Source organism: Balaenoptera acutorostrata, chromosome 7 (assembly GCF_949987535.1).
Source record: "Balaenoptera acutorostrata chromosome 7, mBalAcu1.1, whole genome shotgun sequence".
In the NCBI taxonomy this organism is placed as follows: Eukaryota; Metazoa; Chordata; class Mammalia; order Artiodactyla; family Balaenopteridae; genus Balaenoptera; species Balaenoptera acutorostrata.
In genome coordinates, this window is record NC_080070.1 from 18,196,755 (window position 1) to 18,418,055 (window position 221,301).

General features: G+C 41.6%; 4 protein-coding genes, 1 long non-coding RNA gene and 1 pseudogene across 8 annotated transcripts; 3 read left to right on the forward strand and 3 right to left on the reverse strand.

Moving 5' to 3' along the window:
- The first annotated feature begins 20,768 nt into the window (after window positions 1-20,768).
- On the forward strand, window positions 20,769-36,623 carry FAM180A (family with sequence similarity 180 member A). 3 transcript variants are annotated; one of them, XM_057549761.1, is made up of 4 exons: window positions 20,769-21,059; window positions 27,292-27,348; window positions 31,246-31,346; window positions 32,895-36,623. In XM_057549761.1, the coding sequence occupies exons 1-4, from the start codon at window positions 20,984-20,986 to the stop codon at window positions 33,237-33,239; spliced, it is 579 nt and encodes a 192-aa protein (XP_057405744.1). In that variant the 5' UTR covers window positions 20,769-20,983; the 3' UTR covers window positions 33,240-36,623. The 3 variants fall into 3 exon arrangements, with proteins under 3 accessions (XP_057405744.1, XP_007177165.1, XP_057405745.1); XM_057549762.1 differs by lacking the exon at window positions 20,769-21,059 and adding an exon at window positions 26,302-26,755; XM_007177103.2 differs by lacking the exon at window positions 27,292-27,348.
- Window positions 35,014-75,083, reverse strand: LOC103001734 (uncharacterized). The gene is made up of 10 exons (XR_009008799.1): window positions 72,555-75,083; window positions 70,178-70,257; window positions 67,462-68,464; window positions 66,218-66,558; window positions 53,804-53,878; window positions 51,210-51,295; window positions 44,050-44,191; window positions 42,225-42,331; window positions 35,421-35,516; window positions 35,014-35,151 (listed from the first exon to the last, which is right to left on the reverse strand). It is a non-coding gene; the product is annotated as an uncharacterized LOC103001734 (long non-coding RNA).
- SLC13A4 (solute carrier family 13 member 4) lies at window positions 38,768-77,764 on the forward strand. The gene is made up of 16 exons (XM_007177104.2): window positions 38,768-38,866; window positions 44,032-44,160; window positions 56,028-56,164; window positions 58,066-58,238; window positions 58,681-58,735; window positions 61,342-61,381; window positions 62,123-62,200; window positions 64,237-64,421; window positions 66,237-66,356; window positions 67,662-67,763; window positions 68,105-68,206; window positions 68,926-69,023; window positions 69,231-69,355; window positions 72,569-72,730; window positions 74,001-74,138; window positions 77,627-77,764. Exons 1-16 carry the CDS (start codon window positions 38,768-38,770, stop codon window positions 77,762-77,764), a joined length of 1,881 nt encoding a protein of 626 aa, XP_007177166.1.
- A 6,059-nt stretch (window positions 77,765-83,823) lies between these two features.
- Window positions 83,824-93,342, reverse strand: STMP1 (short transmembrane mitochondrial protein 1). Its single transcript, XM_007177105.3, has 3 exons — window positions 93,215-93,342; window positions 85,681-85,734; window positions 83,824-84,742 (listed from the first exon to the last, which is right to left on the reverse strand). The coding sequence occupies exons 1-3, from the start codon at window positions 93,227-93,229 to the stop codon at window positions 84,668-84,670; spliced, it is 144 nt and encodes a 47-aa protein (XP_007177167.1). The 5' UTR covers window positions 93,230-93,342; the 3' UTR covers window positions 83,824-84,667.
- A 9,558-nt stretch (window positions 93,343-102,900) lies between these two features.
- NUP205 (nucleoporin 205) lies at window positions 102,901-185,398 on the reverse strand. Of its 2 annotated transcripts, XM_007177106.3 has the most exons (43): window positions 185,256-185,397; window positions 178,766-178,908; window positions 177,359-177,530; window positions 175,384-175,528; window positions 174,837-174,996; window positions 173,809-174,037; window positions 172,423-172,587; window positions 167,503-167,678; window positions 164,742-164,858; window positions 164,422-164,559; window positions 162,394-162,544; window positions 161,139-161,344; window positions 158,927-159,109; window positions 157,757-157,807; window positions 157,025-157,234; window positions 153,810-153,909; window positions 153,232-153,369; window positions 151,901-152,090; window positions 150,791-150,911; window positions 148,942-149,023; window positions 148,461-148,625; window positions 148,003-148,127; window positions 144,936-145,050; window positions 140,813-140,962; window positions 140,170-140,241; window positions 139,651-139,808; window positions 139,053-139,133; window positions 137,972-138,163; window positions 136,886-137,153; window positions 136,695-136,793; window positions 128,104-128,252; window positions 126,976-127,167; window positions 125,962-126,083; window positions 124,295-124,433; window positions 122,142-122,268; window positions 117,482-117,558; window positions 115,316-115,444; window positions 114,968-115,094; window positions 107,449-107,615; window positions 105,383-105,506; window positions 104,477-104,605; window positions 103,831-103,904; window positions 102,901-103,256 (listed from the first exon to the last, which is right to left on the reverse strand). In XM_007177106.3, the coding sequence occupies exons 1-43, from the start codon at window positions 185,281-185,283 to the stop codon at window positions 103,104-103,106; spliced, it is 6,039 nt and encodes a 2,012-aa protein (XP_007177168.2). In that variant the 5' UTR covers window positions 185,284-185,397; the 3' UTR covers window positions 102,901-103,103. The 2 variants fall into 2 exon arrangements, 1 of the variants encoding a protein (XP_007177168.2); XR_009008865.1 differs by lacking the exons at window positions 102,901-103,256; window positions 103,831-103,904; window positions 104,477-104,605; window positions 114,968-115,094 and having other exon boundaries at window positions 185,256-185,398.
- LOC103002552 (ras-related C3 botulinum toxin substrate 1-like) lies at window positions 141,270-141,846 on the forward strand (annotated as a pseudogene).
- Window positions 185,399-221,301: the final 35,903 nt, after the last annotated feature.

The following is a 221,301-nucleotide window of genomic DNA, read 5'->3' on the forward strand; positions in this document are numbered from 1 at the left end:
AAAAATACTTTCTAGTAGCAAAGAAGAGTTCCTGGGGAAGACCAGAGCTAGAACAAACAAGGGTGTCCACCAGGAAGCAGTTCTCATGTCCTTTCAGGCAGAAGGGATTCATTCAATGGGACTTTGCCTTACTGGTGGTGAGCCCTGGCTCACGGGCACATTTAGTGATGTGTGGTGTCTCAGAATGGACAATCCCTTTGAATCCTCAGCGACCCTAGTCCTGGGGTGAGATGAAACAGAGAAGAAAGGGCCTTTGACATTTGTTCATCTGAACTAATTCATGTCACTTTTACTTTGATTAGCAGCTACTTCATTCAAGGCACTGCTTTAGAAATCACTGTCTTGGTCAGAGACAATCAGGGGCCAAACAGACTGTCCCTTGATTATGAAATTAACACTCTCCATCCACAATTGTGATCACAATCACCAAACTGTACTTACTTAAAGCTGTGTACTAGCTCAGCACTTGAAATTCACATTCATATCCATGACCTTCCCATGAGAGCAGCAATCCAGGATTTTTATCCCTATTTTACAGAGGAGGAAACAATCTCTCTGAGAGCTTAAGTACTTGTACGGCTCCATTCAACTAGAGAGGGGAAGAAACCAGGGCTTACCTCCTGGCCTCCTGATTCCAAAGCTCTTATTGTCACTAAATCAGGCAGCTTTTGCCACATGGAGAGGACATGCTGCACATTCTTTATCCTTTGGAACCTAGAGGACACATTTCTAGGACGGCTGGCTCCAGTCAGAGAGCAGGCTATGCTCCTGGAACCACTAATCCCCATTTACGTCGTGATCTATCCATCCATGGAGAGAAGTTTGCAACCAGCTTCATCACACTCCAAATTCTGCCGTTATCAGAATTAGAAATAGTATTCAGTCAGCTGGCCAAGACTGGGCAGAGGGCAATCTTGGGGACTTACAGACATTTTAGGGGGAGGAGGAAAGTTCATTCTCAATGGAAAGTTGCAGGCATTGCTCTAGCTAGCCCACCTCTCTGACCTTCAAGTCATCCACTGTATCTTTTCTCAGGCTTTAGTCTTCAGGAATAAGATGGTACTGAATTGACTGTGGCGAAAGAATTCTTTGGGTAGGGGAAGCAAGAGTTGTGACCACTGCTCTCCTGGAAAGTAGGTTTTGGATGGAAGGCTCAGGAAAAAGTAATCCTGTGTCCAGAGAGTCTACTGAGATCCAGGCACCAAACTGGACCCTGCAGTGTTTTTGGTACCCTCCCAAATAGAGGGGAAGACAGAAGTGGCACCTAGACGGGCTCAGATATCTGTGGAGGAAATGAAACATTCAACCACTTCAAGAGGAATGGTGCTGGAAAGCACAACATCAGAATGGTGGACTTTTCTCCAGGTGGCAAAGAGAAAGGCCCAGAATGCCAGAGCTATCTTGAATATGTTCCAGTGATTTTCTTCTGGGCCACTGCAGCTTACTGAACACCAAGCCCCTTGACCTCCTCTACCGCAGGCTGACAGACGTTGCCCATATCCCAGATGACATGCTCAAGCACTAAGTCAGCCCATACTGACTACTCTGGACTTGCTGTCACATGAGGAAAAGAAACCCCATAAGGTTCAAGCCACTGGATGTGAGTTTTCCCTTCCCTGCAGCCTAATACACTCCTCCCAGCTATAGCCAGGCAGAGCCTTCCTTCTCTGTTGTCTCATTTGTCTCCTGGCACTTGGGAGGAGAGTCAAGAAAAGTAAGTGGAGCTGACTGGCTCCCCGACTCACACAGAGGAGCAGGCCAGGAACTCAGTGCCCTGACCTCAGCAATGCCCAGCCCAAATTTGTCTGGAAAGTAGAGGATGCTTCTGTCCACAGAGCCCCGGCAGAGATGGTAGCAAATAAGGTAGGTAGTTTCACCCCGTCCCCTCCCCTCTGTCTCTCCTCTCCTCTTGTTCCTCCCCTCTCCCCCTTCCCTTGTCCTCCTGAACTGCCCAGACACTTAATTTCTAGGCTTTTGTCATATTCTGCCTCTGTGGGTCAACCTCTCTATCTCTCCGTCCCCCAAAGAATTGTCTGGCCTAGGATCCAACAACCCTAAGACCCTGCTCTCAGCCAAATGTGTGGTTAGGAAGACTCTAAGGAACTAATTCAATGAGAAATAAGTTTCCATTGCTTATAAGTTTATTTTAAAAAAAGAAAAAGGAACCAATTCATTCCAAAAGGATAATCACTTAATATGTTTTGGTTCTCAGGGAAATATGCATTTTTTAAGGTGACGGTCATTAACCTTAAGACTTATGGCAGACGTTTGGGCATTAAGACAGGCATTGGGGAAATATTTTGCAGCAGGGGCTGTATCACCATGTGGGGCTCCCTGGTGTGATAAATCTCTCCTCCCCCTCTGTCCAAAATGGTCAGCCCTAGGTCACCCAATTTCCTCTGAAATCAGAATCCCCTCATCCAGCTGCCGGGAAGAGAGAACAAAGCTGCCAAATGATTATTATTCAAGAACAAAGCCGACCATTTATTTTAGTAGGTTCAGAGCCATTATCTCCCCAGGACACATGCTCCAGTCAGTGTGTGCTAGCTTTATCCAGCCACGTTTCCTTCTGTCCCCAAATCCTTAAAGACCGAATTGTTCCCCTTGCTAGAGCAAGGCAAAAGGGAACTGGAGAAGGAAATTTGTGGTAGCAATGACCTACAAACGCTGTTCTGTCCTTCCTTTACTGCCTGGACATCTACAAGGCAATAGGATTTCCTGTCTCTTCTAGAAACCCCAGGTGAATGAGAGAAGTTTCGAGAGAAGAGGACCGGGGCAGCCATCTTCCATCTGATACAGGAGAAGCAGGATGCCCTCAACATCACCACCAGTATCAAGGATCCAGACTTCTTTGCTGCTGAGGGTCCCAAGAAAGGGTGCCAGATAAAACACCGGAAGCCTAGTTAGATTTGAATTTCAAATAAACAGAGAATAATTTTTTTAGTATGTAAGTATATCCCATGCAATAAGGGGGACATACCAAAAAAAAAACCCATCATTCATTCTTAATCTAAAATTCAAATTTAACTGGGCGTCCTGGATTTTTGTGTGCTAAATCTGGCAAACTGATCACATCATCCCTCCCCACCCCCATCTCCTGTACCCTCCCCCACAGCTGGCTCTGGTCACCACACAGTCCTGGACCGGTCACCTGCAGATGAGGATTTATGTGCGTACACACCAGAAGCATATAAAATGATATGCATCCAGGTTCAGCATTGAGGAGCATTGGAGATAAATCTCACTGGGAGACATTTCATGTCTGGCTGCTTCAGACTTGCTTGCCTAAGGTCATCTAAAAAACCAATAAATATGTTCTATTCTCTCAGAGAAAACAGGGGCCATTTCTCTAGAGGAAATGGTGAAATTTTTGAGGGAGGCCTCCTGCTTGCATATGTCAATCTCTCTGGGCCCAATCTAAAAATTGTGAGGTTTCAACTAGATTCCTAAGACCTTTCCAGTTCGAAATTCTGTGAGTCTGTGCACCCCTGGTGGGCTGGAAAGTCCTGTCTCCCCCTATGATGTGCTGCCCAGACCTGCTCAAGTCCCAGGACACCCAGGGACCAGCTCCTGCCCCAACTCCTCTCTCAGTGGCAGTCCCAGAACAAATTGCTCCCCAGCTCTTCCTGAAACCTCTGACACTTCTCCACCTTCCCAGCCTCTCCCTCCCATCTCAGATGTGGGTCCTGTTCAGAGGTCCTCTTTTGAGTTGGGACCTCAAGCCTTCTGGCTCTCTCACTGGTCTATCTCACGGGTTTATCTCCTGCATCCCCAAGAGCAACTGGTCAAAAATAAGCAACGATCATTATCCCTTAAAGAAGATGTGGAACATATATACAATGGAATATTACTCAGCCATTAAAAAGAATGAAATAATGCCATTTGCAGCAACATGGATGGACCTAGAGATTATCATACTAAGCAAAGCAAGTCAGAAAGAGAAAGACAAGTACCATATGGTATCACTTATATGTGGAATCTAAAATATGACACAAATGATCATACCTACAAAACAAAAACAGACTCATAGACATAGATAACAGACTTGTAATTGCCAAGGGGGAGGCGGATGGGGGAGGGAAGGATTGGGAGTTTGGGATTAGCAGATGCAAACTATTGCATATAGGATGGATAAACAATAAGGTCTTACTGTATAGCACAGGGAACTATATTCAATATCCTATGATAAACCATAATGGAAAAGAAATACATATATATAATATATATATATATTAAAAAACTGAATCATTTTGCTGTACAGCAGAAATTAAACACAACATTGTAAATCAACTATACTTCAATAAAATTTTTTTTAAAAAGTCATTATCCCTGATAGTGACCTACTAAAATTTAGGCTGAAAAGCAATCATATAAACTCCAACACTGTGAGGCCAGACATGAGGGGTCTATGGTAGGGTCCTGGATGCACTTCAGCAGCTTGGCAAAACTCACTTATAAAATCACGTTAGGTTGGGCTTCCCTGGTGGCGCAGTGGTTGAGAATCTGCCTGCCAATGCAGGGGACACGGGTTCGAGCCCTGGTCTGGGAAGATCCCACATGCCGTGGAGCGACTGGGCCCGTGAGCCACAACTACTGAGCCTGCGCGTCTGGAGCCTGTGCTCCGCAACAAGAGAGGCCACAATAGTGAGAGGCCCGTGCACCGCGATGAAGAGTGGGCCCTGCTTGCCACAGCTGGAGAAAGCCCTCTCACAGAAACGAAGACCCAACACAGCCAAAAATAAATAAATAAATAAATAATTTTTTAAAAAAGTTTAAAAATAAATAAATAAATAAAATAAAATCACATTAGGCCAATAGTACCCAATCATTCTTCTAACAAAATCATTCTTCCCTCTCACTGCCATTTCTTTATTCCCCTTTCTGTCCTTATTTCTGTTTGTGTCCTCTTTCACCATTTACATTCAAGTCAATTTGTCCATTTGAATTAATTGGCCAGTAAAGTCTTTGAAAAGGTCTGTCCATCTTTTTTTTAAAATTAATTCCCCTATAAGATCCATGTAACCAACAGCTTATGTTTTCTCTCCGTTCCTTCCATTTTTATTCTGCCCAAAGTAAACCATAAAGTTCCAGTGAATTTCAAGAATCCAGAATCTTAAAATTCACTGGAACTTATATTTTATAACTTTACATATAAGGTCCTCTGAAATCTTTTTTTTTTCTTTTTTTGGGGCGTCTTACCAAAAAGAACTCTACCTTCTGATGCACTTAATTGTTTGGAAAACAGACACACAAGAGTCTAGTCACCTGCCCAAAGACAACATTTGTGAAATTTTCTGGGATTAAGAAAAACAGTAAGATAGGATTTTGTGGTAGAAATGTTTCCTTTTATACTTTACGTACGACTTTTCCCAACGCCAAAATTTTATGACTCCATCACAAAAATCCTCCCGTGGCTTTCATGGCTGCTAATGGCAGTATTTAGGGGCTTCTGGCTTCTAACTATGAGAATCTCAGGCTTAACATTCCAGAATGCTGGCTTTACCCCTGGTGAGAAAAATCTCTTTGGTGTAGTGTCTATTTCTATTGTTTTGCAAGAAGGAAAAGAAGCCACATAATTAAGCCTGGAGCACGAGGAAAGGAGCTCAAGGAGAAGATGCCGATGCGGAGCCAGGACAGTGGATGACAAAGCAGATGAAGAGGAGACCCCGCTTCCCTCCGACAGAAGGTCATGATGGTCAGTCTCCTGCCCCTCCGCCAGCCACTGCCCAGCTGATGTTTAATATAATACAGGTTTCCAGGGAATGGAAGTTTACATTTCAGTGTCTCCCAGGGAGTTGGTTCATTTGTTCACTCACAACCCTTTACTGCATATCTGTCACCTGCCAGATACTGTGCAAGACACAGGAAACATAAAGGGGAATCGGACCCTGTCTGTGCCCTCAAAAAACTCACAGACTAATACCTGAGCAGCTCTACAAAGAGTAAGTGCATCACGGTGCATCTTTGCGTGTTGAACTGAAAGCACAGGCTCTGCATTGCAGTGGTTCTCAACCACGGACTATTCCATCCCCCAGGAGATATTTGGCAATGTCTGAGGGCATTTTTGGTTGTCACAACTGGGTTGTACTGGCATCTAGTGGGTAGAAGCCAGGAATGCTGCTAAACATCCTACAATGCATAGAAGAGTGCCCCCCAACAAGGAAGTATCCAGCCCAAAATGTGAGTAGCGCTGAGCTTGAGAAGCCTGGTCTAGTGGGACAAATATGCTGTGGTCAGTTCTTTCCAGTTGGCTCAGGAATTTGAGTGCACACAGCCACTTGTGTTCTTTTCCTGGTTCAACCATTGATTGGCTTTTACCCCTAAGCAAGTTAATCCACCGCTTAAGTTTCCTCATCTATAAAATGGCACTGGAGTCTCTGATCTCCACATCCCTTCCTGCATAAGAATCTATGGTCTCCCAGGGTCAGTATTTGTACTTTCACTGAACTCTGCTCCTATGAGAAGAATGCCTTGACCAAGGTCTCTTGACTCTGCTCCAAGTCAAGGAGCTAAGCTGGCTTCCTGTGTGGATCCTGAGTATAAATCGGGGAGGGCAAGTGTGACCTCTGCCCGAGGACTGCCATTAGGAGGTCTTTATCTCAGAGCCTAAGTTTTCCCATCAGCAAACAAGAGACACAACTTGTCTGCCTCTCTGTGTCAAGAAGAAAGGATGGAGTAAATGAAGCAAGATGGAAAACTACCCAGGTGCTGGTCTGGTGACCAGGTCCAAACCATACACCCCACTCTTCCCCCTTTTGGGGGGCTCTGAGGAAGTGAAGTGTTAGGAGGGACCATGCTTAGAGCCAGCTCAGCGGCCTGGGCTGCTGAGGGGAGGAGAGGCATCAGGACCTCTTTACAGGGCTTTGGAACTGCCTGAAGGAGGACCTTTGTCATTCGTCTCCCTACAGGGTAGTTAGTTGGATTCTTAGCCACATATTTTAGGCACTGGGGCTGGGTGTGGGTCAAGTGCCCTCAGATTCATTCTCTCTCTCTCTCCCTCCCTCCCTGGCTTCAAACTCATTCACCAAACAGAAAGAGCCTTTCAGGGCTGTCGGGCTGGAGGAGCCCGAGAGCAGCTCTGGAGCAAAGGGGGAACCAGCCCCTTGGAGGAAGGAGAGAGGCTCGCATCTAGCCCTAAACACGGGCCTTTTCACAGCTCCCGCAGTGCTGGCTGTAACCAGAAAGGCAGGAAAGGGAGAGAGGGCAGGGCTGTCTTTGGCAGCTACTCTGATTTCTGTGTTACTGGGCTCCCTGTACTGGCAGAATACAATCAGGTCTGCAGTTGGAGTCTTTGTGTCCTCCCCTTGCTAGACCAGTGCCATCTGACGTGGCAGGTTCTGTGTGCAAGGAACAAATGAAACCTTTTTTTTTTTTTTTTTATTAAAAGAAAAACTAAAAATCAGAGATATTAAGTAACAGGCCCAAGTTACTTAAACTGCTAGGTCAGGGGACTTCTATTAGTGTTGCTTACTATTCAGTTTGCTTCCTTGAGCTTATTAACAGTAAATGTTCCTTAGTCAGTGAACCACATATTTCCCATTCTGTATTGTTCATTGTTTGGGTTTTTTTTTTTTTCTGGTATAATTTACATTCAGTAAAATGTACGAACCTTAAGTATACAGCTCAATCACACACACACACACACACACACACACACATATGCAGCATGCATCTGGATAAAAATATAAAACACTTCCATCATTCCAGAAAGTTCTTTCATGCCTGATTCCAGTCAATAGCCACCCTGACCCCAAGAAGTAAATGCCTTTTTTTTTTTTTCTTCTGTCACCATAGTATAGTTTGCCTATTCTTGAACCTCTTATCAACCTCGTATTCTTTTGCTCAATATGGTAATGTTTTTTAGGTTCATCCATGACGTATCAGTAATTTGTTCTTTTTATTTCTGGATAGTATTCCATTGTATGGACATACTACATTTTGTTTATCCATTCTCCTATTGATGGATATTTGCACTGTTTTCAGTTTGGGGCTACTATGTTCATGTGATTTTTTTTAATTAATTAGTCTCATGTGCCTGTTTTAATTCTCTATTCAAATGAACTTTAACGAGAGTCACCCTCCATGGGTCACAGCATGATGAGAGAGGAAGAGGTACCAGCTGACCTTGACAGTCCTTTCAGCCCTGAGGTCCTCTAACTCAGCCTCTTCTCTAAGAGCTGCTATGGACCACCTACTTTCACATGGGTTGTGACAGTGTTTTCTCTGAATTGCAGAGCAGAGAGTGGTTGTTTCCTCATAAACAGAGATATGACTCCTGCACCTACGAGTTCACCAACAAAGACAACAGGTCTTATTCAAGTACAAGAAATACACCCATTTCTCTTCACCAGATGACATCTATTCACGAAGGAAAGATGCTCTCCTGCTCTACCCACTGGAGAGGGGCCAGCTGCCATGGTGAGATGTAAGTAGGTGTCTACTTCAGCCAGCTCTCCTGTGCTCCACGGAAAACTACAGCAGCTTCTCCCTTGAGGTATGTGGGAAAGAGCAAGGCTCACAGCGGGAATGTGAACTGGGTCTCCAAAGCATTTCTGGCAGATGGAGCTGCTGGACCCTTCAGTGAATTCCCACCACTCATTCTTCTTCCTTCTGCTGTTTATTTTGTCCAACACTAGCTTTAAACATGTCCATACTACACTTTGTAAGTCTAACTGCAGTGCACACTGAAATCCAGCACAAAGTCAGGCGTCCATTTAACCACAGAAAGGGTCTTTCTTGCCCATACAAAGAAAAGATTGGGTGGGGGGTGGATTTCTCTGGCAGTCCAGTGGTTAGGACTTGGTGCTCTCACTACCGTGGCCCTGGGGTTTAATCCCTGGTCGGGAACTAAGATCCAGCAAGCCACGTAGGGTGGGCAAAAAAAAAAAAAGAGAGAGAGAAAAAAAAGAAGATTGGGAACAATCATTTGGATGATACACATAAGAAATAATCACTTTGCCTTAAGGTTTATTCAACAAATATTGATTGAACCACAAAGACGCAAACTCCTAATGGTCTGAATCATTATTACTGTGCTAACATCCAGCCTGGGTACCAACCAGCGAAGTCCTCCCCTCCTCACACATTCCTGGGACAAAACACACCACAGAAAGGGTGGTGGGAGGTGACAGGGCAGTGTGGGGGTGGGGGGTGGGGTGGCAGGGGGAGGAGACACAAATTCCATCTCATTCCCTCTTGGGCTTCTCTCATCCCTCCTAGCTCAGCCCTTGATCTCTCCTTTCTTCCACACCTCTCCTCTTCTCTTCCTAATTAGTTCCATTTCTCTACTGATCGCCACTCTTTAGGGGTTCACAAGAAAAGGGAAGAGGACAACCAGGTGTAGATGTCACAACTAAATAGCCTTTACGCAGCTTTCAGATCCCCCATCTCCCCTTTAAGCACTGCTTGTCCCTCAAATTACCCCGCGTGTACCCCAGGAATACTTCATCTGCACCAGCTGACCTAATACATCACTGTTTTCCCAGCTCCTTCAAATCAAGACACATACCTCTCACCTCCCACCCACTTTGCTTTTCTAAGATAGGAAGCAAAACAGTTCCCTGGGATCCTAATGATCGGGTCCAGGCCCCTGAGCTCACAAGTCTCTCATCCTCAAAACAGGCAGGGGTGGTGCTTGTCTGTTACTTGACTCCTCCTTCCTTTCCCTAGACTGGCCTCCCCCTTTTCTTAAAGTGACAATACCGTGTATAATCGGCTGCCGACAGCCTCATCCCACCCCAATCAGCCTTATCCTAGCCCCTGGCCGGCCCTAGCTCTGACAGCGCCATCCAGAAACCAAGGTATTTTTCTAACCTCTCCCCGCCCTCCACCCACCTCTTATTCTTTCAAGAACAAATTCTCCCCCCACCCCAGAATTTCCAAATAAAGAAGAAAAGATAAAAGAGTTTCTTCCATTTTGATAGCTGGTGAAATAAACTAATTGTCAGGTTTTGGGTTTTTTTTTTTTTACCAAAATCTGATTCAGAAATGAACCAGTCCTGAACTGGGTTTGGATTTTAAGGACAAACCTAAAAGAGCTTCTGAGGTATTTTTTGAAAATTCCCAAAAGTAGCCAGGAGGTGAATTTGCTAAGCTGTGGTTATTGGCATAAAGGACTTCGAAGGCAGGAAATTCCGTGCATAACTAGCCTCTCTTCCTGAAGCCTGCCGGGATCAGGAAACTAGACTCCTCCCCGGCTATTTCTCCTGGCTTCCCGGCCACCCACTGGCTCTGACGGGCTGGTCCGATGGGCCACCTACTGTAAGTTACAGCTTCATAGTGTATTTTCACATCCACTTCATCAAATCCCTTCCAGGCGAGAGTTTAGGGGAGAAGATGGGCTTTAACTTGCAGAGACACTGACCACTTCTTCCATAAAGTCTCAGCACTATCTTCTCTTTCTATGGAATCTAGCAGCCAAGATGACCACCCCAGAGAACTTTCCATTCTGAGAAATTCCTTCTGGATCTCTGACGTCTATTCCCACCTCCCCACAACACACACACACACACACACACACACACACACACACACACACACACACACACTACATTAGTCATGTTACAGTCTAGCTATAACAAACATTCCCAACATCTCAGTGGATTAGCATACTAAGGCTTATTTGTCTCTCACATTTAATAACTGTTGTTCTTAGCAAATATTGCCTTGATTGTGAGTTTTTTTCTAAATTATATGTCTTGCCTTCTAGGTCATAATTCTTGGAGGAATCGTGACTTATACATTATGTAACTGAGATGTCCCTCTTTACAGTTTGTAGTACAAATAGCCTCAACCAGTTCGCAGAATTGGTAGTAGCTAGAAATCCAGTCTGTATTTTTCAAAACCCCAACTCCTTTGCCTCTTTATATCCAAAGATATCTGACTTCTGATTAGTATGTAGGTAGGGGATAGAGGGAGAAAATGCAAAGGAAATGAGAAGCCTTGGGAAGGGGTCAAATCTTATTTAGTCTTCTCTAGCTGTGCCAACAGCAGTGGCAGGCTGGTGGATGGAGAAAAGTTTTACCTCCCTGGGTGTAGAGTCAGCATAAGCAAAGTGTCCCTTGGAAGCCACCCTCTGGCCTAGGCTCAGTCAAGAAACTACACCAGGGAGAGGGAGAGTTGGAGGAAGGTGGTCAGAAGATACAAAGTATCAGTTATAAAATAAGTACTAGGGATGGAACGTACAACATGACGACTATGGTTAACACTGCTGTATGATATATAGAAAAGTTGGTAAGAGAGTAGATCCTAAGAGTTCTCACCACAAGGAGAATTCTTTTTCTTTTTCTTTTTTTTATTGTATCTATATGAGATGATGGATGTTAACTAAACCTATTGTGGTCATCATGTCACAATATATATAAGTCAAACAATCATGCTGTACACCTTAAACTTATTCAGTGATATATGACAATTATTTCTCAATAAAACTGTGGGAAAAAAGAAAACTACACCAAAAATCTGAGCTCCTCTCGCAAGGATTCCTTCAGCTGTTTCTCAGGGTGAGCCAAACCCTGGAGAACTGGGTCAGGATGGGTTCTAGCAAGCACCTCGTGGACCCAGAACCATTACCCCCTTCTCTCCAGCCTCACTCAGGTAGACCCATCAGATTTTTTTTTTTCTCTCTCTCTCTAACTTCTTGGTAACTTCATTTTGGGAATCCACTTGCCCATCTCTGCAACTGGCCATGATGAGAGCTGCCTGATGCCAACAATAATCGATCTCCCTAATTCTGCAGTCAAATGCTCTGCCACTGAGCTATACCCCCATCTCCCTAATTATGAACCTCAGGAGGAAGGTGCAAATATATATGGCAGATTGTATTAATGTTCACCACATATTCCATTTTTCCATCCTATGGGAGAATTATACATCCCTGCCCTGCTGAACTCAGGAGTTGCCCCCTGACTTGTTTTAGCCATTTATTGATAAATGTGGGAGGAATTGAAATATGGGACGTGTGTCACTTTGGAGCAGAAACTGTAAGAACCAGAGTGTGGTTTACATGAATCTTTTTCCCTCTGCTATGAAGACCAAACAGTGCTTCATATAGAAGCTGCTCCACTATCCAGGATCCCAGGACAAAGACAACATGGAGTAAAGCCATGGCCAGCTCAGGATGCATGTGTCGCATGAGTGAGAAACAAACCTGTATTATTGTTGTTGTGAGCCACTGAAAGTTTGGGGCTATTTGTTAAAGCAGCGTAACCTTGCAAATCCTGACTAATAAAGTTAATATCCAGTCCTTCCCTGTCTGATTACCCTGGGACTCCTTGTGCAAATTACACCACCTTCTCCTCAGAGCATTTCACACCACAAGAGGCTTCTCAAAGAACTCATTTTGCCTCTCCTCTCAAGGTCTCCTGCCTGCCTTATATCTGTTTAGTAAATGAGGAGTCTCGACATCTGCCCTGAGGTGCCCTTCTGGTTCAGCTTCTACAGAAACTGTTTGGCAGTTCCATTTGCTAAAAAAGGAAAAAGTAGTAATCTCTCAGAGGGCAGAGCCACTGCTTATGTTTTCCCCAGAGTGGCTTGAACATGGTGGACACCAGTGAATGCTTGTCATCTGGGTTAATTCTGAGAGGAATTCACAGCATTCTTAGCATAGTCAGAAAACCTGAGCAATGGATGGGGACACCGAGAACTTGTTCCATCCAAATCTCTACTTATACCATGTCCCTGTTTTAGCAACCTCCCTCAAAAACAAACAAACAAGAAACCCTAGAAGCAAAGGGTATAATTGGTTATTTTTAATCTGAGAAAGAAAAAGATCCTGGGCTGGGCAAGTCAAGCTACCTGATGGAGAATGGAGATGAGGCAGTTATCGGGTCTATACAAAGCCAAGTAGCTGACCCGATCACACTGCAGATGTTTTAGTGACGCGTAAACCCAGCTTCAGAGGCTGTGCCAGTACAGCCTGGTCTTGACAGTATTTCTGCCAGAGGAGAGGTCTGGCCCATTTTGTTCAATTGGCCCATCAGTCGGTGGGCCAACTTGACTCCCCTGTATCACTGCTCCAGCTGGCAGAGCTGGCAGCACCTGGCTATTGAGGGCCCAGGTCAACACAGGAGCTGAATTACCCCAGTGTTCCTTTTGCTCAGTGCACGTTTCAGGGGGACGGCCTGGCCTGCCTGGCACAAGCCTGCATGTACGACTGAGCCAATCACGTTGGCAACCTTTGAGGGCCGACGACATTTCTGCTTCGGAGGCTGGCACTTCATAATTACAGCTATGTTTCTGTTGTCGTACCAAATTACCTCACTTAGAGCCTTAAAATAGAATCCAGCCTAAAGTTGCTGACTGAACAAACAAAGAGGGAGGCTTCTCAAGACTCAAAACCTGGGTGCTGAGCCAGAGGGCAGGGCTGCAAGCTCGACCCAAAAAGTCCTAACTGTGAAAATCCTATGACTCCTCTCTTCTCGCCTAGTGATGGAGACTGGGCAGTGCCACAAAGTCATCTGCTCCCAAACTAGAAATGCGAATTAACTTGCAGTTCTGTCTCCATCATGCTCCCACTCATTCATTCACTCATTCATTCATTCATTCAATATTTTATTTACTTCCTCTATGAGACCTACTCTCCCTGCCCTCCAGATCACTCTCCCCAGCCTCTCTGCTCTGTGTCTAGGAGGCTGACTTCTACAGACCACATCATCAAGCTCCCTTGCCGTCTGGCTGCCAGATGGGTTAGGTTGAGGGGAGCAGGAGATGGAAATTAGAAAGTGGGAGAGGTGAGAGGTCAAGGCCTTTATTCCCCTGTTCCCTCCCTGCTCGGCCAGGGTTTGCAGCAGTTGCGTTCTTCTACCTGGGCCATAGCTCCTGGCAGGTGGCCCCTCTGCTGCAGATCATTGCAAATGGTTCATTTCCTCCCCTCGTCCCTTCAGGCCCAGAAGTGGTGTATGAATTTTCTAGGGCTGCTGTTACAAAGTACCACAAACTAGGTGGCTGAAAACAACAGAAATGTATCGCTTCACAGTCCTGGAAGCTAGAAGTCTGAAATCAAGGTGTTAGCAAGCCCATGCTCCCTCTGAAACACGTAGGGGAAACTTCCTTGCCTCTTCTAGCTTCTGGTGATTGCCAACAATCTTTGGTGTTCCCTGGCTTATAGGTGCATCACTCCAATCTCTGTCTCCATCACCACACAGCTGTCTTCTCCCTGTGTGTCTCTGCCTATGTCTCCTCTTATAATGACACCAGTCAGATTGCATGAGGACCCACCCTAATGACCTCATCTTACCTTGAATACATCTGCGAAGACCCGATTTCCAAATAAGATCACATTCACAAAAACGGAGTTAGGACTTCAAAACATCTCCTTGGGGACTTCCCTGGTAGTCCAGTGGGTAAGACTCCATGCTGCCAATGCCAGGGGGCCCAGGTTCGATCCCTGGTCGGGGAACTAGATCCCACATGCCAGAACTAAGAAACCCGCATGCCGCAACTAAAGATCCCACATGCCACAACGAAGATCCCACGTGCCACGACGAAGACCCGGTGCAGCCTAAATTAATTAATTAATTAAGAAATATAGGGACTTCCCTGGTGGTTCAGTGGTAAAGAATCCGCCTTCCAATGCAGGGACATGGGTTCAATCCCTGGTCGGGGAGCTAAGATCCCACATGCCCCAGGGCAACTAAGCCCTTGTGCCACAACTACTGAGCTCACTCACTTCAATGAGAGAGCCCGCGTGCCACAAACTACAGAGCCCACGTGCGCTGGAGCCCTTGCGCCACAACTAGAGAGAGAAAAAACCTGCACGCCACAACTAGAGAGAAGTCTGAGCACCACAACGAAGAGACCACGCGCTGCAACAAAAGATCCTGCATGCCTCAACAACTCGACGCAGCCAAAAAAAAAAAAAAAAAGAAATATATATATATCTCCTTGGAGGACATACTTCAATCCCTAACAAGTGGTAACAGCCTCCCACCATGGCTAGTCCCTGGACTGCTCCCTTAATCCTTTCACTCCTTAATAAATAGTCCCTTCATTAGAGTCTTTTCAATTCCTTTTTAGAAAGTGCCACCTGTTTCCTGCCAGGACCTTGACTGAGACCCCTATTGCCTGGCTGCCCTAGAGCACCTTGTAAGTTACTGGGAATACAGTGGTGAGCAAACATTAGCACAGTCCCTGCCTTCATAGGGCTTACCGTCTGCCATTTCATTGGCTGAATCAAAATATCACAAAGTAAAATTGCAACTGGGATGCGATACAAAGGAGAGGTTCACAGAGCCCTGAACATGCTTAATCGGGGAGTCACTCTAGTCAGGGAGGGCTTCCCAGGGAGAGGACACCGGAGCCAGAATGTGGAGGATGAATGGAGTCAACCAGATAAAGAGGGGATCTTAAGGTACCCCTGCCCCCGGCTAAGGGAGAAGACCCAGAAGAAGGAAGCCAGTGTCCCTATTTCCCCCCAAAGGCAGATCTACCTTCGTTCATATCCTAATCCATCCACAGGTGACTCTTCTCTCCAGGAAGAATTTACACTGTCTCCTGTCCTCACAGCTGCAGACCACAGCAGAGAACCCCGGTGCAGAAGAGAGCACCCAAATCAGAGAGCAAGAGGCCATCCCCAGGTCTACAGGTAAAGAGCAGCAGCACGTCACAGTGGGCATGGCAGGGAGCAAGCGCCCTGGAAACCCAGGGACAGAGACGGCCAGCGCACACGTCAGCCTCAACACACCCAACACCGAAATCACCATGTCCGTGAAAGCAGCGCCTCCCCCTCTGTGTTCCCAGACTCACTGGGGACACCCCAGCATGTCTCATCTGCTCCCCCTCTCCCTCGCTCAGCTCCTCCTCTGAGAAATCATTGTGTGTTTCTGATTTTACCTCCTCAATCTTTCTCAAACCCATGCTTTCCTCTCCTTCACCACTAGCTCCTGCCCTGTTTCAGGTCCTTACATCTCTCCCTAAACTTTGCATCCGCTCCTTCCTTGACTGGTCTCTACCCTGGCAAATCCACCCTCAACAGCACAGCCACCAGAAAGCCAACCACCTCGCTCCCCTGCGGGCGACCCTCCCTGACCACTTACTCCCAGGAGGGTATAGTCCAGGTGTGACCGGGCCCTGCCTTCCCGCCAGCCTGTCTCCCACTGCCCATCCCTGATCTTCCAACAAGGCCAAACCCCTTTAGCTCCTCGTACACATCAAGTCATCTCTCCCCTTCTGTGCCATTTTTCAGGTTGTCCCACCTTTCACTGGACCCTCTCCCACAATCTAGTTAAATCCAGCTCATGCCTAAAATCTTGATTCAGGTGTCAACCCCTCCAAGAAGCCTTCCCTGACCCCCCTCCTCTCTCATTTCCCACCATAGGATCCTCCATTAAATCTAATATCACGTGCTCTAAATCTCTGTGGAGCTATTTCCCGCAGTAGAATGAAGATCCTTGATGGCAGGAACCATATCTTATTTGGTTTCCTATACCTATTGCTCCAAAAGTAGACGAATGAATGAGTGGAATGACAATCAAATGGGGGTTGACTGGGCCACTTCTGTGCTAAAGTCAGACGCCCTCAAAACGAACAGAATTCCCCCCCCCACACTCACACACAACTATCACTATTACATGGGTCCCTGCTCAGCTCTCCCTCTACTGATCATTCTTCCAACCTATAGAAGCTGCTTTATTGGTATTTGTTTCATCTCAGTCCCTAATAGGCAGTATATGGAAGTTTCTATCATACAGTAGTTGTGTGACCTTCGTTCTTTATCCTTTCTAAGCTTCAGTTTTCTGTAAAATGGACTCTATTACAGCATCCACTGAACAGATTTGCTGTGAACATTGAATGAAATAAGGTGCATGGTCAGAACTCAGTAAACGGTAGATGTCACTAAGCTGGAAAATGGTGCTGACAAGAGATACACAGGTAGATGCAGTGGGAGTTCAGAGGTGAAAATGGACTTGACAACTGTTGCCTTAAGTAGAACATCCCTCCCCCCAAAAAAGTATTTTACACATGATCAGTAGCTGTGGGAAACTCCACTGTTGTGGGTTTACTGTGCTGTTAGAAAAGGCAGTGCTTGCATTCACTTGCCAGTCTTAACCAGCGTGCATGGAATTGCAGCAAGACCAAGAAAAACATGGAGAGAGAAAAAAATCAGTGTGTTAGGCCAAGGTTTCCCAAGACTTCCATCAGGCTCCTAGAGAAACTGTACACGTTCGCCTCCTGCTGCTGGGGTGAAGTGGTGGTAGAGAGGGCCTGCCTTATCAAATGAAATGAGTAGCAAACACATTTGTTCCCAGCCCAGATCCAAAAGCTAATCCTCATCCTAGCTTAGTAATTAGTAGGTGACAGTTTGATGATTGCATTTGAAGATGAGAAAGTCCAGGACTGGAGGTCAAGACTGTGCTTTCTGGTTCTGGTTTCCAGGACCAGTGGCCAGGCCAGTCATGTCCATCTTCCCTCCCCAGCAACCTCCTCGCTCATGGGAGTTCTCCTGGCAAGAGAACAGGGGCAGTGGAAGCTTTCTCAGCTTCAGCATCAATCAACAAACATTCAAGGGGCAACTGCAAAGCACCCAGTCCTGTGCCAGGTCCTTTGGGCAAGCTCTGCAGATTTAAAAAGGAAGTACACTGAACAGCAAAGGAAACCATCAACAAAATGAAAAGGCAACCTATGGAATGGGAGAAGGTATTTGCAAATAATGTATCTGACAAGCGGTTAATATCCACAACATATAAAGAATCCATACAACTCAATAGCAAAACACCAAACTGATTTTAAAATGGGCAGAGGAACTGAATAAACGTTTTTCCAAAGAAGAAGTACAAATGACTAACAGTTACATGAAAAGATGCTCAACACCACTAATCATCAGGGAAATGCAAATCAAAACCACGAGATATCACTTCACACCTGTCAACAACGGCCATCATCAAAGAGACAAGTGATAACAAGTATTGGTGAGGATGCCAAGAAAAGGGCAGCCTTAAGCTCTGTTAGTAGGAATACAAATTGGTGTAGCCACTATGGAAAACAACATGGAGGTTCCTCAAAAAATTAAAAATAGAACTTGCGTATGATCCAGCAATCCCACTTCTGGGGATATATCCAAAGAAATGAAATCACTATCTCAAAAAGATATCTGCACCCCCATGCTCACTGCAGCATTATTTACAATAACCAAAACCTGGAAACAACCTAAGTGTCCATCAACAAATGGATAAAGAAAATGTGGTATGTAAAAATACAGTGGACTATTATTCACCCGTAAAAAAGAAGGAAATTATGCCATTTACAACAACATGGATGGACCTTGAGGGCATTATGCTAAGTGAAATAAGTCAAAGAAAGCCAAATACTATATCATCTCACTTATACATGGAATCTTTTCTTTTTTAATTTATTTATTTTTGGCTGCATTGGGTCTTCGCTGCAGTGCGCAGGCTTCTCATTGCGGTGGCTTCTCTTGTTGTGGAGCACGGGCTCTAGGCACACGGGCTTCAGTAGTCGTGGCACGTGGGCTCAGTAGTTGTGGCTCGCAGGCTCTAGAGCACAGGCTCGGTAGTTGTGGCGCACGGGCTTAGTTGCTCCGCGGCATGTGGGATCTTCCCGGACCAGGGCTGGAACCCGTGTCCCCTGCATTGGCAGGTGGATTCTTAACCACTGTGCCACCAGGGAAGTCCCTATACATGGAATCTTAAAAAACCAAACTCACAGAAACAGAAAACAGATTGGTGGTTGCCAGAGCTGGGGGAGGGGGGAGAAATGGGTGCAGGTGGTCAAAAGGTACAAACCTCCAGTTATAAGATAAATAAGTTCCGGGGGTGTAACGTATATCATGGTAACTATAGTTAATAACATTGTATTGTATATTTGAAAGTTGTTAAAAGAGTAGATCTTAAAAGTTCTCAACACAGGAAAAAAAAAAATGTGTGACTATGTGAGGTGATGGACGTTAATTAAACCTACTGTGGTGGGCTTCCCTGGTGGTGCAGTGGTTGAGAATCCACCTGCCAATGCAGGGGACACGGGTTCGAGCCCTGGTCTGGGAAGATCCCACATGCCGCGGAGCAACTGGGCCCGTGAGCCACAACTACTGAGCCTTAGCGTCTGGAGCCTGTGCTCCACAACAAGAGAGGCCGCGATAGTGAGAGGCCCGCGCACCGCGATGAAGAGTGGCCCCCGCTTGCCGCAACTAGAGAAAGCCCTCGCACAGAAACGAAGACCCAACACAGCCAATAAATAAATAAATAAATAAATAAATAAATTTTAAAAAGAAAAGAAGACTACTGTCTTTAAAAAAAAAAAAAAAACCCACTGTGGTCCTCTGGCTGCAGAACCTGCCCTCTTACCTTCTAGCCCAGCGCTGCCCAATGCAGTAGCCACTGGCCACATGCGGCCATTACTTGAAGTGCGGCTGGTCTGAATGGAAATGTGCTAAATATGTGAAGTACACATTGGATTTCAAAGACTTGGTATGAAAAAGGAATAGAAAATATCTTCTCAAAGTTGTATTGATTACATGTAGAAATTATAATATTGTAGATATATTGGGTTAAATAAAATGTATTACTACAACTGATTTCCCTGTTCCTTTTTACTTTCTTGACATGGCTGCTAGAACATTTTGAATTACATTTGTTTCTCGAATTATATTTCCATTGGAGAGGGCTGTTCTATATTGACCTCATAGTTTGCTTCAAGCATTAAATCAATGAATACAATGAGAGCACCCAGCACAGTGCCTGGAACAAAGTAAGCACCCAACAGCTATTCCTAATACTAGAAAGATCAGTGTTTTGCAAATGGTGTAGCCAAGTTTTCTTTTTCAAGCAACTTCCTCTAACAGATAAAAAAGCACTTCTGATTGAAGCAAAGGGGTGTCCCTTCCAGCAGCTCATTCACCCTGACACCACCTCCACAGCTTGGAAACCCACAGAGTGAAATCAACTTTAAATATCCTGCAAGCTTTAGCATTGTACATCTATAATTTCAGAGAAGGCGAGGAAGTGGTGTTGGACAAAATCAAGGTGTCTATGGCAGAACATTAAAAATGGTCATGGATCTTAAAAGTTCTCACCACAAAAAAGAATAATTAAGTGATGCAATGAATTTGGTTGCTCAAGCCATGGTGGTAATCATCTCGCAACAGAGACGTGTATCAAATCAACACGCTGTACACCTCAAACTTACACAATGTTATATGTCAAGTATATCTCAATAAAAATTAACTAAGGCCAAAAGAATGATCTTGGAAAAACACTACCATTTTGCTCGAGAGGATCAAAGTGATTTGCTACCAGATCTAGACAGTCCAGAAATCGGGGGGTCACGAATGTGAATGGGGTCACCTGTGGGCCCCTGGATCATCACCTGCCTGCACAATCCCCACGCACCACGGCAGCTCTCTCCTGCTCCTCACTAGGGCTAGCTCCAGGGAAGGGAACAAGTGACACCCAGCCCAGACACCACAATGACTTTGCTGTCCTGAAGGCAACTCTGGGCTCAGTCAGCCCCGGCGTCTGCCAGGCAAGCCACCTGGCTCTTGCTGCAGCCCTCGCCCCTGGCGCTGGGGTGGGTGTGTGTGTGTGTGTGTGTGTGTGTACGGGGACAGCGGCCAGCTCTTTGCCGGGCTCTCTAACAAGTTCCGCAAGTCTGTTTGTTAAAGAAAAATTCCAGTGGGTGCATCCAACACATGGAACTCAAGTACAGAAATTATATTTATCCACCCCACTGCCAAGGAGATCACATGCCCCGTGAGTCACTCCAGATGTGCTCAAAAACAGAGTCTCTCTGTGGAAGCCCAGTCCCCCAATCCCAGAGAGAGTAGGATTAACAGAGGTCCCGCTCCTGTTCTCCCCAGGAGGCAGCCCTTGCCTCTACCCTCCTGAGGCAGGAGAGGGCATCTCTGCAGGTCTGAAAAGGAAGGGGAGGTAAGAACGATATCATCACACTGGGAGGACCAGTACGGGCATACCTGTAGCTCCTGGGGTCCCACTGGGTCTGAGGGCGACTTTTCACCTTTTTGGAGGAAAAGATGTGTTGGAAGACGTTGCTGCTTCTGCTGTTGTATTATGATGCTCAGGCCACTCTGTCGCACAGGTGGAGCAGGGGTGAGTTGCTTTTAATTTATTTGTCTGCTTGATGCTCATTCTTCTTTCTTCAATACAGTTAGGAATTTGGGGGGAAGAATGGAGAGAGCAGGAGGAAATTAGAAGCCCTGCACCCTCCTTTTATCTCATCTCTGCCAATTGCTTTATGCTTCTCGACATGCTAGAAGGTATTAGAAGGTGATGGGGGAAATGACACCAAAAACTCAAAGTCGCTGAGGGAACTGGGTCGAGGGGGAGAATGCGGAGAGCATCCCTTTCTGACAGGCCAGAGGGAAGTCATCTTTGCTTCGTAGAATGTGGACAGACTCCCTTGAGTTCCCCCCAGGCTGCTGCAGCTGGGCAGGGCGTGCGGAGAGCAGGTGCTCGGGACTGATACTGACATGAAGGGACTGGGGGTGCTGACCGGCAAGAGGCCTGCTACCTGGAGGGAGCGGGGTGTCCACATGGAGGGCCCCACGCTGCTTCCTGAGCAGGAGTGGACACATCTTTCCAGCTGGAGAGAGCTGGTCCAGCAGCAGGAGAGGACGAGTAGCCCCTCAGCATCCTCGTGTCTGCCCGGCAGCTACCGCCCTGGCCAGCCCCCTCGGAAAGGAAGGAGCCCAGCAACGCTGCTCCCCACGGCCGACTTCCTTGCTCTCGGGACACAGCTCCTGAGAGCCGGCCTGGCATCTTTTATGGCTCCCGTGGGCAGATACTGGCAGCACCTCCAGTCAGTGAGGGTTTATCACTTAGGAAGCAAGGGACCAATAGTCCTGACTGCTCCACACCGATCTGAACTGAAGTCTTTCCACTGTCTGAAGTCAACTGAGGTCTCTCTCCTGGAAAGAACTGGAAAAAGAAGTCAGGCTCACTGGTGTTTCCAGAGATCCAAAATAGGGTGACGACTGCACAGCAGCAAGGGGATGAGCCCCCTGGTTCTCAACAAGAGTGTCAGGGAAGGAAGGAGCGGCCAGCTGGGGCACAGGGCAGATGTGAAACGGGGGAAAGCAAAAGCCAATGCACTTATTAGGGTTTTTATTCCCTCACTTGTAAGCATCTCCCTGCTCATCATGTGAACAAACTCTGGGGGCAACACTCGGAAGCACAGAGCAAAGAGACCTTGGCGCTGTGTTCTGCCACTTACCCCTGTGTGACACTGGGGGCCTTCCTTAATCTGCCTATTAAAAAAGGATGATAATATCCACTCTTTAACGCACAGGCTGTTAGAAAGCCAAATGAGATGATTTGATTTGTTACAAGGCTTGTAAACACAATAGCCGCATGATGAGCTATCCTGCAAGGAACTCCCAGATTTAAGTTCTGCCTCTAATTGGCTGTGTGATGTCTGGGAAGACTTAACCTCTCTGAGCTTTAGTTCATGAACAGGTAACATATTAACAGTAACAAAAACTGACCCTCACTGTGTTGTCATGTGAGGGTCATATTGAAAAATGTAAATAAAACGCTTTGTAAGTGATGAGGAGCTATATAAATGTCAGGTATTACCTACCACTTAAAAAATGAAAAAATTTCATTAAAGAAAGTCTGAGGTTCTCAGCAGAAAACCTATCCGTTCTATAGCAACATCCTGAGAGCAACTGCTCTGGCTGCACCCCTCCTCACTGGGGAGGGTCTGCCCCCCAATAATGATAACAATCTGTATAAAGACACAAGGCCAACACAGCTGAAATAGAGGCCATGGTGAGGCAGCTGATGTTAAGTGCTGGATTAGCCGTTCATATCAGTGTTCAGGGCCAACACATGATGCAGAGCCCTTCCAGCCATCATTGAAAGTCTTCCACGTAGTTGATTTTTTTTTTTTCGTTTTTAACATTTTTTTCTAATCATGAAAGGAATACACAGTTGCCCTTTTTTTATGACGGAATGGGAGTCACACCCAGAGAAAAACCAATTTTTCCAAATGTATTAACTGTTCCTTTCCCCTGCATCCTTACCCCAACCCTGCCCCCCTCCCCAGTGCTAGGCCTAATTTAGAAGAATTCCCTTTGGAAACAGTCAGAGGGCGACTTCTCCCTACAAAACCCTCCTCCTCCATCCCCCTCAGCACCACCCCCTGCCTCCACGGGTAGAAATGTGGAAATAAACCCAAAAGGAATACACCCTGCCATCAGGACATCTTTTTTTTCCTACCGTTCTCCCAGCCTCTCCCTTGGACGCGCTCTCTAGGATTCCGCCCTGGGAGGCAGCTCCCTGCGCCAGGACGGCTGCGCCAGCCCCACCGACTTGATTAAGACCAAGGGCCTCACCTGTGGTTAGCGAGGCCTCTGGGAAGCGGACACACCTGGCCCAAGTCCCAGCCCCACCCAGGTCCTGCCGGCGCTTCACCTGGGGGGCTGCAGGGAACTAGCCAGTCTTTAAAAAAAAGCATACACGTATTATTTCCTATAAGTATCTGATTTTTATTAAATACATATGTTATTTCTTTGAAAAGCAGTTTCATAAGGTAGGGTGGCCCTTCAGTGGTGGAATGTATGTCATCTTCAGGTGTCCAGTTTGGCGCTGTGTGTGTTTTCAGTCGTGAATATTCCGTGAAGGGAAGGGCCCCGGGTGGGTGTTTTCAGTAAGTGTCAACTGACTCACCGGTCCAGCATGACTCAGTAGCCACCTCATTCACTCCATGGTCACTGCCTTAGGAGGCGTTATTCTGACCACTAACAGGTAAGAAAGCTGGAGGATGGGGGAGAACTTAGCACTCCGCAGATCCCTCAGCTGGAAGCTTAGAGCTGGATCTCACTCCCCCAACCCAGTCTGCAGAGGCAGAGTCTCACTGTCCTCATCCACGCCCCTGCATCCCTTCCGGGTGCTCCCCCTGGGCGGTGGTACATTCTGGCCAAGGGGAGCCAACTCACAGCAGCCCTTTCAGAAGCACTCCAGAGGACCCCAACACACGGGGCCAAGATCCTGGCTCCCTCAGGACATCACTGTGTTTCCAAAGGGCTGGTCCAGGAGCAAAAAAGTAAATGACATCAGTAGGATCTGGCAAAAGACCTTTTATAAATGAGAGCTTTTCCTTTCCACACCCACGGTCATTTCCATAGAGTTGCTTCAACTGATTCATTAAAAATATGGTTGTATTTTGGTATGATATGGTCTACAGTGTGAATCCTTTCCAATAAGCTCTTTGGTACAGATGCTGTGCACAGTTACATGGAAACCATGGTCAGCCTTAATATTCTGGGGTTTTTAACCTATTTGGGAGATGGGAGGGAAGAAGAGATTTTTATCCCAGGTTATAAAAAGTCAAAGAGAAGATCAGGCTCAAAGCAAAAATAGGCTCTTCCATTTAGGGAGGCTTCTGCCTATACGTCTGGGCAAGAAAGCTTGAAGGAGGTAAGGCTTGGGGAGCAAGACAGGTGCAGGTGCAAGCCTTGACTGAGATCATTAAAAGTAGCTTCTCTGGGTATGAAGGGAACCCTTCTTTACTGTTGATGGGAATGTAAACTTGTGCAGGCACTATGGAGAACAGTATGGAGGTTCCTTAAAGAACTAAAAATAGAGTTACCATATGATCCAGCAGTCCCACTCCTGGGCATACATCTGGAGACAACCATAATTTGAAAAGTTACATGCACTTCAATGTTCATAGCAGCACTCTTCACAATAACCAAGACAGGGAAGCAACCTAAATGCCCATCGACAGAGGAATGGATAAAGATGTGGTACATATATACACAGCGGAATACTACTCAGCCATAAAAAAGAATGAAATAACGCCATCTGCAGCAACATAGATGGACCTAGAGCTTATCATACTAAGTGAAGTAAGTCAGAGAAAAACAAATATCATACAATATCATTTATATGTGGAATCTAAAATATGATACAGATGAACTTATTTACAAAACAGAAACAGACTCACAGACAGCGAAAGCAAACTTATGGTTACCAAAGGGGGAAAGGGGTGGGAGAAGGATAAATTAGGAGTTTGGGATTAGCAGATACAAACTACCATATATAAACTAGATAAACAACAAGGACCTACTATTCAGCACAGGGAAGTATATTCAGTATCTTGTAATAACCTATAATGAAAAAGAATATATATGTATAACTAAATATATATGTGTGTGTGTGTATATATATTCATATGTCTGAATCACTTTACTGTACACCAGAAACTAACATAACATTGTAAATCAACTATACTTCAATTTTAAAAAAAAATCAGTTTCTCCTAGACCCAAACAGGGGTTCCTCATAGATAAAGGGAGGGTGTGATGGAGACAGGAGACAGCATCTACTTTCTGATAATTATCCAGGACCTGTAACTGCAAATAAGTTCTAGAATCATCCTGTTAAAAAGAGAAGGATTTGGTGAGGCACTCTGAAAACAATGGAGTTGAGTTACAAGGAGAGTGAATGTGTTTCTATGGGATTGTTTATTCATTCAACAGTCACCGGCAGGATTTTAGGCACTGGCAATACAGCAGTGAACAAAACAGACAAAATCCCATGCCCTTGTGAGCTGACATCCTAGTGAAAGGAAACAGACAATAAGCACATATAGAAATAAAACATCTGGTTCATTGGATGGCAATAAAGTTGGGACAGATTAGAGGGTATAAAGGATCACAAGTTTAAATAGGAGAGTCAGAGAGGGCCTCACTGAGGAGGTGACTTGAGACCTGAAGGAAACACAGGCGTGAGCCATGCAGTCTCCGGGGAAAGAGTATTCCAGGCAGATGGAACAGAAATGCAAAGGCCCTGTGGCAGAGGCATGCTTGGTGAGCTCAAGCAACAGTGAGGAGGCCTGCAGCTAGAGCGGCATGAGCCAGAGGATAATAGCAGATGAGTGCAGAGAGGTAGTAAGAAGTCAAGTCGCGTAGTACCTGGTGGCCATCTGAAGATCTTTGGCTTCTACTCTGAGGGAGACGGAAAGCCATAGAAGTTTCTGGGCAGAGAATTGACATCATCCAACCTATGTTTTCACAGAATCGCTTTACTTGCTGTGTTACGAATACAATGAGGTGGACTTCCCTGGCAGGTCCAGTGGTTAAGACTCTGCGCTTCCACTGCCGGGGGCACGGGTTCAACCCCTGGCAGGGGAACTAAGATCCCGCATGTCACATGGCATGGCAAAAAAAAAAAATACAGTGAGGAGGATGAAGATGGCAGCCAAGGATGGAAACAGAGACACCATTAGGAGAAATGTTCAAGGTTTGGACCAGGAGCCTAGCTGGGATGCGGTAAGAAGTAGCCAGATTCCACATATATTCTGAAGGTAGAGCCAACAAGATTTGCTGATTAATGGGGTGTGAGATGTGAAAGAAAGAGAAAAGGCAAGGATGACTGACAACTCCCAGGTTTTGACCTGAGCAACTACGAGAGATGGGAAGACAGCAGACAAAGCAGGAGATGCGGAGCAGGCGTGACGGATGGCGGGGGTTGGGACTGGGCTGGGGATCAGGAGAGACAACTATTACGAATCCAAAAGGAGACTCCCGCAGGCAGTTGCATATCTAGAAGTCAGGCCCAGAAATACACAGCAGAACATCCGTACAAAGTCAGTGTGGCTGGTGAGGGGAGAGACCCAGGCTGAGGCCAGGAGGCTGCAATGCGAAGAGATGGATGAGGAGGAAGAGTGGCCAGCAAGGGGGGATTTTTTTAAAAAGAAGCAGCAGCAACGTGTTTTCATGCTGACTTGAAAGATCAGTAGAGAGGGGAAAATTAACGACGTGGGAGAGAAAGGTGGAAAGGTGAGCGACATCTTTATTGGAGACCTCATGCACGCGGGGAAAAGTTGGCTCGAGATAAGAGCAGGGACACAATAACAGAAGGGAAGTCAGAGGATCTGGGCAAGAGGCCGTTAACTGGTTTAAGGAGAAAGGAGGAGGTGTGAAATCATCATCCATTTCACGCTGAAATAGAGTGAGAGGAATCAGGAAGTATGGGTAAAGGTCAGGCAGCATTTCGGGACCCTCCTGAGAATAACGATCATGCATTTCAAGTGAGACCACTTAACCCAGGTGCAGGTGTGGAACAGGTAGAGACATGGGTTGTGCTTTTGCCTAGTGACTGCAAAGGAACAAAGAGGGAGCAAAGGAGATGAGGATTTGTGCAAGAGAATGATCACAGGGCTGTAGAAATTTGACCTTGTATATCACATTATCAATCAAAGTTAGAGATTTGTTTAAATATGTGTGATTCATTTAAGAGTATGTTTTATACCGTATGCATTCATTCATTCCTAATTAACTACATGTATCCTTCCCGGGGTTACACACAACTGAAGAACGCCCAGTCTTGCGGCAGATGCACCTAAAAGAAGATAGCGTGGTTCACCCTATCGGTGAGATTGGGGGTTTTTTGTTTGTATGTTTGTTTGTTGTTTTGTTTTAATTTTTATTTTATATTGGAGTATAGTTGATTAACAATGTTGTGATAGTTTCAGGTATACAGGAAAGTGATTCAGTTATATACCTATACATGTATCTATTCTTTTACAAATTCTTTCCCCATTTAGGTTATTACATAGTATTGAGCAGTGTTCCCTGTGCTATACAGTAGGTCCTTGTTGGTTATCTATTTTAAATACAGCAGTTAGGTTTTGAAGCCCTTGAGACCTGGATTTTAATCTCAGTCCTATTACAAACAAGTTGGGTGGCCAAGGGCAAGTTTCTTAGCCTCCAAGTTTCTTCATCTATAAAATGAGATGTGAATGTTTACCTCACAAGGTACAGAAGGAAAGCACCAAGCATGCTGACTGACCCACAGTGAGCTCATAAGCTGTTGGGATGTCTGGGCTCCACATTTGAACAACTTTGGCCTGAGGTCCAAATGTGTCTCTCAATAGAAGACACGGACAGAACATGCTAAGACATGAATCCCTGGATCCAGTTCCTGAACTAACTTAGTGCATGTGGCGTGAACTTTAGCAAGTACATTTTTTGTTCCATGCGGGTTGGTCCAGTGTATCACAGATACTCAGTGTCCCCTGAAGGCTCATGAGTCCGGGGGTCGGGGAGGAGGGGCTGGGTCCTCTGCCCGAGGCTGGCCAGTACAGCAGACCTTCATGCAAGGCCATGGGGGGGTCTCTGGTGTCCCCTGATCACACCGAGTGGTCCTTGTGGGCATATTCGCAACCTGAAGAAATAGCCGGAGTGTGGGCTGGGTGTGGAGCGTTAAGTGAAAAAGGAAGAAACAAATCGGCCTAGTTTTACACCAGGCAGAAGACACACAAAGTCAGTGATCTTAACAACACCGTCCCAGCAGCCTTCCTGCCCAAGGCTCCGCACTCAGGTGGTGCCCAAGAGGGAGTGGGATCTTTCTGCCAGTCTCTGCCTCCCCACCCCGTTCCCCTCTCTCCCTTCTCCCTCCGAGAGGGTGCAGCTGCTAACAGCCGTCCAGCGGGAGCGTTCAGGCCTCAGAACTATCAGCCTCACGAAGACTGGGCCGCTTATGATCGCTCCCAGCCAGGAGGGAGCTGAACTTAAAACGACCTCATAAATTTGGGAGATGGGGCAGAAGGGAAAGGAAGGAAAACCAGCAAAGCCTGAATTGGAGAGTCTCCAGGGATGTTCTGTTTTGTTGATGTTGTTGTTTTAATACCTAGTTTATTTTTAAAATCATTCCAAAATGTATATATTGAGACTGCACTCAGTATATATATTGAGCTCTAGGCAGACACTGAGGTCAAGCAGAAGCATAAAATTCATTCCCTCCCAGGAGCCAGCAATAGACAGCAAGATGTGAAATGTGCAGAAAGGATGCAAGAAGAAGATACAAAGAGAATTAAGGAGATGGAGAAGGAACACAACAGTGTACGGTGGGGTCCCAGGGAAAGGCTTCCTAGGGGCACAGGGCTGTTCTTCTAACCACGTGGGAGCCGGTCTGGTTTAAAGGTTTGCATGCGTACCTCTCGGAGTTGGTCAGCTCTCGGTCGGGCCATTTGCATTCTGGCAGGGCCCGGCCTCTGTCATTATGGACAAGGACATCTGATCTGGAGTGGCTGGTCGTTTAACTTCTTACCTGAATGTTTCGACGTGGGCCAGACACAGCTTATTTCTCGCCCGCCGCCGGCAGCATCTCCAGTGGAGATGAATTCAGGTCTCCAGACCTAGCCTCATGCACAGGAAGTCAGACACGAGCAGCTGCCGAGACGCCTGCCGCAGAGCTGGCTGCACGTCACAGCGCAGAGGGCCATGAAAGCCCCTGCCCCCCACGCACCGTCGAAGCAGGCACAGCAACGTGAGGGGTACCTGTGGAAGGTGGGAAGAAGGGGGAAGGGGTCCATCTGTGGGACTCCGGTGCTCCCCACATATACTTTCTGAAGCAATAATCAGCCCTAGTCCAGAGGCTGAATTGTTTTCTAACAATCTTCCCCAAACTGTGTTATTATTTTAAAAATTATGAGAACAAGGGCTCTTGGAAGCAACGTTTCCATTATTAAGCCCAGCTTTGCATCAGGAAGTATTTTCTTCCCAACTCTTGAGAACTAGGGGTCCACCAGGGGTGTGCATGTTAAAGGAAGTGGCTGTTCGCAGAGAAGCAATTGAGTGAAGCACGTGTAGGTCTGGCCTTGAATAACTTCCCGGGAGGCAGCAGAAAGGGCCCCGTGCCAGGACCTTGTTCCCTCCTATCCCCTTCACCTGCTGCCGTGTGAGTTCTTTTAAAGGGAACAACACCTTTCATTTCACAATAACAGAGAAGACATAAAGGAGTTGCTCTCAGATCCTACCTTGAAAAGGGGTTTCATGGTAAGAAGGAATAGGCCACATCTTGGTCCAGGACCAGTTCTGGTCCTGGTGTCGCCTCCCACCAAGGAGAAAGAAGGGTCAAAGTACACCCCTCCTTGTGCTGCCACTCTCTTGTCTCCGAGAACACGAGGGCCTTGGTCTCTTTAGATGCCCCTCATCGGATGGGAGTGAGCTCTGAATTCTAGCTGGGCACCAGCTGCTTGGCGGTGGGTCTGGGTAACCCAGTGGTTATGGACACTGCCTGCCCGGGAGCTGTCAGAAGTCCCGATGCCTACATCCACCCCGTAGATGCCCATGAACTGGCCTGGGAGGCGGCCTTGGGCATGCAGGTTTATAAAGCTCCCCCCAGGTGATTCTAACGCACAGTCAAGGTTGAGAAGCATTGGGCTAAATCGGGAGTGTCCACGCAGCAGGGACAGGTCCTTCTACACAGCCTTGGGTCAAGCACCTTCTCACTGTCAACCTAGGCTGCCATCAGAAGTACCTAGGAAGCTTTCAAAATGTTTACTGTCTCAATCACATCCTAGTCACTGAAATCCGAACTACTGGAGCTGGGACCCACACACCCTGGGTGACTCTAATGTACCGTCAAGGTTGTGAACCCGCGGAGTAGGAGATGCCTCGCCCTCCCGAGCTCCACCTGAGACCAGAGGCAGAGGCTGCGAGTGAGCAGAGGCTAAGGCCTTCTCACGTCCTAAAATCTATGATTCTGTGGGAAATGGGCACTTTTCTGGCAAAGAGAACAAATTCTGCTAAAATTCTGGGCCAGGAACTATCGCTCTGGAGTCTGTAGGCTCCATCCCCCAAGATGGTCTGCGGAAGCAGGGCTATCCCTCTGCCCGTCAAGGCCCCCGTCAATGCAGGGACGCGGTCTGCCAACTGCTGCACCTTGTGTGTGCACCCTGGAAACCTGCCAGGCTACGCTGCACAGGCCTAAACATGAAAGCACATTGATCCAAGCCCCTGCGGAACTTGTGGGCTAGACAATAAATGGATTACAGAGAAAGCAATATTACAGCAATACTACAGCCAACCAGCTTTTCCAGGAGGTGGGAGATTCCCACCAGTGAGCTTTTCAGGAAATGTCCTTTACGTTGAAGATGTTTCATTCTTATCACTTCTAATAGAAATCCTTGTTTATGCAGTTCCCTTCTTCAACACAGTACTCTGGACATCACTGGACACTATCTTGATGGCCCAAGGGCGCCATTATCAAGAAGCAGAGCTGTCATGTATGGTTACGCAAATTGCGCTTTGCACAACTTCAGGGGGCCCTACTTACCTCGAGGTCTCACCAATTTTTACAGTTATTGTCCAGTTTTCTGGTAGATGACAACCAAGTGTCTTGAAGAAGCTGCCCCTTTTTCTCGCAGCTCCACCACCACTTGGAGTCAGTCACTTTCAAGACTGGATGGCTAACCTTGGGGTTCACCCACGGGAGAAGCCAGTGCACGCAGCAGCCCCGCGAGCTCACTCTTTTTTTCTTTCAGCCGTGCTCTTCCCTGCTGCCCACCGGCCAAAGAGATCCTCGTCGGTGCCCTTGAACCCCGTCCTGCAGAGCTCCCTGGAGGAAGTAGAGCTGCTCTATGAGGTAGGCAGAGGGGAGAGTGGGCCACTCAAGTAACTCAAAAGGCATTGCTCCTTCTCTATGTTTTTTGGAGAAGTGACCTGAGTCCCTGAAAATGATGGACCTCTGCTGCCTGGGGACTGGCCTAGACTTGTGTGTGGAGGTTGTGGAATCCTGCGCATCCCAAAGGAAAGTGTTCCTCGTACCCCCTTCTCCTTTCCCGCATGCCGTCCCAGGGAAGGATGGCATTAGGGGTTTAGTCGAGGAAAAATTAGAGATATAGGCTTGGCCCAGAGGTGCCTCTACCTGCACCCAAGCAACAGAGCGGGGCAATATTCCCCAGCCAGAGCTTTAAGCCAGGACTCATCAGCAGTGCCCAGGCAATGCCAAACCTATTGTGTGAGTAGAGTCGTGTCTCAGTAACCTCATACTGTGACAGCCCCATTTTTGAATCTGGGGCCGCCCCAAAGGCTCTCTCCCTCTGCCTCTCACACCTCTGGCACCAAGACCACACTCCTCCTCCAAACCACAGGTAAATTTCCCAAGGCTGCTTGGTTTGGTTCAGAGATAAAGTTCCAGGCTCGAGACCTGAGCTTTAGTTCTGGTTCTGCCGCCCATCAGCTATGTAACCTTGCATAAGCCACCATTTCTCCCTGGGCCTGAATCTCCTCCGCTGTTAAATGAGGGACTCCGAAGATCGCCAAAGTTCCCCTCCTGCCTTGACGTCCTCTGACACCCTGCATGTACTAGAACTGTCTGACCAAGAAGGAGACAGCCTGCCATAGTCAAGCAGCTGAGCCAGGCAGAAGATTTCAAATCCTGCCTCGGGGAACAAACTGGAAAATGCATAGCCTCTGCCAGGTCATGAACACGGGAGTCTGAGCAAGAGACCTGTTTTAGGAAGATAACAGACAGTAGCACGCAGGATGGATTAGAGCCGGGGGAAGCCGGAGACAGAGGGGAGAGTTAGGACTCTGAGTCTAAATTGTACTGATTAGGTTCCTGATATGAGCCTGGCACTGAGCAGGGGGTGCCTATGACAGACCTCACCCCTACTCTTAAAGAACAGTCAAGAAATGAGGACAAATCTCTGTAGCACACTTAATTCCTAGCACAATTCTCTGCATCCTTCTAATTCCCAGCTTCTGATTTTACATTATCCCAAATAGTCAGTTTGCGCTTTAGAAGATCTTTGGTGGGTGGGAGGGAGGAAGGAGAGAAGGGGGTGATTCGGGACACCAGAAACAACAAAGAGTCACTTAATAGTGGCTTTGTGCCAGGCACAGTGATAGATGTCGCTCATATTTGTCTTATTTACTCCTCACAATATCCCAGTGAAGTATTGTTGTTATTAATCATTTCACAGAGGAAGAAAATGAGGCTGAGAGAAGTTAAGTGACTCATCCGAGGTTACACAGGTAGTGGGAAAGTCAGAACTGGGACCCAGGTCTCTTGATTCCAAAGCTCTTTGCAAGCCGCCTCCCTACATGAACGCATGTGATCATGAATCCAGTGATGTCCTCAACAACGATGAGTGCCTCATGCTTTTCCACACCCCATGTTTCTCCCCAGTTCCTGCTGGCTGAACTTGAGATCAGCCCTGACCTGAAGATCTCCATCAAGGACGAGGAGCTCGCCTCCCTGCGGAAGGCCTCGGACTTCCGCGCCATCTGCAATGATGTGATCCCCAAGAGCATCCCAGCCATCCGGCGGCTGAGCGCCAGCCTCTCCAGCCACCCCGGCATCCTCAAGAAAGAGGACTTCGAAAGGACAGCGCTGACCCTGGCCTACACAGCCTACCGCACAGCCTCGGCCCAAGGGCATCAGAAGGCTATCTGGGCCCAGTCCCTCCTTAGCCTCTTCCATGCCTTGAGGCACGACTTGATGCGGTCCCCATGTCCCAGAGCATCTCCCTGAGAGACCGGCTGGCACCAGGACCACGGAGCAGGGACCAGCACACAGTAATCCAGAAATTCTTCATTCTCTACTCCGTTCACAGAGACCAGCCACAAAACACATACCACCAACTCAGAGCAGCAAAGATAAAATAAGAAACACCGATGCCCTTTGCCCCTTGTAACTTCTTGACAAGCATGAGATTGTGATTCATATCATAATGTGACCTGGGCTGGAAAAAAGGGCTGGAATGGTAATTCAAGATGCCTCCAGAGGCTGAATGGTTTGCCTGGTGAATTGCAGGAGTCTAAGATATGCTTTAACATTGAGTGACTGTAACACAAACACCCAAGGGTGAGGACAGAGCCAGGAGAGACATAACAGAAGTTTGGGCATGGTGGGAAAGTGGGGGACAGATTTCTTTGGTCCTAAGAGATCAGGGTGCTGGATTGAATGAACATCTTTCCAAAGTTCTGTAGTAAGATATAAAGAAACTAGAGCTATAGCCAAATAAATACATTGTTAACCAAGGATATACTTCTCAACTTTTCCAAAAGTCCCCAAAAAGAATCAGTCAGAAAATCAGTTATGACCTATATATCTAGACTCTTCTTTCCTGAAGGCTGGTCTAATGTAGAGGAGAAACATGAAGGGGGCCAACAGAAATGCTACTGTCATGCCTTGCCTTTTGAACAGAGAAACCAAGCTAATGCAGAGAGGGTCATCCTAACGAAAGAGGTGGCACCAGTGCCACGGCCTGCCTATCCTAATGCTAAAATTATTTAGCATCATCAGAGAATTAAGTGCTCCAAATAAAAATGATTTTCAGATGACAGAATTTTACCCTTTCAAATGCCAAAACTTTCATTTTAGCAATATTGACTGGATATATATGAAAGCCAGTAAGCTTGAATTTAGTATCTTGGAAACATTCTAATGAAGGAGTTAGATGAGATCATCTCTAAGATTCTTCTACTTCTGAAATTTTCACAAGCATTTAACTAACTGTGAGATGTTACAGGGAGGACCCCTGGACCTGAGATGTCTCTGCTGGACTGTTTGTATCAACCCTGAAAGGTCCCAGGCTTTCTTAACTCTGAATCTGGTGTGAGTTTTTCTGTTGCCTTCCTCACTGTCAGGCGATAAAAGTAGCAATTTTCTTTGCTACCAACATAACTTGCCCTTTGCAATTTGTTCTTTCTTACTGGGCATCGCCTGAAAAATAAGATAGCAAGTCTTGTTATAATTCCACATTAAATAAGAGTTAATAGATGAAGGTCCCTGCTAGGAGTAAAGCACCTGGGTCCTAATAAAGATTCCTCACCAGCTCAGAGATCTTTCCAGTTTCTCCGAGGTTTACAGCTGGGTTCTGGAGGCTAAAGCTGCAAGAAGTCTTATCTTTGAATAAACAAGGATTCACTGGGCTAAATTTTTTATTCTGAAATGGGTATTTAACAATTGCCACTGAATGAAGACGAAAGCTGGTCTGGACTTCTTTAGAATCTTTGAATAAGTGAGCCTTGCCTAGCAGCTCAAACTGCATGATCTTTTGAAGTAATACCAGGATGCAGGAACAAGGTGTTTATCATCAGAGAAAAATCCCACTTCGCATCCCGATGTTCTCAGGCTCAGAAGATTAATCAGTCTCTCTGGTTCTCATTCCCTGGTTATATTGCTCTTTTACCTCCCTCAAATACAGACTCTGATATATGCTTTTTTGTTCAATTTTTCTCTTTCTAAGATTGCATGTTCTCTTTGATGTAGTCACTCCACTTGCCTCTTTCTTCTCATTGTAGTTGGTGTCTCTGCTGTTCTGTCTTTGGGTCCCGTTCTGATTATCTTTATATCCATTCCTCGAGGCATCTCCCAGTTTCTTCTGCTGCCTCTACTTGCCCATACTCTGTTGCTCACTGTCTCCTTTGGGGATCACTGTCTGATTAAAACAAAGTCAAGACAGAGGTACAGACAAGTTTGGAATTGCCCAGAAAGCAGATTAGCCTCACGGCCTACCTTCAGTATTTGTGCTTTTCCTGGATGTGGGCTGGAGAGGGGGGTCAGCAGGGCCTCAATCCCTAGACACTGGGCAATACTCTAACAGTCAGAGTCTTGCATCCACCCTGGGCTCCACCCCTATCAGAATGGATCTGAGAGCTTTCTTCTAGTCACCAGGAGGAAAGACCCACCCTTGTTGTCCCTGCTTACCATGTTAGGATATACGTGGCTGCACTCAGGGGCAGGAGATCCGTGAATGGGAGGGTGGTTCCCAGGACCAGTGATAGCAATGGCAGTTCCTTCACCCTGCCACAAAAAATTAAAGGCACTTTTGTACTGATAAATTGGGTCCATACTTATGTGGCAAGCAACTGAAAAAAAAAAAAAGAAATAAGAAGGGCACAACCTTTTTAAAGACAAATGAAAATTTCATTTTTAGTAACTAGATACTTAAACACTATTTTAGGCTGAATACAAATGAATTGTTTACCCACAAAAAGTTTTATAGCAATGACTTCATTTACAAGCAAAATCAAATATTCTCCTCACCGCCACCACCCCAAAACCCGACTCTTTGCCCAGTGAGCAGTGAGGGAGTAGCCTGGGTAGCAACGGACTCTCCCATTTTGCCTCATTAATGCCGCACTGCACACACCACCATCACAACCCAGTCACATTTTGTCATATTTACTCAAAGAATAATTCAGAGCGTGACATTAGTAGTGGAAGCTTGCCTGTGACTCAGTGGAACCCTTCTGCCATTTCTAGACTGCTGGGAAATTTTAGGATCTAAAAATTCTGCAAGTTTCCTCTATAGTTGGCATTCTCATGGCTACCTCTGGTGTCACTCAAGAGACATTGAAAAACATCTATATGCTGAAACCTTCATTGCTCTGTCATCTCACCTTGAATCTAACTAAAGGAGAATCACATAAGTGGTAAATCACATAAGTGGTAAAGGCCAGAGCACTGGCCTAAAATTAAATGCTTGTTAAATGCCTTTACACGGTGCCCCTGACTTTCCTAACCCATTTTAATATCTTTCAGTTTTTTATTGTGGTTAAAAAACACATCATATGAAATTTACCATCCGAACCATTTCTAAGTGTACGGTACAGTAATGTTAACTACATGTACGTTGTTGTGTGACAGAACTCCAGAACTTTTTCATCTTGCAAAAACGATACCTATGAAACCACAACTCCGCTTTTCCCTCTCCCCCCAGCCCCTGGCAACTACCATTCGACTTTCTAAGCGTTTGACTACTTTTGATACCTCATATAGGTGGAATTTGTCTTACATTTCTTAAGCAATGTATAAAATGTCCTTAGGAAAATGTTTTCTTTATCTAAAAAGTGGATAGAGTCCTGAAGGAGAACTACTGGTCTTACTATGTCACTCACATAATTTTATTTAACAAATATTCACTTATGGTGTAATAAAAATGTCATGATCGAGTTTCCAGGCTTAACGGAATCTTTATTATCTCATATTATCTCACCAAGGAATTTGAAGTGGCTCATGGGTTTAACAGAGAATGTTGACTTCCACAGCTGTTTATTTGTACCCAGTCTCTTTAATATTTGCCACCAAAACATCACACATGTGTTTTTGCTCATTCTGAGTTTCCAAATCATCACAAAATGAGGCCTGAATGTAGTAAATACAGTAGCCAGTCTTTAAAATGCATTTAAAGAGATGAGTCATCGTAGCGCATCCTACAATGGCAAGAAAATTACAAACTGGGTCGGCCACAGTTGCTCCTGCTTTAGAGGTCAAGAAGAACTGGTTTTCTAAAGTCACCTTTCTGGAGTCACTTTGCCTTTAGCCTGGGGATTATTTCCAACTGGCATAGCTGCAGACCCTAGAATGCCATTCCTTGCGTTCTGTGAATTCAAGCGAACGTGAATTTCATAACCCTTGACTCTGCTCAGCATCTCTCAGATCAAGGCAATGCTGCCAAGGACCACCAAATATATAAGTTTGGGGGCTTCTCTCTCTCTCTCTCTCTCTTTTTTCTTTCTTCTTTGCCCCATATCCACATGACTTTTCAGAGAAAAGAGAATGCTTCTCCTGAACTGTAAACAGCAGAAATTCCAGCGTCCAAGGGCTGCAAAGGCCCTATTCCTGAACCCATCAATTTTTTTCCTGCCCTCCCACCTCCTCCTTGCACACCAGCCAAAGGAAGCCTCCTGCTTCTTTTTTGGTAAAGAGCCTCAGAGAGGGACATTGGAACACCTACTCCAGCCAGAAAGACCACAGATGTCTGGGCTCCAAGGGCCTCTGAAATGAGACTGGTATCTAGATTTTTCCAGAGAGGCAGTACCCTTCCCATTCTCCCTAAAAGGGTCTGTGGTCTTTCTGAGAGGCTAACATCCTCTGTTGACTCAGATGCTTTGTATTCACCCGGGTGCTGAAGCAAACAACCTTTGCCACCAGGGAAATCTAAAAGACTTAATATTCTATACTCTGGGGTAAATTTCCCCAGGATTAATATTTCATTTTCTCCCTGCCACCAGACATTTCATCTTCCTAAGGACTAGGTCAGCAAGTAGCCCTCCCAGAGAAAACTCAGGGTCCTATGCTTTGCAGCGTTAAAGCAGTGCTTGAGAAAGTGAGATTATGTTTACGGTGATGGTCATCACTCCAGCCCCTAGGATGTTTGAGAAACAAAAATAAGCTTTGCAAATTGCTTAGGTTCTGCAGAATCAGCAGGCCCCTGCTGGGACCAATCCCGAACTGCCTTTGGAAGAGATACTGACTCATTCTTTCCAACGTGCTGATTGGCTGTGAGGAATGGGCGTGGCTACTGCCTCTGTCCTGCGTCCCATAGGTGAAGGAAAGTTAAGGTGGGCCTCCAGCAAGAGTTTGTCCCGTGACAAAAAGGAATGTCTTGGGCACTTTTTTTTTCTGCTTTGGAGGCCCAGGCTCAAGGCAAATTATAATGGGAAACCAATTAGAAGGAAAGCAATTTGAACAGAGTTAAGGTGCCAGGTCCTGGGAGAAGAGACCAGCCCTATTTGAAGTCTCCATGGTCTGCTGACAAACTCGGGGGTTTGTTTTAAGGGAAGCGGGGGGACTAGATTTTTTTAAGGAAAGGGGGTACAGCCAGCACAGGTAGAAAGCGAAAGTGGTACTGCCCAAAACAGGCCATCAGAGAGAGGAAAAATGATGGAGGGCACAACAGATAGCAGCCAGACAGCTGCAGCAGAGGTGTAATCTTGATTGATTAAGGGGGCTTTTGCTGAGCTTTAGAATGAAGTTACTCCATTACTGATCAAGCAAAGAGAGAGCCATTATGCCCCCGTTTATCATCCTTTCCCGCTTCCTTTTTGCTGGGCATAAAACTATGCTCACCAATCCCACCTAAAACCGAAGGCGAGGAGGCCGGCCTTTGTTGCCAACAGGGGTTCTACCTGCCCTCCTGTTCTGCTCTTAAGACGAAAGAGGACTCTTGGAAGCCGAGAAAGGTTGAAGGAGTGTTTCTGGAGGGAGGCGGGCGTCGCCAGCAGCGCAGGCACTTGGCTGGCGCGGGCTCCGAGGGGAGGAGGTCCAGGATGGGCTTGCTGAAGGGCCTCCTCCGAGCCAGGAAGCTGTTGCTCGTCGTCTTCGTGCCTCTCCTGCTGCTGCCTCTGCCCATGCTCCACCCCAGCAGCGTGAGTACCAGCTGGTCCCCTGCCAGGGCCAGGGGGTCAGGGGGGAGGTCAGAGGGGAGGCCGGTGGAGGGAGCGCGGTGCTGGTGCAGCGCCTCAGCGTTCTTCTGTTGGTGTAAAGAAATGGAAATGCTCTCCTGGAGGAGGCTAACATACTTTCTGCCTAAAAACTGCCATTTTCATCCCTTCACCCCGTTCCCAGTCCCCCAGCCCCACGGCCCCCGGCCAGGAGTGAGATAAGAGGAAGGGCGATGGCTGGAGTGGCCGATCTGTGTGACACAGAGCAGTGGGCCAGCCTGCTCGGGGGCAGGGGCCAGGCGGACACCCGGTAAAGAGAAGGGCGCTCTGGAGAGCCGGTATTTGCCAGGAGTCAACATGTGACCATCCATATGGGAGAGCAACTGGACATGCAGGAAGACCTCCCAGTAGAGGAGGAGGATGGGGGAGGGAGGGGACCGTGGACCCCGGCCTGAGGTGCACTGAGGTGGGGTCCCCGGCCAGGCTCTTGGGCATCTAGCCAGGGTCTGTGGGTGACCACGGTGGGCTCTGGTAACCAGGATTTGAAACTCTTAATCTCTCAAGTTCCTTCTGAACTTTGCGCAGCTTGGCAGCCTGCCCTGGTCCCATGCATATGGCCCTTTGATTATTTGTATCCTCTGTGTTTTCTTCTCTGTGCTCTTGAAGGAGAGACAGCAAATGACTTGATAAAAAAGAATAAGAGCCCCCAACTCTAGACTGTGGCCCAATTTTTTGTCCAGGTTTGTGTGAGCAGAAGAGCCTGAGCTCTGGCTCTGCTTCTGAGACCGTCATCTGCCTTCCTTGCCTTCCTCCGGCTCCTTTTCTCCTTCCTCCCCCTCTTCTCCCCCTCCCCCTTTCCCTCCTCCTCCCCTTCCTCTCCCTCCTCCCCTCCCTCCTCCTCCCGGTGGCTTTACCCCTTCCCCTAGCTGGCACTACCCTTGAGACTTTAGGAAAAATAAGCTAAGAAAGGTTAATCTTGTTTGTGGGAGGGGAAGGGTGTCTTCCACTCAGCTCCCAGAGTAACTTCGTAACCAAGATTAAATTATACAGTTAAAGGGGATTAGAATGGTTTCTTTAAAACAAACTGGTTTAAATCTTTAGTAGAATAAAAACTCAGAGCACCAGGGAGCTGCTGATGACAACCGGGCTGGGATTAGCAGACAGTGATTGGTGCTGAAAGTTTGCCCGGCGTATACACTAGTCCATTTCCTTTGTCCCAATAGGTTGATTTTCTTTTCTTTTCTTTTCTTTTTTTTTTTTTTTTTAATTTATTTTTTTTTTTCTTTTCTTTTCATGTTTTTGTTTTGTTTTGTTTTACTCAATGTCAGACAGGTCAAGGGAATGCCAACCAAGTGGCACCTGCTCTTCTCACTAGCAGCATCAGGCACCCCCTGTGTCCCCTGAGTCAGCCCCATCTCTGGGGACCATGACTCCAGGGGGTAGTGCTGCCATTTAATTCTGGGAGCCTGTCTTGGAGCTTCTCAGTTACCAATGACTAGTGAGAAGTATCCACGTGAAGAAGAAAACAAAATAACAAATTATTGAAGTAGACAAAAAAAATCTATAAATGTGACAGAAGAGGGATGTTGTGGAAAAAAAAAAAAAAGAGGAGAGACAAGGAAGGAAAGGTAAGCCTCTGCTCTGTTGGGGTCTATAAAAATTTTTGAATAGGTTTTTAAAGATGGACTCACTGAGACCAAGAGACATTGCCCTTCCTTGACCTAGCCCCTTCTGTCCAACTGAGTTTCACCTTAGGGCAGGGTTTCTCAACAGCCACACTAGTGACATTTGGGGGTGGGGGGAGATAGTTCTCTGTCGTGAGGGGAGGGCCGTGCTGTGCTGTGCGTTGTAGGATGTTTAGCTGCATCCCTGGTCTCTACCCATCAGGTGCCAGCAGCACACAGGCACCCCCCGCAATTGTGACAGCCAAAAATGCTTCCAGATATTACCAAATATTCCCTGGGGGGCAAAATTGGCTCCAGTTGAGAACCAGTGCCTTAAGAAAAGAGAAATATGCTACCTCAGAGCTTCCCAGTCTGTGCTCATGGGGTAGCCCTCAGGACAGCCAGCTAGATGAAGCCCGGGTGGCCAAAGCCCTCAGACCTGGATGCAGCCTGCTCACCACTCGCCCCAGTGTGCCCTGCAAAGATGATTCCTCCGTGTGTCACCATGTCAGTAAGACGCTGCCCTTCTTCCTCTGCAATGACGCAGAAGCACCTTGAGGTCACAGTAGGCACAAACCACCACGGGGACTGGCTCTCATCTATTCGGCCCCCTTGCATCACACTTAGATTCTGATATTTAATCCTTAAGATCCCTAAATAGCCTTGTTTGCTCTGGGCTGGAACTGAGAGAAGTGATCTGGGCAAGAGCTCCTGGTCTGCAGTTCTGATGGTTCTTCAAAGTGACAAGCTGCAGCTGCATTTTAGGAAGGATTAGTATGACCTCCCCTTTTTTCCTGCCCAGCTCTCTAAAGCCAGGGGCTCAGACTTGATTTCCCATATACAGAAGAGGAGGGTCAAGAGGGGGGCATCTGTAACTAAGCCCAGCTTCAGCATCCCGGTGGGATAAAAGTTACACCCAACTCCCAGGATAAATTTTCAAAAGCCCTTCCAGTCATTTATGACACCAAATTACGTGACCTCAAGCTCCTTCCAGTGGAGTCTGAATGGTATTTCATCGGGGTGGTCGGATTGTAGGGAAAGAAGCAGATGCAAACATCAGTTAGTAGCAGGGTCAGGAAGCATCCGCTGTGGGGAAATGCCACTTTTGAACTCACTCCTTTATTTGTCAACAGGAGCAAAAAAGAACTGACAGCACTATCCCTTAAAGGCACTGCCCGAGTATGCACCAATCCCTACATTCCTGCTGACCAGTGGCAGTGATAAGAGGCTGTGGGTTTCTAGAATATTTTCTCCAGTAGATAAGAGAGACCTGTTAGCCAGCAGAGGAGCCCAGTTCAGTTCACCAACACTGATTGAGCTACCTGCCAGACCTCGGCCAGATGCAAGAACACAGGATCCTGTAAACAAACTTCACAGAGTATTCTGGGTTATCTGATTATAAGCTTCCCTACTGAATTTTGAGACAGTTGAGAAGAGGCAAAAGGAAGTTTATGTAAATTCCATGGGTGTACTGAGTGCGAAATAGATGGAAAGGCCATCTGAAGGTGGTCTCTTGGCCATTCTTCTAATGAAAGTTAGAAAGCTCTAAGGAAAGTTCAGATAAAAATGATGACAGTTTATCCTGTTCTTAATACTGCTGGATGAAGGTGGCTTGGTGACTTCCTCCAGTAACTTATTCTAATTCCTAACAATAAAAAAATTACAATCAAAAAGTTTACCTTGGCTTACCCAAATTCTCCTAATTCAAACCAAAACGATGCATGGTAGAAGGAAATAGCTCTCGCTCTCTCTCTCTCTCCTTTCTCTCCTTCCTTCACTCCTGGACCTGTAATGACCAAGCCAAGAAAGGCTGAAGGTTCTTTGTAAGGAATAAGGGCTTCTCAGTGAGGGAAAGACATTCTATCTCCTTTTCTTCAACTAGAAACAACACCTGCCATTCTGTCTCTTTCCCAGGAAGGAGATGGGAATAAGTGAGCTCAAGTGTGCTGAAGGGCTTTGAACTCCTTTAGGTATTTTTATTTCTGCAGTAAAGGGAGCATTTCTCTAAATTGCATTCTTTTTCAAATGGAGCCCTTTTTTCCCCCCAGTATTGGTTCTGTTGTCTTATCAGCACTACCAAAAGCTTTAACTTCTCTCTTATCTTTTGGCCCCAGAGGAAATCTCAGTGGGAGCTACAGTCAACAATTGTTGTGCCCAGTTCCCATTTCTCAACCCCCAACCCCATAATCCATGCATATCAGGAGGGAACAAAGTTCCAGCCAGCCAGGCTGGGTTAATCACTCCTGACGCCCCTCACTGATCGTGGCGACCTTTTGTAACTTTTGTGTAAGAGTTTGAGGACGCTTGTTCTGAACCCAAGGGAGAGATAAACAGAACAAGATTTGTCAGGTTCCTTGATCACCAGCCAGCCTCAGGGCAGGTCAGACCTGAGCCCAGTGGGTTTAGAACTAGGTATAAACGGAGGAGTCCACAGGCAGCTTGGATCTTCTATTCAGTGGCCCTCCGGAGTCCATTGTTAAAACCCTTGGACAGTGACCTCTCCCAAGAGTAAGCCCGTGACCTTTCTCACCACCATTAATCAGCACCATTCGGGGCAACCAGGATTACTGGAGCTAAGGTTAAGGAGGACTGATTTTTTTAATAAGAATGTTGTACTTATTTATTCTGTGCACCCCACGGTTGTACAACCAGCAAAGGGAGTGGGCTGGGGAAAACCCTGGTAAATTTCCAGGCCTTCCCTTCTAGATAGACAGCACTCTTACTCTCTTTGTCAGAAGGAAGCTTCCATGTGCATCAGGCAGTGGAGTGTCCCAGACACTGGTTAGGGCACTGGTTCTCAACAAGGGATGATTGCCCCCGCTCCCCCCGCCGCCAACGGACATTTGGCAACGTCTAGAGACGTTTTTGGTTGTCACAGTTGGGGAGGTGCTACAGACATCTAGTGGGTAGAGGCCAGGGATGCTGCTGAACATTTTACAGTGCACAGGACAGCTCTCCCCACCAACCCGGCAAGGAGTGATCCAGCCCCAAACGGGCCAGTTTCAGAACTCACATGTGAATCAATTACACAAATTAATCCCCACCTTCAGCTACCCCAAGAACCTCTAGTATCTGATCAACTTGACACCAAAATATCCTGCCTAGACCAAGTTAAAACTATGAACTCCACCTTTATAGTATATGATCTGGACACCGCAGTTAATTTCAGTCCCTACCCTGCTCAGTTTCAGGAACCAACCAAGCTGTGATAGCATAACAGTCCGGTGGCCACCCTGTTGCAAACCAATGCAAGCCACGTGCCAGGCATCAGTCGCCCCAAGGAGCAGCCATAACTTCACCCACCAAAATACGATGGCATGTATCCACCAAACTTCTCTGCCAAGTCCACCTTTGCACCTCCCAGAGCTGTGTTCCAGTGCCCATGTTTGAGTCCGTGTGCCTCCTGCCTGTGCCCCGGGTCTCTTTTGGATCCTCGGTGGCAGTGGCTGTCCCTGTGACTAACCACCCACTTTCCTCCCCTTCCAGGAGGCTGCGTGTGCTTACGTGTTGATCGTGACTGCTGTGTACTGGGTGTCCGAGGCGGTGCCTCTTGGAGCTGCAGCCCTGGTGCCTGCCTTCCTCTACCCGTTCTTCGGAGTCCTGCGATCCAGCGAGGTTAGACCATTAGTCGCCCCCTGCTCGGTCCCTGCTGGGCCAGTGAAAGAGGGCTCAAGGTGAAGGGAGATTCACAAAGCAGTTGAAGAGGGGGCTTCTTTCACCCTCTGGAACAACCCATTAGCACTAAGCCTTTGCACCTGCTGTTCTGGACCCTGAGCTCCTTTCCTTCAACCCATGACCTTCATCTCCGTCAAACTGCCTCTTTCAGGAAGCCTTTTGGTTAATCACATCCAATTGTTCCTTCAGCCTGAAACCCTTTAGGAACTGTATGATTGGCACATTCAACCAGACTGCTGTTCCTCTTTCTCTGTCTTCTGATTGTCCATTTAGACTCTAAGCACTCAAAGGCAGGAATCAGGCCTCCCAGGTCCTTGGAATCTCATGATGAAGCTGAGCCCGTATGGAGTAGGTGCTCAATAAATGCTTGCCGACAGAGAGACTTACCATGTTTCCCTGAGTCCTGACAATGTCTTCACTTTCTCTAAAAAACATTTCTGTCCCTTCTTCCCCAACTCAAGATTACTGCATATTCTTTCCTTGACTGCTGTCTACCTAGAATCTGTCCTCTGTTCACTCTCTCTCTCTATGGCATTCTTAAAATTCTAACAGAAATTGTCAACAGGAAGCCCAGGGCGGTGCCAGTGCAAACAGTTAAGCCTACCACAAATAGGAAAGAAGAAAATCACAGCCAGAAACCTGGAGCAAGATGAAGAATGGCCCTCATTCATTAACACCTGATTCCATTTGGATTATCTCCTTATAGCACCTGGTCTCCGCTTAGGGTTTCTGAAGGAGATTGAATGGTAGAGGTTAGTTAAGGACAGAGGCACAGAAGAAAGAGGAAAGGGAACTAATGTTTGAATTCCTACTAAGAATCAAGCACTACACCAGAAGTGCTGTGTTAGTTAATACTCCCGAGATGTCTACAAGGTAGATATTAATATTTCCATTCTACGGATGAGGAAAGGGGTTCACAGAGTTAAGAAACTTACCCAAGGTCACATAGTAGGAAATAGCAGAATTGGATTCAAACTCATACCTGTCAGATTTCAAAGTCTATGCACTTGCTTACTGTACCATAAGAAAAACACTCCATAATGTATCATGTAGCTTCATGGGGAGTTAATACTAAGAACTGTACATCTCTTCACCTGTGTGATGTGAGGAAGGAATAATGAACCTGGGTCCATGGGATGCCTTAACCGTGGATAACAGAATTTTATTTAAAGTCCAGAGATAAAAATTAGGCCGTCCCCTAATTGCTGTACTTGACTACAAATTAACAAGTTGTCCTTCTACTGCATGGACTCAACTGGCTGGTTTTTGTTTGTTTGTTTTGGTTTGGGGCAGTTTGGTTTGGAGGCTGTTGGTACATTAGTTCGTTTGTTGGCATTTAGTAATCATAATAGCCTCAGACTCTCCAAAAAGGATAGCATCCCCAAAACCCTCAGCAGTGCTTTTATTCCTGGAGATGGGTCCAACACCAATATCCTGGGGACCCACATAAAAGCTAGCCTGGGACCTGAAGCACTAGGCAGTCACTCCAATTATCCCCCTTCCTTTGTGGAAAGAGAACAGGTAGTTTGGGTCTGTGTGCATGCCTAAAAGAACAAGCACCAATATTACTTTTCTTAAGAGAAACATAAATGAACTTGTCCTGCAGATTTCTCTTTAAAATTGTGAAAGCGAAAGCCAATGAGTCGGGAGGTGAAAGTAGAGAGCAGAGGAAGAAATGAAGTTATAGAAAGAAATGAAACTGAAGTAACATTTTTAAAGTGAGCTAACTATTCATTAAAAGACTAATATCTTTGTATTTCACTACAGGCAGCCCAAAAGCCAACAGTATGCCTTAGTCTTAAAGTAGATGATGTCTCTATTTCCCCAAGGGCCTCCTGCAGCAGAATCTTATAGACAGGTGGGCCAATCAGCCCCTCCACACACTAGGGATGTTGCTAGGCAACAGTTCATCCTAGGGCCTGCCCATCTGCACAGCCAGGAAGGCTCAACCTATAAGGAGTCTAGGGAGGCAGTTGTTTTCAAAGGCAACAGGACTTTGTAAGGAGAAAAAGAAGACTTTCCAGGGAGAGATCGGGTGTTGCTATTGCTGGGGCTGGAGGTGGAAAACACTGGAGAAGCCAGGGGCCAATTTTATCATTTGAGGTGAAAAACCCTACCCCATCTGTCTGATAAAGTGGCTTTGGCTGGTGATATTTAACAGCTGAGCTCCAGAGAGCAGTTTAAGGCCAAATATAATCTGTTTAGCTAGCCTTTTAAACTCAGATTAAAGGACATGCCGATCGGGTAGAGGACATGGGTTATAGCCCTTTGTGAGCCAGTTGACTTTGCAGACAGAGAAAATATCTATTCCACAGCCACCGACTTCTCCCGTACACCAGCATGTGCCATGGCTCCCTGGGAAAAGCTAGGCCGGGGGTCTGCAGGAGCCCCCTACTCCAGACAAATCATCCACTTGTCACTCCCCAAACCCACCTTGTGCTTGCCCAGCCCCTTGCCGGGACTCAGGCCATTCTTCCACTTTGGAAAGTTCTCTCTAATTCCTTCAGCTTTTAAGATCCTACCCAATTACCCTGTTGGTTGAAGCCTTTCCAAAAACCTCAGCTAAAAGTGTTTTTCCCTTCCCTTGGAGCCCCCTGATACTTTTGTCCTTTAAACGGTACATGAGATACATCAGATATACACTTGCTGTGGACACGTCCTCTCTCCACCCAGATTTCACACCCTCTAGGATTTACGATGTCTTACACATACGGGCTATTCTTGCACTAGCCCTTAGTTCATGTTTCTTGACTGCAATGTTTCTTGATGGTGTGTCAGTAGTGTACTCTCCATATGAAGGAAGGCATGTGAATAGGATCAGTGTGACCCTGCATCTGTGGCTTTTGTCCCTCAGGTTATTCAGTCAACATTCAGAAAAATATTTTGAGTGCTGTACCTACCATGTGCAATACAGTATGGGATGTTACAGATACCTTGCAGGTGACAAAAATGAAAAAAAATATCATTTCTGGGACTTCACTGGTGGTCCAGTGGTTAAGACTCTGTGCTCCGAATGCAGGGGGCATGGGTTCAATTCCTGGTCTGGGAACTAAGATCCCACATGCTGTGTGGTGCAGCCAAAAAAAAGAAAAAAAAATTTTTTTAAATATAACATTTCTGCGCTCTTGAATCTCACAGCTAATGCTTTGGGTTCCCCCTGGGGCTGGATGTGTGCATATAAATGGTTAAATTTTACAGCGATGAATTGTCAGTCTGCAGGTATTAAGAGTTCACTGTGTGCAAAGCTTAGACTGTCTTCTATCAGCCGAACTCAGGCTCTGAAAAGAGATAGAAAATGGTCGAAATGGCTCCTGACCTTGAGAAGTTTCTCCTCTAGCAGAGAGAAAGTATAAACCACATGGAATAACACAGAAGACCCTATGCAGTAATGCCTCTTTTTCTGGCCTTGCAGACCCCAATTTACACAATTTCACGTGCGGGAATGTTCTATATAAATGAAACTGACCCTGTCGAGTGCCCAAACTTTATATTGACCACTTCTTGACTGAGGTCTTTCCACAAAGCTCTATAATTTCCCTGGTCTTTTAAACAAATGTTGCTGAACATAAATTAACTTTTTCTTTGGAGCCTTCGATATTTCCAGGGATAACCATTTCTCAGTCAGAGAAATGTGGGCTGGGTGATAGCACAGTTGAGTAACTTGAGTGCTGGTTGAAGAGCTGAACCAAAAGAATCTGAGTAACATGTTGGGGTCGCGCTGGAGAGAGAGCACAAATGAAAATAAGAAAGGCACGTTATCGGATTGCAGATGACTCAAAGCTAGATGGACCAGCTAATGTACAGTGACAGAATCAATGCTGCCAGGAAGAGACAACGGACTGGAAGGGAAGTCCAGGCAAAAGGAAGCTTAATAAGGATAAATGTTAGCAGTTTGTGTGAAAAAGATCTTTGGCTTTCAGCTGAGTATAGACTCAGTGCGAGTCGGCTGTCTGTCCAGGGTGGCCGCCAAAATGCCAAGCCTTTACCACATGTCAGGCGCAATGGGAGGTCCTTTACATGCACTGTATCTTTTAATCCTCTGGGAAGTGGCTATTATTTTTATCTTTATTTTACAGAGGAGAAAACAAGTTCAGAGAGGTTAAGTAACTTACTCAAGGTGATACAGCTAGTAAGTAGTAGAGCCAGGACTTGAAGCCAGAATTGCCTGACCCCAGAACTTTCACCCTTAACTGCTAGCCAGTATGTACTGAAATCTGCTCAATTAATAAACGTATGTGTTCAGAGCAGGAAATTCTGGATAAGGAGCTCATTCAGAGGCGGGTAGCCAAGATGTCTGAAATCTAGAAGCTAAGTCACATGAGGAATGAAGAAAAGCCTCAAGAGGGGCATGATTTCTGGCTTGTACAGCTCAACATACCAGGCTCAAAGGGTCAAACCAGAACCAGAGTCAAAGCACTGTAAGGTAGATCCCCTCTCTGGGAGGGAAGACCCTGAAATGGGGGCCACACGTGGTCCTGGTGTTCCTGTCCCCAGAAGCACAAGCCAGATGACCACGTCAAGGATACTAGAGGTAGACTCTGTGCCTTGGGAGAGGGGCTGGGCTCTAAGGCCCCCTTGACTTTGGGATTCGATCGGCTTGTAAGCATCCAGCTTCTGCTTCCCTCTGCTGGTGTACAGAGCTCAGTCCTGTATTTCCGATTTGTTTTTAGGTCTGTTTTTTTGTTTTGCCTCCATTGTGACTCTCGTTACTGTCATCATATATGCCTTGAAAGTCCTCTAAGCCTTTCTACTGTGTTGCCGTAGCTGGGGACAGTACCTGTGTCAATCAAGTGAGCTGAGATTCACTGTTTATAGGAGAATGGCATAGATGTGGGGACCAAGCAGCTCTCTGGGGAACTAAAGGGCATGGTTTGAACACTGGGACTTGTAAAGAGCCTCAGAGATGCCCAGGGTCAGGAACTACTTCTGGTAGTGATTACACCTGCTCTCTATCTACCCGCCAACACATGCACCCACGCGCGCACGCGCATGCAGACACGCTTCTTCTGCTGTCTCAGTGGCCCTGCACTGCAGGCTTCTAGCAAGTCTAATTCAGATTCTAGCTCCTGCCAAGGCAAGAGAGGCAGCAAGGCAGCTCCAGCTGGAAAAACAAAACAGCCTCTACAGCCAAGTGATACTTGAGTCTGATGTCATGAAATCTGCTTCCCTGTTTGTTCCTCATCTTTCTGACCCACTGGATTCCTGACCAGCGCCTAGACCCTGACTTTCTGTGTGTAAACCTGGGGCCACTTCGTATAGCACTTTCCACTCTGCCTTTCTGGCCTCTACTCACTACAGAGGCTGACACCCCTACCTCCACCCGCCAACCACACACACAGGCCTGTGAGGACACAGGCTGAGCATCTGTGCCCAGCTACCCACCCTCACCCACAGCCATCCAGACACAGCCCAGAGCTGAGCCCACACCCAGGCCATACGTGGGCCCGATACCAGGAACCTACAGATCTTGCAGCCTTTTGAGGCCAAGCTAATGTTTCCATAGGAAGAGCTACAGGGGCAGATCATTCAGTCCTGAAGAAACTTGGGACACCTTATGAGTCAGCATTTCCAAGCTCTGCAGGAGCTGGGCTGACTTCGGGTCAGGTCAGCACCCATCTGGGTCTCTCTGCTTTAGACGTCTCTAGGGTAGGGTTTACAAAGAATGTTTTTTAAGCAACAAAACCTTTCCTTTAAACTAAATCTTAGGAAAATCAATACATGAAACAGATGGAAGGGGAAGTCCTACTCTGATCAGGCAATGGGGGCCCAGAGCCCTGGCTGCCCGGGCCCTTCCCTCCCAATACCTCACGGCCACCCTGTTCCCGCAGCTGCCGCTGAAGTTGCAGAGGCAGTGAGTGGTTTGAAAACCTCCGTCCTCAGGGAATACAGACAGGTGGTTAGGAGGGTGTCTGAGCGCGCAGAGACTTGCCAGCAGAAACCGCATGCCTGCCCCCAGGGAAAGGCGGAGAGGCAACCACGCTGGACTTCGCTGCATTGCCAGGCTGGTGGTTGCAGTGGTGTAGTGAGGGGCTTCAGCTCTGAGGGGGGTTTAGCTCAGCCCGGAGCGGGGCCAGCCCACGCATCCCATCCTGGGGTCACAGCAAAATTGTTCACATGAACCAAAAGAGCCCCAAAATAGGTCCGTTTCCAGATACCACCACTGACCTCCTGAGGGAATGCCACATTCCTGCCACGTGAAGAGGCACACCCACAGCAACTTGCAAGGAGTGCCTAGGTGTGTGCAGCCAGCAGCAGCGTGCCGATTGGCTGCGTTTCTGACGGGGCCCATACAACGCCGCCAAGGCCTGCGTCAGGACACATTCAGATCCACGCATTCTGCCCGTCTCTGGCTGCCACCGCCATGAGCAAGGACACTGGCAATGTGGAGAGGGTCAGGATCCAAGGTGGGAGTAGGGTAGAACTGAGTTTGAATCCAGTTTTCTCACTAACTAGTCTTGAGCAAGTTGTGCGTTGACTGAAATAAAAGTTGCAAGTTAAGTTTTATTTGGGGAACTTACTGAGGACTATGGCCTGGGAGATACCCTCTTAGGTAACTGAGGTACTGCTCCGAAGAGGTAAGGTAGGAGCCAGGAAATATATGAATGTTTTTTTCTGGAAAAGCATGTAGTCAGACATCAAAAGACCACTGCTAATCACAACAGACATCTCAAGTTAATGATTTTAGTGCTTTTCTATCTATGGGAAGAAGTAAGAATCTGGGGTCATTGAAATGATCCCTTAGATATGCATCTTAACTATTTAGGGCCAGTACCCAAAGTACAGAATGCTTCCTGTTTTTCTCCATCCTGAATTCCCCTCAGGGTGCACAACTGCAGTGGCTAATGGCTTGATCCTTATAGAACTGGAATGGAGGGCAACATTCTTTTCTTTACATGTGTAACCTCTCTAAACTGCCATTTTACTCATCTGGAAAATGAGAATAATAGGCACACCCACCTCATGGGGAGTTGTGAGGATGTTAGACCTACCTGAGGGACAGAGTGCCCATCACAGCACCCAGCTTATCTGCACGAATGATTCAATGGTCCATCTGTCTTCCTCCCTGACGATGGCCCTGTTCTTAGTGAGAAAAGCACTGAACTGAGATCAACATCCAGATTTCCATTCTCCTCAAACTTCTAGGATTAAAGCCACAACTCCCTTCACCTTCCCATTTAAAAAAAAAAAACCACTTTCTAAAAAAATTAAAACCTGACATATCCAGAGAGCAATAAAGAATTCCGTGACCAAAGAGAGCAATGTTTTTAAAAGCTCATCACTAACAGATGTTACCTGCAATTTACTAACAGTGAACTGGTCCGTTAAAAGGCTACATTGGTCAACACTTCTGTCCTTGTGCCTCTCAATCCAGGCTAGGTTAGAAAACTCTTGAGATGTACTCACCCTTCACTTAAGAAAGTTTGGGGGAATCTTTGTCTTTTAGGTCCACCTTGCTCCTTCTTACTTCATTTCTTTCTCTTATTCCCCCACGTGGTCATGCTGGCATACCTGATTCCTAACCCTCAATCTCATCTTGAAGCGTTTCACCTTTTCACTTCTTTAACAATAATAATGGACCATTACTGAGCACTTCCTATGTGCCAGGCCTGTCTTGCATCATCTTACTTAAGGCCCATACGGATTCAATGTATTGTGTATTACTACTTAAAAGGTTGAGATGATGGGGGAACAGGGGTTCAGTATTTGGTCCAAGAACACACAACTCATCTGTGGGGAGCAAGCATTTGAACCCAGGTTGAGTTCTTACTTGCTATCCTCTGCTCCACCTTTTCAGAGTGGCCTCCTTGAGCCCATCTCTTCTTAAACACAGTCCAGAAACATCTCTGCTCTCCAAACTTGGGGTTTTGGCACACTGAGAAAAACCACAGAGCAGAAAAGCAGTAAAGGCGATAACACTGCCAATGCAAATGTCACAAAATCCAGGCACTCTAGCCATGGGAGGAGCACTCGTTTTAGAATCTAATTTCTCTTTGCAAATAGTTCTAACAATTTTCATTATCTAGTTTCCCAACTCACAGAATATTAGTCTTGGAAATTAGATAGTGGGGAAATGAATGCTCATGGCAAGTGTGAGGACGCAACACATTTTAGAAAACGATTAAAATAATCCTCAAGAATCCTGGAACTCCCAGAGGGGTTGTAAATAACCAAGGTTTTATTGTAAAGAAAAAAAAAAATCAGTGGGCTAGAAAACTAACCAACAACACCATTGGACAAGATTTTATTTATTTTGCCTGGGCCCTCTCTGTATGCTAATGGCCTCAGACCAGGTCAGCCTTTGTGTGGAAAACATAGTAACAGAAGAGCCACCAGGAACCCTGGCTGTCAACGTGGCGGGCCACGCTAGCTGGTTTGCATGTGTCATTTAATCTCCACAACAGCTTTACAGAAGATTGGGACTCATATAATCCTCATTTATTTTTTTAGATGAGAGAAATGAAGCCCAGAGAGGTTGAATAACTTTCCCAGCATACAGCAGAGTCATAAACTACACCCAGGCTACATCACCAAACACGTGGCATCGCTTACAAGGGGGCAGGAAGGACACGTGAACAGACCTGAGCACACCAAACACCAAATAAGAAAACATCACAGGGCCAATATCCCACTAAACCTGGGCCTGGGGCTCTCATTGGACCGGGCCCAGGTATTTGGGGCCAGTGTCAGGGCTGTGATTATGAATAAAGATGAGGAATGTGGGCTGGCCCGTGCTGTCTGGGGTACCCAGAATTTCCCCTGGAGTTGAATTAGATGAGTGGTTTCTACTTGGCCACCCTGAGTGGCATGTTGAATAGTAGCTTTAGATTCAGATGGACCTGGATTGATATCCCAACTCCACCCCTCACACTGTGACCCTGGAAAACTTCCTTAACCTCTCTGAGTCTGTTTCCTCACCTTAAGCGAGAAAGTGAATGCAAAATACATTTCTGGCATGTAAAAGACACTCTACCACATGTTGGTTCCTTTCTCCTCGCCCTTGAGAAGAACCCCGAGAAAGTAGCCCCACCTCTTGTGCAGGCTCTGAGCCCCCTAAAAGGCCATCACCAACTGGGGTCTATTAGGATATGTGCCAAAGAGGCAGAAAACTAAAATGTTGTCAGTCAGTCCCCTAGGAAAGTAACCCTGGTAGCACTGAGTCTTTAAAAGCTTCACAGAGAGCTATGAGTCATGGGGCCAGTGGGGGACCATCACCCAGGGGGACAATGGTGTCTCAGGTCTTCTGTGGGTTCCTCTCCTTGGTAGACGGATGAAATTAAAACACCAATTCCACCACAAAGCTGCCTCTCAGCTGCCTAGGAACATGAGTGGGCAGTGAGGAAGGTCCTAGGCCCCCAGTTCAGCCAGCCCTCCCATCCCAGCAGTGCTTCCACCTCCCACTAGGGGACAGCACCTCCACCCACCGTCAGGGCCCGAGGCTTTCCTGTCCCTCCCAGCGCGGACTCCGCCCCGGAGTCACAAGCCCAGCAGAGCTTCTCTGCCCTCCGGGAGCATTAGTGACAGTGTCCATGAGGACTGGGGTCGAGGACGAGGACTAGATTAACCACAAGCTGAGGGCTCTTACCCCAGGAAATGGTCTCGGAGAGGAGAGATGATCCTTCTGTTGCAAAGAACTCATCAACCAGACACAAGGAAATCTCTGTGGGCAAAAAGAGAGAAGGGAGAAATGGAGCAGGTTACCTTTTGGGGGGCTCTTATCTTACCAAAGTGTTCCATGCAGAGTTTAAAACTCAAATAATACTGAAAAGGTCACAATGAAAAAAAACAGCAGACTCCTTCCCCACCCCTCCCTCCACCAAATCCCACCTCCTCCAACCCAGAGTCAATAACTTAACTTTGTTAACTGCTTCTTCTGGTATTAAGCTCCACGGTCCGATATGATATTCTTATATTAATTCTTGAGTTATCACTTTTAAACATTATCAGTTGACTTCTGATTATAGCAGGTGAGGATTTTGTACTCTTCCATCACCCAATTCTCCTCCCTCTACCTTCCCAGTACAGGCATATAATTCAATAATCAAAGTTTAACAGTATGATTATATAAATTCTGTCTACTTCCAACACTGCAGATTTTACTATATTTGTACTTCCTTCCCTGTTCAGTTTTTATTTTTCTTGCAGTTAAAAATGTTCTTGTTTTCTCACTTTAAGAGGATTTCTAAGTTAGGAGTTAAACTTTTCTATATCTTTTCCTCCCAATTTATATCATGGTTGCATTGTTGGGGACAACTCTCTTGTATGTGACAAGTATTTATTGAGCATCGACTTTTCCATATTATCCTATTAGGTGCTAAGAGATACAGAAAGAAACATGGTCTTTGGCCTTTTGCAGCCTAGAATTCACTTAAGAGACAAGAGAGATACACATAAAAAAATAAACAGTACAAGCATGAAGCAACAGTTCAAGCATTGCCCTATGTGCTCTGTGATGTGTAGAGTTAATAGTACCCACAAGGAATGTTCTGGAGTCAGAGGCTAGAGTCACAAGGAAGGTTTTCTGGACGCCACCAGGCCTGAACTGGGCTTTGAAGTCTCATCAAAGTGGAGATAAGGAGAGAATGTTCCAAGGGAGGGAATCAACGAAGAGTTGGTCCTGGAGCCCAAACATAGGAAACATGTTTGAGCAGGACTAGGTCTCAATTTCCTCGTCATTAAAAAGCAAGAAGAAGAAGCTGGTAACTGGTGCTATGGTTGTGTGAGAGAAAACCCCTAATCTTAGGAAATAAACACTGAAGTATTTAGGGATAAAGGACCAAAATGTATATGACTTACCCTCAAGGTTCAGGAAAAAAAAAAAAACCCTATACAGACAATGGATGGCTATTTCTTGCACTATTATCATTTTGGAACCCTTTGGAACTTTGGAATTATTTGGAATTAAAGAGTTATTCAAATATAAAGTTTTTTTTAAAGGTTTAAGGCAGGTTATAAAGACACCTTCAAGAACTCTGTCCTAAGGAAATAATCACATTTATATAAGGTTAACGATTTAAGCTGAAAATTATTCTTTGCTCCATTTGCAGCAAAGAAAGAAAAAAAGAAATCAACTTAAATATTCAACAAAAGGAAAACGGCTAAGTAAATTCTATGGTACTTCATGCTGCCATTAGCATGATTTTTTCCAATAAATTTAAGTCTCATAAGAAAATGATCAGGGTACAATGTCAAATGAAAAAAAGAAGCAGGGTATAAACCAGTACAAACTGTATAAATCCAATTATGTATCTATATAGATATTAAAAAATTGAAGAAAATATACCACAGTACTAAGAGTAGTAGGATTAAGGGTAATTTTATCTTTAATTTTTCTATATTTTGAAGTTTTCCATAAGGAACATGTATTAACTTTCCAATAAAAAAATGAACATGATTTTCTAAAAAGCTAAAGAAAATGAGATTAGTTGAAAAACCCAGGGTTATTTTCATAATTTTTAAGAATTAAGATAAAATTGTAAATATGTTTATTCTTTGAAATCGTATTCATATCGCAATTAGAATGGAGAAGAATATCTACCCTATAGAGTTGCTGGCAGGATTAAATGAAATCTTTGTAAAGTGCTTAGCAGAGTGCCTGCCCAAGGTAGTATGTATGTATGTACGTATACATAAAATTTTTTTAATTTAAAATTATATATATATGTAATATACATATATACAACAACTGGCTATTTTAATAACCCTCATCTCCCTGCTCTTTGCTTGCTAGCCTCTGGTTGGGCGTGAGTTTAGTCGGGCGGGGGCTGGGCCCCGGGTCGGGTAGGGGTGACCCGAGCTGGCCTCTGCAGGTGGCGGCCGAGTACTTCAAGAACACCACGCTGCTGCTGGTGGGTGTCATCTGCGTGGCGGCGGCTGTGGAGAAGTGGAACCTGCACAAGCGCATCGCTCTGCGCATGGTCCTGATGGCCGGAGCCAAGCCGGGCATGTAAGTCACACTTAGTGCGTCCCCTCAGCTCCCAGTGGGCCCCCTGGACGGTCAGAGGGACGTCCACTTGAGGCTTTCTACCAGTGGGGATGGGAGGACACCAGGGCCTCAAGGCTCCCATCTCCCCCTCCAGTGAGAGGGCCTGTGACCATGAAATGGAGACCTGAGTGGGTGACTTTGGTGTCCTCTATTGGCACAATCTAAATAACCTGAGTAACCTAGACTGCCGGGGCAGCAGGTTACAAGATCTAAGGGGCTCATCTGGTAAAACAAGAGGGACCAACATAAATTGTTTCCCAACCTTTTTCCCTTGCATCAGGGAACAGGCTGGATGAGGAAGTGGTGTCTTCTCCTCTGTCATTTAAGGAGGCATGGAGGTTTCCTCCCATCTACCCTGAGTTCTTACTGTCATTGGTTTAGACCAGAGGCCTGTCAAATGTGGCAGCTGACCCGGCATCTGCAGGGCACTGCAGGCCCTCAGCTGCTTCCTCTTTTCTCTCTGCTGTCAAGAAGGCCGCTCGGGAATGTGTAGGAAGGTCAGGATTGAACGTTTTGTATGAACTCACTCCCACTCTGTTGGATAACCCTGCCCTTATCTTCCCTTTGGAATATCGTCCTCATCTCCTAGTTTACAACTTTCTTGCAACACTTTTTATGTAAGCTGCCCTGACTCTCCTGGGAGTCCAACAGAGCATAAATAAATAATATGGTATTAGTTTTCATCCCTAGTCATTAGATGAAGACATGTTTTACTTAAAAAGATGTTCCTGTCTCCCACTTAACCACAGCCTAACTCAGAGCATAATCACTCAGTAATAACCTGAGGTGTTGTACTCCACACTCGACCTCCTAGACACGCAATGGCATTTCCCCACATCATGTTGAGGCTCTGCGGCTCTTTGAAACCCCCGGGTACTATCGTCAAGAATTTTTATCCCATTGCGTTTCTACTCGTCTCTATTTACCGCACCCTCCAGCAAATTTCCACCCACCACGGGGCCCTCTGTTTGCCGGTGCATGTCCAGGGCAGACAAACTCATGTCTCCGTCAGCCTAAACAGAGACACCATCAGGGCTCTGGCACCTACCCGGTCATGATCCACAGGACAGCTGTGCTGGCCCCAAACTGTGCAAAGTCAATGATCCCACCTAGGGTGATCAACACGGGTAGTCTTTATGCTGGCTTCTCTTACGGAAATAAGAACTATATCTGTACAAACACACAGTGCATGTTTTCAAAGTCAAGGAGAACTTGAGAGTTATCTCTGTTAGTGTTTTCCTCCAAGTGTCAACTCATAGACACAGCCTTGAAAAAGTGCACACAGTGCAATGGGACACTGCTGGGCCGTTGGGGGCTATGCTTTCAGCGGTTGGTAGTGGGACAAGTAGTGGGCGGAACCGTAAGCTCTGTCCGTTAGTCTCTATTTGGTCGCTAATAACTGCGGTGACTTGGCTGCAAAGCAAGGAATGGGATGGTACTCGTAGGATTGCTGGCTGCAAGGGCCAAAAAGAGAATTCTTTTATACACAAGAAACACACATCATCACCAAGCTAATGTCCAGAGAGGAGAGCAATCAGGAAGTCCATGCCCTGTGACCCTACCACCAAAGCTATTCTTTGTTTAAGCAAGGGCTTTTCTTTTTTCTTTTTTTTTTTTTTTGGCTAAGGCCACTAGCCCACGAAGTGTGATGCATTCATTCAACACATCTTTATTTAATGTTTACTCTGTACCAAGCCCTGGGAGTACAAAGCTGAATGTATGACATAAACCCCCCATTTTCTGGATAAATGCCAGCACCAGCAGGCTTGCAGGAGGCCCCGAGGGAGCCGTGTGAGGGCAGAAGTTTCACCCGGGGAGGCGGGCACGCTGTGATGCACCCCCCGCGCCTCCCTGCCTTCCAGGCTGCTGCTCTGCTTCATGTGCTGCACCACGCTGCTGTCCATGTGGCTCTCCAACACGTCCACCACCGCCATGGTCATGCCCATCGTGGAGGCCGTGCTGCAGGAGCTGGTCAGGGCCGAGGAGGAGCAGCTCGTGGCCGGCAGCTCCAGCGCCGAAGAGGCCGAGCCCATCAGTACAGTTTGCTGGAGTTCATCTCCCCTTTGCTCCTCCACCCGAGTGACACTGCACAGCTCTGCGCCCGCCCCCACCAACCCTCACCTGCGTCCTGCCTCTCGTCTCGCCTCTTCCCCTTCCTGGCCCTTTACCCCGTACCAGCCCTTGTAACCTGAAGCTTCCCTGTGACCCGCATTCCCAGCTCTTCCTGCCCTACTTAGAGCAGCCACCGCTGCTCCTTTCCCCCAAACGCTCAAGGATTACAACAAGACCCCAGGCCTGTCCGTGTCGCTGAGTCCCACTATGCCTTCCGAGCGGAGGGAAGGGGAGTCGTCAGGCACCAGGCCCAGCAGGAGCCTTGATGCCTTTGTTTCCTCATCCAGCCCCAGCCCAGAGCCCCTGCCCTTCAGGGTCAGGTCCAGACTCCACATCTCACTTCCTGCTTTCCTTTGCTACCGTAGATCTCGATGCAAACAACAGCCAACCTTCCCTGGAACTCATCTTTGTCAATGAAGAGTGAGTATGACCGCCCTCCTCCCAGACAGAGCCTCTTTCAGCTGCACGGGCCAAGCTCACATCTTGCCACACCACCACCTCCCCCCGCCCTGATCTCCTCTCCACACCAGGGAGCCACTTGCCAAGATCCTGAGGGCAACTCCCTTAACCACCGGGTATTGCAGGGCTGAGGGAAGAGGGGAAAAGACTACACTGAATCTCAGGGAGTATGTGGACTATCTGTACAGCTACCAAGTAGAATTTCAGCTAAATTGATGTCCCCCTTGGGAGAATAATATATTTAATCTACTAATGAAAAAAGGCTCACATTTTAGATGTCACTGGAGATTCTTAGAGAATCACAAAGTATTTTTTAGATATTAGATGTGGTCTTACTAGATTTGGTCTTATTAGATATGGCAAAGAAAAACTAGGTGGCAGGTAGGGGATTCGAGGACAGTTGGTGAGACAGCCACGTGCTGATGAAAAAAGAAGCTTTTAAAAAAAGAGAAATATCGTCTCAAACACCCATGTGAGGTAGATCCATTAACAGCTGATTTCTTTTGGAGATCTAGTATCAAAATGTGGTCTTCAAGGAATACTGGGATGAATAAGACATTTTGAAAGTCGGATTTGTACTAGAGCTCAGTTTTGCTATTTGCTCTTTTCATTAAAAAATGGAGAACTCACACTGAGTGAGACCAGCACGATGTGAAGGGACAGAGGCAGAAGGGTTCCATCAGCTTATCTTCCTCCCGTCACTGGCTCCAATCATAATATACTGGACTTTCCTCCCCAGCCTTGACCATATCTCAGGCAAATCCTATAGCTCTTCTGGTTCCTTTCAGATATTAGAATGATCTCGTCTTTAGATATTCGGCAGTCTAGTCCAGACTCATATCAAAACTTCAATCCCTCATCTGAAGCTTCTCCCCGCCTCCTCTCACGCTCTCACCCAACCCCCCTTCAGTCTGCAGGATGAGCAGGGGAGACGGTTGACTTTTCTCTTACTCTTCCCCCACCCTCCTTCCTCTCCCCTCACCAACTCTCTGCATCTGAATTCTCCAGGGTCAGGGCAGAGGCTGTAGGGAGCAGGAAAGATAAAGGGGCAAAGAGGGTCTTGGCTGGAGGTATTCTAGAGTGCGGTCAGTGCCCTGAGATTCAGGCAGCGACTCTTTTACACGTCGGGCACCTACCTTCAGGGTCTTCGGAGTGCCCCCTTGAGGCCACCTCTGCATAGGCTGGGCCTCATGGCACGAGGTGCTCTTGGATGACTGCTTGGGCTCCCTCGGTTCTGTGCTCTGGTGGCTTTCTCCAGCCTCTTTATTCTGGGGATGCCTCTGGCCCCTTGGGCAGGGCCTTTTCAAGGTGGCAGTAGCCCAGCTACCTTCCCTGTGCCGCCCCCAGTAAAGGCCACCGGACACTGAGAGCACAGCCTGCTCCCAGTGCAGCGGGCCTTTTCTCCTCACTCTGGCCTCTTGGGCAGCGCACACTGGCCTCTTGCCTTTGTTCTTTTCTGGATGAAAATACATGTCCCCAGACTCCAAAGCCAAAGCTCAAGTTGTCCCGGACTTCCTCAGCAGTGTGCAGGGAGGATCCAGGGCTGTCACGTTGTGAGGATGGTGGTCTTCTTTCATGCCAGCACCTCCCATACTGTCCGAGGGGTTCCACGCCAGCCTCCTCACCCGATTTGGGAAGGAAGGCGGGGAAACCTCACAATACTCCTCCCAGCCTAACGACTCTCTCCGGTGAATGCTTCCTCTGAGCCCCATCAACGCCTTATCCTTCCCTGATAGAGCCTGGAGGTGGGTGATGACCCCAGGCCCCTACTTCCTGCACGTGTGTCCAGCCCCTCTCACTGGCCTTCCCAGCGGTTGAGCTCATAGCACCCACCGTCCTCAGAACTAGGACAGACCAGAAACATGCATTTAGTGCTCAGTGTAAGTCCGTAATGCTGGTAGTTAAATCCCCACCTTCCTCTCTCCTCAAGGCAAAGACTGGGGACCAGTAGGAGTGGGAGGGACTCAGCACATGCATTGCCTGCCACCCTCTGAGGTGCAGCTGCTGATGAGAAATTCACCCCCATCTTCTTGCTCTCACATGCTTTTTACCACGTGTGGCCCTGGCCCTCCCTGCTCCTGTCGCCTTAGATAAGCATTTCATGTTTCTCCTCCTAGAAAGTGAGCCAGTGAGAACGCGGTCAGGGGCCCAGGCTCTCCAGGCAGAGGCAGAGACAGCTTCCTCTCTGGCACCACCACTTAGCACCCGCTGCCCTCGGGAAGTTAGTAACCTCTCTCTGCCTAGTTTCCTACTCTGTAAATGCAGGTGCTGATACCCGCCCCTTAGATCTGTCGTGAGGATTAAAGTCCATATTTGAGTGCTCAGCACCTAATAAGCACTCCATGTTAGCTATTATTAGGAGTCTCAGTTTCCCTCCAAAGGAAACGCCCTGCCCCTGTTCCCACAAATCCTTACCACATCTCTGGAAGGTGAGATTCGTCTTCTTTGTAGCCTAGAACACCTGAGTCTAGAAGGGTCACTAATACCAAACACCAACGTGGGGAGAATTCCCATCTCATCAAGTCTGGGCCACTGTCATTTTTCCCACTTCCTTTGCTTTCTTCCAGCACATCGAATGCAGACTTCAGTTCTCTGATGCAGAACAAGGTATGGCCCTGGGTTTCTTCTGTGCTTTGAGATACTTGAAAGACCCTCAAGATAACTCAGGGCCAGAGAAGCCTGGCAGCTTGTTGAGGGCACAGAGATGCTCCCCTGAGCCTGGACGCGTGAGGCTTTGGGCAGTTCTGAGCCCCAGCCCTGGGTACTGGGCTTAGCGCCACAAAGGACAGGTTAACCTTTCCTCGCGGAAACCCAATATTCAGCCATCCAGATATTCAAGAGCCACGTATTCAGCCTCAGGATCCCTTTCAGGAGGGATTCGTTTACAAAAATCTTATTACAAAAAGGGGACACCAAGTTTGCCTGCACCCTCTACGCGGCCTCACCCCCTCGCCCAGGGCTGGTTTTACATCTCTTCCTACCTCAGTCCCAATGGATGGGCTTTGATCCGTCCAAACTGTGGACTTGGTTGTGTGCGATTTTTTTTTTTTTCCATGTTCTTTGTGTTAAAGAAAAATGAAGGGTTCTTCGTTAGCTAATGAAGTTCTAGAAAGCCAAGCTCTCCTATAAGGTCAGAGCCATGTTTTTCCAAGTTTCAAAAGCCCCTTCAAATGGGGAACCTGCGAGAAGGAGGCAGGCCCGGTAGGGATGGCTCTCTACCGCCTGCTCGCCCTGGTTCTGGTCTCCGAGTCCCACAGGGGGGAGGCGTGGGTGCCCCCAGGGTGATCAGGGGGCTCCTCCAGGCCCCACAGCCTCCTCGCGATAGTGTGACGGTCTGTGTCCCGACAGAACCTGAATGGCGTGCCCGCAATCACCAACTCGGCCAGAACAGCAAACCACCAGGACAAGAAGCAGCACCCATCTCAGGTACTGGAATTGCACCTCCTAACCCTGTTTCCTACATGAAGCGCCTTGAGCTTCCCAAGGGGCACTGCTCGTGAAGCTGTGAGGGTGTCAGGCTAGCGGGCTGTCGCCAGGCACACTTCAGCCATCTGTGTGTCTGGCCTGCGTGTGCCACGGAGATAAGACATCCCGCTCACTGTTGACTTTGGCAAGTCATTCCACTGTCTGAGCCCCAGTTTCTTCAGCTATAAAAACTGAGACTTGGGGCTTCCCTGGTGGCGCAGTGGTTGAGAGTCTGCCTGCCAATGCAGGGGACACGGGTTCGAGCCCTGGTCTGGGAAGATCCCACATGCCGCGGAGCAACTAGGCCCGTGAGCCACAATTGCTGAGCCTGCGCGTCTGGAGCCTGTGCTCCGCAACAAGAGAGGCCGCGATAGTGAGAGGCCCGCGCACCGCAATGAAGAGTGGTCCCCACTTGCCGCAACTGGAGAAAGCCCTCGCACAGAAACGAAAACCCAACACAGCCATAAATAAATAAATAAATAAAATAAAAATTAAAAAAAAAAAAAAACTGAGACTTGGTCTAGATCAGAGGTGTTCAAACCACTCCTCAAAGGTGCTTCAGGGGCATTGCAAATATTTTATTCGAGTATCCTGAGATTTTAAGGCAACTGCTTTTCTGTTCCCTGATTTTCCTGGTACTTTATCACTGAAACAAAATGCAGAAGTAAAATGGACGTCGAAGGTGGTGTAAAATTGCAACCATCACTTATAACCCTTGATTTCAAATTTTTGTGTTCATCAAAATCATCTCAATTATGTAGCACCCATATCATCATGAATAAATGCCATTGTTTATTAAATACTAAGCACTGGGCTGAGCATTTGCTCTCTAGTCTTGGCTCAGTGAGGTAGCAACTTTGAACTCCATTTTGACAGAGACGCAGAGAGATGAAATCATGTACCCAAGGCCTCAGAGCTAGTGAGAGGAGAACCTCGATTCAAATCCAAGTCTCCCTGACCCTATGTGTCTACTTTCAGTTAAAAAATAGATGTTTGCCCATTAAATGCTACATTTGTTTTCTCTATTGGAGGTCCATGTAAATTTTCATTAGGAGAAAGGATTGTGGAAAACCACTGGACCAGAGAATCTCTAAGGTCACCTCCAGCTCTTATAATCAATGAATCTTTCAGGAAAATGTGGCGGGATCCAGCCTTTCCAGGGCCCTCCTAGGCAGATGGGGCAGTGGTTACGGGCTTTGAGAAATGTGGCAGGGTGGCCTCTTCCCCTTGGTTTTCCTATGACCTGGCCTGCTGACATTTGTACCAGGCTACTCCTAGTCTCACGATTTGGGGCCAGGCCTGGCAGGACAGAGGGGCACTTGCTTCTTTAGTCCACAGTTGAGACCAGAGGTCAGCAACCGCGGACCCTGAAAGGCCGTCACATGGACCACGCAGGGCATGAGAGGACCATGGCCAGGCTGAGGTTTATATGCAAGGGGGAGGGGAAAGTGGGAAGGAAAAGCCAATAGGCAAGAAGGGAAAAAGTGAGAAAGAAGGGAGGAGAGAATCACACACTTTGACTCTCCGCCCAGTGAAAGCTGGACTCTTTCTATAATGCAAAGCTTATTTTTTAGTCATCTCCCAACCAGGACTGTATTTTAATTCCACGTAGAATAACCACCTTCTATTTGGTATTTAGACACAAAGTGGAGAGCAGTCAGTTTTACTGGAATTCAAGTAAAAAACAGAACGTGCTGTTAATACTCATAACAACAAAAATAATAATAGCTTACCATTTGTTAAATGCCAGGAAGTGTTCCAAGTGCTTTCCATGTACTCTTCAAAACAATCTGGCAGAGAAAATAGGATTTTCCCCATTTTACAGAAACTGCAGCGGGGATGGGGCTGCCCAAGTTGGTAAAAGGTAGAACTGGGACTGGGATTTGTTTTTCTGACACCCAAGCGTTCCACTGCACAATGGTGCCCCTGTTTTTCATGCTTGGTGTGCCAGACAGCCCAAGCTCGGTTGGAGAAATTCACTGATTTTCCTTTGGTAGGAAAAGCCACCAGTCCTGGCCCCCAGCCCCAGGAACCAGGAACTCAAGAGAAAGTACAAGTCCCAGCATGACCAAATGATCTGCAAGTGCCTCTCTCTGAGCATCTCTTACGCCGCCACCATCGGGGGCCTGACCACCATCATTGGCACCTCCACCAGCCTCATTTTCTTGGAACACTTCAATAAGTAAGTAATTCACTCGGTCAACAAATATTTACTAACCACCCACTGTGTGTCAGGGACAGAACCAGGTGCTGAGTATACCACAGAAAATCGAACCAGAACAGTTTCTGTACCAAGAGGGAAAAAAGATGATCAAGTCATTACAGTTAAATGTGACAAGAAGGGTGGGATTCTGCTGGGGGAGCCCTGCTGAGGGACCCCACCCAGTCTAGAGGGAGGAAATGACTCCCCCAAGAGGCGACGATGAAAGTGGAGACCTGGAGGCCAAGCTGGAGTTAACTAGATGAAGGGAGATCTTCCAGACAAAGAAAACAGTGTAGTAGGCTCAGAGGCAAGAGAGCAGAGCACATAAAAGAAAATGACAGAGGGCAAAAGGAGGCCAGGGAGGTGGACGCGCAGATCACAGAGGGCCTCGCAGGGCCCACTAAGGAACTTGGACTTCATCCGAAAGGCTGTGAGAAGCCTTGGAAGAATTTTAGGCAGGGAGTGAGGTTACCATATTTACAGTTTTGAAAACTCATTCTGGATTTTTAAAATGGACAATGGTTTGGAACAGAAAAGGCAGGCAGCAGGAAGATAATCCAGGACACAGCTACAGATGCCCAGGAGAGAGCTGATGGTGGCCTGGGCAGCAGTGGGAGGAGAAATGGCCAGATCTGAGCGAGATTCAGAGGGAGACTTGACCGGCCTGGGTAGGATTAGGAAGGGCCTGAGAAAGGGAAAGCCCAAATCTCATTGTCAGGCTTGGGGCTTCAGCAGCTGGGGAAGCAGAGTTGCCCTTGACGTAAATGAGGGGAAAGATGAGTAAATGTTGATACAGAGGTTGACATGTCCAGGTGGACACCTGGGCTGGGGCCACAGCTGTGCCCAATGATGAACAAGGAGTCCACCAGATAACCTCCTTGGCCCCCTAAGACCAAGGAGGCCCCTTAAGCAGTGGATGTTGATAACAGATTTGGAGATTCCAAGCCATGGTTCTCCTGTGGGCAAAGTTCACATCCAGAACCTTCACGAGGCTCTAGAGACCGAAGTCCTCCAGAACTGATGCCTTGTGTCCCCCAGTCAAAACACATTCCTTGGGGGCTTCCCTGGTGGCGCAGTGGTGAAGAATCTGCCTGTTGATGCAGGGGGACACGGGTTCGAGCCCTGGTCCGGGAAGATCCCACAAGCTGCGGAGTAACTAAGCCCATGAGCCAAAACTACTGAGCCTGCGCTCCAGAGCCCCTGAGCCACAACTACTGAGCCCGTGTGCTACAACTACTGAAGCCCATATGCCTAGAGCCCGTGCTCCGCAACAAGAGAAGCCACCACAATGAGAAGCCCGCACACCGCAACGAAGAATAGCCCCCGCTCGCCACAACTAGAGAAAGCCCGTGCGCAGCAACGAAGACCCAACGCAGCCAAAAATAAATGAAATAAATAAATTTTTTTTAAAAAACCATTCCTTCAGTGACATTATAAACAGAGTACATCAGATTGCCTCCTCTATTCTGTTGTCTTGAAAACCAGATCAGAATCTTTACATAAATTAAGAGCAAACAGACCCAGAGTGATTCTCCTGAGTGCAAAGTATATACACTTCAGTGGTATCAATTTTGGTTGCTTGGATGCTTTTTTAGCTTATTTCATAATTCTTGGCAGGGCTCAGTACAGTTGCAGCTGCCAAGTGAGTCCTAGATAATCTTTTACCATATTTTTATCATTATCTCTACCATTAGCTCTGCTCTGTCTTCTTAAGGACCATTTAGCTTATTACCCCGAAATACCACATGGAAATCCATCCTTTTCTAATCACTGACCTGGTTCTTTCCCCTCCAGCCAGTATCCAGCAGCAGAAGTGGTCAACTTTGGCACCTGGTTCCTCTTCAGCTTCCCCATCTCCCTCATCATGCTGGTGGTCAGCTGGTTCTGGATGCACTGGCTGTTCCTGGGCTGCAAGTGAGTCCCAGGGCCCTGCCATCAAGGCTCTCCTGTCCATCCAGGGCCATGGCGCAAGCCCTGGAGGGTGCCACCCAGCGGGGAGCTGCCAAGTAACCACAGAGGATGCCCGGAGGAGGATGCAGTGGACTAGATGAGGAGTCAGGCATCACATCTTCTAGACACTCTAAACATACGTGGACTCTGCACTTCTCTATGAGCTCTGCAATGAAATGTTCTTAATTTCAGCCAACTGCTCAGGGGAAGTGCTGGATTCATAAAGAGTCTGAATCGGAGAGTGTTTAATGTAGTTCCATACAGAGTAATTTGAACTAATTTCTAAAGAAGTGATGCCAAGTAGAAGTTCCCTTAGGCTTAATTTTATAGACATGACTGATTTATACTTAGTAGCTGTATGAAATATGCTCATATCCCTCAAAATAATATTAGACATTCCCCATGCAATATTATTTCTAATATTAATTTGCTTAGCCAGCCTTTTACTCATTACGGATGCTTACTCCAAATTTGATCAGCTCCGAACACATAAAGGGAAGATGTATATGATATTTTGCTATTAGTCCGGGGACCCAACATTCCCATTGCTCAGGGAATGTTCTCTGAGTTGACTTTTTTTTTTAATACCTCAGAGACAATGATCAAATCAAAGATAACTGTATACTTCTAAGCCTCCAGTGTTGCTAATTGAAAAGTAACACCCACTTTCACCCCAGACAAGCCTTGTCTCTAGACAGATACACATACACACACCTATGTGTGTGTGCAACACACAAATATATAAGCATCTATACACATATGCCGCATCACATCGATTCTCACTTATGTAAAGGACGAGCATGTAGAGACTTTCCCGGTGGCCCAGTGGTTAAGACTCTGCACTTCCAATGCAGGGGTGCGGGTTCCATCCCTGGTTGGGGAAATAGGATCCCACATGCTGCGTGGCGTGGCCAAATTTAATTAATTAATTAATTGATTGATTAATTAATTAAAAAACCCAACTGGGCAAAAAAAAATAAAGAAGACAAGTGTGTAGAAACAACCCCACATAAGTACACTTGCACAAGTCCATGAGACATGACTTTACATTTATATACCAGAGACATACCCGAAAGGCTGGGGAGAAGGCTGATGAGAGGCTGTGTAACTTGGCAGATCAAGAGATCAGGTCGCATGATAGGTGGGGCGAGTGGAGAGAAGAGCCATCACAGCCAGCCAGCCAGTAGTTTAGTATTTGCTTAAGACCTCTTCTCCTCTGGGCCTCAGAAGTGTGCTTCCTTTATTCTTTTGCTCATTCTCCCATCTCAGTTTTAAAGAGACCTGCTCTCTGAGTAAGAAGAAGAAGACCAAAAGGGAAGAGTTATCAGAGAAGAGGATCCAAGAGGAATATGAAAAGCTGGGAGCCATTACGTAAGAATCAGCCCTTCAACCTCTCTCCTTCCCCAGGAGAAAGCGTGGCAGGTAGAGTGTGCACAGAAGCAGCCTTGTTCTCAGCGGTCCCTTGAGCTGGGGGAATTTTCCTCAGCTACGAATCCAGGCATTTAGAGGTGCTACTTAATGCCAAAGTCAAGCTGGCCCAGACTCTAAGGGCCACCCTTCCGCTCTGCTGTATTCCAAGTCCAAGTGGTTAAGCAGTAGCTGCGTTTTAGGTCCCCACTATTGGAGCTCTGCATACAGGAGCATCCCAAAGCAAAGTCTGAAAGCTAACAGATACTTCCCAATTCCTGGAGTGGGTCTGTTTTCTTTTATAGCTACCCGGAAATGGTGACTGGATTTTTCTTCATCCTGATGACGGTGCTGTGGTTTACCCGGGAGCCTGGCTTTGTTCCTGGTTGGGATTCCTTCTTTGAAAAGTAAAGGATATTGTCTCTAAGAACAACCCCCTAACCCAAACCCTTCAGGCAGTACCCGCCGGTGTCCCCTCCTAGATTCTTTGGGATAGTCGTGGACCCAGGAAGCACTTTGTTCCCTTGAAAGTCTCCGTTTTTTAGGGAAGCTGCAGTGTGGAGTCAGGAAGAAAATAGTCTTTGGAGTCTGAGTCCAGGCTTGGGATCAAGAGCTGCCACTTACCATCCACATGACCTTGGTCTTGTTACTTAAGCTCTTGGAACCTCAATTGTTATGAGAGTTAAAGGAGAATATGTCTGTAGAGTAAAACACCACCTGTAAAGACCATGGCCATCGTGGCCGAGGCCTGTCCCACCCCTACATATTCCCGAGGGCCAGGGCCACAGGCCACAAGCTCTCAGTGCCAGCTTGTGACCCTCCCAGGAAAGAGAATTCATCCTTTTCTAGTCTTCTTTATCTAAATAACTCCTGACCACTCCTTTTAATAGGTCCATAAATTCACACTAAGACATCTACCCTAACCAGGCCCTGCCTCCAGACATTAACCGTTGCCCATTAAATCCACCACTGGACAGCATGGCAGCAACTGGCAAGAAGGAAGGTTGACGTCCCCTCTAGACTAGGTCCTCAAGAGAGGCACTGTGTTCAGACAGGCTGTCCTGAGACACGGTGTTACCCCTGGGCTTCCTGACCCTCTCCCCAGCTCTTCTTGTCTCTTTGCCAGGAAGGGCTATCGCACCGACGCCACAGTCTCTGTCTTCCTTGGCTTCCTCCTCTTCCTGATTCCAGCGAAGAAGCCTTGCTTCGGGAAACAGAACGATGGTGAGAGGAGTTCAAGAGAAGAAGTTGGGGCTGGCTCTAGTCAAATAATGGTCGAAGTCAGAATTTTGGGAGGAGACTTAGCAAAGCCCTTCCAACTCCTCCCAGAATAGCAGAGTATCCTCTGGTTCATCAATTAGGCCCCTGTCTCCACAAATCACACCCATTAGGGTTCATCTGGCTCTGCCTCACTGTCTACCTGTGATCCAGGGGAGGACCAGGAGCCCTCACTGGGGACGGAGCCCATCATCACGTGGAAGGACTTCCAGAAGACCATGCCCTGGGAGATTGTCATTCTGGTGGGAGGAGGCTATGCTCTGGCTTCTGGCAGCAAGGTAACCCTTGAATCTGTTCTTATTGGGTCCAATATTTCTCCAGCAGCTTTACCTAATGAGTCATTATGGTGCTGGGAAGGAAGATTCAAAGGTACTGAGAGGTGAATGCTCACCCAAGTCACTGGGAAGGGAAGCGGTTCAGCCAGGAATGGACATCCTGTCCCACCTTCTAAGCTGGCACTACTGGGAACAGAGTTACAGACAGCTGTGCCACAGTCACGGCACACAGGCATTCACACCTCACTTATGGGCCCACACTGCTACAAGCAAAAGATGTATTGGACTTTGTAGGCATGTCCTTCTGGAGTTTTGACAGTGGTGATAGGTGTAAGGTGTAAGGGCCCAGAGATGCTGCAGATTGACTCACAGCAAATTGTGAGTCCATATGCATATGGACTCCATATGCATATATTGAGACCCTTTGGAGAATGTATGCTAAAGCAGATGTAAATGCCCCCCACTTCCTGACTGGGAGGATTCGGGATGAGATCTTTTAAAGGGGGCTGGTGGGAAATAGTTGATTTTCCTAGATTGTTAGCCCTTCCTGAAATAAACAGCCCTAAGAATCAAGCAGGTTAGGGGTCTCCCTGTTTTCTTCCTCTACCTCGTCTATCTACATTCACCCATTCTAAACTTGGCTCACTTTTGACTGCCCATTCACTGTGGGCCTAAATGCTCTCTGCATCAGTAACAAAGTCACAGAATCCTCCACTTGGAAGGAGCCATGGAGGACACTGAGTCCCATCTTCCCACCCAAATAGAGATTTCCCTCCAGGACACCTCCAGTGACAGGGCAAGCCCTGCACAGCCAACAAAGAATACTGTTCTTTACTTTCAGTTCAGGTCTTCTGGATGTCTTCCACTCTTTGTTCTGGCTTTCTTCTCAGGAAGCCTCTCCTCTCCTGTAATAATTATTAAAACAACAAAGACAATCAGGTCCCCTGAGATCATTTTTTTCTTCCAACTAAAACTCCCTAGTTCCTTTAACCATTCCTCATAGTAGTGACCCCTTACCATGCTGGTCTTTCTCCTTAGGACCACTTTGCCTTTGCTCAAACACAGTCCAGGGGTGGTCAGTCTAGTGCAGAGTAGAATAGTTAATTACCCAAGCCCCATCCTGTATTTTTATGGAAACTTTTATAAGGCTTCATTGTCATTCATGTCAATATTCATATTGAAACTGCAGTCAACTAAAACGCTTCATTCTTTTCATTGTTAGCCACTATTAAGCTTCATGTCCTTCAACCAATCCTGTATATATGCTGTCAATATTTTTGATTCCAAGTTCACAATATCATATTTATCTTTGTTGAATTTCAGTGGTTAGTTTTGGCCTCTGAGCCTAGCCTGGCAAGATCTCTTTTCTTTTTCTCTTTTAACCAAAATTGTGCATGTATAGTTGGTATAACTGTAGAACCTACTGACTACTACTTTAATAATATAATTCAGGTACAATATGTGTGATTCCTACTGAATTTCAAATAATTTCAGTCTTAACATTAGTGAGGAAAATCCAATAAAAAATGTTTTCATACCAAGGGTTTAAAAAATTAAGGTTTCCTTTGTTGTGTTTTTTTCCTAACTTTGCAGTCTAATTTACCAGTTTATTTCATTATAGTATAAACTAGTTCTTCTGAAAAAAAAATGCCATTAAGTTATTTCACTTTACTTACAAGTACTGTGTGGAAAACATGATAAATAAAAATCCATTTCTTTATAAAACATACTGTTTCCACTCAGCTAACTGCTCTCCCTCCCCTCTCTTTGTCCAGAGAGCAAAGTTTAATGTGTCACAAGAGATAACAATTACAGAGTTCCTGTAGGCCTTGAGGCTCTGCACCCACAATTAATTGAGGTAGTCCCCACATACTGGATTTATAGCTCTCGGTCAGTTGAGAAAAAAGAAAGGGAAGTGGTCCAAGGTAAAAATGGCTACATGACAGAATTCTGAAGCCCTTTGGTCATCAGTCATCTATGAGCATGCCATGAAGTGGCCAGGGTGCTGTGGAGATCAAATGAGGTTTCGATGAACTTGGAAAAGAGGAGAAAGGGTGGCCTGCGGACAGTGTAGTAAGGCAGTCTTTAACAGTAAAACATGAGTAGGGCTTACAGCTTGAGGAATCATAAAATGTCTCACCTTGCTTTCTGCCCTACTGCCCATTTCTTTATTGCATTTGCAGTCTAGAGGGTAAATAGGAAAAGTCAGAGCTTGTCAACCATAGAAGGGAGAGGAGGGAGGGTGGGGAGAGCTGGAGAATGCATATGGCAACCTGGGGTTTTTTAAGAACATAAACTCAATTGTGCCCTTCATTTTTAGGGGAGGGGGAGAGCCCTCATCATTGGCAGATGAACATCTTCCAACCTAATGAATTATTCCAAGTGGGAATATTCATTGATTTGAGTAGATGTGTATAGGTGTTGCTAATGGAAAATGTTCAAGCGTGGCAATATGCCTTTATATCGTGTTGCCAAAAAGCACGGACAGATGGTAGATCCTGATGTCAGCCACGATGAGATTTGAACCTAACACAGGTCGAGACTGAATGACTGTTTCTAGGCCAGTGACGTGGCACCTTCCCCACTACATGGAGATAGACCTGTAATCCCTCTCTCCTTCATTACTCATGTAAAACTTCTAATGCTCAGTCTTGCCCATTCAAGGCCCCCAAAACCAGAGGAAAGGTTACTATCCAAACATGTTGATAATTTTTCCCATTTCACGGGCGATAAAATAAGAGAAATAGATTTCAAAAGCAGGATTAAGGATTACACTTGGCAATCTGTGTAAAGCGCATTGTTGATTGAATGCACAGCATGAGACTGTCAGAGGCTGGAGAAAGAGTAACAAGTTTGAAGTTGAGGGGCGATCACCCCAAAGATCTCCAATCCCTGCCAAGTCATATCAGTGCTAAGGAGGATCTCAGCAAGTAGAGGCTCTCCGTGCCCTGTGATAATGACTGACCAGGAGGCCCTAATTAGACTGAATGGTGTACAATCATTAAAAAAAAGAATTTGCTGGGCTACATAATGATCTAATCATAAAAAATCAGGAATGCCTGTCGGTCCAGTCTGCCTGAAAACAGGGATGCAAATTAGATGGCTCCTGGTGGTCCCTTTCAGCCCCTCATCACCCCTGACCTTCTGGAGGCTAAGAATTCCACTGGGAATGGCCTTTCCTGCTTTCTTCTCACTGCATCACCTTGTCTCCTGCAGAGCTCCGGCCTTTCCACGTGGATTGGGCACCAGATGTTGTCTCTGAGTAGCCTCCCACCGTGGGCTGTCACCCTGCTGGCGTGCATCCTGGTGTCCATTGTCACAGAGTTTGTGAGCAACCCGGCCACCATCACCATCTTCCTGCCTATCCTGTGCAGCCTGGTGAGTAGAGCAGGGTTCCCAGATATCCAGACCGGCTACCACAGGAGCAGACAGGGGCAGGCCCGGGCCCAGGGGCAGTTCCACGGCTGGACTCTCTCTTCCGGTCATTGCCACAGCCTTCACTGATTGGTGTTCAAGCCATAGTTTGATAGATGAAGTCTATTTCAAATAGTAACTGATAAGTAAAGAGATAATTAATAACAGCAAGAGTTCTAGAAACCCTTTTCCAAAGGACTAGGCTTAGTTTAGGGGCAGCCCTGAATGGAAACAAGAGTGGACAAGATAACCTTAAAACCATAGGATTCTAATTCCCCACAATCATCATCAACCTTTCTCTCCTAAGATGAGACCTAACAGGAGGGTGGGAGAAATAGCTACAGAAAATGGAGGCAAAATGCTCCCAGAAGTACTCTCGGCCGCAGAGACCAAAACCACAGCTCTGTCATCAGCGCCTCCACCCAGCTTCTCTGTCCAGGAGATTCTGAGAATTATGAGCAATGCCAGCCTCATTCCACGGTCTCAGAACAATTTGTTATTAATGGAATAGGGGAGGGAGCAACTGCCAGATCTCAGCCTGGCTAAGCAGCCCCAAAGGTAATGCACCAAACAAAATGCTGCCTCTGTCCCGTTCTGTGAGGTAGAACCTATAAAATGAAGGCTCTTTCTCATTGCCAACAAAATAATATCCTCCTGCTCTTTCTAACCCCAAACTCCTCCCAGCCACTCTTTGCTCGTTGCTCAGATGACTCCCTCCAACTTCTCCCTTCCATCATCCTGCCTGTGTGAGCATGGGAATGCACTTAGTTAAAACTTGGCAACATTGAGGGTAAGACCACGGGTTCAAGTCCCACGTAAGGCAATTATCTTACCTAGGGAAAAAAACCCTTAATTCTGCACCCCAAGAGCGAGAGATGCCTACTCCCATCAAAGCAGCTTATTCATGAGATTTGTATTTGAAGAATTTCTCAGCTAAAGAATAAAATTTTAAAACCACTTCCTTAAACCAGCACCAAGAAATGAAACATCCCTTCTGGGAAGTAACTTGGAGCCCATGTTTCCATGGGAAGTGAGTGAGCAGCAGCAGGAGCCCGTCCAAGTAGCCCAGCACTACATGCTTCTGAGGGCGTGATTTAACTGCCCCCAGCACATGGTGTCCAGCCAAGGCTAGCCAACACCAAGCCATCACCTAAAGCACATTCACGAGAGTAAGCACAGGAAATGCAAGTCTCATCTCAAGGCTAACGCTTCTGTGAATTCTCTCTTCTCCTAGTCCGAAACGCTGCACATAAATCCGCTCTACACCCTGATCCCAGTCACCATGTGCATCTCCTTTGCAGTGATGCTGCCAGTGGGCAACCCCCCTAACGCCATCGTCTTCAGCTATGGGCACTGCCAGATTAAAGATATGGTGAGTCGTGGGTGTCTTCTTCCTGCCAGGCCCACCTGCCATGAGGACAGGGATGACTGGCCCCACGGCCTTCTCCTAAAGTTTATTATTTTGTAAGCGGTGCCCTTGACCTGTCATAGCTCAATCTGCTGTGGCAGAAAGAATGGTCCTGGTAAAAGGTTTCTGTATGGTCCATGAGCACCAAGAATAGCAGAAATGTGCTCTTCCCAATCCTAATCTGGGAGAAAGTGGGAATGTGGACAGAAAAAGCTGGGACAGACACGGGATGTGACCCAGTTCCAGAAGGTAAGAGCTTGTTCTAGTCTTTGCCTCAGTTTCCTCATTGGACTGTGGGGATATTCACTCAAAGAGTTGCTGGTTTATTCATAGAAGGTTAAGTGTGAGACATTGTATGAACCTAGGGTGATAAGAACAGGATCCTTCTATTCAACTCTCTCCCCCAAGCAAGGAACCCCCGAAGCAACAACTACAAAATGAAGCACTCACAGCCCATTTCTTAGTTTTCAGCGAGGCTCACGAAAGACAGCTCTGAGGGTACATTTTGCCGCTGATTTTAGTGTGCAGTGCCTCCACTCTCCACCCCTCAACCTACGCTCACTGCTATGCTTTTTAATACCCAGGGCTGACGGGGTTGGGAAAGGAGGAAGAAACTAATACAGATGACTGGGCCGGGCTGACTGAAAGCCGGCCCCTTCACCCTTGCTGAGGGCCTATTTACTTTTCACTCAAATCCAAACTTGATCTCAGCAGCCCTGTAAATACCAAATGGAGAAAAGGAAGAGCTTCAGGCTGGGAGCAGATATTCAGATCCTTTCTACTTTCAAACTGCTCATCTGAGTCATCTGAATTACTTCAGGGAAGGGAGGTCACAGCCACCCCTCTGTCCCCCTCAGGTCTTACTACACAACCCTGTCTGCCCCTACTGAGCTCTGCCCCAACTCTCCTATTCCCACGAACCACCCCCCGCCGCTTCCCCCACTCCCGCTCCCTCTGCCATGAGCTTTCGCTGCTCACCCCCAGCCTTCTACCCTGGAATCAAGTGATCAGAGACAGTCTTTTGTTTTTTTTTAGCATCCTTATTGGAGTATTATTGCTTTACAGTGATGTGTTAGTTTCTGCTGTATAACAAAGTGAATCAGCTATACATATACATATATTCCCACATGCCCTCCCTCTTGCGTCTCCCTCCCTCCCACCCTCCCTATCCCACCCCTCTAGGTGGTCACAGAGCACCGAGCTGATCTCCCTGTGCTACGCGGCTGCTTCCCACTAGCTATCTATTTTACATTTGGTAGTGTATATAAGTCCATGCCACTCTCTCACTTCGTCCCAGCTTACCCTTCCCCCTCCCCGTGTCCTCAAGTCCATTCTCTATGTCTGCATCTTTATTCCTGTCCTGCCCCTAGGTTCATCAGAACCTTTTTTTTTTTTTTAGATTCCATATATATGTGTCAGCATACGGTATTTGTTTTTCTCTTTCTGACTTACTTCACTCTGTATGACAGACTCTAGATCCATCCACCTCACTACAAATAACTCAATTTCGTTTCTCTTTATGGCTGAGTAATATTCCATTGTATATATGTGCCACATCTTCTTCATCCATTCATCTGTCGATGGGCACTTAGGTTGCTTCCATGTCCTGGCTATTGTAAATAGTGCTTCAGTGAACACTGCAGTACATCTCTTTTTGAATTATGGTTTTCTCAGGGTATATGCCCAGTAGTGGGATTGCTGGGTCATATAGTTCTTTTTTTAGTTTTTTAAGGAACCTCCATACTGTTCCCCATAGCGGCTGTATCAATTTACATTCCCACTAACAGTGCAAGAGGGTTCCTTTTTCTCCACACCGTCTCCAGCATTTATTGTTTGTAGATTTTTTGATGATGGCCATTCTGACTGGTGTGAGATGATATCTCATTGTAGTTTTGATTTGCATTTCTCTAATGATTAATGATGTTGAGCATTCTTCCATGTGTTTGTTGGCAATCTGTATATCTTCTTTGGAGAAATGTCTATTTAGGTCTTCTGCCCATTTTTGGATTGGGTTGTTTGTTTTTTTGATATTGAGCTGCAAGAGCTGCTTGTATATTTTGGAGATTAATCCTTTGTCAGTTGCTTCGTTTGCAAATATTTTCTCCCATTACTGAGGGTTGTCTTTTTGTCTTGTTTATGGTTTCCTTTGCTGTGCAAAAGCTTTTAAGTTTCAGTAGGTCCCATCTGTTTATGTTTTTATTTCCATTTCTCTAGGAGGTGGGTCAAAAAGGATCTTGCTGTAATTTATGTCATAGAGTGTTCTGCCTATGTTTTCCTCTAAGAAGACACAGTCATTTTTAAAGGCACTGGATGACGAGCAGGGAGCCGGTCCTGGGTTCTATTCCCAGCCTGGGCACCGACTCAAGGCTTCACTTTCCTAACCTGCTAAGTGAGGAGGTTCAAACTAGATGCTCTGTGTGGCCCCTTTCAGCTCTGAAACGGCCTTAATTTAGCTCCTTTAGGACCTGCCTCCTCTCATCTGCTAGGAAACATGGGCAGTTCTCCAGGCCAAAAGGCCCAGGAGCCCAGGGTGATTAATAAGTCCAGAGCTTGGGCCAGAAGGCAGAAAGGCACATCTAGTCATTTGCTTAGAACAATTTCCTAGCATTCATTTTTCCCTCGCAACTTTCCCAACTTAGTCCCAGCTAGTGGACTTGTGGTGACATGCTGTATACTTGGTCATCACCTGGTAGGATGCCAGCCATCCTTACTGCACACTTTTCCAAATGGCCCTGGCTCTGCCATCCCTCACGTCCCCCTTCCACCTGGGAGTGTCAATGCCATGACAGAAATGGAAGGGGTCAGAGCTGTGGAGGTGACATTCCATCAGGAGAAAGCAGCAAAGGCCCCATGCCAGCCAGGGTGCCTGTGTCACCTTCCTGTGGAAGGGCTGGTGGGGAGGCAGCTGACCTGTTGCCCCAGGTGAACCTAAGGTACACTACTTCCATGAGCTGTTCCTTGGGGGAAAAAAAGTAACAGTCATAGAATACAGGCTCTCCTACGAGTCGTATGTGTCAGCACATTAAAGGCTCTGAGAGGTTCCTGCTTTACAAGCTCTGTTTAATCTTGATGAACACATTTCCCTATCATGTAGCTACAGAACCCTTTTTTAGCGTAACTTAACATGCCAAGATCTGGCGTTCCAAGTACATAGCTTCTAGGCCTCCATGTAATAGCGAGAGTGCTACAAACATAGAGAAGGTTCTAACGGCCGTCTCCCAGCCCCAAGTCCTCCCTGCTCTCCTGTCCTCAACAGTCCTGTGCCCCCTACAAGGCACCACTAGGGCACCCCAGGCAGTGACTGGAACAAATCAGGGCTACGCAGGTGGGCTGTGATCACATCAGGGGTGAGGCTCAGGCAGGGGACACAGGTGGGGAGCATCTGGGGATCTGCGCTGCTGCCTGCTCACGGTGACTAGAGTCTGTGTGTCCTGCTGCTTTGTCTCCTGCAGGTGAAAGCTGGCCTGGGGGTCAATGTCATTGGCCTGGTGATAGTGATGGTGGCCATCAATACATGGGGAATTAGCCTCTTCCACCTGGACACTTTTCCCGCCTGGGCTAAGGTCAGTAACATCACTGATCAGGCCTAACACAAGTGGGCAAACGGCCCAACCAAAGGAGCTGCCAGCACCCGGCAGGATCTGACCAACAGGCCAAGCAAACCACCAGGAGTGCACAACCCCCAGCAGAGGAGTCCGCCAGCTACCACCTCGAGTGAAGCGCAGGGAGCCCGCAACGACCAAATGCACAGGCTCGGATGTTAGTGTCTTCTGCTCTGCCCTCCTTCCTTAGCACCACAGCTCAAGGAAACCTAAAACCGTTCTCACTTCCTTGTACCTAGTCTCTCCAATCAGCTCTTTCTGAAGACAGGACGAGACAAAAGCCTGTCTTTGTTGCCCCTCAGAGGCTAAGCCTCACAAACTGACTAGTCTCACTGGGTTTGATGTTACTCTTAATTTCTCAATCCCTTGTAGGAGTAGAAGGAGAAATCCAAATCATCCTACCTATGCACAGAGAGTGAAACCAGTGACTTCTCCTCTTTGGGGGGAAATCTCACTTAGAACGTGAGACCTAATGTTGGCTCCTTTCTCTCAAGTGTTTCTATCGTAAGTTCTCTCCACAAAAAGGCAGTTCTTAGTAAGTCCTCTTTGTGGCAATCAGTACTCTTTTATCACTACTCTGATTCCTTTTTAAGCGTCTCTCTTCAATGGCTTCTCTATATCTTGGCACCAAATTCCTGTAAAGAAATAGTGTCCCCTTCAGGAAGAGGCTGGTGCTGTTCTCTCTGTCAAAGGAAAAGGAAGTTGAGAAAGAAGACACAGATTAGTGTCTCTCTCTTCACTCATCACTAACCATCAATACCACCGTGCTGGTTAAGTGTCGGGAGGGAGAAAAAACGTTCATACTTGTCTTATTAAGGAGGCCGAAACTGTGATTAAGACCATAGCACTATTAACGATATTGGACGGACTTTCTTCTGGAGGTAATGAGTAGTTCATCCCTGAGAAGACAAGCACAGAAAGGTCCAAACACATCAGTCACTTTCTACAAGTTAATGAGCCTCTTGAGGGGAGGGGAGATGTCTTACGTCTCCTAAAGTCCCCAACAACTTATACAATATAGTAAACTGTACCTGCTCAATAAATGTTTCCTTTGAGAAAAATCACTTTGGAAATCCAGGCCTCCTCCTTCCTCCTGTACTACACCCTTTCCCCCAAGACAGAGGTCCTTGCTATAGGACTGGATGAAGCTCCCAGGCCCTCCGGTCTTCAGGCATTACACATTTCTGATTTCTACCATCAGTTACTCGCTAAATACACCCTATGGGAAAAGGAGGACCCCACAGTTGCTGCACTTCTTGAACTGATTTTAAGTTACTATTGATAGCACGTGCAGTTTTCCCACAATAATTAACCAGTAAGTCACTCCCTTAGTTTATCAAGTATCCGTGAGTTATAAAATTCTTCTGTGCCAAACTTGCACCAGGTTTAATCAGGAATATTACTGCTTCTGCCGATTAGCTTAAGCCAAATTATCTGGCCACTTATAAAAGTGAATGAGCCCATATGAAATACCAGTATTAGGTACACTACGTCTGGTTTGATGAAGCCAGATCACTACAGTCACGTTGCTTTAAAATGTTCAGAAGAGTCAGGATGTCACTCCTAATGTCAGGGTAGCCAAATCCTCCAATGTCTGACCTATTACAGAACTTAGACTCCAAGCCTTAAAGTCAGACAATAAGACAGAGGCACAGATAAGATGATTCTGGGAGTATAAAAAAGTAAAAGGAGAAAGAAAAGTTGACTTAGAATTAAGTTGACTTAGAAAGATTGGTCCCTGTTCAGCTATTTGAGACCCTGACTCACTCCGAAAGGGAAGGCAGTGGAGCCCCCCTGCAGCTGCTGCCAGGTCCCCCAATCAGCTAAGCAGCCAGTTCAGAAAGGGTGTTTATTTCCGTCTGGGAAGTAGACTGAACAGCACTGTTCTCTCCCCAGACCAGAGATTCAGGCCAAAGAAGATTGCTCATTCCAGATATGACTAACAAATGTCAGCTATGACTAACAATTCTCTGTCTTCTAAAATCACTCTGCTGTTGGACAGGAACTACAATAATAGCTGTACTAGTCTTGTCACTTGCAAATATATTAAATTTGATTTTATCTTCTCGTATCACAACTCTGCATGGGCAGAAAAGCTATAAATGATCATCTTATACCAGCTCATTTCATAGGTGATGAAACGGAGAAACACTAAGTAGAGTTGCATCTTATTCTCGATTATACATCAAATTCGCTTAAAATTGTCTCTCAAATTCCTTTAAGTCACCCATGAAGTACAGGGTATACGATCTTCTATGTTAGTATTTACATGAAAAAGACTCACATGCCATCTTAGTAAGTAAAAAATAGCTAGATTTTCCTCCATTGTCAAAATAGATCCCTGTTTATTTAGCTGAACCCAAATAAAGTAGGTGGCTTTAGGACCCTGTTTGAAAAATACATCTGAACACTAGAATCACCCTCACGGCACTAGCGAGACATCCAAACCGTTAAAAGACAAAGGGAACTGACAGCACCCGAGGGCACAGGGAGCTGTCCCGGGGCTGTGCTCACAGAATGAACGCCGAGCACACCGCCCGCACTATTTACAGGGCACCTTCTGCTTGGCCCAATCCTGTACAGCTGTACAGGTAAGAACCAGGCGACCACACTGCACTTTCCATAAGCAGGCGCAGGACTCAGATTTTGCAATGTCCCACCCTGCCCCATGCACTTTCCAAGACACTTCACCGTAGGGTTCTTTTGTTTCTCTCCCAGTGCCTCAAAACATGCCATCCGCTAGGTCTTCAGTACTTGACTACGTTGCACCCAGATTTAGGAAAGGTATAAACTGAACATTGGAAAATCCAAGTCTCACAGACTCCCTATTAAGACCAGGCAAGGTCTCAAAATATTTCCCCTTCACCGCCCTGTTCCTTTCCATAAGGCAAGGCCCTAACAGTCAGTAGGGAAAGGAGAACTCATTCATCTGTGTAAGGCATGGAAATGCTATGTGCAAAGTCCGAGCCGGGAAGCTGAAGAAAAGCCTCATATGCTCCCGTACGGTATATAGTGTTCCTTCAGGAGGAGTAACAGAAAAAGCATTTAAAATGTGGGAGAGCTCCGCAGAAAAACAAACATCAGCATAGCACCAAGGGAGTGAACTGCCCAGTGGAAGTGAAAACATGATGCATGTTACATATGCTCCATGAACCCATTAAGTACAGAAGACTGGAAAACCCACACATTCTAACTTTTCTCTAGAGTCACACAAATGAAAATTGAGTAAATGAGTTAGAAAGAAGGGGCTTCCCTGGTAGCATAGTGGTTAAGAATCCGCCTGCCAATGCAGGGGACACAGGTTCGAGCCCTAGTCCGGGAAGATTTCACATGCCATGGAGCAACTAAGCCCGTGTGCCACAACTACTGAGCCCGTGTGCCACAACTACTGAGCCCGTGTGCCACAACTACTGAAGCCCATGTGCCCTAGAGCCCATGCTCTGCAACAAGAGTAGCCACTGCAATGAGAAGCCCACGCACCGCAACGAAGGGTAGCCCCTGCTCGCTGCAGCTAGAGAAAGCCCGCGCAGCAATGAAGACCCAATGCAGCCATAAATCAATTTTTTTTAAAAAGTTCATTATGAGTTAGAAAGAAGGAAATAAAATTGTCCGTTTAAATCAAAACTGCTTAATTGTATAAAACACTAAATCAGAAGAGACATCTAAAGACATCAACTGGTAACTTCAACTCATAAAATACAGCGTCTTTTAACAATTTTAAGTAAGGTTCTTTTGGTTTTTTCTCTCCCTTTGGTTTTTGTTTGGGAGGGTTACAGTTTAAGAAAAAGCTTTCCAGTTCAATGTATTTTTTAGGTTCCCAACATAAACCCTGAAGTCTTATTTTTCACACGTGAGTAACCTGCAGTAGAATTTTATGTAACCTTCTTAAGGTCAGGTGTAGCAAAAAGTTTCCTTAAGTCACATCAGCAGTAGTTTTCAAACATTTTTAAAAGAAAAAAAGGCATGTCTTGCAGTGGTTCTTCCCATCCCTCCGCTGCTTTGTAAGGCAAGGGCCTCTACAAAACACCCAGGGAACGTACCTTTCAGTACCACAATCACAATCACCACACCCCTTAAAATCCATGATGGTTCTGGGTTCCTCCAACACTATATCTCAGTGAAGATAATCCTGCCTGAGAACTCTGAGCTCCTTTTCACTCCTGCAAGAACCTAAAACTAGGAGAGGGGCTCTGAATGGTGACCAGGAAGTCAGCCTGCATTCACTGTGTAGCAGTTTACATGGTGAAGGTGATTTGCTGGGTGGCTCCCACTGGCAGAAATGATCCTGTCATCGAGGTAAGTGTCACTCCTGAGGGAAGCTCCAAGTCCAAACAAGCTTTGTTTACAATATATAATTATAGAGACCTAATTTTCCAACATCCAAGTGACCCTCAAAGAAGCCACTCTGTGGGCGCAGTGGTTGAGAATCTGCCTGCCAATGCAGGGGACACAGGTTCGAGCCCTGGTCTGGGAAGATCCCACAGGCCGCGGAGCAACTGGGCCCGTGAGCCACAACTACTGAGCCTGAGCGTCTGGAGCCTCTGCTCCGCAACAAGAGAGGGCGCGATAGTGAGAGGCCTGCACGCCGCGATGAAGAGTGGCCCCCACTTGCCGCAACTGGAGAAAGCCCTCGCACAAAAACGAAGACCCAACACAGCCAAAAATAAAAATAATTAAAAAAAAAAAAAATTAAAAAAAAAAAAAGAAGAAGCCACTCTGGGAGGAACACACACACAAATAACAATGCTCCATAGCTGATAACAAGGGATTCCTCTTTGGAAACAGTTTTCCAAGCTAGTGGCTTGAAAAACCCTTTTGAATACCCTCAAGGATGGTAAACCTCTAGCCTTCGAGGCTGTAGTTCATTCTGCTAACAATTCGGTCATTCAAGATCAAACCTTGTAAGCCAGGTGGTATGATGAAGGTGCATATTACAGATTTTCATCAACAAAAAGAGTGACCATAGAATAATGACAAATTTTGCAGTTCATAAACTGGCTCCAAAAGTGAATGCAGAAAAACAAAAGTATTCTGACCAAAAGCAACATGTTTGGACTAATATCTACTATTTATTGGACATTGCAAAGCACTGTGCTACACATCACATACATTATTTCAACTGTTTCTCATGGAAGCCCTATGAGGTAGGTATTGTATCCACATCTTACAGAGAACACAACAGTTTCAGAAAAATAAGCTGCTTGCCCCTGATCACACTGCAAGGGAGAAGCCAACCATAATATGATCCTAAGCAGTACAATCTGACAGGGACAAAACTTATCTCCATGTATGAAAGACCCATGTTTCCAAAGAGAAGTAGATCACTTCATTTTATAATCACATTTAGTATCAGTGGCATCACTGCCTGAAAAAAAAGGTCTCTAAACCATTCTTCCAGTTTACTAATTCTGCTAAAATGTCTTCAGAAATGGCAACATCAGTGAAGCTGTCTAACAAGCCCTCTGGAACAGAACACCCAGTGAAATGGGCCTTTATTTATATTTAGTGCAAAATACACTTCCAGGACTTGAGCTTGGAGCTATCCCCCTGCACAGATATGTATAATATTAGGTTCAAGGTTATCACTGTAATAGCAACAGATAGGAAACAACCTAAATGTTCCTCAGGGGCAGATTAAATAAATTATGGTATATTCATTCAGTAGAACCTTATGTAGCCAAAAAAAGAAAAGAGGTTCTTTGTTCCTTACCTACTGATATGGAATGACCTCCACTGGGGAAAACACTGTATATAGTTTGTTATCATTTGTATAAAAACCCCCATGTACATGTGTTTGTTCAGGCACAAAATCTTTCGCAAAAGGATACAGGAAACTAGTGAGTGCCTGACTCCAGGGAGAGGAACTAGGAGATGAGGGACAACGCAAATCACTTTGTATTTACCCAGGGGGAAAGTTAGGTATTTAAACTTCTTTTTTAATTAAAAAAAAAATTAATTGATTATACACTTGAAAAATTAATGGACTGATTATACACTTGAAAAATTACAAGGGTAATTTATGGTTGCAGAAAGAAAAACACAAAAAGTCTTATGAGAATCTCTATAAAGTTATAATTTAAATACATTTTTTTAAATGTAAAAAGGCATAAAATTTCCTTTATAGACAACTTCTCATTTATCTACCATGTAATGTCAAATGTGCCTGTAATCCCATAAAATAAGTATGATTCTTATGAGAGAACAGAGCCAGATCAAATGCATCATTAGGAAAAAACATGCATACCAGACTATGAATTCTACTGAGGACAAAGGCCATTACTTTAAATACTTCTGAATTCCCCAGTTCCTGATAGGGTTCTCAGAACAGGGTTTCTTGGTTAATGAACAGCAAATTGATTTATTGGTTAAATTAGCAACTATGGAGCTTCCTGACAACAACATAAAATTAGTGGATAATTCACCAGAAGCTGGCTTCTAGATTTTCATTTTAATTACTACTTTGAAACAACTTAATTTAGTACCAAAGGTTTAAACACCCAATATAATTGCTAGACTGTGAAATCAGCATTATTTATATCTCATCAGCTATACAAAACTCATCAATTTTTCTTCTGAAAACGGTAGTAGAAATCCCAAAGAATAAGGGAGAGACTACTAATTAAAGGTCATGTTTACTAATCTAGCACCATAATTCCATTCTCAGGACCTCCCAAGTGGCTGGAAGGAGGAAGGGAAGAAGTGAGGATGTTGGAAAAGTAAGGGCTGTTCTTAACTTGTGGCCCCATTTGTGCTGTAAGGCAATGCAGGGTCTAGCAAAGAAGAAAATTGCTGAGGCTGGAGATGAAAACAAAAGCTTTTGGTTCAGATAGTAAACGAGGCCCTCAAGAACAGTAGAATCAGTTTATCCAGGAGGCAGTGCTGGGGTCGGCCTCATGAACTAGGGGGTTTCTTCTTGGCGTCCACGTCCTTTTTAATTTCTTCAAGTTTTTTAGCCAGGTTTGGTATCTTTAAAGAGAAAAGAGATTATTATCATTTCACATCTACCTAATCAATATTTTTTCATTTCTCTTCCTCTAAATATAAACGGTTTTTTTACTTTTCCTCTAAAAGAAACCTGCTCAACAGTGGTCTTTCTTAGCCTCATAACTGCCTAAGAAGGATACCAAAAGATGTAAGTTAAAGTAGGCTCCCTCCCCAAAAGCCAGACCCTGACTTCTACTTTTGTATACCCACTTAGCCCCTCAATCCAGTGCCAAGTAAAAGTTGTACATATAAACAATAAATGTGACATAAGTTAACAAGCACCTGCCTAGAAAACCACATGACTCAAGTGAAGGTTGACAAAGGGAATTCCCTTTATCACACTAAAAGCTTCACTATAAAACAAATCAAAAGTTAATATCCTGTTTCCCTTCCTTATCTCTTTAAAGTAAGCATTACCTTTTAAGATGCCCATTCATGGGCATTTGTGTCACCTGATTTTCAACTTCTCCATCTGTAAAGTGAAGCTAATACAACTCCCTACTTCACAAAATGCTGTCCTCCTTAAATGTGCTGCACTATATGAATCCACCTCCAAATTACTCAGTCATCTCTACTACTGGGTAGGGTGCTAAAAAGATTGTCCAATTAAAGTATCACTTCACATGATTTTCCACAGAACTGTAAGAATCTAACAGTGTTACTCTGTGCTAACAAACCCAGCTCAGGATCGCCATGAGACCACCTAAACTGATGGGATTTTGCACTCTTATGGTGACAGGTGCTTCTGTGAGTTCTGTTATTTTTTCAAACAATGGAAAATCTTTCTACAAAATTCAAGACTTTTTCCTCAGACCTATGGACCTTGTTTATGCTGGAAGGCATACCTTACACCTCAGCAAACACAAGTCACTATGTATTAGTTACGTGAAATCAAGGAAGACGTGAATATGGTCACTTACGTCATAGTTCTGAGCCAGGTACATTCCCACCACGTTGCCAAGAGTAAATCCAAGCTGTAAGGATAGAACAGGAAGAGTCACACTGGAGACGGAGCTCTGTGCCATCCGATACCACACCAGATTACATGGATAATATTCTCCTAAGGAGCGCAGGACAGTTATAAGACCCCGGTGTCCAGGCTAGGGCTGTGCATAGCATGAAATTCACATCTTTCTTCTATAAAATAAACACAGAAATATCCTCCCAAAAGGTTAAAGAGTATACGAAAGAATATACGGTAGCACTGAACACACCGACCTTATAAATATTTGGCTGTAAGTTCTAGAAACTCAAGCCAAAATTCTGATTTTTGTTAAAAGCCCGTTTATTTATTTTTATTTCTTTGGTTATGAGATTTGTTATTTCTTGCTACATCAAGTAAAAAGTATTCAATTTTAAAAAGTATTCAGCTAAATCGTAGGATCTTAGAAAATGAAGGGACCTTCACAGTTCAATCTCTTCATATTGCAAGAGGCACCTGAGGCCTAGGACAGGGTCATTCATAACAGGAGCACAGGACAACCTAAATTAGATTCACACTCAAACACTAAAATATACAATGACATAAAGCAGGAAGCTGACATGCAACTGAGACAGCACATGGTTTAGCACTCTGCCGTGGGTGGAGTCTAACGGGCAGGGCACTTAAGACCTGCAGAGAACACAGGTACCCTAACCATCTCTTAATCAGTGACAAGAGAGACGGGCACGATTTTTAGAGAACTGTAAGTGTTTATCCCACTGGGTGACTTTTCCTGAACAAAAACTGTTTCATGAAAATTTAAAGCACTCCCTTCACACCAAAAGAGTTTCAAAGTTCCTTAAGGTTGGAGTTTTAATGATGATCTATAATTTCCTGGGTTTGTTCCCCCAATAATTAAAAATCTCCAACTGAATGCCTAACTTCTAATTTTATATATTTGAACTGGCATCTGATTTTTTTTATCATTTTCTTTAATCAGTGTCGCTCCTATGCAATACACAGCAGAGGTTAACAGAGAAAAACAAAGCACAGCACTTAACGCTAATGGTCATATGTGGTGTGGTTGAATTGTCTTCAAGCTGGAGAACTTCAGAACACAGCTGGATCCTTAATAAGTTTTAAGCTTACTAAGCTTTAAACACCAAAAGCATAATTTAAATAGGTTTGTTGTAAGTTAAGAAGCATAAAAGAGGCTATCAAGTCTAATCATAGACCATTTTCTGATCATTTGATTAATCAAACATATCTTGTGAATATTTTTACCAATGTGCACCAAGAAGCAAAATGATTTTTTTCACTCCTATGGGTTGAAACCAGGCAGTCAGAAGTTTTCCAAATCCAGAAAGAGTATTAAATTTGCTTAAAAAAAGAGGGGAAAAAAATCATCTAAGAATGTTAGCTCTAACACCAAACAGAAAGAACAGAGGGTTGAAATATTTCAAGAAAAATAAATTAGAGTTCTGGTTCTACCACTGTCTAGCTGTGTACCTTTAGGCATGACACTTAACCTCCTTGGCGCTTTGCCGATCTGAGTTTCCTGATTTATAAAACATTATACTAACAATGTTCCTTCTAGCTCCAACATTCTAGGATTCTTGGTTCTTACCACATGTGTCTCAAAATAAATATGGCATATCTAATGTGTCTTCATTTTGGCAATTTCACGAGGCATCAGGGCACATGAAAAAAACAGCAGTTATTTTAAAACACAAAACAAAAACCATGGGTCTCTAGACAAGTCATATCCAATTCCAGTTTCAGAATACTGCTAGGTCTACCAATGGGATATTGTAAAATTACATACACAACATGAGAGAAATGGGCACATGAAGAGAAATTTGAGGAAAATGCATGACACCAGAAAAGCATTCATATGTTGTTCATGGGATACTCAATAGACAAGTTTAGACAGGTAAAAAATTTTAATCTGAATAAATAAAGGATCTCAAAAAATAAAATCTAAATCTGAGGAACAGGGACTCATTAGTCTGAGAAGTTAGACTGGAGCCAGAGTACAAAACGTCTCGAATGAGTCTGAAGCCTCTCTGCAGGCCAAGAATGCTTAACCTCCTCCAGGCCAAGACCTGGAAGCCTCCTCAGTGGTCCATCCGGATGGCTGGATGCTATCACCATGGTCTTCCTCCACATCACATGGTCCCCCCATAGTACTCCCTGCAGAGAAGATAGTGCAGAAGGAAGGGAAATGCGTTCTTCCCAAGCTCAACACTAAATACATCACTATTATGTCCTCTCTGCCATCACTTTGAGACTTTAGGAATACGCAGCTTCTTCTCACAAACATATTGGGGACAATAAATGGTGAAACACCAGAAGTCTGGGGACTGAGGAGTGACATGAGCGAAGTAATGTAGAGGACAAACAAGTGAGAAGAAATCTGAAAAAAATCCTCCCAAATACATCTGGCCTCCAAAGGTTTTGATTAAAGGATTACAGTCCCTTATACCCTGAAAATCAACTTCATATCCAGCCCTGTGAAAAGATTATAAAACAGTCTCTATCTTAAAGAATTTATATGATGTATAGAAAGAAAAGCTACATATAAGTAAAATAGTTATGTAACAACAGAAAGCAGCACCCAGCACAGGACTTTGAATGTAACAGATGCATGAAAAACCAGAACTGGGTCGTGCATTAAGTAACAAAATGAGTGATACAGAAGTGATTCTTTTAAGAAACCATACCTGAAAGAGATCGGTGTACCTCAACTTGTTATTAAAGGTTCTAAAGATGCTGAGGAAGTGTTAAAATTTAAACTGGAAAGGGACGTGACTGTGGAGAATCAAGGTGCAAGATAGGAGTGACATGTGATGACCTGAATAAAAGAAACAGGCCCAATTAGAAAAGTGGATTTGAACTAAAAAATGGAGAGACATACTAGTACAGAGGGCTGGGTAGGGCTAGCTGATGGACTTCAAAAAACAAGCAATGGAGTTTAGTTCATTTACAAAATGGTGGGGAGCCACTGACTGCTCTTTACCAGCGGCAACATGATGAAAGCACTGCTTTGTAAGCATTCACCTGACAGCTGTTCCCAAAAAAGGCTGAAAAAATACAGATTAGAGAAGGCAAACGGGATAGCAAGCAAACACGAATGAATTGTTTTTCTTCTTTAAAATCAATGAAGATCAATGGAATAGAATAAAGGGTCCAGGAATAAACCCTGACATTTATGGTCATGTGATTTTCAACAAGGGTGCTAAGACATCCAGTGGGGAAAGAATGCTGGGACAACTGGATATCCACATGCAAAAGAATGAAGTTGGACCCCTACTTTACATCATAAACAAAACTTAACTCAAAATGGATCAAAGACCTAAATGTAAGACTTAAAACTGTAAATCTCTTAGGAGAAAACATACGAGTAAATCTTCATGATCTTGGGGTAGGCGATGGTTTCTTAGATATGACACCAAAAGCACAAGTAACAAAAGAAAAAAATAGATAAATTTGATTTTATCGAAATTTAAAACATTTGTGTTTCAAAGAATACCAACAAGAAAGTGAAGAGAACCCACAGAATGAAATAAATATGTGCAAATCATATATCTGATAAGGGACTTGTACCCAGAATACATAAGGAATTCTTATGACTGAATGATAAAAAGACAACCCAATTTTAAAAGAAGCAAAGGATTTGAATAGACACTTCTCCAAAGGAGATATACAAATAAACGGCCAACAAACACATGAAAACATCATTAGTCATGAGTCATTAAGGAAATGCAGATCAAAACCACAATGAGGTGTCTCATCGCACCCACTAGGACGACTTAAATCCAAAAGATGTATAAGTGTTGGCAAGGATATGGAGAACCTTCATACATTGCTGGTGGGAATGCAAAATGATGTAGCCACTTTGGAAAAGTCTTGCAAATCCTCAAAAAGCTGAGCACAGAATTACCATCTGACGCAGCAATTCCACTTTAGGGTATACAACCAAGAAAACTGAAACATGCACCTACACAAAAACTACATGAATGTTCACAGCAAGATTACTCATAACAGCCAAAAGGTGGAAACAACCCAAATGTCCATCAACTGGTGAATGAATTACCAAAATGTGGCATATTCACACAATGTAATAATAATCAACCATAAAAAGGAATGAACTCCTGATTCATGCTACAACATGGATAAACCTTGAAAACATTACGCCAAGTGAGAGGCAGTCAGAAAAGACCACGTATTGTATGATTTAACTTATAGGAAATGTCCAGAACTGGCAAATCCAGAGAGACACAAAATAAATTAGTGGTTGTCCAGGGTTAGGTGTGAGGGGAATGAGAAATGAATGCTAATGGTATGGAGTTTCTTTGTGGGGGGCAATAAAATATTAGATATAAAAATTAGATAGTGGTGACACTTGCACAACTCTGTGAACATATTAAAAAACCACTAAATCCTACACTTTAAATGGGTGAATTGTATGATATGTGAACTAACTGTATCTCAAAACTATTAAAAAAAAAAAAACCAGTAAGATTTGGGACTTCCAGGGCTTCCCTGGTGGCGCAGTGGTTGAGAATCTGCCTGCCAATGCAGGGGACATGGGTTCGAGCCTTGGTCTGGGAAGATCCCACATGCCGCGGAGCAACTAAGCCCGTGCACCACAACTACTGAGCCTGTGCTCTAGAGCCCGCGTGCCACATCTACTGAGCCCACGTGCCACAACTACTGAAGCCCTCACGCTTAGAGCCCGTGCTCCGCAACAAGAGAAGCCACCTCAATGAGAAGCCTGCACACCGCAACGAAGAGTAGCCCCCGCTCACCGCAACTAGAGAAAGCCCCCACGCAGCAACAAAGACCCAATGCAGCCAAAAATAAAATTATAAATTTATTAAAAAAAAAAAAGCCCATGTGTGTTACAATGTGTAAGAATATTGGAAAGCACTGAGATGCAGTATGCAAAAGCCGAGGGAGGAGGGATTAAAGAGGTGATTAAGAGTACCAGGTACTGCTGCTCTGAGAGATAAGAAAAAGCAATGCATTACCCCAGTAACAGTACAACAGGCAGTGTACACAAGCCACGAGCAGTGCCCATCATATCAGGTTTCCCTTTAAAAGCTTCAAAAGTTTCCTTACACCAAACTGGCTAAACCATGCTGCAATTAAGGAAGCTACTGCAGTAAAAGCAAGGGGGAAGAGGCAGCAGGACCACAGCAGCAAGTTTTGATATAGGGATGATGGGCAAATATTTTAATCCAAGGAGAAATGAACAATGAAAAGAAGATATAAGGAACACAATCAGGTGCAGTGGTTTTCAAATACTGTTCCAGGAAATTACAACAGCAGAAAACATCTTGGAGGGTTCCAAAATGGGTGATGACAGAGCACCCTCCAAGATATTTAACTTGTGACTATCCCGTCACTTCCAAAACCTGTTGCATCACTACCCTTCTGAGGAAAACTGATCCCCATTCCTGAGCAGAAACTCAGAGTACAACTGATACCTTGCCAAGAGAAACTGAACAATATCTGAGTCCTTACTGTCATTGTTTCAAGTACTTTAATGTATTAACTCATTTTTAATCCTCACAATAAAACCATGAAGTAGGCTCCCATTTTCAGACGTGGAAACTGAAGCATAAAGAATTTAAATAACTTGCCCAAGTTCCCACTGCTTAAAAATGATGATTCAAAGGCAGGAGTCTGATTCTGGAATCTGACCTCTTAAGCACTAGGACATGATGGCTGGTCACAGGTTAAAAGCTCGAGGAGATCTTAGGGATCATCTACATCAACCCCATTGTTTTATAGATGAAATGGCTGAAAGCAAGGAGAAAGATTCACCCAGGTTCAAATGAGCTAGTGAATCATTTGACAGAGGTAGAATCAAGGTAAGGTAATGCTATCACTTTTTTCAACAAATGTAATGAGGAGGTGGGAGAACATCCGTGTTACTTCTGAGCTAGGAATTTAATGAATGGCTTCGGCATCTCTCCTTAAATGCTGAGAATTCTGAATTTGCCTATCAGTCACATCCATATTCATACACAGCAAAAGGTTATTTCAAAACCAAATAAAGGGCTTCCCTGGTGGCGCAGTGGTTGAGAATCTGCCTGCCAATGCAGGGGACACGGGTTCGAGCCCTGGTCTGGGAAGATCCCACATGCCGCGGAGCAACTAGGCCCGTGAGCCACAATTGCTGAGCCTGCGCGTCTGGAGCCTGTGCTCCGCAGCAAGAGAGGCCGCGATAGTGAGAGGCCCGCGCACCGCGATGAAGAGTGGCCCCCGCTTGCCGCAACTAGAGAAAGCCCTCGCACAGAAACCAAGACCCAACACAGCCAAAAATAAATAAATAAATAAATAAAATTAAAAAAAAAAAACAAATAAAGTCACTCTGCAAAGGTACTTACAAAGTTAAGTGTAAATGAATCCATGTCCTTCCTCCCAGTTATCAATGAGCTACGGCTGTACAGAAGACTCAATTACATCGTCTTACACTTTGGGGCTGACACTGTTTTTAACCTGAGTGTTTCCTACAACCATATGGCAGTAATTATTTCTATTGACTCCTAAGCTAATACCCAGTTAGGACACTGGAGAAACTTCCAGAAGCAGAGGTGTAGCCATGTCTTGTTTGGGTAGTTTACGTCAAGGATACTCTCTTTCGGCCTAGAGATTGAAAAATTAATTACCATCTCAAAAAGGACAGAGGGGCACCTTTTCTTCTTTAATCTCTTTCATAAAGAACGTAACATTTGGGAAAGTATCTCATTCCAAGAGCACTCAATTTCCATCAGCCACCTGGAAGGTATTAGAATACCTGCCTCTTATCAGAATCAGAATTTAAACATCCAGTTTTGAAGGCACGAAAACCTGGAAGAAAGACTTTCACCTGGAAGTTTGGCAGGTCCTCCTGAAACCTTCAACCAGGCAATCTTTGAAACACACTGGGGCTTTGCCAGAAAACCCGTTTTTAACTGAAGTAAAGACCCATGAAAAATAATTTGTTTACTCATGGTAACAGTCGTTTTACCCTAGAGTGAGCATTTTGGAAAAATTATTTGTACACCAGGGCCTGACTCAGGCCAGCAACCAGCCATCCTCCGTCTGGAAGCTATAAGAGGTCTGACGAGGGCTTCCCAGGCCTCTAACTCTAGCGGTTTACTCCTTTAAGAGTTTATTCCTGGCCCTCCTAACGGTCTCAAAGACGCCAACCAGCAGGGCTCTAAGTCGGGGACGGGGTATGTGTCTACGTCAGGTGGTGGCAGGGCAGAAAAGTCATTAAGGACCCCGGGAGCCTTAACTCGAGGAATACACAAAGCACGCGAGCACGTCACAGAAGAGCTTTGAAAACGCACGCTCTGACCCCTCAAAAGTTTTAGGGACTTGAAGGGCGGCAGAAAAATGCCGGCAAAAGGATTTGGGTGAGGCAGAAACAAAACCCCGAGGCCCACCCCGACAGGCGACTAGCAGGCGCGGGGGCAGTGGGACCCGAGGGACCCACGCCCAGGGCCCCCAGCTCGCTCCTCGGCAGCTCCACTCACCAGGAACTGGAGCATAGTGTCAGCAAGTAGGACCCGTAGGTCGGCAGCAGCTCCGTGGGCCGTCCGAAAGTGCCTCCCCCGGCGCGACCGGCGGAGCCCGCGGCCGACTTCCGGTTCACGCCCCGCTCCGCCCCTCGGCACCTCCCGCCTCCCCTCACCCGGAAGCGGCTCCGGGCGCCCCCTGGCGGAGCTCCTCGGGATCACCTCCTGAACTGACCGCCTGGCGCGAGCGTGCGGGGCCGGCTAGGAGCAAGTCCCAAGCCCCAAGGCGGGCTTGCATTAGCTTTGAACATTTAGATTCCAAGGCCCAGTCCTCAAATCCCGCTTCTGTAAAGCTGAGTCGGGGCCCAGGAATCTGTATTATTAACCGGCATCGCCACACTTATGATGCACAGCCAGTCTTAGAACTCCCTGACCTAGAAGGATCACAGAAGGCAGTGGGTCCCATCCCCACGTGCAAAGCGGAATCACCTGTGGAGCTTTTGCGATATACTCCACTGGGGCCCCAAGCAGAGTTGTATTTTTCAAAAGCTCCACAGATACGCTGTGTAACCTGCGTTGAGGATCTGTGATAGAGGTTAAGTAGTAAGATGGAGGCCTTTGGAGTCTGGCACAGCTGGGTGCAATTCATGACTGCCGTGCACTTCCTGGGGCAGCCAGAAACGAGTTACTTAACCTCCCTGAAGTTTGCTTTTCTTCAGTGTAAATGGGGCTAGCACCAGCTCCCTTGCTGAACTGTAGGGGGATCAAATGAGACAAGCTAAGGGATACATAAATGCTTGTCATGTGTCGGGTGTGGACAGTGAGATCTGGAAGACCTCTTCCTGGCCTCTCTGCAGACAGAGCTGCCACCTCCTACTCCTGGTCTTCGAATCCCTCCACAACCTCCATCAACACACACACTTACAAAGCAAGACCACCGTCTTCTCTTTGCTCTCAGCCTTTTGAATTCACCCTTACCTGCTATATTAAGTAGAACTCTGGTTTCAAATAATAAAAACAAAATCATATTAGCTTAAACCAAATGAGAGTGTATTATACAGTAGACAACAAGGAGGAATAGGGAAGCTATTAGGAATTAAGCAGCATTTTCTCTCCATTTCTGCCCTTCTCCATACATCTGTCTCATTGTTCTCTCTCTTTGCTTCACGTTTTTTTTCTGCTTTCCAGAATATGGCCACTGTTACTTAAATTTACTCATTAAATGGTCCATCCAATAGAAAGACTGGATCACTCTTTCATTACCATTTTCAAATACCTGGGAAAGGAACGATGTTTGGTGTCAGTTGCTTCCCAATCAATTGTAACTAGAAGGGACAGGGTCTCTTTGAACTAAAGTGGCTGCCAAGAGGAAGGAGATGCTGGTAGATGGCTGTAACACACTCTACTTTCCAATATGTCTAGGTTAAAACTTGAGTCAGTCAAGTCTTGACCAGGGCTTCTCAAAATTAATGTGCATTCAGATAACCTGGGGATCTTGTTAAACTGCAGATTCTAATTCAACATATCTGAGTTGGGTCCTGAGAGTCGGTATTTCTACTAAGCTCCTAAGAGATGCTGCTACTAGTGGTCTGTGAACCATGCTTTGAGTTACAAGACACCAGACTATAAGCTACATGAGGGTGAGGACTTTATCTATTTGGTTCACAACTCCATTCCTAGTGCCCAGAAAGTGAACACAATATTTATTGAAATTCCTTGTATAAAACCTTGTCTCCTTCTTACAGATAAAGCCTTAAATGAAGTCTGGCTTTTCCCCTAAGGCCTTTTCAAAGGCTCTCTCTCCATAACCCCAAATAACCATGAGGCATGGAAAAGAAAGGCAGGATTCTTTGACTACTTTCAGGTTATTACTTAAATGTTCTCATATTTTAAAAACCTCCTTTAAAATTCATGTCTTCCCTCTACCCCTTCACAATGCCTTAACTTACTGACTTCCTAGGCAGTCCCCTCATTCACTGAAGGTTTGGCATCTAACAGCCTTCCATTCAGTCCCAAGCTATCATCATCATGGGTGACTTCAAAGGCCATGAACACCTGTATGTTCAAAGAATCCTTACCTCTAATGACTTTGATCCCCACACCACTTCAGCAATCCACCATCATGTTCATAACCCACACTTTGTCACCTCCTGGACCTGCTCTACCTGTGAAGTATTACATTCCAAAATCCTACCTTCTATCCTATCAACTCTTTGACCTTAGCCAGATGTCCAGTCTCTCAGCTGTTCCATATTCTCACAAGCTATGAGCTTCCTCCTGGCTTCACCCTTTTCTATCTGGTCTAAACCCCCAAGAGATCAGAACTTCAATCAAGGACCATTAGCCTCAAATTTCATATACATTGCCATTCTGTGATACTTGCCTTTCAAAATTTTAATTCTTTTTTTTTTTTTTTTTTTAAAGTTTTACTTGATTTTATTTATTTATTTATTTATTTATTTATTTATTTATTTTTGGCTGTGTTGGGTCTTCGGTTCGTGCGAGGGCTTTCTCCAGTTGCGGCAAGCGGGGGCCACTCTTCATCGCGGTGCGGGGACCGCTCTTCATCGCGGTGCGCGGGCCTTTCTCTATCGTGGCCCCTCCCGTCGCGGGGCACAGGCTCCAGACGCGCAGGCTCAGCAATTGTGGCTCACGGGCCCAGCTGCTCCGTGGCATGTGGGATCTTCCCAGACCAGGGCTCGAACCCGTGTCCCCTGCATTAGCAGGCAGATTCTCAACCACTGCGCCACCAGGGAAGCCCTCAAAATTTTAATTCTTGATCAGTCTGCATTTTTCAGTTCCATACCAGTGATTCTGAGCATCAAATGAGTATAATATGGATCATTCAACAAATGATATTGATCTAATGAGGTTCACTGTTATTTTCCACCTGGAAAAAATAATGTTGGGTTCCTACTTCACACTTTACACATAAATAAGTTACAGATAAATAACAACCTAAACAAAACAAAGCAAAACAAAAAGAAATATTAAAATCACTAAAAAGGGAGAAATTCTTTTATAATTTCCAAATTTGAAGGTTTTTCACATGACCCACATGGTACACAATCCAGAAGCCATAAAAGAAAAGACTGATAAAATCAACTACATACAAATAAAAATTTTTCTGTATGGCAGAAAGGGAGAAAGAGAAAGAAAGAAAAACATTATTTGTAAAATAAGTGACAAGGCCTAATTTTCTTTATGTAAAGAGCTCCCACAGTTCATTGAGACCAACAATCCAATAAAATGTGGTCAAAGGATATGAACAGCTCATAGAAAAGGAAATACAAATGGCTCAAACATATGGAAAGATACTCAGTGACATTCACACTAAGAGAAATGTAGATTACTACCATAATGAGGTGTCATTTTTCTCCTGATTAGCAAAAATCAAAAAGCTTGATTACACACTGTATTGGAAAAAGTAGGGAAACAGGCATAGCTATGCAGTACTAATGGGGATACAAATTTTTGTTGTTGTTTTTTTTTTTTTTGGCTACGTTGGGTCTTTGTTGCTGCGTGTGAGCTTTCTCTAGTTGCGGCGAGCGGGGGCTACTCTTTGTTGCGGGGCGTGGGCTTCTCATTGCGGTGGCTTTTCTTGTTGCAGAGCATGGGCTCTAGGCGTGTGGGCTTCAGTAGTTGTGGCTCGCAGGCTCCAGAGCACAGGCTCAGTAGTTGTGGTGCACGGGCTTAGCTGTCCCACAGCATGTGGGATCTTCCAGGACCAGGGCTCGAACCTGTGTCCCCTTCATTGTAGGCGGATTCTTAACCACTGCAGCACCAGGGAAGTCCAGAAACAAATTGTTAAAAACTTCTGTGGAGGACAATTTGGCCAAAACTATCAGAAGTGTAAATGAGCATATCCTTTATCTCAGCAATCGCATGAACTTGTGTATATTCAAAAACATTCATCGTGGCAAAAAAAAAAAAAAACCAAAACAGAAATGTTAATAAGTAACTGAGTAAATCATGCTATATACATACACTGAAATACTGTGTGTATATGTGTGTTTGTGAGAGAGACAGAAAGAGAGGGAGAGGTTTTATATGTGTTGATATAGAAAGATCTTCAGTATAAGTGGAAAAAAGCAAAGTGTTGGTATGGCAAATAGAAAAAGAACAAAGAAAGAAAGAAAAACATCATTTGTACCTATGACAAGGGACTAATTTCCTTTATATAAAGAACTCCTACATACCTGAGGCATATGACAGAGGCAATATTACCGATCGGTGAGAAAGCATGGGCTATTCAATGAATCATAAAAAGAAAAATGATTATCCACATGGGAAAAAAGTAAGTAAAGTAAAACTAGATCATGGACATTCACATGCAAGAAAATGAATCTAGACACAGACCCTTCACCAAAATTAATCAAAATGGATCATAGACCTAAATATATAACACAAAACTATAAAACTCCTAGAAGATAACATAGAAAACCTAGATAACCTTGGGTATAGTGGTCCCTTATTCGATACAACACCAAACACACAATCCATGAACGAAATAAATGATAAGCTAGATTTTAATAAAATTAAAAACTTCTGCTCTGCAAAAGACATTATCAACAGAGATAGAAGACAAGCCATCAACTGGGAGAAAACATTTGCAAAAGATGAATCTGATACAGGACTGTTATCCAAAATACACAAAGAACTTTAAAACTCAACAATAAGAAAACAAACAACCTGATTTTAAAATGGACCAAAGACCTTTACAGACACCTCACCAAAGAAGATATACAGATGGCAAATAAATATATGAAAAGATGCTTCACATCATATGTCATCAGGGAAATGCAAATTAAAACAACAATGAGATACCACTACACATCAATCAGCATGGCCAAAATCCAGATCACTGATAGCAGCACCAAATGCTGGAGAGGATGTGGAACAATAGGAACTCTCATACACTGTTGGTGGGAATGCAAAATGGTACAGCCACTTTGGAACAGTTTAGTGGTTTCTTACAAAACTAAACATACTCTTACCATATGATCCAGCAATCGTGCTCCTTGGTATTTACCCAAAGGAGTTGAAAACTTATGTCCACACAAAAACCTGCATATGGATGTTTACAGCAGCTTGGATCATAATTGCCAAAACTTGAAAACAACCAGGATGTCCTTCAGTAGGTGAATGCATAAGTAAACTGGTATATCCAGATAACAGAATAAAAGAAAAAAAAAAGAGCTATCAAGCCACGAAAAGACATGGAGGAAGCTTAAATGCACATTACTAAGTGAAAGAAGCTAATCTGAAAAGGCTACTTACTATATGATTCCAACTATATGACATTCTGCAAAAGGTAACTATATGACATTATGGAGACAATAAAAAGGTCGTTGGCTGCCAGGGCGGGTGGAGAAATGATTAGGCATAGGCAAATTGCGGAGGATTTTTAGAGCAGTGAAAATATGATGTACGATGTTACAATGAAGGACATAATGTCATTATACATTTGTCCAAACCCATAGAATGTACAACACCAAGAGTGAACCCTAAGATAAAAACCATGGACTTCAGATGATTATGATGTGTCAGCGTAGGATGTAGGAACATCCTTGGTAAAAATGTACCTAGTGCGTGATGTTAGTAACAGGGGAGACTATGCAGGTGTAGCTATAGGGAGTATTTGGGAAATCTCTGTATCTTCCTCTTAATTTTGTTGTAAAACAAAAATTGCTCTTAAAAAAAGTATGACAATTGTTAATGTTATCAATGGTGTGGACGAACAGGAGCTCTCACCCTATGGGTAGGAGAAAATTGGTACAATCCCTAAGAAAAATATTGCAATGTCTAGTGAAATTGAAGCATTTAATCTCCGACTCAGGATTTCCATTTCTAGTTGCATAATCCAGAGAAGCCCTCTTATATGTATGATAATCATTATTGCAGCACTGCTGGTAATAGCAAAATACTGGGAACTTAAATGTCTACCAGCTCACCAATAGTAGAATGAGAATAAATTAGGGTATCTGTAAAATGCAATACTATAATTCAATAAGTATAATAAATGAGCATGAGGGATTATCAGAAACACCATGTTAAAACAAAAAAACCAACCTGCAAATTGCTTCATAATATGATGACATAATATGATGACACAGACGGTCCAGTTGTCAAGACTCCATGCTTCCAATGAAGGGGGCATGGGTTCCATCCCTGGTCAGGGAACTAAGATCCCACATGCAGTGCAGCCAAAGAAAAGAAAAAAAAAAAGAACCTGATGACACACATATATAAATTAACAACCTGTAAAACAATACTTTGTAATGCCTATGAATACACATATGTAGTGGAAGTATAAAGCATAAATGGGAAAGAACAACAACGAATTCTTGATATTGTTTATCTCCGAGAGGGAGGGAGGGGAATGGGATCAGAGAATTCACAGGAGCCTCAACTGTATCTATATTTTTTTTTAATTGAAGTATAGCTGACTTACAATACTGTCTTAGTTTCAGGTGTACAGCATAGTGATGTGATTCAGTAGTTTTGCAGATTACATTCCATTATAGGTCATTATAAGATAATGGGTATGATTGTCTGTGCTAAACCGTATATCCTTGTTGCTTATCTATTTTATATACAGTAGTTTGTACAATATCTGTTAATCCCATACCCCTAATTTGTCCCTCTCCCTTCTCTCTCCCCTTTGGTAATCACAGGTTTGTTTTCTGTATCTGAGTCTGTTTCTGTCTCGCATATACATTCATTTGTATTATTTTTTAGATTCCACGTATAAATGATAGCATATAATATTTGTCTTTCATTGTCTGACATTTCACTAAGCATAATATTCTCTAGGTCCACCTATGTGGCTGCAAGTGGCAGTATTTCATTCTTTTTTATGGTTAATATTCCATTGTACATATACCACATCTTCTTAATCCAGTTGTCTGTTGATGGGCACTTGGGTTGCATCCATGTCTTGGCTATTGTAAATGGTGCTTCTATGACCATTGGGGTGCATGTACCTTTTTGAATTAGTGTTTTCATTTTTTCTGGATATATACCCAGGAGGAGTGGAACTGCTGGATCATATGATAGTTCTATTTTTATTTTTTTAAGGAAATTCCACACTGTTTTCCATAGTGGCTGCACCAATTTACATTCCCCATATTTCTTTCTTTAGAAAGATCTACAGCAAATATAATTAATTTTAAGATTTGATAAAATTAGCTGTATGAAATGACAGTGTGAACAGAACACCCAGATGGGCATTTATTACCTTGACTATATTATTTGTATGATTGAAACAGTATGCAATTTAATAAAAATATTTAATTGGAATGAATGATAAAAGCTATGGTTGAAAGATTTTTTAGAAACAAGATATTCACGGTCTCAACGTATCAAGCCACAGATTACTCATTGCAATGGGAAACAGAGAACCTTTACAACAGAGATGGTTTGTCAAATACTACCATAACCAAATGATCAAACAATATAATGGGACAAACTGATACGTACCTCCTGATATGACACGCTGAGGCATATCACCTGAATAATTGCAGTATTCTTGCCAAAAATGTTTAACCTGAATCTAATAAAGGAAAACCAAATACCCTTTTCAAAACAGCTAAAAAAAGTCAATGTTGTAAAAGACCCTCTCCTCCCCCAAAAGACAGAGGAACTGTTTCAGAATGAAGGAAGCTAAAGAGATAACTAAATGTAATGTGTGATAATTAAATCCTGGGTTTTAAAAAAAGTTCTAAAAGTACATTTTTGGGGCAACTGAGAAAATGTGAATATGGACTAAACATTAGAAAATATTGTTGGGAATCCCCTGGTGGTCCAGTGGTTAGGACTCCTCGCTCTCACTGCCAAAGGCCCAGGTTCAATCCCTGGTTGGGGAACTAAGATCCCACAAGCTGTGAGATACAGCCAAAAAAATTTAAAAAGGCAAACGTCTTTAAGTGTGATAATTGTATTGTGGTTAGGAAGGAAATATCCTTGTTCTTACCTGCTGAAATATTTAGTGATAAAGTGTCATGATGTCTACGACCTACTTTCAAATAGTTAAGGAAGCAAACCAGTATATATACACATAAAAAAAAGAGATAAAGCAAATGTGCAAAATGTTGATAACTGATGAAGCTAGGTGAAAGGCATATGGGTTCATTACTTTTCTTTCAACTCTTATGAAGATTCAAAGTTTGTCAAAATAAGTTGGGAAAACAATAGACAAATACTTAGAAAAGACTAGATTGTGTATGACTGCTTTTATAAATAGCTCAGCTAAAGCTCAGACAGCTATATTTAAACATCACTAATTTATCAAAACTAAAACACTAATAACTAGGAAGAAGGTACTCACCTCTTTTTGATTTTCTAATTCCACCAAACTAATTAACTCAGTAAAAACAACGTATTAAGATCCTATATTTATTTAGTATTGTTGAGGAATAGATGAATCTACCTTTAAATGCTAAAACTTTTTTAAAGAAGCCATCTAAAATCTCCTTCAATCTCCTTTGCTTTGCTGAAGAGCACATGCTGCATCCAGTAGCCTCTCTCCACGCCCCAGGGAACAGTGCTGAGTCAGGCGGCGTGTGCCTTGAGTGCTAGCCTCTCCCCGTCGTATTTATTACACAAACAGCATTTCTGGTCAGTCTTTTAAGTAGCATACGTGCAGCTGCAATCCTTCCTTCTTCTCCCTCCCACACACTTCTCCACTGCCCTAACTTTTGACCCCCAGTCTGCTGTAATTTTGGAAGAAATGATGGGAAAACAAAATAAAGAAGCTTAGTAAATCCCAAATCTTAACTAATTCCAAATTAGCTAATATCTCTGTCCTTCAGAAGGCTTCACACTTCAGAGGTTTATAAGATGCTTTGAATCTGTGCCCCAGGCTCTTTTTGATTATTTCTGTGTTCATGCCTGTGTTCCACATGATAAAGTTTACCATATGCCTCACCAGTGGAGCAACAGTCAGTATTACTATATCTGGGACCAGTTAATTATTCATTCACATCCCTCTAAGAATGCTATTTATTAACAGGATGCTTTCCAGCTAAGGCTTGATATTTATAAGTGGTAGGCAGTAGATTAATTTCAAAATACAATAACAATGACAAAGCCTTTTATAAATGCTTAAAAAGCCATGGAAATTTTATTATAAGATTAAGGGAAAAAACCCCATAACACCATAGAACTAAGTGTTAATTTTCTGCCACTACCTGAGAGTCAAGACTTTTCCCTCTCAGCAGTCTCTTCTATATATCAGGCTGAAATAATTATTGGCTGGAAACGGGAAAACGGACTTTCAGATGAGGTAGTCACGTGCACATAAATACTATCGGGCAAGAAATAGAGTGGTGATTGGGTAAATTCTTTTTCTCTAACTGCAGCCATCCTATTAACTATATGAGAAATACAGGCAGATGATTTATTTGAAAAGTTCCACAAATATTTTAAGGAACAAATGCAAGTGATTATTTTGTCATTTACATGCAGAAAAGAAAAAATAATTTTAGTAAAGAGATGGCTTGACTTTAAAGAGCATTATCATAAAAAGTGTAATGTAGCTACAAAGAGAGAAAAAATTAGAATTTTCAGACTATGCCTTTAATTTAGCATTCCGAATAATACCCCTGGGGGAAAACCATCACTGTGGAAGGATTATTTGTTGAATTCCAGATAATATTGACCATTTTATCTAGAAGATAAAATTTCAAGAGACCGACCACATATTTGTTTTTTTAAAAAGTATTTATTTATTTATTTATTTTTACTAGTGAAGACGAAACCAGGCAAAGAAGTTTACAGAAAAGAAGTCCATATATAAAGAAAGAAATAGCAAAATATCTTTTGGTCATAATTTAGAAAGAAACTATAAAAAGGAGACAGTTTTCCCCAATTCCTCTCTTCCTCAGAAGAGCATACACACAGGCTCTCAGTTCCGTGATATCCTCAGCAAGCCTCGGATACGTCTGACAAGAGCTTGTATGAAACTATAGCGAGATCGAACTTTTGAATACAATCCTTCAATGTCCAGAAGTTTCTTTTGTAGTGATTCTCCAAAAGCACTGATGGCATCAGCCTGAAGCTACAGGTAACACAGGTGACATTTCATTATTAAGTAGTCTCAAATACTTCTTTTATTCTCTGTCTTCCTATTTAAAATACCTTTGAATTTTTGTAATGTGGTCCTTTCCCATGTGCCAGATTAACTCAACATTCACATTTTCCACCCTAGAATTTATTGGTATGATACTAATGTTTTTCCTTCTTTCCCTTGTTGTATAAATGTGTAAAACTTAAAATTTGCTTTAAATAGCAATAACTGTTGATATACGGAGTTTCCAGATCATGATGCCTACTCTTACTGAACCCTTACTATGTTCTAGGCTCTACCCTACGAGTCTCACATTAAATGAAGCCTCATTTAATTCTGACAAAATGCTTAGAGGTTGAATTATCATTCCCATTTCTGAGCTGAGGAAATGGAGGCTCAGAAGCTAAGTAAATTGCTCTGAGTCATGTAGCTAATAGGTGGCTACACTAGAATTCAAACCAGGTCTTTGTATGCAAACTTGAAAACTATTATCTTACTAATATACCAGGCTTTCCCTTTTTACTTTCAAAAAAAAAAAAAAAAGAGTATGAGAATAGAACCTTACCTGGTCTATATCATGTTGGCTCACTATAGTCAGCCCACTTCTAAAATCCAGATTGCTTTCTGAAGCGAAGGAATCTAGAGATAAAGACACAGTCAAACCAGCTTTGCAGGTGTGTGTCTACTACGCAATGGAAGAACCTGATGGCAATGAACCACAGTGCCGTGAAAAGCATGGGTCAAGACTGAGAACTCTATTTCAGCTTTCAGTAAATGGAAGCCCCTAGGAAGCATTTCGCTGTTCTAGGCCAGGGTTCTCTCCCTTATTGGGTCCTAAGGGATCCAATACACGCTCATCAGTCACAGAAGGTCCCTCGAGCAACAAGAATCATGGCCTAGGCTGACCCATTTCCATTCTTCTGGAAAATTATCTGTGACCAGAGGACTCTGGACCTGGGTCAGCCATTAACTGCAAGAAGCTGAGGAGCAGCTGAAGGCAGCCTCTACAATGCTCTTGCGCTCCACACAACTTCCCATGGACAGAAGGGAAAATACAAAACACAGCTATGCCTAGCAACTAAGCAGCTCTTGATTACCTAGTCCACCCTTAGTAACCTGAACAGTAAAAAGTAGATTAAATGTAACTAGTTTTTTAAGGTGCTAAAATCTATAGGCATTTATGGTTCACTAATTTTCAGAATAAAGTTTACCTTGCAGTCTTCTGCTTTTAAGTAAGGTCCTGGAGGCAAATAAGGAATCTTGAGAATCCGTGGGTGTGCAATGTAACAAGTAGTACTCCAGATGGCGCCAGAGAATAAACAGGCAGGTCTCTATGATAACTATAGAGGAGAGCTCAGATTAAAGGAAAACAATCTCGTCACAGGATTTTGCAAAACAGTTTCTGAGGGCTTCCCTGGTGGCGCAGTGGTTGAGAGTCCGCCTGCCGATGCAGGCGACACGGGTTCGAGCCCTGGTCCGGGAAGATCCCACATGCCGTGGAGCAGCTAAGCCTGTGAGCCACAACTACTGAGCCTGCGCGTCTGGAGCCTGTGCTCCGCAACAAGAGAGGCCGCGACAGTGAGAGGCCCGCGCACCGCGATGAAGAGTGGCCCCCGCTTGCCACAACTAGAGAGAGCCCTCGCACAGAAACGAAGAACCAACACAGCCATAAATAATAAATAAATAAATATTTTAAAAAACAAAACAGTTTCTGAGCAGGCGGGAAAAGAAGAGACTGCACCATTCAGTGATGTACCACAGCCTCAGTCTAATAAACTGGACGTAAGGTCTTTCCAGAAAGCAGCAAGATGTGCTGAGAGGAAGGAGGTGGAAACCGTGGGATGCTGTGCCAGCACAGCCTTCAGTGTCCTTGTCTCCTGTCCGGACAGAAAGTGTCTGTGTATGTTATGAGGATTACTAGTTACTCTAAAAGGTAAGAAAAGTATTTTCAATTTAGAAATATATCACACGTTTAACTAGAAAAAAACTAACAGTAATTGTCCCTTTCCATATGATTCTGATACACAAATAATGTGAAAATAAGTAAACAGTTCCCACATTTGAAAATTCTCTTAAAGGTCACCCTTCAAGCCCCACTATGATTCCATTAAGGATACAAGAACAAAGGGAGAGCAGTTTAGCTCGATTGTTGATCAGCTTCACCAAACGCCGCCTTGCTAGAACATATTTCTGGGTAGTGGAGATTTTATCAACACCAGCAGGCATCACAGACTGACACAACTAAGAAAAAAAAACAAACACAGTATTAAGAATGACATATATTGTAACAAAAATTTAATGAAAATCTATATACTATAAGTAGTCACTTGTGATACGTACTGTGAAAAACATTCAAATAAATTTAAACATCCTTGCAGACAAGAGTTAATTATCTAATTAGGAAGCTAGTAATTTTAAAAAACGAGAGCCGAAGAAGCAGTTGAATTCACAAATGAACGTTCATCTGCTGCTTTTTGAAAGTCCAGTCCCTGAAACAGACATTTCCAACCTGCTGATGGGCCAACCAATCCTGAATTTCTTGTCAAATTAAAACAAAACAAAACAGTGGGATTTCCAAGCAGTAAGTGTCACAATGCCGTGTGGAGAATTTCTATAACAGCTGTCAGGTATCTTCTGAAGAAAATGTGAATTAGACTTGTAGAGTGTAGTAAATATGTGATCATCAACCAGAACCTCCCCTGATCCCTTCTCCATCTGGCATACTTGCAAGCACAATGGGTCAATTTAACGTGCAGACACTGGGTTTGGCAGCAGGTGTTCTGCAGTGGGACTGGTGGAGTGCCACACGCTTTACTGTGATGCTGCAGCTCCTTCCGCGCCTACTAGCATCACCCAAGAGCTGTGCACGAAGGGGAAGGGCTGCCAGGTGTAAACCACACAATTTCAGGGATTACCTGAACCCAGTCAATAACACCTGCCTCCGCCTGTACTTGCTAGCTGTGTGGCTTTGGATAAGTTAGTCAATCTTTCAGTGCCTCAGCTTCCTCATCTGAGAAATGGGAGACACAACAATATCTGCCTAAGGTATTCAGGTAGAATATGTAGCTCTTGGCTTGGCACATCATAAACTCTCAATAAATGTCCCCTAGAATTATAAGAATGGTAAAAGGGAGTAGGCTCTGACTACTCTTAAGAGTGACACGGTGTTTTTCAGAAAACCTGGTGTGAACCAGGAATGGCTCAACATGCAGGCTGCCACAAAAGACACCACGAAGCTTCAGCACTGGCCAAGGGAAGCCTTATAGCTCAGCTGTGCCAAATGGAAAGAAAGGCAGGCTACTTAGAGAGCAGGCCCAGTAACTCAGCATCTTTAGCTACAAATAAGTGCCAGGGTATGATACTGGATCATTGAGAGAAGGCAGTCAAGTCTGACACGCCATCTCATTTGTCTGAAAAATTCACTTAACAGATACTGAAAATGCTGAAGGAACAGAGACATCTTACCTAAGGAATCACTTCTAACTGAAAAAGCATCTGCACCTAAGTTTCTCAGCACATATTTTTAGAGTATAAATTACCAAACTCTTTATTCAAAGGCCAGCTGCCGAAATTTCTACTGAATAGCAGGTGGTTTTCTTGAACAGGTACAACTTCCTGTCACTCAGTCAAGAGTTACTATGCTCATGAGGTGTGGTGCTTAGGTGAGGAACTCTTCTTCAAGCCACACAGAGCTCTGAGTCATTGTAATTCCTTTCATCTCACTGCATGCATCATCTTTACCTACAAGTCTGACACCAGACCCCTGGTCCTTACCAGTAAAAACAATGGCTTCTCAAAAGTCTCCATTGCTTGGGACTTCCCTGGTGGTCCAGTGGTAAAGAATCTGCCTTACAATGCAGGGGGGCACAGGTTCCATCCCTGGTCAGGGAACTAGGATCCCACATGCCGCGGGGCAGCTGTGCCCGCACGCCACAACTGCTGAGCTCGTGCGCCTCAACTGGAGAGCCTGCATGCCACAAACTGCAGAGCCCAGGTGCTCTGGAGCCCACAGGCCACAACTAGAGAGAGAAGGCCTGCACGCCACAATGAGAGAGGCCTGCACACCACAACAAAGAGCCCGAGTGCCGCAACTAAGACCCGACGCAGCCAAAAATAAATAAAATAAATGAATAATAAATCTTAAAAAAATAAAAGTATCTACCGCTCACTATAAGATTTATACCTCTTTTATCTCATCTGGAGGAAGTTGCTCCACGTTCTGTAGCTTGTTGACACTCCGCCGATGACTGTCGTAATAGCTGAAGAAATCATTAGCGCCCCGTCTCAGCAGGTAGACAATAATGCCCAAACCAGGTAGGCGCCAGTATGGAACCACTGGAGCTTGGGTATCTAATAGAGTGGATAAAAAACAAGGTTCTACTTATAGCCATTTTATGTGAGTCTCAAATGACCTGTTTTTTTAAGAAAAGGAAAGCCCAGGAATTTAAGGGCATGTAAACTATTATTAAAACCAATCCAAGACTACTTTTAAATACCATTGACAGTTCAAAGGAGTGGTTAGGAGCTACTGTAATGAGGTAGGTACATAAGGCTGGAGCCTTGAGACAATAAGGAAATCTGGCTGATGGACACTGAGACAGCTTACCCTTTACTGGGTGAAGACCTCTTTGAGAACTCTATGGAAGTTATAAACCTTTACACCCATCTCTCCACCAACCCCCACCCCATGCACACAAATACAGTTTATAGTTTCCTGACCCCAGGTGAATAACTCCTGCCTCGCCCTGTGGCTCTACTTATATGGACTCATTTCCAGTCTGCATCTTTCTGGTTGCTGAGTTCCCAGATCAAAGTTATTCTTCCAAAGAGACGAGGAGAATACTAACAAATAGTTAAAAAATAGATAATTAAATTTAAAGTTTAATAAGTCTTCTACCACAATAACTCCATTTGGATAGCAAAACAAAATGATCTGCCTTTTACTTGACGACTTTCTGATGAAGGTATAAAAGAAAAATGTGATGTTGGAAAAGTTGTTTGTAGAGGGAAGAAAAACTAGGCGAGCAATAATGTTACTATTCTATTGATAGAGATGGTTTGTGTGGTACAAGTAAAGCAATTTCCTCTTGTGACTGAGGGATTTCTTTGAGAAACACCTTGGCAATTTCAGGTTTAATTTGGAGATAAACTTTGTTTAATGGCCCCAACTGCCATGAATACGGAAGGAGAGATCTACATTTGCTTCCTTCACTGCCACCCCCTTGAACTTTGCTCCAAAGTCTGATCTCATAGACCTTCATGTGGGGGGGAGAAGAGAGAAGAGTCCCTTGTCAGTGGATTCTGCCACCAAAAAAATATCCTATACTCATCTGATTTGCCAATTCTCCTTCACCAGTCTCAGTGAAGATGTGACAATCTTTATGATACAGGTCATCACAGAGAGCCTTCTTCTAGTGAAATTAGGTATGCTGGTCCCCAGACAACATTTGTGTGACCTCAACTTGGTAGGAAGCTATCCATAAGTACGATGGTCTAATGCTGAGAGTATTCCAAATCACTTCAGGAGTTCTTATATACTAACTTGCTTAAGCCTAGAAAATATTAGAACACTCAGAGGCACCAGACTTAGACATCAGATGAGGATGGCTCATGAGATATTTAACTACAGAAACAGATTCTGCAGAAAAGACCATGAAGTCAAAGAAGTAGAAGTGCTACAGGAAAGGGTCCCTTGATCACAAGTAATAGTAAATATACTAGAGGATAACAATAATACAAGAGCAATAATAAGAATAATAATAGCTAACATTGATGTCATGCCAAGCACCAGGCACTGTTCTAAAGCACTTTACACATATTAACACATTTAATCCTTACAATAATTCATCAGAGGGAGCTTGTTATTACTTCCACTTTATAGACAAGGAAACTGAGGCACAAAGAGAAAAGTCATTTTTCTTAAGTCACTTGTAGCACTGGGATTTAAATCCAGGCAGTTCATCATCAGTCTGTGCTCTTAACCACAAGGTTAAACTATCTCTCTATAACTAAATATTCTAGAACCTGCCAGATACCTACCCATTCATATGTCTAGAATTGGCAGAGAAGAATATGCTTATTAACCCTTAAAAAAGTCTGAAGAAAAATAAAGACCAATTTATAAGGTTTCATAAAGTTCATCTTTAAGTATTAAAGATCAAAAAATGACATGGTATGCAAAAGATTGGCTCAAAATGAAAAGAAACTAATGAAATTTTAATAATTATTAGTGATATTAATGTTTTGAAGAATAAATGACAAAACTACAATTTTGTCTGAAAAATCTTATGCTCAGGTTAAATTTGTTTTTAAAAGTTAGATTCAAAGGGGAAGAAAAGGATTGCCCTCTTGAGGCAGAGTTAGAGGTCTACATCAAGCTACAGACCTACAGGGATTGGTAAACAGATTCATGCTCATTTACAAACTCCCAGACAGAAAGGGGACACAGCAGGTTAAATGTCACTGCTACGTGGTAGGAAAACCACTCTTCTGAATGAAAAGGGCTCTTTGAGTAGGATTCCCAATCATTCCATGCCCCTCCAAGTGAAGAAGACCTCCTTTTTCCTATTTGCTGAGCCACCTGAACTAGCACTTTTCCCTCATGCTGGTGAGGCTGCACCTTCGTAGTCAGTGATCTTCCTGGCAGCAAACTTTTTGAATATAGGAGAAAGCTAGAACTACGTAGAATTAATTTGCTTAACTAAGTCAAAGAAATTGTTTTATATATCCAGTGTGAATGATTTAAGCACTTTACTCCATAAAATATTACTATAAATCTTTATAGTTACTTCCTCAATTTCTTTAAGACATACTCTCACCCAAGGCTACTCCAAATGAATCACTGAATGACAGGTATTTTTAAGTAAAGGTATCTTATTAGGTTTTAAGAACTTCTGCTTCCAAATATGTCAAACTAAGACCATACCAGACAACGGCCCACTCCCTGCTCACAGCAGAAAATAAAAAACCTAGACATAACACAAAAAATAACTACCTAAAGTTACCAAAGTAAACAGAAGCAGACAGACGCTGGTAGGGAGTGCAGGCACACTGGAAAGAGGGCAGATGGAACCTGTACAACTCCCAGCTCATGGCCTTCGGCCTGGGGCTAAGTACACCCAGCAGTAGCACAAGCAACACAATGCAGAAGCAGGAGTGCTGATGGAAAAAGCACAGTCATTCACGCCTGACAAACCAAAAAAGGAGCAGCTGAGAAGCCGGGAAACCATGACCAGTGAAGAGAGTTTTAGGGGACTCCCAGAAGAGCAGAGAGGGGATCCCTATGGCCACCCACATTGCTAACTGACCCCTGAACCATGCAGGCAACACACTCAAAACATCTCAGCTAAAGGCAAAGGACATAAACGGGCACAGCACCTGTCACCCAAGAATCAGTGTTCACGGGTCAAAATAGCCAAGGTAACTGAGAAAAAACAAAAGAAAAACACCATACAGGGAAAAAATAATGGCATCTAGAACCTTCAAACCTTTGTAATGTCCAGTATACAATTTTAAATACCCAACATATAAACAACTAAGAAAATGGAACACATTCTCAAGAGACAAGGATACCAAGCAAGTCTAATCCCTGATAAACCAGATGTTGGTAACTAATGAATGAGCGTTTTAAAGTAGCTATTATAACTATCCTAATTGAGGGAAAACAAACAATGAAAACATAGTTAATCTCAGTAGAGAAAATAGAAATGAGATAAGAGAATCAAACAAAAATTCTAAAACTGAAAAATACAATTTCTGAAATAAAAAAAATCACTGGATATATTTTGCCAAATAGAGCTTATTGAGGAAAGAATAAGTGAACTTGAAGATAGAGCAACTGAAGTGGTCAAAAGGCACAAACGTCCAGTTTTAAGATAAATAAGCACTAGGGATGTAATGTACCATGCAATAAATATAATTCACACTGCTCTATGTCATGCATAAAAGTTGTTAGGAGAATAAATCCTAAGGGTCCTCATCACAAGGAAAAGAATTTTTCCCCTTTTATTTTGTATCTGTATGAGATGATGGATGTTCACTAAACTTACTGTGAAATCATTTCATGATGTGTGTAAGTCAGATCATTATGCTGCACACCTTAAACTTATACAGTGCTGTGTGTCAACTATATCTCAATAAAACTGGAAGAAAAAAATTCCAGTCTTCAATTATCTGTAAATATAGTTGCTAACGTAAAAGTTACATATTCATATGATACCAAAATATAAACAAAAAATTACAAGGAGGAATCGTTGCAAAAAATAAATGATCTGCCCATTACATTTACCTTCAGGGCCTTGAAATCATGCTAACATACATAAACTGTAATGCAACTTTACATGAGATAGTAAATCAAATAATAAAGTATAGCAAATGTTCTCATCCTATTTCTTATAAATAAACAGCATTACAAAAAAAACCCCATAGTATCAAATCATCTAATATATGTTTGAAGAGAATGGGGCTGAAAATATTTGAAGAAAAAAGTCAAAATTTCCCCCAAATTGATAAAACAAAGAAATGTATAGATAAAAAATTCTCAACAACACTAAACGGAATAAAAACAAAGATGCCCACACCAAGGCACGTAACAGTCAAACTGTTTAAAGAGGAAGAGCACATCTCAAGAGCAGCAACAGAAAAACAACACTTTACATAGAGAGGAACAATATTCCCATCAATGACTGACTTCTCATGAGAAATCATGGAAGACAAAAGAAAGTGAAACCATATCTTTAAAGTACAGAAAGCACAAAACTACCAGCTCAGAATTCTATATCCAGCAGAATTATCCTGCAAGAATGAAGGCAAAATCAAGACATTTTCAATAAAAGAAAATTAAGAGAATTCATCACTAACAGACCCGTACTTATGCAAGAAATTTTTCGGCCTGAAGGGAAATGACACCACGTGGAAACTCTGATCATTGAGAAAGAATAAAGAGCATCAAATGTGTTTAATATCTAACTAAATGCAAAAGACTATTTTTTTCTTTTTTACCCTTTTGTTCTTTACTTATAAAGCATTAAATTGTTTGAGATAAAAATTATTGTCTAAGGGAATTTATTTATTTATTTATTTATTTATTTATTTATGGCTGTGTTGGGTCTTCGTTTCTGTGCGAGGGCTTTCTCCAGTTGTGGCAAGTGGGGGCCACTCTTCATCGCGGTGCACGGGCCTCTCACTATCGCAGGCTTTCCTGCTGCGGAGCACAGGCTGTAGACATGCAGGCTCAGTAATTGTGGCTCACGGGCCCAGCCGCTCCATGGCATGTGGGATCTTCCCAGACCAGGGCTCAAACCCGTGTCCCCTGCATTGGCAGGCAGATTCTCAACCACTGCACCACCAGGGAAGCCCTAAGGGAATTTATAGTGTATGTAGATGTAATACATGTAACAATTACAACATAAAAGAAGGGGGGAATGTGGGCCTATACAGTTGTAAGAGTTGTAAATTTTGAATGAAGTGGTACTATATTAACAATAAACAGGCTGTGAAAAACTATGGCAACTCCTAAAAAAAAAAATAATACAAAGAAGTGTAGGTAAAAACCCGATGGTAAAATTAAAATCAAATTCTATAAAACAGATTTTTTTTAAAAGCGGGTAAGGAAAAACAAAAACAAAAAAACAGAGAAAGGAGGTAGAAAGCAAATAATAAGTAGAAAACAATTAAATGATAGACCCAAATCCAATCATATCAATAATTACATTAAATATTAAAGGACTAAACACACCACTAAAAGCAGAGATAGTCAAAATGGATTAAAGAAAAAAAGACTCAACTCTCTGCTGTGTACAAGAGATGCACTTTAAACATAAAAACATGGATAGGATGAAAATAAATGGACAGAAAGAAATAAACCATGTAAACCATAAGCATAAGATATTTTGAAAAAGAAGAACAAAGCTAGAGGAGTTATACCACCTGATTTCAAGACTTACTGTTGATATAAAGCTATTGAGGAATAAGTATATAAAGACAGTGTGTATAAAGTATATAAAGACAGTGTGGTATTAAGAGAAAGAACATACAGATAAATGGAACAGAATCAAGAGTCCAAAAATAAACCCAAATTTATGTGGTCAATTGATTTTTGAGAAAAGGCATCAAAGTAATCCAAACAGAAAAAGATAATCTTTTCAACAAATGGTACTAAAACTGGACACAGGCTCATCACTAGTCATCAAGGAAATGCAAATTAAAACAGTGAGATATCACAACACAACCACTAGAATGGCTGACAAACCAAGCATTGGCAAGGATGTGGATCAGCTAGAACTCTTATACATGGCTGGTGGGAATGCAAAATGATTGTACTTTGTAAAACAGAATGGCAGTATCTTATTTAGTTAAACATACCACAGAAGCCAGCAATTGCATTCTTAGGCATTTAATCAAAAGATATGAAAACATTACATCCACATAAAGATTTATATCCAAATATTCATAGTAGCATTATTCACAATAGCTAAAAATCTGGAAATAACCCAAATGTCTATCAACTAGTGAAGAGATATATTATGGTATATTTTTAATATGGAATACCAGCCAGAAATAAAAAGGAACAAAATAGTAATACACACATGGATGGATTTCAAAAACACTGAGCTAAATGAAAGAAGTCGAAACACAAAAGACTACATATTGTATGATTCCATTTATATAAAATTCTGGAAAAGGCAAAATAATAGACACCTTGACCAGGGGCCAAAGGAAACAATCACATGCAAAGGGACAAGAAGAAACTTTTACGGATGAGGGAATTATTCTATATTTTGGTTGTGGTAGTGGTTACACACTGCATAAAATTACAAAAAGTACTCAAACTGTACACCTAAGATGGGTGAATTTTGTTGTATGTAAATAAAAAACCTCAATAAAAAATTTTTTCTTAATCCCACTTGCTAGGACATTTTATAATGGAGTTAGACAAAGAAGAGTTCTTAGCATAACATATTTTTTTCATAATATTATTCTATTAAATAGATATTTTATGTGATTAAGCAATTTTCAGAGAAAATAAGACCCTGAAGACGATGAAAATGTGACAAAATGATTCACAGAAATCTCAAACAAAAGGTTTCTTGAGATCACCACCAGTCCATCACAATACAACCACCAAGATCCAAACGGGCTTTGGCTTTTGGATGTCCCATGGGACAAAAGCTTTAACCAATCCATAATCTGGCCTCATATTCCTAATCTTCCCTACTGGGTCACTAGGGAATCATAGGCTACATCAGCTTACTAAGTATCGAAATTTTACTTTGCTATGTTACAGAAATTTGGAGCTGAATACAAAACCCAACTGACACACTAAATTCAGCTTAACATGATTTAACATACAAACTGTCTATTTTCATACTTTTCACCTGGCTAGTTTACTCTCCAATCCTAGAGCCTTTAGGGTCTCACACGCTACATAAAACTATACTCTCCCCACATGGCTCTTCCAGATTCATCCTCAGAAAATTGCAAATTTCTCTATTCTTTCCAGTTCTCCAGCTGTATCCACAGGTCCGACAACAGTACCTCCTCATCACTCCTTCTTAAAGAAGTCGTTTTAAAAATTTCCCATTCATTACTGGTGGTAAAAAAAAAAAAAAAAAAAATTGCATCTTACTGGGGCCAACTAGAGCTTGTCATAATCCTGGCAACTTAATTCCTCAAATACAGAAAGAAAGAACTAGCTAGCTCACCTTGCCGGGGCCCATCTCTATTAATGGTTTCTGACAGGCTAGGGGTGAAGAGACACACAGCATGCTGAAAGGTAGGGGAACTCTGTAACATGAGTGACTGGCAATATTCCATGACATTGGCACAAATCTACAAAGGAAGAACAAGCAGTAACAAAAATATTAGCTCCCCAAATGCCTCATATCATGGAAATCCAGATTTGAAGGAGAACAAAGTTATAGATCAGTTTGTAAAATTACAACAAAGTTACAAATCAATTTGTAAAATTACCCACATCTATTATTTTTCTCAAATATCTCCAAAAACATAAAAAGCTTAAAGAATAGTTACACAACTCTCACTCCTCTTACCTGCTGCATAGCCAGTTCGATCTCATCTTTCTTGCTCACTCTATCCCCCTCCACATTATCATCTTGAAATTTAAACTGACGCAGTCTGTCAGAGCCACCAAAGCGACTTAGTAGTCCTAAGCACTGGCGCTAAGGAAAGAGAAGATACTTTTTTGTTCATATCTATTTGTATATGTTTAAAGTTAGTGACCTATCTTTCTTGAGGGAGATAAAAAAGAAAAACTCAGTGGGGAGTGAAATCACTCGTTAAAGCATCTAATTTCTTACTTCCAACTGACTCAACTAAAGTTACCAATATTAAAATTTACCTTTCTGCAAATGTATTTACTTGGCAGACAACTCATTAAAAGAATATTAATTCTTTTAGCAGTTAACCCCCACTAAAATCTAAGTGCTTGCCAAAGATTTTTTGTATCACACCAAATAATTTCTTAGTAGATTCCCATTAAATAAATACTAATCAGTAAACAATGAGAAGCAAAATGAGATGGCAAACAGAAGCAGATTTGTGATAACTTTGTCTACTAAGGCTCAAATTTAAAGGCTCTTACTCCTGTGGCTGCTTCTGGGGACTTCAAAAAGGAGTTGGGAACACAGAAGTAACCTTGGCAGATAAATCACAAAGCTCATTTGTTTGAAATGTTGGTACTTTTCACCTGAGAATATAATTGTTCCTAAGGTTCTCAGTGGGAAAGGACAAGCTTTGCAAAATTGGCAGTATGTCCAGAATCAGAGATGTCGGTTCCAATTACAGGTACATGACTTTTTGCTATATGTCCTGGGACAAGTTACTTAACTTCCTCAAGCCTCTGTGTTCATATTTCTAGAGTGATAATAGCAATTCCTACCTTATAAGATTGTTAGGATTACCTGAGACATTGAATTGTATTTAAAGTGCTTAGTACAGTGTTCTGCGCATAGTAAGTGCACAATAAAAACACGTTTAAAACATTGGTATTACACATACACACACTCACCCCTACATATATACATCCATATATATTATATAATATCTAATTTAAGCTGATGTTAGTTTAAATAATAAGTATGGATAAGGCAAAACATACTAAGGAGATTATAATATAAACTTAATTTGTCAAAATACTCTTTTTAAAACTTAAAACTGGCTGTTTGCTATTCTTACAGACAAAAACAGATGCACTAACACATTTCCAGAGGCTACATTATGAAAGATGCATCAAAAATATTTTTTTCTCCCCACCAATGAAAAAAGTTAGAAGGCTTAAAAAAAAAACAAAAAAACCCCACAATTTTGGCTTGGTTAGAAAGAGTACAAGCCTTTCTGGAGTGCTATTTGACAATGACTCAAAATGTACTACTTGTATACCCATGCACCCAGTGATAACAATTATGCTGATGGTAGCATTTTTCTTTTGGAAACTTGAAAAACAGCTCATGAAAAGAGGACTGGTTAAGAAAATTACTGTATCAAAAACAATGGAATATAAATTCTACTATATAAATATAATTCTTCTGCAGCCAAAAAAAAGTGAAGGTGCTCAAATCAAAGCAGGCCAGGAGGCTCCCAGAAAGACTGTGATAAAATATCTAACTGATAAGCTATCTACTATGTTTGAATATATTGAAAAGAGATTACATAACTGGACGAGAGTTTGGGAATAAATTAGAAATAAGTACATAAAACCAAGCAAATAAAAAAAAGAAACAATTACTTACTCTAGGAAAAACATAATGTATAGAAAAGTACCATATGGTCCATCCATGGCTTATTCATAAATGACATTTCATAGTAATAATAATATAACACTAAATATTAATCTAATCGAAATTATGATATGATTAGAGTTGGGGGTGGGGACACGTTATGAGAGAGGTACATATTGTATGACGGAAGAACAGGAGTAAAGAGATCTAAATTCTCATCCTTCTCGATGGAAGGTCAATAGATGACTCTTAAAATTGGAAAATCAAGTAGTAGTAACATAAACATATTATTTAGAGATATGAAAGAATCAATTAAAACTGTTGCCGGGTTTACCCAAATTCAGGGAGCAAAGTGGGGAGGATCAGTGAGAGGACTGTTGTATTTTGTTACAAGTCGTACAGCTGCTCTTTAAAGAAGTAAAAAAAATTTTTTTAATTTAAAAAATAAAAATAAAAAAGAAGTAAGAAAGAATCAGTTACCTGGAATCTTCCAATATGTCCCTGTAGCTCCATTAGAGATCCTTCATTTACATCAACATCAAGTTCACTTAGTATACCTATAAAATTTGGAATGCTTTTAAATGTAGTTTTATAATCAAAAAAATAAAAACATTAAAAAACCAGGAATGGTAGTTTTACTATTTTATATTTATATATGTATAAATATATATTTTTTTATATATATGCATAAATAGACACAGACTCTGCCATGAAGGAGGTTTGAGAAATATGACTTTACAAAGATTGCATACCACCACCACACAATATGTAAGTGTACCACACCAAATATTCAGTCATATGCAAGCTAAATCTAGACTGAATCAGTAATTCAAAAAGGCACTTCAAAGTTTTTGAGAAAAACCTTTTTATTTATAAACATGAAAGTTAAAATTTTCTAAACTCAGCAGTAAATTACTTTCTCATGCAACAGTTCAGAATATAAAACACTAAGAATGAAATGCATTTCTTTTTTCTTTTATCTCTTCTATGTATTGTACCATTTGATTTTTTTTTTCTTTTCCCTTAGGCAAAGTACAGTTTACACATACACAAAAAAGTTGCCATTCAATTTCTCAGTTTGGACCCATTACGAAATCCCTAAAGCTGATCAACCTTTTATAGTACCACGGACTCGCTTTATTTCTATTGAGCCCTCCAAGCAAACCCATGGGTCATTCTCTCCACTGGTTTATTTCTTTGTTCCATGACTGTAGTCATGAGGAGAACCCAGCTGATCCTGTCCTAGCCACCCTAAACTAACTATCCATGTGTTTTCACAATCCCTTTAATCCATTTCTTACTTCCAAGCATACACTCCATAGCACATAACCCGGAACCTTATTCTTTGCTCCTTATAATGACAAGCCTTCCTCCTTTTAGATTTCTCAGCCCATCAACCTCTACACAAACCTACAGAAAATACTCATATCACTTGGCACATGCTGGCTTGTTACCTCACCTGCACCTCATTGCTCCACTAGCTCCTTTCCCTTTCCCACCTCCACCTCCACGGGGAGTAGGCTCCCAGAATCACTTTATTTAATTACTTTCTAAAATTTACCCTACCGCAGAGGATTTTTTCCGTACTATCTAAAAATGTGTTCAGGTCTCCCTTGTACTCCAAAACAAAACAAAACAAAACCAAGTAAAAACCTGGTTAATATCAAATTCTTGAAATATTTTTTTCTCCATTTGTTGCTTGTGATTCTTATGACCTCCTTTTCCATCCTAACCCCTTGAAAGTTGGAGTTTGCACTTAACACTATCATGGAACTTTGGCTTTTTCCTGTTTGTCTCTAACCTTTCTGATCTCTGCGACCTGTGTTGCTGTTCCCCAGTTCTTTCATTCCTCCTGCACACCAACTGCTGCCTCTATTTTAAAAAACTAGCAATTCTCAGATTCTTTTTTCTTTTGGCAGCACCGAGTGGCATGCGGAGCTTCCCCAACCAGGGATCGAACCCGTGTCCCCTGCAGTGGAAGCACAGTCTTAACCACTGGGCCACCAGGGAAGTCCAATTCTCAGATTCTTAAGACCTTTCCACTACATGCCACCTGAGTGCTGTGGACCATATATATCATCCTCAACTCCAAAACACTTTACAGAATATCTGTGGGTCACAGATAAAAAATTAACCTGATGATAAGTAGTTGAGGAGGTACAACATATCTGGCACTGGGCTAAGCATTTAAGACAAAACCATATAGTAAAATTATAGGATAATACAAAACCATATGTAATCAAGGGCTGAACTGGGCAGAGTAGGGTTAAGAGGAGTATAAATTATTTTTAAAAGTTATTTTTAAAAATTAGGAGGGTATTTGACATTATCTTTTAAAATTATTTTAAAGTGTGTGTGTGTGTATATATATACACACACATGTATGTAATGGTATATATGTATAAATATATATATATATAAGTATATTTATATCTGACCAAGCACTGCTAGGAACTTACCAAGCCTACCAGCTCAAATACACAAAAATGTATATGTATACGTACACACACACACACACACAAAGTTATTAAATGCCACACTGTTTGAAATTTTTAAAAAGATCGGAAACAGTCAACGTGTCATAGGGGTCTGGGTAACCACCTCACAATTGGAAAACTATTCCACCAATTAAAGAGTGAGGTAGGAACTATACATGCTGATGAGAAAAAATCCCCAAGACATAATGTGGGGAAAAAATTACAGAGCAGTGTGTATGGTATTTCATTTGTGTAGGGAGGAAAAAATTTTTACACCACGTGCAGAGAAACTGCTGGAAAAACAAAGTATAAATTGATAATTGGTTCCTTTTAGGGAGCAGGAATTGCTGGTCAGGGTGCTTTTACTTTATTCTTTTATTTTGTTTGAATATATCATGAGCATGTTAAAATAAACTGTGCCTTTCTGAATATAACTTTAATACAGTGACAGGGTTAAATGCTGCTATTAGCAAAATACAGAATATTTCAAGTATTTTTAAAAAGTAACGAAAGGAAAATTCATCAATAAAATCACCTTGCCAGAGGATCTGATAAAAGGTAAATTCTCTCTGTACTAACTCAGGACTTCTGGATTAAGATGGCAGAATGAAGTAGTATCATAGAATGTCCCTTCTATAATCAACCTACAAATAAATGAAATTCACCAAAAAGGGCAAGGGGCCAACTAACGCCATAAATACTAAAGCATGGTGGTGGTTAAGGAAAAAAAAAAAGGGGGAGATGAAGAAAATTCCAGGGGAGTAAGTAGCATAATTCAACTCATGACCCTCATCCCACCCCTCAGAAGCAGTACAGAGAAAAGAAGATAAGCCAACAAACTCTTGCAAATTCTCATGGCGACCCCGCAATTTGCGAAGAAGCATATTCAGGTGATTAAGTAAATTAAGTAATTAGGAGAACTAGTAATTAGCAGAAATCAAGGTAAAAACCATTTGGAGAAGAAACACTACATTGCACTATGGGACCTTAGTAAAGGCAAGAAGGGTGGCCTGTCTTGGTATCATCTCAGGACACTGGAATGAAGTGGGGAAATGAACATAATAAGCACACAGGACTAAGACACTCCAAGGCTGGGTGGAGTTGACCCTGGGATCGCCTCAGAATGAGCACAGGCTCTAAGTACCTTAACATGCACTGCACTCCGCCCTGCCAAACTCTCTCCTTCTCCCAACACAAAGGGCTCAGGCACTGAGGCATGCCCAGAGACGAAAAAATATTGCGGGTGTTGGGGCAGAATCAGAAGTTGACCTCAGACTTCTCCACAGCAATATAAAGATGGAGGTAGTATAGGCTAGTAGTTAAGCACACAGACTCAGAAGCCACACTGCATGAAAAACCCTACAGTATTATTTGTGTGACTTCGGACAAGTTAACCTCTCTGTGCCTCAGTTTCCTCATTTGTAAAACATATGACATTATTATTAATAGTAGGCCATGCTGTCATTCAAGAATAAAGGCAACCTTTAGATGTTTGTAAACATTAGAGAGTTCAGGGAAGATTATATACTTTTTCTTAGGGGAGGGGACCTCAATATGAATTAAAAATACCAAGAGATAAATCAAAAGAAAGAACTCAGAAATGGTGAAGCTATAGGAGGAAAAAAAAGAATTGGTGTTTTTCTGTGAATCCATGCAAATATACAAGTAAAACTAAATAGCTGAAGTTATTATGGTTGCAGGACTGAATATAAATGATATTTACTTGACAAAGTAAAAATAATACAAGCAAACAACATGAGGGTGGAAGAAGAAGTGTAAAATAACTCATTACTTCATCTTTCACATCAGGAGTTAGTTGATTCTGTCTAAAATTTATATGTAGTAAAAAAAATTTTTTTTAATGACCAAAATATCTTAGTAATTTGTCATAATCTTTTTTTCTTCTTAATCATAGTGATCTTTTAAGAACTAATATCTCTTGTACACTTGTAGTAAAGAAACATTTGTCTGGAATTCATCAATGTCTTCAGTTTCTCTTCAATTAGTTTTTCATCTGTAAAGTTCACGTAAAATTAAATAGTTGTTTTCTAAAACTGCATGTAAAAGGTATCCCATTCTCATAAATGACCCCTGTATGTCTGTTTCTCTCCACCGCCCCTCCACCCCACTAATACATACATATTCATAGAGCAATGTTTGAAAAGCTACTTACCAATGTTAACATTTGATAATTTCTAGATAGTGGGATTTGAGTGTTAATTATTTTCTTGAACTTTCTGAATTTTTTATACTGACCATATATCACTTTTATAAACATATTACTTCAAATAAAGGCAGTTAAGGGGACTTCCCTGGTGGTCCAGTGGTTAGGAATCCGCCTTCCAATGCAGGGGACGCAGCTTCAGTCCCTGGTCGGGGAACTAAGACCCCACATGCCGCGGGGCAACTAAGCCCGCGTGCCGCAGCAGAGGATCCCACGTACCGCAACAAAGATCCTGCGTGCCGCGACTAAGACCCGACACAGCCAAAAATAAAATAAATAAATAAATAGATTTTTTTTTTTTTAAAAAAGGCAGTTAACTCTGTTAGTTCCAATCTCAAATAAGTCATATATAGCTGCAAAGGAATAATAACCTCATTCTATTAAGTGTATGTCAGTCTGTAAAGCACTGGTAAAAATCCATTCAACATAATCAACTCACCAGGAAGTGCTGCTTTACTTATAATTCCTGTCAGCAGAGCCAATTCCTGCAAAGACCCAGCACTAACATCCTGACAGCGCAGGATTGCTTGTATGGTATCAGAATGAGAAATGAGAAACTGCAACACCTAAGACGAAGAAAAGGAGGGGAAATGGAAAAACAGAGGTGGAAGAGTAGAAAATTGTATTATAAATTTATATCCATCTGTTTAATAACATTGAAGCAAGTAATTTAATGTAATGAATATTAGATAAGCAGTTGTCTTTTGCATTTACGTAATTTATTTCTTCAAGAAGCAAACATCTAACTAAATTTCATAAGAAAGCTAAAGATAAGGATTATTTCAAAGTTTAGAGATTAATACACTTAGAAGCTACTATAGAAGAGTATAATATAACTTGGAACTACTGTATGAAAACTATTATTTGACCCCTATATTTTTTATTTTTGTCTAAATGGAACTAGAACATGAATTTAAAATGAGTGTGTACAAAAATGACTTACTGGGACTTCCCTGGTGACTCAGTACTTAAGAATCCACCTGCCAATGCAGGGGACACGGGTTCGAGCCCTGGTCCGGCAAGATCCCAAATGCCGCAGAGCGACTAAGCCCGTGTGCCACAACTACTGAGCCTGCGCTCTAGAGCCCACGAGCCACAACTACTGAGCCCACGTGACACAACTGCTAAAGCCCGTGTGCCTAGAGACCGTGCTCTGCAACGAGAAGCCACTGCAATGAGAAGCCCACACACCGCAACAAAGAGTAGCCCCCGCTCGCCACAACTAGAGAAAGCCCGTGCACAGCAACGAAGACCCAATGCAGCCAAAAATAAATAAATAAATTTATTTATTTATTTTAAAAAAATGACTTACTGAATTCAAGTTTGCTCTGTGAAAGTCTGACTAGTGTGACATGGGGACAATCACATAAAAGCTTTTGTCTAACTCTCCTTTTGATATGATGAAAATAAATGAGATACAAATCTTGACCTCCAAACTCTGCCCTTTCAGCTTAGCATTTTACAGTGTACCATCCTAGAAGACTCCACTCATTTTCACATTCAAACATCTTCTTAACTAGATTATAGATGCCCTGAAGGCAGGGACTACACCACAACTGGCTGAACATTTGAATCTCTCAGGAACTGTGCCCCTTTTATTTTTTAATACAGATTCCTGGCCTCAGCCCATCATTGTTGGACATGAAACTCAGTAATCTGCATTTTTAAAGAAGCTCTTCAGGTAATTCCACTACGCTCAGTATAAGACTGGCCTTGTATCACAATGTCCCACTTCTACTAAAAAACCTTAATCTCGAGAAAGTAGAAGACAAAGTTTTTGAGTGTTAAAGAACTGACTCAAAGGCCGCATAAGAAAGGGGTAGAATGTCACCTAGACTAATGCAATATAAAATCAGGTACCACACTAGAAACAGCAGCATTCTATCTTGGGAAGGTATGCCTGAAGACTGATGGCAGGGAAAGCAGATAAAATCACAATAAATTATTACGATGTGTCCTAATTCCTGAGGGTATCGTAATAATAGAGCAACACAATAAAAAACTGCAGATTCTTAGTGATAAGCCTAATTAATCAGTGAAAGGTTAAATTGTATATTGCATTATTAGTCTAAGAAACAAACATTTTTGAAGATTTCACTGAAAAGCATTGAAAATAAAACTAATTTATAGTGTTTGAAGGAAAAATATTTTATTAGAAACTCACTTATTTAAATTACTCATTCTTTAAATATCACAACTAAATGTGGCATTATCATCTATCTTTTGTATTTTCTGCAAGGTCTAATAAAGGAACAGCATTCTCTAATAAAAATACCTGGTTAAATTACATTTTAGAAGCCAGCTTATTTCTATCACAATAACTGCTTCCTTTTGCAGAACAACAAATTTAGATCTCTTGCCTTCCATCTCACTATTCTATTAATTAGCTGTGGTGTTTCATTCAAACAAGAGTACAAAAACAGACCAATGAAGTTCAGAGCAAAGTGCAAGGGGTCTATTTGCAATACCCAGCTCTGCCACAAACAGAACGATTAAGGTAAATTCACGTTAAGCGTTCTATGCCTAGGGCTTCTGCGTTTGTAAAATAAAGGTTTTGCACTTGATGATTTCTACACTAAGAATTCCTCTTACCTGCCCTGCTGCCTGCAAGTGCTGGGCCATACTAGACGTGAGGATGACCTGGCACAAGCGGAGAGCTGGAAGCAGAATCTGGCGGTACCGGTCCACTGGAGTAGGGATGAACACTGGGGCATCTCTCAGGACAAACATGCTTGATTCATATCCGGTGAACAAGGAGAGAGCAACAGTCCAACAGTTAAAACAGTCCCCGACCATCTCCATGGCAAACAATCACAGGTGGCTAATTAAGATGTGAAGCTACTAATGAGGACTCTGTATCCCAGAGGTACAGTTAGTGAAAACAGTTATCTGAATTTTTTTAAATCTTTGTAAAGAATATTTGCATAAATTTGAAAAGACAGTGCTAAAATTCCCCAAACATACTTATTCTACTCTAAATGTTCCCTTGGGGCACAGAGACTATGTGTGAGAAACAGACAGAAACAAAAGTTACTCTCCCCAAATTTCCCTCTTGTACACCCATAGCCAAAAATGAATCTACACTGTCCATTATATAAAATAAAACAAGATTTTAAAAATTAAAATGAGATTGTAAAATCACTTAACCTTTAAGATTAGGTCTCAGAACATTGTATTAATAAACTATTATTTATTGTAAATATTTCTATTTAAATTTTTGAACAAAAAAAAATGGTTGCCTGTTGAAGAGAAAAGAATGAAAGCAGAATATGGAAATAATAAGAAATAACAGAATGGCTTTCCAAAGACAGGCAATAATCATGTGCCATGAACTGAGGAATACAATTTACTCAATCCTCTTCACCTAAGGTGAAAGTAGTAACTCTCATGTTTAAAACCTTAGAAAGTGATATTAAAAAAATTTTCTTTTCTAGAAGTAAAATATTTCTATAGTTAAGCCTGAAAAACTCAAACATACAATTTGGCAATGGATCTTTTGAAGAAAATTACTCAAACTGACCTAAATGTTATTTAACAGTAGGAGGGTATGCTATAGGCCCTAACAATGCTGCAGCCATGTAGACAAAAAAGAAAAAATTCATATTCAAACTCAACTGAGAAATCTGCTAGAAAGTTTGAAACTTAAAATAATTTCACTTGAAGCTTTCAAATTAGCAAGCAGTTGGTAAAATGTTAAAATGAGAAAAATATAAAATACTATTCAAGTCATCAAGAAAAGAAAATCCACAACAAATTATAATTTCATTACAATACTTTAAAAGACCAGTATAACTGAAAATATGTACCTCTACTAAACAGAACAATAAAGTTGGGAAGAAAAACGTCTAACAAAATGCTCTCCCATTTCCCTCTTATGTTACTGCTCTAAAATGGAAAGCACTAGGTCCCTACCCACTTTTACCCATATTAGCAACTTTCATTTATTAGTTAATGGCAGGGGTGTATGACCAAACAAAACCATCAAGATGAGAGTACTGCTCCAACAGAATTATAAACGGCAAAATTACGTTGGAAATTTTTTTTTCCTTAATAATCCTTTACTGGTAACTTTAAAAAAAGCGTCAGGGTGGTGGGGATGGTGGTGCGATGAATTGGGCGACTGGGATTGACATGTATACACTGATGTGTATAAAATTGATGACTAATGAGAATCTGCTGTATAAAAAAATAAATAAAATAAAATTTAAAAATTTTTAAAAAACCATTTAAAAAAAAAAGAAATTGATATGGATGCTTACCCCTGTGGGTCCATTTCTGGGCGCATGTCATAGACTTGGCATTGTGCCAGCCTCACAATCACCCCAGACCTCAGCAGCTCTAAAGCGCCCTGTTGTATCTTGGCCACTCTTGTGAGAAATGCCTAAGAAGTTATGAAACAAAAATCATCAGTACAGAGATCATAGCCAAGGGTCTCACATTAAAATGAGACTTTCTCATAGCACATTTCTGATGTGTAATCATTGGTGAAGAGGAATTCTGAGCTAGCTAGGAAGGGGCATATTATACCACCCTAACCATAGGATTTTTACGAGGAGTAAAGGGCACAGCATATCTGAAGTGCTACATACGCCTTGCATGGATTAAGCATTCAACTAAATCATCATGTGGGCTTATGGAGGGCAGGGAAGATTGTTTTGCTCACAGCTGTATCTCTACTACCTAGTGCCATACCTGGCATGTAACAGATATTTAATAAATACTTGTTGAATAAATGAAGGAAGGAGGGAAAACAGAATTAATGAAGAATCTAAGACTTTAGTGCTTCTCTTATTGTGACATTTGTGGTATTTTTAAGCAGGAGGAAACAAATTAAAACAGATTTGGAGGAAAGGAAATGAATTATATATACTGTATTGAAAAATCCTGTGTTTAAACTAGAACCAGCACATCTACACTGGAATTTCAACAGGCAACTAACAGTCTGATTTTCGTTGCAGAAGGACATTTTTGCTCACTCTTCTCCTCATAGGCCACTGGCTGTCATGTCGCTTTGCCACCACCAGCAATCGAAGTGAGTAAGCAGCAGTCTCAGTACCCAACTAACCCTCTCAGGACCATTTCAACACAACTTTGGCATGCTCAGAAGATACAGTTCTAGCACATGTCCCCAAATTTAAAACTCCTTAGAAATGATTACAGTTTGTATGACAGAAACATGCAAAATGTAGGCCACGTTAATTTTCTTTAATATATCCTTAACCCCAAGAGGAAATGACCTGTTGATCTAACTTCAAGTGAATATAAAGCCTTACCATTTTGGATTCGTAAGTATAAAGGGCTTTTAAAAGGGGAGGTTGTGGAGTGAGTAAGCTCTGCAAAGTATGGTCATCTTCTACCAAGCTGTCCACAAGCACCTTCAAATAGCCACTGTTAGAAAGATACAGAAGCCACTGCTGCTGCTTATCTACGGAGACAATCCGATCAAGTAGAGCCAGTGCCAGCATCTGACGGAAGAACAGATCAAAGTCCAAAATGTGGAGATGGCTACCAAAATCAACAACAGTAACTCCCTTTATCTGGAAATGTTTAAAAGTTTTCTTACAAGGAGAATGGTTGCCTGCAATACAATTCTCTCTCTCTCATTTTTTTTTTTTTGAGAAAAATGTATGTATGTATCCAGAATCTTGATTTATTAATAAAAGAAAAAATTTCAGGGTAAAGTTATATTTCTGAAACAAAACCTAACACATTAAAATAATGGCATTAAATATATTTTAGCAAAATCTAAACATTACTTGTTGGAGGAAAGGGATTTTTAAAAATAGCTTTTTCCCTCCCAATTGTAAAGTTTCACATGCTCCTTGTAGAAAACAGAAAACTATATAGAAAATACATTATCTGATAAACACAGATTACTTTGTTCTATGTCTTCCCAAATTTTTTTTTAACATAATTGAGCGTGTACTACATGATTCAAATGCTATGTAATTTTCCACCAGCAGGAAATTATCTTCTCACTGTATTATCACCAGTATGACATAATATTTTAAAGATATATAAATGCAAATACTCCTTGAAAAAGCAGAGGAAGATACATTCAGTATAAAAGCTACGTATCCAGCATTCTCCTATGCCAAGATCTTGATTAACCAGCATCTCTGCTGGTTAATTTCTACCAGTGTAAGGCAAATCTCAAAGTTAGCAAAAAGATTATTCTGAGGGTACAGTCTGAACTAATAAAGGATTCTGAACATAAGTAAACAAAACATATGAATGAACAAAACAGAAATTCCAAATTATAGTAAATAAGAAAATTCACTAAAATATATTACAGAAAATAATTCCCAATATATAACATACATTTGAAAAGCTGATCCAGTTTATGCCTTAATAAGTCAAAATATCTATCCAATTATAATACTAAGCAGGAGTTACTGTACCCTTCCAATCTCATGACCATCACAAGCATCTCGACAGACCACTTCCATGAGGGCAGCACCATAGCTCTCAATGATTGCTATGTTTTCTCGCTGTAATTTACTAAACACATCTTCAGGGGCGGTCAGCCTTTCCCACATGGTTTTCTTGGCTAAAGGGTTACAATAGAAGACATATAAAACACTCCAGCAAAAAGCAGTTTGGTAACAGAGTAATTACACCTCATACATGACGACAACAGAAAAATCCTTCCATTATTACCTGCACACAAAGACCCATCAACCGATGAGTCTAGGCAGGTAAACTTTAAGAACACAATGCACTATTCCATGAATGTACACTGAGATAACAATGGTATTAGGAAAAGGATAAACTATCCTTAAAGAAATAAAAATGAATTATGAAACCCCAGGAGAAACATTCCTGTATTTATTTCACTAATCAATCTGGTTTTATCTTTTATTGAGATCTATGAGAATTTGGCTACAAAGGAGCAGGTACAAAGTAGACAAAGATCTGCTTCCAAAAAACAGATATTTTATTCTTTTATATTTTTTAATTGAAATATTCATTAAAAAGAAAAGGTATACTCATTATGAAGATAATTTAAATTAATTTAATTTAATTTAATTCAAGGAACACTGATTAAAGATAGGATCATATGCTTTACATAGATTCCTGTAACCTTTTAGAAAAGTTTCATAAATACACTACATAAAGCAATAATCTGTATTTGAGACTAATCTTATGACTTTTCCCCAACTAGTACATGGTAGCAGGTTTTTTTTTTTTTTAACATCTTTATTGGAGTATAATTGCTTTACATTGGTGTGTTAGTTGCTGCTGTGTAACAAAGTGAATCAGCTATACGTATACATATATCCCCATATCTCTTCCCTCTTGTGTCTTCCTCCCTCCCACCCTCCCTATCCCACCCTTCTAGGTGGTCACAAAGCACCGAGCTCATCTCCCTGTGCTATGCGGCTGCTCCCCACAAGCTATCTATTTTACATTTGGTAGTGTATATATGTCAATGGTAGCAGTTTTTAAACTGAGGAAAGATTCTCAAGACAGGGTGATCAGAATGGAGGACAAACAAAGCAGGTTTAACCATGAAAAATAAAAGTAACACACAATGTGGCCTATATTCCACTATAAAGTTTGCAGCAGTCAAACCTTCAGAGTTTTAATGATATTTTCTCCCTAAAATATCTTTACCACTACTTTGATTTTATTTTAGTCATATTTAATTTCCAATAGTGTCAAAGCAGGGTATGAGATTATTAATTTTCTCAACTGTGTCACTTCCTTCGGTCACCTGGTCCCATCTACTCTATTTCACCTCCCTCCATTCTCCACCTCCACCCCGACGCTGCCGCCACGCTAGCCCTCAAATTCAGCACTTCCTTCAGTCTCAGGATCTTCACGCTAGCTGTTCTTTATATTCTTCCCCAGATCTTAGCATGGCTGCCTCCTCTTCGTCATTCCAGCCTCTATCAAATATCACTTCCTCAGCTACATCCAGCTTCCCTCCTCCTCCCACCCCACACACAATATATCACAGTACTATTTTATCTTCTCCACAGTACTTATTTATCAGATTTACTCAAATTATGTTATTTTTTAGTTTCCATGCTTGTATCTCTGTCTCCTCACATCGAATGTAAGCTTATTAACAACGGGATTCTGTCTTGTCTACCACTGTTTCTCCAGAATTTAGCACAGTGTCTAGCACATAGTAGAAGCTCCAATATTAATTACTGATTGATTGACAGCTTAAAGGCAAGTTTAGAAACTTTGCTCCAGGGATGCCACCAGATGCTCTCAGGGTCGGGTACCACGGTGGGTGGGTTTTCAGGAACCCAGCCTGAGGAGCTACGGCATCTCCTCTTCTGTTTTACGCATAGGACTGCCACAAAATTATCTGAATAAAGGCTTTGGACAAAAGTCTGAAAGCCACTACTTGATAGGTTTAACATTTTTTAGCCATGAATTCCTTAGTTCAAACATTGTGGTTGAAATGAGGGTAGAGAGATGCTGGCACGTCACTCTAGAGGCTCTTCCACATAACCCCTCAGGTACCCCTGCAAGAACCCTAGGGCTTCACAATGAAATCTGAAAAACAATGGCTTGCAGAAGACCAGTTAAGTATCAAAGAAATATTTGATTTCAGTTTTCAAACTATGAATAGATCTCAAAGTTCCAATATTACTACTGACAGAACTACTTAGAAATAAGAAAAATCTAATTCTACAGTTTAATTAGACCTTTCTTTAAACCGGACTCATAGACAGAGAACAGACTTGTGATTGCCAAGGGGGGTGGGAGGTGGGGGAGCGATGGAGTGGGAGTTTGGGGTTAGCAGATGCAAACTATTACATATATAGAATGGATAACAACAAAGTCCTACTGTATAGCACAGGGAACTCTATTCAATATCCTGGGATAAACCATAATGGAAAAGAATTTTTTTTTTTAAAAAGTCCTTTCTTTAAAATCCTCATTTTTTTTTTGGCTGTACCATGTGGCATGCAGGATCTTACTTAGTTCCCCAACCAGGAATCGAACCCACGCCCCATGCAGTGGAAGCCCGGAGTCTTAACCACTGGACCACCAGGGAAGTCCCTAAAATCCTCATTTTTTTAGGGAATTCTCAGGCGGTCCAATGGTTAGGACTCCGAGCTTTCAATGCCAGTAGTTAGGACTCCACACTTTCACTGCTGAGGGTCCGGGTTCAGTCCCTGGTTGGGGAACTAAGATCCCACAAGCTGCGTGGCACAGCCAAAAAAATCCTAATTTTTTAGGGGATAAATTAATTCATTAGAAACCACCAAGATGATTTCTTCTACTTCAATCTTTCCCTTCTTCCAACATACCATATAAACCACTGCCACACAAACTTACCTAAATACCAACTTCTTCATATCAAATTAATCCCCTGCTTATGGCTAAGACATCCTCCTGGTTCTTTACTCCCTCCAATTTAGGCCTTGCCTGAAAAGCCCTCCATTTATTCTTATGTAAATGCAACCCCACCAGAAAAGTCCAGCAAAACTCTCAATTTCCTTTCTCTTCTTAACTCTTATAAAACTTGTAATTTATACTTGGGGTTGGCAAACTAAGGCTCATGGGCAAAATGTGATCTCCCACTTTTTTTTTTTTTTTAATATTTTTTTATTTATTTATTTTTGGCTGTGTTGGGTCTTCGTTTCTGTGCGAGGGCTTTCTCTAGTTGCGGCGAGTGGGGGCCACTCTTCATCGCGGTGCGTGGGCCTCTCACTATCGCGGCCTCTCCTGTTGCGGAGCACAGGCTCCAGACGCGCAGGCTCAGTAGTTGTGGCTCACGGGCCCAGCTGCTCCGCAGCATGTGGGATCCTCCCAGACCAGGGCTCGAACCCGTGTCCCCTGCATTGGCAGGCAGATTCTCAACCACTGCGCCACCAGGGAAGCCCCTCCCACTTGTTTTTGTAAATAAAATTTTAATGCAACATAGCATACGTCTCTGGCTTCTTTTGCACAATAATGGCAGAGTTGAGTAGTTGCAACAGAGAACATATGGCTTGCAAAGCCTGAATTAGTTATTATCTGGCCCTGTACAGAAAAAGCTTGCTGGCATCTGGTCTATATCATCCAATTTAAGGCTTATTGTTTTATAAACACATATATTGCCATTTTTACTAGGATAAAAGATTTTATGAAAGCAAGAACCCAATTAATGTTTCCTGCTTCCTGGAACAACTAAAAATAATCAACCACCAAATGATTACTGATTTTTGTTTGTATTGTAAAAAGGGGAAATAATCTAAATGTCCAAAAATGGGTAGGCTAAATAAATTATGGTACATCCATAAGTGGCAAAATCTATACAGGTATTAAAAATGTTACTTAATGAGGCAGGAAAAGCTGATAAAATACTAAATAGAGAGAAAAGGGAAGATTTAAATCAATAAAAAAAGATGGCTGGCTATAACCAAAATGTCGTGATAGTTATCTTAGAAGGGTAAAATGTGTGACTTTTCCTTTTGTTTATTAGTATGTTCTAAATTTCCTATAATCAATATTTATTTTTAAACAAAAAAATAAAAGCTAAAAGATATTTTTTAAATATCTGATTATGAATTTTTAGTCAGGTTCTAAGGTTCTAGGACCTGACTCAGGTTGTAAAAAAAATAAAAGGAGTGGTGAGAAACGTACATCTAAATTCACATCAAGCATAAAGCCTGCACCCACTATACACGACTAAAATCAGAGGTGTACTTGTACTATAATTCTAGATCATACTAACACCTAGACCATAAAAACTGAAAATCTCATAATAGGATTCTAAAAAATTTAATAATGGCAAGAGATTATCTTTTCTAATCTCTTTTAAAAAGATGATTGGATATTATGGTTTCATAAACAAAGAACAACAGGAATATTCTTGATCAAAAGTCGCAATAGCCCAGAAGAATTATGAGCAGATCAGAAAATTCCTCATTCTTATTATAATTCCTAATAAAGATACTACCGAATACCATTAACTTGTCAAACTTAAAAAGAAAAGCCAGTTTAGAAGAAAATAGAACATATGAGAAAAACTTATAATAAAAGTGCTTAAAATTACAATTTAAACAATTTTAAAATTAAGAATTCAAACTGACATCTTCCATACAGCTGTATCAATCAACTATAAATTAAAGTTGAATGATAAGCTCCTAGAAAATGGAAAGTTAAAAATGAATCTGTTTTAAAAGCAATATAATCCATTTTACTGAAATTACAACAAAACATTCAAACAGGGCTAATCTCACAGAAATAAAAGTAAGGAGGATGCACTATATCCTCTACACTGAGGTGTTAGCATAACTTTATAGGTTGGCTTTATAAGCTTTTATTGAAAACATTAATCTGATTAAAAATATGCTGAAAAGTGTATATCTTTGTCATTATCAATCTGTTTTTAAATGTGAAATATTTTTATAATACTAGAGCTTAAGGAACAGATCAATAGAGAAATTAAGAACATAATAATTGGGGTTCATATTAAACATTTAGGCTCTGGTCAAATTATCCACTTTTTCTTTCTAGTGGTCACTGGTAGAAAAGAGAGAGAAAAAAAAAGTGAAAAAAATACAAAGAGATATATTCATGATGTCAATGGCTGTCAACTAAGCCCCAGGAATTACATATGCAAAAGCAATGTCTGATTTGAACTACACTGTTCTTAATTAAGGAAACATATAAGATCCTCCAAATAATTTTATCAAAAAAATATTGGGTTGGCCAAAAGGTTCATTTGGGTTTTTCCATATCATCTTACAGAAAAACCCAAATGAACTTTTGGGCCAACCCAATATATGCTTTGGTTCCTCCCCAGATCTACCGCATTGCCAGCTCAAAGTGATAGGATCCACCCATATGGATTTTCAGAAAATTAACTATATGCTTAAGAGACGTCTGAATTTCCTTTTCCCTAAACTGCTCATATCCTTTGCCCATTTTTCTGTTGAGTTATTGATTTGTAGATGCTCTTTATTTATTAGAAATTAGTCATTTGTGGGCTTCCCTGGTGGCGCAGTGGTTGAGAATCTGCCTGCCAATGCAGGGGACACGGGTTCGAGCCCTGGTCTGGGAAGATCCCACATGCCGCAGAGCAACTAGGCCCGTGAGCCACAATTACTGAGCCGGCGCGTCTGGAGCCTGTGCTCCGCAACAAGAGAGGCCGCGATAGTGAGAGGCCCGCGCACTGCGATGAAGAGTGGCCCCCACTTGCCGCAACTGGAGAAAGCCCTCGCACAGAAATGAAGACCCAACACAGCCATAAATAAATAAATAAATAAATAAAATTAAAAAAAAAAAAAGTTATTAAAAAAAAAAGAAATTAGTCATTTGTGATATGAGCTACAAATACATTGCTGATACTGAATTCTAATTCTCAGATCTGTCAAAAAGAAGCAAGTCACTTAGCCTCTCTAAGTCAGATTCCTTTTATACCAAACAGGGAAAATGGCTGCCCAGTATTCAGTACATATGTTTATGTAAAAATAAAGAAAAAGTGGTATGAAAAAATAAGTATATAAACATTAAAAATTCAGTTTTTGTTTTAAAACAACAGAAAGTAGGTACACTGGCACAAAAGTATGTGCTCAATAAATATTTATTAAATTTAATATTTCTAATTTGAAAATTAAAAACACTAGTATCTAGGGAATAAAGTACTTTGCTATCTATCTAAAACAAGTCAAAATAAGCAGTAATTATGTCTAAGAAAAAAAGCTACTTAAGCGATAAAATTGCTCTAAAAATAGATCATTTGAAAATTAAAAACAAAGGAGAGCAACTTCCCTGGTGGCACAGTGGTTAAGACTCCACGCTCCCAGTGCAGGGGGCCCGGGTTCGATCTCTGGTCAGGGAACCAGATCCCACATGCATGCCACAACTAAGGAGCCGGCGAGCCACAACTAAGCCCCAGAACAACCAAAATGAGAAAAATAAAAATAAATAATAATAATAATAATAATAAAAAGATAACAGATTTTTAAAAAAGGAGAATCTTCTTTCATGGTCACACTGCTTTTACCACATCTTGATAAGGACTTCTTATAAAGCACGTTGTAGAGCTCCATCTAGTGGTTAAGTGGTGATTTTTGCCAATTCAACTAAATACAACGTTAAAAAATTTTTTTAGTCAAGAGGAAAATGTGGGAGGTGTGTTGGCGGATTATCTCTCGTAAAAAAAACTTCTATTTGTTTAAAAAGTTTCTCTGAACTATTATTTTTAACGACCTTAAAAATATTTTTGTGCATTATTTATGCTGGTAGGAAATTCCTATAAATACATCATTTGGCTCTTATTACATTCTAAGGGAGATATTATACAAAAATATATAGCCAGTAATGAATAATATGAGATAATCTAAGTCTTACACACAGAGTGGTTTTTAAGAATCTGTGTACAGGACTTCCCTGGTGGCACAGTGGTTAAGAATCCGCCTGCTAATGCAGGGGACACGGGTTCGAGCCCTGGTCCGGGAAGATACCACATGCCGCGGAGCAACTAAACCTGTGCGCCACAACTACTGAGCCTGTGCTCTAGAGCCCGCGTGCCACAACTACTGAAGCCCGCGTGCCTAAAGCCCGTGCTCCACAACAAGAGAAGCCACCGCAATGAGAAGCCCGTGCACTGCAACAAAGAGTAGCCCCCGCTCACCGCAACTAGAGAAAGCCCGCGCACAGCAACAAAGACCCAACGCAGCCAAAAACAGATAAACAAATTTATAAAAAAAAAAAAAAAGAATCTGTGTACAAAATAACAAATACTCATTAAGGTTCTCAGAAAGCACAAGGAGCCCATTATGAGAAGGTACTTATGACAAGTTCTTAAATAGCAGAGTAACTCTGGCAAAGAGTATTATACGCTGGTCTCCTGAATAGTTAAAAACATTTTTCACATTTGGCGATGAAAGAATCCATATTATTAACTCTTATTTAAAAATGCTAACTATATAGGGATTCTTTGGCAGTCCAGTGGTTAGGACTCCGCGCTCTCCCTGCCAAGGGCCTGGGTTCAATCCCTGGTTGGGGAACTAAGATCCCACAAGCCGAGCGGCGCAGCCAAAAAAAGAAAAAAAAAAGAAAAAAAGCTAACTATAGTTTACAAAGTTGATTTATCATTGTTTTAAATACACAGATCTTGGGCTTCCCTGGTGGCGCAGTGGTTAAGAATCTGCCTGCCGATGCAGAGGACACGGGTTCAAGCCCTGGTCTGGGAGGATTCCACATGCCACGGAGCGACTAAGCCCATGAGCCACAACTACTGAGCCTGCGCGTCGGGAGCCTATGCTCCGCAACAGGAGAGGCCGCGACAGTGAGAGGCCCACGCACCGCGATGAAGAGTGGTGGCCCCCGCTCGCCGCAACTGGAGAAAGCCCTCGCACAGAAACGAAGACCCAACACAGCAAAAATAAATAAATAAATAAATTTATAAATACACAGATCTTTTGACCAAGAAATTCAACTCCTTGGAATTTATCCAAGAAAAAATTCACATTAGTACAAAAAGACATATGTATGCTACTGATGAGAATTTAAACTGGTAGAAGGCCATTTGGTAGAATCTATTAAAATAAAAATGTGCACCCTCTTTCACATGGAAATTCCACCATGAAGTATCCTTCTTGAGAAATATATAGGCATATAAAAGAATATTTGATGCAGCTCTTTTGTGATAGTAAAAAATTAGAAACAATTTAAACACTTATGAATAAGGCAAATGGTTAAACAAATGGTACTTCTATACTATGGAATAACAGAGCTATTTTAAAAGATATGTACTGTATGTATTGTTCAATGGGACCAGAGGTGAGTGGGAGTTACAAAAATATATAAGCTAAAGTAGTATTTGAGGGTCTGTGTTTACATTACTTCTGTACTATTGTCACAATTTTAGAAAAACTAAACATTCTTCCTTGACTTTAGAGCAAGCACTTTGATTCCGTAAAGACTCATTTATTATAGCTTTGCTGAGCCAAAAGATGAAAAGGTGATTTTTTTTTTTTTAATTTAAAGTAACCAATCTCTAAAAACAGAAAAGACAGAAATCTAATTCTACCTGCTTCTAAGGTGTCTGGTTCATCCGGTCTCTGGGCAATCTGTAAGTAATAAAGCAGAGAGCCATACAGATGTGTCCTCACTCGCTGGAATCCGCCACCTAGGAAAATATAGCAGTGTAAAAACCTTTTTTCAAATTAAGTTAAAACAAATACAGAAGTTGTAAGTTATAGGAAATTTAGATGAAAAAACCTGTCTTCAAAATGAAGTCTAACAGTTTCTTCAATATGATATGAAGCGAAGAATCTCCAATAGAAGCAAACCCCACCACTGCATTCTCTGCGGGCGGAGGTGAGGTGCAAGAGTTATCAAGCACAAAAGCATAATGAGCCTCTCCGGGTCCCAAGACTACTGGTTGCTTCTGTTCTGTGCGAACGGCTTGGCTTAGGTGAGCGGTCAGGGTGAACACAGCACCTGCTACCACCGGCATTAACTCCTGTGCTGCTCCATCATCCAGTATCTTAAAGCAGAAAGACAAATCAGAGTGAGCACCCTGCTTTCAGCTACAGTCATTAACATGTCTTATACATTTAGCTTTTCAATTACCATAAGAATATAAGAATAGGCTTCCCTGGTGGCGCAGTGGTTAAGAATCTGCCTGCCAATGCAGGGGACAGGGGTTCGAGCCCTGGTCTGGGAAGATCCCACATGCCGCGGAGCAGCTGGGCCCGTGAGCCACAATTACTGAGCCTGCGCGTCTGGAGCCTGTGCTCCGCAACAAGAGAGGCCGCGATAGTGAGAGGCCCGCGCACTGCAATGAAGAGCGGCCCCCACCTGCCACAACTAGAGAAAGCCCTCGCACAGAAACGAAGACCCAACACAGCCATAAATAAAATAAATAAATAAAATTAAAAAAAAAAAGAATATAAGAATGGAATTGTATTGTTCAAACACAGTAGAAGCTAATATACAAAAAGAAATTTAAATAGAATGCTGGGTAATGTGTTCTTAACCAGAAGGGAGTCCTATCAGAATTCCCTAGAGGTTTTTCATGGAAATTAACATAATGGCCTCACCACTAGAGTCTCCCATTCAGTAGGTCTAGGGTAAGATGTGTCATGTAGATTTTTAAAAAGCTTCCTAGAAAATTCTGATACACACTGGTTGAGAACCGTTACTGTACAGAGTTAATACCTTTCTCAAGGAAAGTCTTAACACTGGCATTGCACAACTCTATTTACTCCAAATGGAAAATGGGAAAAAAGGAATGACAAACTATATGTTTAAATGATATAAATATTCGTTTGGCAGTATAAAGTAACTTATGAAGCATGTCACCTTATCATGCACATCTTGTAAAATATCACGAATAATCAGTTGTCGATCCTCTGCCTGAATGAGGTCCTGAGGGCAAGCTGTCAGTATAATTTCTACCAGCTGCCTCCAAGACTCCAGAGCATGCCGTTTTGCATGAAGACACTGCAACAATTTGTTTCTTCCTACCACGTACTGAAGTATAGTGCTGATTTCCTAAAGCCACAGAAATTGAATTGCAAGGTTAACACACAGGCAAATAACGTCTTTCAACCAACAGGTTCCTATTTTTAACACTGTCAGTTAATCCGAAAACATTTATAGTATACTCCGGAAACCTTCCACATGCTTACAAGTCAGCAGATAACTTTTCACATTATACTGGTGGCCAAATTTTTAACACTGTCAGTTAATCCGAAAACATTTATAGTATACTCCGGAAACCTTCCACATGCTTACAAGTCAGCAGATAACTTTTCACATTATACTGGTGGCCAAAGCTATGAAAAATAATAAATAAGGCTGTGTGTGTGTGTGTGCACGCACGCGTGTGTGTGTGTGTAAGGCAGGGGGCAGAGGTGATGTGGGTGGAAATGAGTTTTTAACCCCATCTTCTCTTTTCTTGCAACTGTCTAGTTATACTTACTCTGGAACACTAGAGTTCCCTAAAACCCAAGTTCAATGGCATGTTTCCTTGATGTGTCTTTTATTTCTTTGCCTCTTGCTTTGGCCTCACCAACTGTGTTTCCATGAATGTGGTTCTTCCCACCTGCTCTCTTACCCGTATCTCCCCATTTGTGGTGACAAATGACTCCTTCCTCGCTGATAGGGAGCATGTGAACTCTATTACACAATATGAAAAGGTTACAAAATCCTCAACTAGCTTAGCAGAAAAGATGTCATTTGTTCTGGCATCCAGACATTAACTTCAGTTCAGCTTTTAACAGTCACAAAGTCAAAAGTGAAAGATACCATTAAAATTTAACTTTTAAGTAGTTTACTAATAATGAACTAGAAGTCAATTCACTGTTTTGTCTTCTAACTGGCAATTTAAGTAGTTAAATAGTTAAACGGTTAAAACTAACATATACTCAACAGGGCTTACCTCCATTAGTAGAGGTCTCTGTCCTATGGCTGCCATACCCTGAAGGGCATTTACTTCGGCTACAAGAACTCTATGAAGAAGCTATATAATTGAGAAATGAGAGAAAAATAAGACCATTTCAGACACTGGTAGAACAATAACCTAGCAATTACTCGAAACTGCCCTAGAGGGAAAAGTTTCAGATACCTTTATATATAATCTAATAGTGGCACTGTCCAGTTTCTATCAAAAACAGTGTATCCCTCACATGCCAGAGAGTGGTACCAAAGAGCGTCTGTGGCAGGAAAGTTAGTGGAACTGCACGGGATAGCTTCTTCCTACTAGTGAGGTGATTACCATTTACCTGGTAGAGAGTTAAATAGGTAAAACCACTCCATAGTTATAGCTGGGTAGCATGACTACTAAGAGGAAGGCGATAGGGAACCTTTTATAGAGGCAAAATTAGTGTGGCCTATTCAGTTTTCTTTCCTGACTGTTTGAAAAGTGAAAACCAGTCCAATAAACCAATATCTCTATCAGAAAATAAAAAGTTATTTTTTCCTTAACGACTCAAAGTCTGAACCACTTGATACTGCACATGCTCTAAAGCAACGCTCACCTTGACATTGCAGACTGTCTGTCCCCGTAAATTCTTGTGTTCACAGTTAGCAATAACTTGTTCAATCTGGGCCCGATCAAAGAAATCCAACTGCAAAGGCTCGGGGATCTCCTGACTGAAGTCAATAGAGTCGAGAATACTGAGAATTTTTCGACGTACTAGAAATAATAAAAAGTAGTTCTATTTTACTTGGGACACTGAACAGAAGAGCTAACCACTGTACTCAGCTCACCCTCAAAGACAGCGCTATGATCAGAAAGGACATCAGTCTGGAAATTGAAGACTGTGTTGAAATCTAAATTGGATTTTATTTCTAATACATTCATTTGCAAAAATATTGTTTTCCCATCCTATCATCTTAGTTATAAAAAAAATTTTTTTTGATGACAAGCAATCCTTTATATAGCTTTTCTACATCAGTTCAGAATTTGCAGATACAGGCATTAATTACCTCTTGAAATTTTATGCAATTTAATATAAACATATCTACAAATTTATTACAAATTCAAAGGGCTTTACCTTTTGTAGCAGTGTCAAAGTGCAGGAACCCAGAGACAGACCTATTTTCATCTTCTGTTCCTCCTTCCCCATCTGTTGGAGCATCAGTAATAATAGATCAGAAAAAGAACAACACACTCATAAAATTTATTTGGAAATAACAAACACAAGGTATTTTATTTCTATGTCACTGTTTCTAGGTCAAAGAGCCCCTTGCAAATGGATAATTAAAATGCAAAGATGATGAGGACTTATCAACAACATTCATCTAATTCTTTCCGTCTCTATGAGATCCACTTCACAATTGTAGAGAGCATAATCAGAACCCCAAAAGAGGCAGGACCCAATCATGCCAGTGAGATGATTAGGAAAACTTATGCTTAACTGGCATGCAAAATACGTATTAGAGTATCTTGGGTCATGCTGGCTCAGTGTGACAAACTCCACTGTGTATCTGTGTCTATGAATACAGCAAAATGTGAATGCTCCAAACAATAATAAAATGGCAATTATGGGTGATTTTGTGTTCTAAGGAAAAGAATTCTAAAGGCAGAAAGAACTTGTTTGGCCTACAATCACATACTAACCATAACATTCAGATCTGAGCTTGCATTCACACAGACCAGTCAGCAGCATAACAAGACAAATGCTAACACATGTTCACCTGAGTATGGTTTCACTGGCATGTCATCCAGTAGGAGGTGAAGGAGCCTCTGGGTGTGTGACCGTTGGCGATTCAGAGAAGTCACCCTTAGTTCTATCGAGGCAGTCTTCATCAGCCATGACATTTGGTTCAGCATAGATATTTCATACTCTGGAATTGAAATATGAATGTTTAGTTTCCCAGTATAATAACACAAGATCAGAACAGACCTAAAATCCGTAACTCACCAGATATTTTCCCATGTAACATAGCCAATCATTTATGAAAATTGGCACCATAATAATTTATTGCTCTAGAAAATTAAAAAAGAAAAAAAACAGATGCCAAGGGAGAAAAAATAAACTAGTATATGTGTATGAAAGGTGAGCAAAAGCAATTGAAGAACAAAAGAGAATCAAGTTTCTGTCAACAGAATAATTCCACACAGACGTAGAGGATTCTGAGTCTACCATAACAGATGCAGGCCATCAAGTGTGTGGTGGTGGGATATGGCGCTGTAGGCAAAACTTGCCTCCTCATCAGTTACACGACCAATGCCTTTCCTGGAGAGTATACCCCACTGTCTTTGACAACTATTCTGCCAATGTTATGGCGGATGGAAAACTGGTGAATCTGGGCTTGTGGGATACAGCTGGACAAGATGATTATGACCTATTACGCCCCCTATCCTATCCGCAAACAGATGGATTCTTAATTTGCTTTTCTCTTGTGAGCCCTGCATCATTTGAAAATGTTCGTGCAAAGTGGTACCCTGAAGTGTGACACCACTGTCCCAACACTCCTATCATCCTGGTGGGGATGAAACTTGATCTGAGGGATGATAAAGACACGATTGAGAAACTGAAGGAGAAGAAGCTGACACCCATCACCTACCCGCAGGGCTTGCCATGGCCAAGGAGATCGGTGCCATCAAGTGCCGGGAGTGCTCGGCGCTCATGCAGCGAGGCCTCAAGACAGTTTTTGATGAAGCTATCTGGGCAGTTCTCTGCCCACCTCCCGTCAAGCAGAGAAAGAGAAAATGCCTGCTGTTGTGAATGTCTGGGGCCCTCCTGCCTGTCCCGTCCCCCAGGATCCTTTGTGCGCTTTGCTCAAACGGTGGAGACTTTGCACTCAATGCCAAGTTTTTGTTACAGATTAGTTTTTCCATAAAACCATTTTGAACCAATCAGTAATTTCCAGGTTTTGTTGGTTTAAAGTGTAAGAGTTCAAACTTTCACATTCTATTAAAGTTTAGCCCTAAAACGACAAGCTTCCTTAAAGCTTTATTTTTCAAAGCCCCTATTCTTGCTCAGATTAAGAGTTGCCAAAATACCTTGTGAACTAAGTTGCACTGCGGGGCTAAGAACACTAACCACTAAACTGTTTAAAGACCTTTGCTTGGAAGAGGCTGTAGCTTCTGAGGCAGGAGATGCAGACGCTCGCTAATGAGTTTCAGACGTGAAGAGCAGTACAGCTTCCTTCCTGAAACGCTGACATTTAATGCATCCTGATTGACCAGCCCATGTTCACTACCTAACATTGTACTTTACATCATAATGAATGAATGTAACAGCTCGGCTCTTTGGATCAATCTTTTTGATTTCACAGTGAGATTTCTAGAACAAATTAGTGTATTAGCCTTTGTGAGATTTTGAACAGAGCTCTAACTCCCGTGCTCCCTCCGATGAAGCATTCTGCTCTGGCCGTGGGTGCGCTGGGTGGCGTGTGTGGAACACTTGTGATCAGAGGATGAAGACAGTATTCTAACAAAATATGGAGATTAATTTACACTACATTGTATACGTAATAATTAAACTTTTAAAAGTGTCACAGGTAAAAGTTTTAAAAGGTTAATTTCTGTCAAATGCAGTAGATGATGAAGAAAGGTCAGTATTATCAGTAAGTGTTTTCTTAAGCTTTTCCTTTTCCTTAAACCTGCCTATCCCTCCTGAAATTGGGCATTTAATGCATCTTTGACCTGGTCATTCTCATAGTTGCAAACTTAGTAAGTGCTTTTCTTATAGAACCCCCCCCCCTTTTTTTTTTACAAATTTATTTATTTTATTTATTTATTTTTGGCTGCATTGGGTCTTCATTGCTGCTTGCGGGCTTTCTATAGTTGCGGCGAGCGGGAGCTACTCTTTGTTGCGGTGCACAGGCTTCTCATTGCAGTGGCTTCTCCCGTTGCGGAGCACGGGCTCTAGGCACGCAGGCCCAGCAGTTGTGGCTTGTGGGCTATAGAGTGCAGGCTCAGTAGTCGTGGTGCACAGGCTTAGTTGCTCTGTGGCATGTGGGATCTTCCCAGACCAGGGCTTGAACCCATGTCCCCTGCATTGGCAGGTGGACTCTTAACCACTGCGCCACCAGGGAAGCCCCTAGAACCCCTTCTTAATGAGCAATATGCCTCCTTGTATTATAAAATCTTTCTGAATATGCATTAGAAAAATTTTTTTGTAGATTAGTAAAAGTGCATTCCTGTTTTCATGTTACTTTATTCAAAGCCAATAAGTGCTTTCCTTGGTCTTCTAGTAACTAGGTATAAAAATCATGTGTTGCAGCTTTACAGTTTTTAAAATACTTTAGATATTCTTAAACTGTAAACCTTGCCAGATCACCGACACTGCACCTGGACTAATAACACTGACCCCCCCACCGCTTGCCTCACTGAGTGCACACACGCTTCCTGTCCTTGCCCGAATGATGTTCCTTGGGATCTCTGAGGTTCTGTCAACCCTGTGCTCATGCTAACAAAGTTCTGCACAACTTACCCACTGGCAAGAATATGAGCTTGGACCTTTCAACCACTAGAACAAAATTTTTTAAGCTGACAGTTGCAGAATGGTGGAGTGTTTTTACATTGATCTTTTGCTAATGCGATTAGCAGTATGTTTTGCATGTATGACTTAATAAATCCTTGAATCATGAAAATAAAAAAGAAAACCCAAGTAATTCTCAAATATTTAACTTGTTTAAAAAAATAACACTGTCATAAAATTTGATTCTTATTTCAGAAAACAAATACATTTTTAAAAACTAAAAGAAATCTAAATTGCATAATTTTATGATGTCTTGAGATTATGAAGGACATTTGGTCTAATATATAATTAGGACTGGGAATCTCTTATACAATAGAAGTTTTTAAATCCAATATTATCTCAATATGCCTGGCTTTGAAGTCCTATATTATGACAGTTTTATAAATATAAAATTCACCAAACACTGCTACTACTGCTAGTAATAATGATTACAAGCAAAGCTAGATCAATTTTTTAAAAGTACAAAGCATAATAGGCAAGATATTAACTGTTTTTTTCTAATTAGGTATTAAAAAGGGTTTCTTAAAAACTTTCTTATAAACAAAATCTTAGGGCTAAAAATAAAATACACTTATTACGAAAATGAAGTGAAAATTTTCTGCCACTAGGTAATTACCAACAGTCTCTCACACCACACTCTAAAAAGTAAACAGAAGCTGATAATTACTAGTAATGGAAATTTATTATGAAATTTGTAAGCCTAGATTTCCTAAAACATAAAGATGATGCAAAATAAACTTTAAAAAAACTCAATAAAACCACTACTGTCTGGATATAATATGAACTCAGAAAACTTATAACTTGATCAAAAAGAAAATTATATAAAATAGAATCCTATAAAACATAGGTAGCCTGGGATAACTGTGTTGATCAGGACAATAAACTAAAGTTATAAATAGTTTCCATCGTAATTAGTTTTCTATTTTTCATTTCAAGACCTGAATTGGTCTCAATATATACACAAGAAACAAAAGTAAAACAGATTTTTATGAAACAATTTCACTCAAAAAATCTAAATTTCCAAAATCTTCTTATATAAATATTTTCTTATCCCTTCAACACAATTTAAAAATTTTATTTGCTAGTAAAAGGATCAAATTCCATACTTAACAGGCTATTTTAAAATAATTTTATGCTGGCAGTTAAAACATCAGGTTTCTCAAGCACAAATTACAAAAGCAACCCAAAGGAACAAAGAAGCAAAGTAATAAAATGAGAACAGAATTCCACAAATTCTAAAACTGCTACCCCCAACTGTTATGAAATTAAAATCACTCAACACATATTTTACAGATTTGTTTTAATAATAAGGGAAAATAATGTCCTACCTTTGTTAGAAAATGGTAAATGTTGCAACTGAGAAAATAAGAAGTCCTGGCTGGTTCTCAAGTATCTCATAGTAGGACCAGATGTATCAGAGCATGCACATAACTGATATATCACCTAAAGAATTACAGTAAAATAAGAAAACTCCCAAATCAGCTTTTTATATTATACTTTTAAGATAAAAGGCGAACTTAAATCTACTAAGTGGAAACTAAGACCCATTAGCAACTAAAGCAAAATGGATAAACACATGTACATATAAAATAAAAGCTCAGAGTTACAAGCAGTTCTTGGCACACTAACTCAAAATATAGTGGAATACAATTGGAGAATGCTGACAACAGTACTATAGGACTAATCTTGAAATCACCCTAAATATATTAATATTGAGTTGGCCAAAAAGTTTGTTCGGGTTTTTCCGTAAGATGTTATGAAAAACCCGAATGACATTTTTGGCCAACTCCAATATATATACATGTAGTTAATTAACAAGTTTTAGTATTTTAACTATTATTAGTAGCAAATTACTCAGAAGTAACTTCTAAAAACCAAGGTTATGTATTAATCAGTTGATAAAAATGTTGGGATCAGAGAATCCCTTGCAGGTATCTAACCCTATGTATTCCCAAAGAGCAATGGTTCGGTATTCACCAATTCAGTGTCCGCTGTGACTATACAACTAGTAATGACAATGGACTGTAAATTCAATTTGTGTCTAGAAATACAGTCTTAAGAAAAATATAAAATAACAAAAGGTAACTAAAGATGTTGAGTAAAGCAGAGTAAAAAGACTAGAAACAACCTAAGTGTAATTTATATTGTAGCAGCATAGAAAGTTTATTGGGGGAGGGGGGGGACACAAAACTGTATGTCTACTGAACATACCTAAATAAATAACATGTATACCCAAGGTAAAGATAAGAAGGGAACACAAGGTAAAGCTTAAGTACTTGCAGATGTATGCTTGTCTTTCAAACAGCTTTGATATTGTTTTTGACACTCTATACTGAACTTCTCAAAACAAAACCAAGTTATTCATATTAGATGGTAAGTTAAGAAGATTCAAGAACAGATGCTCAAATATGCTCAGATATGGGAGAAGTAATACTATTAGAGGGAGAAGGACACAATAGTGAGTTCCAAAAGCATTACAAGCCACTTTACAAGGGTTTGCGTGATACACTTCCTAGTTCCCAAGACCAGGTAGGAAAAATCTCCATCGTTAAAGTGAAGAGAGCAAAGGTACAAGATTCAGTGTCAACTCTTCAACCAGAAGACCTCATACTGCTGGATGATGAAAGTATCAATAAGGCCCAAATTATTTCCCTTCCATATGATCAAATTTATTTTTAAACTAACAAGCTCTTCTTAGAGGTTTAATTTTTTCCTGAAGCATAGTGAAGTATAAACCTAGAGGCTGGAACTTCCCTGGTGGCACCATGGTTAAGAATCTGCCTGCCAAAGCTGGGGACACAGGTTTGTCCCCTGGTCCGGGAAGATCCCACATGCCGCGGAGCAACTAAGCCCATGCGCCACAACTGCTGAGCCTGCGCTCTAGAGCCCGCGAGCCACAACTACTGAAGCCCGCACGCCTAGAGCCCGTGCTCCGCAACAAGAGAAGCCACCGCAATGAGAAGCCCGTGCACCGCAAGAAAGAGTAGCTCCCGCTCGCCGCAACTAGAGAAAGCCTGCGCGCAGCAACAAAGACCCAACACAGCCTAAATAAATAAATAAGCAAACAAACAAATAAATAAACCTAGAGGTAAAGGAAGCCTCTTTCATAAAAAATGGAGCAGTGCTTCTTGTTAAAATGCAGATTCTGACTCAGCAGGTCTGGAGAGGGGCCTGAGATTCTGTGCTAACAAGCTCCCAAGAGGTGATGCTGACGATGCTGGTCCACATTTTGAGTAGCAAAGTCAGAGCACGTGTAATAAACTGGCGGACTGCTGGTTTAGACATGTTTTGTTTGGCCAGTACAGTGTTTCGAAAAGCAGAGGTTCTGGCAAACCAGGGCCTGCATCCCAACAGGGTAAAAATGAGCAGGGGCTGAGTAGCAGGGCATGTGCTCTCCACTCTGCCAGATTGTCCTCTCCCTCCCCTCCCCATCTATTTGTCTTAAATCTGGTTTCATTCACTTACTTCACCTGCCTAATTCCTTTAGCCCAGATGATTAACCTTATCAATTGCTTCTACCTAAATATGTCAAAATCTGTAACACTGTGCTAAAATATACATCAAGTTTGTTCCCAAATTAAGGGATTCACAGGAAGACCTAGCTGTAGTACTTAGAAGTGAAGGGTTGTTTGGATAGCTAGAGGATAGAGGAAAACAGTAAAGAATTACAAAAAGAAAAACAGGAAAATAACAAAGAAAAATCTCCATGTTACTAGAAGTTAATGACGCATTTCTTATCATGAAAATGAGAATCAGGGTGTCACTTAAATTGAGAAATTAGTCGTATCTTATAAAGCCTTGTTCTTAAAATACTTATAAAATGAATAAAACAAGAAATAAACAAAAGAATAAAACAAGTAAGACAACAGTTCTCATTACAGTTTAAACTTACATTAATTTCACTGTCTACCACCTTACATATAGCTATAGGGCTGCATAATTTACATGGTTCTTAAAAAGTACTTTCACTTACATTCTTGCATTCTCATGTAAGTCTCACAACAGCCCATTTCACAGATTTAAAAACTCAGAGAAGTTTCATGGCATGCCCAAGGTGACGTAGCTAGTCAAGGGGCAGAGATAGGAACCAGAGGTCTTCTGACTCAAATCTACTACTCTCGTCACCAAAAAGAAACAACTTGAAACACAGCATCCTTGAAAAGTTCCCACATTATCTGGTCTAAATGCATCCAACTTCCCTTATTTTTCAAATGATCAACATATAGGATCATGTAGATCTACAGGATTTTTATCCATAAATGAAAGACTGGTCAAACTTCTAAATGAAACTCATTTCAATTCAGTCATACTGTTATACTTTCATATCTGCGATGGAATCAAGCATCTAATTAAGCTTCTTCTCCTAAGTGCTACAAAGTGCAGCCCTCTGTATACCTGGTAACACAGCTCAGCGAGTTGAGGAGATTCTCTCACTGCCACCGGGCCTGTTCTCCCTTCAGTTCCCTTCTCCAAGATGTTTAAGATGGCATGAAGGCAGGTCCGAGGGCAACCTAACACTCCTGCATAAAACCAAAAGAAAATTCAGCTTCTCTTTTCAAATTTCTGCATTAAAAACCTTAAAATACCTTTATAAAACTTAAATTCCATACACATATACCCTACCATAAACATCCTTTCAAATATTGATACAGAAAATTTATTAAATACTAACTTTTCAAGGCTTAGTTTGTCCACACTTGATCTAAGTCCTAAAGATTGGCCCATCCCATTACCTTTCATACATTATTTATTTCTTTCAGTGAATTATCCCATGAGCCTGGAATTCAATAAATGACCATTTAGCAACATAAATATGAAAAGAAATAAATGCCTATGTGTCTTAATGGCTATACCTGGGTCTTGTAGGTTTGTGGTACTGACAGGTTTCTTCAATTCAAAGCCCAATAGGTAGAGAGCAAGATTTGGTGGATTGCGTTCCAGAGAGGTGATGAGAAGATTCAAGATGTGGATTCTTGTTTCATGATGGATTCCAGCTAATTTCTTTTCAAGTTCTGATCCTTAATGTGGAAATCACAAAACAATAAAAAGTTAACATAAATCAAATGGAAAAATATAAAACTTGTATCCCAAACCTCCATGTTTTCTTTAGTTTTAGTTTACTTGATTAGCCATTACATTAAGTTCAGATTTAAGAGGTTTCCTTGATTAGCCATTACATTAAGTTCAGATTTAAGAGGTTTCCCAAAAGCCTTATATACTTTTATGCTAGCAAATTCTCAAATTTCTCTTACATCACCACTAGACATTCAACAGTTTTCTTTATAGTAAGCATTTACATAAAATAAAAAATATACATGTTAATCTAAGACATACCCTCTTCTAGACGTACAAATTCTTCTGTATCTTCACTATCCAAACACTCCACAAATCCAGCCATCAGCTTCTGACTTACACTCTGAAGTCATATAAAGATTTTAAAATGACTAAATATTAGAGAAACTATGATAAATATGATATATATTTATAAACATTTTTCTATAAAGAAAAAAGGCAAATCTGCTCCAAGGAAAGTATTTAGGTTTTAGTTACATTTTTAATTAATATAAAACTGAGTTCCTTAACTGAGTGCCATTTAGCTTGCTATAGAAATAAAGAAACAAAAACTTTTAAAGTTTATTGGTTTTAAAACTTGCTTCACTAATTTTCTTTCCCAAAGAATCAAACTAGTTTTTTTAAAAAATAACATTAAATTGCTATTTCATAACTTCTTCATTATATACTCAATGCTATCAGATCTTAACTAAAATATAAAATAAAATTCTCATCTTCTCTCTTTAGAAATGTACACGTACACCAGTTTTATGTTTCTGGGCTGAGAGACTAGATACTACTTTACCTCCTTTAAGAACTCTAGTAGGATACTATGGGGACTTCCCTGGTGGTCCAGTGGTAAAGAATCCATCTTCCAATGCAGGGGGGTTTGTTCCCTGGTCGGGGAACTAAGATCCCACATGCCGCAGGGAAACTAAGCCCACACGCCTCAACTAGAGAGCCTGCATGCCGCAGACTACAGAGCCCACACGCTCTGGAGCCCGTGCACCACAACTAGAGAGAGAAAACCTGCAAGCCACAACTAGAGAGAAGCCAGCGTGCCGAAACGAAGAGCCCGCGCGACACAACTAAGACCCAACGCAGCCAAAAAAAATAAAAATAAATAGATACACTTAAAAAAATAAAAAAATAAAAAACAAGAACTCTAGCAGGACGCTAAAATTGGTAATAACAATTCATACTCAAATGAATGCCAGCAAACTGAAAATCTTCATTCAACATCCCCTAATTAATTATGTGGTTTCATGAACTTCATCCAAAAACCAGATTAGACATCTGTATTTTACTATAAATAATGGTTCTCAACCTGGGCAGTACTGCCACTCCAGAAGGCACTTAGAAATATGTGGGGGCATTGTGAGTCATCACAACTAGACATTACTACTGACAGACAGTGGCAGGGGACCAGGGATGCTAAGAGTCCTGCAATTTGAGGGACAGTTACACATAAAATGAAGATCTGTCCCACCCAGAATGCCAGAAGAGTCCCTGTTTCAAAACATGGAAAGACAATAATATTCTTCAACTAGCAAGAGAAGTGATTACCAGCATAAAATACAAAAGGACAAATGTCTATAAAGAGAAAGAAAAATAGCAGATTCCCCAGTTATAGCTATTCAGTGAATAGAAAAAGAACTATTATAAATTGGACTAAAAGAGGAAAACATCTAAAAACATTCTCCAGTGTATCAAATGAAGTGACACAAATGTGGGTCACCAAAAAGCCATAGAAGTAGACAACTCACAACAGTGAAATCAGAATTGCAGAGGCTCACTCACCACAGAGGCAACTGAGGAAGGGTGAAACAAAGGATGCAAAAAACAAACAGAAGTTGCATTTACAAACCTAATAATCACTTTAATGTGCCTGGAGTAGCAACAGTCTCATTAGGCCATACAGTCACATACCATAATATAGAGTATAATCACATACTATAGTATATGTAATGTCACTGGGAATGGTATTATCGTCAAACACAAATCACAGCCCAGCACATGGGTAGGCTTTCACCCATCATATACAAATATACTTACTCTCAGAATTTTTCCACATACAAGAATAAGATGTACTCAGGAAACACCAAAAAATAACAACAACAAAATCAGTTACCTGGTCATGTGTGAAATCTCCAACCAATTTTATCTGAATATTGGAATTGCAAGAGATACAGCAGAGGATCTTGGCACTTTCAAAAGCCAATTCTGGATTAGTATTGCCATGATATAGGTATCTTTAAAACAAGAGAACATTTGAGGAACTATGTGATGAAATTTTTGCTTCTTACTATTCTCGATACAGAACATTTAGAATCAGGGCTTCCCCTACCCATACAGCACTTTTGGGTAAATTAGACAAAGGTTTCCCCTTCTAACTAGATGTAACCTGTTACGGGTTGAATCATGTTTTCCCAAAATTCATATGTTGGTAGCCAAACCCAGAATGACCTTATCTGGAAATAGAGTCTTTGAAGATATAATTAACCAAGCTAAGATGAGGTCATCAAGGAGAACCCTAATCCAATGACTGATATCCTTATAAAAAAAGGGAAATGTGGACACAGACACACACACAGGGAGAATGCCGTGTAAAGGTGAAGGCAGAGATTGGGAGATGCTTCCACAAGTCATGGAACACCAAGCACTGCCAGCAAACCACCAGAAGTTCAGATTATACAATGAAAAGTTTGCTCCCCAGCCCTATCCTCCAAACATCCAATTTCCCAAGAGGAGACAAACAATATTAAGATTATGTCATTTTGTACTTAGAAATTTTTAGGACATAGAGTAAGTTAGAAAGGGACTTCCCTGGTGACGCAGTGGTTAAGACTCCGTGCTCCCAATGCAGGGGCCCTGGGTTCGATCCCTGGTCAAGGAACTAGATCCCACATGCACGCTGCAGCTAAGACTTTGCATGCCACAACTAAGGAGCCCACGAGCTGCAACTAAGGAGCATGCCTGCTGCAACTAAGACCCAGTAAACCAAATAAATAAATAATTGTTTTTAAAAAAGGCACTTAAAAAAAAAAAGTAAGTTAAAAAGAAGAAAAAGAAATTCTAAGGTTCAGAGTAATTAAAATCAGAGAAGCAAAAGAAGATAATAATAAAATGAGACAAAAAAAAATTTTAAGTGATGCATTAGGGATCTGACCAGATTTGGAAATCAAAGCTAGAATGCCATCTCATTCATTTCATCATTTCTCTACCTACAAATGGAACTTACCTGGCAATGTTCACGACATTATCAGCCTTCTTAGTTCTGGGATTGATTCCCTGCAATAGCTGTTCTAAAGGACAGACTATTAGAGCCAGCTGACTCTCTCTTAGGAGATCCATAAAGAGGTTTTCCTTTTGCAGAGTAAGATTGAGAAGTGCAAGGCAATGTTGCACTGCTTTCTCCAGGTGTTTCTTCCCTACAGAGCAAAATCAAAGTTAGAAAGTTCTACATGAATCTTAGAAACTCATAATCAATTCTTAGGAAAACAAGATAAAGGACAAGTTCCAGATTCAAAAAGACCTCAAGTTTTCAAACCTTCAGCAGTAACTTCACAAAACTCCTCACCCAGACAAGTCATGGTAACTTTTGTGACTCAGATTACTTTAATGCGATGGCTTCTTAGTAATTTTTCCTGTATCCTTTCCCTGATTATTTAGAGCAATGGTTCTCGGATGGGAGTGAGCTTGGCCCCAGAGGACATATAGCAATATCTGGAGACACTTTAGGTTGTCACACAAGGGATGTGCTGCAGGCATCTAGTGGGTAGAGGACAACAGGACAGCCTCTACACTAAAGAATTATTCTGCCAAAGGTGCCAATGGTGCTGAGGTCAAGAAACTGATTTAAAATAATACATAACCATTGTGGAAAATCTGGAAAATAAAGAAGCAGAAAATATAAACAAGAGTCACCTATAATCCCACCATTCAAATTTAAAATACATGTGCTCTAGAGCCAAACTGCCTAAGCTCAAATCACAGCCCTGACCCTGGAGAAAGATGTGAAACCTCTTTATGCATCAATTTCCTTATTCATACATGGAAATAATATCATCTACCACATAGGGCTTTTGTACAGGTTAAATGTATTAACACATGTAACGTGCTTTTAAAATTGCCAAATGCATAGTAAGCACTCAATAAATGATAATAACTAGTAGTAATAGTAAATGAAATTTATTGAACACTATGTACCACACTCTATAGTAAGGGCTTTGAAGAAAACAAAACAAAACAAAGATTAAAATTTAATTAAATTAATTAAGTTAAAAAATTTAAAGTTAGACATGTTAAAGATGTTAAAGTGATAAGAGATAATTATGATTACCTACCAAAGATCCTGCAATAAGACAGTTATAATGAGAGTCTCTGTACTTTAGTCTGCTTTCACTTTTAGTATACTTTCATTGTATGACTCACTAAAACAACACTGTAGATACAGAGAGAGAATCTTACAGTGAAAAGGAAGTTCAGAGGTCATCTACTTCAAACCTTCAGTTTACAAAAGACAAAACCAGCAAAACTGTTTTCAATATATGAAGACATTCAGGCACATACCAGGGAAAGGAGCATAGGTGTCAAGCTGCTTAACGCCTTCCTCCAGTAAACTAAGAGCAAGCTCCAACATTGGTGACTCATTCAGAAGATGATACATCAGACTAAATCCTGGTGGCTTATAGGCTATGATTTCTTCTCCTAAATAGAACATAACATAGTGCAAAAGATGGTGAATTAGTATTTTTGTCACACCCTTGATTTCTATGAAATATGTGAGACTTGTAAATTAAATGGTATCTAAACAGATGAAGGCAAGTTTCAATTTAGAGACAGTGACACTAACTATATACAGTGGTAATTTCCAAAAGAGCTGATCTGCACATAGCAGTTAGCTCACATGTTACATGTTAACTCACTAAAGAATCTGTAAGGCAATGTTCTTACTCCTCCATTCAGTGAAATTTTACTTTATTTTGTCTTGCTCAGAACAATCAAAATGACTTAAACAATGCACCAAAAAACATAAAATTATAATTTAACTTAATTTATAATTTATAGCTTATGTATAATAATTTATAAATTATAAATAGGTTTATGAATAGCTGACACCTTGTTTGAAAGTGACAGAATTAAATTACCTTGTAGTTCCACAAACTGGTCTACAAAATCTTCAAGTTGAGGTTCATAATCTCTGAGCAATTTATAAAACACCGCCAAAACAACCTCAGCGACTTCCCACTATAGAAAAACATAAATATTTCAATAACAGTAAGAGTTCAAGGTGATAACCTTGCTAAGTTTTTCATTCCTCCCACTTTTCTCTAGAAAATGAGTGAAGTCCCCTTTCTACTTTATTTATGCTAAGCAATATAGAAATCCCAGTTCATTTTGCTTTGTTTTGCTAAAGGACAATGGATTGGCTAATTTTTCAAGGTAAAACATTTGTAAAAGCATTAGTCTAAAAGAAACATTTCTATAGCAGATATTTGGGCTTTGTTAATAAATCTAAAGCACTCAGTATCTAGCCACAGTCAATTTATAATTAAACAACACCAGATTTGAACACCTCTCCAAAGTGTCAAATATTTCAGTTTCTCTAAGAATCTCAGCTAGACAGGATCGGAGAAATCATCTCATTTAATCAACACTTATTTTGCAGGTGAAGCAAGTGAAGCTCAGAGCAGTGAATGATATCCCCAAGACCATAAAGCTTGGAAGCAAACGTGCTAGAGGTCCAGCCCTGCACTTCTAATTCCCAGACCAGTGTTCATGGCTCTAGCCAAAGTTAAGAATCAAAAAAAAAAAAAAAAAAAAAGTTAAGAATCACTGGTAGGCTTCCCCCAAATGACCTCATTATCACTTCTTCAAAATGTTTTTGAAAGCTATGTAACAACAAGGAAAAATATTTATGCCAAAGGGAAAATATATATAACTGTACAGACAATAAAATTAAACTGTTTAAAGAATCCACTGCATAGAATTTTAATAAGGCTGAGTTTGGTAACTGTACATGGTGGTTTTTTAAATATTACTTTAGTCATTATTTCCACTGTACATTATTTTATCACGGCTGATTTTGAGAATTGGGACAATCATTTTTTAATTATTTTTAAAAAATTATTTACTTTTCTCTATTTTCCAAATTTTTCACAATAATCTGTTTAAATAAAAAATGCTTATCACCACATAATAATGGATTTTAGGATTAATAAATATACACACTGCCTCTAACACTCTGTTTAGTTATTTATCTCAATCCAAAGCACTTTTTTTGAGAAGCTAGTGTTCTAAAATACAGAGATGTAAGTTAACCCTTAAGAAGACTTCCTAGTGAAATAAATTCACAAAATTTATGAAATTTATGAGGCAAATTTTCTTAGGGTAATATGTGGGGAAATAAATGGTAGCTGGGAAGAGCAGCAGTGCTAGAAACATAGAAATGCATGGGTGAAAAATAATAAACACGGAAAGAAAGTTGCTGACTAAAGCTCTAAACCCTTAGGTCATAATGACCTTTTTAAGAAAAGGCAAATAAGATATTTAAAAGAAATGCCAAAAAGTATCAGAACATTTTGTTGAAGAGATTGCAATGATCAGCATCCATTATCCATCTGAAATGACTTTTATTAATGAGGCATGGCTGCTGTTATAGTTTTCATCCAATAAGGAAACATATGTTAATAAGGTAATTCTGGGCTTCCCTGGTGGCACAGTGGTTGAGAATCTGCCTGCCAATGCAGGGGACACAGGTTCGAGCCCTGGTCTGGGAAGATCCCACGTGCCGCAGAGCAACTGGGCCCGTGAGCCACAACTACTGAGCCTGCGCAATTGGAGCCTGTGCTCCACAACAAGAGAGGCCGCAGTGGTGAGAGGCCCGTGCACCGTGATGAAGAGTGGCCCCCGCTTGCCGCAACTAGAGAAAGCCCTCGCACAGAAACGAAGACCCAACACAGCCAAAAATAAAATAAATAATAAATAAATAAATTTAAAAAAAAATAGAATCTAGGCAATAAAATAAAGTCTAACCTTTAAAAAAAATAAAAATAAAAATAAGGTAATTCTAGGGCTTCAATAAAATGTATACCCCTCTCAGTGTTTATTTCTACCACATGAGAAGCAAAACTTCTAAAGCAACTGACAAAAAATAAACTTCAGTTATTTGGGACTAAATATTAGAAACAAACTATGTCCAATGATACGGCAATGAAAAATAAACTATGCTAGATACAAGTAATGATTATGCAGTCATTAAAAAGACTGTTTTCAAAGAATCTTTAATAGCATGAAAAAAATCCTCATAATACTATGTTTAGTGGCCAAAAAGGGATACAAGCTAATGCAGCTCATTATCTCAGTTTAAGTAGATATGCATAAGAAAAAGAATAATAGTTATCCTTCCCTTGGCAACAGGATTATGGGTGATATAATTTCTTCATATATTTTTCTATATTTTCCTAATTTCCCAAATTAGCATGAACTATATTATTTTATAATCATTAATACAACAAATAAACCCAACAGGTTCAAAAACAGCAAACTATAAAAATAAAGCAGAAATGTCCCTACAAGATATATCCAAGGGTAGTCTGTGAACCAATAAACAATATTATAGACTAAAGTGAATTACATCAGAACCTGGAATGGTTTCTTACATAGCTTAGTGGTTATGAGCTTGGATCTGGAATCAGAGTCCTAGGTTCAAATCCTGGTCCTGGACCTTAAGCAAGTTCCTTAACTTTGCTAAGCCTCCATCTGTAAAATGGGAATATTAATAGTACCTGCCTCGCAGTAATATTAGAATTACATAAGCTGATATATACATTTAGCTCAGTTGTGAGTGTATTGCAACCAGAGCATATATGTACATAAATGTCAGTGCTCCCTCAGCCGCTATCCATGGCAAACATACCTAATGAATCACAATATGCCTTCCCACTAAACCAGACTCCACAACCCAGAAGTGCTACTAATCATTAGAAATTAGTGTGCAAGTTTAAATTTATTTCAATCCTTAACCAAAATCATCCCAATAAAGGATAGTGTGTTTCCAACTGCCAAAGGTGTAACACTTTTGGTTCAATTTTGGTCCAAATTTGTTCAATTAAGGATCTAAATGACTATGACTTCATATCAATTAAATTACTGATCACTAAAAAGTCACTGCTTTGGTTTTAATGCCTTAATTTATGTTTTAATGCATATAAACCAATCAGACCATGGATATGTCAGTATAAGACTATGAATTTTACTAACTTTCAAAAGCTAAAATGAGCTTATAGCATCTTGTACCCCTAATAAAAGAAAAAACAGCAATAAATGAGTAAGGAGACAAAAGTTTTTCTCTGAACATAACCTTTTCAGCTGCTCTCCGGTAAGCTCTTGTACGGAATCGGAGAAACACAGAATCTCTAAGGAACTGCAAATAAGGGTCAAAGCCAGGAGGCCGCAGTCCAGCGCCCAAATTAGAAGGAAAGGAGCTCTCCACCAGGGTACTAATTAGCTGGCAAAAGGCACGAGTTAATGGGTATTCTTCACATCGGGATTCTATCTCATTTAGTTCCACCTTCCAAAGAAAAATAAAGGAAATTAGGTAACATAAAACCATCAGCTATAAAGTACAAAGCATTTTTCAGACATTAACTCATTAATATCGGTATAATATCACACCCAAAGACCCACACAGATATTATCATTTTTTATTTAGAGGTAAAGACACAAAAGTTAAAAATGGAAACCTTAAATGTTTCTTTAAAAAAGAGGAAGGGGGCGTAGAGAGAAGAAAAGAAACTAAAACAAGTAAATTCTCACTTTAGGGTTGACCCAAGTAGCCTAATTAAATTGAGTTCAAACCAAACTTTCAGTTTGGATGGCTGCCATCTAACATGCCTTTCCAACTCTGAAACCAAAAGTATTTTGATTTCTTTCATAAAAAGTTTCTTCTCCATTTCAACACAAAAAACCCTCAAATGAAAATACATTTAAGTTGAAAATTACAGAAACCTAATAGGGTAAGAAATATTTTTTCTTAGTCTTTTTGTCATGTGAATGTATGAATATAGCATTTAAACTAAAAGGAAAGCTTTACCTCAATACCAATAGCTTGCCTCTGGCTTGGAACTCTTACGGTTTGCAGTATCTTAAAATAATAAGAATTAGATGTTAGGAGCACTCATTTATCAATGAAAAGAAGCAGCTTTGCAATAATATTCATATACAACACCCACCACATCCTACATCTTATAATGTCGATCAGAAATGACAACTGAGAAGTCTCTGATGAACTTTCATTAGCAATTGCGTCCAGGTTCAGGGAGAACTTTCAATTACCTGGGATTCAGAAAACTGGTAATTTCTAAGTGCACACAAGATGTGTTTTCAGCAACTTTCCTCTCAGATATTCCAGGAATGAACCTTAAAAGGATTTATGAGATGAAATCTCACCCAAACACACTTCATCTTAGGTATAAAGAAGCACTTAGGACAATGATAAGTACTGACACGCTCATGAATGAAAAAATGAAGTATCAACACTAAACTAAAAGTGGCCAAGCCTCCAGCACACACCATCTCCCTAATTTTTGTTTTTATAAAGTATCATTAACATCTTCAGGACACGTATGTCACAAAACAACTAGAATACTGCTTCAAAACAGTAGCTTTACCAATGTGTCAGAATCATAGGCTCCCTTATGTGGTATTATTTCTAAGACAAACATATATTCCTCCTAACCATTTTACTAGAAAAATCTCTATAGGACACATTCTTATTTTACTTTTTTTACTTTACCACATATAGAATAACTCTATCTTGACATAAAAATTCCAATAGGGCTTATAACTAAAGAAATAAGAGTTGATAGAGACACTTCACTCATCTGCTGTAAGACAGGAAGGGCACAGAAGGAAGCAGCAAAAAAGTAGGCATCTCCCACATTTAATGAGTACAGATGACTTCTGAAGGCTTATATCAGCCTAGTATCAAAGACAGAGTTGAGGAATTTATTAATCTTACAAACACTGCAAAAAACAAAGAGAAGAACCAGTCTCCAGTAACCCAGTGAAGCTGTCAGCTGATCCAAGAGAAAAACCCAAGCCTGTTAGTTTCTGATGCTATGCTTAGGACCAAAATCTTAACTTTCTATCTGTGAAGTTCGTGATATACTATACGTTTCAGTTGGATGCACTTGCTTGTACAATATTATCAAATCTCACTTCCAAACTGTAATAATGTAAATAAGAGAGCTCATAATACTACCTGAGTGTATTCCAACGACTGCCAGAGAGAAGCAGCAATTTCAGGAGATTTTCCAAACGCTGCAAGTGTCTTCAATAGTTCGGCCTTTAATACAGGAGGGATACTGCATTGCAGGAGTCCCAGAATCACCACCACGGGGGTCCACTGAGGATGTTCACAGAGTGCCAAACGAGCATTTTCACTCTGAGTGTTGAATACAAAAAGAACAAGAGAGACTTTCCATTTTCAAAAGCTAAGAAAAATCACCAGTAATCATCTAAATTGCTAACACCTACACTGAGTATTCATAGGCTTAATACATACTAAAACAAAGATAAGCCTATGGCAAATGCTTGAACTCTACCAGTAGATCAAATCAGATCACTAGCTCAGTCAGTGTAAAAAATGGAGAAAAGATAGCCTTTGTAGAATTACTTTGACAGCTCTAAGAATGGAAAATAATACACACAAACAAAGAAAGTCTTCCAGGGTCACATAAATCTTACATAGGCATTTTACATCTTTTCTGAAACAATGTTAGATATGAATGAATAAAATACCTTGTCCTTTTCTGAGAAAAAAATGGAAATACACACACACGCACACATGCACGCGCACACACACACTCCCACACACACGGTATCAAGTATCACTCCATTTTAATTCAACAAGAAATAATTAACAGGGCTTCCCTGGTGGCGCAGTGGTTGAGAATCTGCCTGCTAATGCAGGGGACACAGGTTCGAGCCCTGGTCTGGGAAGATCCCACATGCCGTGGAGCAACTGGGCTCGTGAGCGCGTCTGGAGCCTGTGCTCCGCAACAAGAGAGGCCACGACAGTGAGAGGCCCGCGCACCGCGATGAAGAGTGGCCGCCGCTCGCCGCAACTAGAGAAAGCCCTCGCACAGAAACGAAGACCCAACACAGCCAAAAATAAATAAGTAAATAAAATTAAAAAAAAAAAAAGAAATAATTACAAACTTTATGTTTCGACCTTTAATACTATTTAGCATTACTTTAAAAACCAGTAAGTTAGAAGACACTCTTCCTAGAGAATGTCAGACTAAGGAACTTAGCTTTGCTCTAGTGAACAAAAGAAACAACTAGAAAAGCAAATGGGACCTAATTAAACTTAAAAGCTTTTGCACAGTAAAGGAAACCCTCGACAAAACGAAGACTACCTACTGAATGGGAGAAAATATTTGTAAATGATATGACCAATAAGGGGTTAATATCCAAAATATATAAACAGCTCACACAACTCAACATCACAAAAACAAACAACATGACTAAAAATGGGCAGAAGTCCTGAAAAGACACTTCTCCAAAAATGACATGCAGATGGCCAACAGGCACATGAAAAGATGCTCAACGTCACTAATCATCAGGGAAATGCAAATCAAAACCACAGTGAGATACCATCTCACACCTGTCAGAATGACTATCATCAAAAATAACACAAAGGCGAGAATATGGAGAAAAGGAAACTCTCCTACACTGTTGGTGGGAATGTAAATTGTGCAGCCACCGTGGAAAACAGTATGGAGGGTTCTCAAAAAACTAAAAACAGAACTACCATATGACCCCGCAATTCTACTCCTGGGTATATACCTGAAAAAAACAAAAACACTAATTTGAAAAGATACAAGCACCCCAACGTTCATAGCAGCATTACTTACAATTGCCAAGATACGGAAGCAACCTAACTGTCCATCAAAAGATAAATGGATGAAGAAGATATGATAGATATATAGATATATATAGATATAGATACATATATGAGAAAAAATATTCAGTAAATAAATTTTCTTTTTAATTAAAAATACTCTTTATGTGTATATATATATGTATATACGCAAGAACCTATATATCCACACCTATGCTAGGAAACCTTCTAGAAGGATGTGTATCCAACAGCTCATTCTTATTTGCCCTTCTGATTATTTTCTTTCAGGCTTAGGCTATTATTTTCATACACACTTACGGCAGTAAGCAGGGGCTACCAGAACTATACCCTCTAAAGGTGAAGAAACAAAGAACTTAGGAACAGAATAGCATAAAATACTAACCACCAAAAAAAAAAAAAAAAAAAAACCAGAACGCCAAATATATATGCTAAATTTATCACTCATAAACATTAAGCATTATAAGGAAACTTGGGGGCTCCTTACAATGCCACTGTGCTAGAACACAAATAAAGTTACATTCTCACATGCTGTGGGTGGGTTACCTACCCAAGTAATGATGGTAGATGTGAGCTGTAAAAAAGCAATCAACCCGTCCTGCTCCTTCTGGGTGATGCCACGTGAAGGAAGGTGACGGTACTGGACACTATCAGCACTCGGAAGATCCTTCCGGAGGTGTTCATGGTAAAGCATCAAGGAGTGAAAGAAATGTTCCCAGGAAACAGGACTGCCGCCTGCCCCCTGAATATTTTCAACTGTAAAGAAACACAACACAGAACAGAATTTCCTTTCAAAATTGTCTAAGCATTTGCTTGGAAATGGAGGAAGAAAATAAATTTAAAACAGTAAACTTTGTTTGCCTTTGTCCTAGATAAGCTGTGTGTTGAAAATGGGTTAGACACCCTCTGTAAACTAAACTCTGGATCAGTTTATCCCTGGGACTAAAACTGGGTGGTGCCCATGTAATGCAAACGTAAATTACTTTGGATGTCGTTACCTACTTCGAATCCAGGACAGTACTCTGTGTTGTCACGTAACTATACAGGGCTGCTTTTCCCATGAGTAGTTCCCAAATGTTGAGCTTAAATTAAATTCCCAAAGAGAGAGAGAACTACAATCTAGATTTGCAAATTACAGTACTCTATTACATACCAAGCACTGAGAGCAAAAGCCTAGCAGATAAGACAAGGAAGCCTTGACAGAATAGTCAGAACACTGGTCTTGGAGCCAGGCAGATCTCAGTTCCAATCACGGCTTCCCTGTGACTCGTGACCTTCGGTAAATTACTTAACTTTGCTAAACCTCAGTTTCCTCACATGTAAAAACGAAAGTAATAATATCTACCTGACAGAGGTGTTTAATAAATATTTCTTTCTCTTCCCTTTTGCACTATTTTTGGTGTAACCAGACTCAAGTCTGAAAATTAAGTGAGGAAATTGGGAGAGAGTTGAGAGAAAAACTGTAAGAACAGAAATTTAGAAAATAAGAACTTATGAAGATAAAGAAATCAAACGTACGTAGCAAAGGTGTATATTTTGCTTTGAGCACCAGATGTGTTCTTAAAAATGTATATTAATTCTCATTTCTTAAACTGAACTGTATTTTATAAAGCAAATGGAAACTCTCCAGTCTGTGAGACCATAATCAAAGCATCACCATACATAAAGCCAGCAGTGGGCTTCTCTCTGTTATAAAAATAACGTATATGCCCAGTAGAACCTAGCACATATAACCAATATGCTTTAATAGGTAGAAGGATACTGAATGTCACAACAAACTTAGACAACATCTAGATTTTTCTTACCATGACTGCTACCATTGACTTTGAGTAGACTAAAACAGTAGTGGGCACACTGGGGCCCATTGGCCAATCCCTGGAGCATTTTCAAATAAGGAATATAAATAGTTGGAGGCAACAGGTCACCCATTTGCCTAACAAACTTCGACAAGACAACCTGAAATAGGGAAAAACCAACAGTTTACATAAAGCATATCTTAACTTTAAGCCAACATGGACTAGCTAATAAAGACTACATATGAACTAAAATGAATTAAGTACTCTCATTTAACTCCCCACCCAAGACAAAATAATCTGATATTCTATTTATGAAAAACTGCATTTTCAAGTTTGTCATTAGCAATTTAATGCAATTATAGAATATCTTTGTGAACATAAAGTACATTTTTAAAAACATCTTAATATCACAAAACATAAGACTACTCACATTCTAAATATGTAAAACAATTGAAGAAATTTACTCATTTAAAATTAACTAGCAAATTCAAAGGTACACTTAGAACCCAGAGTTCCTAAATCCCAGTCAAATTTAGTATGAAGATCTAGGAACCCGAAAGAACTTTTTATAGTAACCTAAACATATTCTGTTTTGTGTTCTGGCCAATACATGTTCCTACGCTCCTGTTCTCTAAGTCCACTTCCTAGATTTCTCTTTTCTCTTGCTTATACCTTAAATCTATTATCAACAACTAAACATATTATTCAGACTAATTAGTTGGAACTCAGAACCAAAAATGTTACAGATCTCTGGAAATTATTGTTAAATCTGTTAGGTATAACAATTTTATGATTATACAGAAAAATATCCTTATTTTTAAGAGATACTAACTTAACCAATGAGAGGTGAAAGGTCATGCTGCCTATAATTTACTTTAAAATAACCCAGCAAAATAAAAGCAGTAGAAATAACAAGAGTGGAAGTGAACATGGCAAGATGTTAACAGCTATTAAATTAAGATGTTGGGGAATTCCCTGGTGGTCCAGTGGTTAAGACTCCATGCTCTCACTGCTGAGGGCCTGGGTTCAATCCCTGGTTGGGGAACCAAGGGACCACAAGTCGCAAGGCCAAAAAAAAAAAAAAAAAAAAAAGAAATTCTTCTGGGGAAATTCCCTGGCAGTCCAGTGGTTAGGACTCCACCCTTCTACTGCAGGGGGCACGGGTTCGATCCCTGGGAACTAAGATCCCACATACCGCAACGCAGTCAATAAATAAATGATTAAATGGAAAGGGGCATTTGCTGTAAAAATAATAAAAATAAATTAAGATGTTGGGTGTTTATTATAATTATTCTCTCTTCCATATGTTTGAAAATTTTCATAATGGAAATTTTTTAAAATATTTAATTAGTTTTAATAAACCCTTCTCCAAAACTTTTTAAATGGAAAAAAGTGAAACAATAAATGTAAGAAATACAGTTAAAAAGAGGGGGGTCCTGATCTTAGACTCTAGCATAAATGAAAATTGTATATGGCATGAAAACATCTAGAACAGAAAATCCCAAAGAGATGAAGACAGATATGGCAATCCATCTGATTTGCTGCTGCACAGCGTCCTTTAGTTACTACAGGATAGAAAATGGACTTTCTCCTACATTATCTACTGACTCATAGGCATTCTGTCATTAATTATAACTTCTAAGCCTTTTTCCTGCAGTATTTTTACCTCTCCTATCTTCCTCAACTTGCTAAGAATGATGTATATTCTTTGTCATGCCTATAGAGGACAGAGTAAGTTAATAAATACTAATTAAATCCAAGTAAGTGACTCATAAAGAAACTAGACAATTTTCTGTGTCTAGTGCTCCGATGCATAGCTACTATCTAATAAAAGGCTGACTATATAAACTCCAAAATGATCAGATCAATTTAAGAGTTTCAATTTCCTTAAATAAAAGGAAAAAGTATAAATGTCTAAAGGTTACAATAGTGTTCATTTGCATGAACAGCAATAACAGCAGGAAATACCATTTTTCATGTTTTTAAGATTTCCAGTTACCATCCCAGAGTACAAAAGTAGAAAAACTAGGAGCTCACCTGGCGCTGAGGGGGTCGCTGATGAGCTACCCCAAGGTAAGAACCCAGGATAGTGGAAGTCTGAAGAGGCTCTGAGGGACACCAGTATTCTAGTGCAAGCTCCAAATTAAAAGGATTCTTTTTATACAGCTCACCAATCTGCAAACAGTAAACAAAGACTGTGGGAAAACACCTGTAACTCAAAAATTACTTTTAAATAAAAATTTACATTTTTATTGAATTCACTTGTATATTTAAGATATTAGATCTGAAATTTTCCAAAGGTAGGGAAAAAATAACGGAGAGAGGGAGATGATAGTCCATCCAATATAACAACTTACCAAGAGCATTAATTGTTCCAGATCCCTTCTAAGTGAAATGGGGGGTTCGTTGCCCATCTGCATACTCATGTGAATCATTCGAGCATCTTCATCTGCCCGATTCCTCAACTGCTTCACCTATTAAATTTATTATATAGTTTATATGTAAATTTATTATATGGGTTAATAATAATGAAATCAGAAAATCAGGCAACTGTCTAAAAGTGATTACATAAAAGAAAAATATTGTTTAAATATCTATTCCACTTTAATAATGTGAAGAAATCTGCTAGGAATTTTACTGCAATATTATTAACCATAATTTATAATATCTTAAAACTTCAATGCATTTTCCACTACAGATAAGTTAATTTTAACTAAAGTGTTTCTCAATTACTGACATTTTGCATAGAATACTTCTTCACTAGGTTGGATGATTCTAAACATTACAGGACATTTAGCATCCCTGGTACTACCTACTAACTACTAATACCACCACTATAGTCATGTAATGAGCAAAACTAGCTCCCCAAACATTCGCTAATTAAACAATGTACTTGTAAATAACTCAGCAATCAAAGAAGTCTCAAGGAAAATTACAAAATACATTAAATAGAATAAAAATGAAAACACAACATATCAAACTTTGTGAGACCCAGTTAAAACAGAAATCACAGATAAATTTATAACATTAAATGCCTATAGTAGAAAAAAATAAAGGTTTCAAATCAATAATCTAAGCTTCTGTGGTAAAAAACTGAAATGATTGGGGCAAATTAAAACCCAAGCAGAGAGGAAGAAAATAATAAAAGCAGAAATCAATAACAGTGAAAGAAAATCAACAAAGCCAAAGGCTGGCTCACTGGAGAGATCAATGAGATTGATAAATCTCTAGCTGGGTTAAGAAAAAAGGGAGAAGACACAAATTAACCAATATTAGGGATGAAAGAAGAAACATCACTACAGATCATACAGACATAAAAAGTATGATATTAGGAATAACTTTATGCCAATCGATTTGATAACTGGAATGAAACAAATTCACTGACAGACACAAACCTTCAAAGCTCATTTAAGAAGACATAGATAACCTAAATAGTACTATATCTATTAACAAAATTCTAGTGTCCCAAAATTGTGTGAATAAGTTCATTGTTTACCCTATCCAAACCATATATGACTTTGTTTATTCAAACTCCTCTCAGCCTTTATCTTTCCAGATGACCACTATCTTTCCATAGTAAAAGTCCCTTCTGGACTAATAACTAGGAAAAAGTTAAAGCCTTAACCCTTTCTAAGGCTTCATTTCCACAAACGTAAAATGAAAGAATTTCTTCCTATTCCAAAATTCTATGATGTTAATCTATCACATCCTTCAAGGCTGATGAGGTCTCAAGTTACCTGTTAAACACTCCTTGACTATTCCAGTCCTGAGTGAGCTATCCTTAGCCTAAGAAATCCACTGTAATTTACTGTCTATACCTGTCATTTACTTACTGTTACTACCTGTATTTTTCTGTGTATATCTCATTTCTCCAACTAGACACCAGGGGTCCCCAACCCCCAGGCCGTGGACCAGCAGTGGTCCGTGCGTGGCCTGTTAGGAACCGGGCCGCACAGCAGGAGGTGAGCAGCGGGCAAGCAGCAAAGCTTCATCTGCCGCTCCCCATCGCTCGCATTACCGCCTGAACCATCCCCCCCAACCCCCTTCCCCGGCTCCTGTGGAAAAATTATCTTCCACGAAACCAGTCCCTGGTGCCAAAAAGGTTGGGGACCGCTGAACTAGACTATATATTCTTTGCTGGCAGGGAATCAATCCCCTACTTGTTTTCTTCACAATTCCTAGCATGGTTACCTGGAATACAGGAGAAACTCAATGAACACTTGATTCATTATATCATGAGTAAGCACTTCATTCCTTGTTTGCTACCATTCTGGGTAGTTTTTCCATTTGCCTTATGTTTTTCAGTAGGTAAGATATCAGAACTGCACATCGGTATTACAAGTGTAGACCCTTCGGGTGTTTTTTTATGCACACACACAAAAGGCAGCTTTATAGGATTTACCCCCTCCTTTACTCCCTGCCACCACCCTGATGGCTTCCGTGGCACCAAATGGCACACAGAACGTATGCTATGTAGGAACTGTCTGAAATGGCTCTAAGAATTCCTTTTTGGATCAAGGTTGTAGCTCGAGCACTTTATTCAAATGTAACCTCACTAAAGGTGGGCAGGGCCCCTGGGCCCTGTTATTAAGAAACAAAAAAAAGAAAGAAAAAAAGCAACCTTTGCATTAGTTTCTTAAACCCATTACTTTACCCGTATCTATGTGGAGGTCTATTTATACACTATAATTAAGAGTCTAAAAAATTATCTATGAAACTATAAAACTGGAGATTCTCCACTATACCTCTTCTAAATCATGTATAAAAGGCATTAAATAAGACAACCTTAGCACTGATTCTCCAGGGTAGCATGAAGTTAATAATTTTCTCCCCACAGAAGCATTTTCATTTGCCCATTATTTTCTCATTACAAACCATTCTCAACATCAAATATTTCTTCCTTTTAGCTTGTTCTCAGTTAATGGGTCTTACATTATTTCATGTTCATGAATCACAAACTAATTCACAAGCTGTAACATAACAACTACTGCCAAATATTAGTCTACAGTAAAAGATTTTATTAGTTTCCAAAACATAAAGTTAGTTAATTAGTCAATTTTAAATTATTTTATAAAATTCTTCTACTACTTTTTACTCATCTTACATTATTACACTTACCTTCATTGGCATAAGTGCCAGGAAATCTGTAATGAGATTATGGATTCTACGAATATAAAATTCCTCCTGATAGAAGTTTTCTGACACCACTACGGATTCAGTGAGGAACAGGAAAACACTGTCTGCAATTGCGAGCTCTGCCATTGCTTCATCTGCTTCTGTGAATTCAGCCAGAGCTAGGAACATATTTAGAAAAACAGCACATGGAGGAAAAATTACTAAACTAGATTATAATATCTCAAAATATTCTGCTGATCCTTCAAAATTCAGATCTCTTCTCAACCTTCTAACATGTTCTGTACACAAAATAAGACAGTGTGTAACTGTAATTGACTCACAAACCCCAAAGAACTACAGAAAAAGTACATTAGAAAATCATCTACTCTTCATAATAACAGCGAGAGTGATAAAAAAAATTACTTAAGGGACTTCCCTGGTGGCTCAGTGGTTAAGAATCCGCCTGCCAATGCAGGGGACATAGGTTTGAGCCCTGGTCTGGGAAGATTCCACATGACGCGGAGGGACTAAGCCTGTGCGCCACAACTACTGAGCCTGTGCTCTAGAGCCCGCAAGCCACAACTACTGAGCCCGCATGCCACAGCTACTGAAGCCTGCGCGCCTAGAGCCCGTGCTCCACAACAAGAGAAGCCACTGCAATGAGAAGCCCCTGCACCGCAATGAAGACTAGCCCCCGCTCGCCACAATTAGAGAAAGCTCGCGCAGAGCAACGAAGGCCCAACACAGCCAAAAATGAATAAATAAATAAATATATATATTTTTTTAAATTACTAGGTAATTTTGTGATAATCTGTCTTTGAAAAAGAAATGTTAAATAGCTTATTCTGCTTCACTGTCATAGAGACCAAATACATTGTTACTTAAAGTACACTTTCAATGCCTTGAAAAGGGTCAGGAATAGATATAAACCAGGATAGTCTCAACCAGAGGAAAAGAGATTGGTTGTTTTTTTTGTTTGTTTATGTGTTGTTTTGCATTTTGAAATAAAGTCTGTATATCTACCCATATCATACAAACTCCTTGAGAACAAAACAGTTTCTTAATTCTTTATTACTACTAACAGTAATGATTACTAAAATTATTAATTATTAATATTAATTAAATATTAATAACAATAACTAGTTCCAAGCCTTCACTTGAATTCAGAAATACTGGAATTAAGAACTATTTCTTTTTTTTAATAAATTTATTTATTTATTTTTGGCTGTGTTGGGTCTTTGTTTCTGTGCAAGGGCTTTCTCCAGTTGTGGCGAGCGGGGGCTACTCTTCATTGCGGTGCACGGGCTTCTCACTGTCGCGGCCTCTCCGGTTACGGAACACAGACTCCAGACGCGCAGGCTCAGTAGTTGTGGCTCACGGGCTTAGTTGCTCCGTGGCATGTGGGATCTTCCCAGACCAGGGCTCGAACCCGTGCCCCCTGCATTGGCAGGCAGATTCTTAACCACTGCGCCACCAGGGAAGCCTACTTACTTGAAGACTACTTACTTAGGTAATAAAGCACACTAATATCTTAATGTAAATTGAGTTTTGTCATCTCAAAACAGTATATAAAAATTTTAATCAGTTTAGTAAAATTCAAAACACATTTTTTATAAAATAATGTAATAAACATGTTTTATAAAATGTCCAGAAGTCTACAAAAAGAGTAGGAACTAATTTTTCAAAATTCACATCTTTGTTAAAACTCGTCTGGATTATTTCAAGAAATGACCATTTCTGCAATATAAGCTATTCATCTTTTCTAGTAATTTTTAAAATATAAATTAACAGATAAAAATGTATACTTTAAAATGTTCATTATAGCGAATTCTCTGGTGGTTCAGTAGTTAGGATTCCACGCTTTCACTGCCGAGGGCTTGGGTTCAATCCCTGGTCAGGGAACTAAGATACCACAAGCCATGCAGCACAGCCAAAAAAAAAAAAGAAAAATTCATTATAATACCCCTAATTTCAAAGATTATAAGAGGGTATGAGCATGTAAAACTAAAGAGATTAAGTAGCCAAAGATCTAGGACTTGAAACTAGGCCTGGATTCCTATTCTTATCTAGTGAAGTATATAGTATTTTCTACTGTGCCTCTCAAGATTAGGCCAATGGTACAGTAATTTGATTAACTATCACATAGCTACTTAAAAGTATACAGTAATTTTATGCCAGAAAAGTACTGAAATAAGACTTGTAAATGAATAAGAGGTGTAGTTGAGAAACAGAATTTGTACATGTCTGTAAATGTCTAATTCACCATCTACCAGCTTTAACATAAAAAAATACTACGCCAGGGACTTCCCTGGTGGCTCAGTGGTTAAGAATCCACCTGCCAATGCAGGGGACATGGGTTCGAGCCCTGGGCCAGGAAGATCCCACATGCTGTGGAGCAACTAAGCCTGTGCACCACAACTACTGAGCCCGCGTGCCACAATTACTGAAGCCCATGCGCCTAGAGCCCATGTTCCACAAGAGAAGCCATTGCAATGAGAAGCCTGCGCAAAACAGCAAAGAGTAGCTCCCACTCCCCAAAACTAGAGAAAGCCCATGCACAGCAACGAAAACCCAATGCAGCCAAAAATAAATAAAGAAATAAATTTATTTATTAAAAAATAATAATAATACTTGGCCAAAGAAAAACTTGTAACACAAAAAGAGCTTTCCATAAGCAGTCTTGAGGGAAAAAAACGGAGCTGGAGGAATCAGACTCCCTGACTTCAGACTATACTACAAAGCTACAGTAATCAAGGCAATATGGTACTGGCACCAAAAAAGAAATATAGATCAATGGAACAGGATAGAAAGCCCAGAGAGAAACCCATGCACCTATGATCAACTAGTCTATGACAAAGGAGGCAAAGATATACAATGGAAAAAAGACAGTCTCTTCAATAAGTGGTGCTGGGAAAACTGGACAGCTACATGTAAAAGAATGAAATTAGAACACTCCCTAATACCATACACAAAAATAAACTCAAAATGGATTAGAGACCTAAATGTAAGACCAGACACTATAAAACTCTTAGAGGAAAACACAGGCAGAACACTCTATGACATAAATCACAGCAAGATCCTTTTTGACCCACCTCCTAGAGTAATGGAAATAAAAACAAAAATAAACAAATGGGACCTAATGAAATTTCAAACCTTTTGCAAAGCAAAGGAGGCTACAAACAAGACAAAAAGACAACCCTCAGAATGGGAGAAAATATTTGCAAACGAATCAACAAACAAAGGATTAATCTCCAAAATATATAAACAGCTCATGCAGCTCAATATTAAAGAAACAACCCAATCCAAAAATGGGCAGAAGACCTAAATAGACATTTCTCCAAAGAAGACAGACAGATGGCCAAGAAGCACATGAAAAGCTGCTCAACATCACTAATAATTAGAGAAATGCAAATCAAAACTACAGTGAGGTACCACTTCACACCAGTTAGAACGGGTATAATCAAAAAATCTACAAACAACAAATGCTGGAGAGGGTGTAGAGAAAAGGGAACCTCTTGCACTGTTGGTGGGAATGTAAATTGATACAGCCACTATGGAGAACAGTATGGAGGTTCCTTAAAAAACTAAAAATAGAATTACCATATGACCCAGCAATCCCACTACTGGGCATAAACCCAGAGAAAACCCTAATTCAAAAAGACACATGCACCCCAATGTTCATTGCAGCACTATTTACAATAACCAGGTCATGGAAGCAACCTAAATGCCCATTGACAGACAAATGGATAAACAAGATGTGGTACATATATACAATGGAGTATTACTCAGCCATAAAAAGGAACAAAACTGGGTCATTTGTAGAGATGTGTATGGATCTAGAGACTGTCATACAAGGGAAGTAAGTCAGAAAGAGAAAAACAAATATCGTATATTAACGCATATATGTGGAACCTAGAAGAATGGTACAGATGAACCAGTTTGCAGGGCAGAAATAGAGACAGACGTAGAGGACAAACGTATGGACACCAAAGGGGGAAACTGGCTGGGGGGTGGTGGTGGTGGGATGAATTGGGAGATATGGATTGACATATATACACTAATATGTATAAAATAGATAACTAATAAGAACCTGCTGTAGAAAAAATAAATAAAATAAATTTCAAAAATTAAAAAAAAAAATCTTTCCACAGCCCACTTGGGAACAGCATGAGACTAGAGAACAAAATGTTCTGGAATCATACAACTGATAAGATACTGGAATCTGCTGACACTCTAAGACTAGGAAACATTGACATGGACTGTAAACGTTAATAAAACCTTTCCAGATTTACCCTAAAAACCTACAGAAGTGACAATTTTGGGGGCTTCAAATTACAACAAAAGCATAGTTCTCACCCTGTTAGAGTAAACCACTATTAGTATGATAATTACATGAACGTAAACAGCAGAAGAGGATATGCTATAGTGGGTAACAAATTGTTAGAAGTCAGATTCCCCATCCATTATTGATTGAACCAAATATCACCTAATATACTGTATTTTAAAATAATAGTAGTTTTTAATCTGACACAATGTGAGAAAAATTAGTCTGTGAACAAAACCAAAAAGAAAAATGTTAAAAAAAATACTGTTACACTGTCATTTCAAATTTAAAACTCTTAAGGAAAAAAAGAAGCTAAAAGAGAATTGTCACTGGCTGCAAGAAAGGGAAAAAATTTTTCAAATAATTTCTTTTGGGAGACAAGAAAAAAGGAAAAGATCCGTATTTCACAATACAAAATTTCATTTACCGCAACTCTAGGTATCTTCCTAGGCTCATGCTTATACATGTTAAAGATAACACCTTTTTCTTACACAGCGCAGCCAAAAAAAAAAAAAAGAAAAAGATAACACCTTTTCTGAAATGCCGTTAAATGTTGATATGTCATTTCCTCATAACAAAATGACCTACAATCAGTTTACCTGTCACATCAGGGAGCTGAGATATCCCCCTCAATGCCAGTGCCCAGGCAAGTCTCACAGTGGCTTGCAGCCCCGGCAGTTTCCAAGGCTGTGAGTCTTGAAGACGAGAGTGAACTGTTGCAATATATTGTCTCTCTGTCAACAGTGGAAGTTGATGAATCATATCTGAAAACAAAAATAGACAACTATACCAAAGTAGAGAAATTTTCACTTTTGATATACAGGAATAATGTCTAAGAATCAGAAAGTCAGAGTATTCCCATCAAAAAATTATGACTAATTATAATTAATGTTTGAAATAATAAGTATACTATCATAAAAACAGACTACATCTACTTAATTCTGTGATTCATTTCATTCAATACAGGAAATCTGACCAATGCATTAACTGGCAGCATTCCTATATGAGAAGCACAGGTACTGCTTGTTATGTGACACACAATGTACTATGTGACAATTTGATTGGAGGTAAGGGGTAGTTGTATTTTAAATAAGCCTTTTGTAATGGCTAAGGATGATCACCAAAGAGGAGTGGGAAATGTCTGGTCTCCTCACATACCTAACGAAAGGAGACGGGGATGATACAGTCAAAAGCAGACAGCGGACAACTGTTGGAATAATTATAAATATTTATGACATTAAATGGCAATAAGCTTCCTTTGTGGGAATCATTTTTGAGATACTCAGTTCTAAGCAGTAACTGTTTACAAGGTTACCAAGAGAAATTTTATCTACTTCACAGAAAAAAAAAAGTCAAAGATAATATATTACTAAAAATTATAGTGATCCTCCCTTAGAATGAAAGGTTTAAAATGTGAATAGTAAAGAAACAAGCAAGTAGGGGGACTTCCCCGGTGGCGCAGTGGTTAAGACTCCACGCTCCCAATGCAGGGGGCCCAGGTTCAATCCTTGGCCAGGGAACTAGATCCCACATGCATGCCGCAACTAAGAGTTTGCATGCCGCACCTAAGGAACGGGTGAGCCACAACTAAGCAGCCCACCTGCCACAACTAAGGAGTCCATGTGCCGCAACTAAGGAGCCCACCTGCCGCAACTAAGACCTGGCACAACCAAATAAATTAATTTAAAAAAAAAAAAACAAGCAAGTAAATTAGGCATGCCTAACTCAACAAACATATATTGCAAATCCTTTAGCACTTTCCCATTCCAAAACCTCAAAAGATAACAGAAATATCTAACGGGGCTGCAATTACTTTAAAAATGTGATCTTATATCTAAATATTCAAATATGGATGAATTACACACAAAGGAATAAAATATACTATTTTTATCTTAGTTGTTAAAAAACCACCCTTCTTAAATGTTACCTCCACAATTAAATCTGATTTTTGAAATAAATGTATTAATAGGTACAAAATCCAATACCATCACGTTCCTCTGTGCTTTGTTCTATAAAACTGATATCAAAGCAGTACAGAAGTGCCATAAGAAGAGCCAGATTCACTGCATCCAACGAGCCATTAGCCTCAACAGTCACTCTTTCCAAATGTCCAATAAGGAGCAGAGTGTCATCTTTGCCTAAAGGTGATTGGCAAGCCCAGGCAAAAAGGCTTTCTGCCAGAGACTGCCTGCACTCCTTGATGAGATCAGAAACCTAGAAATAAAGATGAATGATTATTGGTATAAATAAATTACACTGAAGCCTGATCTTATTCCAAAATGTAAACTATCTATCATAAAGGCGAACTATATAAATGTATCTGAATCCATAAGTGACCCTAAAATCTCACCTCTGCAATTCTGAACAAACCCTACGGTTAATTACTCATTCTTAAGTCCCAACCTCCTCTATAGGACAATCAATTTCTTAAAGGCCTCAGGGCTTCCCTGGTGGCACAGTGGTTAAGAATCAGCCTGCCAATGCAGGGGACACGGGTTCAAGCCCTGGTCCGGGAAGATCCCACATGCCGCAGCACAACTAAGCCCGTGCGTCACAACTATTGAGCCTGTGCTCTAGAGCCCACGAGCCATAACTACTGAGCCTGCGTGCCACAACTACTGAAGCCCGTGCACCTAGAGCCCGTGCTCTGCAACAAGAGAAGCCACCGCAATGAGAAGCCCACACACCGCAACAAAGAGTAGCCCCCGCTCGCCACAACTAGAGGAAGCCCGCGCGCAGCAATAAAGACCCAACACAGCCAAAAATAAATTAAAAAAAAAAAAAAAATTTCTTAAAGGGCTCATTCCAGAAAAAGTGCTAGCATGGCACATAGTGACTAGAAAGAGGCTGAAACAAGTGCAAGTCAATTTCATGGACACAACTGCCTACACACTTTCCTATGCATTGTTAATTTTCCTATGCCTGTATTAGAAGAATGTTCTAAGTGACATGACTTTTCTGCCTCCAAGATGTGACACAGACAACCCGTGAATTGATGTCATTGAACCCTTGCCTCTTTTCGATGTTTTTCACTGCCCAAACCTCTCTCACGCTGTAGTTTCTCAAACTCATTGTTAACATCAATCTGTGACACAAGAGTAAGAACTTTGTAAGTCAATCCTTGCTCCATCAGCTCATCAGTAAACCGTGTTGTCATGGAAACCAGCTCTGGACTGTAATGAAAAAAATCAATAAAGTTATAATGAACAGTAATGTTTATACTTTCTCATCACATGGATATAGCAAACACTCTTTTGATGATCATGTTGGGTTACTGGAAACAATCAGGATGAGCTATAACCTAGCTCTTGCCATTCTTTTTAGATCATTGTGTTTCAATAAACTTCTAACCATAAATAACTGAATTACATTTCATTTGTAAACAAAATAAAGCAGGTTTAAACTGTTGTGTCATTCTTGGCAGAATAAGGGAGTTATTTATTACTCAACTTAGGTTATACACTTAAATTATACATACTAAAGAGAATTTTTGTTTCTAAAATTATAATTCTTCAAGCAATTTCTAATTAACCCCTTGAAATCCCAGCATGCAAACAGACCTGAGTTCGAGGGTCCATGTCTTTCCTCGTCGAGACTGTATCAAGGCTTTCAGGGAATTTGCAATGCACCGCTTTCCATCCCAGTATAAAAGAACAGCTACTAAGCCTCTGGTGAGGCCAGGAAAATGTGGCTGCTGGTGCTCTCCTAGGAAAGGAAGTTGAGAAATAATTTAGTAAATAAACACATATGTGTTTAGGCTGAGACAAAAATCACTATACCAGTGTTCAGTTCAAAGAAATCACAGAACCTTAGGGTTTAAAGGGTCTTAAGAGTCCTCTACTTCAAACATCTACCCACTGTTTCATCTCTTTCACAAAAAGTCTTTCAAATATTTGTATGTTTCTTCCCCTAGTAAATTAAATAACATTTTCTTATGTTTCAGCTTTTACTCACCCTTTTTAACTGCTCTCCTTTGAATAAGTTCTACTTTGTCTTTTCTGAACTACTTTGCCTATAGTTTCAGTTTCATTTCCTATGGTTTTTTTCGCCCCTTGGCCCAATCGCTCTTACACTCTACTCCCTTCTGTTCCCCAAATTCATCTCACTGCCTCACACCTCTTACAGGAGATTTCTTCTGTCTAGATGCCCTCTGTCTTCCTGAATGCACACCTACTCCACCTGACATATGCCTACTCATTTTTCAACAACTACCGTAAGCCTCATTATTTTTGTGGACTTCTCTGTACAACCTGAGGTCAATTTAAATGCCTCCCCTCTGGACCATCCCTGAACCATGCATTAATGCACATAATGGTGGCATAGTTATTGGTTTCCATGTCTTTCTCAATTACTAGACCATGAGCTCCTTTACACTAGTTGAAGTTTTATTCATCTTTATATCCCTGGAGTCTTAACACAGTGCCTGGCCCATAATATGCACAGAAAAAATAACTGTTAAATGAAGTTTTGAGTTAAACTCAAAATTCAAGCATGTCCAGCTAACATCTGCATCACAGAATGGGAAAACGACCTTAGTCATTCTCAATATCGTATTTCTTTTAATGCAGCCTTAGGTCAAAAAGGATTCTGGCAGCCACGTTCTATCTTCAGACATATTAGACTTTCTTTCAATTAAAATGCCCACCTGGCTTCTTCACATGGTTCCCTTGCTATAATTAAAATGAACTGCTTACTTTATGGAAATTTCAATCTTTTCTCTCTACAGCAGCCAGAGAAATAATTTCAGTTATTCTGGATTCTGCAACTCCTGCTTAAAGCCCCTGCCAACAACCTCCCACTGTAATTAGAATAAAATCCAAATAATCTTCATGGCCTGCAAGACTATGGTCCGACTCCTGCTCTGTCCTTGTCTTCCTTCACTCTCCCTAGTTCCTGATGTTCCAGCCACAGTGGTCTTTGTATCCTTCAGCAGGCCTTTGTTCACACATTGAGCTGTCTACTCTCCCTGGAACACCCTTCCCCAACAACTCTGGTATCTTGTCATCAGGCAGGTCCCAGATCAAATGTCCCAATCTCAGAGAGGCCTTCCCTAAGTACCCAATTTACAGGTGCCCCCTATCACCCCCCATGTCTCTATATCCCATTGCCTTGTTTTATTTTCTTCCTAGAACTCAGTATTATCGAAATTATCTTATTCTTTACCTATTCATTATCTGAATCACCCCCTCAAAAAGAAACTCCAAAAAAGCAGTGACCTTACCTTCTTACTCGTTATATGACAATAAATGCTTTGTGCTACAAAACTTCTGAGATGCAGTCATTCTTTGCTAGTCAATTACCATGAAAAAGTCTATCTTAATACAGTTAAATTTCCTTTAACAACTCTGATCCCTAAACTAAAGCCTTCCCATTAGTCACAGATAAACAAAAAAAAAGGAAACACTATGAATATCAAATAAACTACATCTTTAGAAACTATTTTGGAATCTAAATGATATAATATTTTAAATTACAAGTGAATAATTTTACATTTATGTACTACCTTACCATAGATTCAGTTAAATGTCAACCTACCAGCAAGGAGAAGCTCAACAGCTGCCAATTCTCCAATATCAAAAAGGTCACTGAGGATAAAGGCTTCTTTAATGAGCTGTTCAGGAAGAAGTCGGGTTCCCTGTTGACCCTGGATAGCAACTCCCTCTGTACTGGCTTTCTGAACCTTCTCATGTTGTTGAACATTTTTTGGCTACAACAATAAAAATAAATAAATAGGATCATGTAATGAAAATAGCACATGGAGACAAGGTAAATTGTTACCTAGAGAAGTTTATTCACAAGCAGTCTGGTAAAGTGACAAACAGGAGCATTTCTTATCAGATAAAGGTCTAACTATCAGATATAGTTAGACCTTTATGAGGTAACATTTTACATCACTTTCAACTTTTTATACTGTTATTACCTTCTCAATAACTGCTTCTGCTAAACTCTGAACTACAAAATGTTGAGAAATCACACAAAATAGCATACTATTTTTCAAATGTCTAAGAAACTTTCTAATTATATCTTTAATAAATATAAAAACAATAAATCTTCAAGTGGGAAATAGCAAATCGAAAAGAATTATATAATTAATTAGTAGGGTTAATGATAGCTTATTAGTATGTTATTTTAAAATGTAGTCTTATTTGCAAAAAGGCTTACTTGGTGCAAATATTTAACAAATAACATATAGTATAGAATTACTTGATAGATCATAAAATCTTAGGTATTTACACCTTGAAAAAGGCCATATAGTCATTTAATTCAACTTCTCTATTAACAGAATGGAAAAACTGATGCCCAGATAAGTCAGGTGACTTGCCTGTGGTCATACAACTCTTTAGTGGTAGAGCCAAGACTGGAACTCAGCTCAGTTGGCTCCCAGGCTAGGGCTCTTAAATAGTTCTTAGATGGTCTTGCTGGTCTATAAAAAAAAACTGTCAAGCAGCAGGGAAAGGAGCTTCCAAATATGAATCCCTGCCACTGAAGTACTCTACCCCTGGTTGAAAAGTACGTCAAGATGCAGTGATTAACAATATGTAAGAATTAACTGCTAACACAACTTACATAACATTATGAAGAGTTAAAATGTTGAAGTGTACCTGGGAATAAATAAAATAATCAATCTTACTAAGCTTAGACAGATTAACTGTAAGTCAGAAATTCCAAGGAGGCTCATATTTCTGAAATATACGGAACTTTCTAAATTGTATTCAAATACTATTAAGATATCTCCTAGCTAGAGATAAATACAATATTAACTTCTATGGAGAAGAGAAAAAAGATAATAATTGCTCCCAGGAAACTTCCATTTTTAGAAAAAACTTGAATAAATGGACTAGAACAAGTAACATTTCATTTACATGCATTAAGAATGTACTTGCTCCTTCAATCTTTAAAGGAAAAAGCAAATCCAAGAAGCAAAAAAAGAAAATTTCCTACTGGGTTTCTGAACAATGAGATGAAGTCAGGTTTGTGTTTCTTCAAAATCATGTCAAGAAGGTGGACAGCTTCAGGTTGTCTTCTCCAAAGAGCATTTCCCACAGTCTGCCAAATGTCTTTGTAAGGACCCCACAGACTAGCAGCTTAAAGAAAAAAAATAAAAATCAGCATCAAATAAAACATATATTTGGAAAATAAGGTAAGGTTATCGTCTATACATTTTAGTCATGCTCACAGCTACTTTTAAATATAAGGAGTTATATATACAAACCAAACATTAATATAAAAGAATATTAGAATTCACAAGCAATAATATAAACGTCATTTTACCTAACTTAATATAAAGTAAATCCTGACTTTAAATTGGAATATCAGCTGAACCTGGTTTTGTCACTTAGTATTAGTTATGTGACATGGAGTGAGAAAATAACCTCTTTGAACTTCAGTTTCCTTTTATATAAAATAGGGACATCACCTGCTTCATAGGGTTGAATGAATTAAATGAGATAAACTAGGTAAAATATACAATATAGTGTCTGGCATATCGTAGTCACTCAATAAATGTAACTGCCTTTCCTTCCCTCCCTATCACCCAGAGGAAAAGCAAGAATAGGGGGGAAAAAATCAGATTCTGTAAAACTTAGAAGCTGAAAAAACAAGTATTTTATTTTGGCTGGGACACTAGCTATTAAAAAACAGCATAGAAATATGGAATTCTTTTGTAAACTCATATAAAAAGGATCACATTTTGCTTTGTAAAGGTAGTAACAATAATAAGTAATACTTAGAGAGCTTTTGCTGCTAAGCATGGTTTGAAAAGCACGACCTGGGAGCCCAAAGTTGCTGTTTGCAAACAATCAGATATGGCACCCTGTATTTATAAAGGCTCTGAAAGAGAAACTAATCAAAACCACTCACTCACTCAACAGATGAACTAACTATAGCTTAAACCGTAAAGGGTGCTCTGCAAACATGTTTAACTGCCATCTGAGAAAACACAAATCCCACTAAAGTCATCAGAACAGTCAGAATGACATGCAAGATAACCCAACTAAATGCATTACAATCTTATGAACAATGTTGTCAGAAGGCGGCAATTTACTGGGCAGATTTTTTTTTTAAAAGGATGTGCAGGGAGAGGACAGACTAAACCAGTCAAGCTGGATCATCCATTCACTCAACAAACATTTACTGAGGGCCATGCACGTTCCAGGGACTACAGAGCAAGCAAGACAGACAGGATCCCAGGCCTCAGAGAACTTATAGATTGACAAGAAAGACAGGCATTAAATGCAGGATTCAAAACACAACTACCGGGGCTTCCCCGGTGGCGCAGTGGTTGAGAATCTGCCTGACAATGCAGGGGACACGGGTTCGAGCCCTGGTCTGGGAAGATCCCACATGCCGCGGAGCAACTGGGCCCGTGAGCCACAACTACTGAGCCTGCGCGTCTGGAGCCTGTGCTCCACAACAAGAGGCCGCGACAGTGAGAGGCCCGTGCACCGCGATGAAGAGTGGCCCCCACTTGCCACAACTAGAGAAAGCCCTCGCACAGAAATGAAGACCCAACACACCCAAAAATAAGTAAATAAATAAATTTAAAGTACGTGCAGAAAAAACCAAGAATTTAAAAAAAAAAAAAAAAGAAAAACACAACTACCGGGGCTTCCCTGGTGGCACAGTGGTTAAGAATCCGCCTGCCAATGCAGGGGACAAGGGTTCGAGCCCTGGTCCAGGAAGATCCCACATGCCACGGAGCAACTAAACCCATGCGCCACCACTGCTGAGCCTGCGCTCTAGAGCCTGCAAGCCACAACTACTGAAGCCCATGTGCCTAGAGTCCGTGCTCCGCAACAAGAGAAGCCACCGCAATGAGAAGCCCGCGCACCGCAACAAAGAGTAGCCCCCACTCGCCGCAACTACAGAAAGCCCACGCGCAGCAACGAAGACCCAACACAGCCAAAAATAAAAATAAAATTAAAAAAAAAAAAAACAGAACTACCAGACTAACGGAGAAGTACAGAGTGCTATGAGAACATACAAAAGGAAGACTCTAACCTAATCTGAAGGGCAGAGCAGGAAGTTATGCATCAGGGTCTTTGGGGTGGGGATGTGGAGGAATGGGAATCACCATGTCTAGACCTTACATAGAGAGCAACCATCCAACTCCCTCCTTTGCCTCTCCTGTTTTGATCCTAAACTTGTCAATCTTCTAATGAAAAATATAGCTCGTCATATAAATTTCTAGAATTAAAAATGAAATGAGCACCCATGCAGATGTACTTCCCACTAAAGATCAATTAATTGACACACTGGTTTATATATCTGTCTTTTCCCAATGTGATCAGAGAACATCAATTACTGGAATCTACTCAACTCTGGATACCCTAACAAACATCACAGTTCCAGGCCTGCCAAAATGAGGACCTGACCCTGGATCCTGGTGACAGCCTGTACGGTGCTAGTTGGATGATGACTAACTGACTTCCCTAGAGATCATTTTCTTGGCTCTTTCCAGCTGCAAAGGACAGAGTAGGTTTGAGCCTTGTATTCCTGGCCAAGATGGAATTTTTCCTGTTAGTAAATGGGAATGTTTCAAGTAGCAGATGACAAAATGAAATTGGACAATGGTGTGACCAATGGACTAACTAGAATATGAAGTTTCAGGACCCAAGGATGTTGGGTAGGTAAGCTATTCATGAGGTGATGGAACCTTAACCAGGATGAGGGCAGTAAAATAGAAAGGCAAGGTCTGTTGGTAGAGTCAGAACTGGTAACTGATTGGCACAGGGGATGAAGGAAAGTTATCAAAAATGACTTGTAGGCAAATGTGAAACTTGCCTTACCACAGGTATTTTTAAAACCTGACAAAAAGCTAACAAAAGTAAACTGTCTGTAAAAGTAATACTCAGTAGAACCCCTGAAGAATAACTTTCTTTGCACTATACATACTTAGTTTGAATAAGCTCAGTGAATTCTAGAGAGAATTCCACTTCCCCCCTTTTGTGGGGAGGCATCCAATAACAGATCAAAAATCTACACTAAAAAACCCCACAGATACCAGCCTCCTGAGTCCATCAATAACATCGACACATCACGGAAGGTAGCTGCAACAAAGATTTATATTCATTTTGTCTTTGGTTTGACTAATTTTGGTAAATATCTCCCTGTTATTGATTACAGATGAAAGGAAGTTATAATTTTTCCAAATTACTAAATATGTATTTTTAACATAAGTCATTTGCTTGTTTGAGGAATACATTTATTTTCCTAAATTTTAGGAATACCTCCAGCAAGTCACATTTATTCACTCATTCATCAGGTACTAGGTATGGGTAAGCTCACAGTGTAGTGAGGAAGCACATTTACCATACAGTCATACATAAGGGCAATATCCATTATGGTATGTGCTATGAAGGTGAAGTACCCAGGGCAACGATCACATAATAGGGGAATGTGACCTAGCCAGGGAGATCAGGGAAGGGAAGGATTCACTGAGCAAGTGATAATTAGGCTGAAATGTGAAGGATGAAAGTAGGAGTGGGAGGTGGTGGACGTACACTCCAGGAAAAGAGGACAGCATGTGGGTTCCCGAGGCAAGAGGAAATGCTGCACTCTCAAACCCCTGAAAATGCCAAGAGAGCGAGAGTACCAAGAAGGGATCAGCAAGGGAGGCAACTGCCATACCATGCAGGGCTTACCTGCCCATGTTAAGGATTTGGGTCTTTACCCTAAAAGATCAAGTGAGATAGATTTCAAATGTCTGGTGGACTTAGTGAAACAGAAAAGCATGTAAATGTTGAGAGCTGTTCAGGAGGATGGGAACAGACTAGAGTGGCTAGAGGAGGAGAAGGTATGGCAACAGGGTCTGAACACTGATGAATCTTTGAAAGGTTTGACGGTGAAGAGGAGTGAGAGGACAGTAAATGGAATGAGGCATGAGATCGAGGTAAAGATTTGGGCAATTGGCGGAAAGAAAAGGAACAAAAGAGAGAGGAGGGAACAACGGGGAGAAGAGTGTAAAGGGCGGGATTTACCTCAGACAGGAAGACACAGCAAAACTGACGCGAAACAGTGCACATATATCTAGGTTTGTAGGTTCAAGGGTGAAAAAAAGAGTTCATGCCTGTTGGCTTCTATTTTCTCTGTGACTAGGAGACTGAGGGATCAGCTGGAGCTTAAAGATTTGAGGAGTGTGGAAAAGGTCTGAAATAGACAATGCTATGAACAGGACAGGGGTGACCAGACAGCCATCCAAGGACTGTCAGTGTTAATGGGTGCTTACTCACAAGCCTGTAGGTCTACTCAGCTGGGCTGATACAGGTCACAATACTAGTAAATCATGCCACTGAAACTCAGGCATAGGCCTTCAAACTCTACCTCTACTTTTTTCCCCTTCTACAACTCTAAGATGTTTAATTTTTTTTTTGAATTATGGTAAAAAGCACATAACAAAGAATTTGCCATCTTAAAAACATTTTGAAGTGTGCAGTTCAGTAGCGTTAAGGGCTTTCACATTGTTGTACAACAGATCTCCAGAACTTTCATCTTCCAAAACTGAAATTTTGTACCCGTTAAACAACTCCCCATTTCCCCCTCCCACCAACCTCTGGCAACCAACATTCTTTGCTTCTATTACTTTCAATCCCTCATACAAGTAGAATCATACAGTATTAGTCTTTTTGTTACTAGCTTACTTCACTTAGCAGAATGTCTTCAAGGTTCATTCATGCTGAGCATAGGACAGGATTTCCTTTTTAAAGCTAAATAGCATTCCATTATTTATCTATAGACCACATTGTTTACCCATTCATTCGTCAATGGGCATTTGGGTTGTTTCGCTGGACATTTACTTTCCTTAAAAAAATATTCTCCTGACTGGGCTCTTAAAAATGTTTCCTTTCTATGTTGCCAATTAAACACTCCTGCCACAAGGCCTTGTTATACAATGTATACTCTTTGCAGCTGTTGGCAACTCCTTTTCCTTCAATGATTTATGTTTAATGATAGTAACTTAAGACGAGTACATACTAAAGAAAAGTATATAACCACACATAAAACACACACGCCTTGTTTTAAGTTTACATCTGTGTGGGAGGGCAGGACAGCAGTACTAAGGAAGTAATTTCACTACTAACATTCAGATATATGGAAATACTATGTAATGAAATGAATTACGTTTTGCTTAAGTAGGAGCATGTAGACGTTTAAGTATCAAAGACTGGCTTCGAATCATTAGCTGTATAACCTTGGAGAAGTTACTTAACCACTCTAAGACTCTATTTCCAAACCTGCAAATTGGGGTGTTTAATAGCAGTTACCCCAGAGTTGTATAAAGGGCACTAAATAAGATGAAAGTACAACGCTTAGTCCAGTGGCTGCGAAAAAGGAGGTACTCAATAAACATAATCATTCATTATTATAAAACAATTTATCGTAGGCTTTCCGAAATGGTTTGATTTGCAAAAGTCAGGTTTAGACAAGTTTTCAAGAATATCAGTCGTGTGAAAAGAACAAACCAGCAACAAAAAGACTGTATAGAGACGGAAAGAAAAGGCGCCTAGAAAAGAGTCCTCTTGAGTGAGATCCTCTACAAGCATTTACCACACAAACGTGCTCTTAACCGCCCATGAAGTTTAGTACGGCTCAATCAAGGCATTCTGAGCAGGAAATTCTTCATTTTCAGGCCCGCTCCGGCCGCTGCAGCACTTCTGGCATCCTTGGCCCGCCCACTAGGAGCCAGCGGTGCATCCCAGGAACTGTGACAGTCAAAATGCACCCACTCTTTCAAACGCCCCGATGGGGGCGGGGGGATTCCGCCCCTGATTGAGAATTGCCCAGAGGACCCAATCCAAATGTTCCAGAGTTTCTTTACTCCCTTCTAGATTCTGCCCCTCCCGGAAGATCTACTGCTCCAAAGGTACGGGAGCATCCAGGGACGGGCCACACACGCAGAGCTGGGAGTCACGGCACTCCTGGGCCACCTTCCGGATTGCAGGTTTCATAATCAAGGGACCTCTCTTCCTGTAGGACCCCACGCACCCACCCAACCTCCAAGAAGGGCCCCAGTGTCCATTTTGAGGTGCGAGTTTTCAGCCTGCGCTCCTGGCTGAAAAATATCTCAGGTCTCCCGGCCTCATTGCCGGAGAACTGCAAATCCTGCAGGAATTCGGACCGCAGACACATAATGGGGTGGGGAATGGAAGGGACCAGACTCGGCCCTGGGCTGCGAGAACTGCACGCCAGGTTCCAGGGGACCAAGCCTCCGTGCCTCGATCCTTAAGCCCCAACTCTAGGGCTAGAGCCGCAGCGCCGACGCGCGCCATTCAAACTGGGGAGGGGCGGGACTCCAGGCCCAGAGCTAGGGAGAAGCGGGCACTATGCACAAGTGCGGACCTGGACTCCGAGGAACCTCACTGCCCGCGTCTCTGCCTGAAGATCGGACCAGCACCCTGCCCCACAGCTTGCCTTCTGCCCCGGCCGCACCTACCCGAATTTACCGCCAACAGCGTCGCCATCTTGCAGGCGAACTAACGGAGCCCTCCCGCCGCACGGAAGCCCCAGAAGAGGGTGAGGCTGCCCGGGGCCGCGCCTAATCAGAAAGGTACCACGCTGTCCCTTCCGAAATGCACGCTCGACCGACCCAGGCGTACAAATACTCCAAAATCTGTTCTAAGTCACAGACGTCAATTTTCTCCGGGATTGACGAAAATTCCCATTCAAGTCAGGCGAGGGTAACCAGTTCGAAGACCCGAGGTCCTCGAGTTGACGTTAGTCGTGCAGTGCGTCCTGGGACTTGTAGTTTGTTTCTAGTGATTAAAGTTGGTTAGCTGGAACAGAAAAACACTGTTTATTGAAGTGACGCCCACTTATGATATTATGAAAGCCGTAAATCCAAATAATTATCTCCATTTCAAATTAAATCTTCCTTGCGTTACTCCCTTACTTTGGGGAGTGGAGTGGGGTGTAAGGTGTCTAAACCTCAAAAAGCCATTTGATGGGTTGCAAACTAAGTTCATTACATTTCATCTACTGTATATACCAGTGTATTGCGTCAATATAGTTGCATGCAGTTAAACAATCATAACTTTTTATTATGAAAATTTCAGATGTATACAAAATTAGAATAATGAATGACCAGCTTCAATAGCTGGTCAGTTCCTGTTCCTCACCCCCAACACAGGAGATTATTTTGAAGCAATTTGCAGACATATCATTTCATAAACACCAAATATTTTTCTACCTAAGCACCCCCAAATAACTGGACCTTCTTTTTTCACTTGCTAAATTTTAGTTTGCTAATTTTCAAACTAAAATACAGTCATTACCATTTGCTATAATATGCCAGATAATTATTAAGAATTTATTAAGAATTTGCTATCAAACAACAAGGTCCTACGGTATAGCACAAGGAACTATATTCAATATCCTGTGATAACCATAACGGAAAAAATAGGAAAAAGAATGTATGTATATATGTGTATAACTGAGCCACTTTGTTGTACAGCAGTAATTAACACAACATTGTAACTCAACTATACTTCAATAAAAAATAAATTAAAAATGAATTTGCTATCATATACCAGATATTTATTAAGAATATTTATTAAGAATGTTGTTGTTGTTACATTATCTCATTTAATCCCTGAAACAATCCTACTAGGGAAATATAATTATAGCTGCTTACTTCATAGATGTTCCATGTACCTCACAACCTCACTTTATCAACTCCTCCAACATTCCACTGAGATTGGGAGAAAATAGAGTTTATAGTCTCATTTCACTACTGGAAATCAGAATTAAATAATTTAAACAAAATCACAGAGTACATTGTTAAGAATAGCAAGCATATTCATTCTTCTGAACAAATAATATTGAATGACACAATGTACATTAGGTGGAACAAAAAAGTCACGGGTAATTTTTTTGAAAGTCATTGTTATATAGAGACAAATGCCGGATTACAATGAAAGTGGTCTTAAGGAGTGAAGGGGAAGAGAGAATGAAAAGGTAAAGGGATTTTTTCCGAAGTTTAGCACGAAAGTGAGAAAAATATTGAGCAGAAACTTGGCAGGAAGTGGCATTCAAAGAAGATTTTCTTTCTCAGCACATCTATTATGAGCCTTCCCCTCACACACTCTTTAAGCCCACACATTTCCCTCTTGGTAGATCACTTTCGATTAAGGAAATCTAACTTCCTGCAACTCCCCCGTCACCCATCATCTCACGTACAGGCATGCTGTCACTTGATTGAGGTTTCCTCAATCCATAGCAATTGGGTTATTAGCTCCTCTAAAACTGCTCTCAGCATGGTCACCAGTGATCGATTGTCAAGTCCCACAAGCACTTTTCCGAATACCTTAGAAATTCTTTTCTCCCTTGACTTACAGGGCACCACCCCTCCTAGTTTTCCTCCTGTCTTTATAGTTCTTCTTTTTAAGTTTCCTATATGGCCTTCTCTTTCTCTCTTTTTTTTTAAATAAATTTATTTATTTTATCTATTCATTTTTGGCTGTGTTGGGTCTTCGTTGCTGCGTGCGGGCTTCCCCTAGTGGGGCTACTCTTCATTGCAGTGCGTGGGCTTCTCATTGCAATGGCTTCCCTTGCTGTGGAGCACCGGCTCTAGGCGCATGGGCTTCAGTAGTTGCGGTATGCAGGCTCATGTAGTTGTGGCTCACGGGCTCTAGAGCACAGGCTCACTAGTTGTGGTGTGTGGGCTCAGTTGCTCTGCAGCATGTGGGATCTTCCCAGACCAGGGATCAAACCCATGTCCCCTGCATTGGCAAGTGGATTCTTAACCACTGCACCACCAGGGAAGCACCTTCTCTTTCTCTTCTCATCATTAAATGTTGTTCTTCCCTTTTAGTCATTCCCAGCCTCTATTCTACCATTCTACATGCTTCTGGGATCTATGGCTTCTTACCACCACCTGTTTGTTGATGAATTTTGTATTTGTATCTTTAATCCGGTCCTCTCTCCTAGGATTCAGATTTGTATATCCAACTTGTCTACCCCACACTTCTATTGACTGTCATACAGGCATCTCAAAATCAATTGATCCAAAACTTAAATGAGCACTTTTCTCATAAAACTCAGTCCCCTGTATCTACTCGGTTGCCAAAGTTGGAAACTTGGGATTCACTCCATATTCTTCCTTCAATTGCCATATCCTATTCATCTTGCCTCATAAATATTTCTGGAGTCCTTTTTCTCTTCTCTGCTCCCTATGCCATTGTTCCATTGAGGTCTCATCTTCTTATACCTGGTATTTTGCAATAGCTTTCTCAAGGGTCTTCCTGATTTCCATCTCACCCCTTCTCTTGGTCTCCCAAAGTGATATTCAAATACACAAATCATATCATGTACGTGCCCTAATCAAAATTTCTCAGTGACCTAGTTCCTATGGGTAACATTTGAAACTTCTTAGGAAGGCACTCATGCCACTTCCTGATCTGGTTCCACCTCCTTCTTCAACCTCCTCACGCTTATTCTCCCTCAAGTGCCCTTTACTCTAATCACTCTGAACTATTTGTTATTCCTCAGGTACGACATGCTTTCTGGTACCGTGTACTTGTATGTCTGCTTTCCTATCCGCCTGGAATACCTATCTTTCTTTCTATGTCCCTCTGTCAACCACCCACCAAGTTACCACCACCCACATCCCTGAATTCAAGCCATTATGTAATCATCTGCCACACTGAATCTGGGTGGGCCTTCTGACTTGCTTGGACCAAAACAGTACAGTGGAAGTGACGCTGGGTGAGCTCCAAGCCTAGCATTTGAGAGGCCTTGCTGCTTCCACTTTTGCTTTTTACTGCCCTGAGACATCATGAAAGGAAACCCCAGCCAACCTCCTTGAGAATGAAAGACCAGGAGGAGAGAAGCCTAGCCAGCCTCCAGCTGTTCCAGCTAAACCAGCTGAGATGCTAGACATGAGTAAGGCCATCTCGGATGCTCTAGTCCTAGTTGAGCCATCACTTGACTGCAAATGGGCAAGAGAGTCCAGCCCAGAGTTCAGAATTGTGAGCAAGTAAAAGGCTGCTGTTTTAGACCACAGTTTTGTGGTTTGTTATGTTCAATAAACAATCGATTTACTCCCAGAGAGTAACAGCTATGTCTTTTTACATTTGTACTCCCTGCTGCTGCCACATCCCTGGCTTACAGTCACAATTCAGGAAAAAACAATTTGCAGACCTTGGTGCTTCCAAGATGTACTGGTGGAGAGAGAGGCCATATGTACACAATTGTGGCTATGAGCACAGACCCTAAAGCTAGGCTTCCTGGATTCAAATTCTGTGTCCCTTGCTTATTAGCTGTGAAACCCTCCTTAGTGGCTCAGTTTTCTCGTCTCAAAATGCAGGTGATAATATTAGTATCTACACTGTAGAGTCGTTAAGAGGCTTATTCATAAAGTGCTTAGACTGTGCCTGACATTTAGTGCTCTGTGAGTGCTGTTTAAACAAAAATAAACTTTCTCTAAGGCAAAATAAGTGCTAAGTGGAGGTATAGTCAATTACTTAGGAGGAGTTTAACCAAGTTGTAAGAGTGCACTGCAAACATGGAAGTAATAGCAATTAACCAATTTGTGATTTATCTGGGGTAAGGGGTAGAACTGTGCCCTCCTTTAATTGATCCATTGTGTGTAACTTCCCTCATTGCTCCAATTAATTGTTTTAACTGTATACACAAAATTCTTTGAAATCTTAAAATAAGAACAGTTAATTCTTTTTTCTTTTTTGAAAAAAATGAAGTATAATTACATACATTATATTAGTTTCAGGTGTACAACATAATGGCTCAACGCTTGTATGTACTGCAAAATGATCACCATATAAGTCTAGTTAACATGGTCACCATACACAGTTACAGAATTCTTTTTCTTGTGATGAGAGCTTTTAAGATTTACTGTCTTAACTTTCAAATGTGCAATACAGTATTATTAACTATAGTGACCATGCTGTAATTCCATCCCAGTGGCTTATTGATTTTATAACTGGGAAGTTTGTATATTTTGACTCCCTTCACCCATTTCACTTATCCCCCAACTTCTGCCTCTGGTAACCACCAATCTGTTCTTTGTATCTATGACGTTTGGTTGTTTTTTGTGTGTGTTTTTTTGGCTGCACCACATGGCTTGCAGGATCTTAGTTCCCGGACTGGGGATTGAACCCCGGGCTCCCGGCAGTGAAAGAGCTGAGTCTTAACCACTGAACCGCTACGGAATTAATTCCCTGTTTGCTGGGTTTTTTTTAAGACTCCACATATAAGTGAGATCATATAGTACTTATCTTTGCCTGTCTGACTTATTTCACTTAGCATAATGCCCTCAAGGTCCATCCATGTTGTCGCAAATGACAAGATTTCATTCTTTTTTTTTTTTTGGCCACGTTGTTTCCATATCTTGGCTATTGTAAATAAGATTGTAATGAACATGGGGATGTAGATATCTTTCCAGGACAGTTAACGCTTTTTTTTTTAATATTAATTAATTAATTTATTTATTTATTTTTAATTTTTTGGCTGTGTTGGGTCTTCGTTTCTGTGCGAGGGCTTTCTCTAGTTGCGGCGAGCAGGGGCCACTCTTCATCGCGGTGCTTGGGCCTCTCACTGTTGCGGCCTCTCTTGTTGCGGGGCACAGGCTCCAGATGCGCAGGCTCAGTAGTTGTGGCTCAAGGGGCCAGTTGCTCCGTGGCATGTGGGATCTTCCCAGACCAGGGCTCGAACCCGTGTTCCCTCCACTGGCAGGCAGATTCTCAACCACTGCGCCACCAGGGAAGCCCCAGGACAGTTAACTCTTTTTTGGAGTCCAGGAAATAAAAATTAGGGAAAATTACATGAAGGAAGTGGCACATGAATGGACAGATGCTAGAATTTTACATGGTCACTAGAGCGTATGGGGGCTGGGAGTGGCGGAACAGATCAGTGAAAAAGTGACAAAGTCCAAGGTTTCATATTTACAGAGCTGCCAGAATTCCTCTGGACAAGGCTTAGAAATTTAGGTGAGTTTCAAGTTCTGTGATTTTCCACATCCTGCCAGTGGAGGACTCCAGGCATGACAGATTCACCGTCATGTTTGCCCCCAGTCAGGGGCCAGCTGTGGGGTTGCAGTGGCAGAACTACTGGCCTTGGAACACTGGCATTCTCTGGTGGAGTAGGAAACAAATTTTCCCCAGATTTTCCCTGAGAGAGTCGCAACCACAATGCAGCAAATGACTCTGCGTAAAAGCCTCCCTTCAAAGGCAGGATTATTCCAACAGCCCCCTAACTGGTCTTCCTGCCTCCGGTCCCACTCATTTCCAGTTCACCTTCCACAGTGTGACCAGAGGGTCCACTTCTTCCCCCCCTAAAACCCTTCAAGTTCTTGTCACTATCCTGAGGGCAAGTCCACACTTCTTACAATGGAATACGAGGCAGTTCACGACCTGGTCCCTTCAGGCCTCTGCAATTATACTCACACCTACTCCCCTTAGGCTCTTTAGTGATTACTGCAGTTACTTAGGTACACATTCTGAGCCTCTTCCACTCCGGGAGCACTTTACCAGGGCAGCTCCCTTCTTCATGGGGTATTCCCTCTAGCTGCTGGAGTCACTTCTTCCCTCCAAATCTTTGTTGGCACTATCTTCTCGTTCAGGAATAACTTTAACCCCTTCATCTGGTTACTCTTCTCAGGCATCACTTCTGCCCCGCCCCTCCTACCTCAGCCTGGACTACACACCATCCTGTGCTCTCCAATAATGCACTATAATCTCCCACAAGTTTGTCTGTCCTTCTGGACTGAAAGCTGCACACAGAAGAGTAGAGGCAGCTAGTAGCCAACAAACGTTTGTTGAATGAATAAAGGTATGGAAAGGTCAAGCTGCTGTCTTCTACCCATTGCCAGACTATACCGTGGGCTCCTTGAAAACGGCTTCGTATACCACCATCTCTCTTGCAAGCGCCTGAAAACTCTAGGAAAAGAAGGCTGGTCCCTCTTTTCCTCATGCATGGATTGCCAATACGGACCTGAAGGGGATAGGGTATTCCATACTTCGTTATATGAAAAACACCAGGGCTCCAGCTAAGGAATTAGCTGGTTGAATCCTCTCGAGAGGTTTTCCTATACATACGTGTGAGAACTTGTGTCCTGACAGGAGGCATGTGCCACAGAGGTGCGTGACATAGAACAGGAAAATGAGCAGGGGTAAAGGAGTGTAAAAGTACTGGTGGCAAAGTCAATTTATCTGATCAAAAAAGAGTCTGGGTTGTATTCTGGGAATTAGCATGAATACTTGGCTCCAGTCTTGGGCAGCAGTGTGTGAAGGACAGTGGGGAGTTACTGAGGAAAGCAGAGCTCTGTCTGAGTGTGATGAAAAAGCAGAGCATTCATCCTATCAGAAGAATACTCAAAGTGAAACTATGTACAAGGAACAAGAAAGCATTAATTGAAATAAACTACCGTACTGTTCAGGACATGATGCAAACTCAGAAACAAAGGACAATAGGAAACATTCCCAAGTGCAAACAAATGCAAAATAAATAAATTAGAGAAAGAAGATTTTAAGACACCAGATTACCATGAAGCTGTTGTGTGTGTCATATCTCTGCTTCCATTTTGGCCTAGGGCCATTCTTCAGTGATGTGTATTGTGTATCTTCTCTTCCTGCTTCATGGAAGAGTTGAGATTTTAGGAAGGGACTAATCAGCAGTGTAAGGTTTACATGCTGGTGGAGTTGAGGACAGACTTTTGAGACAGGTTGCCCTGAATCTAAATTTCTACCTTGGGCTTCCCTGATGGCGCAGTGGTTAAGAATCCCCCTGCCAATGCAGGGGACACAGGTTCGAGCCCTGGTCGGGGAAGATTCCACATGCCGCGGAGCAACTAACCCCGTGCACCACAACTACTAAGCCTGCACGCCACAACTACTGAAGCCCGCGCGCCTAGAGCCCGTGGTCTGCAACAAGAGAAGCCACCACAATGAGAAGCCCACACACCACAACAAAGAGTAGCCCCCACTTGCTGCAACTAGAGAAAGGCCACGCACAGCAACAGACCCGATGCAGCCAATACATTAATTTATTTATTTATTTATTTTAAAAAAATAAAATCTTAAATTTCTACCTTGCCAGTGACTCACTGTGTGATTGTAAGCAAGTTTTTCAACCTCTCTGAGTTTCCTCATCCATTAAAATAGAAATAATACTTTCCCTGAATTGCTGTGAGGATTCAGTAAAACAACATATGAATTTAATATAAAACACTTAGAAGATATTCTGCTGTAGTCATAGGACAATCAGTATAAAGAACAATGAGAGTAGAATATGGGGATTAAATAAAGAAAAAAGGAGCCATTGAATGAGTGTCTGATAAAGATACATTGTATTAATGCAGTCAGCCCTCTGTATCCGTGGGTTCCACAACTAAGGATCTAACCAACCACAGATCAAAAATATTGGGGGGAAAAAAATTACAGAAAGTTCCAAAAAGCAAAACTTGTATTTGCCTTGTGCTGGCAACTATTTGCATAGTATTTACATTGTATTAAGTATTACAAGTAATTTAGAGATGATTTAAAGTATGGTTGGGGGGGAGGACATGTGTAGGTTATATGCAAATTCTACGCCATTTTATATAAGGGACTTGAGCATCCTCAGAATTTGGTATTGGTGGGGGGTCCTGGAACCAATCCCCTGTGAATACCCAGGGATGACTGTGTTAATAATAGCATAGCATCAACGAACTCTTTTAATGAGGCTCTCATGGCAGCATTAACTCAGCCATGTTGCATAACCTTATACATTTTAATTTACACATTTCATTTAATAAGCATATAAGTAGTAATAAGACTAATTTAGATGCTTTTAAAATTAGACAGAAAATTAATGTGGCTGCTAGAACTGAGTTGAGTATATTGTGATTTTAAGATTCTTTAAAAATATATTTATTTATTTTATTTTTGGCTGTGTTGGGTCTTCCTTGCCGTGCGCCGTCTTTCTCTAGTTGCAGCGAGCAGGGGCTACTCTTCGTTGCTGTGCAAAGGCTTCTCACTGCAGTGGCTTCTCTTGTTTTGCAGCATGGGCTCTAGGCGCATGGGCTTCAGTAGTTGTGGCTCAGTAGTTGTCGCTTGTGGGCTCTAGAGCGCAGGCTCATTAGTTGTGGTTCACAGGCTTAGTTGCTCTGCGGCATGTGGAATCTCCCCGGAGCAGGGCTCAAACCCATGTCGCCTGCATTGGCAGGTGGTTTCTTAACCACTGCACCACAAGGGAAGTCCTGATTTTAAGACTTTTAATCTCCAGTCATAGTGTGACAATGCCAAAGCAAGGTAATCATTTTGAAAATGTAGTTTAAAAAAAAAGGGTACTTTCTAGCATTGAAATATTGTTGCTTCTTGGTTTCTAAAATTACACCTGCACAGTACCTAGACCAAGTCTGGGTATTCATTTTTTTTAATTGTGATAAAATAAACATAACCTAAAATTATGACCATGTTTAGGTGTACAGTTCTGTGGCATTAAGTGCATTCACACTGTTCTCAAAGCATCACCACCACCCATCTCCAGAACTTTTTCATCTTTCCCATCCAAACTTTGTACCCATTAAACAACTCCCTATTCTCCTCTCTTCCCAGCCCATGCACAACCACCATTCTACTTTCTGATTCTATGAATTCGACTACTCTAGGTACCTCATATGAGACAAATCATACAATACTTGTCCTTTTGTGACCGGTTTATTTTCACTTATCATAATGTCAGTGTTCATCCATGTTGTATCAGGTATCAGAATTTCCTTCTTTTTTAAGGTTCAATAATAGCCCATTGTATGTATAGACCACATTTCATTTATCCATTCATCTGTTGGACACCTGGGTTGCTTCCATCTTTCGACTATTGTGAATAATGCTGCTATCAACATGGGTGTACAAACATTTCCAGTTCCTACATTCAATTATTCTGGAATTATACCCAGAAGTGGAATTGTTGGATCATATGGTAATTCTGTGTTTACTTTTTTTTTTTTTTTTTAGGGCTTTAATCTCTTTTTATTTATTTATTTATTTTTGGCTGTGTTGGGTCTTCGTTTCTGTGTGCGGGCTTTCTCCAGTTGTGGCAAGCGGGGGCCACTCTTCATCGCGGTGCGCGGGCCTCTCACTATCGCGGCCTCTCTTGTTGAGGAGCACAGGCTCCAGACGTGCAGGCTCAGTAATTGTGGCTCAAGGGCCTAGTTGCTCCGTGGCATGTGGGATCTTCCCAGACCAGGGCTCGAACCCGTGTCCCCTGCATTGGCAGGCAGATTCTCAACCACTGCGCCACCAGGGAAGCCCCTGTGTTTACTTTTTGAGGAATCACCATAACGTTTCCACAGCAGCTGCACCATTTTACATTCCCACCAAACAGTGCACAAGCTTTTCAATTTCCCCACGTTCTCATCAATACTCGTTATTTTCATTTTTTTGATAATAGCCATTCTAATGGGTATGAAGTCATATCTCATTTGGTTTTTATTTGCATTTCCATAGTGATTAATGATGTGGAACATCTTTTCATGTGCTTATTGGCCGTTTATATATTTTCTTTGGAAAAATGTCTATTCAAGTCCTTGGTCCATTTTTTTTTTAATTAATTTATTTATTTATTTTTGGCTGTGTTGGGTTTTCGTTTCTGCGCGAGGGCTTTCTCTAGTTGCGGCAAGCGGGGGCCACTCTTCATCGCGGTGCACGGGCCTCTCACTATCGCGGCCTCTCTTGTTGCAGAGCACAGGCTCCAGACGCGCAGGCTCAGCAGTTGTGGCTCATGGGCCCAGTTGCTCTGCGGCATGTGGGATCTTCCCAGACCAGGGCTCAAACCCGTGTCCCCTGCATTGGCAGGCAGATTCTCAACCACTGCGCCACCAGGGAAGCCCCGGTCCATTTTTTAACTTGATTTTTTGTTGCTGGATTTTTAAAGTTCTTTATATATTGTGGATATGAATCCCTTCTCAGCTATTCATTTTTTGGTTTCATTTTATATGTATTTGGTTTTTTACTGCACTGTTTTAGAAACTATGATCACTGAACAAGTGACCAGGAAAAGTTGTTAATTATGTTCACAGTTGGAGAGTCTCCTTACTTTGTTCATTTTTCAAACAGTGAAAGTATAAAAGAGAAAGTTTAAATCAGCATAATCCCAGAATTTTTTTTGTTGACAATGTTAGGAAACCTTGGTTATGATTCAATCTTAAAGCTAGCCAATGCTTATGAAAATTCAGTCCATCTTCCTGAGTTCAGACAGAACAAGGCATAAATATGACAGAGAAGAACACATCTCCTAATAAATACCATCTCTCTCAAAAAGATGATTATAAATTTAGGAAATATATGCAGACAGGAGGTTTGAATCTACTGTTTAATATAATATAAATAAGAGGCATTAAGTACTTTTTAAATGTAAAAGTCACTGGTATCATTGCATAGTTGTAAATAAGTTCTGTAAAGTCATAAGGAGATATAGGAAGGAAACAGTATGTCAAGACTTCAAAAGGAAGGTGACCTTTTGATAGGAGTAAATACAGGCCAAATCATAAAATAGTAACTCCTACTAAAATATATGTTCTGTGTGGGCAGGGATACTTATTTTATTCACTCTTGTCTCTGAAGTACCTAGAACAGTACCTAGTACCTCATAGCACGCGATCAATAAATATTTGTTGAATGAATGAATATACAGGAGAAAAATGTTGGTGCACAAGGCAGAGTGAGATTGAGAGAGAAAAAACTACTGAGAAGGACCCAAGGAGAAAAAAATCACAAGCAAAATTAGAAGGTATTTTAAACCGAATGAAAGTTAAGCATGTCTTACTCAATATTTTATAATAACCTACACTATTGATGGGAATGTAAATTGCTGCAGCCACTATGGAGAGCAGTATGGAGGTTCCTCAAAAAACTGAAAGTAGAGTTACCATATGATCCAGCAATCCCACTCTTGGGCATATATCCCAACAAAACTATAATTCAACAAGATACATGCACCCCTATGTTCACAGCAGCACTATTCACAATAGCCAAGACATGGAAACAACCTAAATGTCCATCGACAGATGAATGGATAAAGAAAATGTGCTATATATATATATACAATGAATACTACTCAGCCATAAAAAGAATAAAATAATGCCATTTGCAGCAACATGGATGGACCTAGAGATTATCATACTAAGTGAAGTAAGTCAGAAAAAGAAAGATGAATATCATATGATACGCTTATATGTGGCATCTAAAAATTGATACAAATGAACTTATATTTACATAACAGAGATAGACTCACAGACACAGAAAACAAACTTATGGTTACCAAAGGGTGTAGTGGGAGGGTGGGGAGATAAATTAGGAGTTTGGGAGTAACAAATACACATTTATATATAAAATAGATAAACAACAAGGTCCTACTGTATAGCACGGGGAACTATACTCAATATCTTGTGATAACCTATAATGAAAAAGAATCTGAAAATGAATATATACGTGTATAACTGAATCACATTGCTGTACACTTGAAACTAACACATTGTAAATTAACTATACCTCAATAAAAAATAAAGAAAAAGAAAAGAAGAAAGAAAAAAAAGAAAAGGTACAAAATCCTTTCAACAACGAGAACCAGTCCAGGTCCTGAACATGGATGTGAGTGGCACTACTACCTACAATTATGCAGGGCAACATTTCTACTTAGGGCCAACCAAAAGAGGTTAGAGTGACAACACCTGCATCTGGGCCTCCCCAGAGGTCACTCCTGCAACAGGCCTTCTTGGCCTTCTTGACCTCTAACTCATCTCAGCATTATCCCCCCTACCCCTAAACTGCTCACTGGTGGGTGACCTAACGGAGCTCTGGGAAGCATTTTCCTTTTTGCTGTTCTGGTAGGAAACTTGGATCAGTAGCAAGCGGAAAAATCTCCAGGGAGAAACCTCACTTGCAGGGCCTCCTGGCTCCTGGGTGTTTCGGATCATGACTGTAATTTGCAGAGTCCTCATTTCATCCGCAACCCAATCAGTCCTGGACCTCTGCTGGAGGTGGAACTGCGTCCTTATAGCTAACCTTAATTTGCTGAATCTGAAATATGGAGCTGAGTAGCGCAGTTAAACGTTGGAGCATAGGCCGTTAGCTGCGCAGGTGACTCATTCTCTCCTTCTGTCCTACCCAGAGTGAGAAAGGCCACTGTTGCTCAACAGGGTAAAGGCAAGGTGAGGTTGAGGGCAGAGGCAGTTCAAGCAAGGTGCTACCCATCACCTAGGGCCTGAGCAGAGACTGGGAAAAAACTGCAGCAAGGGAAGGCCCCCAGCAGGTTTTGGAGGATAATGGGAGACAGAGCCTGGGGCCATTGCCAGGAAATGTGAAAGCCAGGAAGCTGTTGCAGAGGGCAGCTGGCAGCCTCACCCTGAATCTAGAGGTGCTACTGATGCATCATCCCAAACGGGACTATCACAGTGTGATGCCAACTAGCATTAAGATGATTTGACTCAGTGATTTTGAAATTGCAAGCTGTGACACATTAGTAGATCTTGAAATCAATTTATTGAGCCTATGCCTCAATATTTTTTTTACTGAAAAAAAATAGAATATAACAAAGTATCAGGGCTTCCCTGGTGGCGCAGTGGTTAAGAATCTGCCTGCTAATGCAGGGGACACCGGTTCGAGCCCTGGTCTGGGAAGATCCCACATGCCGCAGAGCAACTAGGCCCGTGAGCCACAACTACTGAGCCTGCGCGTCTGGAGCCTGTGCTCCGCAACAAGAGAGGCCGCGAAAGTGAGAGGCTCGCACACCGCGATGAAGAGCGGCCCCTGCTCGCTGCAACTGGAGAAAGCCCTTGCACAGAAACGAAGACCCAACACAGCCAAAAATAAATAAATTAATTAATTAATTAATTAAAACAACAACAACAAAGTATCAGTGTCTCATGAGTAATAAGGGTATGTTCTGATTTGTAAAAATTTTGTTTCAGCTCTATTTTGTGTGGTGTAAACTAAGTCTCCATGTAAAATGTACTTCCGACTAAGGGTCATGCCAAAAAAGTTTGCTAGCAATGGCTAATTCCCCTCACTCTGATTTTTTGCAATCCCATCAAATAATCTATTGACTTGAATTTAGCTACCCGTGTAAAAAGATGGCATTAATCAATAAACACAAGAATTCAGTTGCCTGACAGTTTTATTTTTCATTGTGAATTAATAAATGGCATTTTGATTCTACTATTATCACTCTCTTGTGAATTTTTCTAGCATGAGTCAACTCCTTACTGCCCACATTCCACTGCTGTAACTAATAAAACAGATTTCTAAGTCAACCAATGCAAGGACTCTGTATCAGAACAGGGTTATTTCAAAGCAATCACAACCTTACTGATCTTTTCCCTGCCCTCTGACCTGCCTCCCATCTATCTTCCACCCAGCAGCCAGGATGATCTTTTTAAAACATAAATCCAGTCATTGCAGCCCCTGCTTAGAACCTTTAAAGGTGTTTAACTGCATTAAGTTGAACCAAGTGAAATAGAAATCGAGCAGGACCCTGTGGGGCTCCTGGGCTCAGAAACCTTTCTGTGTCCCCTGTTACTTGTTTATAGGGAATAGAATCCAGCCTCCATGACCTTCCCTGAGTCCCAAAGGGCAGATTGGAAGAGTTGCTAATCAGGGAAGGGAGGGGATGCCCAGACACGGGAGGGAGGAGCAGCCAAGAAACAATAGTGCAGCCTTGGGGCAGGGTCCTGGTTCCTCCTCAAGGGATACACATAACAACACCTTTGAGCTCTTTATAGGACTAAAACCCCCAACAAATGGAAGATGTTATCATTCTTCATTCCAGAAGAAGACCACCTGAGGCCAGATTAAAGGAGTGCAGGCCCTGCACACACCCTAATCCTTATCAGCAATCCTGCCCTTGAACCATTGCTGTAAAACCCCTCACCAAATCTTCCCGGGTTGGGACACACAGTTTTGAGGGGCATGAGCCTGCTGTGTCCCCCTTTGCCTGGCAAAGCAATAAAGCTATTCTTTTCTACTTCATCCAAAACTCTGTCCCTAAGATTCAATAGGCACCGGTGCACAGAGGCTATGTTTTCAGCATCAAAATCACTGGTCAAAAGTGAAAATCAGGGCTTCCCTGGTGGCGCAGTGGATGGGAGTCTGCCTGCCAATGCGGGGGACACGGGTTCGAGCCCTGGCCTGGGAGGATCCCACATGCCGCGGAGCGACAAAGCCCGTGAGCCACAGTTGCTGAGCCTGCGCGTCTGGAGCCTGTGCTCGGCAACGGGAGAGGCCGTGGCGGTGGGGGGCCTGCGCACCGCGATGAAGAGTGGCCCCTGCTTGCCACAGCTTGAGGGGGGCCCTCTCACGGAGACGAGGACCCAACACAGCCATAAATAATAAATAAATAAATTTAAAAAAAAAAAAAAAAAAAAAAAAAAAAAAAAAGTGAAAATCAACAATTTTATGTTGATCAGTCTAATAAAAATAAAACAGAAACTCCTCGCCTATAAGGACTTGTATGATCTGGATCCAATCTCGTCTCTTTGTTTTAAGCATGTTCATATCTTCATCATGCGATGGTTTTCCTTTTTTCTTTTTTTCTTTTGACAACCCACAATAAGAAATACATTTACATCATCATCCAGGATCCACATGTATATAAGAAAATGTAATGTGCTTCTGGCCTTGATTGCAACATTACTTCCTAAGAGAAGCTTTCTTTAACCAACTTATGTAAATGGATCCCACCCCGTCCTTGATTCTCTATCATTGCATCCTATTAATTTTGTATAGCGCTTAGCATAATCTGAAGTTCTACATTTACTTACTTACTTGTGAGAAAAAGTAGCCCCCTGATATCCAGGAGCTGGCCAGATATAATCACTTAGGCCTTGGTGTTGCTGTGAGTTGGCCCAGCACTCATAACTAGGTCTTGATGTTTTCCCACTGAACATAAACAATGTCACACAATATCAACAGCAGATAAAGGCACTCTGTGACCATGATGAATCAAGACCAAAATAAGACCACTCTGTAATCACATCTGAATAGGAGAGAAAATGATAACATTTTCCAAGCTAAAAATGCCAAATATCCTCCCTCCAGCTAATATGAGTGACTGTCACTTCTTTCCCAACTACAGTTTTAGCCTTACTCCAGTCTGCCCTCCCTATAGATAAGATAGATTGATATGATGAATCATAGAATTATTCCTGCTTCCTGAAAGCACCCAATCCAGACCAAACCTCTGTTTCCTTGAACCCTCCCCCAAATTACCCAAACAAAATCCAAATCTTTTAAGTCCTTTCTAAAACCTTCTTACTGAAATGCCCCTCGTTTCCCCATGGTGTTATTAACTCATTTGCAACAATGAGTTAATAAACTCAACTTGTTCAACTATACCTGTGTTCCTGGTATATTATTCACCAATATATTCCCTGGGCTTTTCACAGTGCCTGGTACTTATGAGGTGCTTAATAAATATCTTAAATAAATAAATAAATGAGAATAATTTGTTAGCTTCCACCTTCCTGGGCAGAGGTGGGGGACCTGTCTGGGTGACTGGCTGACCTTCCCAGGACACTGTTCTGCATTGCTGTGTGACTTCATAGCTGTTAACTTTTCTTAAACTATTGGTGCTCTCTTCTCTGATCCTCTCTCCTACTAGATAGAGGGGTTTTCAATTCTTTTTTTTTTTTTTAAACATCTTTATTGGAGTATAATTGCTTTACAATGGTGTGTTAGTTTCTGCTCTACAACAAAGCGAATCAGTTATACATATACATATGTTCCCATATCTCTTCCCTCTTGCATCTCCCTCCCTCCCACCCTCCCTATCCCACCCCTCTAGGTGGTCACAAAGCACAGAGCTGATCTCCCTGTGCTATGCGGCTGCTTCCCACTAGCTATCTATTTTACATTTGGTAGTGTATATATGTCCATGACACTCTCTCACCCTCTCACATCTCACCCCTCCCCCTCCCAATATCCTCAAGTCCATTCTCTAGTAGGTCTGTGTCTTTATTCCCGTCTTGCCACTAGGTTCTTCATGACCTTTTTTTTTTTCCCTTAGATTCCATATATATGTGTTAGCATACTGTATTTGTTTTTCTCTTTCTGACTTACTTCACTCTGTATGACAGACTCTAACTCCATCCACCTCATTACAAATACCTCCATTTCATTTCTTTTTATGGCTGAGTAATATTCCATTGTATATATGTGCCACATCTTCTTTATCCATTCATCCGATGACGGACACTTTGGTTGCTTCCATGTTCTGGCTATTGTAAATAGAGCTGCAATGAACATTTTGGTACATGACTCTTTCTGAATTATGGTTTTCTCAGGGTATATGCCCAGTAGTGGGATTGCTCAATTCTTTTAAACGTGTTCAAACCAAATTCTTCCACGATCTTGGCTTTCTGAGTTCTCAGTGCTTAAATATTCTCTGGATGGCAACAGGCAAAGCCCAGCTCTCACCTCTGGGTCTGAAGAGTGGTCCACTGCAATGCTCTTTCCAGGCAAGAATTTCTTTGACAAACCTCTCCTGACTCCCTCACTCACCCTACCTGGTTTCTAGTATAATAGTTTATCTCTGTGTTGAGGTTCACTGTAAAGCATCCATAATTTTAAATTATTTTTTTCTGATTACAACAATAACACATGCTCATCACCGAGCATTTAGAAAATACAAACTAGTTCAAGGAATAAAAACTGAAATTAGCTGTAATCCCATAGTTAGAGATCTTGCTTTAATTCCAGCTGGACATATTGATATTAATATAAATTATTAATACTATGTATTTACATTGTTTCTTATGTGTAGTTTTTTTTTTGGCCGAGCAGGATCCTAGTTCCCCAACCAGGGATCAAACCCAGACCCCCTGCAATGGGAGTGTAGAGTCCTAACCACTGAACTGCCAGGGAAGTCCCTCTTATGTTCTTAATAAGAACATTATGAGCATTATCTTCATCATTAAATATTCTTCGAAATCACCATTTTCAACTTTGTCATTCTGCTCAGAGAACATTTATGTGCTAAGAATTCAAAAGCCAGCGTATTAATCCGGTGCATGGATATACAGCCCTAAATTTATGTAGCTGAGCTTCTAATACTGAATATTTAGATTTCTTCTAATTTTTCATTGTTATAAATACTTTGATGAACATCTTTATGTATGAATCTTTGTCCATATTCTTTAGAAAGGTTTCCTAGAAGTAACATTATTAGTTTAACATGCATGAATTCTTTAATGCTCTCAATAGATATTGCAAAATTGTTTTAAAGAATTTACTTTCCTTCCATAGAATGAACCTGATTCTCCAACCTTCACCCACACTAAATATTACAACTTTAAAATATATGTTATTAGGTAGTTTTTTTTAAAAGTGATATCTAATTTTAACTTGCATTTTTTAATGCTGGTCAATTTTGGGAATTTGTTGAAATATATTTCTTTAGGAATCCAAATACTCTCCCTACCTTATGTTTAAAAACATAATTAAATAAATCATAATACCTTAAAAATAATGTCATTTAGTCATTTTCTCACATAAACTATTTATTATAGGACCCCCATAAATATGAAACAAAAAGGAAACAAGTCTGATACTGAGATAATATTTTAAATCAAAACTGTGGTGGAAAAGTCAGGATATGCAGTTGCCATATTTATATTCCATGTTGAATTCAGAATTATTGGTGGGGGAAGAAATTGCCAGGTCATAATTTCAAGGGATGAGGATTTAGAAAAAGACTTCTATAAATTTTGCATATTTATTATGTGCTACTGGGTTAAGCCATGACTAAGATTAGAGACATGAGGGAAGAGAAGGAAGTGTATTCCAGACAGAAATACAACTCTGCCAAAGGTTCAAAAATACCCAGACATTTCCCCAGTGGTGTTTTGCAATTCTTCATATTTGCATTTTTCTCATTACAAAGACCCTAGCCTGCAGCCAGAGCTATTTTACCTCCTCAAAATTCTCTGAACAAAACTGCCTGGATCCAGATCTCTATTTTTAACCCCCCTGAAACTCTTTTTGAATAAATCACTTGATCTAAGTGTGTGAAATACGCTCTGAGCTCTGAATAGCTTCAATTATATTACACTCTATTCAGGTAAATTCAATCCAACAAACATTTATTGAGAACCCACCATAAAAAACAAACAAAAAAAGAGATCTGTAGGAATAATAGATATATCAACACATAACTGCAATACACCATGACTCTCTATGTGATACAGATGGAAATAAAGGACCATAGAAATACAGATAAAGGGGCTTCCCTGGTGGCGCAGTGGTTGAGAATCTGCCTGCCAATACAGGGGACACGGGTTCAAGCCCTGGTCTGGGAAGATCCCACATGCCACGGAGCAACTGGGCCCGTGAGCCACAATTACTGAGCTTGTGTGTCTGGAGCCTGTGCTCCTCAACAAGAGAGGCCGTGACAGTGAGAGGTCCGCACACCGCGATGAAGAGTGGCCGCCGCTCGCCGCAACTAGAGAAAGCCCTCGCACAGAAACAAAGACCCAACACAGCCAAAAATAATAATAATAATAATAAATAAATAAAATAAATTTATTAAAAAAAAAAAAGAAATACAGATAAGGGACAGAAAGAAAAACTCCTCTTACCTCTTTTCCTTTTGTTGAATGGGTGGTTCAAAGGTTTTTCAGGAAGTAAAGGAGAGAGAGAAGAAAGAGAATGGGGTAAAAAAGAAGAAAACAATTTTAGTTTCTTTCCCATACCCACAAACCTACCCCTCTCGCAATTTAAGCCCTATTTAGTACTCTGAGATTGATCCGGAATTGACGTAAGTAGCCAAAGCTTTGGGGCAGATGGCTGAGGATTTATTGGGCAACATGAATGGGCCACAGGAGTGACTAGCTATGTGGAAAACTAGATCAGATATTCTAAGAGGTATATGCATGTGGTTGTATTTCTAATTTTCTTACCACTTGGTTGAGATATGATTCATATGTAAAAAGCTGTACATATTTAATGTATATAACTGGATGAGTTTGGGTTAAGTATATACCTGTGAAACCACCACCATCAAAGCCACAAATATATCCCACATTTTCCTCCCACCTCCATCATTAGTATTATTATTGTTGTTTGTGTGTCTATGTGCATATGTGATAAGAACACTTAAGAATTACCCTCCTAGAAAAAAACGGAGCTGGAGGAATCAGACTCCCTGACTTCAGACTATACTACAAAGCTACAGTAATCAAGACAATATGGTACTGACACAAAAACAGAAATATAGATCAATGGAAAAGGATAGAAAGCCCAGAGAGAAACCCACGCACCTATGGTCAACTAATCTATGACAAAGGAGACAAGGATATACAATGGAGAAAAGACAGTCTCTTCAATAAGTGGTGCTGGGAAAACTGGACAGCTACATGTAAAAGAATGAAATTAGAATGCTCCCTAACACCATACACAAAAATAAACTCAAAATGGATTAGAGACCTAAACGTAAGACCAGACACTATAAAACTCTTAGAGGAAAACATAGGAAAAACACTCTATGACATAAATCACAGCAAGATCCTTTTTGACCCACCTCCTAGAGTAATGGAAATAAAAACAAAAATAAACAAATGGGACCTAATGAAACTTCAAAGCTTTTGCAAAGCAAAGGAAATCACAAACAAGACGAAAAGACAACCCTCAGAATGGGAGAAAATATTTGCAAATGAATCAACAAACAAAGGATTAATCTCCAAAATATATAAACAGCTCATGCAGCTCAATATTAAAAAAACAAACACCCCAATCCAAAAATGGGCAGAAGACCTAAATAGACATTTCTCCAAAGAAGACAGACAGACGGCCAAGAAGCACATGAAAAGCTGCTCAACATCATTAATTATTAGAGAAATGCAAATCAAAACTACAATGAGGTGACACCTCACACCAGTTAGAATGGGCATCATCAGAAAATCTACAAACAACAAATGCTGGAGAGGGTGTGGAGAAAAGGGAACCTCTTGCACTGTTGGTGGGAATGTAAATTGATACAGCCACTATGGAGAACAGTATGGAGGTTCCTTAAAAAGCTGAAAATAGAATTACCATATGACCCAGCAATCCCACTACTGGGCATATACCCAGAGAAAACCCTAATTCAAAAAGACACATGCACCCCAATGTTCATTGCAGCACTATTTACAATAGCCAGGTCATGGAAGCAACCTAAATGCCCATCGACAGATGAATGGATAAAGAAGGTGTGGTACGTATATACAATGGAATATTACTCAGCCATAAAAAGGAATGAAATTGGGTCATTTGTAGAGACGTGGATGAATCTAGAGACTGTCATACAGAGTGAAGTAAGTCAGAAAGAGAAAAACAAATATCGTATATTAACGCATATATGTGGAACCTAGAAAAATGGTACAGATGAACCAGTTTGCAGGGCAGCAATTGAGACACAAATGTAGAGAACAAACATATGGACACCAAGGGGGGAAAGTGGCGGGGGTGGTGGTGGTGATGGGATGAATTGGGAGATTGGGATTGACATATATACACTAATATGTATAAAATAGGTAACTAATAAGAAACTGCTGTATAAAAAATAAAATAAAATTCAAAAATTCAAAAAAAAAAAAAGAATTACCCTCTTAGCAAATTTTAACTATACAGTAGTTACCTATAGGCACTATTCTGTATAGCAGATCTCCAGAACTTAATTATCTCACATAATCGAAACTTCGTACCCTTCAACCATTACCTCCTCATCCCCCTCTCCCCCCAGCTCCCGGCAATCACTTCTATTCTCTGCTTCTATGAGCTTGACTATTTTAGATTCCACATATAAGGGAGATCAGCTGTATTTCTAATTGAATGGATCTTTACAGGTTACAAAGTCCTCCTTCCTTCCTATGTATTCTCATCTGTCCTCGTAACAACTTGGTAAATGAGGAGTTTTTTTTAAATTTATTTATTTTATTTATTTACTTTTGGCTGTGTTGGGTCTTTGTTGCTGCGCGTGGGCTTTCTCTAGTTGCGGTGAGCGGGGGCTACTCTTCGTTGCAGTGCGCGGGCTTCTCATTGCAGTGGCTTCTCTCGTTGCAGAGCACGGGCTCTAGGCGCATGGGCTTCAGTAGTTGCCGCACGCGGGCTCAGTAGTTGTGACTCATGGTCTCTAGAGCGCAGGCTCAGTAGTTGTGGCGCACGGGCTTAGTTGCTCCGCGGCATATGGGATCTTGCCGGACCAGGGCTCGAACCCGTGTCCCCTGCATTGGCAGGCAGATTCTCAACCACTGCGCCACTAGGGAAGCCCAAATGAGGAGTTATTATTCTCCAGTTTTACAGATGAGAAAACTGAAGATGAGACAAATTAGGTGACTTGCCCAAGACCAGAAAGTCTTGCCATCCAGAAAGTGACACAGCCAGGCATGAAACCTAAGTCTTCTGACTGCAAGTTGAGTGCTGTTTTGAGAAGCGGAAAGCCAAAATACATTAGAAGTCATGCTCGTATTATCCATGCATGCAATGGCTCCAGCTTCTAGAATTTTAAAGATCCCTTTTAAAACCTGTACTAAAAGCTGGACTTCAGGGACTTCGCTGGTAGTCCAGTGGTTAAGGCTTTGCTTTCCAATGCAGGGGGTGTGGGTTCGATCCCTGGCTGGGGAGCTGAGATCCCACATGCCTCAGGCAAAAAAAAAAAAAAAAAAAAAAAAACGAAAAATGAAACTAACAAACATAAAACAGAAGCAAAATTGTAAGAAATTCAATAAAGACTTTAAAAATGGTCCACATCAAAAAAAAAAAAACTTAAAAAAAAAGCTAGACTTCAAAGGGGAGGAAGTAAGGAGGAAGTTTCTAGTTATACCACGGATTTAGGCAAAAGATGCAAGAAAAACATAACGCTCTAAAATGCTCTAAAATCTTCACCTGTCTCATAAAAGGAGAGGTAAAGCTGAAGAAGAGAGCTAGATAAGATCAACTACAACAGGGACTTCCCTGGTGGCACAGTGGTTAAGAATCTGCCTACCAATGCAAGAGACACAGGTTCAAGCCCTGGTCCAGGAAGATCCCACATGCCGCAGAGCAACTAAGCCCATGCTCTGCAACAAGAGTAGCCACTGCAATGAGAAGCCTGCCCACAACTAGAGAAAAGAAAGCCCACGCACAGCAAGAAAGACCCAATGCAGCCAAAAATAAATAAATAAATGTATATTTAAAAACAAAGATTAACTACAACAGTATTATCATATTATCATCCTATTTTCATTTATTACTTATTATTAAGTAATAATACTAACACTCAAGTAATACTCATTCTTAAGACACAAAATGCACTTACGATATTCCAGGTACTGTTTAAGTATCTTAGATGTGTAAACTCATTGAATCTGCACTACAACTCTAAAAGGCAGGTACAATTATGATTCCCATTTTGTAGATGAGGAACCTGAGGTACAGAGAGGTTAAGTAAGTTGCTCAAGGTCACATAAGCAGTAAGTGACAGAGATCCATGATACAGACCCAGAATGCTGGGCTTCTCAGGGCCACTTAACCACTATACTGTACTGCCCCTCTGGTGCCTGCAAAACTCCTCCCAAGAACAGCCAGACTTCCGTTTGACATGGGCTAGGGATGTTCCTCCACACTGTGCTCCCATAATGCCTTATACATTCCTGGTCAAAATACTCCTCACATTTTCTGTTATCACGTGTTTAATTGTGTCTTTCTCCGTCATCTCAAAGTTAAGGCGGCAGATTCTGTGACTCTCTTATTAACCACTGTAACCCAAGCATCAGGCTCAATGCTTGGACCATAGTAGTTGCTCAATGCATATTTGTTAAACTATTGAGTTAAATTAATCTAACAAGCACTTCTATAATGTTTTCTATGGGCCAGTCACTGTTCAAAGAGCAAATATTAAACACCCTATGAAGTACTACGTACTATTTTACAGATAAGGAAACTGAGGCACAGAGAAGTTGAATGATTGGAACACGGTCACACACTAGTAATAAGTAACAAAGTCAAGATTAAAAGTCAGGCAGTCTGACTCCAGAGTCCACTTTACTACTAAACTGAATAAATACATGAATGAATGAATGAAACATCTATCTGTATGCACTATGTAATCTGGGACTGCTGTTCCTTAGGCATTTGTGGTCAATTAGCTTTCCCAGTGGCTTCTTGAGGGCTTCCTTTATGGCTCACAGTTATTTTTCACTGGCCTCCCCCAATGGAAAGATGATGAACATTACAATTGCAACTTGGCTGAGTAAAGTACCAGATATTTCTCAGTTACGCTGCTTTTTATTTAGTCTCTACAAATGTCTCAAGGTGGAAATAGTTGTCTAAATATTTGGAAAAGAACTAAAGAACTGGATTTTCATAGCATTGCTAGATGTCAGTAGAGTGCCAAATGGGAAAAAAAGGCTAAAAGAATGATTTTATTTCCAAACATGCAGCATTATTTTGCTGAAATCCCTCATGTCCCAAGTAAATTTTGTGATAAAACGTTGAAACAAAATTAAATATACATATTTAAAATATTCAAACAAACTTCTATGACATTTTCTGCGGTTTATTACTTACTTGATTTGTTCTACAAAAGCTTGTGCCATGAAAATAGGATACTAGTTTCTTAAAAACTATTTGATACCTACTGGAATATTGGGAGGAAAAAAAGGCATAGTTTGGAAGTAAATGTGCCTGAACATAAAAAAAATTTTTTTAACTCTTGAGTCTCTTTACTGGTATTTCAAGGACTTGGAATGAGAAAATCACACAGAACTGTGCTCTCAGTGATGGAGCAAGAGTTATTATAGTCAAGTTTATATTTTCTCCCACTTTATTCTCATCAGAATGTGAAACCTGTTTGCAGCATATGGGCCACTTCAGTGTGTAGCACTGGCCCTGGTATCCCCACAGATGTTCAATAAATACTTGCTGAAGAGAGAGTAACATAGAAGGTTAGATATCCAACTCCTGTGTTCTAGAATGGCTCTTCCAAAATGCAGATCAGCTTCTCCAAAGAGATAAAAGTGAAACCCCAAATCGTGTTTTCCTCAAAGTTTTTGTGGCAATCAAACCCAAATGAGAAATCAGAAACCATGAACCCGAAGTTTTTAAATGGAGTTGTTTCTCAAGGTCTTTCAGATGAATCATAAATTATGACGGTTTTTGTCTCTGTGTCTGAATTTTCCCCCAAGTAGAAATAATTTATTTTATTTTGGTACCACATTGAGCATGAAATGAAAAGAATCTCTCCCTCTCACCTCTTTCCCCAGGCAACAGATTCCTTCTCCAGAGGGAATTACTATTACTAGTTTCTTATATATCCTTCTGAAGACATTCTTTGCACATACATAAAATTTTTTTTCACAAATGATAATATACCATACACATACTTCTGGTCTCTCTTTTTCACATACCAGGACGTGATGGACATGACTCCACACCAGCATAAATGGATCTGTATCTTTCTTTACATGACTACACAGAGTTCCACTATATGAATATACTATAATTTCTTTAGCCAGTCTACTATCATTGGACATTTAGAATTTTTATAAGCAATTACCAGCTATTATAAACAATACTGAAAAGAATATACCTAAACATACAGACCACAGGTATTTCAGAGGGAAAATAATATTAGGTAAACACACCAAAAAAAGGCTCTTTGAAACCCTTTTAGGGGTACTTATTTTCAAATTTTTAAAAAAAGGAAAAAAATTTAAATCTCTAGCAATTTAGTAGGACAATAAAGTATAATAGAAATTAGAGGTTTGTAACATGCAAAAGAAAACTGGATTATTTTTGGAATGAATGTTCTCTTTATGAATAGGTTGGTTTAAGAGTTAAGTGAAGTGTTTGGATAGCAGCACAAGACGGTTGAAGAGAAATAACTTCAGCTACACGTGTGCAGATTTTTCCATTGTACAAAAGCCTTAAAGCTGGAAAAGGTATAAAACATGGGACTACAAGTTTGAAATGATTAAGGCTGGGAGAAGGGTCTTAGTCATGAAAACAAAGTAGAATGAACAGGTTCAAATAGTTTTGCAGAGAAGCATGGCAAAGGGAAAGGCAGAGAACAAGAGCAAGAGAGTTATAATGGAACTAAGGGCAAGTCTTGAGTTGAAAAGAAAGGCTAACTATCCAAAGGATGGCTATACAATGATCAGTCCAAATAGGGTCAGCAATGAAATCCATGGAAGCCTCTTTGCCAACGTGATTTTGCATCTCCATGACCAATCCTGATTCTTTCAACTTGGGGGAGTATCAGCCAGGGGAAGCCGGTGGCCACAAAGCAAAAATACCAATCAATATGCCACCAAGTTTTGCCTGAGTATCTGGACAGCTAAAGACCATGCATGTGACCTAGGCTCTGCAATTAGATGCTCTTTCTAGGACTCTGAGTGATGCAAGGAGGAAGGGTTAGTCAGATTTACTTGTGGCAGTATGCAACAGAGGCAACAGGGCCATTTGAGACATGCAGAACAATGGCGATGGATGCGATGCCTGTGACATTTGTGCTCTTAACCAGACTGCTTCAGCTGCCAGCCCCCTGGTCCCTGCCTGTTTTCCAAGCCTGGTTCTCCATTCCCAAGCCAACTGAGTGAGTCATCCAATGTCCTTCTAATACATTTATTTTCCACTTTTGTTAGCCAGGACCCATCACTATTCTTTGTCTTCAAGAACCCCGACTGATACAGTGAACGTGAAGTGATTGGGGCCAGCCTCTGACACAAATAAGGACAAGGGCAGAGATCCCCAGAACTTGGTCCTAAAGGGGAAAACCTCTGACACTGGGCTATAGACTTGGTCTCAACATGCAAGGCCAGAAAAGCAAAAAGCAGGGCAAAGGTACATAAGGGCTGCACGGGTCTCTGGGAATTAGATAACGCTCCTTCCTTCCGATGAGGTTATTAAGACTATTGGAGGATAAATGTCTGAATGCTCTTCTCTCCAGCAAATGCGAGCTGGTTGCATACAGGAGAGGGGGAAGGGCAGAGAGTGAAGAGGAAATTGATGAAGATATCCAGGGCAAAACTGCAGATTTCAAATCCAATTGTTCAAAGGGAGCTTGGTGGAAGGCGGCAAAGGATCTATAACTTGGAAACAGTAAGACACTATGAGCAGGCTGAGTGATTCTTTGTGATACTAGTACAGAGGGAGTTGAGCCCTTGAACTCATTTGCGTTCCTCGCTGCCATATCCTCAGTGGTGCCTGGTACACTGTAGGTTGTCAATAAGTATTTGTTGAATGAATGAAAGAATCGTTAAAATTGGACACCCACCGTTAGTTGTCACCTCATCAGGGCACCTCATGTAGGTAGGATGGGATAATATTTGGGGTTTCAATCTAGACCTGTCTGATTCCAAAGTCCAAATTCTTTATCATTGGTATATATTATTTACTTCTTGGACTCCAGCAGCAGTAATTGCTCAGGGTTTTGCCACCTGGCAAGCCACGTAAAGGCTCCCATCATGGTTGCTAGTGCTCACCAAGCTGTCACTTGCCCTAGTTGCCATCGCCTCCCTCTCTGTGCATCATCATGGAAGATATGCTGGATTTTTCAAGGTGCCAAAGCTCCTCTGCATTCTGGGCAAATATGCTTTGGATGTCATGCTTTATGAATGAGTATTAGTGACATGATATGCTCGTATATCAATGTCACACAGAGATTTTAGGGACACTGCTCTTTCAGAGTTGACTCATAGCTCACATTTCCTCCTCTCCCTGGTACATACACCTGCACTTGGGTGCCCACATTACTCAGATATGAGTTTATGGAGGGGGCTGAACTGGGACACAAATCTGAGTAACACACATGAGTCAGTAACATCCACTGGTCCTCCAATGACTAAGGCTCTGTTACAGTCCTGTATACCAGGTTCTTCCCTGGAGACTCATGTCTCTCAGGAGGTTTTTGGGGATCTTCTACAGGTAGAATTCTGGTGGCCATCCCTCGGTCTCCCAGAGGCATCCTACTTGTATGAATCCTAGCAGTAGATACAAATGAGATTCTCCCTGGGGGCCTTCTTGGACAAAATTAGCAGTTTCAATCACATATAATAAATTCTCTTTAAACTTCCATGCAATAAAATCAATAAGATGAAAAAAATTCTAAATCGTTTCCATTTTATATGAAAATATGTAAAAAGCAAAATGATAGTTATAGAAAGCAGGTCTGCAGTTGTTTGAGAATTGCGTAGGAGGAGAGGATTGACTGCAAAGGGGTAAGAGGAAACTTATTAGGGTGAGGGCACTGTCCTATATCTTGATCCTGCTGGGGGTTATATGATTGTATACCTGTTGTATGAGTTTAGAGTCCTTCAGAAGCGGACCCAGAGGTAAGAACTTGGGTGAAAGTAGTCATGTGGGAGATGATTCCAAGAAGTGCAGAAGTACGGGAGAAGTATGGAAAGTAAGACAGGAAAGAGAGAAAAAGGGCACATTAATGATCAGTTTACCGCAGTGGGCAACTGGTGCTCAATCCTGCTTTGTTTTGACTTGAGGTATATTCCGTAATCTCTCAGTGTTTCTTAGACATTTTATTTTAAACATCACCTTTAGGATTAATTTAATTAATGTAGGCTTCCTCCAGCGAATTTTTGTTTTCTTCTACCAAGTACCTGATGGTACGAGAAGTCAAGGGCAAGACTGGGTTACTGAGATGACCCACTGAAGGGTACCTACCCTTACTTTTGGAAGTAGGGCATTTCAGGGCCCCAGTCAAGGGCAGAGGATCTCCACCTTCAGATGTGCTGAATTCCAACCCCTGTTCCTTAAACCCCAGGTGTCCATGAAGCTACTCCACTTTTCAGCTGTTCCCCTCCGATTAGCAAATGGCACCAGGGTAAAAGCAGTAGCTCTTTAGCATATTTAACAAGAGGGGGATCTTTTTTAAAAATTTTATTTAATTTATTTTTTTGGCTGCATCAGGTCTTAGTTGCAGCACGCGGGATCTATTGTGGAGGCATGTGGGATCTTTCGTTGCAGTGTGTTGTGTGGGTCTTCTCTAGTTGTGGCGCATGGGCTCCAGCGCGCATGGGCTCTGTAGTTTGCGGCACGTGGGCTCTCTCATTGAGGCGCATGGGCTCAGTAGTTGCGGCTCGTGGGCTTAGTTGCCCCACGGCATGTGGGATCTTAGTTCCCCCACGGCATGTGGGATCTTAGTTCCCCGACCAGGGACTGAACCCGCATCCCCTGCATTGGAAGGTGGATTCTTTACCACTGGACCACCAGTTATGTCTTTGATGCTTTTTAGTAAATGCTTCTGGTATTTATCCAACTTTTTTTCAGTTGCCTTTAGTGAAAGGATAAAGGGACTCATATCTAATGAGGCCTCAAAAGCCAGGAAGTGGAGTGAAGAGAGACAAATCTGGACGGTCCTAGAGGTTCATTCCTGTCCCTCTTGCAGTATTGTGGTAGATTAGATTACTGTTCAGCAAATATTCATTCCACCCAATAACAGGAGTCTACTTCCCAGCCCTTTTTTGTTTTTTGGGTTTTTTTTTTTTAGCAGAGCAGCATGTAGGATCTTAGTTCCCAGACCAAGGATCCAACTTGCACCCCCTGTATTGGAAGGGCAGAGTCTTAACCACTGGACTGCCAGGGAAGTCCCTTTCCCAGCTCTTTTGATGTTGAACTTGGCTGTGTGACTTGCTTTGACTACCAAGATGTTGCCAAATGTGTTGGCACATTTGGACTTGCTCTCCTGCATCTATCTCCCCCATTGCCATGAGAACTTTCCTCAGGAAGCTGCTGCCCCTTCAGCCTGGGCCCCAGAATGAACACACATGAAAGCAGTCTTGAGCCCAACCTACAGAAGAGCCAACCCCAACTGGATTTGCAGCTGAAAGCAGAGCCACCCAGATGAGCCCAGTTTAGATACATTGACCCCAAGCTGACCTACAGTTGTATGAGAGAAAACAAATGATAATTCTTTTAAGTCACTGCATTTGTGGGTGGGGTTTGTTACACAGCACTTTTGCTGCAATAGCTAATCATACAAGTAGCCTAACACGAAGCTGGCTCAGGAGATGCAAGTTATCGCAACAGATTAAAAAAAAGGCTATTATCAGAATCTGAGCTCCAGAAGCTTCTCTTTTCTAACAGGTCATTCCCCAACCAGGAGGTTCTCATTGTTACATAATTGCCTAGATGCCCCCCATTTCCCATTCTGTATAAGTAGTTAAAACATCAGAGGAGTGTGGTCCATCACCTGGAAAACTCCTTTTGGGGGTATACCCACTCTATTTATGCCAGGCTTACGCATGTGCCTGTGTGGGATAATGAGGAATAATGCTCGTGCTGCATCTCCAGAATGTTTTCCCCACTAAATCTTATTTTGTATTTATACTATGCAGCACTAGGGGTGTGTGTGGGCCTCTGCTTGCTTTGCGCAATAAGGGGAAAGGTTGGTCAGAATCATCTTGTATGCTGTTACCAAAAGCCAGAAATCCCAATCTCTCTGTTGAAAACCCATCACCCAAATTTAACAAATATTACTATTTTGTCATGTGCATTTTTTGCAGTTTCATACTGATGTTGCTGATATGTAGGAATGCTACTGATTTTTGTATGTTGATATTGTATTCAACGACCTTGCTGAATCCTCTTTAGTTTTCACTGTTCATATAGTCTCTTGAATTTTCTATGCTGACAATCATAATATTTGTATATAATAAGAGGGTTTTTTTTTTCCTTTTTCTTCCTAGTTCTTATATCTCGTTTCCTTTTGACATCTTTTTGCATTGGCTAGACCCCCCAGTATGATGCTGGATGGTAATTATGATAGCATGACATCCTTGCCGTGTTTTAAAGAAAATGCTTTTAAAATTCCACTATTATGTGTAATGTTTGCTGTAGGTTTTTAGTGGATTAAGGAAGTTCCTTTTTATTCCTGTTTTGCTAAAGTATATATTTTAATAATTGAACATTGTCTTTTATTGAGAGCTTTTCCTGCAACTATTAGAATGATCATATGTATTTTCTATTTTAATCTGTTGATGCGGTAAATTATACTGCATTTATCTCCATAAGTGAAGGAGTTGAATAAGAGAGGCATTATCGATTTCTTGAATGATTGGCAAAATGAGCCTGTAAAATTATTCAGACTTGGTGCCTTTCAGCAAGGGAAACCTGATTACTATTCAATTTTTTCATGAGTATGTCCCTGAATAATATAATTGTTTTCACCGTGAAAGAAATCACACAAAGGAGAGTACAACATGCATTTGCGTCTCTTAAAAATAATAGTAACATGAACACCTGTAGGTCTACAAGATAGATTAAGAAATAGCATCAGTTCTTTAGAAGTTCCCTGTGTAACCCTCCAAGGTCATGTCCCTTTTTCTCTGTGTAGGGATAACCATGTCCTGAATTTTTTATAAAACATGTTCTTATTTTTCTTGTAATTTTAACTCTACCTATGTATCCCTGGATAATATTATTTAGTTCTCCTATTTTTGAACTTCATATAAAATGTATCATACTGTTATATATTCATCTGTGATTTTCTTCCTTTGCCCTATATCTTGTTTTTGAAATTCATTCTTTGAAATTGAAATGTATACCTGTAGTTATTCCTTTATTTTTGCTGTATAGTAATACACTGTATTAAATTACTCAATTTATCCATTTTACTATTGATTTACATTTGGGTTATTTCCAGTGCTTTTTTTTTAAAAATTAATTAATTTTATTTTATTATTTATTTTTGGCCGTTCTTTTCAGCAAAGAATTTGCCAGCCAGCTACTTATCTTGGTAAAAAAACTTTTATTGGAACCAGAGCCAGAATTAGTGGGAGGAAAGTGAGGCAGGGTTGTGTAAAACTCAGGGTCAGATTTTATCTTTATTTTATATTTTAATATTTTGTTCATCATGGATTCTTTTCTGCATTAATGTTGATTTTAAAAAGTGTTCTATCAAAATATTATTTACCTTGATGACTGCATCTTTGAGTGCTTGCTTAAATTTTGTGCCCAAGGCAAGTGCCTCCCTCACCTCATCCTAGTTCCAGCCCTGCCATAGTCTAAACTACTTATTATCTCCAGGCCGCACTTTTGCAATCGCTTCCTAACTGGTCTCTCCACTTCTATATTTGCCACCCATCTTTGATCCATTCTCCATGTGGCTGCCCCCCTTGATCTTTTGAAAAGACAAATTGATTATGTCACTTCTCTTTTTCAAACCATTCAATTGTCTCTCTCTCTTTTTTTTTAAATTAATTAACTTATTTTTGGCTGCCTTGGGTCTTCGTTGCTGCCTGCGGGCTTTCTCTAGCGGCAGAGAGCCGGGGCTACTCTTTGTTGCGGTGCGCGGGCTTCTCATCGAGGTGGCTTCTCTTTGCTGAGGAGCATGGGCTCAGGCGCGCCGGCTTCAGTAGCTGTGGCGCATGGGCTTAGTTGCTCCGTGGCATGTGGGAGCTTCCTGCACCAGGGGTCGAACCCGTGTTCCCTGCATTGGCAGGCAGTTTCTTTAACCCCTGTGCCACCAGGGAAGTCCCCAATTGTCTCTTAATCTAGAACACAATCCAAATTCCATGTAAAACCTTTCTTAGTCTGGATTTTACCTTCTTCCCTAACCTCATCTCCTACCACTCTTTGAATGCCACAACTTCACTGGTTAACTTTCCATTCCTGGAATATGCTAAATTCATTCCTGCATTGGGGTCTTAGCACAGGCCATTCTTTAAATGGGTGATCCCTTCCAATTTCATATTAAGTCATCTCTTTAGAGAGGCTGTCTAATCTAAAGTAAATTCTTTCCTGATATATCTACTACTCTGTTCTTTTTCCTTCTTAAACCAACAAATAAGTAGAGTTTTACTTGCTTATTATTTAACTTATATTCTGTGTTTTCTTTTAAACCCTAAGATCTCTGAGGGAGCTTAGTGCTTTGCTCACTTACATATATCCAATATTTAGCACTCAAATACTAAATAATTAAAACTAGAAAAGATAAATAATAACAATAAAACTCCAAGCAAATGGATTTTTGGAAAAAAAGCCTCACATATAAAGTGGCATTAATATTCATTAATATTAAAGCAATCTGGTCATAACAAGGATCATAAAACTGATCATTTCCTTTGGCCCAGTAGGTCTACATTTGAGACTATATCCTAAGAATATAACTTGAAATTTTTATTTATTTAAAATATCCATATATTAATAATTTGTGAAGGTTGGAAAAATGGGAAACAACCCCCAATGTTTCCTGTTTTCATTCTCCTTCTCCAGCCTAGATAAGCCAAACTGTAAGTTGTTTCTTTGGCAGAACCCAAGCAGAAAAGCATTATTAGAGAAAAACCACTAAGTTGGGCAAAATACAATCAGCATGACTTTTAAGTTCACCAGTCTCAGATGGGCAATCGTTATTTCCCTGAAATGCTGTTGTTTTTCTGATGAACCTGTTCTTCTCTCTACAGATGCTATTTTAATATTCACCATTCTCCTTGGACCAAAGAAGCCACCATCTACAAGGCCATTTAAGTCAGAAAACATGAGAGCTATTCATGGGAATGTTTCCTCCTTATCCATTACATCACCAAGTCCTATTGTTTCAATCTCAGGAAATATCTCTTGAACTCATCACCTCTCTTCTATCTTCACTGCCACCACAATTAGAACCAAGAATATTCTCTTAATTAGTTGCTCCATTTTCATTCTTGCTTTACTCCTATCCATTCTCCACACAGCAGAATGACCTATTTTTTAAATGTATAAAACTAATTCATACACATAATAGATCAATATAGCAATTCATAAAGGCAAAGTTGTATACTCCCTCCACCCCTTTCCAACTGCAATCCCCCAAAGTAAGCAACCACACACTAAATATTTGATGTGTTCGTATTCTCCCATTCTTTTTTCTGTGCTATACATAAACATTGATTGATTCTTTTTTATTTCTAAAAAAATGGGTAACATTATACACAATATATCATGTTATAATTTACTTATTTATTCTTTACCTAATATCATGTCATGGACATTCTTTCAGGTCAATATATAGTTCTTTCCCTTTCTCTTTTTCATATAGCTATGTATTATTCCAGAGAATGGAAGTACAAAAATCAACTTAATAACTTCCTCAGTGATGAACATTCAGTAGCATGCTCTTCTAAAAATGTAAATGAGATCATGCCCCTTTCCTTCAAAGGCTTTCCTCTTCCCATGGAAGAAGATCCACACTTCCTACCATGACCTGCAAGGCTCTGGAATGATATGGCCCTTGCCTCTATTTAATCCACCTTACACCCCACCTCCACTTGCTTACCATAACTTACACTAGCATTCTAGTAAGGTTTTTCCCACCTCATTCATAATCCCTGCATATTTTCTACTCTTAACCTGTAAAGATCTTCCCTGACTATCCTCCTCTTGCTCACCAATCTAAATTAGGTTCCCCTCAAAATAATTCCATTTGCAGCAACAAGGATGCAACTAGAGATTATCATACTAAGTAAGTCAGAAAGACAGGGACAAATACCATATGATATCACTTATATGTGGAATCTAGGATATGGCACAAATGAACCTATCTACAGGGCAGAGACAGACTCAAAGACATGGAGATTGGACTTGTGGTTGTTGGGGGGTAGGGAGAGGGATGGACTGGGAGTTTGGGGTTGGGAGAGGCAAACTATAAAAAAAGAAAAAAAGAAAACAAATTAGGTTCCCCTCTTAAACAGTCTCATAACATCTTGTAAACACCTTCACAGTACTCATCACCAGTTATAATAATCTATAAGAAATTATATGTATATACTTGTATTTATTTATTTATTTAAAATTTATTTATTTATTTATGGCTGCATTGAGTCTTCGTTGCCGCGTGCGGGTTTCCTCTAGTTGCGGGAGCTACTCTTCGTTGCGGTGCGTGGGCTTCTCACTGTGGTGTCTTCTCCTGTTGTGGAGCTCAGGCTGTAGGTGCACGGGCTTCAGTAGTTGTGGCTCACGGGCTCTAGAGCACAGGATCAGTAGTTGTGGCGCGTGGGCTTAGTTGCTCCGCGGCATGTGGGATCTTCCTAGACCAGGGCTTGAACCCATGTCCCCTGCATTGGCAGGCGGATTATTAACCACTGCGCCACCAGGGAAGGCCCACTTGTATTTATTTAAATGTCTGATTATTTCATCTCTGCCTCCTCCAAGAGGCACCCTGCTCTATGAGGACAGAGACAGTGTTTTGCTGTACCACCATCACCTAGCACAATACTCAAAGGTAAAAAACATTTATTGAGTGAGTAAATGGTATGTCCTACACTGAGGAATCATTAGGCAGCTAGGTAATAGAATTGCATATTAATTAACCTTTTAAATGATATGTGTTACATGGATGTCTATATGAAATTATACATACACATAAATATATGAAAAATTTGTAAAATAGTGTAAAAGGAGCATTGGCCTGGGAGGATAGTGGCTCTGTCACTAATTAGGTGGTGACCTAGGAAATGTCACTTCCTTACTGTTAGTCTCCAGGAATAAATGACTGTCAGTAGGTATGGGATTGCCCCCTAGTGTTGGATACTCTGGGAGGTACTACTGACCTTTAGAGGGTAGGGGCCAGGTAAGCTAGACTTTCTGCAAAACGTGGGACTGTTCCTTACATGAAATATTATTTTGTGTCCCTCATGACTTTTAAAGAGGGCCTTTTTTTAAATTTAATTTAATTTATTTATTTTTGGCTGCGCTGGGTCTTCATTGCTGTGCGCGGGCTTTCTCTAGTTGCGGTGAACGGGCTCTACTCTTTGTTGCGGTTTGCGGGCTTCTCATTGGAGTGGCTTCTCTTGTTGCGGAGCACGGGCTACAGGCGCACAGGCTTCAGTAGTTGTGGCTCGCGGGCTCTAGAGCGCAGGATCAGTAGTTGTGGCGCATGGGCTTCGTTGCTCCGCAGCATGTGGGATCTTCCGGGACCAGGGCTTGAACCCATGTCCCCTGCATTGGCAGGCAGATTCTTAACCACTGCGCCACCAGGGAAGCCCATCCCTCATGACTTTTAAATGCCCCCAGTGCAGGTGAGAAACCTGTATATATGATCAGTACCTAAAACCTGACCTATTTTGCATATGAACACAAAGCTGTTTTAAATTATTACAGAATTCTAACAGTGAGTGTTTTAGGAATGCATCTACAGTGGACACTGAGGACAGATTAGCGTTGTCACCAGAGGTGGTCAATCACCATACTTGTGTCAGTTGGTATTTGGAGCTTTCACATTCATGGGGATTTATAAGTGCCAGCAAATGAAGATATGATTTTATTTTCTAGAATAGTCATGTCTGAGCATTTATATATTGAAATACAAATCACTGTATTATAAATTACTTTTATATCATATATAGGACATTATTTTGATTTAAAACAAGATCATGTATGTAGATGAAATTCATAAATTATCCATGAATTTCATTTTAGGCTAATACAAGAGATAATATAAAGATACTATCTTAAAAAAAGGTGTGTAGGATAAGATGATGTATTAGATGACGATTAAGATCCTTTCCAGACTTAACGCGGTGGTTCTTATGTTTAATAATGGTAAGGATT

Coding starts and splice junctions, on each gene's coding strand:
- NUP205 (XM_007177106.3), bottom strand. CDS start 185,283: ATGGCGACGCTGTTGGCGGTAAATTCGG. Junction 178,909..185,255: donor GCTGTTGGCGGTAAATTCGG/GTAGGTGCGGCC, acceptor TTTTTCTTTAAG/CTGCTAGTCTGTGGGGTCCT. Junction 177,531..178,765: donor TCTCATTGTTCAGAAACCCA/GTAGGAAATTTT, acceptor TTATTGTTGTAG/CCAAAAAATGTTCAACAACA.
- SLC13A4 (XM_007177104.2), top strand. CDS start 38,768: ATGGGCTTGCTGAAGGGCCTCCTCCGAGCCAGGAAGCTGTTGCTCGTC. Junction 68,207..68,925: donor TGGGATTCCTTCTTTGAAAA/GTAAAGGATATT, acceptor TCTCTTTGCCAG/GAAGGGCTATCGCACCGACG. Junction 72,731..74,000: donor TGCCTATCCTGTGCAGCCTG/GTGAGTAGAGCA, acceptor CTCTTCTCCTAG/TCCGAAACGCTGCACATAAA.
- STMP1 (XM_007177105.3), bottom strand. Junction 84,743..85,680: donor ACCTGGCTCAGAACTATGAC/GTAAGTGACCAT, acceptor TTCTCTTTAAAG/ATACCAAACCTGGCTAAAAA.
- FAM180A (XM_057549761.1), top strand. CDS start 20,984: ATGTGTTGGAAGACGTTGCTGCTTCTGCTGTTGTATTATGATGCTCAG. Junction 21,060..27,291: donor GTCGCACAGGTGGAGCAGGG/GTGAGTTGCTTT, acceptor ACACAACTGAAG/AACGCCCAGTCTTGCGGCAG. Junction 27,349..31,245: donor TAGCGTGGTTCACCCTATCG/GTGAGATTGGGG, acceptor TTTTTCTTTCAG/CCGTGCTCTTCCCTGCTGCC.